The sequence below is a fragment of the Hydractinia symbiolongicarpus genome, chromosome 6 (assembly GCF_029227915.1).
Source record: "Hydractinia symbiolongicarpus strain clone_291-10 chromosome 6, HSymV2.1, whole genome shotgun sequence".
Lineage (NCBI taxonomy): Eukaryota > Metazoa > Cnidaria > Hydrozoa > Anthoathecata > Hydractiniidae > Hydractinia > Hydractinia symbiolongicarpus.
Window position 1 is genome coordinate 24,301,320 of NC_079880.1, and position 288,358 is coordinate 24,589,677.

General features: G+C 33.4%; 21 protein-coding genes across 26 annotated transcripts; 12 read left to right on the forward strand and 9 right to left on the reverse strand.

The window, feature by feature from the left end:
- Positions 1-6,944: 6,944 nt before the first annotated feature.
- On the reverse strand, positions 6,945-14,106 carry LOC130647266 (uncharacterized). Its single transcript, XM_057453056.1, has 5 exons — positions 13,088-14,106; positions 9,963-10,444; positions 8,924-9,761; positions 7,750-7,913; positions 6,945-7,606 (listed from the first exon to the last, which is right to left on the reverse strand). Exons 1-5 carry the CDS (start codon positions 13,388-13,390, stop codon positions 7,462-7,464), a joined length of 1,932 nt encoding a protein of 643 aa, XP_057309039.1. The 5' UTR covers positions 13,391-14,106; the 3' UTR covers positions 6,945-7,461.
- Positions 14,107-18,436: 4,330 nt separating this feature from the next.
- Positions 18,437-27,777, forward strand: LOC130647744 (exostosin-1a-like). The gene is made up of 7 exons (XM_057453700.1): positions 18,437-19,525; positions 19,819-20,140; positions 20,500-20,751; positions 20,896-20,991; positions 22,332-22,436; positions 23,194-23,360; positions 25,136-27,777. The coding sequence occupies exons 1-7, from the start codon at positions 18,558-18,560 to the stop codon at positions 25,485-25,487; spliced, it is 2,262 nt and encodes a 753-aa protein (XP_057309683.1). The 5' UTR covers positions 18,437-18,557; the 3' UTR covers positions 25,488-27,777.
- A 4,566-nt stretch (positions 27,778-32,343) lies between these two features.
- LOC130647746 (folliculin-interacting protein 1-like) lies at positions 32,344-45,777 on the forward strand. The gene is made up of 23 exons (XM_057453701.1): positions 32,344-32,521; positions 32,698-32,733; positions 35,651-35,765; positions 35,901-35,984; positions 36,167-36,267; positions 36,570-36,638; positions 36,715-36,824; positions 36,903-37,162; positions 37,265-37,344; positions 38,451-38,571; positions 38,904-38,960; positions 39,597-39,715; positions 39,846-39,963; positions 40,169-40,221; positions 40,950-42,311; positions 42,463-42,495; positions 42,913-42,960; positions 43,100-43,193; positions 43,581-43,642; positions 43,868-43,924; positions 44,096-44,195; positions 44,485-44,600; positions 44,695-45,777. Exons 1-23 carry the CDS (start codon positions 32,454-32,456, stop codon positions 44,774-44,776), a joined length of 3,345 nt encoding a protein of 1,114 aa, XP_057309684.1. The 5' UTR covers positions 32,344-32,453; the 3' UTR covers positions 44,777-45,777.
- A 33-nt stretch (positions 45,778-45,810) lies between these two features.
- LOC130648222 (uncharacterized) lies at positions 45,811-47,974 on the forward strand. The gene is made up of 5 exons (XM_057454258.1): positions 45,811-46,000; positions 46,627-46,743; positions 46,951-47,005; positions 47,608-47,667; positions 47,827-47,974. Exons 1-5 carry the CDS (start codon positions 45,811-45,813, stop codon positions 47,972-47,974), a joined length of 570 nt encoding a protein of 189 aa, XP_057310241.1.
- LOC130647747 (octopamine receptor Oamb-like) lies at positions 46,683-51,772 on the reverse strand. Its single transcript, XM_057453703.1, has 3 exons — positions 51,056-51,772; positions 50,094-50,229; positions 46,683-49,320 (listed from the first exon to the last, which is right to left on the reverse strand). The coding sequence occupies exon 3, from the start codon at positions 49,307-49,309 to the stop codon at positions 48,071-48,073; it is 1,239 nt and encodes a 412-aa protein (XP_057309686.1). The 5' UTR covers positions 49,310-49,320; positions 50,094-50,229; positions 51,056-51,772; the 3' UTR covers positions 46,683-48,070.
- A 3,681-nt stretch (positions 51,773-55,453) lies between these two features.
- On the reverse strand, positions 55,454-57,835 carry LOC130647748 (mitochondrial 2-oxoglutarate/malate carrier protein-like). The gene has a single exon (XM_057453704.1). The coding sequence runs from the start codon at positions 57,652-57,654 to the stop codon at positions 56,749-56,751; it is 906 nt and encodes a 301-aa protein (XP_057309687.1). The 5' UTR covers positions 57,655-57,835; the 3' UTR covers positions 55,454-56,748.
- A 10,031-nt stretch (positions 57,836-67,866) lies between these two features.
- LOC130647749 (leucine-rich repeat-containing protein 9-like) lies at positions 67,867-124,762 on the reverse strand. 3 transcript variants are annotated; one of them, XM_057453705.1, is made up of 41 exons: positions 124,444-124,762; positions 120,897-121,109; positions 120,413-120,553; positions 120,019-120,082; positions 119,630-119,700; positions 118,244-118,426; positions 117,635-117,790; positions 94,455-94,506; positions 93,979-94,132; positions 93,161-93,292; positions 92,448-92,502; positions 91,728-91,852; positions 91,164-91,275; positions 90,317-90,440; positions 90,077-90,137; positions 89,514-89,718; positions 88,585-88,748; positions 88,214-88,280; positions 87,661-87,780; positions 87,372-87,431; positions 86,236-86,367; positions 85,374-85,640; positions 80,090-80,200; positions 79,660-79,726; positions 79,259-79,404; positions 78,613-78,687; positions 77,844-77,966; positions 77,567-77,610; positions 76,767-76,898; positions 76,132-76,195; positions 75,544-75,683; positions 74,949-75,022; positions 74,353-74,432; positions 74,134-74,198; positions 73,369-73,441; positions 72,387-72,455; positions 71,596-71,721; positions 71,337-71,423; positions 70,366-70,444; positions 68,759-70,098; positions 67,867-68,659 (listed from the first exon to the last, which is right to left on the reverse strand). In XM_057453705.1, the coding sequence occupies exons 1-40, from the start codon at positions 124,477-124,479 to the stop codon at positions 69,992-69,994; spliced, it is 4,356 nt and encodes a 1,451-aa protein (XP_057309688.1). In that variant the 5' UTR covers positions 124,480-124,762; the 3' UTR covers positions 67,867-68,659; positions 68,759-69,991. The 3 variants fall into 3 exon arrangements, with proteins under 3 accessions (XP_057309688.1, XP_057309689.1, XP_057309690.1); XM_057453706.1 differs by having other exon boundaries at positions 67,867-68,678; XM_057453707.1 differs by lacking the exon at positions 124,444-124,762 and having other exon boundaries at positions 120,905-121,045.
- Positions 82,927-85,005, reverse strand: LOC130647752 (uncharacterized). Its single transcript, XM_057453711.1, has 3 exons — positions 84,291-85,005; positions 84,015-84,177; positions 82,927-83,896 (listed from the first exon to the last, which is right to left on the reverse strand). Exons 1-3 carry the CDS (start codon positions 84,346-84,348, stop codon positions 83,014-83,016), a joined length of 1,104 nt encoding a protein of 367 aa, XP_057309694.1. The 5' UTR covers positions 84,349-85,005; the 3' UTR covers positions 82,927-83,013.
- On the forward strand, positions 106,861-108,420 carry LOC130647753 (substance-K receptor-like). The gene has a single exon (XM_057453712.1). It carries the CDS (start codon positions 107,254-107,256, stop codon positions 108,202-108,204), a length of 951 nt encoding a protein of 316 aa, XP_057309695.1. The 5' UTR covers positions 106,861-107,253; the 3' UTR covers positions 108,205-108,420.
- Positions 108,946-112,259, forward strand: LOC130647750 (uncharacterized). The gene is made up of 2 exons (XM_057453708.1): positions 108,946-109,441; positions 110,571-112,259. The coding sequence occupies exons 1-2, from the start codon at positions 109,333-109,335 to the stop codon at positions 112,208-112,210; spliced, it is 1,749 nt and encodes a 582-aa protein (XP_057309691.1). The 5' UTR covers positions 108,946-109,332; the 3' UTR covers positions 112,211-112,259.
- An 846-nt stretch (positions 124,763-125,608) lies between the features above and the next one.
- Positions 125,609-127,849, reverse strand: LOC130647751 (centrosomal protein of 44 kDa-like). Its single transcript, XM_057453709.1, has one exon. The coding sequence runs from the start codon at positions 127,274-127,276 to the stop codon at positions 125,675-125,677; it is 1,602 nt and encodes a 533-aa protein (XP_057309692.1). The 5' UTR covers positions 127,277-127,849; the 3' UTR covers positions 125,609-125,674.
- An 8,968-nt stretch (positions 127,850-136,817) lies between these two features.
- Positions 136,818-154,204, forward strand: LOC130647754 (PAS domain-containing serine/threonine-protein kinase-like). Its single transcript, XM_057453713.1, has 19 exons — positions 136,818-136,962; positions 140,735-140,981; positions 141,702-141,874; positions 142,174-142,386; positions 143,092-143,232; positions 143,625-143,759; positions 144,607-144,888; positions 145,040-145,124; positions 145,511-145,597; positions 145,956-146,911; positions 147,538-147,696; positions 148,445-148,585; positions 148,736-148,861; positions 150,427-150,561; positions 150,705-150,761; positions 151,510-151,652; positions 152,220-152,353; positions 152,543-152,674; positions 153,071-154,204. Exons 1-19 carry the CDS (start codon positions 136,861-136,863, stop codon positions 153,316-153,318), a joined length of 3,696 nt encoding a protein of 1,231 aa, XP_057309696.1. The 5' UTR covers positions 136,818-136,860; the 3' UTR covers positions 153,319-154,204.
- A 3,352-nt stretch (positions 154,205-157,556) lies between these two features.
- LOC130647755 (uncharacterized) lies at positions 157,557-162,917 on the reverse strand. The gene is made up of 3 exons (XM_057453714.1): positions 162,810-162,917; positions 162,228-162,574; positions 157,557-159,354 (listed from the first exon to the last, which is right to left on the reverse strand). The coding sequence occupies exons 2-3, from the start codon at positions 162,570-162,572 to the stop codon at positions 158,392-158,394; spliced, it is 1,308 nt and encodes a 435-aa protein (XP_057309697.1). The 5' UTR covers positions 162,573-162,574; positions 162,810-162,917; the 3' UTR covers positions 157,557-158,391.
- Positions 162,918-167,330: 4,413 nt separating this feature from the next.
- On the reverse strand, positions 167,331-171,899 carry LOC130647756 (ubiquinol-cytochrome-c reductase complex assembly factor 2-like). The gene is made up of 4 exons (XM_057453715.1): positions 171,685-171,899; positions 169,052-169,117; positions 168,087-168,156; positions 167,331-167,720 (listed from the first exon to the last, which is right to left on the reverse strand). Exons 1-4 carry the CDS (start codon positions 171,838-171,840, stop codon positions 167,620-167,622), a joined length of 393 nt encoding a protein of 130 aa, XP_057309698.1. The 5' UTR covers positions 171,841-171,899; the 3' UTR covers positions 167,331-167,619.
- A 1,018-nt stretch (positions 171,900-172,917) lies between these two features.
- Positions 172,918-194,619, forward strand: LOC130647757 (tudor domain-containing protein 7-like). The gene is made up of 23 exons (XM_057453716.1): positions 172,918-173,968; positions 174,649-174,817; positions 179,923-179,962; positions 180,305-180,506; positions 182,044-182,110; positions 182,870-182,981; positions 184,170-184,289; positions 184,549-184,707; positions 185,787-185,874; positions 186,429-186,573; positions 186,948-187,006; positions 188,151-188,506; positions 188,857-188,966; positions 189,046-189,175; positions 189,595-189,726; positions 190,009-190,131; positions 190,536-190,640; positions 191,411-191,443; positions 191,852-192,454; positions 192,982-193,047; positions 193,176-193,289; positions 193,586-193,706; positions 193,899-194,619. The coding sequence occupies exons 1-23, from the start codon at positions 173,164-173,166 to the stop codon at positions 194,120-194,122; spliced, it is 4,083 nt and encodes a 1,360-aa protein (XP_057309699.1). The 5' UTR covers positions 172,918-173,163; the 3' UTR covers positions 194,123-194,619.
- Positions 194,620-195,493: 874 nt separating this feature from the next.
- LOC130647758 (adenylyl cyclase-associated protein-like) lies at positions 195,494-208,825 on the forward strand. Of its 2 annotated transcripts, none has more exons than XM_057453719.1 (14): positions 195,494-195,654; positions 201,920-201,954; positions 202,305-202,373; positions 202,534-202,611; positions 202,865-202,918; positions 203,461-203,550; positions 203,679-203,761; positions 203,951-204,059; positions 205,003-205,189; positions 205,578-205,768; positions 206,496-206,619; positions 207,187-207,269; positions 207,573-207,716; positions 208,386-208,825. In XM_057453719.1, the coding sequence occupies exons 1-14, from the start codon at positions 195,546-195,548 to the stop codon at positions 208,467-208,469; spliced, it is 1,440 nt and encodes a 479-aa protein (XP_057309702.1). In that variant the 5' UTR covers positions 195,494-195,545; the 3' UTR covers positions 208,470-208,825. The 2 variants fall into 2 exon arrangements, with proteins under 2 accessions (XP_057309702.1, XP_057309700.1); XM_057453717.1 differs by lacking the exon at positions 195,494-195,654 and adding an exon at positions 201,595-201,804.
- A 14,968-nt stretch (positions 208,826-223,793) lies between these two features.
- Positions 223,794-224,438, forward strand: LOC130648223 (uncharacterized). Its single transcript, XM_057454259.1, has one exon. The coding sequence runs from the start codon at positions 223,794-223,796 to the stop codon at positions 224,436-224,438; it is 645 nt and encodes a 214-aa protein (XP_057310242.1).
- A 2,147-nt stretch (positions 224,439-226,585) lies between these two features.
- LOC130648224 (survival of motor neuron-related-splicing factor 30-like) lies at positions 226,586-234,204 on the forward strand. The gene is made up of 10 exons (XM_057454260.1): positions 226,586-226,831; positions 228,258-228,323; positions 229,904-229,945; positions 230,461-230,561; positions 231,064-231,154; positions 231,246-231,340; positions 231,724-231,790; positions 232,162-232,230; positions 232,606-232,674; positions 233,155-234,204. Exons 1-10 carry the CDS (start codon positions 226,586-226,588, stop codon positions 233,233-233,235), a joined length of 927 nt encoding a protein of 308 aa, XP_057310243.1. The 3' UTR covers positions 233,236-234,204.
- A 3,896-nt stretch (positions 234,205-238,100) lies between these two features.
- On the forward strand, positions 238,101-243,464 carry LOC130647759 (uncharacterized). Of its 2 annotated transcripts, none has more exons than XM_057453720.1 (6): positions 238,101-238,406; positions 240,217-240,373; positions 240,682-240,705; positions 240,786-240,807; positions 241,067-241,236; positions 242,420-243,464. In XM_057453720.1, the coding sequence occupies exons 2-6, from the start codon at positions 240,260-240,262 to the stop codon at positions 243,383-243,385; spliced, it is 1,296 nt and encodes a 431-aa protein (XP_057309703.1). In that variant the 5' UTR covers positions 238,101-238,406; positions 240,217-240,259; the 3' UTR covers positions 243,386-243,464. The 2 variants fall into 2 exon arrangements, with proteins under 2 accessions (XP_057309703.1, XP_057309704.1); XM_057453721.1 differs by having other exon boundaries at positions 238,101-238,402.
- Positions 243,465-245,947: 2,483 nt separating this feature from the next.
- On the reverse strand, positions 245,948-249,033 carry LOC130647880 (astacin-like). Of its 2 annotated transcripts, XM_057453886.1 has the most exons (4): positions 248,152-249,033; positions 247,904-248,063; positions 247,342-247,784; positions 245,948-247,221 (listed from the first exon to the last, which is right to left on the reverse strand). In XM_057453886.1, the coding sequence occupies exons 3-4, from the start codon at positions 247,538-247,540 to the stop codon at positions 247,106-247,108; spliced, it is 315 nt and encodes a 104-aa protein (XP_057309869.1). In that variant the 5' UTR covers positions 247,541-247,784; positions 247,904-248,063; positions 248,152-249,033; the 3' UTR covers positions 245,948-247,105. The 2 variants fall into 2 exon arrangements, with proteins under 2 accessions (XP_057309869.1, XP_057309870.1); XM_057453887.1 differs by having other exon boundaries at positions 247,904-249,033.
- A 9,311-nt stretch (positions 249,034-258,344) lies between these two features.
- Positions 258,345-259,502, forward strand: LOC130648226 (salivary glue protein Sgs-3-like). The gene is made up of 3 exons (XM_057454263.1): positions 258,345-258,358; positions 258,467-259,107; positions 259,193-259,502. Exons 1-3 carry the CDS (start codon positions 258,345-258,347, stop codon positions 259,480-259,482), a joined length of 945 nt encoding a protein of 314 aa, XP_057310246.1. The 3' UTR covers positions 259,483-259,502.
- Positions 259,503-288,358: the final 28,856 nt, after the last annotated feature.

Sequence of the window (288,358 nt, forward strand, 5' to 3'; positions counted from 1 at the left end):
CTACCAAATTATGATTATATTATTTGAACAAGCTAGTCATTATCGCTAATCCGTAAATATCAGATTCATTACACACACTGTTTCACACGCACTATACCTTTATGTGAAATTAAAAAGTATACGTTACTCATTGCTTCTTCCTGTTGTAATGTGATTAAACCGATTATTGCAGACGTTGTTTCTGAATGAAAAGATGTTATTCATAGCTAAATGCACAGATGTAATTGTTTTGTTGCTAGGTTAATATTGATACAACAACATTGACATTTTTATTTGACAGTACAACCTATAAGGCTTTTACTGAAAAAGTGACCTCTGTTATATTTGGACCTAACTTCGTTTGGTAAACATGTCATAACTTTATAATACACTTTTCCGCAAAGAATTGCTGAATAAAAAATTAATCAAAGGAAGAAATTTTTATACATTTCTTTTTAGATTTTTTAATTGCGTATTTCAGAGGCTTTAAGGCAAAACCGTTTGGTGTTGAGGTTGGTTTTGTGCAACTTTTTTGTGTGTGGGTGTTTTTTTTTTGTTTTTTTGTTTTTCCTTACTTATATTGTGTATCCTGCCAAAAGGAAGTTTAACTGTCTTCTTGGCAGTAACTTTGGAGGAACAAAACCTCTAAGATTTAACCCTAAAACTTAACAGGTTGAGTATTTCATTGTGCTTTGCTGCATTGTTTAAAATTTTCTTCCTTCATAGGAAAAGTTTAAAAGTACAAAAGTGCCAAATCCTACTTTAAAAACGAATTGAATTTCTTATTAATGTTGTTGTTCTGTTCTGTTTTGTTTTCTTTCGTGTTGTGACGTTGTTGCTGTTTTTCCTGCCTTTTTTCGGTCAATGTTTTATAAAAATTCTTGCAAAAATGGGAGATTTTGCTGTGTTGCAAAGCCTTTAAAGGGTTCCCACCTCTGCCTATTGCTTGACCAGGTAACTGTAACGCCTTCTTGTTGTTCGCTTTGTTTAGTAGCGTCATCATTGTCATCATCATCATTGTCATCATCATCATTGTCATCATCATCATCATCACCATCACCATCATCATCAATATCTTAGAGTTACAAAATAACCCAAGGCAGACAAAGTAAAAAAACCTTTATATATAACATCGTGTAAATAAGACAGAAAAAAATGACTCCAGCCATTTAATGCAAAAATACTTACATTAATATTGATGTTAACAGGTTTCAGGTAAATCGTAATTTTTTTTAAACCCTCGATCGATCGTTACGTATCTTTTTCAACTGTCAGAGTATCTTAGACATCCTCTTTTCATTTCTCACTTTAAAAAACTAAGTAAGAAACACAGTAACAGGTTGTTTTTAAAAAACGTTTTAATTAACAGTAAAAACAAAGTTTCGATAATGAGTATGTGTCTTCTTTTGTAGATGCATGTGCGCTTTACGTTTGAGTGCATGATCCTTACACTAAAGAGGAGGAGAGGAAATGTATGACAGCATCATCCAAGTTAGATAAATAACTGCTACTCTTGCATTATGTTTTGATTTTTTATATATTTTCCTTTAAGTACCCTTTAAGTTATTTGTAAATATTAGACATTATATTTAAATCACAATATTTATAAACTACTACAAAAAATTAAAAAATGCCTAACCGTTGCTCCCGGACCCATTCTTTCCTCCAAAATAAACATAACTATTTTGATTTATTTTCTAGATTCTTGTCAATGTCGTTACTTGTTATTTTGTGTTCTCTATTAGAGATTAAAGTTATGATCTCAGTAACTGTTGTTCCACTGTTCCTTATAACCTTCCCTCCCGCAGCTCTTGCACAAATTTTATCATTAGTGTACGAAAGTCCGTTAGGACCAAGTGTTTCCTCGACCTCGAATTTTTACGCTTAGTGCCTAGGATGAAATAGGTACCGAGGGTGATAATAGGTACCAAGGGTGATAATAGGTACCGAGGGTGATAATAGGTGTCAAGGATGATACATCAGGATAATAAATAAGTACGGATGATGATAAGTTAGTACCGAGGATGATAATAGGTACCGAGGATGAAAATAGGTACCGAGGGTGATAATAGGTACCGAGGGTGATAATAGGTACCGAGGATGATTATAGGTGCCGAGGGTGATAATAGGTGCCAAGGATGATACGTTAGTATCTGGGATGATTAATAAGTACCAAGAATCATACGTTAGTACTAAGGATGAAAATAAGTACCAAAGATCATAGATAAGTATGAAGGATCATATGTTAGTACCTGTGGTGATAAATAAGTACCGAGAATGATACGTTAGTATCTGGGATGATAATAAGTACAGAAGATGATAAATCACTACTGAGGATGATACATTAATATCTGGGATAATACATAAGGACCTTGGCTGACCTGCGTATCATTTGTTGCGATTTTCACAACAAATGATGACAGTTGTTGTGTAAACAAAGCAGAAAAAACCCTGGCAGCTGTTACCTTGAAGAATGGACAAAAGTAAAGACATACATCGTCTTTATATTATTTGCAGACAATTATTATAGGAAAATAAATGCGTTGCGTTATCCTTATTTTTCAATTTAAATTCTCATTGGCGCATATAAATTTCTGTGTCATTATCACTCTTGTATAGGGAGTCGTGCAATTATTTTTATGTTTTAATTTTAGGACAATGTTATATTTCCCAATACTTCTTCCAAGGCTACGCTTACAAGGGAAATAATAGCATCACTTTTAGCTATTCATGACATGAATTAAGTTACATGTTGTATTACAAACAAAGTAAAGAGTTTCTTCATTGAAAGGAATTTAATATCAATATTTTCTCAAAGCTCTTTAAAAAAAAGTTGCTCGCAACAAGTGGAAGATGCAATTAAATTAAACTATATATAATGGTCCGGAACTATAAGCTTCGAATATTTTTGTAACTAAAATTTTTGAAGTAAAAATATACTCCTTGCAGGTGGAATTAAACCTGAGTTACAAAGCCATGTAAGTTATTAAAAGTTTCAAAATAGCCCTGGGTTAACCCAAGCCATGTGAAGGAAATTTGGAAGATGTCACACTTTGTGGGCCGTTGGATGTTGCCGAGAGTTGTTTAGTAAAGCGCGGGTCCTGATTGGGTTTGCGTAGCTCCAAATGAGAATTAGATACTCAAGGACTCTTCATCTAAGCCATGGCCGCTCCTGGAAATAATAGACAGAGTATATCACTTGATATTTGTGAGGCTAGCTATGTAAATATGCACATCTATCTATCTATATCTCTATGACCTCGTTGAGATCGTATTACTGCTGCTAAAGGAACAAGGAAAGGCTATCAAAAGCAGGTGGCGCTGGCACGTCTGAAGTGTGCAAAAGTAATTGGAAATTCTTTAATGACTCCTTTTTTAATGATAACGTCGTACCGCGAAAATCAGTTAGTAGTGTAAGTCAACGAAGTCTTAATGACAGTGATGATTCTGCTATCGTAAAATGCTGGGAAACATTAAAGGTTGTTGCAGAGGGCGAATTGAAAGATATGCTTAAGCTCAAAAGCTGCTTTCGGTGCAAAGTATGGAAGGCCAAAATTTGATTCTTCGTTGTAAGCATGTAGGAGAAGTAAAGTGTTTTTAAAATGCATTATATTTCATTTTGTAACATCTTATCTACAGTTTTCCTGTCGATAAATATATTTGCATATAAAACGCATGTTTCCATCGCCAATCAACCTGTCTCGCTGTCATAAAATAATTTGTGAGCTCTTGCCTGATCTCACCTGCTCTTATGCTTGCATGTCTGCATCGCGTAGGTGGTAAATTCATGAACGTATTTTCTAAAACTTCTGAGCACAAATTTCGGTACTGGTACATAAGACTTTCATATGTTTCACCCGAGTCGAGGAATCACAATGACAGCAAGTCTTTCCTTTGCGAGAATAGTTTTTCGAAATCGTGTTGTAGCTTTCGTTATTTTCGGCTCAACTAAACTTAACAGTTACTATAAAAATAGTTACAAACATGTAGTTGTATATAGTTTTTCGATATGTTATCATGATTGAGAATATTAGTGGGTACCTCAAATGCTTCTGTGTTAATACGGAGATATTTTCTGTAGTCGTGTTCATCACTGAAGCGAATTTTAGAAAGAATGTTGTGATATGCACTACGATAGCTTCTTCTACGTAACCAATCTTTAACCCATATCTTCCGTTTCCGATTTCTTTTTATATGGATTACTTGAAGGCAGTAATTAAGAAATAATGTTATCGATTCTTCATCCATCACAACAAGGATAATACTCAATCATTTATATTGCTCGTATTATTATTAGATGAAATATTAGGAATAAAATGATATGAAAGTAAAAGAAATTATAACGATATTATAACAAATTATAAGTATATTGTAGAAAAATTATTACTGTGTTATGAAATATTTTTATTGATATTATACAAGTGTATCATAGTCTTAAAAATAATTTTTGTTTTTATTAGAAGAAAATAATGGAACAACTTTACCCACAAGCCCTTGTTTTTCAAGAAAACAATAACTTTACTTAGCGAGTTTTTAACCAATCAGGAAAAACATTTCAACTTTTTACACGCTATTTCAGCCAATCAGAGACAAAAACACAGTTATTTGCACTGTAGAATTGAAAAATAAGTAAAAATTGCACTCGCTTCTCGATAGCAGGGTCGGATCCAGCTGTAGGCGAAGAAGGCTGAAGCCTACATTGAGAATTTATTCAATTCTTTGTTTTTTTCTGTCATAAAAACAATTGTATTGTTTTCATTTTTTGACAACCTTAAAGCGATTTAAGGCATTTAGAGGGCTCTAAAAGCAGCATTGGCTTTCAGTAACGTTGGGAGGCTCACGACGCCCTCCAAACCTCCCAATTTTTTCTGGATTGAGCCTTAACTGGAGCAATACAACGCCTTGTTCACTTATTTAGAATTACTTAAGCCTACTTTTAAAAAATCTCTGGATCCGACCATGCATAGAAAACAAAAATATAGCATATACTTCGTGTAATTTAGCCAATCATAGTGCAAGGAAAACTCTAACCATATGATAAGCATGCTTATCCATCCTTTGAAGGAAAATAAAGCAGTATTGAAGCGCAGCAGTCAAGTTGCTATGTTTACACACTATGTGTGTAGAAACGTTTATTATATAATTTAACGCACCTATTAGAATGAACCCAACTCAAATCTTCAGTAATTGCATGATTATAAAACAAATATTATTTATTAAAAAGATATTGTAATTGTCAAGTAAATGTCACACTTGATAAACAAATCTTTTTATTCTGTCTGTTGCTTTTTCAAAACACAATGGTAATGTCACGGGTAATTAAATTTCATGGTTCTCGTGTATAATATATTTGTTTAGCTTAGACTTTTTGCTTATGGGCTATTGGACTGTTGTCTACTTTAATTCTGCTTTAAAATGTAACAAAAACTTCATTTTAAATTTATAATTTTTATCGAAAGAAAAAAGTTTATTTTATCTTTTTTTATTCTTTAATTCATTAAGTTTTACTGAATACTTTTATTGTTAGTGTAAATTTGCATAAATTAAAAGTTTTAAAAGAAAGTCAATGTAAGTAGTTTTTTTTATTCTGCTTTTTTCTCTTGAAAATTTTGTTTTTTAAAAAAGCCATTTACAATAAATTTATCATTCAAAATTCAACGGTGCTAGAAAAGGAAATCATAACCCAAAAATAAAACCATATTTTTTTTCGATTTTTAACAAAAATTAACATTTTGCTGAAATATCATGGTAGCGATTTCCATCTATTTGATAATCAGACCTGCCCGTAGTAGCTTTATCTGGTTTCATATAATTTGGTAAGTTCGGCAAGAAACACCTCTTGCCAACTGTGGAGCAATCTTCGCCTACTTTAGGTAAATTTACGGCAGTTCTCTGAAATCCCAATGCTAGTCAATTGTAACACAACCATTGCCTAATACAACCATTGACCGTAGCACCTGAAAATTTCGGCGAAAAAAAGCTGGCTCTTCTTCAACATAATTCTCTCTTTGTTATAGCTTTAGCTAAATAAAGACAGGGTGTACGTGTTTATTAATGGTGTAGTTTGATTACCGGGACATATTCCGTTTTTTAAATTCAAAGATCTTACTTTTGATGTTTACTGGTAAGTACATCCAAAACCTACTTATCTAGACCCCATGAAAATTCTGCAAAAATGTTGTTAGGAAGATATATAGATACTTACTAATGATATATAGTTATTTATTTGTTATTATAGTAGTTATCTTAGTAAATTTTAGGATTTAAAAACCTGCAATGTGTTTTCTTTTGCTTAAGATTTATGTTTTCGCTAACACAATATAATTTTGTTTGCTGGCTTTCCTGATTGTTTTTAACACTTCAATGTATACAGATTTTCGTTAGGTCATGTGGCTAGTCTTATTTACTAAAACGAGACTTTTGTTTCCGTGTCTGCTTTTTGATAATTGTTCCTTTTTTTATGAAAATGAATATCGTTATTCTGTTTTTTAATGTCTTTACAAAACCTTTTGTTTACATTTGTGACCAGGCTCTACAAATCATGCGAGAAAAATATCCATTTTCATAAGACGAGAGTAATTTTCCTTGGACGACTTATTCTTTATATGTACTAATCGTATTTTGCAGGTTGTAATAAGAGTTAGTGTCTTTTTATTGTTGTCTACTTTCGATTTCAATTAATGAATTGAGTTAGCCATTTCTTTTGTTCTTACTTTTCCGTGCCCAAGTAGATTTTTATCTATAACACCAGACATAATGTAGCGACATGCACTCCTAACTTTTTTTTGTTAACGACTTATTTTCTCAATTTTTTAACCCCATCAGTTATTTCGCCTTTTTTAAGGCTGCGCAAATTGTTCCATTTGGTTGACATTATCGGAAGTGCAATTAACACATTTTCGACGTTGATTTATTGTACACCTTCCAAGGCATAACATACCGGCTGCAGATTACTGGTCAAGGGATACTTTTTTAAGAAGTAGCTAAAAAAGAAACCATTTTTACAAAATTTTATGTCTAGGGTTGTTAAATAAAAGGTTATGACAACACTTAATTTTGTTAGCATGTTATTGCATACCATGACTGTTTCAGACATTTGCATGCAAGTTAGAGTTTGTGATGACTCTATTTTATCTCATTGAAACTTTAAGACATCATGTTTCCATAAAATTACTTTGTTTTTGTCAAACTTCATTAAACGTTAGTCTCTAAAAACTTTGCATCTTCGGAAGGTTCACTGTTCGTTTCGGAAACATTTTTACTGTTTATGTTGCAGCTGCAAGCATGCTCAATTGCAAGTATACCAAGACACACGAGCAAAGAGACTGCAAAAACAACTACTAAACCACCAAAATATTCCAATCCAAATGTTTGGTTGTTTTTGTCAAACGATTGACATTCTGGTTGGTAAAACCATTGTTTTGTCAATCGGTTAATTTCACCGTTCTCTTTAAACTTTAACATTGCTAAAGATATTTTTTTTTAAATTGATGACTTCTTCTGTACAGCAAATGCCAGCTCGCTTTCGTATTTATCATCAATAAATGTTTGTGTTGTGAAACAATATTTAGCCCGTGAAGTAACAGCTAAAACAAGTGCACTTTCTGTGATAAATGCATCAAGTTTTCTAAAAAGAGAGATATCGTTGATATTGCATCTTTTCAGTTTGCTGTTTATAGAGCTCTGTTCTATAAAATCGAAATCCCCTTGTTGTTGCACGGGTAAATTTATTGTATTTTCTCGTATGTTTTTCATAACAATTTTTCTTACCCTGATAGTACAGCTTTCACACCTTCTTCTTCACTGCTGACAGAATACGGTTTCATGAAGTGATAGACCCTCCGAAACCTATTTGAAGAGTGATATTGAAAGAAACTTTCTAAACTTGTACTTTTCACTGTTCCGAACGTGAACGCTGCGGTAGGTTTTAAGATCTATAAGCAAAAAAAGCTTCTGTTTATCAACGAGATTACGCATATAATCATTCGTGAAGGGATAAAAAATAATAGTGTATTAAACTAGATTTAAGGCACTGAAAGTGAAGACTCGCCAACAGGATATGAACCAACCTGTCATACACGGAGAAGCAATAGTACATTAAAATGCAAAATAACAGCTAGCTCACAACCGTGCTAGCTTCAACACAAGTATGAGTATGTTAACAGGTAACATTGGACGATGATAATAATAATAATAAGTAATAACAAAAGAAAGCAAAAGTTAACATCATAATTTTCACATGTGTCAAGCATAACAATAGCTGCAACCCTCTTTAACCCTATTCGGTCCAGGGGGGGGGGGCGGATTCCGCCCCCTCTGACGTTTTTTTAATAACTCCTTAGTGCTTTGTTATATGGCTATGATGCTTACTGAGTTTCAATATTTATCTATGAGACACCTGCATGCTAAATTTGTAGGTCCCATACCTTTCAGAGGCCTCTTGATATTGACCATTACTCGAAACTACCCCTAAAAATCTTTATGAAATCCTTATAATAGGGAAAATATAATAACTCCTGTTAAGATTATCCTTAGAACTTGAAGCTTGCAACAGAACTTTGATTTATCAAAAAGAATCATTTGGAATAATATGGACAAGTAGCTAATCCGATTTCCCGATTTTGTCGGATTTTACCCGAAAATCGAAAAAACGGATTTTCGGGCAAATTTTTGGCAATTTTTTATCCGATCCGTGTAAAAAACGGAAGATATGTTAAATAACTTTTTATTGGCTTTCAGAAACTTCAACATTCATTGGTTAAGGATGGTAAAGCCTATTAAAAGTTCGGAGATATTTCGTCAATATGTAAGAGAAGGTAGATAATTCGAGTTTAGTAAAAAGCCAGAATTTAGGTTTGCAACCTGAAATTGTGTTCGTTAGCTTAGACTTCTTCCCACATGCAGAGAATTACAATAAAATTAACAACAGTGAAGATAATAATACCTTTGGATCGATTATTCCCAAAAAGTCGTCCGTTTCCTGGTTATTGATTCCATTTGCCGTTAATTTTGCGGTGTACGTTGACATTATGACAGTCATGCAGACAGCAAAAGACAACGCTGATAGCCTTCCATGGCTGCTAACGGGATTTCGTCCTCCAATATCGCGTTGGAATATTAAACCTGTTGTATATGAGAACACGTCTCTCCATGCAAAACGTTCTCCTGTCTTTAAAAGACGGACACTAACATTCTCAAATAAAAACAACATAATGTGAAGTAGTATGCTGGAAATAATTATCACCACGAGTAGAATATTATCCAGAGGTTCTAAAAACTCATAGTTGATGAACGATAACTTTTCCAGTGTAGTTCGCCGGATTATGGAAATATAAGTGTATTGAAAGCTTTCTGAAAAATCAACAACCTTACTTCTTTCAGCAGTTGGTGTAATTCCTTGTATGCCAATATCTGCGTTGTCAGAATAAACCTCATTGATAATTCCATCCCATGTGCCATTATTGAAGCCTCCAAATAATCCATCCTCTGCTATATAAAGTTCAAACTTAACCTTCCATTCATTAGAAATTAACTTTAGTAGATCCACTGCCATACCGGAGCAGCAAGCATCATTCCATTTTGTATCATTTTCAGTTATGTCAGGAACAAGGCATGGTACACCAACTACGCAAATGTCATTCACTGGCTGAAATGGCAGCACAATGCAATACGGAGCATACTGAATGCTTGCAACCCTCCACGTCTCTTTCAGAAGTGGTATTCGTGAGTAAGAACTTTTCTTTCCGTCGTAGGTTGTATTGAACATTGGTAAGATTTCAAATCTAAAAACAAAACCAGTTTTTGTTCTACAGTTTAAACTTAAAATTCACTGATTCTTTTATATCTTATTCTGATGATAAAATATTAGAATAACTGTACTCAGACCAATGAGAAACGGTTCGGGGACATCATATTAGCATTTTCTCTACTTTTTATTTGATGCACTTTATGGAATTATGTAAACAAAGTAGCCAGTTACTCACATATTATTTAAGTCAGATTCCTGTAGAAACTCTGCAACATTTTCAGTATCTAATACTATATCATTATCCTCGCTGTTTGGAAGATTAATCAAGTTAAATTTGCTGTACATCATTTCCATTCCTCTAAGGACCTGTACTGGTATGCCTGTTGTAAGAATTAAAACTTCTTTTATTTCATAGTGCAGCATTCTCTCTAATACTACATTAGCATCCAGTGCAGATAATAGAAGCAACACTATCTCAGTTCCTTCAAGAAGCTGTGGTAAATTACTTAGTACTTGATCCTTATACATTGAATTACAGGTACATTTCAGCTTACTTTTCTTCAAGTTGGAACGTAATGTGCTTATAATTGTGCTATTACAATCTCTGTATGCGATAATCAACAGCCGTGTTATGGAAAAATCCTTCATAATGCTTTTCAACTCCTCACTATTCCTTGTATGATAAGATGCAGTATGTTCCTGCTGATTGCTTTTTTCCTAAAAGAGAATAAACGAATAGGAAAGTTCTGCTCAACTTACTTGGCATGAAAAATTCCCCTTAAGCTACGTAAGTTCTAAAATAATCACAAAAAGTAAATTCGAGTGCTGATGGAGATGTCTTTACACAAACAATGCAATCTTGTTAAAGTTGTAGAATCTAGTATGTATTATGTAATATTTTAGGTATTATTATTTATCTTCTTCCTTTTTAGCCCCTAAATGTCCTGTTATTTATAAGGATCTTGTAAAGGGGGTGCATTTAAAGCTTGCATTTGAGCTACGGATGCAATCCAAGCAAAACAGCCGCTCAGAAGCAGAACGCTAAGCAGAAAGGTTTGATTCACACAGTCTCTGGCATAACTTAGCCGGGAATTCACTAGAAGTAAATACTGTACAAGGCTACCAGTCAATTAAATCTGAGGAACAAAATTATTTACGGACCTTTCATCACAAATTATTTTTCAGAAACATGTTTTGGTAGAAAAATTAGTCGAATGGCCAAACAACATGCATACGCAACATCTGATCCTACGATGCAAGTAAGTGTTTCTTTACACTGACCATACAGTAATGATTACTGTCAGAATTGTGTTACATTTTTAAGACAATAATTATTGACCTTTTTTCATTATTTATCATTATTGTATCACCTACCTTGATAAAATCAGCTGAAATTTATGTCGAAAGTTAAAAAAGTTAAAAAAAATTGTAAAAATGCATATGCCAAAATTTTTACCAACAACATCACAATTCTTCGTGGCTTGCAGGTCTGAAGAAATACTTTAGGAATATGGTAGCCAGATAAAAATACATGAGAAAAAGTAAAAAAATAATATTTTTAGGGGATTAAATAGGGTCTTTTGTGATAGCAGCATTTCCTTTTTAAAGTTCTTGTTTATATAAACTTTGTCTAGACTTCTACAATAGCACCTAGAAAACAGGCTTTATAAAGATGTTTTGTATTTTATAAAGCTTTTATTTAAAGTTTTGTTTAGTTTAAAACAAATTATTTGATTTAAGAAAAACTTATTGGTTTAGTAATATTTAATTTTTAGATGAAATAAATTTTGCCATGCGTTTTTGCTCAACGGAAATCCGTTATATGCCATAACCATTTCAATCTATCGTGACTTGTTTTAAACCACATGGAATTCAAATGTTATGTTCTGATTAAGTACATGGACACACTCACAGTCTTTTGTATATTTTTGTCTGTTTCATCTTAAAGTTTTAATTATTCCCGCCTTTTTAATAAAATTAACAACAGACCGTTTATAAAGAAAAAACTGCAAAAGATTTAATAAAGTTTCTGACAATAGATTCTTTCAGGGATCCTACTACGTAGTAAATAAATAATTTACAGTTAGGAAATAAAGAATTCAGATCACGAATTTACTGTCAAAGATAAAATCTTTTTGATAATATTTCTGTTTTAAAACAGCTTTTCATGTACAAAAAGGCCTGGCATTAATTTGTAGATTTTGTCTCTTGTCGCCATTACACAACCTTCATAACAGCCATTATACGATTGTTTATATAATTTGTGTACAGTCTCTGATTCGTGATTAAAATTTTTATGATATATCTTACTCGCTTGCGGATCAGAATTTTTAAGAGTAACACATTGAGAACCATTGAAGAAGTGGTACTTTTGTGCCAGAGATCGAACACACATAGCTACTGCAGCTTTTGTATCATTAACAATAAATAATGTTAACCAGCTCATTTATTAATGCTCATTGTGAGGGAGTCAAATATAATAACGATCTGCGAAATATGTACGGCCGGCCACAATCTGATAACCAAAAATGTAAGAAGTACGGTCCCGCGGATTTCTCGACTTCTCGAATAAAAGCCATTGTCTGTTTGTCGATTAAAATCTGTCCGTGATAACTGAGAAGATTTATTATTTCCCACTCGTCGTTTAGTTACCAATATTTTCCATGATATTTATAATACATTTGGATTCATTTGTAACATTTTAACGACCCTGTAGAACAGTCTAAAATTGACAAGACTTTATAAGGGACTAATCGGTGGCCTGTGTATACATGCACGAGTTTGCCCGTCCTTTATATACCTCGTTTTATGTGTCTTGCTACTGCGGTTACCATTTTGCGCAGAGACAGACAGACGACGGATAATAATTATAGTTTCTTAACTGTTTGTCTAACCTCTTACTTTAAGATATTTCTAGTTTTACAAAAATGCAGTATTCAGAAACTACTTTTCTGCCGTTTCACATTCATTCTGTTTGTTTACATTTTCTTTAGCTAGTTAGCTATCCAGTAATTTCTGACAGCAAGTTAAATAGCTAAACACAAATACAGGGAGTATTTGTGTTTAGCTAAAGAATTTAAGTGATATTTCTGGAGCATAACTATGCTGATGCAGTCCTTACAACGTTGATCTTACTACAAGTCCTCGTCATACTCAATAATTTGAATGCTGTTGGTGACAAAAACAGGAACTTTATAATTTCAAAGGGAATTTGAAGATATCGACAACATTAAATACATCCCAATGAATATTGAAAAAGTTGCAGTAAGGTGTAGGGCATACAGTTATTCATTTTACTATTAAATTGTAAGAATTTTCATGTAAACATTACATAAAACAATTTAAACTTTCGTTACTTACCTTTAGTACATCCAGTGTAATTATGTTTCTATTTAGTCCACCAAATGCGTCCAAAATATTTTTATGTCGTTTATCGACCACATATATATACTCAGAATTTGATTTGTGATGTTTTGTGTAAAAATCGAAAATCGATATTATTCCATCAGAGACGTTAACCAGAGATGTGTCTATAGTGCTCGTATTACACGACGGGTACTGTGTATTGTTACCACGCGTTATAAAAATTGCTTTTTCCCTACTAAACAGGATTTGCGTAATTACTAGCGCGGTTGCTTGAATTACGTTCTTTATATCAAACATGTTATGTGACCCTCCTTAACGCTATTTACGCTATTGCTGTTGATCCAAATGCGAAAAACAGGACGGCTTGTAGATAAATTCACAGTTTTGAGTCGTTCCTCAAATCTACTTTTCTAGATAAAATATTTAAATTGAATTTTCGAAAACATTGTCTGTTACAAAACAAGTTGATCGTATATATATGTTATCTACAAACTGGAGACAATCCTTAACAGCAGGATTTAATCTGTTATTGGCTAGACGAATTTTGAATGCATAATCTTTGATAATTCTTCACGATTTGTTTCGTTTTTTTATCTTTTTGTCCTTTATTTACATCAGCCTTTTATTTAATTTACTTATTACTTGTAAAGGTTAAAATAGATAGACCAATTCTTTTACTGAATTTTGAGTTTCAAAACTTAAAGTTCCTTATATCTGTATAAAAATAATTATTTGGTTTTAGGAAAGTTTTTATATAGACAATTTGTTTTGGCCGTCCCATATCAAATACAGTTGTATCAAGTACGTTTTGAGCTTCTTTCATATGCTAATACGCGAAGTAGCTACAAATCAGACTGGTTTCTTTATCTTTTAATGTTTAAATGTTTCTTTAACGACGTGAAAGGACATGTCGAAGTACCAGTATGAGCTATGGATGTAAACGTTGAAGGGGTTCAGAGTATTGGAATTTAAGAATTGTGTCGCCTATTTGAACCATGTGCCATGCTAAGCCGTACTCAGAAATGGTTTGCTTTGCATAAATAGTTTGAGGAACATGTAGTTAATTTACTGCTTTTAACTTTAGTTTCTTGCTGTGAAAACTTCTCTGTTTTAAGATGTCGTTTTATAATACCCTCAACAACTGACAGCGGAGACACCCGAAAGTGGATCATATAAAAGGATCCTTGTAAGTAGTTTGTTCATTTTTGCTTAAGACCGTTTAATTTTATAACATTTTCACGGCCAAAAATACAAAAATTTGTATCACCTCGCAAAGGTGCTTGAAACAAAATCCTTTACGTATGAGGCACTTGTCTATTGCGGAAACTTAATTCGGGTCTTAAAGGTATTCGTTAAAGGAGAAGTTTCAAGCGAAACTGTGGGGTAAATTATTGTCTCTCTCATTCAAAAAGTGCAAAACTACTGGAGAAAGCATGCTCATACAGAGAATAACAACTTCAACGCCCCAACCATTGCCTCAAAATACCCGTGCCCTTGTAGCGAGTGTTCGAGCATTATCATTGGAAATCTATCAGTAAGGCGAGTGATTCAAATTTCGGAAGGCCACATTTCCATGAACCGTAATTGAAGAATAATGATCTAACAAAAAAATGCCCAACTATTTTATTCTGTCGCTAACAACATCCAAGAATGCGCCTAAGTTTACAAAAAAAACAAGTAACACTCCTGGAGGTTGGTAAATTCGTAGATATCTTTCAAAGAAATGGGCGGATGAGGTGATGGTATGTATCATGCCAGTTTGATGTAAAAGCATTCACTCCGTAAAAACTTTAAAACCTGCGAGTCAATCAATCATAAAATGACCAATTATTTTCATTCTGAATGCACTTAATTAATTATCTATAACTCAATTGTTCTCTAATTTGTGCAAACAAAGTTTTCTGCTGTCTACTTCAATAATTCTCGAGATGTTCGATTACATATTGCAAAAAGAACTGGTTTCACTTGTAAACGTCCACAGTAGGTAGAGCTCATTTTTTGGGGCGTAAGTTTACCTTGAGAAACAACCTTCAGACATTCTACCCACTGTATTCGCTTTTGCCGCTAGCAAAATTAACGACCTCATAAGTCACTCTTTTTTATATAGATTTCATACCAACTTCAGCGTGACTCAATGAAACTATAAATTTGTGTGAGAGGACCTCTCAAACAACACTAATTGAAATTTCTCTTACTACGCTAATTGAAATAATCTCCCCGCTATCATAAGTACCTTAGCGTGAAAATAAGTGTGTGATGCATATATATTGATATTTTTCATAGATACCGAAACTTCTATCGATTTTAAATCACAACTACTAACCTGTTTTTGTTAGCTCAAAATTCTCTACATTACCATTAAACCTGACTTGGAAAGGATTGTTTTTCAACATTTGGCAAATTTGCAACCTAAAGATTTTTTGCGGCAGAGATTTTCATAGTCCAAGTGATGTTACGTTTTCATCTTCATTTTCTAGTTAAACGTTTTATTAATTTTGTAAAACTTGCTTTTTCTAATCCAAATAGAAACAACAAAATGAGAAAACTAGTGACCCGATTGGCGAGAGTCCACGAACTTATGGTCATCCACATGAATACTTGTAATGAGCCATTCGGACCAAATGTCGTGAGATAAAAAAAATATCTAATTGTGTTGATGCAGTTTTCTAAATCTACCCGTATACGTCTCTCTGTCTGTCACGCAAAATGGTACCGCAAGTAGTGAGAGGCACGCAATGTATAAAAAAACGGGCGAAGCCGTGGATTTTCCACGGGCCACCGACTAGTTTTAGAAAATTATTGACATGTGGAACATTTACTACAAGGCGAGTTTTTTTTCTTCGGGAACAGGTAATGGATTGCAAAAGTGCGGAATAATTTGCAATTCGTTAATACAACCCCCAGTTAACAATTTTTTAAATATCCTTTATTTAACAAATTATGTTATAAAGTAGACACATTGTTTTAGACAGTAGAATAATGGTAGAAGCAAAGTAGTCGTCTTTTGTACCGACGGCAAAAGTTTCTTCTTTTTTTTTTCAAAATATTGCTCTTTTTATAGATCTGCCACCGCTATGAGTGTATGAACATATCGGCACATTTTAAAATTACAAATTTCTTTCCGCAAAAAGGAAACAGAAAAGCAAAAATACAAAAGAACACTGCTAAAAGTTTCTTCAATTCAAATGTATTTGTGTAGGTAATCCTGCACACCAGCTTCCCCTGTGCTGCAAAGAAGATGGACAGTAAACAAAGGTCGCGGTTCCACGTCCCACTGGAACCATCGTCTGTTATAATGAGCAAGTCCTTGTGTTTCTTATCTTTGACAATTATTTTGGAACCAGTGTTTTATTTTGGAACCAGTGTTTCTTATCTTCCTGTTCATTTTTTTCCTTTTTTTTTCCTTTAAATTTTTTCTGTATAAGATATCACGTATAATCGCCGTTACTGACGGTAATCCTAAAACTTCGGAAGGTTCATTCTCGACCCAGACTTTTTGAAGGTTTTAATTTCAAAGAGCTCTGGGAAAGAAATTAGGAAAGGTCATATGCAAGTTTACATATACATATATATTTTAGATATGTACGTTGTTCCTATAATATAATTGATTAAAATAATTCTTATGTGACTTTTCAGTTCGTTTAAATTTGGTATTTACCTTCAGTTGCCTTGGAAATGATGGGCCGATAAACCCTTTTACGCGAAGAAACATCTGCTTCCCACACGACTTTTTTCAAGCCTAGAACTTAACATGTGTAAATTGCTGGAGAAGTACAGTGAATGCATGTTCTAACGTCAAGTTGGAATGACATATTTAGCTTTGTCCTCCACTTTTTTCGTTTTTCCTTTTTTGCAATTGCAGTTCATTCTTTTCGTCCTTCGTTCAACTTGTCGCTAAGTGTATCTTAGCGATTTCCCTTATCAGCAAACATGACCAATTAATGCGTTTTAACCTTCCTCTATGAAGGCTTTATATATCGAGATATTTATCTTTGTCCTAACATATTCAGTACCCTTCTCTTCTAAGGTATTACTATGTTACTAGCAATACTTTTGCAAAGGCTGTGATAAAGATTTTCTTTTCCTTTCAAATTGCACTGATGACCACTGCTCCAGATTGTAGCTTTCGCCGCGGAATTTTTTTAGAAATTCTGTAATTAACGTTGACACTATAAGGAGGGTTTGCTTTTAACAATGTATTGAAAATTCCTTATAGGGTACATCCCTCTACAAGAATTTTCTCAGGAATAGATGAAATCAAGGAGAAACTCTCATAAAAAGCCTCTTTGTGGCATATAGTTTATAGCGCATTACAAGTTTGAATTTACATCACCTAAAAATGACCTCTCTATAGTGGAACAATGAGTCAGATAGACAATACCTTAAATTCAAATTACCTTGCGCCAAGACAAATCAAAGGTAACATAATTTTATTATTGTCGTTGGGCTCTGCCGTTTAAAACAATTTTCACTGTACCCTAATACCACAGAACTGGTTTTGAAGCAGTTTAAGCCAACTTGAGAAAACCTCTACAAAGAGGACGCCTTTCTATAGGGGACACTTCCTTTGAAACGAAAGTAAGGGCAAAAAAGCGCTACTAAATATTGCACAATGTTGAGAACTTAGAAGCGCTTGCCTTAATCTGACGTCCCAAAAGAATGAAACAGTCTTTCTCTCTTAAACTCAAAAGCATTGCTATACTCTATAAACGCTAGGAGCTGCGACGTATAATAAAGTAATGTGCGCGATGTATAATAAAGTTTGTGCGCGATGTTTTTTTTGTCAGTAAACAGTGCTAAGTACGTCGTGCTAATTCCACGTTGGTCAAAGAGGGATTTCTTCTATAGGAGCTTCACCCGGCGTCTGACGGTGTTTACTACCTATTTCCTGGTAAAATAATATTTCTTACATATCTCAATCCATCAATTTTTAAGCAAATGCACGTTAAGTAATTATCGGATTGTGAGGATAATCTGCACACGTGTTCTAACTCGCTTCGTGTCTGCCACTTCTGGAGACATTTTTGGTGCCGGTCTGTCAGTAATTCGGGGGTTCGTTTTGTCATCATTACCGATTCCGTAGTATATACTCCATTCGATTGTAAAGTGGTACAGAATGCTTTATCAGAAATCTATAGCAAAAATGTTAAATTTGTTGTTTTTTAAAAAGCACTTACTTTTTAAAAAATATAGACTGCATTGTTTATAAACCGTTTGTTGATAAAATAAACCGATCGCCACACAAACGAAAAAATAAACAAATCCGTGGTGTTGGGGTCATGGGTCCTACTTTTCTATACTGCCAAACGGCATTGTTGCGAAATCGAAATCGAAATAAATACCCCCAGAACGAGACTGTATTGGCTTGGGGCATAATGGCGGTGTTTTGAGAGAAGGAAAACAAGATTGTTCGTAAAGTGAGTTGCACACTTTTTCATGAATTTAAATGTTATTGGTGAGCTAAATGCCCCCTTATCGTAAACGAAATGTGTATCCAAGAGCCATAGCCGTTGGTGTAGTAATATCATTTGTATTTGCATTTTTATTCTTCATTCTGAAGCTGGAACTTTGGAAGAAGGAAAGTTTAAGCGTTAGAAAATATGGCAGAAGAACTCAAGATTATATATCCAAAACAACTATATTACGAATCAATAACCACATACAGCAAAGAGATTACTATTTACAATTTCAAGATTTTAAAAAAGAACCTAACCTAAAATATACACAAAAGAAATGTGAAACTTTGAAAGAGTGTTTTAATTTTGACAAATGTCTTTCTGGATTTTATGTTTATGTATATCCTCTCTTAGAAAATGAATTTATTTCCCCTATGTATATTAAGATATTACAGAGTATTAAATCAAGTCAATATTATACTAATGATCCCACAAAAGCTTGTATATTTATACTGTCATTGGACACACTAGATCGGGACATTCTCAGTCAAAACTTTGTTAAACATATAAACAAAAAGATTTCCAAATTAGAGTATTGGAATGGTGGAAAAAACCATCTTATATTTAACTTATTTTCTGGTACATGGCCTAATTATACAGATGAATTATCATTCGATATTGGACATGCTATGATTGCAAAGTCATCTTTTTCCCAAGAGACCACACGACAACATTTTGATATCAGTTTTCTTCTATTACCACAAAATCATCCACAACGAATAATAAATTTTATTAATAAAACCAATCAACACAATAGCTTAGAAAAAAATGTGGATATATTTCCTGTAAAAAGGAAATATCTTCTAGCGTTCAAAGGAAAACGATATTTGTATGGTATTGGGAGTAGGAGTCGAAATATGTTACATGTAATAAATAATAATAAAGATATAGTTTTATTAACAACTTGCAGACATGGAAAAGGTTGGGAGAAATATAAAGATGATCGTTGTGATGAGGATAACACAAATTACGATAGGTATATATATGTTGTAACTATATATTCAAAATTTGTGTTGAAGATCCAAGAACAAACCAAATGGATTATATAATACAACACAAGTTATTGCATCAAGTTATTGTTTGCAAATATCGTACACCAAGTTTCAGTCCATTAAGTTATTTGTTATATAAGTACTAGCTGGACCTATACAACAATAAAAAAATTATTATACTTTGAAATGAGAACTCAAAGAAATCTTTTTTTATTTTTGTCCGCTACACTTTAATAGTTCATTAATAATAATAAAAATAATGATAATATGATTTTAGATATGACTATGTTGACCTACTAGCAAATTCAACATTCTGTTTGGTTCCAAGAGGTCGCCGTCTTGGTTCTTTTCGCTTTTTAGAAGCCATGCAATATGGATGTATTCCTGTTCTCCTAAGTAATGGTTGGCAATTACCATTTGAAGAAGTTTTAGATTGGTCCAAATTTTCTTTAAATATTAATGAAAATATGCTACTTCAATTACCAGACATCATTAGAGGTATATCTGATGATGAAATCCTGGCAAAAAAACAACAAACAAGGTTCATCTACCATACATATTTTGCATCTGTTGAAAAAATTACACATACAACACTTCAGGTAAAAAGTTGGTGTTAAAAGTTTATTTTTTTCAAGAAACTTCTGTGCTGTCTATATAATATTTTGAGCTAGGGTATTCTGGAATCACAGATCCTCAGAAATTTCCATGAAGCATACACCACTCTATATCCAGACATGGCACATCTTGTCTATTTGTTTAAATACCATGCTTAACTTATCTCATATTATATACCCATCTTGTACTAAGAATGTGCGAAATGACAATCTTGGAAAAAAGTTTGACCTATATGTTACTTCACAGTGTGCAATAATTTGTTTTAGTGTTGCAAGCTTTGTTAATTTTTTTCCATATACAAAATTAGGATAAGTTACAGTATAACATATATTTTTTGTTATAGGTCTTACGCCGAAGAATCACATCTCACATGCAGCAATCTTATTTAGTTTGGAATACTTCCCCTGGAGCACTGAACATAGATTACAGATTTTCAAAGTCGCTTTTAAGCTTTCCATCATATTATTCAATTATGCATACAAAGCCAGTGAAAAAGTTCACAGCTGTCATATTGGCTGTTTCGCCAGTCTATCGATCATCATCACCATTATTTAACCTGATAAAATCTATCAACCTTTCAAATTATTTAGATCAGGTATATTTGCTTTTCTTTGTGCCTCGATCAACATTGTTTAGGACAATAAAATGAAGAAAACTGACTTTTTTGTTGTGTTTAGTAATATACAATGTGGATGTTAAAAGACAACGTGTGATTACAAACTTTTTACAATTTTTTCAGATCTTAGTTATATGGTTGCCAAATTCAAACATTCCAGATAAAACAAAATGGCCTCGCACAAAAGTTACATTACGGGTTATCCACCCACCAAAGAAAGTGAGTCTAATGTTGCTGCTATTTTTTATTGTTTTTGTGGAAAGCATCAAAATCATTTGAGTGAAATTTTTTAATTGATGCAATGATAATCTATTTCTGCATAAATATAATAAAAATATAAATATTATTGCGTAAATTGTCTATGCATACTTAAAATCCGTAATAACTGTTTTTGTTGTATATAATTGTTAATAAATTTAGTCAACCTATTTATCTGATTATTTATCCGGTCAGGCTAAAAGAGGATAGCCACAGGCAATTATTTTTGTCTTTGTTGTTGTAACAGAGATTAAGGATTTAGTTTCTATGAAATCAGTACTATGCTTATTGATGGCTGTAATTAAAAGAAATGAATCAAATATCCTGTAATAGTATAGTAAATCTAAGCTCAAAAACTATATAAAAAGTTGTGTGTTTTGTCAATTAAAATTTTAACAAGAATGAAACTTTCTCTTATATTAGTTTGTTCAAATTACAGTTTTGTGTTAAAGACGCCAAAATTTGTTGAAAAAATTTTTTGTTATAATAACTGTAGCTTGTGTTTTAAAGTTGTTGCACACCTAGACCACCCACACCACCACTCACCTCAGTAGATCATAAATTACTATTTTTAATAATTCGTGCAACATTTTACAGGCTAAAAACCAGTAATGCTTCCTAGGCTTAAAAATGCTACAAAACAAAAATTTTGGGAGAAATTCAAACTTAATCTTTAACTATTTTTGGATTTTTCTTTTATACTTCTCCATTTCTGAATCTATTATAGATTGAAGTGTAATTTTACATCTATATGAATGCCGCATAACATACGTAAAAAGCTTTGAATGTCTAAAATGAATACTTATCAAATGTTTCTTAGTTTTGTTGCATTCCAATATCTTTCAAGAAAAAAGTGATTGTTTAAAATTGTTGAAGTAGTAATGTATTAAAGTAAAAAACATGTGAAATTTTTGTGAGTTTATTGTCCGTTTTGAAAAACTATTTCCAATTGTGAAATGGTTTAAAAAACAATCAAGCAAGCACTGTCAAATTTTTTCGAATAAATTAGTAGTTTCCTTACAATCTGGCCCAATTCTTCTTTTGACGTCTGTAATTGTTCTTATTTTAAGTGTCAATATAATAATTTTATTAGCAGGAGTAACTATAGTGAAAGGATCATGCGTTTGATCTAGACCGGTCCAGTGGCTGAAAATAATGTATTTTCATAACCATAAAAGTAAAATTTATACAGGAAAAAAGAGAATAGTTTTTCGGGAATCTAAATTTAAAAATCCTGAATATATTGCTAAGCAACTGCAGGTTCTTTGTGCTAACTGTCGATAGTATATTTTAATTTCTAGACGATGAATGCCAGATTCATCAGTATTGGTTTGTTAAAAAAAGATTTGGTTAACACTGATGCTGTGTTTATGTTTGATGAAGATGTTGTCATTAACACATCCGAGGTAGGTCTAATCCATCTGATGCTGTGTTTATGTTTGTTGAAGATGTTGTCATTAACACATTCGAGGTAGGTCTGATCCATCTGATGTTGTGTTTTTGTTTGTTAAAGATGTTGTCAGTACCATATCCGAGGTAGGTCTAATTCATCTGATGTTGTGTTTATGTTTGTTGAAGATGTTGTCATTAACACATTCGGGGTAGGTCTGATCCATCTGATGTTGTGTTTTTGTTTGTTAAAGATGTTGTCAGTACCATATCCGAGGTAGGTCTGATCCATCTGATGTTGTGTTTTGAAGATGTTGTCATTAACACAACTGGGGTAGATCTATTTCATCTCAGTGTGGAGATAAAAATTATTGTCTTTTGATGCAGTTTGTTCTGAATTTTGATAAGCATGTTGTTGAATTGAAGGAAAGTAATATTGAAATCCATTTAGCATCATGTGGCGAAATACAAGGAATATTATTTTCTTTGGAGTTTGAATAGTGCATGTTGAATATCCTAGCAAATGCTGGGATCTGTCGTTTGCCCTGAAAGGTCCTGGAATGGGAAGGCTATGTTATTGTTTTATTAGAAACTATGTAGAAGCAACCAAACACTATGCAACAGGTCACCAATCATTTAACCCTGTTGTATCAAGGCACAACTTTGAATAAATGTTTCGTTTTATTTTAACCACGCCCAGCTCACGTTTTACAATAAAATTGTTCAGTTTGTTCCTAGACTAACGATTTAAAACATTTGTTATTATGTTTTTAGATTGACTTTGTCTTCTCTGTTTGGTATTCTAACCCATCACGGTTAGTTGGTTTCTCCCCCGAGTCTCATTACATGGACGCGTCACAAGAAGCACCACGGTGGAGGTATACGTCGAAACAAATAAATCAATTCTCAATGATTCGAACAACATGCGCCATCTTTCACAAGTATGTTCGGTCGGTAGTTTTTAACACTTATTGTTTTTCGTAGCAGCGTCTTTAATGGATGGATGTGAGTATATGGAAATTATTAAGCTGCAGGTGGTACCGTGAAACCGTTATTTTTTCAAAAAGTAACAATTGCTTTTAAATGCGTTTACTTCCTGAACTAGTGTTTCTAAATAACCAAATTTAAAAGACTTTTTGTCAGTCTCGATAAGTAAAATTTTGTCTGCTTTTTCTGTTATTTTTTTCAACAAGAAACGAAGGGAGGCTTATTAGACCATGAGTTGTTTCTAAAAGACAGCTTGTCAATGGAATTATATTTACTTACGTCACTCATAATAAGATGACTGTTGACGTCAAAGGTGGTGGAAAATTAGAAAAAAAGTAAATTGTGCTGTGTTTCACATGCGCAGTCATCAAAACAATGTCAAAATGTTGTTACAAGCAATTGAGATGAGAAGAAAATACAGTTGACCCATATTAACCGCCCTGTTCAGTTGATAACAGGATTTATAAAATAATTGTACCCCTATTAACCGCCCTATACAGTTGATAGCAGGCATTAATGGATAATTAAAGTTCTATTAACCGCCTTTAGTGTTTGTTAAAGAGAGTCGCTTAAAATATTTTATTTAAAGCATAAACAGGGTGGGAAGCTAAATGGTTCGTCTTCTTAAGCGATTAAGAGCTTGAAGATAAAAGAGCTGGTCAATAGAAGAAAATACAGCACTTAATATTCACCTTCTGACACTATATTCTTTTTAACTCCGCCAGTCCAGAAGACTTGGCTTTTTATGTGAACTTTCAACCTTTCCAACGTCATATATAAAGATGAGGTTTTTTGATAACGTTTTGTGTGTTGCACGTGATTAGGATCTAAACCTCGATAATTATTGCTAGTTAGAGAACATCGTAAGAAATTGATTTTAAGTTTCGTATCCATGGAATCACGTGGGAATAAAAACACGTAAAAAATAAAAAAACGAAAAGTTGTGAATAAACTTGAGAATTCATTCATGTGTTTTGTTTTGTTTTGATTTTTTGACGGAATGTGCTATTTTTTCTGAATTGATTTTAATGTTGTAGTGGGAAGGCGAGTTTTTATTTACTCGCTACATCAAATAAAACACAAGTGCGAGGTCGAAAAGATAAAAGAACGAGATTATTATCGTAGGTCGGTTAAGCATTTACAACTGAAACTCCATTCAGCCAGATGATAAAGAGATTATCAGAAACGTGAAAGTTTGTTTTGCAGTCTCGCCGATTATGAGAAAATGATCTTAACTATGTACAAGTGTGTCTATGAACGTTATCATCAAGCTATACACAGGGAGAATTTTAAACATTTATGTCTTTCCTCACGCCTTTATGTGGAATGTCTTTTTTGCCGAGGCAGAAAACTGTAATGCCATCGATATTATGGGTTTTTCTGACCTATGTTTTTTTGCAAAAAAAAAAAATGGTATTAATGTGACGGTCAATTTTTTCTTAATTTTCTATTTGTACTAATAAGCCTCGGTTTCAATTAGGACAAAATTAAAACACCTGTTGTAACAGAATGTTTGTTTGCTGTATGAATCCCATGATTTGACATTTATCAACTTTCAGGTGAGGATTTCAAAAATCGCATTCATTTCGTTTGAAAAAGTTAAAAAATGGCAGCGGTACATTAAAGAAAACTAATTCGGGAAAGGTGTATTATAGAATGTGATGTCCAATAATTTTGAATTTAAATATCAACCATGTGAAATTCTATCAATCGCACCTTTTTTATTTAGATATTACAGCTATCTTTACACTATGAAGCCTCGACCAGGTTTACACGAGCTTGTCGAACGTGAAAAAACATGCGAATCGCTCGCCATGAATTTTTTAATCAGCAAACACACGAACCAACCACCAATTAAAGTTGCGCATTCTTCGCAGTTTAAAGATGGCGCGCATTTGAAAGCGCGCCTACAAACTGTGTTTACACCTCAACAACTTTTAGAAACAAAAGAGAGATGTTTTGGCGAGTTAATTGAAATATTTGACGGGTTACCCTTGCTGCATTCAAAAATTGCTATGAATCCTGTCCTGTATAAAGATCCCGTCTCGATAAGTAGGAAAAAGTACAGGACGTTGGAGTAGGTCAGTTTGGATGAGCAAGTTAAATAAATACTTGATTAGAATTTGAGATGGGCTTTTATATTGTCGGAGGTTGTTTCAGAAGCTACCTATAGTCTTGATATAGCTACAGTAAATTCTTATCCAACTCGTCTAAGCTGAACAGTTCTTATGAGTAATAAATGAAATATAGTTATTGTTATATAGATAGATATACAACATGCACCCCAATAAGTATTTGTAACAAAGATTGGATCTGTTTATACATAAAGTTACCGTTCTATTTTTATGCTTCCAGGACATGCATCGCTAAAAAAGTAAAAAGAAACCTTGGGTTTCTGTAAATTAATACATTTCTTTCAAAAGTTATTCTAAGTTTAAAATGAAAGAACCGATTTATTTTACTGCAACCTCAAAACCTTGCGTTTATTTTCGCTTCTTGTTTCGTTTATTAACCACGTACCTAACTGGACAATGAAAGGTTGACCCTGCAATTTTTTGCGATTGATTTCATCCGGGTAACTTTTGTGTTTTAAATTTGCGGCTTGAAATGTTCCCCTAAATTATCCGTTTTTTCTGCAGAAATTTAGTAATGTGGAGCTTTGTTTCCTCCGTTCTTATTGGCTAGTTACTTCTGCAGAAATAACCATTGCTATCGGTATTATTACGTTCTATTTTGTTCTATATTTTTTTGTTATTTATACGTATATATAAACGTTGTTTTGTTGTTAAATTTACTTTTTGTTTTGTTTTTTTGGTAAGGTATTTTTGCTGTGTGTATGTGAAACCGTTCAATTGGGCGAGATCTCATTTTGTGAACAATTTTACAGTACATGCCAGATTTGGTAACTGCTCCACGTAATGTCGCGGCGTCTTAATTAAGATCAGTGCAGTATTAACGCGGGTAAAAAGCATGCGTTCAATTTATCGATTGAGAGGGGAGAAAATACAATTATGGAAATGTTTTGATTCACTCATACAAGAGCCACTACTCATCAATTTCTTTTGACGGATTATTAGACACCTGCGCTTAATTTTGGGTAGATAAAAGGTTATATTTTTACTCATTTGGCTTGCAGGAAAGAATATACAGAATATAGACTGTTCACGCACAGTCGAGGGACCAAAAGTTATACAAAAGATATATATTGATTTACTCAAAGAAGGTGTACGTCTATCCAGGTGGAGAAAATTATTTAGAGGTAAAATTTCACCATAAATGCACAATATGAATTTTTTAAATTGAAACGTCACAAAAAAGGAGAACTTGTTTTTCCTCTTGCATTGCTAGTCCCATTTTTCATGTGAAATGTGCTTTGGTCAGCATATTTTGTTTTATTTCCCTAAATTCAGGGGTAAAAGTGAAAGATGTTGTCAAGGGAAATTTAATGAGATATTAATAATAAATTGTTTAAAATTCCGAGAAAATGGAAGAGTTTTTTATAAATACATTTTACTTTCTCTTTTTTGCTGCAATTTGGAATAACAGAAGGTACTTGGTAAATTTATTTATTTATTATTATCATTGTTTTTTTTATTTTTTATTTTTTTTACAAATTTTGTAGTTTTTATATTATGTTTTATCTCTTCTCATATGCTTTTTACGATGTTTGTTGTTGTCGTTCTTGTGTCTGTGCTTGGTTGATTTATTCATAAACATCAACTTCGTAAGAACAGCATCTCGCAAGTTGTATTTGCATACCTTAGTCGATCTTGTTTTAAGTATTCTAATTTTAGCGGGAAAATGTATTCGCAAATTTCGCTTTCTTATCTATTTCGAAAAATTAAGTTTTCACCAAATATTTTTAAGGGCACTTAATTTGCGAGTATTAGACGCAAGCCGCGAAGATTTTATCATATATCAGTGTGTCCAATCTGTCAGGAAATTGTAAGTAATATTAAAAATAATCGCAAAATGTCAAGACAATTTGGCCGTTTTGTGAAAATATCAGAAATTTTAAATTTTCCACTAACCTTCCGTAATGCATAAGCTTTTTATTTTGATATCACGTTTTTTTCAATGTTAGTTTTTAGCCAACATGTTTCATAACCAATGACTTTAATAACTGATATATTTTTGTTCAATGTTTTGCATTTTCATCCGTTGTTTTTGTTTTTTTTTCTACTTTGAGCAGTCAGCTAGTTCACCAGCCATAACTGTTCGAAAAAGTAGAGCAGAAAATTCGAAAATGTCAGGAGTTTTATTTAGTAAAGGTCTCCTCAATACCTTTTTCTATAAAATATTTCATAACACAAAAGTATTTGTAGAGTTCAATGTTTTAAATTGTTTTGAGTGAACAGATTGTTTGCTTTACACGTGTCATTCATGCACTTTGTCCAATCGACCCCTGTTGACCGTAGAAAGTATTGCATTAAGTCACGTGACTTTACTGCGCACATCATTAAAAAAGAATCCGTGTTGTAGTCACACTCACGAGAATTTTCTTGTAACTGTTTTTATGACGGAGTAACCTACAAAACATGCAGGTTTTAACTGCAAGTGTTTTTACAAACTGTGTAATGATTTACAAACTTCTTATTACTTGAGATCTTTGACTTGAGTTTTTATCATTTTACAAAAATAACAAAAACTCCCGTATCAACAAGAAGCGAAGTAAAAAGATGTGATTTACAAGACGCAACTGTGAAAGATTTGTTTTTACATCAGTTGCATGTCGGTCGGCTTACATGGAATACAAATAAAATTTTATTGAAATAAAACAGGCTGCAGTACGTGTACGTGCAGTATTACATTTTGATCACTATCATTGAACAGGATACCCCCTTTGAAACCACTGACCGATGCTACCGTAAGCGTTTAAAGACCGGGTCATTAAAGGGTTCATGAGCCGTTATTGCGGAGTGGCCGCTATAAAGTCCCCTGAGAACGAGGTTGATGTAAACTTGTTTCGTTGGTCCCGGGACGAAGTTGGAGGCTTGTTGAGAAAAGAAGAAGCGTAGATCGACCATATCAGAAGGCTTTGTGCCAGTCAAAGAATTTATTTATTTTTTATAAACATAACTTACTAGTTTGCCATCAGACCCAGAGGGCTTCTTTTGTTTCGATTGATATTATCTGGCCGCCCAAAATTGAAAAAATAAAAGTCCTTGAAACAAAATTGCCTTTCGTACGGAAATGGGCGCTTATTTTAATTGAGGGTGCAGGGGTCCGGATATACAAATATTCGTGTGAGGTATAATTTGTTGTGATTGTTTTTTACTAAACACAAATGTAAAAAAAGCTGCTTTGATACGAACAATATGTTATCTAACTTTTCCGGCTTGACTTCTTCTTCCTAATTTCAGATGCGTTTGTTAGAAATCAAGCGTTTTTCTGTTGTTTTTTACACCTTGGAGGAAAGAATACGGATCTGTATTCTTTCCTCCAAGTTTACACCCAGTGCCACTGCTACCTTATATCGAAACAGGAACACCTAAGAAATTGATATTACAACTGTTCGCCTATTTCATTTAATTATATCAAATTTCACTCGTACGACAAACACATTTGCCATAAAAAGAACTACCAAGAAGAACCCCATTCCCTGCGCTCTCCTCTTTTTTCCCAATTTGAAACGTAAAAGTAAATCAATGCTCAGGTACAATTTGCCACAACAGACGAATAACATGGATAACAGTTATTGTTGTTTTTTGCGACTTTAGTAGATTTTTCCTATCATGGTTTTTAGCGGAAACTCGTGACAACACCAGCAACAACAGTCGAAGGGTGATTTTTTTTTTTTTTTTTTTTTGGCCAGAACATTTACATATATTTGCCACAAATAAATAAATAAACTTACAACAACACCAAAATAAAATAAAAAGTTATTAACAATTTACAGGTCAACATGGTTTCACTTATAATTAACACACTTGATTATTCAGGATCGAATGAGTGATACAACATTTCCGAGTTCCATATCTGTAAGCTGGTGGTCCCGAGCGAAGGATCTGCAACCTCTCAGGCAAAGTAGTGTTGATCGCAGCAGACTAAAGGAAATTTTAGTTCTAATAAACTTCGTGGCTTCTGCGAATCTGATGTTTCTTTTTTCTGAAATCATTTCAGACAGTCTCTGATAAAATCGTTTACACTCTCTTCCCATACCACCGTTTGTTGCAAAAACAAGGGGAGTTAATGTTCCATTTTCTACTTGCATAACTCTTTCGTTGTATCCTCTCTTCTTCTCTTCTTCGTTTTTCTTGAAGCATTTGTCAAGAGAAAGACCCTTGTATCTCAGAGCGTTGAGGTCAAAGACCCGTACATCTAAAAATACTCGTTGACCAGGGGTCCAAAAACCGACTGCGCTGACGTCTAATCGTGCTTCCTGTGATAAAATACCGTTTTGATGGATTCTTTCACCGCTTAAACGTAACAGCAATGGTTCCTTTCTCACATCTTTACATACTTCCTCCAGTAATTTACCTGTAATATCTCGTATCTCATTGTGTCGTAAAGAGACGTAGCCACCTTTCTTGCATGATAGCGCATGTGTAACATTAAATTTGCTTCCACACACGCATTCTGATGGAAGTTTCGGGATTGTCCAATCGTATCGCAAACGTAGAGCGTCAAAAAACTGCTCCTTGTTCAGATCATAGTTCAGCTCTTTAATTGGTAAAGTTGTAAGCCAATTTGATACACCACTCTCCATATTTGACTCGTTCAATCGTGCAGCTTCAGGTGTCATACGTAATTGTAGATTTTTCAACTTTTCCAGATTCTGTTGTCTCCGGTTGTTTTTTACTGCCGTCAATGATACTATTTCTTCATCAACAACATTTTTACGAAGAATTACGTTCTTCAAAGAAGCAGTTATGCTTTCTGAGTTTCGTAGTTCTGTGGGCGCTCGTTCAATGGGATTGATAATTCCCAAACCACCAAGTCGAGGAGGCAAAGACAGGAGTGTGCGTTCATCATCGTTTACAATGTGTCCACCAGTAATAGCAGGTAGCAATCGATGTCGTATGATTTCTTCAAGTGGATTCAGATACTTCTCAATCCCAGGTATTGTTCTGAGAAAGAATGAAAATTTGTGTTGATAACCACTTGTGTAACAGGCATAAGCAGCTTGTGGCTGTGATAGCGCAATATCTGAAAGTAAAGATATCTCCTTCACCCAGTTCGTTACCATTTTTTCACAGTACTCCTTCCTGAAGCTGTCACTTCCGATTGAGGCGCCAAGATGTCTTTCACCATCAGTACATATCTGGATATTCGTGCCCTCAAAAGTCGCTTTCGCCAGTTGTTCGTGTCCTGGTTTTACAATTAGGCAAGATTTGTGAGGTTGTGGATTGTAACCGAACAATGGTCCAATTTGCATCAATCTATCCCACCAAACTTTCAAATTTCTACATTTTCCACCTGCACTAACGTCATCAGCGAAAGCAGCAACAGTAGTTTCAAATATTTCGTCAGCCATCAGATTAAGTAGGGGTGTTAGACCAATTGCGTATATTGCCATCCCTAGCGGATCACCCTGCGTAGTACCCTCCTTGGATCTTATTTCTTTACTTCCAATGATGAAAAGCCTCGCATGAAATCTATAGCAATTGATGACATAACATGCAATAGTCGGGCAAACAATCTTGACGTTGTGCAGGAGTGCTTCTCTGTTGATACTATTGAAGGCATTTGCTGCATCAACAAGTAAAACAGCCTCTGTTTCTTCACTGTCAAATACCTCCCTCATCGCGTGGATTGCCGCTTCACTGCCAGACTTCTGACCCGAGCACATCTGAATTTCCGCACTTGATTTAAGGACGTCTTTCTGAAGAACTGCCATCACTACCTTGCCACATATTCTTCGCAAGACTTCTCCAACACCAATTGGTCTTACTCCAGGTTTTTTGTCTAGAGGTACGAGTCTGCAAGCAGTAAATGCTTCAAGCGATTGATCTTGAACATTTTCTATACATAACTTCTTTATAACGTTGGCTATAGCTCTTCTTAAATCCAAACCGCATTCACCAAAAACCTTTGAAGTTAAAGGCTTTCTCCATCCATCTGCGTCCATCCCAGAAGGCCCGGAGCCTCCTTTTGTTACTTGAGCTGCTTTCAATACGTACGTGTCATCAATGACGTCATATACAATCGGATTAACCATTGATAACTGTCCTTGCAATATAACGTCTTCCTTCGCTTGTTCGCCTGGTGGATGTTTAACTCGTAATAAATTGAATGTTTCGTCATTTAAAGGAAGAATGCCACCTGCCATGTTATTTGTTAATAATTTGATTGCTCCATTCACATTTCCAATCTGCATGAGATCTTTAAACTTTCTCGAAACAACTTCTATGCTTCTTCTCTCGGTTGGTTTAGGCAATCGTGATTGAAGCATTTCACATTCATCGCAGAGTGCTTGAAAATCGCCTTTGTTCCACCATTCTAGTCTTCGTTGTAATGCGTTAACATGGTCTTTGCTTTTCGAGTTTTTTCGAGTCGAAGGGTGATTGCGCTTGTTTTCGCGCCCGTTGAAACATGTAAACAAATGATTTGAGCCAATCAAAATATAGCAATTTGCTAAGTAAGCCAATCATGATTCACGTTGGTGTTCATTGTGTTTTTCATGTTTTCATCATGTGACTGTCTAGTCAGGCAACAGCTTATGAGTAGTCCGCAACAAGTTGGCTACTCATAACAAAATATTTCAAAATAAACTTGTGGTAGTAGTTTTTTGCTACTCAATATTTACTGTACAGAGCGTAAAATTGAATAACGTGATTTTCAATAACAATTTAAAGCTATAGAGCAATTTTACTCTTTTTCATTAAGATATTTCTTATATTAATTTAAAAGTAACATTTATTGCATACTGTAGCACATCGGAAGTAATACTTTAGTATAACGGGTGACTTACTCATGGACTTTCGATGTAGTAAACCAAAAATTTAACTTCGTTTCATCCCGCGATTGTGAAAAAGAATTATGTTTTTGTGATTTTATGTTTCAAAAAAGATATGTTACGTTTTACTGTTTTTTAATATAGAAAAATGTTTTCGAGAATATTTAATATCCATGGTAAAAAAGATACAGCTAAGGAAGATTCCGGAAAAGAATGGTGAGTTATTATGTTCAAAAAGGTGCTCAATTCTTTACCTTACCGGCATTTTTATCATGCTTTCCAAATATCTTCAGCTTAGCAGCGTTAATTTGAAAATGATATTTTCCAGTAACTGATCCTGAATAATGATGTTTCTGTGATACAACAGTTTATGCCATTATATTTATTTTCAGTCAAAAAAAGTTGGATGAATTTCAAGCTCTCCCAAGGTAAGTTTTTCTTCCTCATGAAAATTTAGCCATATTTATATAGTTTATAACGTTAATTAAAAATAAAAGCTGTGGTTTTAACCTTAACTCTACGAGTAACATAGTTGTACATTTTGTCAATTTATGTTATATGTATAACACAGATTTACGATTTTCCATATTTTCCATATTTTGCACGAATGTGTTAGGAAAAAACTAATTTTAGTGGTTAATGAAGATATGAATAATCCTAACTTACAAATGCAGAAATTTTTTGTTGTTAAAAAAAATGAAAAAAAGGGCAAAGGGAAGGGAAATGTCCTGAAATTTAATCGAGTTTATTCAGTTTGGTATAAGGAACTAGAAAGTACTAATCCAGGCTGAAGAAATTATTTTTAGTTCTGCCTTAGTTATAGAGTTAAAAAAACAAGAAAATAAAATAATATCCCAAATGTGAAGCTAGATAATTTTCTATCACTTTGTTCACCAACAGAAACATATTTGAAAAACACCATTTCTAAATTTGTTAAAAATTCTGGAGAAATCAGCTTAACTGGTTTAGAAGAACTTAAAGTAAGACATAGTAACATCTAATATTACTTAAACAAAAACTCTCGAAGATTCCCATAGGGAGCATTCCGATAAAATGTTCAATATCTAAAAAATGTGCTTAGCAGGTGGATAGAAAAATTTGTAACAGTGTGTAAAAGTTAATACCATATTTGTTAAAATCTGCTTTCATAACTTGTAACTGAAGTTTTCCAATTTTGTGTAAAAATTGTTTTTTTTGCAACTTTGTTGCTGGCATTTTATTATTTTTTTGGTTAAAGTTTTAAAGCTGATTTTTATTTTGCTATAAATACACAGAATTTGGATGAGGAAAATCTCAGTTTCAATTGAATTATCAAATTCTAAATATTTAGAAAAACACCTTAACTAGTCTTTAGTCATTCGGCTACAGTAGCAAGTGTAGCATAGTTTACTAATTTACTCTGCAGGGGATGGGGCTCTGAAACAAAGCTAACTGCAACCGCTTTAAACAAACTTAAAGTTTTAGCAAATTTCATTTTTGCTTAAAAATTATTTAATCGCTAAAGGGCCTAAAATCTCTTCCAGAGTTTTTAACAACACTTTTTTCTGGCATGTCTTTTGCATGGAAATGCATGGTACTTCCATAATTTGTTGTTCACCCTTAAAATTTCTCCAAATTTACCTAATTTCTTTGAAAAAAATATAAAAATGTCCTCAAATAACCTTAATTTTTTTATGAAATACCACCATTTTCTCAAAAAGGTTAAAAATTCTCATAAATCTCCACAAATTTTACTGTATAATAAGAGTGGCAACCCTGTATGTAAAGTTGCTTGGGGAAACTTTATTGGGTCACGGGGAGGCATATGAATTCTTTTTATGAAACAATTTTAGCCACAGGCAGTTGCTAAAATTGTTTTAATATTGCAGAAAATGATAAATGTTGAGTTGGGTATTTTGTTCTGAAATTAAGGTGTTTTATAGCTAAGTAGTTTTTTTAATATTTTGCATTTAGTGTGCTGCTTAATCATAAATTTTACTTCGCTTTAAAACATTACACACATAGTCTAGTAATGAAATCATGTTTCTTGATACTTCTTCTTTAAAAAAAAAAGAGCTTAAAAGAAATTTGATTGTGTTAGCTATATAACTAATATCTTTTTAACAAATAAAAGCAAAACTGTAGAAACAATTTTAGAAAATATATTTGTGTGGTTTTTAAAATTCACATGATTTAGCCTCACATGAGTTTAACATGACCATATAAATATGAGATATAAATGTGTGGCATTTGCACACATCACTACATGACACCGAAACTATTAAGCAATTACCGTGACACATTTGCATGATGCCAACGTGATTTTTAATGTTAATTCCTAAATGTTCTACCTCCTTTGTTTTGAAAGATACATGATCTCAAACAAATAAAAAAACAGATGAGCATCACAAGACATTCATAAGGCAGCTTATAATGTAAAGAATTTGTACTATTTTGCATGAGCCGATAAACCAGCTTCAGTTTTTGTTATTCGTTCTTGTTAATAAGTTTGTTTAATTAAGCTGTACATTATTATTGTTATTACAAACACCATAAAAGTAGTGGTTGCTCTTTGAACTTTATTGATTACATGACAAACAATTTGATATGTTTTAATCCATATCATCAAAATATAAAATAAATAAACCACTTAAATACTGTTACCATTTAAGCCTTCATGTATTGTTTTAAAACACGAACCTGATGTTAAATGTTTCAAGTGGTCATGTGCTTCTGTTCCTCTTATACATAATGAATCATTTTAAATACCTTGTTTTTATTTAAATTTTCTTTGCATGATTAAACAAACATTTAAATTACTGTATTAGCACAATTCATAAAGTTCATTCATAATTTTGATAAGATTAACTATAAAACCAGTATATAGGCTTTTAATTGAATAAACAGTTATTAAGGCTGTCTGGGTTTTTTTTTCAATTTATAATTGTTTTGTGATGCTAAAAAACAAAAATATTTTAACCACATAAGTTATAGTTAGGTTTATATGTGATGTCAAAACAAACTAATCCAACAAAAATAAACCAATGGCATTTAAGATTTAAAAAATGTTTCGTTTTGTGACAGTTTACCAAACACTGCCTTTTTTTACTTGTGCCACTTGGTGGCCTTCATGTTGTTATTAGCCTCACTCTTGTGTTGGTCACCAACCATCAAATTGTAACTGTAACTTGGTATGTACCCACTTTTTTAAGGCAAATTAATTAAAGTGAAATAAAAAAATTACTCTTTCAATCTGTTTCCTTGTTATGCAAATGAAATTAATGATATCCATTTGTCCTGAATGTTGTCTTATTTTAAAATTTTGTAAAGCCCATAATGTTTAACAATTTTTATTTTTCTTACCAGACTTCCAAAATTGGACAAAAGCAAAATCCGTGTGTTGATGTTCAAAGATAGTGAACGTAGAAGTGACAAATCTTTGCTTTTTGATTCTGATGCAATAGTTAGTGTTGATAGTGAGGTATGGATCTCATTAATGTCAATTTCGCTTATTTTATTTCTTAATAAAATTTATTTCTTAATTGATGAAAATGCAATTTTTTATATAATTTAAAGGTTAAACATTTTCCCTTTTATTTGTTGTTTTATGTTGCAGTCTCATCTAAATGTAAGTGATAACCGAACAAAAATTCCTAAGATGACAGATTCTCCTGCTAGCCCATCACCTCAGAAGTATCAGGTATATTGATTATGTTCCAACAAATGCATTGGCTATTGCACAAAGATTGTGTTTAAGATAGTTCCATATGGGCTATCAAACCCAAACCAGCTGTTCCACTCTACAACATAAATTCCCAATTTACTTCTTCAATAGCTTAAGTTTAAAGATAAAAGTGTAAACAATTCTTTCTTGTGTTGCAGTGTCTTAAACCAAATGGAGATGTTAAGGTTCTTGGAGAGATGATATTTGGTTCTGTTGCAATGGTGTACAAGGGATCTGTGTTAAAAGTACATTTAATGAGGTATGGATTAAGCTTAAGTTTTATTGGCTTGCTTAGTCCACATGTATTTATTTTAGATTGTATAACACTGATTGATAAGATCCTTTTCTTTGGCAGTAAGCTCTGGTTTGTACAAGTGACTTTTTCTTGAGGCTGAATAAGAAGTTGACCTAGCTTATTTGAAAAAAATCCTGAAATACATGTTGAACATGTACAAACATTTTACTAAAAAAACACTTTGCTACTTTGCAACAAGTCTCCTTTGCAATCAGTCTCCTATGATGCTTAAAATTTAAAGTGATTTCCAAAAAATTTTGGTTTAGAACACCTCCTCAACTGCTAATGACCAAAGTATTTGCATTGAGATCAAGAAGTGCTGGTGTAAATTTCTGGTAAGGGTGTTTTGTTTTCATTTATATTAAAATGTTACTACAGTCAAAAGTTTTTACTAACTTTTCCTCTGTTTAGCGATGGTGAATTATCAGTTAGTGGTTCTATTAATGCACCACAAATTCATATTTCATCAGAATCAATAATGTCAGATTCAATGCATGAAAGCCCTGAAGAGAGCATGATTAGTAAGTATTGAAGTAAAATGTAAAGAACAAGAAATTGTTGCGACTGATGTTTTTAAAAAATTTAATTTTAATTTTCAGGATCATATTCAAATCCAATAGGAATGAATCGCAATAATCGTAACCAGTCTTTTCATTCACTCAATGCCTCAGTAACTTTTGGAATGTCAAGTTGGAATGCTTCATCTGATAATCTCACTAGATCCACCAGTCTTGCATCTCTACATGGAACTCCTTTACATTCTCCCTGTGGCAGCTACCAAAGAAGATTTTTCCGTAGCCAACGAACCAGTTTGGATTCTCCACATATGTGGAGAACAAAGTCTGAGATTTCAGAAGAGGTTGGTTATGTCTGACATCAATGATTGTCTTATTTGTTGCATTCTATTCAAACTAATTCAAATTTGTTTACATGACATCAAATTACCTTTAAACTCTCTTAGATTCGTTCAGCACATAAACAACAACCAAAAATTGGAGTGGGCGTGATATTTAAGCTATGGGACAACAATGATGATAACAGGTGGGTTTATTCTTACAATTTAAAAAGAGTGTTCAAAAGTGTTTTAAGGGTGGTTGATTAGAGATATATCAGTAGAAACTGATATTTTTTGTAATTTACATGCCATTTCGTAAGATTTTAGTCAGGCATGTAACGAATCGCACGCCTAAATTATTCCACGCATGTGCATATGCAATCTTGAAAAATTAAACTTAAAAAAAATCAAAAAGCAAACTGAGAACAAAATTCTTTTACTCTGTACATAACACAGGGGCTACTGTTTTGTCCTGTGGAACATTCAAACAGGAAGTTACATCAAAGTTTATGGCCAGGAATTTTAACTTGTGTAACAAAAATCGTGAGTGAACTCATTAATTAAACTTTGTAGCTACTTTTGGAACAACAATATTTAATGTAAATTGAATTACGGAATGTTGAGCCAAGAATAATAAGAACATTAATGCTCATGATGGACAATAAAAAAGATATATATTTTTGATTTTTAATTTTCCAAGTTTAATTTTCTAAAAGACGACTATAAAAAATTAAAATATTGTAGTATGTTAATCTTTAAGTGTGTTGAGCCAAGAATGATAAGAACATTAATGCTCATGATGGACAATAAAAAAGATATATATTTTTGATTTTTAATTTTCCAAGTTTAATTTTCTAAAAGACGACTATAAAAAATTAAAATATTGTAGTATGTTAATCTTTAAGTGTGTTGAGCCAAGAATGATAAGAACATTAATGCTCATGATGGACAATAAAAAAGATATATTTTTTTGATTTTTAATTTTCCAAGTTTAATTTTCTAAAAGACGACTATAAAAAATTAAAATATTGTAGTATGTTAATCTTTAAGTTTTCATGAAAACTTGACTTTGTAATAATTAGTGCAGCTATATGTAAAAACAAATCAATAAAATAGGCTTCTTATGTTAACAATAAGGGTTGTAAAGCCTTCTTAAATCGTTTCCTGACTTTAGAATATTTCGTTTTTCATAATTTTGATAATTTCAGGGGCGTGCACTTGCGATCTCTTACCTCTTAGAAATTGGTCTGAAGTTAAAATTTTTGGAAATCTTCTTTAACATTGTTATTATTTCAAAATTTATTTATTATAGGGCATTTCAAAACTTTTATTTCACACATTATGCACTGTTTGAATCACATCTTCAGACGTTAAGAGTAAAGATCGAAAAATCGTTTTATTTGCGACAGAGATTTATTGATGCAGCTATGAGTGTAAGTATATTTAGAAATGAATACATAAAAATTAATGCTACATGTGTTTATAGACTTCTCAAATAACATGAAATTAAACTAAGTTTACATTCGCAAATTTGTTTTTTTTTTCGCATATGAAATTTTTTCATAATTTATAAAATTCTTAAATGCCAGTAAAGTTGTTAAAGTTTAATTTTTTGAAAAAATGAAGGTTTATATCACCAAAAGGAACAACACAAACATTGTTGTTGATATTTTGATATCTTAGATTCACACTAAGACTGTGACTAAAAGAAAATTTCGCTGATAATAATAATTGAAATTAATTATTTATCATTTTAATTATTTAGGCTGTTGAATGTTTTAAAGATGATATTATGAGGCTGTGTTATGCACCAAGAATAATTGTAAGTTATTTAATTATTGAATTAAATAGTATTTTACCCCACTCTGTTTGATTACTGAAAATTATGCAGCAGTGTTTTTTAGGGGTTTTGTTTTTAAAATACTTTTGGGTAACTTCTATTTTCCCATAAGCTAAAGTTGTTTTAGAAGAAAACAAGGATTGTTAAGAAGTCAACTTGGTTAAATTAATGTGTGATAGTTCGACTATTAATATAACAGGGTGACATTCTGTTATTACATTTGGTGTGCCAAAAATTGAGCATTTGTTCATTTTTCACTAGGATTGATGAATTATACTTATGTCATTCAAAAAAGGAAATACATATTTTCGCGTTTTTTCCTAAATAATGGCCCTAAAACCTCATCATAAGTTCTCCTAATTTTGTGGTCATTTTTGATCTAGAATTTAGTTGCCAAAAAATGACTATATTCAAAAATTAGTTTATTTTGTTGTGAACCTTTATTTTTTGCCTCCTTTTTTTTGCTTATAAACTAGTACCCCTGCATGGTTAGGTTGGGGAAATGGGGTTGGATTTACATTCCTGTGTCACCCTTTACAGAAGTGAAAAAATTTTTTAAATATAAAACAATTGTTTCCTCTTATTGGTATAGTTCGTTTTTTTTGTTGTTTTTTTTAGGAGCCTGTTTGGTTAAACCTAATGGCGGTTGTTGAAAATAAATATCACGAAACCGTTGAGAAGTTTATGAACAATTTTATGCAGCTGATCAGCATTTGCGAAAAAAAAGAAAATAACTAGTAAAGCCATTACTTGTCAGACTTCTTTCTGTGCAGTCCCTCCCTTTACGAGTCCCAAAAAATTAGATTTTTTACGATTCAGATGCAATTATTACTCTCTTTTTTTATAGTGTTTTAACTTTTTTTTTAGTTTTTTGTCAATCCTATTAACTGCTGTGTTAACACATCACACTTCTTGGGTGGCAACAGTTATGGCGACTGGTAGTGCTGCAAAGCGTGCTTATTTGGACAAACACTCATCTAAAACGGTATGTCTTTATTAATTTGAACTGTGTAAATAGTAAACAGTCAATTTAAAATCCATTTAATTGAAGTGTGTTTCTCAGACATGATCGATTTTACATACCTTGTTTCAAAATTCTTAAATCAGTTGTGTATGTTTTGTCTATAAAGCTTGAACATGTTCTTGATTGTTGATCTCTATTTTTTGTATACATGAAATATTTTATTTAGCTTGACGTGCTAGCGAAATGCCACCCTTACAATCCACTTTGGGCTCAACTATGGTATGTTGTGTTTTTTATTATTGCTTGCTACTTGCATTTTTAAACTCTGTTGGACCTTAAAATGTTGTTTCAAGTTAAACTAAGGTCAAACATTGGCTGCAAATAAGTTGAGTAAGGGGTGACTCACAAATGAAGAGTGCATGATCAGTCCAACTAGGAGGGACTTAAATCCTTTGGCATTTCAATATTCTCTACGGTGAAACATCAATTTTGAGAGGAAATTATTTATTTATTTATTTAATAATAGCCATCCAAAAGCTAGCAAAATAAGTAAATATATGTGCAAAGTTTCTGTTCTTTCATGGGTCCTGTTTCCCCACCCTGACTGAGTCACATAAAAAACACTAAAAATATTGCAGATAAAAAATGGGATTAATTAAGGAGGATAATATGTATAAAAATAGGACTTACAATGGTATTAAAAGTAAAATTAGATTAAAGTTAGTATAAATAAATTCACAAAAATCTCTTCATATAATAGCAAAAAGTCCTTTGATTGATTTTGATTGATTCTCATGAACTGAATGTCATCTATGCATTTTAGTTGGGATTTCAAGGATTGGTGATAATATTACATTTTTCAGGTTTTGACATTTGGGGCAGGAAGGGAAATGGAAAGGGGTAAAATGTGGTTTATGATTGGCGTTAACATTATTTTTTTCAATTTGTCGGTTATCCCTAAACCTTTTTAGTATTTTATCAAAATATTTTATAATCTCTTTTTTCAGTGATTTGTATGGTTCCACCGGAGCTCCTTTAAAGTTGGCACGGACTATTGTTGTTGGAAAAAATGCTCATCTGGTCTGTGAAATACTCAAGTTGTTGACTTATTTTATTCGATGCAGTGACATTAAAGAAAACTTTTTAAGAATGGAGAGTGATACGATGTTTCGTTTTAGTGGCTCTAGTTGGAACGAAAGTTACTTTAGTAAAACGCCAAGCACTCCCAATAGTGTACGTAGCTGGATAGACACAAACACACCTGTACATAAGGAAAGTGAAAAAAATGATGATACACCTGTAGAAAATAAGACACCAAAAGTTAGTGAAACTGAACTTAAGGTGACACCACGAAGTTTAGAAAAACAGTTTTTCGACACTGCTATTGATACGTCAAGTTGTTACTGCAGAGTATTGCAGCAGCTAGACATGATTGGCGAAAAAAATTTGACAAATTTTCTTAAAAACTCTGATAATAAAAACATCAAAGAGTTGTTAGACGTTACCGATGATGGAGCTGGTCCCCATTCGAAATCGTGTAAAAATTGCAGGACATTGGAGAAACCAATTTTCGCTAAGTTCTGCGATGCATGTCGGAAACAACAAAGGAATGTGGGTTTAGAAATCGACCCAGTGTGTCATCACTGCGTGCAGAGACTTGAAAAAACGCAACAGATATTAAATAATGCTTCTACAAAAAACATTTTGAATTTTGAACTCAGTAACTGTGGCAAAAATGGTTACAGCACAGAGACGTTGAAATCGTTGACTTTAAAGGACTCTCTGTGCTTGCCAAAAAAGCCAAGTTTTAAATGTTATTGTTGTCCTCTACTAAATGAAAGTCAGAACGTTATTATTACATGCGAGGAACATCCGAGTGATTTAATTCCACGCGTTCGAACAGCTTCGGATCCTGTCGACGTGTCAACATGCAAAATTAAGCCGGGTTACTTGCGTAACAGTACAACAAGCCGTGACAGTGGAACGGAAATGGCTTACAGTGTTAGTTCTAGTTCGCAATCACACGATCTTGAATCCACAGACTCTCTCAACTTAACAAGAAACAGTTCTTTAAGCTCGCAAGATGACCTGCTAAATTCCGAACACGTCCCTGATTTAGACTCTGATTACTGCAGCATCGACAACGAGCAATTTGTGACTAATGATTCGAATGATAGTGACACGCTTGAAAACAATTTCCGACAAGTGTCAAAAAGTGCGTCGTCGACTACACTTAAGGAGTTACCGTTAGTTCTGAGTACGTCACTGGATAATAATGACTCTATCGAAGAAGAGGAAATTGATGTGTTTGGGAGTGTTTTGAACCTTGATTTGGAGAATATGAACTTAAGGGAATTGCCTTTAGCCAGGTATGACTACATTGAGTTGAAATGGAATTTTCACCAAAAACTATTGATTCCGTAGTTGTTTGTTTTTTTGCGGAATAAGTTGTTATTTCGTTTACTGTATTTTATTTTTCTGTAAAATGTTTCTATCATGTTCATCTTATGTTTCTCATAGAACGCATCATAAACCATCAAGAAAACATTCAAGGTATGTATAATAAGATTTTCAAAAATAATTTCACTGTGAAACAAAAAGTATAATGGCAGCCTATTTAATTCAACCTCTTTAATGTCAGAAATTTTGCAAGCCTGAAATGACAATTTCCTGCCTGTCGTTTTAACAGGTTATTAGAATAAGAAAGGTTGCTATTGTGGGAAGTAAAGTCTTTCGTTTACACACTGTGTTTTCGTCTGTATAAAGGTGATTTAATGTGATTGAACAGGAACGAAGCGCTTGTGTTGATTGATATGACTTAAATTTTTGCGCTGCTAAAATCAGGCAATAATCAGTCCGCTAATTATTAAGAAATCAAAGTCTTCTATCCCTTTTATTCTGGAGTAAAAAGACAGTGTGGTGGCTAGACGACATTTTGAATATTTTATATTATCGCTTTATGTTTTTCAGACCTGCTGGCAATGAAGCTGTCACGTTCGGAAAGTCGTTATTCGCTGGGTAAGTAAAATTTAAGGAACGCCATGTTGTCATTTGTGGTAATGTTGGATTCTTCTCTCTTTTTTTATTTTCGTATATTTAATGTCCTTTTGGGTTCCTGTGAGCCGATATTTTTTTTTGACTTTAATTTTTGCTGTAGATACAATGACGAATACGTGCCAAATTTTGTTTTGCAAGGAACAGGAAATCTGGACTGTAAAAGACTGGCTACTGACTTACAAAATTCTGTCAAGGTAACTTGTTTTTAATTTGATCAAAGTGTAAAAAACATATCTCTGTATTAATAATACACGAAATAACAAATATGATATTGTTATGTTTATATCCACTTTGTTGTGACGGGTAAATTCCTATGGTATTTAAAGGACCGTTTGTTGGATTCAGTCACCATGCCCTGTCTGATGAACTCTGTACATTAATTTGCATTGTTCATACTTGCTATTATCGGCGCAATTTTATTAGGTTTGCAAAAGCCTATGTTCGTAAGAAATAACTTCTCCACTTCACTGTTGTACCTAGCACTTTACGTTGTCTCAAACAATTTGTTATATTCTGAAAATATTTATCAGGACAGATTTTTCTGGATGATGTGTAATGTTTTGAATACGTTTGAATTTTAGTATTCAGTGTTGGACGAAGAAGTTTCCGATGCTGTTTGTATCGTTGCTGACACTGATACATGGTAAGTGTGGCCACACTTCATTTATTTGAATACGAAGATACAACTATATATAACAGAAGAAACCAACCTTTTATTACTACATATCCACGTGATATATTAAAAAAATGCGAATTCCAAAAGAAATCTTCTTTTACAATATTTTTAAGACTAAAATATTCCACTTGATGTCCAAAAAAAACTTTCGTTATGATAAGACAACGTAATGATTTTTTCATGTTCTATTAGGTCATGCGATTTATGGACTTTAGCAAAAAGAACTGACTCGTTTAACCAAAGTACCAGGTCAGTTTCCGTGTTTATTGATCGATAGATTGATTGATTGAGATTTCAGTTTTCTGTGCCTTTTTAAGTACATTAGTGGTAATTTGTGTTTTCTTTTATATTCGTTTTATTCATCCTTCTGGCAAGGTATTTTTTGCCGTGCGTAATTATACAAAATATTTTTTCTTTTAGCGAGAGTTTGAACACGAAACCAGTTTTCGCTTCCGGTTTAGTCTCTTCAATGGTCGAATCTACTAAAGAATTATGGGATATGAAGATGTCGCCCCACTTCGTAAGTAAAACCCCGTGGTTCCTTGCACATTTTCTCTATATTAATAATACCCGTATGTGTCTGCGTATGGTATCACAGTAGTAGAAGTTTCTTTACCGTTTTTTGTACAATTAGATACGACGAAGAGTTATTTTTTGTGTTTTTTTTTATGAGATCACGTTTTGAAATTTTTTCGTTGTCTTTTATCAAAGAAGTAGAAGAGAAAGTTTAATCTCGTTTCGTTTTCTTCTCCGATGATCGCAACTTGGCTATTTTCTAGTGCTTCCATTATTTGCGCATTCTTTCATAGTGTTTGCTCCACTTGGAAGAGCAGCTTAAAGACATCTACAATCGTAGCAAAGTATTGAGCGAGTTTGCTTGCTGCAACAACGAAAAATCTACATCTGCCTTCATGAATGGGTTTGGGTAAGCGAGCAAATATTGTATGCCATTGTTTCACTGCACAATGTGTAAGTTAAACTTCTCTTTTTTTTAAAAAAAATATTATCTTTGCTTTTAGCTATCACGCCAACGATATCTTGTTACTAAATTCTATTGGTGGTATCTACTCGTCTTCGTTTGTTGACAGCATGTTAGAGTAAATGGAACCATAATGCTTTAATAATAGACGTTCCAAATTGGGAATAATTCTTATGACTGGTATCTCTTGTAAAACCAACCGTCTTATTTTTCCTGCAGTCTTGGAAATTGAGTTCGCAATTGAGTCCCGGTTTAATGTTTTTTTACCGGTTGGGAAAACCGTTTTTTTTATTTGGTCATTCAGGGAGTATTAAATTAATCCAAGTTTAGTATTATATAGGTAGGAAAAGATTATTTTGATATTTGTTTTATTGTGTGATTGTTTTATAGTTGTGCCAACCTGTCTTGTGTTTTATTATATTGGCCAGCTAGGTTTGGTTGGGTTTAGTGAAAAGTGTTTTTAAGCTTTCCAGCACTGCTGTTCAATTCTACTTACTTGCGCAGGTTTAGTATTATTGCTGAACTTGGTCCGAAACGTAGATGATTTGTGTTGATTGCCAATTAGACAGTTGATTATGAAAAAATCGCTTTTTCGTGGGAAAAATGTTATCTTCAGTTTAAAATGTTTATTTTCCGTTAACTATGGTGTTTTTTTAGATGTTTAGCTAACTTGGTTGTGTAAGTTTTTGCGTGTTTCTGAATTAGATGATGCACAATTGTCTTCCTGTCAGCAATGCGATCTTAAGAAACGGCTTAATGAAAAATTCACTTCAGTTATTTCCTAACTCGACTGAAAGCATTCCCACACACAAACAATAAATTCACCCACGTTTTTTTCAAGCAGAACTTGTATCTAACAGAGGAGCGAGTCTTTTATTCAAAAAACCTGTTTCTTTCTGTCTAGTGCAAGTGTTCAAGCCGTTTTCTTAAAATTTGTGGTTGTTTTTTTTACATTGTTGACGTTGCTGGAAAGACAAACGTGTCATTCTGTTATTGTACGTACGTGTGTGAACAAATATTTATCGAAACTTTATTTTAGCGTGTAACATTCAAATCTAAACTAATATTTTGAATATAAAAATTATTTATTTTTATGCCTTCATAAACATAAAATTTCTTTCAATATCGCACGACTTTTTATCACTTGTGAAACTAGATGTACACCAGACCACCTTTTTTTACGAAGAGAGTTAACGCTTACCAAAAAGTCGTAAGTAGTCTGGTGAATATCCAGTTTTTCATTCCCTTGAAACATAACCTTCCGGTTTATTGGAAAGTGCTTTTTCATGGACATTTGGCACAAGCGTTCAGTGATTTATCTGCTCAAATTTTGAACGTTAGCTATGGTCTCCAGAAAAAGAAATCCTTTCTCTTTCATACCTCGTCGCAACTCATCCCCAGGGTTTTGTGACCCCTGAGCCGTTTTTACGGAGTGACCAACAATAGGCCGCTATCAACTTCATTAAAAAGCAAAATGCCCTGGGAACAAAGTAGGTAGTGTCTAGAGTTGTCTGTCGCGAAAAAAGGCTTGGAAAACGGTTGCGTGTACGGTAAAGCGCCTAGAACAGTACACTGTAAGGGTTGAGCGGTACGTCTTTTCGCCGTAATAACTCTCGCAACTTCGGTTTAAACAGAAAGTTTGACAGCTTTGTGGCGAGACGTCGTGAAAGTTTTAAATATTACTTTTTGCGGCAAAACTAAATAACGCAAACGCACTAAAAGATGTTTATGTTCATGAACTACCACGTCCTGAAATTAAGCGAAATGGATTTTTCTACGGTTGAATTATCGTCAGGGATGCTGATACGGAATTTTGAAGATAAAAATTGCGCAAAACAGGATAAAACTTGCATTTTTTCGGCAAAAGTTATCAAAGACAAAGCTTAAAAACGAAAATCTTTAAGTACCACGTGATATTAATACATGCCGCGACAGAAAGCATTGTAAAGTTTGGACGCCTTTATCTCTTAAGAATTCTTTCACGGCGTGGTTTCAGAACTTAATCGGATTTTTTCTTTTGAAATTCTTGGGCTGCAGAACGACCCAGAGGGAAACAGTCGCACTATTTGTGAAACTGTAAGAGAGAACTGTTAATAGAGGTTGAGAGAGAGAGGTCCGAAGGTGGCATCTATCGGTTGTAAAGCGTGACCGATGGACAGAAATGTTTCCTAAGAGTACCGGAAATTGTTATTATGGGCATTTATGTGCTGTTATTTCCGTGGCTGGTTGCAAAAAGTTTCAAACTGCGCCATTTAAACCGAACATAAACACGAATTGCCATCACGTTCTTAAATAGATTTGTTGCCTGGCGTACGAGATAAAACTACGTCTGCCTTTATGAATAGTTTTGGGTAAACGTAGAAGATAAATAAAAAAATTGGACATGTTTCTAAGATGCAGGCCTCCCTGCTTAAACAGTCATTTGCCGTTGTTATCTTTACGAAGTAAGTTCTACAAATTGATCGTGGGTTGAAAAACAAGTTCTGCGCAATGTAAAACAAATTTGCAAATAATAAATCTAATAGTTAAAAATGTTTGCGCCTACTCTCCTTTCGCTTTCCCCCTCCCCAAACCTCGTTCCCAGAGTCTCCCTGAGCCGTTATTATGGAGTTGCCAACAATGCTATCAACTTCATTAATAAGGCAAAATGCCCTAGGAACGAGGTTGCCCTTTCCCTGAAAAACAAACTACATGCTAAGGATACATAGGATACATAAATATAAAGTCAACAACTAGTTCTGTTCAGGTTATTTAAAATTGTTTTCACTAAAGCTGTGGCGCAACCCTTTTGAACACAAATAGATGGAGTATCAATATAAGAAACATTTTATTGCTAGTTCGGTAATAGATGCAGACTCCCTGCACTCCTGCATGTTCTTTGTTTCTGTTTTGTATTCGTTAATTTGTTTCTCATGTTTATTGTGTTAACGAGTGGGTTTAAATAATTTGTTAGTGCAAATTTAGGTGCTGACGTGATCACTGTCCGTTTGTCACACCAATGTTGGTTAATATGGTTTTTGTCGTCAGAAGGCTTAAAATAAACAGATGACTGCATCTATTAGGGACTTAAGCGCCCCTTGATAACGGCTTTATGTAAGAAACACAATAATTTAATGCGAAATTTAAAGGAATTTGAAGCAATGGCTCCTTTGTGAACAACATCTGTTGTCAGTGGTGGTGGCAGCAGCGGCAGCGGTGGTGGCAGCAGCGGTGGCTGCAGTGGTAGCGGTGGTAGCAGTGTTGGCAGCAGTGGTGGTAGTAGTGGTGGCAGCGGTGGTGGCAGCAGCGGTGGTAGTAGTGGATGCACGACCTATGTATAATACTATAATTACGTTTATTTGTTCCAAAAAAATAAAGAAATCATTCCGTACTTTACGAATCACAAATAGTTCAATCCATTGATGTCACGTGATCAATTAAGACTTTCCCATTGCATTCTCAAATTTGCTCCTTCTATTAGTAATGGCTATTGTCGAAGTTCTCTTTTCAAACTTTTCATACGAATACTCGACACCTTTCCTTCTTCTGCTGAATAATGCGAACGATTCAGGACGAGATCTTGTTTTTTTATTTTTTGCCGAAAATAAAAATGAAAATGTTCTCTTAAATCCGTTTCTATAAGTGTGGCTAAATCCAAAATACAATAACGGGTTAATGGCGCTGTTTGCGTATTGTAGAAGAAATGCAAAAAATATCGACCAATCAGGGATTGACTGAGGACATCGAATAACGTACGGATTAAAAAACGTGATGAACTGGATACAGTTAACTGGCAACCAGCAAATGGCGAATACAATGACAATGCAGACTAACATTTTTATCACGCGTTGTTTCCGCTTCATTCTCTCGCATTGTTTCATCGTGTCACTGCGCAACACTTCTCTGGACTGTCGCGAAGGCGTCGCCGCCACGTCGCCTGTTTTATCATGAGAAAAACATCGCTTTAGTAGATTCTTGCGATGTGTTATTGGTGTCTTTGACTTAGGTACACTTGATCCAACTGGTTGCATCAGTTTTATTGCCATGATAGCGTATAACACAGACATCAACAATAATGGTACCGCATATAAACAAATAAATAAAATAATCGTATAGTGTTTTGGACTGTTACTCTCATTGAACGGTTTGGACCATTTCTCCACACACGCGTATCCGAAATCTTCAAAATGAACGACTCTTTGAATATAAATCGTGGGCGATGCGAACGCGAAAGACAACAACCAAATTACCGGTATGACGAGTTTCAAAGATTTGACGGTTAAATATTTTTTATACGGCAACATGACGGCACAATATCGATCAAGCGACATAGCAACCAGCGATATAATCGTCGATGCAACTGACAAATATATACTCATATACATAAAAACACACATGAACTTTCCAAGAGGCCATGTTCCTTTAAATTTTAAGTTGTCTACGATTTCCCAAGTAACAGGGAATATTGTGATGATGAGATCTGATACGGCGGCATTGCAAATTAACATATTTGTAACAGTTCTCATAGCCAATGTCTTGTACACAACCGTTAGAACGATAATATTCCCTCCTAATGATATGATCAATACAATTGTGTACGCCAACACCTTGAAATGGATGAACTCTTCACCCGATGGTTTTGCAGCTATACAATCGGTTACCGTGATATTAGACATTTCTAGAAACTCTAAAACAGAATTGACAAAGTAGTAACTACTTTTGTAACTTGCACAAAGAATTGAAATGGGGATACTTTAATAACAAACTAAAAATACATAGTAGGGTTGTTATACAAGTTGTAAACATTGTCGTGTGCATGTTTTTTATTACAAATTTTGGTGTTTGTTTACCGCCTATTGGCGCTGTATTAATAAGTATTAAATGTAATTTGAGGAACGACCTAAGATATTGATCCTATTTTCATGCTGAACGTAGAGCAGAAAGAATTAATTTACACTTTTATAGTCTCTGGCTTGACTGGAAGCGAATGCTCTGTCAAAAGGCGTTTTCCAACGAGCAGCACTTATTCTTGGGAAGTAAACAACGCATGTGCATATGATTGATTATGTGAGCACAAAAACAAAATTGGTTGTCATGCCTTGTGTGTTCCATTTTTTTAAAAAGAAATCGATTTTCAAACAATTCTATCAACAAAAGAATTTTTCAGATCTTCTTGAAAGGGCGGACCATCTATTTCTGCGCGGAACAATATAAACAATCAACTGAACAAAGTTATCTTTCTTAAAAAAAAAACAAAAAAAAACAGACGTTCTTATTAAACACTGACATGAAAGATATAGATGTGTGACCGAATACAGAATGTCACAATTATGTAAAAGAAAAAACACTACCAAAAAGGCCGGTTTTATAAGGCATTGCTTGCTTAATTCTACTCGGACTTTTTGATAAAAAAAGATTTATATATAAGTTGGTATTGTTTTCCACACGGTTCGTACTTACACGTGTTTACAGCGCTAAAAATGATGCTTGTTATTCTTCGTTTTTCGTTCAGGTTCAACCAATGTTTATTGAAGCAATATCTATAGACGCAGATGGCTATGTGGATATTGAAATAATTTAAATGTTGTTTGTTTTTCTAAATAGACAAATTACTTTTAAAAAGATGTGCTGAATATACAAATATAGTCTTCTTTCCTAAGGATTTTATACTCTTCCTAAAGCAATTAATTTTACTGGGATCATACTCATATCAGTACCTGTATGTAAATCCGACTCTGTCAGAATATGTTGATTTTTATGGTAGTTGCGGGTGTTGTTACAGTCAAAGCTGACATATTCTTACCACTGTGTCCACTTTGTCAAGAAGAGGTGGAACTTGATGAAATAGAATAAAAGTTGCATTACAGAATTTTTTACTGCACTGTCAAGCATCTCTTCGCTACTTATTTTCTTGTTTTCCAAGAAAATTTAAAGTTAAGATTATGAAATCTTAGTTATTTTAGTTCGTCCTAACTTTATAACCAATGAACGGCGACACCACTATGTAAAACAACCAACGTACGGCAAATATACAATTGTTCTGAGATATTTTACAATGTTAAAAATCTATTAATTACGCTGTTGATTTAACACATTTGTTCCTTTTTTCCTCTTTCTTCTCTACCTCTTTATTTTTAACCCATGATGTATGAGTAGATACCACGCCCCAATCCCCTCCTGATGTTTGACAACAAATTTTTCGACCTTTTGCGCCACCTTTCGAGAACTGTAAGATACTTACGATTTGAACTCAACTTCAAACTTTCATCTTAAAAAAAAGTTTTTTTAATTGTGAATATTTAAAAATGAAAAAGAATTAAGAAATTATACAACTACAAACGAACAAATCAGCAAAAGCTCTCCCAAGTTTCTATAACAACAAATGAATGATCAATATATATCCTTGAAATTTAAAAGCTTACCGCTCCGCAATATATTTTCTTCATTGTCTTTTTTTGAATTTGTCATTACTAACAAGGGAGGAGGGTGACAGTAGGTGCATAGCTATTAAAAATCTCTTTTTAAAAATGGGGGAAAAAAGTTTTTTTATAAACAGCTTTACACGCATGTGGAGTTTGTTAGCATCAAAAGATTTTTTTCCCTTTCATTGTTCGCGTCACGTATCAAGTTTAACTTTGAAAACAGATGTTTTTAATTATCATAACAACCTAGATAAATATTAAAAAGGGCTAGGTATTAGGTTGTGTTGCGAACAACATCAAATTACGCGGGAAAGATTTTAAATAAATATCTTTTCTGAACATTTTAAAGTAACGGACAAATGTTGCAGTTTTTTTCAATAGTAATAAGATATGAAATAAATTCTCAGTTTTCATAATCTAGTAAATTTTTGCTCGTTCTCTTCATTTTTGGTAATAAATTCAACACCCTAATTATACTGGGCGGTGGAGTGGTTTAGGGGCGGAATCTGGTCCCTGAGGTTTTCTTTGCATTGGTGGCTATGATACTTACATAATTTTTACTGTGGTTATTTATTCATCTATTAAACACCTACATGACAAATTCTTATGTCCTATATCTTTTAGAGTCTTAGTTATTGGCCATTTACATATATTTTTATTAAGTTTTTAAATTTGGGAAAATTTAATAACTTTTCTTAGGATTATCTTTAGAATTTTATGACGGAGAATGCAATGACATCCTGAGCTACCATTCTGCGCAATACATATATATACATATATTATAAAAGAAAAACGGACCTAGTCTTCCGATTTTGTTGCTAATTGTCAAGATTCTTTGTTATGTAAAACTCACAACGCAACTTTATTTCATCAAATTCTGCAAAGTCTGGAACGTGACTAACCCAGTTTCCCGCTTTTTTCATAGGTAGGAATTGTGTAAAAAGCAGAAAATAGGTAAATAAATTTTATTTGGCTACAAGAAAGAAAGCCTAAAGCCTAATAAGTTTTAACTAGATAGTGGTAGGCAAATTTTAAACTTCTAATCACGTCAAAGAAAAAAAGTTGACATAAGCAAAAAAATTCTGCCATTTCATGACATACTATAAGTTGGTCAGGTTAAATGATAGCTGAAGAAAACTATCAAATCAACCTCTTCCCCAGGGTCTTGTGGCCCCTGAGCCATTATTACGAAGTAACTTCATCGCAAAGGCAAAATGCCCTGGGAACGAGGTTGCTATCAAATATTTTGCAGGGGAGGGGGGGGGGGCTTTAGATTTGTGGGCCTCAAAACAGACTAGTACAGTATATTTTCAGTTGAGAGTAAATTTTAGGATGGGGTTTTATTTGGATGTTGTCTTGTTTGATCTTCTGTGTAATTAATCTAGATCGAAAAGACCCATTAAAGCAACTTTATCCCCAGTCCTAGTTGGTTCTAAAAGTTGCTGCGTCAAGTTTAAGTCGGAATTTGGTGTAGGTCAAATAACTACAAATAAAAAGAATGATTAAGCCTTAAACTTTATGTGAAACAAGTTGGTGGCCCGCGGATAAACCTATCCTATATTTACCGCATTTCGTGTATTTCGCTACTGCGGTTACCATTTTGCCTGGCAGACAGACATTTACGGGTATCATAATATAGACAATATAGTCTCCAGGTTAGATCCTTTCCCATTATTATTACACATTACCCAATAATGGTAAAAGGATCTCCCGAAAAGTTGCCTCCTTAACTATTTAAGAAATGAAAAACCTTCAATACTAGTAACAATATCTTGAAAGATTGTAAATGTATTTAAGCTCTTTAGGAAAAACGACATGTATACCTTAATAATAAAAGACGAAAATAAAATCATTGGTATTTTATTTTCGCGGATAAATTTGCGAAATAAAGCGCCCGCGAAATTTTCTTAAGGAGCTATTTGCGAAAGTTAATATTGTGTCTCGCAGTGAAAACAGGGCAATTTTTTTACATGAATAAAAAATAACTGAGACGATATTGCTAAAATCGCAACAAAAAGACTTAAAAATTGTATTTTTGTGAATGTTTTACAGAGAAAATCCTTTTCCAATAATATTTGGTAACATTTTCACATCGTTCCCGGAAATGAATGCACCCGAAATTCAACCTCGTTCTCATGCTTTTATATTTAGACCGCTTGAACAAGGCCGTTCAAATAGACATATCAGACCCTGCAAACGGAGTAACTGACGTTTATCTTTTACATTTCTAGTAACTCACTTAATATCAGTACGGTAAAACATAGTCATAAGAAAGAGAGATAGTCTGGGTACCGCCGTGATTGAGCTCCGCTCCGGTATCTGACTCGCGTTCAGAAATTTTCTAGTGCCCAGTCTACTTTTAGGGGGACCAAAAATTCAAAAACAGGCGGGAAGCTTTGTATGCTAGGTACTTTGCAGAAGTTTACCTGGATTTTTTGGTATTATAAACTATGGTTGGAGCTAATTGTTCAGTGTTTGGTTGCTCTAGCTCCCGTAGAACAAGTGGAATTTCTATTTTCAAAATTACTCAAGCGAATGACGAGTACAACGCATCCTGGAGAGACAAGCTAGTCGCTGTGATAATCAAAGATCGCGTTATTGATAAACAGTTGAGAGCACAAATAGATAAACGTAATCTGTATATTTGTGAGAAGCATTTTCTACAAAGCCAGATAGTACAACGTAAGTGTGATTCAATACACTTTCAGATATTTCAACTACAGAAAAAGGATATTTCACATATAATAATCACGACTGTGATAATAATGCATATATAATACTTTCTTCTAGATGATAAAAGAAAAACACTCATTCCTGGTTTCATACCAACATTGAATTTTCCAGAGAAAAGTATTCCTACTTCAGGGTATATATATATATATATATAACTATAGCTATATTTACATTTACAAAACATGTCACATCAGTCAAGTATATAATGTTTGTGTTTACTCTTTTACAGCACATCAGTCAAACCACGACCTTCAGCAAAAAATATTGCAGAGAAAAAGTTAAATACAACAGTGGAACCGACCACCCATATATGCTATCAATCGTTCGAGAATTTTGTAAATCGAGCCAAAATGCTTAAGCTTCCTTGTGGTTGGAATTTGGATATATCTGCTGCTGATGCAGTAAAAGTTTGGGCATGTGACAATATTCATGTCAATCCTAAGTTGGAAATATATGTTGATGACTCATTATCATTCACTATCCGTGGATACACTTGGAGTCTTCCTGACCATCACAATATTTATAAACTTTATAAACGATCAGTCCGAAATATCACTTTATCGAACTTGATCAGAGAGATTTCGAAATATCAAAATTGTCCGGATCGGAAACTACAGCTAGCTCACTAGCTATAGCTATGCCAGCATAATGATTTTTTATAAATGTGTAGCTATAAAAATAGCTGTTTTTTTATGTGATAGCCATTTTATTAATGACCTTGATCCAGTGAGGATGTCTTTTTCTTCAGCTCAGTGCGCAGTGATTTTGATTTCTTAGCATCAGATGCTATTTTGTGTAATTGCTGTTTATCTTTGACATAAGAAAAAGTTCTTACTCTGACAAACAACAAAAGCAGATCTTCTAACAAGTTCAAAGAAACCTCTTTATTCAACGACTCAGTGCAAAGCTGCAGAATTTTGTTGAAATTAGACTTAACATCAAAATTCTTCATCAGACAAGAAACTATTTCTTTACTGTCAATTTTGCTGCAGCTTTTGCTGGTGTATGAACGAAAAAGTTCTTCAGCAGATGTAAATTCCTTCGCCGCAGCCATTTTACAACATTCAGTCCCCTTACTTTCGGACCACCCGTTCTAGGTCAGGTACTTTTGCCGTGGCGGCCCGAAATGGCCGATTACCCAGACTATCTCTCTCTTGTGACTATGGGTAAAACAAATATTAAGTTTGCTTTCAGGCAAAGGGATCTGAGAACAAGGCTAACCTTTCCTATTCTTTGCGGACAAGGAAATGAAGCATTCAAGTCTCGTGTACAAAAAATGTAAAACACGTGATCTTTAGCGACTTTTTTTATTTACAAAATATATTTTGAACAGACGTCGAAGTTAAAAACTTCGAAGAAATCCGATATTTTAATATAGTAGCAGAGTTTAAATTGGACATGCCGTCTTTGTGAATCATTCGACAAAGCAAATGATAAAATTGCGCATCCCATTTTTTCAACATCCGTTTGTATCACCTCTCTATAATATAGCCGCCATCTGTCTGTCTCTGGGCAATAATAACTATTAACAAGGGATCAATGGTAAATTGCTTATAGCGCACCAGACCACAGCAAAAAAAAATATTTCTCTACAAAGTGTACATTTTTGCGTTCTTTTCACATCTTTCTAACAATAAATTAGAACAGATTAGAAAACTACTACAATTGGTACTAATTTTTTATCTTTTTACAAAAACACTTAACACATGATAAAGGACTGCGATGACATGCGGTTTCGTACAAACTTTAGTGAACATACTACATAGTTGAAAAAAAGATAAATAGAGTAATCCTGACAAGTAACAAAGTTGAATATCTAGATATCTCAGAATTTATTTCTTTTATGGAATATTGCAATGAAAAATACATCAAAGCTTACATCCCATCTAAAAACAAGTTGATCCCATAAAAAAGAGCTTAAAAAGCTTTCTAGAATATTGTATATCTCTTTGAAATATTTTTATTAATAGCTCTGAGTATTGTACACTTTTAATAAGGCACAAAGAGCTATAATGTGTTTTTATCTAGGTGTCAAAACATTTTACATGAATTTTAATACTATAGCACTATCATATACTATATATAGTACTATAATATACTATATATAATAATTATTTTTGATAACAGCAATGACTGTTCGCAGCTATTTGATGATATCAAAATTAGTGAATCACAAAAAATTATAGTACTAATAATAAAAAATATATGAAATCAACTTGTTTTTTTATTGAAGGTAAGCTAACGCAAGACTACAAATATATCCAAAATTATTTTAAAATTAGACGGTTTTGAATTCTGAGATCTAGGGAAATAAATTTTAACTAAAAATATATCCGTATTTCTATCATATTTATTTAACAGAAAATAGTTAATAATTCTAACCCTATTCAAGCAAAAACAAAAAATAATAGACATATTTTTGACTTTTTTAACAATAACAATATATGTGACTTGGATAACATTAAATGTTTGTCACACTTACCAATATTTTGTATAAAGGGAATAAGGGCAAATCTGTTGAAACCAATTGTGTAAACATATTTTATTTTTTATTTAAAAATATATGAGAAACAGGAAAACAGATTGAAAAACTACACAACATAACAATATTACGTACATTTTGGAGCAGCTCATTTAGCAACATCCCTATTCTTTTATTGCTTTTATACATTAGAAAACAAAAACTTTCAGGGTTTTTGTGCAATCTGGCAAATATGCCAGTGAACACTGAATAGAATTGACATAATTAATGGAATGATTGTTTGCAAATTTGTAAAGTAGATCCAATTCGATTTATTTTCTGTAGGGGATCTGAACTTTCCAAACAAATATCTAGGAATAAGACAAATTCCTAGCCTCCCAAGGTCACAATCATAAATGTTTGTTTAGTGTCATATGAGCATCCTAAAAAACATTTTCTGTTACGTAATAAACAGAACACATTTTTCTGTATTTAAAAATTAGTTTACACCATAATGCTTTTTAGCAATCTTTTGGAACTGTTCTAAAAATATAAATGTGAGAACTGTATGTGGCCCAATACGTAGATAACATGGTGTAAATCCTTTCCAAAGGGACAAAACACCTTCTTGTTGCACAATTCTTCTCAATGCATCGGCTCCACCTTTGTATTCTGGCTTGCCATCAATAACTTTCATGTTTTGCACCCGAGTTTTTACGATATCAGGTGGAAGAGAAGCCCAGGTAGTTGCTAAGCCACTGATCATACTTGCACTAAAATGGCACCATATGTTATCGTTAAAATACGGTAAAGTCAGCAAGTATTGTTTTGCTTGGGCATATGTAGCTAACTGTGCAGCATTTACAAATATTGCCCTCACAACTGTAGGAAGGCAGCCTCTCCATAGTGTAGTAACACCTTCTTCCTTTACAACACGGTACAAAGCATCAAAAACATTTTTATAACCTCGTTGTTCAGCTTTCGGTAATCTTCCATCAGATGTCATTCGAATCAATGCCAACTCTGCAGGAGTTCCAACAAAAGCACCTATGCCACCTGCTGTCATTCCAAATGCACATTTCTGTAAAAACGTAACGTTGCCACTGGGTCCTTTATAATGATCGGTAAGGCTGGTAAAAATACCCAACCTAGTTGTCGTGTAGGTGGCTTGTCTTAACAATGCTGCTGACAAACCATTATAAACAGCTAAAGGCCCTTCATTTTTAATCACTGAAGCCAATGCATGTATTGCAGTTTTATGTTCCTTTGCAGCCCCAGCGATACCGCTCATCTGCATCCTAGTTTTAACCAAATCCAAGGGCTGGACAATGCAGGTTGCAGCCATTCCTGCACTCCCACCCATGATAAACCTTGCATACTTTGGAATTGAAGGCTTCTCCGTCATTTCTTCAGAGAAGATTGGTAAATTTGGCAAGAGATAGCAGCAAGCAAGTTAAAACAAACCTAAAATTTCACCACTACGACATCTTCTAATTATTTGTCTCGCTGTCTTTTTTAATCACACCGCAAAGACTTACATTATACTTTATTAACAAAGGCAAACTTATTTATTTGTGTTCTTCGAAGTTCGGGACAGCCACGTGCAAACAATCATGTTTACCCACAAAGAGTCACAACCAAGGGTGGTGTAACCCTTATCCCTTATTACACGCCCTTTCTTCTTTACGCTCATTCCTTTTATTTCCATTTTTCATTACGCGCAAACTGAATTTTTTTATGCGCCGATAACTTTCGTTATTCCCTAACACAATTTTGTTGTGCTGTAAAACTCAATTTCGTTGCGCTGATAAATTTCGTTATCCCCTAACACAATTTTGTTGTGCCCTAAAACTTAATTTCGTTGCGCTGATAAATTTCGTTATCCCCTAACACAATTTTGTTGTGCCCTAAAACTTAATTTCGTTGCGCTGATAAATTTCGTTATCCCCTAACACAATTTTGTTGTACTGTAAAACTCAATTTCGTTGCGCTGATAAATTTCGTTATCCCCTAACACAATTTTGTTGTACTGTAAAACTCAATTTCGTTGCGCTGATAAATTTCGTTATCCCCTAACACAATTTTGTTGCACTGTAAAACTCAATTTCGTTGCGCTGATAAATTTCGTTATTCCCTAACACAATTTTGTTGTGCCCTAAAATTTAATTCCGTTGCGCTGATAAATTTCGTTATCCCTTAACACAAATTTGTTGTGCCCTAAAACTCAATTTCGTTAAACGCCGCTTTAACTTAATTTTCTTGTTGCGTACTCAATTTCGTTGTGTCTTAACGTTACGCCGTAACCCAACTTTGAGGGAGATGTAAAGCGGTTCATCCGACTGAGTGGGCAATGCCGGTGTATATTTAATGTATACATTCTGAACACATTTCATTGGGTTTCTTCAGGTTTTCGTCCCAAAAAAAAAACCTAAGAAGCGCTTGGAACGAGTTTGTGACAATAAGTGAAATACTTCCTTGTTTTGTGTCGCATTGAATAATGCATTCTTGTGAATTCTGGAGAGGTTGGAAATTAAAATTGGTTTATTTTTTCTTCAGATATACCAAGCTTGGAAGTTTTGTTTCACGCTAAAACATAAAAATATGATCAATCAAATTAAAGTATCGTTGTTAGTCCGGGCAGATCGGTTTTGTTCTTTGAAAATCCGGCTAACTGATCGGATATTCATAAGGGTATATGCTACGTGCACCCTCGTGCCCAGGTTGTCTTTTTGTAATGCCATCTCCCCTATCAAGAAGGCAAAAAACACTAGAGACGAAGGTGATGCTACGTCCTGCTTACATGGAAACTGGGATAATTTTCAACTGATTTTTTTCCCGTTGTGTCACACAAATATTTAATACCACTATCAGGATAGTATTTCGGTCGATATAAAAAAGAAGCCAAAAGAGACACTTGTAACAATGATAATTATTTTTTATTTTTTTATTTTTTTGCGTAACAGTTAAGGAAAAGATATGTTCGTGTTGCAGTAAGAAAACTAAAAAAAAGCAAAAAAGCACATTACAGTAAAAAAATTAAAAATTTGACATACGATGGTTCCCAATACCAGTTAACAAGAAAGCGAAAGAAGTAACCCTTTGAACAAAATTGTTTCTGAGATGTAACTTACAATTTTCGCGTAATACAATTATTTTATGAAAACATGAATTCATTTTATCGATGGAGTTACATAGTACAAATATGAATTGAGTTACAAATTATACCTAACTGTGTAAAAATTTGACAATTAATGTCATTCTAACAATCTTTAGCAAAAATTAATATTAATATATACTAAAATTTAAGAATTCTGTTTCACATTTTATGACAATCATAAATTTCATTACAATCACACAAATTCACCTCTTCTTTTGAGTTCACATTCTATTTTTGAAATACTAGCTATCATACTCACAGAACATCTCTCGGCTTTTTCTATGACTCTGTTAGAAATAAATTCCGACTGCTGCTCAAGCACTTTAGCATGCCAATTGTCTAGCTTCACAAGCGCAATCCGCCTTTTATTCCACGTAATTCGTGTATGTTGTGATTGCGTATATAGATACTGGCGAGTGTGCTTTCATTTTCATATAATAATTTTATTATACCGTCCAGGTATGTATGTAGAAAATCCGGCATTATGTTATGTAATGAGTCTAAACGGAAACATACGTTTTATAAAAGGGAAAAAATATTTAAAAAAAAAGAAAACGTTGTGCGTATTAACAATCGCGATGGCAAAAGCATGAAGATAACTGTTCCTCTTGCAGTTTTTTCAACCAAAATGTTAAAAATTGCCCTCAATGATGTTAAAATATGTATTAACAGAAGTTCGTACTAAAGGCCATCGTTTATCCCCATGAACGTTTGGCTAGTGAGACGTTCATCATAAAGGTCAAATGCCCTTCGAACTAGGTGGTGAAATGGAAGTTCTGTAAAGCAACAGTTTCTTAAAAAGGTGACTTTTCTTTTCCAAAATAACCCACTCATGAACGATGTATAATGTTTTATGGTAAATAAGTCGTCTTCTCTTCACACCACAACCACTGGAAACAAAATTTAGGAATCGTCTGAAAATACTGGTAAAAAAACATTAAATAAAATATGAGTCAAAACCAAACCATCGTGCTATCGCGATTAAACAAGTCAAAAACTTTCGAAGAATGTTTAAATTTAATTTTGATCTGGAATATACAATATGACACAAATTGTGAGATATAACCTATAATAAGTATTGCGTGACCGATGTTTTGAATCATGCTTCATCTGTTGATAAAACTCAATGAGTCGTCCAAACAATAAAAGCGAAATTAGTGATAGTACTTCATCTTTGAAACACCTTAACTCTTTGCATTTAAAACACAATCTTTAGTTTCCAGCTTTGGCAATTTTGTTGAATGTTAGATACGTATCAATTTAACATTCTATAGCCTTAACAAAAACACTGATTGGCTTTGTAAATATACCAGATTACGACTTGCGCTATAACAGCTGCTGAAATATGAAAAGTGGGAGTGTCAGCTGCTACATCAGTTCATTAAAGAAGAAAAAACTTCAAAAACATTCTGACGATCAATTGAAACAAAGATAGCAAATTATTATTTGTTGCGATATAGCGACCTCTACCACTATTACTGCCATGCGCAGAATGGTGTCGATGATACATCTTTAAAATCCGAACAATTCAATAACTTCATTTTACCATATATTGACGTCCACGCTCCATTGAGTAAAATAAAAATATCCCGACTACCAGGTCCATGAATGAATGATACTCAACGTGAACACCTAATGAAAAAGAGCAAAAAATTACGTTTTTCAGCTCAAAGACAAAAGACCCCACAACATGGAAAGAGTTTAGAGAATTGAGAAACTTTTTCTAAAAAAAGACAATCCAAGGTTTCAAACTATCGTAGTGCTCCTTCTAACTCCAAGGATTTTCTCCAAGGAAAAAATCATTTACACAATTTCACATCCACCACCTAAAAGAAAAACGATGAATCCACACGAAATAAACTCACCCTTTGAAAAGATGAAAGATCACCAGTAGAAACAAAATTATTTTGAAGACACACCAACAAAAAAATGATGAAAATAAATTTCATTTGCATCATGCTACACGTGATGTAATGACAAAACTTCGCAATCTGAAAAATGACTGTTCTACATGATTCTATACCTGCCGATTTCAAAAACATAGAAGAAGACATCCAGAGTTGTACCTATCTATAAGGCTTATTTTTCTATAAATACAATTCTAGATACTAATTTAACCTTCAAAGTTTAGCTAACGAAATGCTTTGCGTCCGGCTTCTTTTAGTTATAGCTAAATGTTTCTTCTGCCAACCATTCCAAATTTAAAGTATTTCTTAATGTACTCCATGACGATAAAAAGACATAGCCAAAAAAATTCTAGGAACAGGTGAGGGCTACAATCAAATAATTTCATAGCTGCTGCATATTAAAACTCAATTAAAATTTAAAACAAGAAATTAAGCGACTCGCTCTGACTTCATAAAACTTAAATAGTCCAAAAATATTGCCTACATTAGTAGGCAAACAATGTCTGTTTCTCTGTAACATGCCAAAGTGAATATTCTTATTTCCCTTTTATGTTGCCGAAAAAGTTATACATTATTTGCTAACCATTCTGATGTTACGACGCTGCGTCAATATCACTACCATTACAGCCAATACAGTGCACTTATAATTTTGAAGCAAAATAACATGGAAACATTAGTCATTTTTGACCGCGTGTGTACGTAAGGGTAAACGTGGGACCAAATTTGGTATGTTTCCCAAACCTTTGTCCCTGCAAGCTTGTTCCAGGGCCTGTTGCTACTTTTTTCACATTGGGATGGCAACTATCGCCGTCCTGATGTTATTAAAGATACAAGATGTCCTGGGAACAAAGTTGTGGTACGCGTTCTACACAGTACACAATACATGCCACGGGTAATTTTTTAATCTTTTTTTTTCAATATTGCTAATATCATTAAAATGTAAATAAAGGATTTTTCCACTGGCCTCAACGACTGGTCGTTAATAATTCAAGAAATGAAGATCTGTGACGTATGTCATGGGGCTTGAAACTCACAAAAAAATTAATGTTTTTTCTTTGAAAATGGAGCTAAAATTCAATTCTAACCAGTATTCTAGCCAGATATTCCTAATTATTTGTGTCTATTTTAAAATCACTAGCAAGGAAATTTGGAATTTTAATGCATAAATAGTGTGTAGCTACTTATTAAAATTTACATATTGTTGTATCTATATTATAATACCCATATACGTCTGTCCGTCCGTCTGTCTGTCACGCAAAATGGTAGCTTCGCTGCGACGGGCAAACCCGTGGATTTTTCCACGGGCAAACCCGTTGATTTTTCCACGGGCTAACGACTAGTTTACCAAAATTCATTTAGTCTTCGAATGGAGCTGACATCAGCAAAAAAGAGTTTTCGTCTTATACTCAGGTTAAGGAGACTGACATAATTTGGCCCTTCTTACCCACAGAAGATAACATCATTTATTTCTACCCGTTTTCTCAAACTAAAACTGCAATGCAATGGCTTCACTAATTTTATATAACAATATAAAAATTTTTATTAGCCCTATAAGCTAGACGTTTTACGAGAATTGCGCATAAACTTTCTAATTTTCATCTGCAGTTCCTGTGGCACACAAACCTATATTTTTGACCATTTTTAACTAAACTATATAACAACGTTTTCGATTTATTTACTCAACCTACACGAAACAAATCGCCACCATTATGTTTTTTTTCCTATAAGTAAATTCAGACTGAATGAATTTTGTTAATTTTGACTTCTAAATAAAAAAATTTAAAAAAAATTACATTAAAGTTACATTAAAGACCAAAAATTTCAGAAGAAAAAAATTTCGACGAACCTCGACAAATATTTGGCAGCTTTTTTCACAGAAATTTTGGTCTTTAATGTAACTTGTGTGGTAGTGGGAGGTATACTTCAAACCATCAGAGCAACTTGTGAAGCTTGAAACAAACTAATAACTTTCTGTAGCTGAGTTCTAGTCCAAAAAAATTGGAAAAATTTAAAGCAGGTGGTGTGCAGCGCCCATTTTCTAAAGCTCTATCTCATAATCTTTGAACTTCTAGAGACATTCGTTATTTTCTTCAATCTTTTTTTGAGGTTTCCACGTCAATTTAAAACACTTTACGACTCTTGCTAAAAACACATATTAAATTATTGTTTTACCAAAGTTACGTTCACTTGCGCCCAACAATATTTTTAGGATTTTTTAGCTTTTTGAGGTTTTCATGGGTGTCAAAGAGTTAGAGAAGTATTCTTCCAACAAAAAATGCATAGTATAAACGGTACATCTTGTAAAAAGGCGTATTATTTTTTCGGCCTTTTTGTTCAATTGTCACCTTAATAAGCTAACGTATTATGGCTAAAAAGTTAGAGTGCAAATTTACCAAATATCGCCATAATAAACAATACATCCCTAGGAAGTGAAATTTAAACAAAAATACTGACATCAGCAAAAATTATTGTTGTCATTTATTATTTGAGGCATGATTGTTAATTGTCCCTCCGCCATTACACTTATCGCTATACTCCAGCATGAATAGGGGTAATAATCTTTTGTGCTTTAAAATAAACTGACTTGTGGCGGATTAACCACACAATAAACAATATTTCATGTGAATACACTCTAGAGGACTATTTTACAGAAAAAGGTTTTAACATCTTTAAAACACGTCTCGCTACATTTATTTTTAAATACAACAGACGAAAAATCGCATATTTTGTTATGCAGAAACTGAGGAAAAACAATACACACCTCGTAATTGGACGAGTGTCATAAGTTTTAAAAGTCAAGTTAATTAATCAGAAGTTCGAATGTACGACATTTCGTACATTTTAAATTCTCAAGAAAAAAGATATAGCGAATCAAACTTTAACAATTATTAAAACAGAAAAATCATCGTTTTCTACATAGGTTTTTACTTTTAACGTTGTAACTTTTATTTTATGAAAATCTATTTGTTTCAAACTTTAAGCTAAATAAATTCATCTGTTCACTTTACAGAAGTTCGCCTCTTCTTTTGATCTCATGTCGCAGTCTGGCAATGCATTCCATAAACCTTATGTTAGCTTTGCTAGCATCTGCTATTACTCGTAAACTAACGTCGTTAGTTTTTTGTTCAAGTACTTTGTCATACCACCTGTCTAGCTATTTAACTGTACACTCCAGTCCGTCTTTCAAGCCATGCAACTGGTGCATGTCATAGTCAGCTATACATTGTTTAATTCTTCTTTCATTTGCACTTAACGTGTATGTGATACTATAGAAATACAATTCTAGGAAATTTGACATTTTTTTACGCATAAATCTAAATATAAAGAAAAAAATAGTAAAAACAACAAGACATTTGTTTAAAGATTATTAGAACAAAAAAAAAATATATATCTTTTGAATATCTTTTTAAGCAGCGTTTTTATAATAAGCAACAAGAGTAACAGATACCAAAGATATCATCTTATTTGCAAAACACACACGTGTTTTTGTAGATTCACGTTTCAATATCCTTATATTAATATATTAATTGGAATATAAAGAACCATGTCACACATCTGTGTGGAGCGCTTAGATCAGTGCGTCCTATTTGGCGTAGTACCTTTAATACTTTGGTTTAAATAAAGACACAGCAAAAAGCCCATCGTTATCCTGTCCAGATTTCCGCCTGTCGTACATATTCTTTGCATTGCTATTTCTATGACAATAGTGGAAATTTTTTCTTACTAAATTTCATCAAACCTGTTTAAAAACATGTTTCCAGTCATTATTTCTATTTTCATCGAGGTTATATAAATTTTATATTTATGGCAAAAAAGATTGGTTTTGAATAAAAAGAATGTTTCTTATAGCGCTGACTTTGCTAGGCACTTTTAGCTTATACCCTTTTACACATACTGACGTGTGTTGATATATCTTTTTTACAAATATAAAGATTTCCTAATTAATTTACATCCATCCTAAATATCTAAGACAGGATTTATAATCTAAAGCTGTCAGTACATATACCCAGAAATTATTCTGACCTCCTTACTCTCATATTTTCCATAGCAAGTGCGTCAGAGCGCCACAAAAATGAAAACAAACTGGATTTGAAATCTAATATTAAACTATCAGTTCTATTCAAGAAGTACACCCAGCTAGCCAGCTAGCCAGCTAAAGTGTTTTTGTGACCTGCTGGTAAAACCGAACAGCACAATTCTTCCACTTTATTGAAGTTGCCAAGATAAGTTTTTGTATATTTTAGTCGTGATGTTGTCAATATGTTTTTTTTTTCCTGTTGCTGGAACATAAAATTTTGTCGCTAAAGTTCCGCCATTGTCAGTTGCATAAATTAACGTATTACGTATGACTCGTTTGCATAATCTGGCTATATATTGATCAAAAAAACTTAACGATACCAGGCTTTTCTCATGAAAATGAAATACGGATGTTTTATGATAAATATTCGCCTATATGTATACACACCATCCGGATAAACTATCTGAGTTCGTCACTAACATATTGCCGCACGTAGTGTAGTGAGTTCGTCTGCGGCTCCCAGTTCTAGGGACCGCGGATCGAATCCATGCAATTGAAGAAACCGCAAAACACTTCTTTGTATTTAATGATGCAGTATCACATTTTTGTATTTTTTTAGAACTCTATAGGAAATTTAAATATTTTCTCATTACGTTAATTGTAACGTGCTGTCTGTAGTTTATCTCAACTTTGTGTGGGGTGTATGATGGTGTTATTAACAAAGTTAGGGTTAGGGATGCATAACTACTCGATTTGTCACAATCTTCATTACATAAATATTTCATTTTACCACACAAAGGGTAGAAACAGAGAGAAGAGAAATACAAAACAACATTAAAAGACGAAAGAAATAAAAAAATTAATAAGTCAGAAACATTGTGGTTCCATGTAATATTGCAATCAAAATGACCAACAATGATTATATTTATTAAACAATATATTTCGGAAATTTATTCCATTTTCTGGTCTAAAATATAAAAAACATATTCAGTAAAAACTGTTAAAAACATTAAAATAATAAAGTTTTTTTTTTTTTTTTTTTTTTTTTTTTGTCATTTTGATGGTCATTTTGATTGCAATAAAAAAATTAGTTTTACATTTTACTGTTTCAAAATGTACGCTTCTAGAATGGATTTAAATCGTCGTTTTTCTAATGAAGGTAGAAATAAAGAAGAAGATTGAACTCTTTTGTTTCTATTGAAAACATCCCTGATGCGATCAATTGCAAATCTATTCATGTTGTCTTTCTAAATTCTAGCGCGCGTCAGTTTTATTAAATTTCATTGGTCGAGAAAACAATCGAATGTTAATAAGTTAAAATATTACGTAATGAAGAGTGGGTCAAACAATTGTCCATTTCAAAATGGCTGATATGCCTTTTGTGTTGGTGTCAGCAAAATTAAAGTAATGGAATTAGGACAAACAAAAAATTTAATATCTTTCGAATCCATTAACAAAATTACGCCATTTATAAAGAAAAATAATTATTAACTCTTCTATTTTTTCTAATTTGGACTTACTCCTGACTCATAGCTTTATTACGCTAAATTTTTGTAAATTTTTAAGCATATTTTGCTTCATACAGAAAGTTAGAAAATTGGTGAAGAAAGCTGATTTTTTAAATAACAAAGGTAATTAAAAACCGCGTGTTTTTTTTTATAAAACGCCCGCTGAAGGATTAAGTAATGCTTTTTTTTGCAAAATCCAGTGAATATCGCGCATGGATATCAAAGGAATGCCGAAACAATAACAATTTGAATAGAATTTTAATGCGCACTGAGATGAGTTCTATCGCCTTCTCTATTCCTACATCACGGTCATATTAATTCTCTGAAATATATATATTTTATTTTTATTTATTTATTTCGTCATTAATTTTAACATTAAGATAATACTTGTACAAAATACTATAAAACATATATACTCGTTTATAATGGTTTGCTGGTAGAAGCAAGATGATGACAGAGAGTCTTCGATTTAAAAGCAAATTAAGTGTTTATGTAAAACAAAGTATAGATATCCAATATTTTAAAGATAATTTTTTGTTATATGTCGTCGTCCATATGATACCAAAAATAATTTCAGACATTGTTATGGTCCCTATTGCTCATAAACTCTTTTCCTGCAATAAGTTCGATTATTGTGTAAGTCACTAAAGTAAAAAGTCAACAGCTTGTTTTAGAGCCGATTTAAGTCATATCTGAACTCGCCATCAGCATTGATGTCTGTTTTACTGATACCCGAATAATAAGTTTCTGGGAAGGAGTTAGCAGTAAGTGTATTAGCACTGTTGGTTTACAGGGGGAATTTCATCTGAAAAGTGAGTTTTTTGATTTAACTAGAGCATTTATTTTCAAAACTAAAATTGGATTTGCGGTTAACCCAATATTTGTGTTTTTAGTTTATCGTGCGAATTTTTTAATGGTATTTGAATCATTTTACTTAAAGTTTCAGCACCTAAATTTAAGCAAATTTTGTTTAAAAAGAAATCCAACTTTGCAGTCTAAAAAAAATTAGCCGAGAACAAACAAATGGTAAAAAAATAGAAACATATCAAATTTTCTTTCAGCGTTAAAAAAGAAAAATAATTCTGTGCAGGTTAATTTAAAAGTAGTAAAATGGAAATTTCATTTCTGCTGTATACATATTTGGTTTTCAGAATTATTAAAATCTAGTAAAAAAATAAAAGTCATTCACAAATGAAAAAGTGCTTGCTAAAACCTCAATCTGACGTTTTAAAGAGAAGATAGTTCAATTCTTTAAAAAAACATCGAATTAACCAAGGAGGTTTACAGGATATATTTTCTTTTGTATCACTTGTGCTTTTAAGACAAAAAATAATAAAAAACAATAAAAATTAGCAAAAAAATATAGATATAAATCCTGTACATTTGATCATCGTTCAGCGTGAAACTGACAGTTATGTACTTTTAACTAATTTTCAAATACATGGAATTTTAGATAAAAATTTAATAAAATCTGCTTATTGATACTCTCTCAAATTTTATTCGTCTAAATTTATCGTAACTTCACTTCTTCTATCGAGTTCTTCTCGAATTTTGGAAAGGTAATTCATTAGTCTCACATGAATCAGATATGCTGTATTTATATCCTCCCCAGAAATGCACTTTGGTTGTTCTTCGAATACTTTATCATGCCATTTATCTAGCTTCACAACAGCACACTCAAAACCACTTTGCCAAGAACGTAGTGTATGTATGTCGGCGATCTGCAAACCGACATCTTTTATTTGCTTTGGACAATTATCCGTAAAAAAAACGATACCGTTCAAGTACACTTTTAAGAAATCTGACATTGCGTAAGGAATCTAAATAGAAGCAATACATCTTCACAACAACAAGTGGGATATTTTTTTTCTTAGGAATCAAAACATAATTAAACCTGTTTAGGCTTTGTAATTACATACCTGTAAAATATTTTATCAAGATTTTCAGATAATGTCTCACAGCAACTCACTGACAGGAAAAGCTTGTTTAAAGATTGAGAATTTGTTGTTATCTAAAGATAAAAATCAAGGCGAATGTAAAACGACTTAAAAATGACATTACGGAATTCCGGTTTAAAGTGTCACACAGGAGCAGGTTTTTAAAAATATTCATATATTTTAAAGTTACAAAGTCTTTCTCCAGGATAATGCCGGGTATTCAAGACAACCCTTTATATTTGTGGAAAAGGGCCATTCTATTAATTTACGAAATGACAAAGCTTCACTAGTATTCTACAGCTGGTACACTGCAAAATTTTCACCTTAACAGGTTAAACGAAAAATGTGGAAAATGCACTAGCTGCATTCTACAAAAATTAAAATCGTTTATAAATTTGTAGCTTACCCAAGAACCTTAAATCAAATTTCGCGGTATTCATTTACGCACTTTCGTGGATTTTGGCTAAATTCCTGAAATTATGTACCCGCGAAATATTACTCTTGACAAAGAATGAAACTTATTTTGTCAATGTTTTATCGAGAAAAAGTTTTCTTCCAAAAATACTTAATTTTTTTACATCATTCCCGCAAAACGTTTTAAAAACAATCATCAGCGAAAAATACCCTCAAAATTGAATTCTAATTTTAATTTGTATTTTATCCGCGATAATTAATACTATTAGGTAGACAGAAACGACGTTATTAGTTGGTTGGTATCACGATGTAGAAATTCGGCCTTTGTTTCCACTAACCTGATTTCAACGTTAAATTTGCTAGTTATAATCTAATATATTTAAAATACACTTAGCTCCCGGCAACTCGAACTTTCATTATCTCGAACCATTTTCTTGGGTCTCTTGAACTTTCAATACTTTCTAAAAACTCCGGTGAACTCGAACCTCGGATAACTCGCACATTCGTTAAGTCGAACTATTTTCTTTGGTCCCTTGAAGGTTTAAGTTACCGGGTGTTAACTGTAGTCAGTTAAGCAACAAATTATTTTTACAACGTAAAAAAAATTCATATATTATTATGTATAAATAGAACTTTAAAACATTAATTATATTATATACTTTCTTTTTAGTTATTTGCAAAACCGTATTATCTATCACACGATTTGATACACATCGCATATATATCTTGTTTTTTATTCGTTTTTATCCCATAACCATTTCATTTTCGATATTTTGGTATTGTCGTAACATACGCCCTATGCTATCTCGGTTGATACTTTCTAGAATCGTAATTTTTGCGATTCACATGTGAAAAGTTGGTTGATCGCGACGACGTGACGTCATTCTTTCTGAACCGCTGCTGGGGTGCTAAACAAAAATATTTTACATAAAACAATAAACTTTATGAAAACAATTCAAGGGAAGAAATGACGTACCAACTGGCGTAAATACATTAGAGACTAGTAGTTGGCCCGTGAAAAGTTCCACTAAAAGTCGACAGTTAAAGTCAATATATATCGCGTTTGCTAATTCGTGCGTCAGTAGCGCAACTAGAAATCACAAATCACGAGTATAAATAACGCGAAAAGTAATTCCAACACATTTGCGTAATAAAAATAAAACACATGTTTTAACCTGTTTGTGATTCTGCTTGTTGCATTATCATACCATGTGGGACTGGGTTCCAATAAGTTTCGTTTGACAGATTCGATACCTGCGGAGGAGCACATACGAAAAAATTATTATCACTAAATTGTAAGGTGGAAGAATTTGCAACAACAGAGTCTATTCCGCCATACATAATTTTTGCGCGCACTAAAGTTGGTTAACGCGCGAAGCGAATATATAATATTACAGTTTAAATAAAAAGCGCATCAATAATTTTTGTAAAATCTTGAAATTTACTATTTTTCCTTATTATTTCCAGGAAATTTAAACTTGCTGTCCAATTAATACGTTTATATTGCTACTGCGCGCAAAAGAATTGTTTTTTTACTGCGCTAAAATGACTACGAATATATCAGCTTTGCAAACTTATCCTAAAAGTGTGTGAGATATCGAGAAGCGCTTATTTTCGTGTGTTGTGCAGCGCTTTGTTCCGTGTTAAGTTGTGAAGGACATAGTTCTGTGTAGAGTTGCGAAGCATCTTTTTTCGCATGAAGTTGTAAAGCGCTTATGTCCGCGAGAAGTTGTAAAGAGTAAACAGTTACATATATATTTAAGTGTTTCGTCTTCACAACTTTACGATCAAATATCAGGCAAAACAGCCGCGCAGTTGGGCCGCCGTAACTCCTACGTAGTAGGTTGTTGTGAAAAGTGTACCACATGTTTTAGGTAGAGGATGAATTGGGCTACCCAAAGGTACCTAACACCAACAATCTAGAAGAGCTTTCTCTACAGCCACAAGTGCCAACTCAAATTTTAGAAAGCAACTATTTTTGAAGCCTCTGAGTTTGGGCGACAATGATAGTATTAAAATCCGGCTGGATACCTGGCTATGTATTTATTTATTTATTTATTTATTTATTTATTTATTTATTTATTTATTTATTTATTTATTTATTTATCCAGTTGTAAGTTAGCTACAGTAGTAGTCCTTGGCATACCTTAACAGGACTTTTCGATTTGGTGACTAAACCAGGGAACGTTGATTCAAAGCTACTTGCCATTGCTTGTAATGCTTGAAAACCACCCTGTACATAGACAAATAAGGAACATCTAAGAGGACTATATTTTGAATTTTGACAGTACTATGTAAATACAAAACAGAGAAAGAATGTTCTGGTTGGGAACAACAACAACAACAACAACAACAACAACAACAGCAACAAGAACAACAAAAACAACAACAGAACGAATACGTACTTGCTGTTCAATAAAATACAGTTCCGCTTTTGCACGTTCATCGTTAGTGACTGGAATACCATCAATACTCAACAAGTGCGGTAGTTTGAAGACTAACATTGGACGATGCATTAGACGTTTAGCTACCTACATAAATAGAAAAATGCGGTGGTGCAAGCAAAAGGAAGATTTGGTTTATTTTCAATGATCTATGTATATGTTAACAAAAAAAAGACAAGAGATAACATAAATAGGAAAAAATTCAGGAAATGCTGAAAAAACAAATAAAAGATTTCATTTCATTTACCAAGATTTAGCATTTTTGTTTTCTCAGTTAGGTTTGTGCGCCAATTGAAATCGAGCTTTAGTTTTAATCACGCTTTTTGTACGACATTAACAAAACTTTTTCTTTTTTATCCATCTATTTCTGACTGCTTTGTTTTTAAAAGGATTTCGTTGCTTATAAAACTTTGCTTACACCAAGCCATGTATTGTCAACCAGCGCAAAAGTAAAGAACATGGCAGTTCGAATCGTACATTTTTAAACTAATTGTTGAACAGAATTCATCCAAAGAAATAAAGTGTTCCTTAGACAAGAAATGTGAACCTTGGAAAATTAAAACAAATACATAACAAGCGTTAAGATAGCTTCAAAAGAAATATTAGAATAAATATGCAAACCTAACAAATTTATCTCATACAGGGAGGAACTACACCTAATTATTGTACCAAAAGAATGTTAACCAGTCTCTCCTATCCTTCTTTGCAAAGAGGTGCCAAAAAAAAAATTCAACAAATAAAGAGAAACTTACTGGGTTTCCAATAACAGATAATTCAAACAGTTTTGTCAAGCTTTCAAGTTTTTCCAGTTCCTTGGAATCCTGAAAGATATATATACTATATAGAAATAATACACATAACAAGAGAAGTTGTATATGTGTGACACACATAGAAGAGAGATGGAAACAAATATTACACCATGATTGACTCAATAAATAGCTTCTAACAGGAAAGGATTTTACATGAAGCTAGATGACGTATTACGACAGCAGGTTTGTACTTAACATGATCGAACTTAATTGAAATCATAAGTTTGATATCCATTATTCAATAATACATTATTACATGAAATTTAATTAACGAAGCTTAAAATTAACGAGGGTTTTCTTTAAATCATGTACGTTAATTTCTTGTACGTTAATTTCCAGTAATAGGTATATTTTAAAATTAATCCGGACATTTTTAGGCACCAAATGATAAAATAAGTAACATAAGTATTATATAACAAGTGAACATTTTATAAATCCCAAATTAGTTTTAGGTTTGGTTTTCTGCTACATACAAAGAAAGTGTCCAACAAGCAATAAAGTTTATTATTGATCCTATTTTTTCCCCGCATAAATATGTTAAATGTTTTTTTTTTTTAATTGCCTCAATTTGTATATTGCTTTCCTGTTTAAAAGTTCTATTAAGTTTTTATTCGTCTTCTATTTGTAAAAAATATCTGGAAGAAAAGTCGTAGATATGCCGTGGACATTCTCTCTTTAATTTTCCCATTAAGCCATGACATTCCATAAACACGTGCGTGGTCGGAAGATACCAAAGAATTGGTTTGTTTTGAATGAGTTGGAAAAAACATTTGTATTTGAGTGTAAGTCTATTTAACATTGTCTAAAGTACTGGATAAATGGAGTGGGGTGAGAATTGGGAGTAAGGAGTAAGGAGGGGGTGAAAAGGGAATAAAAAGGGGGGAGACAGGGGTGATTTCCAACAGCTAAGAAGTTTTAAACATACTTGAACTCGGTTTAATCCAATGTATAATCGTTGTAGACTAACGAGTGATTCCAAATATGACAATTCTCGTAATCTAAACGTTAAAAGAAGCGACTTTTAATAATCATTATATTGTATTTGTTGTTGCTTGCTATCGCTGATCGTTACTGCAATTAAAAAGGTTTATATGATCATTGAACAGTATTATTATGAATCAGTTGTTACTATCGGTTGGGAAAAAACGTTTTTAAAAATTCACACCACCCTTTCTTTAATCTGGTCCAGTTAAATTAAAACCCAGACTCTCTATCTATATAAGTTATTCCTGGTAAAATATCACTTACAGTAGACCATTGTACAGAAATCTTAGGAGATTTCAAGGTAATGTTATGAGCTATTTTTGGTACATTTGCGTTAGTCCAGGGGCAAGAAACAAACAAAGGATGTAGATCATACACTCAAATAACTAAAAATACATGTAATATGCATTACAAAGTCTTTGTTTCATAACATAAAAAACCTCTGTGCCCCCACAACTTCCCCCTAAATTTTCACAAGTTTGAAAGAATAACGCTAATACCAGAATAAACACTAATACCCCCACCTCACAGACGCTATGTAATTATTGGATAACTAAAGTTTTGTAAAACAAAAATTGATGAGTTTCGTGGAGGAGTGGAAACCCTGAGTAGAATTAGGCAAACATAAGCCGTTCTTTTGGAACTATTTTTAAACTTATTCGATTTTCGAATGATAAGTAGGTGTATATTTTGGTAAGCACTGCACCTATTTTCTTCGATATGTAATTCAGTGAGCTTCAATTGACCTTGAAATGAATTCTCGTTGAAACTCTATAAAAAAAAATGGATATACAATCAAAATTTTTATACTATGGTGTATACAACTACAGCACAACAGAAAATTGCCGTACATCTTATAAATGATCTGTTTTAAAGGGAATCTAAAATCGGAAATCGGGTTAACATGTTACTTCAGTGGTCTTACTTTAATTTTGTTTTTGTCGAGGACCAATTCTCTCAATTCATTGCAATCTTGTAATCCCTCCACCTTTGTGATCTCATTTCCTAAAAATAAACAGAAAGTATTACTTTAATCAGAAAAAACAATGTGAGAGAAATTTGCGAGTTTCGCACTTTTCAAGAAAAGTTATCGTGCAAAACTTTGCATAGTCCGTCGCATTTTAAATATTAACCCGTGCAAAATATTTCATTATTTTGATCTGCGAAAAGTAACCGGCTCAAGATTTCTGATAATTACCGGTTTGCAAAAAATTATCGTTATTTCGTGTTAAAATATTTTTTTTGCAGTGTGTTGTCAGCTAATGTTTTTCTGATGAGTTCAGATGAGACAAAATGATGGGAATCACAAGATCCTTACTTAAACAAAAACATTAAGAATTTTATTGGAATGCATTGTGGTATAAATCCAGTGATAAGAAAAGTAAGTTGCCATAAAAGCAGTAAAAAAGAAAATAATTATTAAACCTGTTACGTAAACATTATATATTATATCATACTTCTTAAGGAAGTCAGGAGTGTTGGCACCAAATATGGATAATGCCAGCATACGTTATCACATACCTTGCAAGAATAATGCTTTTAAACTGGGTAGTCGACCAAGTTGCAACGCAGCCAAATTATTGATATCATTGTAACTTAAATGAGGAGAAAAATTACTATCAATGAAGTTAGTTCTGCCATACAAAATGCAATTCTTTTGTGTCAAATTTCAAGGTGATGCAATAAACACTCTCAAAAGTTAAAAAGTATTTGAAATGTAATGAAAAAGCTTCGCTGCTTTGAAGATTTTATATTCTTAAAGCAGTTGGAACTGCAAAAAAGTTCGATCAATGATGTAGAATAAGTTGAAAAATGTAAGCTCCATGAGTGACATTAGTTTTTGTTTACTGTGCAAAAGTTTAGGATTTTTTTTGGTTTTTAAACAAGTTTTAAAGGATGACCCTGACTTTTTGTTCACAATAGTTCGTCAACCTTGCTAATTCATGTGAAGCATCCATAGAGCATCTATATACTGCTGAAATTTTCGTCGCAAAAGGAACATTCCATTGTAATTAACATAATTTCTTTGACGCCATTAAAGTGATGTAACTGTCATGATTGATCTCTGCTAGATTTGTTTGAAAGCTTTCTTGGGATTAGAAGGTAAAGAACTCACCCTAAGTGTAACACTTCCAGTTTCTCCAACACACGCGGTAGCTCCAAACTCTCAGATTGTTTGCTTGCATATAAAGGACTGCTTACATCAGGCTTTTTCGGTACCATCGTCTCAATGCGGTTGTGGTTTAAACAGAGAACCTAAAACACATACAACATATATCTTTAATAGGAATTAAAAATCTGGTACTTATGTGGTATTGATATTTGATAGCCTTTGAAAATGAAGCATGTATGAGCTTGTTTTCTTATTTTTAAAACGGGTTAAAAAAACTTCATTGCAGCGAAAAACATAGATGTTACAAGGTCATTCTTTGACATGGCATGCCCTTTCTAAAACACACTACTAAAAAAAGGAAAAACTGCGTGGAAAATGTTGTATTCTGGTTTTAATTGTAGCTAAACAGACAGCTTTCTACTTAAAATATTAATATTTTATATGTTTTCTTCATAAATATCTATGGTGAATGCTGAGTTTAGACAAAACGATAAACCTACCAACATTTTTTAAGTAACAAAAAAGTAATAGGACACACAGGGAAAGACAAACTCAGTGGCATTGCAAATAACATACATGATATCTACGTACTTTTAGATGAACCAGGTTAACTATGCCACCAAAATGGGTTAAGTTATTTTGTTCCAGATTTAAACTAAAATTATAATAAAGAATAGAATTGTAAAGACATACATAGGAAATGTTTTGTTGTGATATAGCCATGATAGGAGAATACATTACATGTGGTGTAATAAGCATTATAATGGCGAACTATTTACACAAATGTGAATACGAGACATAGGATATGTTATATCCGATCCTGAAAGCAATTTTTGTGAGTTTCATGATAAAATTTCATACAGTTGAAACGCGCAAAAAAATGTTAAAAGGAGAAAAATAAATTTTATTATTTTTCTCTCACTCCTTTTTTTTGTTAAACTTTTCTTAACAGGTTCTTAAAGACAGTCCCAATGCAGTAGGATACAAAATCGCTGAGAAAACCTAAACAATTTATTTACAATTTTGTTGCATATGTTCAAAGAATTGTTTTTATATTGTTTTTATCAATTCTGTGCTGTAAGAATCGTCGCGTCCACATCCCCTACTATCCAAAACATAAACCAAATTCGTACCCTCCCCGTCTATTTAAAATTTTATTACAAAACCATTACTTTGGAAGGCAAAGGGAGGGTATTATAAAGTTATCAAGAAACAGAATTCCATACCTTCTTAGGTTATTGAACGAAGTACTGCTGCCTAGCTCCACCGATTGTAAGTTACAGTTGGGCAAGTCGAGTTCACAGAGCTCCAAAAAATTCGAGTGACCAAGTTTCTCAGCAATAAAATCTGTCGATAATCTGTGAAAAATATAAAACACTGGATTTTGATCGTCTGGCTGTTATGTCATAAAAGGGACATGGCCTAAAAGACATGAGCTTTTTGGGTACCTTAGGTGTGTTAATTTACGTGGGATAAATTCGTGAGGGATTAATTTTTGCAAATTTAGCCCCTTTTCGCAAAGTTAAGTCCCGTTTTTGAGAACCCTATTTGCACAAATAAATCCCATAAAAACGTATGTGAACTGGTATTCGCAAAAATATCTGTGAACTGGCATTCGCAAAAATTAGTATCGCAAAATGGTATTTGGAGCAACGTGTCAGAGCAAATTAAAGTTGTAGCTCCCCTAAACAAAGCTGTTGACTCGTATTTTGTATCATCCAACCATAAAGAGGATAACGATGACGATGTGTGGGAGGTACACAAAGAGGACGGGGAACCTTTCATTAATAACACTTTTGAAATTCTAGATGATTTGTGAGATTTAGAATTATTAAAATACAGCTCAAAAACATTTAGCATACTCTTTTTTTATTCTCTGTTATTTCATAGATGTAAAAAGATGGTAAAAAATAAACCGTAAATTTTTTGGGGAACTTTCGTAAAGTATGAAGTATAAGTATCCTTGTCAGCTTTCAATAATCAACTTAAATAGACAGACAGACGACATGCGTACGTGTTAACTTACTTTCCACCAAACGTATCTTTAGCTATCCCTCCTTCTATGAAATCCTGTATACCAAAACAGATAGAGCAAAGTCATGACTACTATTATATACTGTTAACAAGATGTTTCTCAAATAAGCATTATTTTTTAATGCAATTGTAAATTATATCACATATAGTGAATTTATTACATTTTGTGGAGTAATGTTTTCAAGATTCTTCACAGACGTTTAATTTCTATAAATTTTATCAGTTTAAATTTTTACAAATAAAATAAAATAAATTTCTTCTTAACATACCACACGTGTTCCATCTAACACTTTGAGATTTTGCAAGTGGTAGATGATAAACAGTCTATAGTTTCTCGATTCTTCAACCAGTGGGTTACCAAATATGTCCAAAATCATCAGAGAAGGAATGCTCTAAAAAACATATTTATCCAGATAAAAAGAATAAGTTGGTTGAGACATTTGGAAAAAATAGAAGAGGATAATTGGGTAGGAAAGTGTAAAGACTTCACACTTTCTGAGACAAAGCCCAAATGTGTAGAATGAGCAAAATTTGGCAGACAAATTTGAGTTTAGATCCAACACAGTCTAGATCAGATTGTAAGGTCATTACTACACCCCGTCCAAGCAATGCTAGCATGGAAAACAGTCGGACAGTCAATGATAATGACGATGATGATGATGAAAAAGAAAATCTGCGTTCAAATTATTCTACTTGGCGCAGTAACTGTTAAAGTTTGAAACATTGTATCTAAATGATAAATATTCGCATGCAGTTACCCTCACATGGCATGGGTTGGCCCGTAGCTGTGGCAAAGGCAATTGCTAAACATGCCCACGTTGTGCACCGAACCACGGACCTTGTGATTGCGAAGCGAACTTCTTAACCACAAGGCCGAGCGAACTCCAAAACCACAAAGACACTTTCGACTATTCCCCCTTCACGGCCCCTTGTGTGTTATATTTTAAAAATTTATGACTCTTACAGACTCATGTGACAATTTTAAAGTCTTGTTGGAATTTTGTTTGGTACTAAGGAACTGTTGAGTAGTAAACATACCTTCAAATAAAATATTTCTCTGATCTGTTGAATTTTATTATTACCAGCATACATTTCCAGCAATGACGTTGACTTCTAAAATTAAAAAAAAGTCAGACTATCATACGAGTTTATAATACTTTAAAAACTGGAATTTTCTGACACTGTAAATAATTCTATTGGAAATTTCTCTTCATGTATTGTGAACCCACAACGGTTTAATAGGTAAGGTATGGTATGGAAAATATAATCAAAATGAAGATTAGAGAATGGAAATATACTAAAGTTAAACCAACCAATATTATTTCTCCCACAAAAAATTAGGTTTTTTTTCAAACGTTGTTCAGGTCTACTTTTTCTTAGAAGATATATTTCTTACACAAATAATATTTATTTCTGTCTCAAGAATTGAAGCTACATAATAGCAGATTTAAATAGTTTTATGAAAATATGAAAATGTTTGGTAGTTTTCATGAATAATAGATGTAAGAAAATACAACCTTCAAATTATTTCTCAGAGGAGGAAATAACTTCCACAGATATTTTTGCTTACTATATTCACTACAAATTCATTGTTTTTTAAGACTGCTAAAGTTGTTGTCTCTTTTCAAGGAGGATATCAGAATTTTTTTACCATTTTTTAGACAAATTTTGGAAAAATGATCACCTGTAATCCGTTTAGCGAGTGAATACAGTTGTTATCGAATGCAAGATACTTCAAATTGCTTAATTCGTCAAAATGAAGTCCATCTAATGTTGACAAAACATTGTTGCTGATGTCAAGTACTTCCAGTTTTGACAGATGATTGATACCTAAACAACAATAGCAACTGCAACAACAACAACAACAACAACAACATAAATAAATAAATAAATAAATAAATCAATAAACAAATAAACAAATAAATAAATAAATAAATAAATAAATAAATAAATAAATAAATAAATAAATAAATAAATAAATAAATAAATAATAATAACAACAACAACAACAACTAGTTCTATTTCTGATATGTTTTTACCACGTGATCTCAGCATTCACGATATAATGATGAAACTACAACATACCATCAATTTTAGAAATGCAATTTCCACTTAAATATAATTCTATCAGATTTTTACAAGCATCCAGTCCCTAGAATTACACAAAAAATACACAATCAATTCATGCAAAGCATAAAGGAGAATAAAAGATAGCTGCTTGAACCCCAACTTGGTCAATTCATACTTTGACAATCTGACATTTTATTCCCTTGGAATTTTTTAAGGCTGCATCACAAAAAATAGCCAGAAAAGGTATGCAATGTAAATTTAAGTCTTAAATTCGCCTCTGAATTCAAATGTAAATATATTTGCTAATTTTTATTACGAAGAAAACATTTAAGCAAGGATATCCTGAAAAATAATGCTAGGAATATTGCCAACCAAACAGAGTAAATGTAATCAAAATGTTAAAACTGAATAAACAAGACAACTTAGTTTGTCTTGATCAACTTACCTCAACTTTTGTAATATCATTGTTATTAAAAGACACCCACTTTAAATTTTCTAATTTCTCCAGGTTTGAGATTTTGCTCAGATGATGTCCATCCAAACGTAAACAAGTGACCTAAGGGAAAAGAAAATTTTATTGGGGAAGTTTTCGTATGAAACGAGGTAGATACACCATCTAATAATGATCTGAACTTTAAAGTGCATCTAAGAGCATCGAGAGGTTTTCGCAAACAGCATGCTGAACTAAATTTTGCAATTTAAATTTTCATCAAAAATAACACAATGTGAAATTAATGCATGGACATAAAATTGCCCAGTCTTAAGACTGGCCACCCTCGACTGGCAGGGCGTCACAAGATTGGGCAAAAGACCATGTTAGGCCAATCTTTGGCGCCTTTTACATTTTAAAGAAGGGATGTACCACACGAGCTCTGTTTTTTGCAAGTCCCAACCAATATTCCCAGGCACATAAAAAGATCATATTTTGGGTACTGTTTGTCTTCCACAATTGTTCAAAGATTGGGCATGTACGTCGATAGATTGGGCAGTCCAGTCTTCTGGCCACCCATTTGTCATTGTCGGAAGATTGGCCTGGCCAGTCTTAAGACGGGACGCGTTCCAAGATTGGGCAGAACACATACAATTAGAAAGCCTTTTTCGTTATCAATAAATATATAGTGCCTTGGTTTTTCATGTTAAAGATTTCTTAAAAAACATATTTACAAGAAAAAATGCTTCTATGAAGAACATAAAATGTGACTGCACAAAGTAATATGAAGAGAAAATCTCAAGTGAAATACTCTTTTTCATTAATAAAATGACGTAATCTTCTACGGCATGAAAACGAGGCAACCTATGCTAAAGTCATTTCAATATGGCCGAGCGTAAGAGAAGTCGTGGGTCATCCTCATCACTTGGACGTGAATGTGCAGCTTATGGCTGCTCTGCTCGTGACTATTACTTCGAAAATGAAGAGAAGACACGTTCCGATACTACCTTCTTCTCATTTCCCGGTGAACCAAGCCGAAAACAAGTCTGGTGCAGCTTGATAAAACGTCAAGATGGCAGGGATGGTTTCAAGGTCACAAAGAACACTGTAGTATGCGAAAAACACTTTGAAGAACAAATGATTTATAGGCCTCCAGGAGGTACGAAGAAACGATTGCTACCAGATGCCAAGCCAAACATACATGCTTGGAATGACGGGACAAAAAAAGCTCGAAAAGAACCAACATTTAGACCATCTCCGAAGAAAAAGTTTCGAGAACCAAAAACTTTAGATGACTCTATGACAGTTGAAAACGAGCCCTCTGAATTGGATATTATTAAAGCAGAACTGCAACAAATAAAAGATGAAAATACTTTTTTAAAACAATATAATACTCAAAAAATTCAAAGATACAATAAGTTGATTAGTGAACAATCAGATAAAGTAAAAAACCCTGAAACACAAAATAATGATCAGAAATGTTTTATAAAAGATCTTGAACTTCAGAACCAGAGCTTTTCTGTAAAAAGTGAATTTATGGGGCATGTATTAAAATCAGATGAATCATGTAATTATTATACAGGTTTTCCATCACTGAAAATATTTTAAGATGTTCTCATTTTTCTTGATGCTGGTGAAACTGGTCAAAATATTATTTTGTACAACTATAAAGAAGGGAAAAACGATGCACGTGGTCGTAGAAGGTGTTTCTCACCATTGGAAAGTTTCGTGTTGACACTTGTAAAATTGAGACGGAATTTTGGAATTATTCATTTTTCATACATATTCAATGCATCAGAAGGTACGATAAGCAATACATTCAATACATGGATAAACTTTATGTACATCAGACTTGGTAGCATATGTATATGACCAACAAGAGAACAGGTTCAAAAAATAATGCCTGAATCTATGAAACAACACTTTGCCAACACACGGTGTATAATTGATTGTTTAGAAATCAAAGTAGCTGTTCCAACATCACTAAGGCTGCATAAAATGTTATATTCTCATGATTTTTAAAGATTTACTTGCGAATAGTTTAATTATTGATTACTCTTTTTTAATTTAGTTGCTCTTTTGAAATTAATAAATTAATAAATAAATTTTAAAGTTCAACTTTTCCGCCTTTTACTTCTTTAAATGCTTTTGCTACTTTCGTTATATGAAATCACTTCCAGCATGTTCTTTCGCAGAAACCACTTCCAGCTCGCACGCCAGCATTTTTCTTCCTGACGAGGCCTGTATAGTATTTGATTCACTGTTGTATACGATACATGGTTCTTTCGAAATAGAGCAAACATCTTTCGGATCAATATCTTTATAGTGCTCACTACATTCAACCTCTAGTATTCCGAAAGACGCGCCATCAAAAGCCTTTCCATCAGGAGTGGCACCCAAAACAAAATTTTGCGAATCAATAACCAATCCACATTGATCAACAGAAATCTTCCAACCCGATAGGTGCATAAATTTTTCATATGCTTGGATGGCGATGGGCTCAAAAAATGTGCCGTATCTCATTTTCATTTGCACAACTTCGTTTTTCTCATTTTTGTCACCAAATTCAATGTTATGAGCTATAGTTTTGATCCCCTTCTCAGTTTTTTTAGTTAGATCACCAATTTTATTACAAATAGATGCTGTGAATCTGTTTTTGCGGTACATAAACCAATTCGCATCTCTTGCTTGGTCACACGTATTAACTTCGATTTCTACAGCATGTGCAGAATGTGACCTTAATTCATTCAATATGGCCAATTTTTCCTTACATATTTCACTTCTTAAGTATTCATCAAGCATGTATTTAATTGAATTAAAAGGAAAACTTGGATAAGTGTTATATTCAGTTAGGTTTCCTGTGACTGTAGAAATGCTAGAATATACAGCGAAATCAGCTGGCATTGGGGAACATTGATGCGATAAAGAACCAATCGGCATTACTCCATATCTGTAAACAGAAGCGGATTAGGATTTATGATTTTCTTAGCATGATTATTAGTGTCGCTATTCAAAAAAACTTCCAAATTATAAGCTGGCTCATGTTTTGTATGGTCGGCTCTAGCATCATACAATGTCGTTTTATTTCCACTGCGCTTTTTGTATTCTGTATCGTCATTTGTATTTCCTCGTTTCAAAACTGGGGAAGTGATGGTTATATCCGATTTTGGGACTTTATCAACACGATTTCTACTCTGAGGAACTGACCACTCACAGGCCTTTGATGTGCATGCTTTCGGTTCTGGAATAATTTTTAAGTTATCCAGGACCCATTTAGCCAACAACTTCATCAAAGCGTAAGCATGAGAACAAGTTCCCACCTTTCCAGCTGGACATTGGCAAAAACAATACAAGATTTCACTTGATAATTTATCAATGGCAACAAAAATCCATCTATCTGCTTTCTTCAAGCTTGCACCACACACACCTTTCAAACTAAATATATTATCATTTTCCTTTGCATGTATTGAACCAACATCAATAAAATTTTCTTCCAGGAATTGTGCACCCCGAGTAAATGTTTTTTTAATTTTGAGAGACTTTTCTAATACCAGGTCATTGATCTTTTTATGGTACTGTTCGATTTCGTATATTGTTATTTTTGGCAAATTTGTGATGTCTTTTGTCCATCCAGCTGCGTTTTTCGGATGACCTATTTCGTTCCTTAACACCTCTGGGAATTGGATAATGATATTCCCATTATTCGTCTTCCCCGGTGATAACAAAATTCCAAGTTTCTCAGCTTTTTTTCTCAGCCATTTTTTATCACTAGTTGGATCTACAATGTTATTTTGTGTGTCATTTTTGTAGTACTGCAGCACCCTGATAAAAAAAGGAAAACATTTTTGCTTACTGATGTTCAATTTCTACATAACATGTATTTAACATGCAGCTAAAATAGAATAGTCACTCAAATAGTGGTTTATTAACATGGACATACATAACTTGTGTCTCCTTCAAAGTGTCTATTCTTTTCAGGGTATCACCTCTATAAATTAACCACTTCTTCAAATGTTCAGCTTTATAACAAGCTAGATTTTTAACATCGATGTGAACAGTATCATCATCAATGTCATCTTCTTGTAGTTTGATAGACGTAGGATCTAAAAAGACAAGTTTGTGCTATCTAAACCTTCATCAACCACAATTACAGCCTAGCTACCTAGCTACCTAGCCACCAAAATCACCAAAGATTACGATAATATATGGTACTCACCAACAAGAGAATCTTCAAAAAAGTTGTAGAAATCAGGAACTTCTATGTATAAATCCATATCTGCATTTAAAGTTAGTTGCTAGCAAAAATAAAATCAGAGTTAAACAACAATACTTCTTCCTTCCTTCGCGAAAAAGAATTGAAGCTTACTGCTTTCGCAAGGTTTTGCCATTAGCTGAGTTGCTAGATCATGGAGATATAATGATTACGCCATTTTATAGTGGAGACACGAGAGAAATTAAATGGGAGATAATATTATCTCCATTAAAACAAATTCATCTCGTTTTCATTCAAAATGTTTTTCTCGCCGCCTTCCCAATCAAAATTTTTGGCATAGGATGCCTCGTTTCCATGAAAATTTTGAATGACGTCATTTTATTAATGAAAAGACGTATACGTTCGTTAATTTTAAATGTTTTTCTTCTCTAAATTTTGTGTGGAACTTATTCTTGAGGCTTATTTGCAAACAGGATCTTAAATCGCAAAAAAAAATCCTCTGAGGTAAGTTTTTGTGGAACACTAACATGGTAAAAGTAATTTAACAATAAAAGTAGGCCACTATAAACAAATTTGATAAAATAACATCTTTTTTCTATATTTCCTGAAAAAATGAATGTTATATCATTATCCAGGGACATCTAAGTATGTTTGTCCTTTAAAACCAAACGAAAAGAAATAAGAGAAAGGGGGGTATTATTTTTTACCGTTTGCTTCTCAAAGTTTTTTTCCTTTTATGTTACATAATTTTTTATTGTTTACGGCTGTGGGATACCATATTCTCAAGTACGTATGTATAGACAAACAAGAAGTAGGTGGGGGTTAGGGAAAAGAAGGGAGGGGGGCGAAAGGTAATTAATTCTTGAGCTTATATATATAACATATTTTTTATGCCTCATAACATCGCAAAAACAACGATAAAGGGACAGTATGCGAAATGTAAAAAAAGGGTGAAAAACATTACAGGAATATAAAGAAACAATGCAACAAGACTTGGAGTTAAAGAGCGTATCAACTATGCTTATACATCTATAATTCCAGCAAAGAACTAATATGTATAATAACATGCCACTAGTTACTACCAACCTTTCCAATCCATAGTTTATCATCTTCAGACAGTTTAACAGGTTTATTTGTACTATACTTTATCAGAACATCAGTTGTTTTCAATAAATTCAGACACTGAATCGGTTCTTCATCAGTACGGGAATTTGCAAGGACTGTTATATAACCAATTCTTGAATTAGACGCCAAGCGAAAAGCAGTTTTAGTCTCCTCTGTAGTGACTTCCACATTATTCATTGTTGTTAAAGAATGCAATCGACCTATACATCGAAGTCGCAGAGAGTCTTCCTAGAGTAAATATTACACCAACCTGAATCTCAACTGTGTGTTTTTTAATGACACTACATCTGCAGTATTTTTTTTTTGCAGGGGTGGAGCTGTTAGAAGAACAGTATAAGAAAATTGACCCTCTTCTATAGTTGTCCTACACCATTTGTTAAATGTGAAAACCAAATTGAAAGCAACTATTTATACATTTGCTATTATCAAGACTGCATGTGGCAGCATTAAAGATTCCAGAAAAGAATTTAACAATATGTCAGCTGTTTATAAACTGATCTGCAGTTTCAATATAATGCGGTTTACACTTCGCATTATATAGTGCTTTATAGTTATGACAAGTGCTTATTCATGCATTGCAAAACGTCACTGTAGATGTTCATTAAATTTGTAGACAACAAAACAAAATCCTGGTGAAATTCGAGGAAAAATACCATGATTGGTTTATAGCATAAGACAACAACATATTAATGCAATGTTAGACTCTAGTAGAATGTTAGACTCTAGTAGAAAAACAATAAACTGTTTTCAAAGTTTGATATTATAAATGAGTTTGTTTTAAAGTTCAGGTAGTCAACTTGGATTAACACCAGAAACAACAAACCTTCATCCATGGGTTGTGTGTAGTGTGCAGAATTTTCAAAGCAGGTAAGTATTTCCGCATAAGACCGACTTCATCACGTGTGTAATGCAAGTTGTTCCAACTGATATCCAAGTACATCAAATTAGATAATTGCTGTGGCAGAAAGATAAAACATATACAGTAGGCATTGTTAATGGATATTTTAAACATAATTAAACAAAGCTCTACAGTTAAAATTTGCAACTTGTATGCTCAACGAAATAATCCAACGTAGAAGTCCATGAAGGCTCTAAAGGTCATGCATCTCAGACATCTCCATAGCAGTAATATATTCTTCATTTTTATGTTGAAAATGTAGTTGTTAAACTGTACGTTGTTTGTATTACTTTAAGTGATTATTAATTTACATTATTTGTATTATTGGGTTTTGGTCCTAATCTTAAAATAATAATGTGGAGACAGCTGACTTCTGTATTCCATAGCACAACATCAAAGCCGGTCAGTATATGTTTATGACAACTCAATTGAACATTCATTGGCATATGACAACTCAATGGGTTCTAGTCCTATTCACAGCTGAACTCTGTATTTCATAGCTCAACATCTAAGCCGGTCACTATTGACAACTCAATGGAACATTTATTTAGCTACTTTTGTTGCTGACTACCTAACCTTTCTACAACCTCTAGGCATTTAAATCTGTTAACACATTCATCTAGATTTTGATATACATCTGGATGATTCACAAATTTCTCCATAATGATAACCACATTATTGGGCTAGGTGTTGGAAAATTATTCTTCCATCATTACAATATTTTAGAAGACTGGACATTGTCAAATTAAGATCAAAATTCACTAACAATGCAATGATTCATTGTACGATGCTTTAGTGTTGTGTACAATTGGTAAGTTTTGATATTGACTTCATTGAATTAACACAGTGTGTTATCCCAAATAATACCGTGTTAGAGTTGCATCTTGCCATTTAGAATACCTTCATAATTCCTTACTGTCAAAATTTATCAAGAAACTTTAGACTTTGACAGAAACTTTACCAAGGCAAAGTTTCTGTCAAACTCTTATATTAAATAAAAAATGGTTGGTTTGTTAAAAAGGCTTTAATCATATTCAAAATATGTACCGTAAGAGTCATACCTTGAAGCCATCTAATCTGCATATTTGATTGAAACTGATATCCAAGTACTCTAACGAAGTCTGTTATTAAAAAAATGACATAAACTTCAATAAAAATTGCAAAAACGAAACCAGGAAATGCTTAAACAATTGTCTCAATACAGCTAAAAAATATCATAATCATACAGAACATAGAAATTATAAATGTTGTATTTAAACTGTGTTGTAGTTAGTGTTTCATTGTTGATTGTATATATATATTTCAATTGTGAAGTAGTTTCAAAACACATCAACAAAAACAATCACTTACAATTCCTCCAAAATCATAGACTGAAGTTAATTCATTAAAACTCAATATCAGTTTTTTCAAGCAAACCAAATTTGTGAGTAGTTTCACTTTGGATAGACCACTACCATGTAAATTTAGTTCCTAGAAAAGTAATTATTTACAAACTTCAACTTTGTTTACCTCTACATTTTGCAAAGCAATCAATTGAACATTATTTGTAATTGTAAAAAGGTTTTGTATTCACTTACAAGCCATTTGTTTAAAAATACGTACCGTGATAGCTTAATTAAGCTTTCTGACGCTTAGTTAATTCCAAAGAATATAGAGTGGAGGCTTATTTGAAGGGGGTGCTTATATAAGGGGGGGGCGCTAAAACAAGGCATTACAGTAAAGAAAAAAACAAGGAACTAATCCAGCATATAATTTATCACAATGGTTCCTGAACTAGGCAAAAACTTGAAAAGAAAAAGCCTTACTTTACACAGCTTAAGTCTTAGCATATGTAAGTGGGGATTAAACAACACTAACAGTCAGCTGCCTTCATCAGGAGTTAGTACAGCTAAAATATACATACCACTATCTTGTTTAAGCTCGCTTTTCCAGATTGTTGAAGTAACAAATCTTCAGTAAGAATGGTTAATCTGAGTAAAAAAACATGAAATTATTTGTTACAAAATATTAAATGGGATTAAAACTGTACTATTCGGGAAATAATATAGTCCAGAATGAAAAGCACAAACACAAAAGAAATTACCCAAGTAAAAATTACCCATCCTTTTACCATTTATACGAAGCAACTCTGTTTTAAATTTATGCTGTGATGATAACACAAAAATGTTCGAAAATTGGCTATTGAACTGAATTAAGATTCACCAGAACTAAGAATGCAAAAAGAAGAGAAGCTGCTCAATTTTTGCGGTCACCCAAAATACTGTTATTACTCACCTTGGTCTGGTAGATATACCAGGGACCATATTTAAAATTTCTTCATCTTTATAATCTTGCTCAGATTCAAGTTTCATATGAACTTGAGTTAAATTTTGGTATATGCACCCTTCCTTGAATGCAGTAACTATGTTTGAAAACACATTTACCATCGGTGGTGTGACCTAAAAAAGTAAAAGAAATTTGCGTGCTGTCAAGTTTTTGCAGAAACAGATGTGGTTTCCCTGAATACTCTTTTTACTACACCGTTGGTATTTACACAACTTATATTTAATATCAGAAACGTTTAAGGAATTGTTTTTTTGGCATTCAATAGCTTGAAACAATAGAACTCCCAAGAAACAAAAAAGGTATATTTCTTCATAATTACATATTTTACACTTCGTATTTCATATTTTGGAAAATACGAATTACCAAGTCAGTTTTCCTAAAAAGCTTCACATAATAACCAGGTCATTCCAACTAAGATTAATTAGGGCGTGTTGCCAAAAAGTTTATTTAAGCAAAAATTAAAATAGTCTGAAAGTTAAAAGAAGTTTTTTAAGAATGGTTTGATACTGCCACAATGTCACAATATATCTTGAATTGCTGCTTTTTATTTTCTGCAAAGATTTTTACATTTGCTTTTTCACACAAATTCGTATTTTGTAACAAGAAACAAACAAACAAGACAGAACGGTAAACAGAAGGAACAGAGCAAACAGAACAAACAGTACAAAGAAAATAATCAGAAAAACACAGCAAAAAGAGAAGCAGGAAAAGCAGAAAACTAGAGGAAACAGAAAAACAGAATGGACAGAGAAACAGAATAAACATAGAAACAGAATGAACAATAAGAGCAGAGCAAACAGGGCAAACAGATGGAAAAAGGTAAATAAACAACAAACAGACAGGAAACAAAACAAAACAAACGCAACTAAAGTACCTACTGTAGTTAGATATTCAAAATCTACAATATATTCCAGTTGAATATAATCACTATTAAATATAAACCAAGTACATCTTCGAGCTGTACATTCACACATCTCTGTTGAACTACTGTTTCCTTTCTTCAGTTTGGTTGAACAGGAGGAAACTGGATGTTTTTTACTTTGATAAACAGAGTGATAATTTGGATAAGATGCTTGATTAAATCTATTAATACGAATGCAACAACGCTGTTATCTTATAAGACATTTTAACAAAAATGGCACAAAAAGCTGCACTGCAAGTAAACTTGTAGATGGTCATTAATCACGTATTGATGACTGCTTGATTACTTGACAGGAACAAGGCAAAGAGTGAAGACTAAATTTCGAAAGTTAGTGAGGTCAGGCGTATTTATAACAAGAAATTACTTTACACTATAGAAATACAGCACAGAACTTCATGTTTTCTTTTTTTAAGTTAAAAATTACCTTATTTCTTGTTTTAAAAATTTAAAATTAATAACTCCATCTTATCAAGAGAAAAGAAGTATCACACAGCTACTATGGCATTGAATAAGACATACCTTTTGTCTTTGTTATATGTACATGATTTCCCAAGATAAACTTTGCAAATCAACAACTGGCCTGCAAAGAGAGTTAGAATGTGAAAAGTTGAATAAGCTTCACAGTATCTTATTAATGGTCAAACAATGGAGACTAAACATCTTATACAAATTATATAACATTATGTGTTTAAACCACATTTGTCATCAATATTTCTATAAAAAATGATTAAGAAGGAGAAATAACTGCCCCAATCTTACCAAATCGAAACACGCATTTGTCAACATTATCAAGATCTTTCTTCTTCAACATTCGATATTTGATACGATGTTTATCACTTATGTATATACTATTAGTTAACTGTACAGTTCCATGCCCACTCCTCTAAAAAGAGAAGATTAATGTAATGTCATGGAAATATTTTTTTAATTTATTTACTACAATCATGTTCAAACATTTTTTGAAATAAATGCTTAATTTTAAAGATCATACCCACAAGCAATAATTTACGACCTTTTCATATTAGACCCACTCACTTGAACTTGTCAAAATTCACTAGTAAATATTTGCCACGGATTTAGGATTTAGCATCTTAGGTTATTTGCTTGAATTAATAACCTCAAACTGTGATAATTCTTGCTGTGTCCAGCATAACCTATTTTCTCGATTTTCTAGATCTTGGCGGGATGTCACATTAATATTTCCATAATGCGGACAATACAGGAACTGCGATCAGCGCTTTTTTAACGTTCCTCACTCGCTTGGCACATCTGCCAAAGTAGAGCTTTTGCAGCCTCTTGGCAGCAGAGCATTGGTCATGGGATACTGTTTTACTATTTTGAGAAATAGCCAAACACCATTTTGCAAAAAAACAATAGGAAAATAAGAATTTTTATATTTAATCTCAGCATAGTATTTTCGAGACGCTTTAGTGTTGTGATCTGAAAATTTTTCCAACAAAAAACACGCTCAAGTTAAGGAATTAATGTTCGTTTGTAGTTCCGAATATTTTCAATAAATTCTGACTCATATTTAACGGATACAAAAATAACGTTAAACATAAATATATCTACAAAAAATCAAATATTAGCTTTTGTATTTTCTTACCTGGCTGTTAAAACCATTTTCCATGATTTTTAAAACTTCTGACTTTGAGAATGGAATCTTTGAATCAAATTTCAAAAATAAATAATCCATGACACGTCGACCCTTTGTGTCTCTAAAATTATAAAACCAAAACGCCACTTAGCTGATAAATATATCATTTTTAATTATATCATCATCAAATATAATATTTCTATACTGATGTACACAGTGCACTAATTTAAAAGCTATTAATTCAAGCATGTAGTATCTTCAACATACTAATAAATCCCTAGCCTTAAAAATTCATTGCATACAAAATTTTGCCCACCCTTTTTCCTGCCTTATAAAAATCCGTGTCTCCTGCTTTTGGCTTAGACGTAGTCAAAAATAACATGGTTAAAATAATTCCATCTATCTGGTATCACACTTTTTAGGTTGAAAGTGAGTCCAGTCAACTTGTCAGCAAAAAATCCCAACATGAAACTTTTTTTGCCTGCTTTTATTTGCGTCAGTGATTGCCAAGTGCTGGAGTGGACTAGAAAAGCTAAAAATAGATTGAAAAGCTTTGAAAACTGTTTTACGTACTTGTAAATATTGCAGGCTGGGTCTGCATCAGCAAGATTGTCTAGCGCTAAATCAAACTTCATTTTCGATAAGTTATTCTGAATTTTTGTTATGCTGTGAACTTTAATTCCTGTAACTTTTAGCTCCTAGAAAAATAAATAAACCGTGAGTAAAATTTAGTTTGAAGAAAAAATAATTATTATTATGTTATTTTGCGGCTGTTATAGTCAAAATGTGCTGCACAGTCTTTTATTTCAGTGTGAATTTAGCTGTATGTTAACGAAAAAAGAGAATCTAAGGTGGTGGAACTAGTTCATCCAACTGCATGTGCTAGCAAGATACCATCGAATTAATGGTAGTTGGTGGAACAAGTAAGTGGTTGTTGATTCAAGTTCACTTGGAAAGTTAACGTTATTATACAATATTAATTCTTAAACTGATTGTCCATTTCAGAAGTTGTGAAAATAACAAAACACAGGTTGTTTTTTAAGAAAATTTATTGTGTGGTGCAATTCTCATTAGTAACCACAAGTTTTTCTCAATAGTGTCTGCAAATTTAATTTGAACTAATTTGCCCACCATAGTAGAAAAACAAAAACAAAAAATTTTTTTTTATTTCTCTGAGATTTCTTGTATTTATGAATACAACTTTTTAGCAATAACTTTCTTAAAAAAAGTAGAAATTTAAGAATGTCAGTAGTATCATAACGGGAACCTGCCGAACAGACATGAAACACTAACTTTGTATTCAAAACAGGTGAATCTTGATAACACCAAATCTTGACATGATTTGTACCTAAAAAAAAAGTTGCAACCTTTACCTCCACAAAAAAACTAAATTGTAACACCTATATGTACGCCAAATCTCAGAAGAATTAGTGATTTTTCAACTCAAACCTTTTTAACTCAAATTATCTTTACGTTGGCAAATAAATGGTACCATGAAAGATGTGTTATATGCTGTTTTTTACTTTTAAAAACAGAAAAATAACAATAAAGTTAAAAAACATTTTTAGCCTTGCAATATAACAGTCAGGATGAGTGATATGGAAAAAGTCACATTAGCAAATGCTGGCATATTTTAATTTAATTAGGAAATGCACAATGTTTTCCAAAATAGGCAGTGCTTTATCCATCAACAGCTCAGTTCTTAAAAAACATGTCTGGTCAAAAAAATGTTTGTGCTTTAGGCATAAAACACAAAATAATACCTTGAAATTTCACGAATAAAAAGGTGATATAAATTTATATCTCTTTTAATTCGCCATATCATTTACGAAACCCTTAACAAGAATATCTCAAGTCCCAACTAATTAGTTGAAAAGATTGGTGTTAGCAATATTAATAACAGGCCAAAAGAAATACTTAAAGATTGCTAAAAACATCTACAAACAAAATACTTTAGTGTCTAAAAACAAACTTAAATATAAATACATTCCAAGCAGTTATCTTACCATAAATCAGCAGTGCTTCCTTCTTCAAACCGAATGTTGCCGCCAAAAGCAAATTCCAGTTGTAAATGATTGATTGAATTTTTTTTCCATTTTTCAGCTTGTTTACAAACTTCTTTAAAGCTCAGATTTAGCCTGTTGTTATGATAAAGATAGTGTATAATACACTGTTCTAATTATTGGTAGAAAATATAGTGGCCCTAAAGAATTGGAATCACAGGCGCTGATGCAACATTATGCATTCTGTTTGTAACTATGTTTCTGTTTTTACTTTTTGCAATGCGACATCACATTTGCTGCCCTACCAAATTATCGGTGTATATTTAAAGCCCTTATACCCGCTTCAAATGTTGTATAATTCATAAAAGTTCCTATAAAGACAAAATCCTAAAACCATTTTCTAATATAATGTCAATGTAATACACAAAAAGCCTTTGAGTAACTCAAATTTCCAAACTAGTTCTGCAATGTTAAATGCACAATATCATTGCATTAACATTGATAAATTTGACGTCAATGATAATATTAACATTTGGGAAATTTTTGTATGGCACTTCTTTTTTGAGGCCAAACAACTTGAAAACTTCTCTTATGTAGAAAACTTCAGGTCATTTGAACTGGACGAGTTGATGACGTAATCAAAAAATCTCAAAAATGTCCACATCTCCTTAACCACCATCGTCATTAAGAAAATCTCTACAGCTCTTCTGCCTAGGTGGGTATTATGTAAATATTCTCCAAAAAGAAATCCAGGTGCTATTTTTGTGAAATTTTATTAAAACCTCAAGCTAAAAAATTGCACTTGCCTATAAAAAACTTACTTTTCATGTTTGGTTTCCCAATACTTAATTCTTTCTGTCAATTTATTTAATTTGCTTATCAGTAAATCCCTAGGGGAAGACTGAGATGTTGTGTCGTCAGATTGATTTGGTTCTTCATCTCCATCTTTATCAACAGGACCATCTCTGTTTTCAACTAAAGAGAATAAATTATGTTATTTCAAATTTCACTGGTTTGATATTGTCATAATAGTTGTGATTAGTTTTTTATCATCATTTTATCATAAGAAATAAAAATAAAATAAAACCAGTATATAATTTATTTAAGTGAACATACTAATGTTTATTCAATCAAGGGGAAATTTTTCTGTCTTATTATAATTTGCTTAAATAGTGGGTATACTCAATTTTACAGGTCAGTGTTGCTTCAATGATTCCTAACACCGCAAAAAACTAAACTAAATAATCATGACTCAACAATTTATTTTTTAATGGAACAAATTAAAATTTGTATTCACCTTTTTGTTTCGGAGTAACATTATGCTCAATATCGTCAATTTCACGTTCAATCTAGGAAAAATATTTGCCATATAATGTAACACAAATATATGTGATGTCCAAAAAAAGCAAGTTTACACAAACATTTGATAAACTTTAAGACGTGCACAAGAAGGGCTTTATAAATCGTTTTTTAATTATAAGAAAAAATTAGTTAGCTGACTATGCAGCTAAAATAAAATAAAATAAAATAAAATAAAATAAAATAAAATAAAATAAAATAAAATAAAATAAAATAAAATAAAATAAAATAAAAATTATGTTTGTTCATGAACTGCAATGTAAAAAAAAATGATCGAAAAAACTTATGTATATCAGAAGCTATAAGTATAAATATTTTAGAATCTCAAGAATATATTTTGTTTTTAGACTTGGGATCCTTAAAAACACAACTTAAAAAAACATATTGATTCTAAAAAATTATAATGAGAACATAAACGAATTAAAGTCTGCATTAAGTATTCAATTAAGTTTTTTAGCTTTCAACACAAAGATCAGCCAGCATACAAACTAAGAATGCAATGCATAAGTAATATAAACAATTAACATAATAATTATTCATTCTTAACTCAACCCAAATTACATATTTTCACTCATCTCTTGTTTCTTTCTTTTTAAAACATTAAATATAATTCTTTTTAATCTTCAGCTTAATTTCCTTGGAGTCAATTATAATTCTCCATGTATTAAAGCTTACTTCCACAAAGACTTCAATTTAAACAACAAAACTTCGTAAATTAAACAATATCTAGAAGTTAGAAATTCCCATATTGTTTCTCTTAACACAGTTAAAGTTAAAAGAAATATCATACTAGATAGGAAAAAAAGCATTTCAAAAAAAATGAAACATGCATTATGAAGATAAATAGGAATTCTTCTTTTAAGCAAACATTAACTCATATTCACAGCTGATGCTCATGCAAAAACACAATCAAGCTTAGAGTATGCTTAGGTTATGCTTAATGGAGACACAAATTAAAAACCAAAGTTGTTTGGTTTTTAGCTTTAACAGAACAGTGACATAACTAAAGGTAAAAAAAAAACACTATCTAATCATAATACCCATAACACAAGTAAAAACACACTAAGAAAGATTCACCATGGCTGAGCAATAAGCTTAAAAATGCTTATAAACGTTATGCCTTAAAAAGAAACATGTACTCCTTATCTAATTAATACCATGCAAAATTATAAATGCCAAAATGGATTATGGATTATACTACATAGTGTAGTCTTTTTCAATATTCTAACATGTAAAAAGCTACCAAGGAAATGGAGGCATAGGTTTGTCTGTTGTGTGTTATCCCCCCATTTCTCCATTTGTGAAATAAGTATAATCAAAGAAATAATTTGACGATGGTATAGATCAAATCACACTGCTAATTATTGTACAAGTTCTAAAATTTTAATTGCGGCAACAGATCAAGTTATATGCATTAAATATTCATACAGATATCAAAAAATCACAACAAAAATCAGTCTTTGCCTAATACTTCGGTCATGGCTACTTACAGTGAGCTACATGCCATTCTTTTCGTTGCCATTTTGACATTCGTAACCCTATATAGTATGGGGGAGGCATAAAGTGCCCGCGGCATTTTGAAACTCTCATACTGGATAAAATTCCTTGAAATTTTGTGACTTTTCCTAACTTTTAATGGACTTTCAGAAAATAAAAAAAAATATTTCCAAACATTGTTTTGCCAATGTCATTTTGTCCTTTATTGACAGGTGGTCATATCAACTTTTGCTGTAGTTCTAAAAATAAATGTTTTCCAAACTAACCAGTTGTATAAATATGTGATTATGTATGTGATAGTGATAAAAAGTCATCACACAATATTGACATCCATACTGTGTAATTTGCAGACCGGAATATTGGTAATTCACAGACCAGAATATTTGTATTTTTCTATTTCTCTATTTCTATTGTCACATGATGACGTCATAGGTAATTTAGTCACATGTCAATCCAAATTGTCCTGATTGAGTAGTTACTACCATAAGTTCTAATAAATATATCAAGTTTTCATCCATGACAGCTGCTAACACTAAAGTTCTCAAATATTGCTTTTTTTAAAAAAATTTATTGAAGATTTAAATTCTGATCGATTTCCATTTTCTCCTTAGAGAAATCCTTTGTTTTTATAACACCTGTATATGTTTGTAATAATATCTTACATCCTTATATTACCTTTTTAATGGCTAGTACTGTAAATAGTTTTAAAAAAGATAAAAAAACGAGAATTTCCAAGAAAGACATTTTCTTTGACCATTGTCTCATTGTGTTCCTGTGACAACATGTCAACCCAAATATTTTGTCACTAACTAAATCACAATATATTGATGCTTCTTTGTGCAAAGTTTCGTCACTTAAAACCAAACAGAACAAAAGTTACAGCCTGCGTGCACTTTATGCCCCCCCCCCCTTTCCTAATACTTACAAGGGTCAAAAAAGCCCATACCAAATAAGGTTAACCCTACATTATTAGGGTGTTGAGAAGAAAACTTACTTAGGATGGATGTTCAATGAAACAAAACTTTGCATGTCCTGGCAACATCCATTTCAGGATAAAAATTATACTCTGCCTGCAACCCCTACAAATCAGGTGTTGATATCACATGAAATACTTAAAGGATGCTTCTCCAATTTTTTATTTTTTTGTAGTATAAATATAGGTATACATCTTACAAAAATTTTTGAAATCCCTTGAATTGAAAGAACGTTGGAAGTATATAAAAAGTACACTATACTTTGAAGCTGACATTTTAATCTAACGTTATTTACAGAAATTTAAAAGGGTTGAAAAAACAACATTTTATTTATTTTGTTTTTTGTGTTTTCTACCTTTCAGTCAATTGAGAACAGTGTTAACACAAATAGTCACTAAACTCATATTTATCTGATTAAACAGATGGTGTTATAATATTATGTAAAAAATTACGGGATATAACAATTTAAAAATACATGACTTATATCTAATGTTCTTCTGCAAAAATAAAAAGGATTTAAATATTTTAAATTTCGAATCGTACTTACATTTTATAGAAATTATTTACAGTTTAAAACTTCATTTTTAGAAATGCTTTGATTTTATTCTATTCGTAAAATCAAATCACAAGATTTTTTATCCAAACGTTTTTCAAATAGGCAAATAGAAATATAATTCCAACACAAGCTGCGTTGTTATTCCTTTTAATTTTTTTTTCATTCTTTATAACTATGCCAACATAAAAGAATCCAATAAAAATGTCAAGTATTTATATAAATCCATTTTAAAAGAGTTAAAACAGTTGAGAAAAAGTTAATGTACAAAGAATCAAATTAATTTGTGATGAGGAGTTATAAGACACAAGGATAACATTCGATTATTGTCCATGCTTCTGTGGTGGTATGGAATCTTTAATTTTTTCATTATTTCATAGTGCTTTTTAGGGCTTCCGCAATATCACTCTTTGCTTTCCTAAGTGTTTTTTTAGACCTATAATATAGTGTATTTTTTAAAGTTAGTGAAGTCATCTCATTACATTTGAGAGTGCAGATATGAAAATACACAAATATTGCTACATATCCAATGTAATTATATGCTTAGTCCTTGTGTGATTCAAAATATTAAACCAGTTTCACAATTCTCAACCTGCAAAACAAATACATTGACACCAATATTAAAGATGGACATAAATTTTAAGTGAAACCACTGCACTGCACTTATAACTTTTAGGTCAATCATCTTGAAAACAGCTGATGTTTTCTCCTGAATAAGTAACAAAGGACCACTTATTGGACATTAGTTCTTAAAGCACAGTGAACTCATTCCCTTAGGAATTTATGGGTTGCAGACGTCATCAAAAAGTTTTTAAACACTAATAACTTATCTATTGTTCATCAAAATGACACGTTACCTAGTCAGTGTTTCAAACCGTAGACAACAAAAGCTGTAACTGGGAGCCGCCATGGGTTCAGATAGTTTTCTATTTACAAAAAGGAGTATAACAGCAGCTAATGTATATTTTGCAAGTTTTGCATTGAAAATTGAAAGTACATAAAAAAGGAATATACTATAAAATGGAGATAATCTGAAATCAAAGTTTTTTTTTCTTGACAAAAAGGGGTTGGGCACATGCCTGTCGTTTTGTTGCTCCTTCACCTGTTTATCTGCCTAGTGGATTGTTTCGTAGGGAGTAACATAATCAATAATTGTATGTAACATGATGACTATTACTTATTTTTTGCAGCAAAACAAGAATTTAAAAAAAGTGAAAATAATAAGAATATTGAATATTTTTCGCAAGATAAGGAAAATAATTGGAAGAACAATATATTTTGTTATTTTTCTTAAAAATGTTAAAAAATATATGTTCAGGTTTCTAAACAAACCTAATAATTTCATAGTTTTTCTGGCAATAATTGTCTCCACTTTTAGAGATTTTGTATTTTGAATTCAATAACCTTCATCCCTCATGCTGGACAGGAAGAATTTCATAGTTTTTAAAATATATGGAATCAATGGTCATTCAAAAAACGGATAGTAAAAGTAAGGACATTAACAGAGTATTTTTATTGTCTGAACAATTAATGTTTTTTATTTTCATTGAATAAAACGAAAAACCTAAAATAATAATAATTGTCTGAAATAAAAATATAAAATTAAATAAATGTAGAGACAACAAAAAATTACCCACTATCACTATCGTAAAAAATTATTTTAAAACTGTACTATGTACAGTAACAGCACAAAAAATCCTGATGCTTTATTACATTTGGAATGTTTTAGAGAAAGTGGGCTCAATTTTCTTTTCTAAAATTAAGTGTCATACCTTAATATGCATTTAACATTTAGACTTGATATGACTTGGATAATGATTTGTTATACTTCAGAACTTGAGCTTTCAAGATCTGTATTTACTTTAAGAAATTAAAAGAAAATGTAATGTGAAATTCCACATTTCCACAAGACAACTGTGACACAAAAACCGAAGTAGAGGTTTTTTTAAAAAAGAAAAAAGTATTAACCCTCAGGCTTCGTATTAGGCTTCATACACATTTCCTGTGTTCGATTTGTAGAGAATATGGAAAAGTTTATGGTCCATGCAACATCTTTACGTTTAACTAGCTTATTTATAATTAGATATAAAATTTAAGCTCCCAATAAACAACACTCCATCAATCTAATTAGCATCATACACATGAGATAAACCCATCTTATTAAAACTTATTAAAAAACACAAAACGTTTTTTTTCTATTTACACTTATATGGGTATTGATAAATTAAAGAATGAAGGAATTAAAAATGGTTAAAAGCAGAAAAAGATCTCTAATTCACGTTAAAGTTGATGTAAATCACTTTTAGGCTTGTTATGATATTGTCGAGTTAATATTAAAGTTGATGTTAGGTTTGAGTCAGTTTTTGGCCTGTATTGCCAAGTTTAGTCAACCAAAAAAAAGGTTCTGACTATTTGTCACAACATTTTTTGGATTATAGAAAATACAAAAAGTTACCAGATTATTCTTTCCTGTATAGTTATTTTGTCTATTTGGCTTTATTGCAATTTAACCAATAGTGAATAATAAAATAATGTTCCAACCAACAGATTGACCAAAACAAAGAGATCTTACAAAATGCTAATAATTCTTTGTTGTGTTTGCTCAGTTGAATTTGTTTACCTGAATAATTTATTTATAAAATGTTGTGTCTTCATATAATGATAATTAAGCAGATGGTAACTTCTGTTTTATAGGCTGCAAAATTTATTTGCATACAAAGTTGATGTCAGGTAAACTAAGCTAAAGCACTCCAACGCATGAAACATACAAACACTACAACGGAAAAAGTATGGACAAAGAAGAAAATGATAAAAAGATTTGGGAAATCATATTTAAAATTCAAGGTTTAATAATCATCATACTTAACACATTCGTAATCATTGTTATCTTAAAACATAGGAAGCTAAGAAGAAAATTATGTCATATATTTCTATGCAGCTTCTTATTTGTCCATTTATTGATTGGTATATTTAGTATGGTAATAACAAATATTGCACAGTTTGAAACCGACATAGATCATATTACATCAATGGTTATTGCACGTCTCTTAAATCTCCTAATTGTGACGATGGACCGATTCATATGTATTAAATATCCATACAGATATCAGAACTTCACAACCAAAAATGGTATTTGCATAATACTCGGGGCCTGGCTACTTGGGTTGGGTTATATGCCATTGTCACTGTTAATAGAAAAGCGGTATACTGGAGCAATTGTGAGAATGATTTTATTAATAGTCGCGTTTTTAGCATTGGTGATGACGAATGCCATTGTGTTTGATATTGTTAGAAAACAAATTAAAAAGATTTCAGAAACTTTAATTGACTCTGCCGCATCAAAAAAACATTATAGGTTGCACCAAGGAAAGAAATCATTCAAAATGTGTTTCATGTTGATCGCATCGTTTATCGTATTTCTAACACCACTACTAATTTTTAACATCACGCTACTAATTCAAGTGCAGACGAAGTGTTTTATATACATTGTAATTCTTATCGCATACTTTGATGATATCACATCACCTATTATTTACTCAACAATGAACAAAGAACTAAATGCTACAATAAAAAATCTTTCTAAACGACAACGCAATACACAGTCTGACCACCAATAAAAGAATCGAAAAAACACAAAAACAAAAAATTGAAATAGAAACACTAAGACTCATTGCAAAAGATATATATACTGCATCAGTGGAAATTAATTATTTTAAAAATTTCATAAAATATTTTCAAATCATTAAAATAGAGGCAAAAATACTGACTCAGTGCCTTCTTGATAAAACCAGTTAGATTTTGACAAGTGTGACTATTTGTCACAACATTTTTTGGATTATAGAAAATACAAAAAGTTACCAGATTATTCTTTCCTGTATAGTTATTTTGTCTATTTGGCTTTATTGCAATTTAACCAATAGTGAATAATAAAATAATGTTCCAACCAACAGATTGACCAAACAGACTGAACAAGAGAAAACAAAGAGATCTTACAAAATGCTAATAATTCTTTGTTGTGTTTGCTCAGTTGAATTTGTTTACCTGATTAATTTATTTATAAAATGTTGTGTCTTCATATAATGATAATTAAGCAGATGGTAACTTCTGTTTTATAGGCTGCAAAATTTATTTGCATACAAAGTTGATGTCAGGTAAACTAAGCTAAAGCACTCCAACGCATGACATACAAACACTACAACAGAAAAAATATGGACAAAGAAGAAAATGATAAAAAGATTTGGGAAATCATATTTAAAATTCAAGGTTTAATAATCATCATACTTAACACATTCGTAATCATTGTTATCTTAAAACATAGGAAGCTAAGAAGAAAATTATGTCATAAATTTCTATGCAGCTTCTTATTTGTCCATTTATTGATTGGTATATTTAGTATGGTAATAACAAATATTGCACAGTTTGAAGCCGACATAGATCATATTACATCAATGGTTATTGCACGTCTCTTAAATCTCCTAATTGTGACGATGGACCGATTTATATGTATAAAATATCCATACAGATATCAGAACTTCACAACCAAAAACGGTATTTGCATAATACTCGGGGCATGGCTACTTGGGTTGGGTTATATGCCATTGTCACTGTTAATAGAAAAGCGGTATACTGGAGCAATTGTGAGAATGATTTTATTAATAGTCGCGTTTTTAGCATTGGTGATGACGAATGCCATTGTGTTTGATATTGTTAGAAAACAAATTAAAAAGATTTCAGAAACTTTAATTGACTCTGCCGCATCAAAAAAACATTATAGGTTGCACCAAGGAAAGAAATCATTCAAAATGTGTTTCATGTTGATCGCATCGTTTATCGTATTTCTAACACCACTACTAATTTTTAACATCATGCTACTAATTCAAGTGCAGACAAAGTGTTTTATATACATTGTAATTCTTATCGCATACTTTGATGATATCACATCACCTATTATTTACTCAACAATGAACAAAGAACTAAATGCTACAATAAAAAATCTTTCTAAACGACAACGCAATACACAGTCTGAACACCAATAAAAGAATCGAAAAAACACAAAAACAAAAAATTGAAATAGAGACACTAAGACTCATTGCAAAAGGTAAATATACTGCATCAGTGGAAAATAATTATTTTAAAAATTTCATAAAATATTTTCAAATCATTAAAATACAGGCAAAAATACCGACTTAGATCTTGACAAGTATAGTCTCATGGAACATTATTATTATTATGGTAGGTAAATTCCAATAAAAAATTCCAATATCATGAAAGAATACCGGTTTTTCTCTTACTTACTCTCAATGACGATTTTTTAGTAGATCATACAAAACTTATAGACCACAATAAGATAATTTTTTACCCTATTTTGCAGTCTAAGGAAAACAGAATTTGACAACCTATTAATTCTTGAACCAAATGCATATACAAAATATTGTTAAAAATGGTGCTAAATTTAAAAACATCTGCTAGCAAGCAATTAAGCTTTTTCGTACTACGCATATCTAAAGTCGAAAACAATCCTAAATTTTGCTGACATCAGCATAGTAAAATCTCTTTAATTTCCAACTACCATGGGAGCTTGATCTGAAAAATACATAAGTTGGAATGTTGTGTAATGTGTTAAGTGAACTTCAAAAGCTGTTTGCTTTTTTGTGACTGCAAAAGTAGAATTTTAGCAGCCAATTGAGTTCAAGGCATTCTTCAAGGAACTATTCAGTTTACAATTTCAAAGATTTGACCAAAAAGGAATATTTAAAATTGATTTATAAAAGACTACTTAGTTTTACATATTTTACAGTATATAATTTCTTGATTCAACAAAAATAAACGAATTCAACAAATTTTTAGCAAAAAGAAAAATTTATTGTTTCTCAAATTAGAATCTGTCAGATTTTATGTGCAAAGAATTTTTACCACAAAATCATTCGAATAAACTTTTATTAAGTTACATTATTCTAGCAGGCTAAAATGAAGTCTTGTTATTAATGTTAGAAACAAAATATAAAAAGGTAAGAAAGAAATGGAGAAGAACATCATAACACTTTGGAGATCACGGTGTTGTTGATTTAGTTGATAAGTTGGCAATCAAAAGAGGTATTTGACTTTCTCGAAGTGCATACTCAACACCCAGTGACACAATTAAATGTTAGTTATGCTATATATTATGTTATAATATACTCTAGTGTTTTATAAACCTCAAATTCTTCTAACTCGTTATTAATTGTCCACCCTCCTTTCAGATTTAGATTGGAAATCTACCATGTTCTATTGTATTCTTGTATATTAAAGAGACAAAGAGAGTTAATCTAATTATAACTTGACGAAAATTAAAAGTACAATTGACAAGTTGTAACTTAGTGGTTATTTAAAAAAAAATTGACAAATACTTTTTTAATCAGGTGATTGTTTTTTTTTTAATTTTAATTTGATTTAATAATTTTAAACAGCCGAGTCATTCAATTTATATCTTGTTGTGTTAATTCCTATTTTGCATTTTAAAAATAGCACTTCCTTCGCTCCTGGTTGTTTTGCATGAGTTGCAAAAATAAAAAAAATAAAGTCCTTCTTGCTATTTTCTTTTTATATAAAAGCTAAAAGATTAGTCATTGCTTATCAGATAGCAGACAGCACAGCATGAATAATGCATGCTGTTCTTGGAATTCAAAGGAATCATTGAAAACTATCCGATCAGTCAAACATATTTTTGGTTTAAGTACAACAAAAATACAGTTAGCAAACAAGCTGCTGGCACCGTGACTCCAGTGAGAAGTAAGTGAAATTCTGACTAAAATCATGATTTGACCATGATGTGACGTGGTAATGTCAAATATATTACAAGAGGTCATTCTATTAAGCAAGTTTGATGACATCACCGAGGTTAATATGGTTCAGGGTGATCAGAAAGAGAAAAAAAAGGTGGGGCAAATGGGATATTCTGAAATTTTATTTGTCTCGATAAAGTTTGTTGATACATTTTACACTAACAATAGAAAAGCTAATTTAAGAAAAGTTAAGATTTAGATGACTGTTCAAAAAAGAAAATTACTGTACTCAATACAATTGCAGAAACTTAATCAATTAATCAATACATGAGAGTAGTTACTAAGAGTGCAAGTTGAGTGTCTAAATAAAATCGTGACATCTTTTGCTGAGTCAAAAATACAAGCGATAAAACGAATTTTATGGCATACTTGTACAAACTTTATCAATCCACCCGTTTTACATAAATTAAATAAATTAAATTAATTAACATGTGCCTGCCCACACAATCATTAAATAAGTTTGAGTTTATATCACGACAGATCATGTTAACATCATTTTTTTATACAAGACCATAGGTCAGTGGTTGAGTAACTTTTTTGTCATTTTTGACTATCTAACAGATCTTTCTAGTAAAAACTTTTGTTGATATTATTATTTATGAATTTGATATATCCAAATATTGCTTCTTCTCCTCCATTGTTTTAAAACTATTAGCTTTCATTTCTAATAAAAAACATATGATAGAATCTTGTTGTCTTTCCAAATTCGAAAATTATGCAATTATTTCTCAAATTATGTAGGTGAAGAAAAGCTGTATGAAGTTATCTCTAGGCACCTAGGTCCTGACGTCAAAAGACTGTCAAAGTTAACCTACATCTACACAAGTCACGATCTAATTTATTGCTATAGAGCTCTCATAAAGCTAGCTGAACATTAAATTTTATCCGGTCTCATCACTGATAAAACAGAGGAGTGCCATTGACCTTAGATTAAACACGTGTTCCCACACCATTTAAATACCACTAACCACAGGTCACTTAAGACATGCCACAATAAAAAATATTATGACAATATGATTTAAAGAACAGCACAGAGGTGATTTTAGCAGATTATTCTTTTATGAACTTCTTTGTAGGGTATTAGATTGATAGAGCTAGTTTATGGATGTCAGTTAATTGTAAAGCTTTTTTTAAAAATGCATTTTGTTGAGTGTCATGTTAATTGAATTGAATACAGAAGATATAATCCTAATTGAGAAGACATTTCGAACATCACTTGAACTGATTGGTTCTATGGAGACCTTCAGTTGAAAGGAAATTAGTTAAATAAGCATAGTGAATTTCAAAACAGTATTTACTTTTTACACCTTATTGTTGAAATGCAGGTTTTTTGTTTTTATTTAACTTTATTTTATTGTATTTTATTTTTGGGGGTATTTTTTGTCTGTATCTTTGTGCCTTAAGTAAACAACATTTTTATTTGAACTACAGCAATATAGCACATAGTTAAACTATAAAAGTTTCTATTATCATTCTTTAAAATTGTCTACTGTAAAAAAATAATACTTCCTAGTTTGACTTAAAAATGTCTCAAGAATAGTCACAAAAAACTTCATTATTAAATAAAATAAAAGTGATAATGAAAGTCTGAAATCAAGGTTAACAGTACACTTCAAATACAAAAAAAGCTTTTCAATCAAGATTATAAGACAAGGTTTGAAATTCAGTAGTTACAGTGTTTAAAAAAACTAAATGGTTTAGAAATTCTCAATTAATGCGTACATTGATGTACCTTAATAATTTAACAATAACTTTTAAAGCTATTCAAAAACCATATCTATTTAGACACACATGGTAAGACAACATTAAACAGAAATACATGTTGGCATGACAACCAAAACAGTAATAGTCATACTAAGAAAAATAGCTGCATTAAGAGTATCATTTCTTGTATAGTATATATAGGAATATATATATATATATATATATAGGAAGTTCTAAATTTATTAAATTGATAATAAAAAGATGATAATTGTTAATTGAAACTATGTTAAAAATTGAAATATAAGCCAAATTATATTTTAATTTTATTACAATAACAGAAATGTTTTCTTTCAACAGGGATAATTTTTCATTTAATTATAATTAGTTTTGGTTATAACAACTACTCTAATCTGTTTTGTAGTTTTTAGTCTAGTTAAGCATTAAGGGATAATAATTACACTTTATAATTTTCTCCTTTGAACAAGGAATTAAGTTGATAAGGAAATTTGTGGTTTCACTTCCTTCATTATTAAGCCAGTCTCTTAACAATTTAAACACATAGAAACAATAAGAGAACATATGAACACAAAGAAAAAAAGGAGCAGTAAAATAACAAAAAAAACTTTCTCTTTTACTTCTATTAGTTTTGTAGTTTCTATATTAGGGTTTAGTTTCCGTGTTGCTGTTTCTTTTTCATAATAATAAATACAGAAATGTTTTCACAAAGCCAGACTTTTAAACAGTTTAAACAGTACCTCTTGTTTTTGCATCATCAATCATAGAAGGAACAGAAATATATGTCTGTTAGACATTAAAGATTTGTAAGATGTCTAGAACAAAAGCACATTTATGTAACCAGTATATTCTAGATGTTAACATCGATAGGAGTCTGTCAATCAAATTAATTGTTTTGTAGTAAACTAAGGTATTATTTATTTGTGTATGTATAATTTATTTGTTTATTTTATTTAGACGTAAACTAAAGGGTTAAAAAAAAGGGGATGAAAAAAATAATCCCAGCTAAGACGATACATATGGTACAACAGTAAATAATAAAAATTGTTATTAATGCAATAACAGAAGAAAATTTTTGTAAATTGAAAATAAAAAGACAGAAAAACATAGCAGATCACGGAAAAAGGAAGAGATAACATTAGCAGAAGAAAACATTCCAGAGAAGATATCGAAATGAACACCTCAAACGAAACTGAACAGAAAAATAACAGTGATGACGCCAACAAGGATGCTTGGAAATTGGCATATACAATCCAAGGATCTGTAATAATTATTTTAAATTCATTTGCAATCATTTTAATTCTCATTCGTCAAAAGTTGCGTAAAAAACTCAGCAACAAATTTCTCTGCAGCTTGTTATTTGTGCATCTCATCTTCGGCATATTTGATTTAATCTTCGGTTTTACGATGATGTATAACGAAAATGAAATCGTAAACGTTTCAAATATGAAAGAGAGAATTCAAAACCATGCTTTGGACTGTATTACATCAATCGTAATATCACTATTTTTAAACTTAATGTTAGTAACAATAGACAGACTTGCAGCGATTAAATATCCATTTAAATACATAAAAGTATCAACAAAACATGGTATACTTGTTTTAGTCATAATATGGCTTGTCTCGTTGAGCTACATTCCTATTTCCATAGCGTGCGAACATCCAAGAGTTTCTGCAGATATAGTAACATTTACTTTAACTATTGTGTCCTTTTTCACTCTGGCAATATCAAATGGAATTGTGTATAACATTGTAAGGAAGCAAATTAAAGAGATATCGAAAACAATAATAGAAGTCCCGAATAAAACTGGAGTAAATTTGCAAAAGGAAAGTTTGCAACAACAAAAACTCAAGTCATTTTATATATGCTTAGTTATGGTACTGTCCTTCATAATCTTCTGGACACCCATCATAATTGTTGATTTTTTGAAGTTTTACGATCAAGATGTAAAATTGTTTGGACGTATAGCTGTGTTCATTGTATTTTTTAACAGCATAGCGGATCCGATTATCTATTGCATGATGAATCACGAACTCAAATCAGAAATTAGAAAGGTTTTGCGCATCCCACACAGAAAGTATTCAACGCCAAAAACTCAAAGTAGTGAAGCACATGAAAAATAAACAAACATGTCAAGAAGACCAGAGCAAAATTATCAGAATTTAATTTTTATTAAAAAAATGTAAGTGCAGAATTGATGCACAAGATACTTCAAAAACATTCAGAACACTCAATTTGAGCTTAATGCAAGCAAAATGCGATTTAATTGTAATAATGTTGTAAATAATGTTTATTATTAATAGTTTAAACAAAATTGTAATTAAGCATTTAAAAAGCAACATTGTGTTTTTATTAGTTTTTGCATTACAACAATTATGCTTGACGTATCTTTTGAGAAATGCTTAGGCCATGTTTCATAAAGTAAAAAAAAAATATAGTAAAAGTCAATTAGGTATTTACATTTTACACACTCCTACCCTATCTTAAAGATCAAACATGAATTATTTTTGACCATTAATATTTGTAGCAGTAATAAATGGTGATGTATAATTAAATGAATAAATAAATTTGGCTTTCCAATTGTAAGAACAAACAGTAACTACTATTTTGGACAAATGAATGCTTAAACATTACTCTCTAAAAACATTCGCACATTTCTGACTGCCCCAAAAAATATTTTTAATTTAATTATTTTTTCTAAATACATGTAAACATGATTGCCACTTCAGTTTTGGAAACACTGTTATCAATTCAACTATGGGAATCTAAAAATTAGGGTGATAGCAATTTTAATTTAATTTTTGTGATAGTTGTGATGTAATACGAAATGCTACAACGGCAAAAAAATTACAGACTCTAAGGGATCGTCCACAAATTTCGTCCCATTAACGAGACGCTATAAGACGAAAAAGTTAAAAAAAATTCGTCTCGTTTTGTTCTTAATTGAAATTGAGACGATTTAAAAATCGTCTCATAAATATCAGGAGACGATATTTTGTCAATTCGTCTCAGAATAAAAAAAGTGGAACAAAATATTTTAAGACGAATTGAGACGAATTGAGACGCTGCGGTAAAATCACGGAGACGAATTGAGACGAATTAAGACGCTGCGGTAAAATCACGGAGACGAATTGAGACGAATTAAGACGCTGCGGTAAAATCACGGAGACGAATTGAGACGAACTAAGACGACAGGGTTTCTTAAACACGAAAATTTATTTAAAAAGCTAGTGTTTTTTAAAGTGGTTTTAATGTATTCAGATATTTCAGATAGCGACAGCGACCTAGATTGGTTGTTTACGGACGATTCTTTGTCCGATGATGAAAATGAAGATTACATCAACGAAATTTTACAATGCGGTAAATATTTATTTTTATCTCGTCGTAAAATTTTCAGCAACGGTCTTGAAAACAAAAAAATATATAATTGCCCAATTTATCTTGTGATTTTTCCGTAGTCATGAGAAAAAAACTACTATAATTATAAAACTATATATTTTCTTTATTCGTAAATTTAAAGCTCGATGATGCAAAATCTTTAAAAGATTTGTTGTTTTTTTACCAACAACACACAAATATTCGAAAAACCTCACTATTTTAACTTTTCTCTTCGCACATGCCGGTGTGAGCATAAGAAGTAAATAATAGCAATTGAAGTTTGTTGCGATATTGCTTCTGAAAATTACGAAAAAAAACTATTTTTGCTTTATTATTTTTGTCAACTTGCACTGTTATATTAACTTAATGTATAATTATACTTATACAATTGATTATGGTGGGCTGCACATTGCAAAAAAAAAATTATTAACAATTTTATGTGACAGAAACGGCTTGTCAGAAGCAAATAATGTTCCGCAAAAAAACTGTGTGACGTGCGGTTGCATTACGTAAAATGATTTCAGACAAATTAGATAGCCGCTTGTTTAGACACTCAGTTGAGCAGCCTAGTGCCCATGGATTAAGATTTGAATCATTTTTTGTAAACTATCACAAAAAAAAATCAAATGGATAAACTTTTTTCCTTTAGCCTTCAATTTTGTCAATTCAATACGCGATTTGTTTTATAAAAACTGCGTTTTTAAGAGCGTTGAGGCTGAGATTTTGCCAATAATTAAGAACATATTAAAAACGTACTCAACCTGAATTCCTTCACAGATTATAAGAACAAAATAATGTATTCCAGTAATCTTTTTTTGTTTGCTTGAATTTTTTATATTTTGTGCTGGACTTAAACATATTATCTCATGTATATAAATACATAAATTTCAGAAACTTTGGGAAAAATATATCAATAAGAACAAATAGAGGCTAAATTCTGAAGTCGTGTTCTTACTATTAAGAACAAAATAAGAATAAAACAGACTGAAAGTCTCAAAAGTAAGAATAGCCAGCCTCAAGTCAGATTTTACTAAATAAACATTAATAAACTTGTTTAGTAATCACTCGCGTCATTATTTGCATTTATAGAATAGTCTTTTTCTTATTTTAGCTTCAAAAAAACGAGGCAGACCAGCGCTACACGAGCAACATCCGGGCTTGGTTCCATGTATCGCATCCTACATAAGTCAGAACTCGGCCGAGGCCCATTTGAGGCGCAGAGACAGTATTATGTACACAAATGGTGTAAGCTTAAAAGATATTGTCTCTCACATAAAAAGTACGCTCGGGTTAAATGTGAGTAAGAGCGCAGTGCATTACCTCATGAGACCGAGGAGAAAAAAAACCACTTCGAGCAAGCGTCACAAATCGTTGGTTGATGCACGTGTTCCGCCCAAGCGCAACACGGGAGAAAAAAAGATCCATGAAGATTTTCATTTTTCTTGCTCCCAAGTTAACTTGGTTAATGAGTTAGCGCAGTTATGCAATGAAAACACAATCTCCTTGTCAGTTGACAACAAAAACAAGGTGGATGTTGGTATTCCCGCCACGAGTAGACGTGCGCAAATCCGACGTTATCACATCGAAAATGAGGCTCCCATTTACAATGACCACGACTTCCCCTATCCGAATAGTAAATTAACCCCAGCAGGTTATCAACAATTAAAGGTGAGAATAACAAGATCACGCTCATTATCTCCAACCCGCCAGCCTTTAAAAATAAATAGAAAAAGGTCTTTGTCTGAAGGAAGCAGTTTTCTGGTCCTAAAATCAGAAAGAACCAAGGACAAAGTTGGTAGAAGCAAAATCAAATGGTCCCGTAAAGGTCCGCTTTTCATACATTTATATCCTTCACGTTTAGTAGAAGCCACCAACGTCATGCATGTAAACTATCTTCTTCATCTTTTGCAACAAGAAAAAAAAATTAAAAATGTTTATAACGTCGTTGCAATTGCAGATGGAGGCCCCGACTGGTCAACAAAAGCAGTAGTTAACCTGATGTCGTTGGGTTATTTGTGGTTGAATTTACGTTTAGATTGTTTGATCGTTCAATGTTACGCTCCGGGGCACTCCCGTTTTAATCCTATAGAAAGATGTTGGTCTTTCCTCACCCAGCAGCTGGTAGGAGTAACGCTTCCCGTTGAGGTTGATGGAAAAACACCTAATCCAAATGATTCTGAAAAATGGTTAAACGTCCTCGACAATGCTGCAACGGTTTGCTCAAAGTTTTGGAACAATAAAATATATGATGGTTTTCCAATAAAAGTAGAAACCTTCCTATCTACAAATCCGTTGCTGAAGGATATCAAGTGCGCGCACGATACTATCAAAAGATTTTGTGTTGCATCCAGAAAATCGATAAAATCATCTGTTGAATTTACAGAGCTACAACAGAAATACCGCTTTTTCGTGAAGCATTGTACGAGGAAAGCGTATCAAATTGAGTTTGTACGTTGTACTAGCACAGATTGTGACCATTGCTCATCCTTGCCACTTCGGAAGAACCAATTTTTAGACGTGATAAGAGAATTTGGAGGCACGTGTCCAACACCACAACATAGTGATTTTTTTGCAGGTCACTATAAAACGCTCATCGAGATGGTACAGTCACAACTATGCCGAAATATTTCTAGTGCATCGCGCATCATGCCCTGCCTTACAACAAAATATGATGTCTGCAATCATGGCTGCAGATACGCTTTTTTTTCAGAAGCAGACAAAACCCGACACATGAGGTTAATGGACCATTAATGGACATATTTGCTACTCGGGCTACTTAAGGCCAGTCCTTTTTTATTTCGGGGTCATTTTCAATATCTCAAGTTATGAAGAATCTGGCATAATTTATTGGGCACCATATTATATGTAAAGTAAAACGCAGAATTCAACTTTTCTGAAAAATTTCGATGGCGTCATAGACCAAAAACGCCCTTTATCCGCGTTTTTTTCCAAGCGGTTTTCCAAAAGACAAAGCGCAAAAAGATCTGGGGACGAGATTGCAGGATTATTTCGATAAAAAGGCGCGAACAGTGTAAACCAAGGGTTTTAGCTTAGAGTGGAGACTAGCTATAGCTATATGATATACATTATTTAATATTTTTTTGGAAAAGTTCTTAATATTAATAAAGTTTTCTTTTGGATACGTTGCTGAAAGATTTGTTCTTAATTGTCGTCGATATATAGTAAAAACTAGCTAGCAAGCTAGCTATAGTTATAATTTTACGTGGTAGCGATATAAAGAAAAAGTAAGCAATATTCTTATATTTTTTGGACGCGAGACAGTCCGTCTTTCAGAAATACTTATTTATGTAGAGTGTATACAAATAGCTATCTACGCGTCCTTTTAGATGGAGTACAAAGTTAAGTCCTCAGTCCAAGCCTTAGATCCCGAAACTAGGCATTGGCTTAATGCTGTAGTCGTAGAGAATAGTGGGGAGAGGCTGAAAGTTACTTGGACAGGCTATGCAAAATCGTACGACTGTTGGCTTGACACAAACAATGTGAGGATGCCAATTCTAAAACGGTCGTTGGTATCAAGGAATGCCATCAATTCAAAAAACTTCCCGTTATACAAGCACCCTAAATATTTACAAATGGGTCATATTATTTTTGACAGGGTTCGAAAAACAAAGTTCATTGTTGATGTTAACGATGAATTTAACGCAAAGGTAAATAGATTCTATTTTTGTCATATCATAGTCACATTAAGAAAAGTGTATGCAAAAATGGTTTTTGTTTTCTATGTTTTCTTTTTTTTATCACGTTCGAATTCGATTTCATACAGAAGACGTTGCATTGTATCGCGTGAATGATGCATAATTTTGACAACACATGTTTTTTTTAAAGATATATTGCAACTCTAGAATTACTAAGAAACAATTATTTAATTTTTATTAGAACAATAAGGCTGATATTTGTTGAAAATAAGAATAAAATAAGAACAATTTCAGACTAAAAACACATATTTAATAAGCAAAAGGTTTATCCGGTAAAGAATATCTCCCAAAGCCCGTTTATTTAGACTTATCCAGTTTTTAAACTTTCCAAAACTTACTTTTTGCGAAGGTTACCACACGATGCGGCAACTCGGTCATGTACGAATACATGGAGGAAGCCAGTGAAGAGGAAGCCAGTGAAGAAGAGCCCACAGGTAATGTGGAAGATAGCGTAGCAGATTCTAGCAAAGAGATTACGGATGAGAGCCACCTACCAAGTGATCAACTAAAATCCTTGGACTTGGTATTTGCAACCAAAGCAGTCAAAAGCCTTTCACCGTATAAAACCTTGCCAGGCCTTTCACTATCTAAAACCTTGCCTGACCATTTACCATCCAAAACATCGCCTGATCATTCACCTTCTAAAACTTCGCCAGCCATTAATCTTTTGACTCCGGAAAATTTTCTTTTTAATATCACACCAGAATTACCGTCAATCGTGTCCACTTTAAAAAATGATCCTGCTACCGTCTCCACAAGCTCTTTCATTGCTGATTGTGTTCAAAACATTCCAAATTTTAACATTGCCGACCATGAAATCGATTTTGAGTCCAACAATCTGGCACAGGTAATCCACGAAACAAAAAGAAACACTGATTTGATACTGGGCCTGTGTCAGAAGTTGGACACAAAAGTAGACGCTATAAGCGCAAGAACTGCTGTGCTTGAGAGTTACATCATGAAAAAAAGAAACTTATACGAGGCTAAAAATAAAATTTACCAGGAACCATTGCCCTTGCCAGCAACAATTACCCAGCCACCGAATAGTTATGTTGAGATGCTGGAAAATAATTTTGATCCGCTACTTTTCTTGCCCACAGAACATGATGACATGGGCATGGAGACCACGCATGTTGAAGCACGGCCGCAAGTCGCAACTCCGCAAGCCACACCACCCGTTGGTAAAAAAAACCCGCTACGCAAAATTAACCCATGCTCCGCGTTAATTAAAAAAGAGCTGGGTAAGCGTTTCACCCTTGCCGAATTAGCAGGTGGCAGGTTGAATGGTGGCAAAAATAAAAACGTGTTGTCACCACGAAGAATGGGAATAATTTTGCAGAAGGCCAGGAAGGAGCATAAGGAGGAATTTGAAAATAATATAAAAAACAATTTAAATGAAATCATTAACTCAAAATGTCGAAAGGCAAGTCAGAAAATAAGGGACACCACGGATTGATAAAATAAATAGACGAAATTATTTAGGTCAATTCTCACGTTCCGAACTTTTTTTTTCTCGCATTCTATAAAAAACCTTAGGCACAGAAAGGTCAAAGTAAAAGTGTTTTTGCATACGTATTTAGCTACGTATTTATGGACTGGTTTCTTATAAAAAAAACGTGCATAACGTAAAATGTTGAGATGATTGATTTCCTAAAACCGTGGAAATTTCAGATAAAATTTTTTAGCTCCTTATTCTGACTTGTCTTCGTATTTTAAGTTTTTATTTTAATATTGTTTGAAAAAGAATTTGTTCTAATTTATTCCGCGCTTTTTTATTCTCGCACTTTTTTTATTCCCTTACAAAATAAAATGTCTTACAAAATAAATTTTAGATATTTCTAACTATGATTTATCATAGTTAATAGAAATATCTAAAATTTATTAACTCCCTATTTTAACTTTTCTTCGGGTATAGGTTCAGCATGTTTATGTTTCTCATAACATACTTAAAAAAAGAATCAAACTGATAAAAAAAACGACAACTCACTCGCACGTGTGCTCTGACCCTCTGAAACCAATGAATGAATCACGATTCGAACACAGAGCAGAAGATAAAAATTGTTACATTTTTCTTCTTGAAAAATTCGAAAAGGACGGTTTCTCTTAGCTCCCCAACATAACATTTAAATGTATTAAGTTAAAAAGAGCTAATATACTGAAATGTACGAACCATTACAGGCAGAATACACCTAAATACACCTAAATACACCTGAGAACAAACATCTTGACATAAATTTTGCTTTTATCCCTGATCTGTGTACTGGTTTCGTTTGGTTAATGAATACCATGTTAAGGCTATTTTCTACCTCAAGAAAATTTTCGGCGATTTTTGATTGGCTAATTTTAATGTTTTTCGATGATGTGACGTTTGCGGAGGAACGCCAGCCATTTCGAATATATCTCCCAGTAAAGACGAGCTATGTTTCGCATCTAACTATCTATATTTAATATCTATATATTCCTTCCTAACAACATATTTAAAGAATCCTAATCTTAAAGAATATTTATGGCTAAATTCAGTTTCAGATATACTTACCAGTAAATATCGAAAATAACTCAAGATTCCATCTGTCACGACCAATAATAATATTTTTTGTGAGATTTGTTTCGCTTTTCCACAACATAGTTCCAGCTTCGAACGACGAAGTTTGCTGTGATAAAATGTTGCCAAGTTTGATAAATATACAGACCGTAACATTCAACAATCGAACGAGTACAAACAATGTAGCTTAAGTTAATCAGTAGCTGTGCCACTGCTAGCCAGGAGACCCAGCGTAATTTTTCTTACCACCGGGAAATCGGAGTAGTTAAGGTGGGAAAATTACGCTGGGTCTCAAACGATTTTTCTGCGGCCAAAATCTGGCCGCGCTTTTTGATTGGCTAATTCTATTGTTCTCTGCTCACGTGATTATTATCGGGGAAAGCCCTTTTCATCCCGAATATTCCAGTGAGTGGTTTCACTCACCCTAACAAACATTAGTATTCTACAAAGTTTTTACCAAAGTAAGATTTGACCTAGCTTGGTAAACAACTCACAGATAAATTAAAATGTCCTCGTAAGCAATTAGTCACATTGTTCGATTTAAACTCGGGGTTTCCGCTGAGTCATTCGTTCGCGTCTAAGCTTTAGTTTGAGAGAAACTCATTTTATCAACTGAAGAAGAAAGCTTAGTTAACTAGGCTATGCCACTGCCGTTCCGCTAGAACAATGGAATAATTTCTTTTTCACGGAACAAAATCACGCTGGGTCTCCTGGCCAAGATTTTTAAAGTTTCGTGTTAAACTCACGGAAGTGTTCGAAAATATTTTTCAACTTTTGAGACGAATTTATTATAGCAGAGACGAATTGAGACGATTTGAGACGAATTAAGAAAATTCATAGACGAAATGAGACGATTCGGAGACGAATTTGTTTTTAAAATATGATATTCGGAGACGAATTTGTGACTATCAGGAGACGATATGAGACGAATTAAGACGGTTAAGACACTACAATGTTATCACAAAAAATCGTCTCGTATGAAAGAGTTAAGACGAACAAAACAAATTTACAAGACGATTTAAAATGAGCCGAATTTAGACGAAATTTGTGGACGATCCCTAAAATGATACGTCTTACGTACGTTATGAATTATTGGAAATAATAATTAATAACATTGGAATAAAAATAAAAACAAAGTCACAGCCGCATTTTTTTGCCGTCTTCAGTGCAAAATACGAAGGCATTGCTGAATGTCCCTGTTGATTACCATGGCTGCAATGTGGGTCCTGTGTTCTGAATGTATACACTAGGTGTACATCAGCTATGCCTACTTAACTTCTCTCACATGACCCATAGCTGTATTAAATGCACTTGCTAAACATGGCCGCATTATGGACTGAACCACAGACCTTGTTATTATGAAGCAATTTTTAGGCTTAATTAGGGACATTGATAATTTTAAGCTAAAGTCTCACGAAAACAAAAAGTTTTACCTCATCCCCCAACTTAAATGCAAAAACAATTTGTTTTTACAGAAAGGCTGTTTTGTAACCCCTGTATTTTACTTCAGGGCTGCAAAAATATCTGAAATAACTATAACTGTTCGCCAAGCTTAGTAATTTTGCAGTATATACATTGTATGTAATTGTAAACCTGATTAATTACAAAAAAACAGTGACGTTAGCCACATCTTAACAAGTTGCTGAAAATTTTCTTGATTATCAAGAAAAGATATAACACAGATAAAGCCATAAATTTTCAGACAAATGCAACTTAACCATTGTTATATTTAGCGTTAAAAGATTGAGTCACTTTTTTGTCATATTTAGGAGACATCTGCACAACATCAAGGATACTATTTAAACTTTTTATTCAGGATTTTTTTTCCTGAAATATTTCTGTTCGTACAACTGTTACTTTGTCATCACGAAGTTGTAATACAAAAAGAATTCAACACAAACAAGCTGTTTTTCATACCTCTTTCTTGCAGTTGATTAATCTTTGTAATCTCATAACAGGACCCTTTTGTAAACTTTCCAATTCTCCTTTACACAGTACTTTCATCGAAGTGCAAGATCTTTCCAGAGTCTTCACTTTCATCTTATAAAACGTTTTTTTCTTTGAAACAGTCGACTAAATAACAATATAGTTAGAATCATACCTTTTAAAGACTCAGTAATTTAAAAAAAAATGTTGATTTAATAAAATGACACATAAATATTTGTTGTATATCATATTCCATGCCGTTACAAGTAGACATTCTGGAAAGGCAGGGAATTGCAACATTATGTGCCTATTTACATAATTTTGTGGAAAAGGCTTTGATAAGAAGACTCAGCCAATGTGTTTAAGTTTACGGAATGCATGATCTAGAAAAGGAACGTTTACCTAAGCAGGACTCTCACACAAGAGAGTTTATTTAATACCCAGACTACTAAAAAAGCCCAACATCTTGATTGCAATTTCGTTAGCAATAACTAATGCTGATTATATTTTAACACAATCATTTTAACACAAGGCAATCAAATTAAAAAAAACAATTAACATGATTCCAAATAACAACAAACCAAAAACACAATAACCTACCACAGCGTAATCTCTTAAGCTCTTTTGTGACACATCAAACGAGTCAAGCCTCTTTAAGTATGGAAGGTGATACAAAATATAGGTTAGATAATTACAAAGGAATGCCACAGGATTGGGTAATGACATGGGGTCTTTTAAACCAAGTGATACAAGATTTGGTAGGCAAGACAAAATAGTGATATCCTGCAAAAAAAAGTTTGGATAGCATGTGAAAACTAAGTGTAAAAAGAAGGGAATGCACTATCTGATATGCAGTCACACAATTTAAATAACACAAAAATTTCTGCTGTATTTATACTTTAAGATTATTGTGATCACACTCCATAAAGTCACATAAGCGTGGTTCCAAAGTTTCAAAAACTTATAAAAAATATAAAGAAATTTAGGGCATTTTTTAGAATACCGTAAATGCCTAGTCTTCAATGACCCCCTATACCCCTGAAAAAAAAAATTTAAATGAAACCTTAAAAATTAAACAAATACCAGTTATGGTATCTACAATGTAATAACAGGGATAACAGTGTTTTTAATAACTTTTGAGCAAGTAAGGGCCACGTTTAGAAATTTGATGTTTTTCGTATATTATTCTTCCTATTGAAACTTTGGTCATATTAGATCAAATTTCTTTTTGCAATGTTCTTTCTTATTTTTTCAATCAGTGTTGGGGGTTAAAAAGACAAGATCTTTTAAAAATGACAATGTCATCATAAAATCATCAACATTGACATTCTCAATATACATTCCTATTATACATTCCTAATAGCTGAAAAATTATTGGAATTCTAATTTCATACAAATTAGAAAATACGGTGTTTATTATGAGTCTTTTGTTTTACTTTAGAATTTATGCCAGTACGCCATAAAGTGAATTTGGTTTTAATAAGATCAATTCAACAATTTCGTAAAAATTGGAAACTGTTGTGTCCTTTCTGACTCTTTTAAACATTTAAATATTTGAAAAAATAACTAGCTTTCTTACTTAAAAAGCTTTGAAAGGTGTTTGAGTGACTTGGGGTTGAACAAGTTTAAATCAAATCAAACCAACATAAATGTATGTCAGCATTTATAAATTATAAGTATAATTTAAAAATGCTTAAAAGTCAAAAACACATTTTAAAGGGCATATTTTTAAAGCATACTAACCATAAAAGACTTCATTAGCAAATAACTTATTTATATTTTGTTTTATTTTGAGATTTTTTTACTAATTAACAATATTTTACAGAATGCTTTTTGTGAAAGTTTTTGCTTGAACAATCCACAAATACAAATACCTTAGAATATTTGAAACTTCTCCGTTTGCTTCAAGGTTATCTATTTATAAAATCCAATCCAATCCTTTTTCAATAATACAATAAAAACATGCCTGAAATCTGTCACACTTACTTGCAAAGAACTTATATTATTTCCAGATAAATTGAGATCTTCCAGTAATATGTTGCTTCCAAGGTTTTGTGCTAAAGAAACGACTACAAAATTAGTTGACACGTATTGTATCATTATAGTGCAAAAATATTTGAGATGTCAAGATGCTGAGATATATATAATGATATAACATATAACTCAAATAACTCAAATTTAGTTTTCAATAAAACTAAGTACAAAAAAAATCATCAATTTGTTTAATGTGTGCAATCAGCAGGACTGTTAACAATTTAAACAAATACACTAAAAAGACGTTTAAAAGAAGAAATCTTTGATCCCTAAATTGCAACGTATAAACTATTTCAATCAGGCTTGATACAGCACATACAAAAAGAGGTAAGTAGCATTACCTATCTTGCAAATTTTATTATCACTTAAATTTAATTCTTTCAGCTGTTTTAATTCATCGAGGTTCTAAAGAAAAATATTATCTAGTTGGAATTGTGGGTGTTATTTCATATCATTATGCGTGCCTTTCACTTTAGCAAATGTTATTAACTTATTCTAGATAAGGGGCAGAACCTGAACTGAAGATGCTGATGTCATCAAAAACTAAAGATAATTAGCAATTAGGAGTCAAATAAAGACCTTTTTCATAATTTCCGGACTTAGGGTTTTAAAATAAAGAAATTTAACCCCATGCGTCTTATGCCTGTTAATTTAGGGTCAAACGAAACAAAAACTAAATTCTAAGCTGCATGTGTGTTTATTAAAATACTATACAAAACTGCAAAGGCTGCTTACCTCAATAATTTCAATTTTGTTCTTATTCAACCATAATGTTTCTAACATTGTCAAATGTGATATGTTCTCAATTTTTCCAATGCTATTGTTGTATAAGAACAGCTTTTTCAATGCTAAATTGCTGTGAAAACCTTCCAATTTCTATAAGAAAAGGAAAAATAGAACTTTAAATAAATAAAAAAATAAATAAAATCAATACAACAACAATTCGAATTATTGTTTCACTGTTCACTTTCAAAATTTTTCCTTCCAATGCACAGGGTTTATTTCCACAATTAGACTTGAGCATTAGGTAACTGTTTTAAAATAGCGTTTAGTTTTATTGAGGGTAAGGTAGTGGTATGAAATTTTAACTGAGGATACATGCCTGATTTTGTAGATGGTTAAAAGCATTATGTATAATTTGTACAATTTATCATTTTCTCATAGAGAGAAAGCCAAACTAAAAACTATCAAACTAAAATTTGACAAACACAAACTTCACCTTAATACCTCCTTCACAAATCCATAATTCTGTCAGGTTTTCGAGTGAATCAAGTTTTTCAATCTTCTCCATATTACACCCTACAATTCTTAAAACTGTAAGATTCGATAACACATCCATACATGGTAGCTGGGGTATGGAACTAGAGAATAATTCTAACTCTTCAATTTGTTTTACGTCAGTTTTCTGTCTGTCAATACCATTATTGTGGAACTAAAAATTCAATTCAATAAAAATACATTTGCTTATCTATTCATTACAAATATATATCAAACACGAAAATTTGGATCTTGGACTGATGCTAATATTTTTAGCAGAGTACAGTGTATTTAAAAAAAAACAAAAGTATGTGGTGTAATCCAGGATTTATTCTCCAGCCCTCGAAATTAGCGTCGGCAATTGACAAATGCCTTCGCAATTTCTGGCGCGGTTTCATTTCACAACAGAAAAAAACTGCTGAGGCTAATCTTTTCTGTACGCTCATTTTGCGGTAGAAAAGTGGGGGACGTTTTGATTTGTGAACCCCAAACACAATGATCGAGAGTCTACGTATAGCGACTCTCTCAATCTTAATTTCCTTTTCTACATGTCCGAAATAGTATGCATGACTATATTGTCATTTTTTAAATTTATTGTTTATTTTTCAGGTCATCAAAAGCAAATAGGCAAAAATATGCTTCGTTTTCAAATTACAAAAAATCTTTATCCATGTGGCTTAAATAAAATTCATTCGAAAAGTTCAGCTACATTTTAACAAAATTTATGCAAACAAATGTTTTTTACTGCACATGGGTTTCGTTTTAAAAATTGTTTGAATAACACATGCGGCATAAAGAAAATCCATTAAATTTGGACCTGCTATGGTTTCCAATTGCTTTGTCAAATGAAGAAATTATTTACAATTAAATCCACAATAAAATGTATGTTCCGCCTGTAAGTGCAGTAAGTGATTTAATTCATCCGTGCTCCGTCGGCGTTCACCTCCACATTAGTTAAGAACAGCATGGCTTTCTTGTGTTAGACCTGGTTACAAACAACGAAGGGGCCAGGCCAAAGAGATTTATGTCTACACAGTTCTTTTAAGTAAGGCAGGAGTCGATGAATAAGCTAGGATGGTCAGGTTGGCTATGAATAGGCTTGCCCCTGGATTAAAAGGACCAGGACTATTCAATAATTCTGAGACAAAAAGCTTTCGACCAAGATGGAAATCTATCAGACATTTTGTCCGATGAAAATCAAAAATTATTTCCAAGGTTGCCATCGCACACTACAAAATGGATTTTATAGGTTGATTTTAGAAACTCTACTTTTCAGGCGTGTGATTAATTACACGCCTGAAACAATTTAGGAGTTTGCCAAGGCGTGCGCGTGTGATCGCACGCCTCTCCTGAAAAAGACTGATATTTAAAGGGTAAGTAAGACTAACAAAGCTTCGAAAAATAATATTCTCAAAACTGCTGACACTTCACTCTCTCGCGTTGGCAACTTATTGCCGAGGAATTGCCGCTGCAAACGACTATGCTACGGGTTTTTGGACTAATTTCGAGGGCTGTTCTCTAAAGGTCACCAAGTTTCAGAAGAAGGCAAACTATTGTAATATATTTTTTAATTTTTTTTTTGTACCTGCAACACTAACATGGAGAACTAACCATGTTTCTGTTTTTAGTTGTAGAAATATATGTAAGATAATCTGCCTGAAGAGTATTATTTGTATTATATTTGTATTATATTATTTGTATTATATTTCTGTCTTCAATTATTTTCTTAGGCAACTCCAATTAGTTGTTCTACGGGCCCGACCAACCCTAATTTTCATGAAAACAAAAAAATAATAATATCAAGCAAAAAAGTTTTAAAGAAAAAGAAAGGAAAAAAATTTCGCATCCCATCTCGGGAAAATATAATGAGCATAGAAGATAATCAATGTTATTTTTAGTTGGTTGAATGTCAACAAGGTGATTTAATAACGTTACTTTCGGACCACTGTTGTTAAGGCCACTGGAATTTGATTCCTTGTTCATGGTAATTTGTTGCGATAAAACTAAAATGTGCATGGTTTAAACAGAAGTTCAATTATTTATGTGATTTATAACAAAAATTAGCTACTTTTGCTAAATAGTTGTAATACAAGCGAAAAACAAGACAGATTATTGTCGTAACACCCTCCTTTGTTTAAAATTACGCTAATACAGTCGATACCATTTAGGAAAAATAATTAAAACAAGATAGAGTAGGTTTGTCGTGACACACTCCTCCGTTATGAATTTTGAAAAAAATGATTTTAACGCTGCAAAAGACTTATTATATTCTCAATTAAACAACCGTAGTTCGAAAAAGAATTTGCACTTTAATTTAGAATTTCCTATAAAACTGTGCAAAAAACATTAAAAGAACAATAAATTTTTTTTTTTTTTTTATTTTAAGTGGGAGAAGAATAACTTGCTGTATAATTTTCGAAACAGCGCAAGTATAACCTGCTGTAAGACCTTCAAAACAATACATGTATATTCTGTTTAACTTTTAAAACAGCCCAAGAATAATTCTTGCTGTATAACTTTCAAAACAACACAAAAAAAATTCTTGCTGCATAACTTTTAAAAACAAGTTTTTGAGCATGCAAGTATTTTTATCTTTTCACCTTGAGAACTAGTTACATTTTTTCAGTAAGACAATTTATTATTATTTTTTCTTCGCAACTAAAAAATATAAACTGCGTGCGTTATGCAAAAATACATAAAAAACGGTTGTCGTAAAATCCTCCTACGTTGTTAATTTTATTATTTTTATTATTTTTATTTTGCGGACTGACCAACTGACTGACCGTAAGGTACTATCGACTTTGCCTGTAGAACAACTAATTGAATTGGAGTTGCCTTACATTAGAAATTTGAAACTGTAGGACTACTATAAGTCCTCTTCTTAAAATAAAGTGTATAATCTAGCCTGCATTATATTATTAAGTCACTCAAAATGTAGCAATAAAAACTTTTTTTTGAACGACACATTGAATCTCACCATTAAAAAATACGAATTTTCCCCAAAGGCAAATACAAAACATTTTTTAAGTTGTGGAGAATTGAAGTTTTACCCAACAGCATGGTATATCTACCATCATGACTCTCTTTAAATATTACACTTTTATACCAGTGTCAATTTCAAATTTATATCTTATGTTGTCAGATGACTACAAACATTTTTTTTCTAAAGCCAATAAATATCTAATGATAAAAAAGGCATAGTGTAATACTCTGGGTATTGTATGGCAATTAATTGTTTATTTGATAAAACTAGAAATGCTCAAACAATAAGTAGGTACAGGACAGTTACAATTTGGACGATAAATATAAAATATACAAATATATAAATCACAGAGATAATAAATAGATTGCATTATTATGTATTTTAAGTATATATTTTTGACTCTGTTAATCAGTTTTTATGTAATATGACATGACGCGTATAGCTAACTGACGGTTGAATATACAAACATACATCAATGCATAATATTTATACATAATAGATGCTGTCTTGCAATAACTTTCCTTACCAATTCATCCAGCCAGGAAGTTTCAGAATACGCCATTATTTAATAAACTAACAAAAATACCAATTTTTTTTCTTCATCCATCAACAACATTGCCTTTAATGATTTTGACCATTCTTTAAGAAGCTTTCTATTTTTTTATTTAGCTTAACAGTAATGCAAAAAAATGACAAAAAGAAAATGAACAAGTTTGATAACAAACTGCCACACATAAGTACATTGCTTCTTAAAAATATGTATATATACCATTTATTGTGCTTGTAACTTTAGGAGAATAATCTAAGTAAACTAATTGTAGGGGGACGCAATACTTACTTTTAAAAAAAGAAATAGCAATCATTCTTGTAGTGATGTAAAAAGTCTTATACACAAGAAAAGATTAATTGTTCGAAAAAACATATACAAATAAGTGGTGCAAAACAAGTCAAATATTAATATCTGAATATGTATCACATAAAAAGAATTTATTCCAGAGCTAGTTTATCATGATTTATACTTTTTCTGGAAATATACACCTTTAGTTTGTTAACTTTGACATAAATTTTCATGGAATCAACTAAAAGAAATATTAGCCTAGAAAAATGGTTACAGCCTTTCTAATTCACATCGGCTAATCTGAATGCTGACGTGTTAGCAAAGCAGGCAGGCAATAACATGTCACAATGGCAAATAATTGTCGACATAAAAAAATTGAATTAGGATGAATTATATCTTTTCTGTTTATTTCTTGACAATAAATGAGAGAGTTGCAGTGAGCAGTCATTACTGAGAAGACAATTATGGTATCACATGTCATTACGTTTTATTTTACAAATTAAAGTAGCTTAGAGAATGGGCAAAATATATTTAATATCAATAGAGGTCGTATACCATTCTAAATTCCTAAAAGAAATATAAATTAACAACACCAAACACCAAAAATTAACAACACCAAAAAATAATCACATAAAAAAAATTTATAACAACACAAATTTAGTCCAGTTTGAGTAAAGCTACCCATACAAGTTGATTGGGCAAATAGAAATTGTTTTTTAAGAAACTAGCTGGCCATTCTATCAGATTCCAAAGCAAAATTGGCAATTTTTTTCCTGATTTTTTTTAAGGCTCAGAATAATTATAATAATCCTGGGTATGCATAATAAAAATACTATAAAAACTGGGACAAAAATTATATTGGACCTTTTTAAATATAACATTAGATTGATTAAATAGAAGTTATAGTAATATATAACATTTATTTAATGTTCTCTTTGCCTGTCACATGAGTAGTTCCATTTTGTAATAGACGCTCAGTTTCCATCAGCTGCTGCTTTACATTGTGAATGGTTTGTTTGGTGTTTGCATTGAAACCATGACTGACATTTAACAAATCCTGCAATATACTATCATGGAAATCATTCAAGTTATCACCATTTCCAATGTTACCAGCAAATTCTGCATGTCTAATAGAAATATTTTCTTTGTTGTAAGAAAGAGCATCATCTTCATTCAAATTGCAAACATCACTCAAACGTATCGGTTTAAAACCCTTGATAATAACCTCATCGCCTGTGTATTTCACTGGCGAATATTCTTTTTTCTGTGATTTATAAACTGATAAAGCGGGTTCGTCATTTTTTTGGGACTTGTTGCTTTCTTCTTCACTTTCTTTCTGCAGCTCTTGCTTCTCTTGTTGAGGTTCTTTCAATGAACTTTCCATCATCTTGACTTTTGTTTCCATTAAAATCAACCTTGCTGATAATTCACTGTTAACAGTTAGCAAATCATGAAAGTTTTTTTCCATGTTTGCCATTCGTTTCATCAACTTATCCATAAGACTGGCATTGGCGTCACAAGAGCAGCACTTCATGTGACAAGGCTCTACTTTTACTTTCATTTCTCTTGGGGACCCAGTATATTTTGGCAATGAAAATTCTATTTCTGGTAGTTGGTGATTTGGTGCATTACCAGAGGATACAACTTTGAAATCAACATCATCATGTTTTGTAATGGTAAACTTTGGTAGCTGATTTTCTTCAGGTTCTACAATTTCAACAACAGAACTAGAAAGATCATCCGGTTCTAGCTCAGTCACATCTAGTAAATCATCACAAAAAAATTGTTTACTATTATTCTCATTTGAATTTTTCACTTGTTTTGAAATTGATTTCATTGGGGTCAAGGCTAAATCTGGATTAGGGAGAGGCAGTGTTGGCTGCTGCTTAAGTCTAGGATCATACACTGTGTTTAAATTGGATGTTTTTTCTGTGGTGGTGAGATCAATACATTGCACATCAGAGCCTTTATTAGTAACATGATTCAAAACAATGTTGCTTTTAGTAGTAATTTTACTTTTTCTTGGCTTCTTTTTGCCAATTTTCAACAAAATTTCTTCATTTTTCTTTACGCATAGGGTAACAATCTTCGTTACAAAGATGACTTTAACTTCAGCATAGCCAATGGTGAAAAACTGCTCCTTGGTCAACATTGGTTTAACACCAAATTCCTGAATTAAAATCTTGTATACAACTTCAAGGAATCTCAAATCACTTTTTCCATAGAACTCATAACCTTTGCTTGAAAAATAAGATGTTAGTTCAATAGAATATTCTGCAAATAAATAATGAAGAACAGGTAACCAAGCAGTTGTGACACCAACAACCATGTTTTCCAAATCTAACACTTCCGCGTAGTGCGCTTTTTTGAGCTCATTCTTGAGTTTTCGTAGGTTGTTTTTGATGTCACCGGTAGACATTTCTCTGCACCTGCAAAGGATATTATAATTTAAGTAAAAATATAACCAATATAAATAAAAATATAATATATAATAGATGTAAGAAATATTTCTTCTACACATTGCACAAATAAGTATTTCACTTTTCAAACTGTATAACAAACAGGATCTAAGTTAACAGCAAAACAATAACATAGACAGCATGTATCCCTAAATGTAATATAATGTATATGTTTGCGTATGTCAGTATTATACAAAGCTTAAGTTCATGTTCTGTATGCAAATATTTATTAGCTCATGCAACTTTGGTTCATACATGGGTACATTTAATTATTATAGCGTTTAATGAAATGCATCAATAAAAAATATATACACACCATATAATATATATATATATATATACAACACTTCTATCATTTAAAGCTGGTGTTAGAAGTGCAAATGTTGCATATTTAAACTATTACACTGCATCCAATATACATTTTTAACTGGAACAAATAGCTACAACTGAAATAACGTTTTTAAGAAAATATTTGCTTTTCTTTAAATTCAATAAACTAGGAAATAAATTTATTTACAAGGAAGTGATATGGAAAATATCCTACTTGGTTTGGTAGCAGCTACAGTATTTTAATTTTAAAATACATTAATTTTAAAATACAACAGGATTCTTACGTGTGTGCAAAAAATCAACCACCAATAAAATTGAAAAAAAAACTAGACTGATCGTAGACTGTATGGTTGACAAAACACTCTAATATATACAATGACTAGTATGTATTATCCATCCAACAGACTTGGGCACTAACCCAAGCCATGTGAAGGAAATTAAGGAGATGCCACCCTGTGTGGGCTATTGGCAGTACGGGATGAGGTACATATTTGAAAACAGTTTTCTTCTTGAGAAATAGTTTCCATATTCAGAAACCTTTTTTGTGTAAAAATGGAAATAGCTTCTCAATACAGGAACCAATCATTTCACTGGAGTTCTTTTACTACTGGAGTTCTAATCAAAATTACCCTCAAGCTGTATTTGACTGGATGTTGCATGGAGCTGTCTGCTAGAATGCAGACTCAATTTAAGTCTAGTGGAATGTAGACTCAATTTAAGTCTGCATAGCTCAAAATGAGCATTAAATACTCCTCTTGGACTCCCCATCCAAGCCATGGCTTGTACTAGAAATAATAGACGGAGTACATCCTTAGATATTTTTGAGGCTAGCCATGTAAAATATGCACATCTATCTATCTTTATCATTTAAGGCTACCATAAAAAATATGATGTGTTCCCGTCCTAAAGACCCCGCAAAAAAGAGTCGGTCAGGCGTATTTTCCCCCGGGATTTTCAAATCGGAGCAAGCAAATTCGTTACCAGGGCCAAGACAGTATAGCGACATTCCACATCGCTTGTAGCCGCCCTGTGTACTGTCAATAGCCACAGGAATGCCCTGAAGGAACTATTTTTTACCGAAATTAGTTTTTGTCAATTTTGCATAAATTAGTTCTGGCAAAAAATTTTCTTTTTGAAAAATATCTCACGAAATTTCTTGAATGAGTTGGTCGGAAGACCCGAACACAACATATTTTTGATGACTGCCTAATACACCTTTATGATAATTCGAGAAAACTAACACTCCATCACAGCTTATTTTGCTATCAGAGGAGGTAAACATCACACTTTTATAAGAGTTTATTAAGGAGAACAACACGTTTTTTCATGATAACTTTTCTTGCCACGTTTTTTAATAAAAAGTACAGTTGTAAGTAAGTTGTATCTTATTATTAACGTTTCCTGAAATTGATACGACGGAAGTTAAAAAACTGGAGAAAACACGCTTTTGTCTCTAACAAACTCTCATAAAAACATGATTTTTACCTCCTTTTTCTGATATTGTAAAACGATGGAGAGCCGTAGGAACGCAAGTACAATTGAATTATCGTAAAAGTGTATTCAATATCAACCTATTCATTCCTGGGATTTTGTACAGAGATCTCTCCCTTCTACACAGTTAGTTTCCTTCTTCCAACTAAGACTAAAGTCCTGCTTAATTTAGCTTTTTCTCTTTGTACAGCTGAACACTTTCCTTTGTTCAATTTTTGGGAAAAAATGTGAGCTAGCTAGCTTACATTGCACTTCATTTTTTTCTTCTTGTTTATCATGCATTTTTTTATTTATTTATAGTAGGTAGACAGCATCTTGTTGTAGTCTTAGGCTACTATGTTGTTTACCTAATAGTTAAGCTAGCTAAAGTATAGCTAGCTAGATAGATGTGTTGTTGTTTTTCATTGCATTCTTCTTTAGGTTCAGCATTTTATCCTCAGTGATACGGGCTTGTTTTTTGCCTAGCTCTATAGCCAGCAGTGGATACATATAAAATCACACAGACAGGAGAGAAAACAGTCAAGGAGAGACAAACATCGACTGAAAGTAAAGTAAAGTAAAGTGAGGACAGAATACTTCGTTTTGCTTTCGATCTCGGCGCGCCGATTTGTTTTGGTTTCATGGATTCATGTTAAAATCACACGAAATAATATTAGTCTCAAGAAGGTTTGACAACGCGCGCCAAAATCATAGAGTGTTTTTCAGTAGAACGCTCCCCCCCCCCCCCCCCCCCGCCCCCCCCTCGTTCCCAGAGCATGTTAATGTATGCGATTGGTATATTACCACTTTTTAATCTTGACATAACATGAAGATCGTGCAAAGCGGATTGCATTTGCAGATGATTTTTCAGGGTGTGAGACTTTGACTAAGCTAAAATTTGATGGCAAGAAACAACATACATAGCAACCTCGTCCCCAAGGCATCTCGTATCTTTTCCGACCCTGGGACGGCGATACAAACATTGGCGCGGATATGTCACATAATTATTGCGTCGTACAAAACATTTCGGCGAGGCGGCGAGTCTGTGACGAACAGGAGGAAGCTGACAAAACAAGCAAAGCATATAGATACTTTAAAAATGATTGGCTAGGACCAATAATGTACCATCCGATAAACTATGGGTATGCGTTCTGAAAGGAGACAGTAATCGGATTATGTCAGCACACTGCACCTGCATGGCAGGAATGTCCGAGACGTGCAACCATATTGCTGCACTTTTGTTTCGAGTAGATGCTGCAGTAACATGTGGGCTGACAAATCCATCATGCACAGCTAAAGCAGCTTGTAAATGGCTACCTAACCAAAAAGAAGTCAGACCACAGAAAATGATAGATTTAGTTTTAAACAGAGATGAAATGAAAAAATCTAAAAAGCTTCAGTTACACCAAGGGTTTCTCGATCATCAATTTTCTTGGATTTCTTTTTTGCTGGCGGTATTGGGTTTTGTTAACAGTGTTCTTCTTGAAGCATTCTGACGCATTTCATAACCCATATTTAGTGTAGGATTAGGGTTTTCCACACTTGGCACATTGTCAACAAAATGCTACAAATACTATCACTGCTTTTTGGCTGCCACTGACTTTTATCTGGGTTAACTCTTTCTTTTATCCACTTCTGTCTTTTTTTCAAATATCTGACAGGACCAGGAAAGCAATATAATTTGAAGGGTTGCTCACAGCCACATTCTTTTTTCAGCACACCATGGTGAGCTTCACATTCACTATTCTTCCACTTTTCTAACATCCTTGAGTTGTTAGTGCATTCAACAACAGCGCAATACACCTCTTCACGGTGTCGATATTCCGCGCTATTCCGTTCCGTAGAATTTCAATCATCGCTCAATATATCACGTGATCAAATAGCTTTGGTAGGTAAACTTTTGGTTCAAAGGGCGGTAGCAGTCAGTAGCTTTTGAAAGAACAAAATAGTTGTAAATATTTGTGATCAAAATGGATAATAAAAAACGTCCTTCTGCATCAAGCATTGTATTGTAATTGTACCCATTGTAGTTTTAATAAAAGCTGTTTAAAAATATAAGTTTGCTATGTATTATGAAATAAATATGTCTTTCTTCTCTTGAAACCCTCTTGAAATAACGCTGGTGCTGCTTGTCTGTCCCCTCTAAACTAGAGCCCAGTTTCCTTTATGTGCAGATGGTTGTAGATGGTTTTTAGGTTGTTGTAGATCGTTGTAGGTGGTTTAGTAAGTACGCGGTAAAAAAGTAATGCTATTGACTTGTAACTTTCCATGGAGTACATTTAGACCAATCTGATAAAAGATAATTTTGCACAAGGCATAAAGAAATTACGCAGCTATTTTAAGGAAGAGAAAAGGTAGGAAGATTTCTTAAACTGATTCTTGCTAGGCCTTTTTTAACACGCTAGGGAGAAATTTCAGAAAATCGAACTCATCAAATTATAAGTTACACTTTGATTAACGATCAATCTGGCATATGGTTAAATCCAGGATCTACTGAAGATAGTGGTAGATATTAAGCAGCTCAACACTGTGATTTTAATACTAATTCTAAGCAGTGAACATAAAAAAATAACAAAAAAAAGTCCAAACCCAGTATATAGTTTATATAGCGTCCCATAACTTTAGTAAAAATTAAAATATTGACTTGAGATTTGGTATGATATGGTTTTAGATTGGTTTGATGAAATTAAGCCAAAGAATAGTTCTATTATCATCATACTTTCTGAGTTACAGAATTTAGCTCTTTTCAGGGACTCCAATAAGCCTTTTTTGACAGCATATTAATTTTGACTAAGATACAGGTTCAGAAAATTTTAAAAGCTATTCTAACCTCACAAATAGGTCAGATTCAACCTAAAATTTTACATGAGGCATAAAAAAATTACACAGCCATTTTGAGGAAGAAAAAAGATTTCTTAAACTGATTCTTGCTAGGCCTTTTTTAACACGCTATTAAGAAATTTCAGAAAATCGAACTCAATCAAATTATAAGTTACACTTTGATAAACGATCAATCTGGCATATGGTTAAATCCAGGATCTACTGAAGATAGTGGTAGATATTAAACAGCTCAACACTGTGATATGTTATCTCAAGGGTTTTAATACTAATTACAAAGCAGTAAACATAAAAAAATAACAAAAAAGGTCTAAACCGAGTATATTGACTTGAGATTTGGTATGCCAGTGAACGAAAAATTTAGTTGCAAAGAACATCTTTTTGCTGATATATTTTTTTGATAGGATGCTCTTATGAGAATACTGAATTAATCTTCACGGTTAGCTAGTTTGGCATTTTAAATATTTTCCAAGCAGAATGATAACAATAAATATTTGCACATATCAATTAAAAATCGTTTTTTGAACAGGAACAGAATTTTGATGAGCTCTAAAAAGTGCGACTTTATGCAACTAATTTTGGTCCAAAATCCCCAAAATAATTTCCTCAAATATATAATTATTCCCCAAACATTTTATTCTTTTAGGATAGCAATACTTTGCTTTTGGTAAAGTCGTATACCAATTTTTTCTAAACTATTAAGGCATACATTGAATCGGCTAAACAGATCACATGTGGACTTGTCGATTTCAATTTTCAAACCAGCATAATGCTTTTGATAAACTTTTTTGATTATTCATGTTTTGAACAAAAAAACGTTTTTGTATATCTGTGAGTGCAAAAAAATGTGAGCTTGTTGAGTAAAAAATAAAAAAGGCTGTAAGGCGTTTTATAAACATGTCATTAGAAAAAGAAAAAGCAGAATTTATAAGTAATGGGTGGCTTTTTGGAAATGTTAAGACCACAAAATGTAAAAGCAAAAAAGACTTCTAAAGTAAATACTTTTTTTAGCCTTTTTCAAAAAATCTAACTGCAATGAGTCCACCATATACAAATCCAGTTTCAGTTAACCATTATTTAAAGAAATTTTGTGCAAAAAATAATAAAAAAGCAACTTTGGAATTCGTATTGGTCATACAGACACAGATATGAACTTACAGTAAATGAGAATTCTAAAGTTCAGCCAAAATGAATAAAAAATGTAAATGTTAATATAAAGTTAAATTTCTGGCTAGCTACTTTCAGTCTTGCACCTAGAATGACACGACCTTTTGAAAATTATGTAGCCGTATTTGCACCTTAGAGAACACGCAGTTTTATGGTCAGGTGGGTAAATCATTTACCAATTTCCAAGTTTCCCCTGCCTACAAGTTTTGCAACCCAGTGCTTGCTAGCCAATCAAGTCAGTAAAATACACATAACTAAAGTGCTTGAATTTCTCCAAGTAAACAGCGGCCTAAATAACATGATTGTATATTTATACATTTAGAAAACAATCAAGGGCAATATTCGAGCAGTATCTGTGACATAAAACGCTGAGCTCGCTTAGCTCTGCAAGGTTATATATAAAACTTTGGTTAATTGACACAAATCTCATTAAATATTCACACAGAAAAACTGTGTATTGGAGGGTCACGTGACGAGGCCTCCTCTATGGCCATGTTTGTATCGCCGTCCCAGGGTCAGAAAAGATATAAGATTCCCTGGAGACGAGGTTGCACACATGGTCCTTTTATTGGCTAATTATCCTAATGCTTCGAAAGGTTTTTTAATTGTCAAACCTACCTATTTCGAACAAGCAAAGCTGTTATTTGTGGATAGTAATATTACGGTAACAGTCGAAAGAAATAAACACGTGGGTGTATTTGCGGGTGCAGATCTTGACAAAATGAACTATGTTGACGAGAAGAAATGAAAGAAATTGGTGGAATAAATAAGTGCTTTGTCCAAGATCGAGTTAATTCATCCTCAATCTGCATATGCAGCCTACATTGATAGTTGTGTACAACATAGGTTAAATTACATCATGAGAACAACTGAGAGAATATCCGACAATTATTACTGCCGGCTTTGGTTTAATGGCTACGTATGCGATGATTTGGAACGTAAGCTGTTTTCACTCCCAGCAAAATTGAAAGGAATGGAAATTTTTATTCCTACAGAACGTTGCTTAGTGGAATATGAAAATTTTTGTTTATTTACTGCTGACATAGTAGACAAAGTTTGCACGAAAGGTTGTTTTTGTTTTTGTTTACTCAAGTTAGTGTAAACTAGTACTTATTATTTACTATATAAAACCAACTTTAAGTAAATGAAATAAATAAATAAAAAGATATGACGGTACAACCGCGCATAAACAAAAACGCGTGTTTAATACTATCAAGGGAAACATTTACTGTTGAGCATGACTTGTCGTGTCATAAAGATGGTTACATGTTAACACGATATAAACGAAATAATATTTCATGGCTGAGCTTCTTTCCGAATGTCATAACGATGTTCACCAAACCCTTCACCGTTGACTGAAGAACGTTTTCCATCAGGTACAGTAACCGCTGATAAGTTAGATATATCTGCGCGAGGAGTTTAGATTAAGGAGCAAATGGCTTTCTTTAATGTAAGGGTTTTTAATCCAACGGCCAAGATGTAACTGAAATCCAGCTTGTCAGCAGCTCATAGATCAAAAAAAGAGGTCGTATAATAAAAGGATTTTATCTGTTCAACAAGGGGTGAGGGTGTCAAGTATTTAACTATCGTTTAGCGGAAAGACTTGCTGATAGGAGGAAGATCGATTAAATGGATACGATCGAGGTTAAATGGTCATCTAATTAGATAGTGTCTTTTGTGTCCAAAAGGATCTAGATCACCGTGGTCGAAACAATCTTTTAGCGATGCTTATTTAAATCTGGTAACAGATGAAGCAAAATTAGCCGATAGTTCTGTTCGAGAACAAGGAAAACAACAATAACAACTCCAAAACAATACACTGTCTTCTATATTGTTAAAAATTTGGCTTTTTTGATTAATTCCCTAGCTTTGTAATCACGGCTAGGAGACCAAGACAAAAATTTTGTGCACGTCCCTTAAAGTCAATTGTGAATGTCGAATTGTTCGGCAACGAATTAGCAAACAAAATAAAACAAAATAATGCAGCGAGTTTAAAAAGCTCTATAGTATCAAACTATCCATCCTCCGACAAACAATCTTTCGAAAATTTACATACCTGTATATTCTATACTTCTTTTCCAGTACTAATTCACATTTTCTAATAGCTCTGTCTTTTCCTGTCAACTGCTATTGAATTTTCACTACTGTTGACTTGCTATAAAAGGTACTTGCCGCCATAATTTCACTTGCACACCATCTTTTTATTCGCCCAACCATCATTTTACTCGTATACCATTCTTTCATAATACTTATTTTTCAAACATCTTGTTCTACTCTTCTTAAGCAGACAGTGGGATTTTTGACAAATTTTAGGCTTCTAATGACGTCACAGAAAACAGCTGTAAAAGTAAAAATCTATTTCAACTTTTGGTTCCTTATGTGACATAACTGCAACTCTTGCAAGATTCATTTGAGGAACACTATCAAAGGTCATGGAAAGGAGGGGTTGCTTAAAAAGTTTGTTGGAAAGCACTTGAAGTTGACACAGCTTCCAAAGCTACCGAAATACACGCGGCGTTCTCAGAAGTTTCTGGTAGCGGTCGTAGAGAATATCAGTAAAATTTCAGCTTTAGCGATTTCCAGTCCCATTATTCTCATAAAAAGTATACCGCGTCTATTATTCCCGTCGTGGTGATAATTTTTCAAACTTAAAAATCGTTTACGAGATGCGAGAGTATCAAAGAAGCGGGATTATAGTTTTACATGGAAATTGGATTAGGATTTTTACGAAAGAACTTTAGCAAATTTTCAGAGAGGTCACAAAATTATGATGCGTAAAAGAATTCATAAAAACACAAATCTCTTTCTATTAAGTAAAACAAATACAATTTTAGCTTGATATTCTATTTGATAAGCTACTCAAACTGCCATGCAGGAGAAATTTGGAGGACCTAGTTGGTATGGTACAAATTCGTATAAAATAATCCCGCGTGCGGAATTATTTGACGAGAGGGCGGGATTATTTTTTCAACCCCAAAGATGGTCACCCTAAGATGGTCTACTACAGGGGCGGATTTAGCTATGGTGTACCGGTGTGAACACACCAGCAAAAATTCTGCAAAAAAGATTAAGGTGTATTTTTGTGAACCTTTTGCTCTCTGATTTTTACGCCTATTATTAAAATGAACTAGAATAACGGCCGCCAGGGTCCGTTTGCGTACAAAACTGACTTTCGGGGTCGCGCTCCCCGTCGTTTGGGTTTGGTATGGTCCTGTTTTTGTGTTAATTTACCCGAATGCGGCTGTTTCATCCTGCGAAATTTTTGATGTCCTAATCACTACCGCCTTTACTATTTACACCAGTTCAACTGGTGTAAGATGTGCATTCTTCTGGGCAAAAAATATGTTGGTGTATTTCTCTGGTGTAGCCAACCGCTGGTGTAAAAAATATAATCTTTGTCAGCTAAAAAACTAAAATAACCACCTTACACCTGAGAGATGATTTTGAGCTATTTTAGCCGTTTTAGGGCGTTTAAGAGCGTTGGCTCACAACGTCCCCCAAACACCCGGTTGTAAAATTATCTTCGAGGCTTTTTTACACCAGTCCAAATAAATCCTAGATCCGCCCCTGTTACTCTTACTGAAGGCAAACATTCAAGAGGCAGAAATCTCGTTCCTAGAGCCTTTTTCGATTTCAAGAGTGCTGAAGAAAAATTAGCCGTGGAAACAAGAGTGTAAATACGGTACAACGAGTAAATAGATAGCCGAACAACCAATATAAATTTCTTCATTGTAACCACGCGCGCGCGATCGTGTGAGTCGGTCTCTTTCGCTCGCTGGATTGATCAAACTAAAATCCAGGCTAAAGCCCGCTTTCTAAACGAAATGTTTAAAAATTCAAGATGGCGGACGTGGATACAACGGATTCGTTTGATTCAAGTTCGAAAATAAAAATTGCAAATAGAACTCTGCCTCTGACGAATTCATATAAAAAAGAGAGAATGGTATGAATTATGTTAATTTTTTATCTCCCTAATTTCTAACTTCCGCAATTCTTTCAGCCAACTGCCTGAAAGTGTTGGCAGTTACAAAAGGGATTCACAAAAAATATTTCATGCATTTATTTCTGCATCATGCGCTAGCTAGCTAAGACTAGACTAGGTTTCAGTAAGGCTATTGCCTTTGCAAATTAAATTACCTTAAGTCCAGGGTTTTTTAGCATAGCTAAATAGATGTGAGAGAGTGCTGATAAAATGTCGGCAAACAAGTTACACATCTTTTTTAAAAAAAATCAAGCTTAATGTTTACTTGAAAAAACTGGGAGCATTTTTACTATACAACCTGTAAAAAATATATTCAATGTATCAATTTTCATGATTGCTGTGAAGCTAGATTGCTACAATTGTGTTATAAAAAGACAAAGCATTGTATTGTTTTTTTGTCAAAGCATCCGTAGCAACTCAGATAACTACAAATGCTGGAGAAGAAAGCTTGGATTTTATGCAAAAAGTCGGCAGAACTTGCCTGAACTTACTCTTGTGTATGGCTGCATTTGCGACTTTCAGCACCTTTGTCATGATATATATACCTACTAGTCGATAAAGCCTGTGGAGCAATCCACCTAGCCAAAAGGTCAAGAAAAAGTGGAGATACGCGGAATTTGTTTATTCTTTGTCTGTAATGTGTAGAGGTTGAAACACTGGTCAAAATAATGTGCAGGAACATGTGTTTTCGATGAACGCCTAAGGAGATAATTTTTTTTGGAATTTGTATACCTGTTGCCTTCATGCTAGCTATAGATCTCGAAACGCTGATCAAGAAAATGTATAGGATCATGTACTTTTGATAAACAGCTGCAAAAATATTAGGGTTTGAAGGTTTTTTTGATGACGTCATCAACCCGTCCACTTTGAATCGGATTCGGGGACCCAGGTTTGGGAAAATTACCCAAATTGGACATAGGTGGTCCCTAGTTACCCACATGGTGAAACATTATTGACGCCGCCACCTTGTTTCCAAGTTATTTGGCCTCAAAGTTTTAAGTGCACTGTAATGGCTTCATTAATTTAGTATAGGATATTGACGTTAAAGTAGTGTTATTGACGTCGCGCCGTAACGTCATAAAATTTAACATTTGAGACATATTTTTTTGGCAACTTCAAAAGAAAATTTTAGTCCACAGGTTGGGTTAAATATCTGGAATAAAATTTACTTAATTTTATTACTGTCCGAAATTGTCCAAAGGGTTATTCTTAGGCCAAATGTGAGAAATATGTGAAAAACGGCCTTTAGAGCCTTAATGTATGCTTAAAATTCGTGAGGTGAATGCCGACGGAGCACGGATGAAGCAAATCTGCAAAACTGCACTTACAGGTGGAATAGACATTTAATCAAATTGAAAACCATAGCAGGGCTGAATTTAATGGATTTTTCTTTATGCCTGTAAAAACGAAACCCACATGCGGTATAAATATTTTTTCTGTAAAAATTTTGTTAAAGTGTAGCTAAACTTTTTGATTGAATTTTGAAGTTTTATTTAAGCCACGTGGATAAAGATTTTTTTAAATTTGAAAACAAAGCATATTTTTGCCAATTTGCTTGTGATGCCCTGAAATATAAACTATAAATATAAAAATGACAGTATAGTCATGCATACTATTTCCGACATGTAGGAAAGGAAGTTAAGATTGAGAGAGTCTCTATACCAGTAGACGCTCGATCATCGTGTTTGGGGTTCACAATTTAAAACCTCCCCCACTTTTCTACCGTAAAATGAATGCGCAACAAAAATTACCTCGGAGCCCCTATCAAATGCGTAACATTCTTTGCACATGCGTTGTACTTCGCACATGTTAGTTGATTTACTGTATTTAGACTGTATAGATGAAATATTAGTCTGTCCGAAATTGTCCAAAGGGTTATTTTTGGCCCTAAGGTTTTTCGGGTCAAATATGTGACATCTATATAAATAAAACGTCATTCAGAGTCAACAGTTTCAACATTTTAGCTTATCAGGCTAGTAGAAAATATCTCAAGTTGTCCATAAATGGTTATTTATTAAATACATCCAATATATACAAAGCAATCATCTTGTGTTTCTCTATAAATTGTATAAAATAGCACCCAAAATCTTGTGATAAAGCCAAGATTAGCTAGCTAGCTATAGCTATAAATATTTTTGATTTCAACAATCCCATCTTGAGAAAGCCCAACAAAGTCTTAACTAAATATAAAAAGAAGTATTAAGCTAATTAGCTACATGACACAATGCAAAATGCAAAACTGTAGGACCAAAAAAATAGAGTTTCTTCACTGAAAAATGTAAAATAAGAGAAACAAGATTAAAAAAAGATACAATTAGCCAAAGTTGAAATTTTGCAGCCTATAAATTAGTTTCTCAAAATCACAGTGCTCTAATAGCAAAAAAATAATGTCAAAATCCCTGCAAAATAAAGTAGTTTACTGCTTTGTCCCTTACCTTGTGCTTCAAAATTGCTACAACACTGTTGTCTCGCTTATTTCAGCATTGTCGAAAAATGCCAGGTTTGGAACAATGATTCCCGGCTCGAGCAATCAAGTCAAAATTAAACACCAGGTCGTAAGTAGTTTACAGTTTGCAAGACCAACGGTACACGGCACGGGCCGATAGAACCATGTTTCCAGGGCCTCCATACCGATTTTCAAGTCCGTAGCTAGTAGCGTGGCGTTGGCACAAGGTTGGAAAGATGGTATACTTTCACCAAAAATAATTTTTTTTAATATTGTTTGTTTTGTTTGACGAAATAATTCGAAATCCATAACACACATGTATAGCATATTTATATATTTAAAAAGTAGAAAAGTAGGTCGTTTTAATACTTTTTATTTCAGTATAAGATTAAAACGTATTGTTTTAATCTTATACTGAAATTTCAATAACTTAAAAAATGATTAAAATACAAAATTTCAAAAAAAATGTGGAAGTCATTTTAATTTTGTCCACGGTTTTACCATAACAAAACAGCTGTGAAGGGTGGAGAGACCCTGGACTAATACTCCGGACTCGGTGGTTTGCCTTTTCTGTTCTTGGGGTAGCTTTTTTGTTTTGACTGTAGAAACTTTGGAGAAAGAAGCTTGTAAAAAGATTTTGCAGTAATTTAACTTTTGTTGGCGTAAAGTTTAAGTCAACCACAAAATTTTATTTCCACAAAATATTTTAAGGGGCACTCCAGTAAAAAATTTCTTGAAATCACTTACGACAGCTTGACATAAATGCTAATTAATAGGTCAATTATTTGCACAGGGTTGAACAAAAAGCTTTTGTTGTTATATGTTTCAGGTTAATGTGAAGCACTTGCAATGAATCACATACCTGGGCAGCTGTTGCACGCATGTGGACCTAGCACATGTGTGTGCGATCACACATGCCTTATTAAATCCCTTACTCGTACACTTTAAAAATGACATTCATCAGATTAGGATTAGGATTCCTTTAATCTTATATGTATATATAATGATTGTTTATTGACATCACTTTTGACATCTAAATCAAATCCTCATCATCATAAGCCAAATTAAGAGGTTAAGTTCATTAAAAGTTTAATATATACAAAGTGTGCAAGTTTTTTCATCAAGATGATTAAATTTTCAACAATTTCTTGTTAGAATTCATTTGTAACTTTTTTCAAGTAAGCATAACACAGGTAAATGTTGTATTTAAGAATAAAATTTTTTTAAGCATACCCCAAGCCTGTTTTTAGATTTTTAAATGCTTATAAAATTTGTCCCTACATTTAGTGTGACAAGCTGAGCAAATCTCTCAACATGAAATCAATGGTTGGTTCACCAGATCATGTACAAAATACGAGTCAATCATCAAAGCTGAGTCGTATTCGTGATGACTTTCAACGAGCAGACTCAATTTGCTTGAGTGATATGAAGGAAATAGCACAAGGGCATATATCTGTGGATACACTCAATGAGATGGAAGTCCGAGTGAAGTCACGTTTAAGTGCGTACGAGGAATCTGAGAGGTTGGAATCAGGTATATTCTTGTGATATTTTTATTTAGTAAACGTTTCAGAAAATGTCTGCATTGTATAGTTGTTTTATCTAAGCAAGTAAAACCAAATTCAAATAACTGAGTTAAAGATCCAGCGGAATAACATGGAGAAATGTTTTGTTTTAATGCAAATTGTTAACAAAATGACCAAATTTACTAATATTTCAAAAATCTTAGATACACTCTACACCCCAAAATTGATAAAGCCCATAAAAAAACTTAGGCAAAAGAACAATGGAAAAAATCCATCACTTGAATTTTGATGATGTCAGCAAGACTTTTTTGCTGAACAAAAATAGTTTTACCAGGTTTCTTTCCTGATTTCAATTTTAGCAGTTAAAAAACCTTAATACTTCTTTTATTTTATTTATTTTATTTTTTCCAAAGTTGGCTTTTAAATTCAATTTTAGTAATTTAAGTTGCATCCTTAATTGAATGAAGATCCAGGTTCAATTCCCTTAGCTAACCATTATTTTTTTATTATTATTATTTCTTTTTTTTTTTCTTTGACTAAATTATTTAATTAATAATTTCTTTCTTCACTTTGTAAATATACAAAAGCAGATACTTGCTTGCCTTCAAGGAGGGGTTGGGCAAGCATTAAAGTTAGAGAAAACATTTTAATCCTAGAATTTCCTCACATTTTTAAGAGACTTTGCATATACAATATATATATTTTTAACTAAATTTCCTATCTTATAGGCCATTTGTCACAATCTTTGCACAGCTTTAGTTATGCTCCACCCAGCCGCAATTCAACTGGTGCTACACCAAGCCCACTAATGAATCAATCATTTAATGCTTCATGGCAATTTTATAATTTTGTTGGTGTCGATGGCAATGAAGCTGTATTTAATGGAGCCAACAGGAAACCGGTAATCATATCTTTTGATTTTATACTATTGTACGAATTCAACTGGGTATATCCTGTATGTATTAAACACTTACAACGTTGCCTCAATTGTTCATTTTTATGAAAAATCCATCCCTCTTATTTAAAGGCAATCAATTGAAGAAATAATATTTTCTGGTTAAGTATTTTTCTGAAACAGTCTCACAAACACTATACTGTATGATTGCTATAGAATTTGTGTACTTTTGTACTCCATCATCGCAATTTTTTGTCTTATCCATATTTTAGGCTTTATGTGTTTAAAAATGTATTATTTACTAGAGTGAAGCCATTTTAACCATTGATGCCAAAACATCTCACATTCTTGTTGCAAATCAAACAGCTTGTCGACTTTTTGGTTACAAAGAGGAAGAATTATGCACAGGGATGAAAATATACGATTTGTTTACAATGGATGGTGATTTTAAGCAAGAGATTCTCATTGAGGGTGCTGTGGATACAGATGGAAACGTTGTTATGGCATCTGGAAAAATTGTGAGTAAATTTATTGTCAATGAATATAAATTTTTAATTCGCTATAGCATTTATGCATTGCAACTTTGTGTATTTCTATTGTTATCACTTTATTACTGATAATTGAAGTCAATATAAAATAAACGATAATTTTTAGAGCTAAAAACTGACATTAAAACTAATTAAACATTTTAAAATGTGTAGCTGAACTTCTATGCTCATTTGAAAACTGTTGGATTAGAAAAAGTGATTTGTCCAGCCTGCTTCAACTCTTGTTGTATGATTAGTTTCATAATAACAGTGATTAGGCCTAATGATTAAAGTTAACTGTGTTTTTTATTGCACTCATCACTAAATTATTAACAATTTACTTAGTAGTTGATATATGATTTCTGTTGTAACTTTTATGTTGTCTTCTGCAGATTTTTGTTCAGGTAAATTGCTGAAAATAATATAAGAACATTTTCTCGAATTTTATTTTTGTTATTGCTGGTGTTGCTGTTGTTTTAATAATTTTTTTGCCCATTGACAGCGAACTTAATTTTGCCTTTCTCCCATTTTTTTCACAGATAATTTTATGTTGTTATAACATAAAAATTGTAGTTCGACATAACTCCAAAGCTTTTACTTGTTTAAAAGGAATAACTATTATTATTATTGTGTCACTTGTATTATTATTTAATAGAACTAAAAGGCTGCAGCATAATGTTATTGTTCTTGTCTTAGCTTGAAGCAGTTGACATTGATGGAAATGTGTTTGTCGTCTCAGTGTGGATGAAACGGATTAAGCTCATGAAAGATCCCAGATGCGTTGTTGTGATGGAACCAGTTGAAGTCACAAAGGGGAGTTTTTTATTTAATGCAGAGGTGAGTCATTGCAGCTCCATCACAAGATTGATGGTTGCAGAAACCTGATTTATTAGATTTTTGATATAAAATTATTTTATTTAAGAATTGGTAAAAATAAAGAATCCAACTCTGTCAGTATAAATTTTCACATCAACCAATATATAGTTGACATGAAATTCCTTTTCCATTGTTAACACGTAACAGATTGGAAGAATTATATAAAACATTTTTCTTTTTTCTATTAGGATATTCTATGTTTATATCCTCATATGACTTTATGGTTACAAGAGCTTGATGCTGAAGATTAAGCCTGTGAAACTTTAGTCCAATATCCTCTTTGTAGTTTTTATTTAACTGCAGAAGCGCATTTTTCAAAGTCATACTGAAAATTTTTATTTTTCTCACTTTAGGGAATAGTCGAAGATTGCGATTTCTTCTTTGCATTTTTACACGGATATGAAGACCCCCAAGAAGTAGTTGGTCATCACATTCATGAAATTGTTCCTGCTTTGTTACTACCCACACCAGGAAAGCCCATTGAAAAGGTAAAACAAAACAGAAGCCATCATTTATCTGCTACATCACACATATTTTGTTGTGTTTTGTTACCTCTGCTACAGTTTTCTTATGTCTTTTTTTGCTACCTTCATTCAGTAAATACTCCTGTTTCTTTAAACAGAGACAGAAGGGTTGCCTATAAAGATAGAAAACTTAAACTTGATGTTTCTAAGATATACGTGGTTAAATAATTTGTAACTAGTTAACATCAAGTTTGATGTTTTCCCTTCTTGACTTAACTGTAATATTAGGATATAAATATAAAATATTTTAAAACCAAGACAATACGAGGGGCTATTTAGTATTGTGTGTCTGTGAAGTCTGTGCATCAAGCCAAGAAATACATTTCAGATCATTTAATAGGAAGTTGTTTTGACTGCTGTTCTATTAAAATATTGTACTTAAAAAAATGTTATATTCAGCTTAAGGAGCTTTAGATTATGTCCAAGCATTAGGCATGTTCTGAAAGAAGGAACTAATTTATTAAGTGCTGTAAGAAATTCTATTAGTATTTACATCGTGTGGTTTTTTAGGTTGACTTCCTTACGTTGACTAATTTTTCGTGAATTGCCTATGAATCTTTGCAAAATTACTTGAAATAACTGTATAAAAAAATTAACTTTGCAAAACACAAAAGGATTTTTTCTTTTTTTCCCCTGTAGTTTTTCTCTGTAATGTTTCTTTTTTGTAGTTGCTAAAATAATCAGCAAGTTCAATTAAAGATTCTTTGCAAAAAACCTTAAAAAGGGTTGTATTTAAATGTTTTTAAATGCAGTGCTCATAAGCAAGTCTGTAGTCAAAGTTTTCTTATAACAGTGTTAATTATCCATGTAGGATATAAAAAAACAGCGTGCAACAAGCCGTACAAAAGATACCATTCCATTCCCTACAACAATAAAAATAAAAGAACATGATCCAGACTTTCACCAGTTGTATCTTGAAAGAACTCCGCCATCGAGACAACAAGCATCAAAATTTCTTTACAAAGGTTTCATGTGGGTGTTTGCTAACATTAGCGGCTTGGTTGTAGTGTCTGGTGATGGAACAATTAAAAGCTGCAATGCTAATTTCCTTACAGCCTTCTTAGGATATGCAGAATCTGAGCTGCTTGGAAAGGTAAGGATGTTTTTTAATTTCCTTACATGACATCAAGATTTTAAAATGTATAAATGCTTTTCGCTAATATTTTTTACTATTTAACACTAACATTCCTGCAGCTACACGAGAAAATGTTTCTTTAAACACCATGAAATAATTTTTTTTCTAGAATGTCACTAAATTGGTTCCCCATTTTTATGAACAAATCGAAATGCTATGTGATGATGTTTACAAGCAAAGCATCCAAGAAAAACGTAATATGATTTTCTTAAAACATTTTAATAATTCCAATATTATTTTTTTCTACTTTTAGATTTTGAAATTGTTCCCAGCATTTTATTATAACTTTATTTGTGTAATTTGGACGGTAAAAGTTTATAGACAAGAGAGTCTGGTTTTGTTAAAATCATTTATTTTCGATATTACATTCCTAATTGACTGTAAATTTTGGCATCAAAAAAATAAATCCTCAGAATCTCTAAGTTTGTTGTAAGTCAAAAATTTCAGATAAAGTCTTGAATTTTAATCAAAAGGAGATACGTTTATAAATACAATGTTGAAAAAATTTCGGAGGATATTTGGGAATTCACACCAGTCGTCTTATGCTTCAAAAGATGTTAACAAACATTTTTATTTTTAGAGAATGACAGCTCTCTTGAATACGAGTCATCGACATCTGCATCAACTGCCAGAATGAGAGAAAGCACTCCAAAAAGTACTATCAAAGGTTTGTAGTTGAAACTTGTTGTGTTGTTGTTGAAATGTTGAAACATTACTTTAAACAAGAAACATTCAGGAGTAAAAAAAAAAGTAAAAATAGCTTTTGCAAAAAATCCATAGGCATAGATTATTACTTGTTCCAGGAAGTCTTGAAATAATGTGTTAAATTTCCATGAAATGCCAACAATGACAAAGACGCACATGATTTTGAATTGATCTAAATAGTTAAATAATATTAGTTAAAGTTTAACCTACAAAAGAAATAACAGAATAAATAAAAATTTCAGAGAGCATATTTTTAGGTCAAATAAATTTTTGTGATTCTTAAATGCTTTATTTGTTATTTTTTCTGAATACGTTTCTAGCATCATCAACAGAAGGTTTAAATAGCTCTCAAGGCTCTCTAGAAGATTTAGAAGACTTAGACGGAGAAGACGTTGATAAAGAAACACCGAATCCAGATATCCAAACAAGCCAGGACAGCAAGAAATCTTTTAAGAATATGCCAGAACCCAGTGTGTCTCAAAGTATAAAAATGTCTGCCCAGTCTACTGCTGCTGATAATGATAGTGTTTTTCGTTCACCCAAGAAACAGGTATCTCTACAAAACATTCCTAAAGAAAAACTTTCTAGTCTTGATGGTTTTTCACCGCATCTTGAAACAAGCACACCAAAACATGAGGAGAGTAGTAAGCTTATTACAAATGTTGAAGACTCTCCCAGCAGACAGCATCTTGATTTTTCTTCGTGCAAATCAGACTTTAAAGGAAATTCAAACATTAGAAACGAGACTCGTGTTGATAAGGAATTGACTGAAATAGATTCAGGGTTGGAAAGCATTCTATCGTCAAACGAGAAACCGAAACAGACTGAAAATAGGACAGATAAAGTTTTAAAAGTACATGGAAAAGTTAACCCTTTAGAACTGCAGGTTGAGAGTGAAGAGCATCATATAAAAGACTTTAATGCTTCTCGACTAAAAGAACATGTTCCCAGATCAAAAAAAAGCATAGACTATGATTCTTTAAGTGACACGATAAATGATGTTTATCGTATAGAAAGTGCAGTGCATCGTAAAAAAGAATTTCATGCAAATCACTTAAAACAATACAACAAACCAAAAACGTCTGATTATGAATCAGCAAATAGCCTGCTAGAAGAATCTGAGAACTATAACTTGTCGCTAAACCTGCAGACCTCTCACAATTTCAAACATGAACGCAAGGTAGCTTGGCACGAACGGCAAAGGCAAATTGTCCAAGGAAATTATTATGGACAAGCAATGCACAAAGACACCTCCATGTTGCCCATTTTATTTGAGGTATCTCCAATATTTTTTTCTTATTGCTGCATAATTTAAAGCACTACAGAAAAGCTTTTCTAGATTTTTTGGTATTACTTTTGTTGTGTTAAGCACAGTTCTTTTCTTTTTCTAATGGCTATCCTTCAGAAATATCAACTTTAAACAATACACTATAAAGCATGATGTTAGCGCACAGGTATAATATATACGGGGAACTTTATGTGAAAAAATAAACATCTGAAGAAAAAACACGATGCAATTTTGTATTGTGTAAAAATCTATACTGTGTTTTTGTTGATTTTGTAATTGAAGAAAAAAAATTTCAATATTTAAGTCCAGAAAAAATAGTTGTGATGTTTTTTCCCTTTAATAAAGTTGCATATATTTATGTATAACAGAGTGCTGTACCTAAGCGAGGAAGCAGCTGCAAGTATTTGGGTAGCTTAGAGCGGTAAAGTAGCTCTGAACTGCTTCACAAACTTTTAATTACTGCGCCCTTTATGATACTAGCAGTAAATAGATTAATTGGGTTCTAGGTAGTCACACATTGTGGTATGTGTCCTATCGGATTTAATTCAGCTGAAAATGTCGTGTATAGGCATTGACGTTGTTCATCAATGTATCTTATGTGTTCTTTATTTCAGATTAAAAAGCTCTCCACCAAACACAAGCATCCTATGTATTGCATATGGATGTCACGTGATCCTGACGAAGATGGTGAGTGCATGAATAAAAAAAACAGTCAGTTCTTAGCTGCAAGTTACAACAGCACACTAAATGCATCAGCTGGTAATTTGCAAGAGGTGTGTTTTAATTAAATGCTATTTAATAATTAAAGGAGTTATGTCCACTTTGTTATGTGTGTGTGTGAGATGAACTAAAACAAGATAAGTCATTGGAAAGATTGTGTTTGTAAATTTTGTCATCTTTTCAAAATTAAGTCAAAAAAACGACATGCTTGCCACGTTCGTTAAGTTTGTTAAAACAGAAGTCTTTTTCTCCCTAGCATATGTAGCGATAACTACAGTCAAACCTACAATGTATATCTACTACCATCATCTTTCTTTTCCCAATTTTGTTGAACGGTGTCCTATTCTTTATGATTGGCAAAAATAAACGAAAAAAAATCATGAAACTCTCATTTGCAAAATTTTTCCTATGAAATGACAAAAAAGTAATCTTGTTAAGTGCGAGTTTCTTAAACTTGCGTTAAGTTATTTTTGAACAATGTATAAATGGGTAAAGGGTATTTTTTCCAACCAACCGGATCAAGCATTAGAAATTACAGGTTCGGCTATAGTAGGAAATAGGCGCAGGCCTTAATGAGGTTATTTGTAAATGTGTTTTACATTTCCAAGGGTATACAGCTAGTTATATATTATTTTTTGAAATGTTCTTTAATATTATCTTAACGCAAGTACTTCAAAAATATTTTGTAATTTGCCCTCCAAAAATTAAAACCATATTTTATCTGCATGTTGATGCAAATGTGATCCATGTGAATGATCACATGTTTTTTTTAAATCAAAAACGTATAAATTTTTATTCCAGTTGTTAAAATCAATGAAAGATTTGACTGTTGATGATCCGGGACGCGGTCCTTTTAACGAGAACTTTTCATCTATAAAATGCATTGGCAAAGGAGCGTTTGGTTTTGTCAATTTGGCAGAAAGAAAATCAAACAAAGAGGAGGTAACATTTATTTGTAATTTCTCTCGCTGCTTGTGTGTTATAGACACGTATAAAACGTCCCATTAAGGTGCTAAAGATACAGAAAGTAACAAAAAAAAGTCTAAAAGTAAATTTCTAAATTTAAATACTTTCCTTTACTTCTTATTTAAGGTTATTGTTAAGTTTATCCGAAAAGAAAAAGTGTTGAAAGATAGCTGGATTCACGATGCAGAGATGGGAAAAATACCTTTCGAGATATATCTCTTATCTCAGGTTGAGCATCCGAATATTGTCAAGGTAACGTTTTGTGATAACTTCCCCGTTAGTTTAACATGAAATAAGCCTCGGTAAGAGAATGTGTTTCACACGTTTTATTTTATGTTGTGTGGTTTATACTTCATCAGTTGTTGTCATTCTGTTTAAATTCACCCTAATTATTAGAAGTTTATAACTGGAAAGTTTTACATCGATTTACAATCAAATTATTAGGAGGAGTTTATAACTAGGAATCTTTACATCGATTTGCAATCAAATTATTAGGAGGAGTTTATAACTAGAAATCTTTACATCGATTTGCAATCAAATTAATAGGAGGAGTTTATAACTAGGAATCTTTACATCGATTTACAATCAAATTATTAGAAGGAGTTTATAACTAGGAATCTTTACATCGATTTGCAATCAAATTATTAGGAGGAGTTTATAACTAGAAATCTTTACATCGATTTGCAATCAAATTAATAGGAGGAGTTTATAACTAGGAATCTTTACATCGATTTACAATCAAATTATTAGGAGCAGTTTATAACTAGGAATCTTTACATCGATTTGCAATCAAATTATTAGGAGGAGTTTATAACTAGAAATCTTTACATCGATTTGCAATCAAATTAATAGGAGGAGTTTATAACTAGGAATCTTTACATCGATTTACAATCAAATTATTAGGAGGAGTTTATAACTAGAAATCTTTACATCGATTTACAATCAAATTATTAGGAGGAGTTTATAACTAGAAATCTTTACATCGATTTACAATCAAATTATTAGGAGGAGTTTATAACTAGGAATCTTTACATCGATTTGCAATCAAATTATTAGGAGGAGTTTATAACTAGAAATCTTTACATCGATTTACAATCAAATTATTAGGAGGAGTTTATAACTAGAAATCTTTACATCGATTTGCAATCAAATTATTAGGAGGAGTTTATAACTAGAAATCTTTACATCGATTTGCAATCAAATTATTAGGAGGAGTTTATAACTAGGAATCTTTACAATGATTTGCAATCAAATTATTAGGAGGAGTTTATAACTAGGAATCTTTACATCGATTTACAATCAAATTTTCTTTGTAAACATACAGGACCTAAAGAAGCTTATGCATATAACTTACCACCTTAATATTGCGAATTGGAGCTAAGTTGACAAAAACAAAAACTAAGTAAAGTCTCCTATCTCAAAAGCTGAGAAAATTATTGCTTTTTTTTCAGAATTTTTCTTTTTGAGAAGTTGCAAATCCCTCCCTGTTTCTTTTTGTCAACGAGTCTCTGCTCCTCTGATACTTGCTTTTGCTTTTACCATTAAAATATTTGATTTTGGGTAAATTTGAGCATTTATATTGTTATAATAAGTAACTATAAAAAAGATTGTCAGTGCTATATAGTAGCGAGTGGATTACAGCTGTAGTTGTCGCTTGTTCATGACATAATAATATTTATATTATTCCATAGCAAGTGGATTTTTCGCATATTTTTCTTGTTTTAGTTGACATTTTATTTGAGATTTATACTGTTGTGGAGTTATCCTGTTATTTGAAATAGCGCAACTGTAAAATCTATTATCTTTAATCTTTGCAGATGTTGGAAGCGTATGAGAATGAAGAATATTTCCAAATGGTGATGGAGAAACACGGCGATGGAATTGATTTGTTTGAATTTATCGATAGAAAACCTTTAATTGATGAAGCGTTAGCTAGTTATATGTTTAGACAAGTAAGAAAGTTTATTCTTGTTGATGTCTGTCTTTCAAACTGTCCTTCAAACTGTCTGTCCGTCCGTCCGTCTGTCTGTCTGGTCTGCAGTACGTCAGTACTGCTTTACATGAATCTGAATAATTATTTGCAATCAATTAATAGGTATTATTTGCTACGGAATATCTTCACAGCCAGAAGATCTTACATCGAGACATCAAGGTAAACAATCTTCCTTTTTCACCAAATGGTGTGTGAAATTCAATGAATACCCTTGAATGAAAAAGAAACCGCTGTTAAGAAAATGTCTTCCTATAATTATAACCAATGAATACCAAGATGATTACTCTTGCATGGTTGTTTCGTAGTTACGAAAATAATTGTTTCAATAAAAGAAAAGAACCTTCTCTGACTTTTTACCTAAAGATCTTTGCTGCAGATTCATCATCATTCATCATTCTCGGCTTAACGTCCGTTTTCCATGCTAGCATGGGTTGGACGGGGTATATTAATGACCCTCTTTCAATCTGATCTAGACTGTGCTAGATCTAAACTCAACTTCCTCTGTATCAAGTCTGTCCTTATAACCTCCAAGTCTTTCTCGGTCTGCCTCTGGGTCTTGCCCCTGGAACTATCAAGTTTTTATACTTTCTTACCCAATTATCCACCTCCATTCTTTCCAAGTGCCCCAGCCAATTTAATCTTCTTATCGGATCAAGGGTAAACGACCTTTCGCAACTAAATCATAATGTACTGAAATATATAAACCGTGTTGCCGGTGTATGTAATTCTGCATACTATTTCCACACAATGATGGTAACCCACCGAGTGAGAAACCATCTTTATAACATAGGAAAACCTTTCTAACTATGATACCATCTCAAACATAATACAATCACTAGCCGTGAATTTATTGATAGGTTTTATACTTCTAATAGTTCTAACTCTGAATATATAATTTAACTTTTAGGATGAAAATATCATCGTTGATCGCCAGTTTAATCTCAAACTTATCGATTTTGGATCTGCAACTTATATGGAAGCTGGAAAGTTATTCAACACTTTTTGTGGGACTGTGGAGTACTGTTCACCAGAAGTGCTTCTGGGAAATTGGTATGCAAACTTCTTTGTTTGTATTTCAGTTTAGGGTGTGTGAACTTTCAGCTTGTTTTATTAGAATTTTTAAAGATTTTCATTCAGTGTGGCCACACCTCCTAAAATATCTTCATAACCTAAAAACAAAATAAAGACTCTCCTAAAACTTCTTTAAGGAGAGGCGAACAAAAAATTATTTTGTGGCAGCCAGAAAATAAATTTTTAGAGAGATACTTTTTTTATAGATTTCTAAATCCTAAAATCTGCTATAAAATTACTATAATAACAAATATGTAACTATATTTCACAACTAAGTATTTATATATCTTCCTAACAACATTTTTACAGAATTTTTATGGCTTTATGGGGTGAAAATAAGTAGGATGTTCTTACCAGTAAGCATCAAAGATAAGATATTTGGCTCGAGATAACTAAGAATATTTAGGTACTATAATACCAACTATAGAACTATGCTATACATAATATTGATTTTTTACTAAATCTAAAATTGTTTATTTTGACGTGCTTTTTCTTTCTTTTAAAGTATTTCGTTTTGACCATGTAACCCTCTCTCTTTTTATGTAGGTACGAAGGTCCGGAACTCGAGATGTGGTCTCTGGGTGTGACTCTCTATACGTTTATATTCGGCGAGCATCCTTTCTTCGAAATTGAAGAGACAATCAGAGCAGAGTTGTTTCCTCCCTTCAAAGTTTCTAACGGTAAGAATGGTACTGTTATTTCACAATCAATAACTACGTCTTTATACCGTCTCACAACATTTGCTTGTCAGCTTTTGTTTTACCATTTGTGCAGCCTGTGTTATGAAACAGTTAAATTAACCTTGTCTGACAGTGTTTTTAACCGGTAAAATTTTTGAGCTAAATGTAAACAAACTATCTCGTGTTTAGAACTTATGTTTGTAATTTGTTGGATGTTACATGCTGAAGTGGAGTTTCGTGCTAAGCTCAAAGACGTGTTGAAATACCCATGGTTTGCAAGACATGTTGATATTACAAACTATGACTATAGCGTCGTGTTAGGTGAGAATAGTTTGTGTGGAGTTTTTAGGTTTTTGTGGAGTGTCTCTTATTAACCCGCGGGAAACGTAAATCACGGATGCGCCTAAAGCTTGATTTCCATTAAAATCCGTATTTGTTGTGAAAAATCTGTGCGTCGCTTTGCTGCTCAAAATATTTGTTCGAAAAAACGGTGACTGTGCAACTGTCGTGCGACTTTTACAACTGTCGTGCGGCTGTTGTACAACTGTCGTGCAACTGTTGTACAACTGCCGTGCGATATTTTTAATGCATTTTCACTTATTTGCATAACAACTGTAACAATAGTCAAGAGTAGGTATATAAAAATCCCTTATTCTCTTTTTTTTCATCCAACTTGCGCAGAGCTCTTCTAACGCGTCAACATTTCTTAACTAATAGGAGAAGTAGGTTGTCAGTCAGAACGAGACGCACAAAAATCCCACCCTTCCATCGCACTAGACGGGTACAGCATCAGTCGTTCGACATCATCAAGTAGTAGCACATCCTCATCCAGTGACACGAGTGATTTGACAAGTGTAGACAGTGAACTGGATCGAAATAACGAACTCCTAAAGGAGGAGTACCAAAAGTATTTAAAAGACCAGAACGATACCAAAACAAATGCGATTTTATCAAAATCATTTTGATGCCTCGGTTATATGACTACAACCATACAGTTAAGCGGTTTGCGTGTTATTGCTACACTACTACAACGCCATAACATCCACACAAATACTGTGTCAATGTAACCGCCCCGCAAGTAATTATCCCTCAGGGTAACAAGCGTTTTTTAAATATTTTTCCGCAAGATTGGCACGCAAGTGATATTCTTGTTGATGGGATCTATTATATAGAACGAAGATGGTAGATGATAGTTACGGTAGATAATAAAAAAACGTTTTTTAAATAATAGTTAATTTATATCTTATTTATTTATTTGCTATGATGCATGTCTTGAACAGTTTCACACAGCTGTTTGAGTACATTTAATTGTAACGTGAGTTAATTTTTTTCTGTTAATACCAGATTGTACGCAGTTTTTGTCGCCTATTAGAATATTTTTTTGTTTTTCAATAGTTAGTTTGTGTTGTGGGAATAACTACTACCAATCATGATGAAACAACGTGCATAATTACACGTTGAGCCAATCATAATGGTGAAACAGCATGCATAATTAAACGCTGAGTCAATCATAATATTGAAACTATATGCATAATTAAGCGTCTGGACCAATTTTGATAGTGGAACTACATGCATAATTAAGCGTCTAATCATAATAGTGGAACTACATGCATAATTAAGCGTGTAAGCCGTTTAACGTAACTCTTCTTTTCTTATGCACGACACAGTTGGCACATAATATTTTTAATCTATGATAATTATGAAACGAAAAGTAATGCATTGTGGTATACAATTTATTGAAACTGGAATTAGTTTTTATTTTTTCTGTGTTTTCTTGACAATTTTGTAATTATTGTGAATACAAAACATGTAATTTATTTTTAGCAATGATAATACATAGAAAAAAAATAATGCTTTAAAAAAACTTTTACTTGTGTTTGTGATATCGAGGCCAGAGACGAAGTAAGCCGTCAAGTAAGCGCCAGCGGCTGTGACATCAGGTAATAAACCCTGGGGACAAGGATGAAAGAGGGTGCGTGAGCTTGCGCGTAAAACACTTATGTTTATTGGACAACCTTGTCACCAGGGCTTTTTGTGAAGACAAACCTTTAGATTGTCTAAGCTTCAAAAGTTACATGTGCTTTATAAGTACAACGCTTATAAGCATATTCGGGCCCAGATAGGAAAATCTTTAAAATTGAACAAAGCATATCGTCCAGCCATGGTGAATGTTGTGTTGTGTGTTTGCTCTTATTTTATGGGTATTTTAATTAGAAACACACTTTTGACTTAATTAACACCACTGCACTGTCTGAATTTGCCCTGTGTAATTATACCTTTAGTTTTGTTGCTGTTTTTTAAATAGTAAAAACAGAATGTTTATCCCATAAGTCAACGTATGAGCTAAGGGCTTCATCAAGGCTGAGAATTCTATACTTTTCATAGACGTGAAATTTTGAAGATGAACGTTTGGACACAGCCGAAAATCACTTTTGCAACCACAGCAGAATTTTTTTTGCTTGTATTAATTGTAATAATTTGTACGACGTATTTACCCCAACCTCGTGCTCAGGGGTTCTGGGTGTTTTGACGTCAGGCAAGAAACCCTGGGTACGAGGATGTTACTGACAAACATGTAATCAATCAGCGTGAATGTCTTACGCCTGTCAGTTTACCTCTGAAGAGACTTCGGCATTCTGAAAATGTATACACGAGATTTACCAATAATCGTAACATTGCAAAAGAATTATTCTTGTCTCATGGCCGTAATATCGCGTCTCCACCACAATATAAACGGACAAAATATTTTTGACGAAAATAAATATCAACCCCCGCTTTTAAAAAACTGCAAAATTCGATAAATCCCGCTAAACTTTGTGTTTTATTCAGACCGCGAAATTTACTGATAACAAAACACCCAGCAGCAAAACAGTCGAATCACCCGTCTTTTGCCTTTATCTTCTTTATAACATAATGCAATGCTTGGTGGGTGCCCAAAATTCCTTCGTGAAATAATCCTATCTCGTGCCTAAAGGCCTCTTTTTTGCTATTGCGGTCAACGCTGGTTAGAAGCACCAGGAAACGAGCTTGTTTCATCTTACAACCGAAAAGAGAAAACATTTTATCCTTATATAGAGTGTCTCATATAGAGAAGTGACCCGGCGGTCGCTGCGTAGTGCTAGAGATGCACGAAAATTGCTTGAAGATTGTGCACCACATCAACTGCCAGTATTTTTCTAGAATAAGTGTGAAAGCATAGAAGATTCAATAAAATGTTTCACTAATAAATGACAAAAATACAACAAAATAAAATAAAACAAAACAAGCAGAAATAAAATAAAATCGTACATAATCGTCATAAGTAGATTTTTTAACAATAATGAAAATAATAATTAAAAATTTACTTTCAAATGTAAAAAATACCGGAGCGTAAACAAAAAATACGATTCTTGCAAAAGTAAGGTTGACTGTTTATTTATTGTTGATTAAAAATAAGCGTAAAATGATTGAGTAATATCAAATGGAGAGTGAATTTGTCCAACATTTGCAAAATTAAGTCTAACAACATATTCATGAAAATGAAAAAAAAACGAGGGACGAGAAGCAAATCGACAAAAAAAAAGCTTAAGTTTGAAACCAGTATAGAAAGTGTTGCGGAGAGGTTGCCAAGGCAAAGGCATTAAGCACGGCAAGGAAAGGGCACGGCCTAAGGCAGGCAGGGAATCGGCAAGGCAGGGGGGTAGGCAAGACATGGAAGGCACAGGCAACGGCATAGTAGGCAGGCACCAGGAAAGGCATAGGAAGGATGGCAAGGAATCAGCATGGCAGGGGTAGGCAAGGCATGGAAGGCACAGGCAAGGGCATAGTAGGCAGGCACCAGGAAAGACATTAGACCAACAGGGCATAATACATAATATATACATGGCATACAGAATTTTAACAGTTTCACATTATACTCAGAAACTTACTAAGCTTTCTTCTGTACCTTGACTGTTAATATTGTTAGAGTTATTAACAACCAATATCGTCAAATCCATATATACATATATTTAAATATTTTCAGTATAGCTATAGGTGTTGACGATTGCATGATAACCGTTCGTCAGAATTTGCCCTGGTAATAAAAAATGCAGGTGTTGGATGTAAGCATCAGAATTTAAAACGTCTCAAACAAATAACAAATGTATATACATGTTCAAAAAGTTTCCCGATATATATATTTATATTGCAATAATTTCCGTTTCTGTAACTTGAGCCGTACTGGTGTATGCTCACTGGCAGGGTTAAAAAAATTTATTTCCTGACCTGTGTACAATATAGCTACAATCGTCCACAAAAATATGGCTTTCCATTCCCCCTCAATGTTGAAAACTACTGCCCTTTGTGGCTGACCAACGTAAACGATTACACGTGACATACCTTTACATAAACATTGATCATCAGTGGGGACCGAACGTACTATTTGCAGAATATGTGACTATAGCTAGCTATGTTTTTTTGCTGACTTTTCTAAACTTTTTGGTTCTTGGTTTTTCATATATAAAACTGTCAGAGCCAACAAATTTTGTGTTGCTGACTTTTCTAAAATAGTAATGTCGCGCCATAGATTAGTGGTTATAGCTCTCGTACTCTGTGCGGGAGACCGGGGTTCGATTCCTCTTGACGGCGATTCAACATGGGCGAGTGAATGTTACCATACCCCCGGGTTAACCCAAGCCATGTGAGGGAAATTGGGAAGATGGCACACTGTGTGGGCCGTTGGATGTTGCCGGGAGTTGTCTAGTAGAGCGCGGGCCCTAATTGGGTCTGCGTAGCTCAAAATGAGCATTAAATACTCTAGGACTCTCCATCAAGCCATGGCCCCTCCTGGAAATAATAGACAGGGTATATCCCTCGATATTTGTGAGGCTAGTCATGTAAAATATGCACATCTATCTATCTATATCTATCTATCTATCTAAACTTTTTGGTTTTTGATATATAAAATTGTCAGGGCCAACAATTTTGTGCACAATTGTAGCTAGAAACAAGCTATGTGATGGGACAAAATATAATTATTGTGTAGTACATGTATAGCTATATTGGTAGTTTTATCCCAGCTAAGTGGTTAATTTTATGCTAGTCTTTTTGCTAGCTATATAAAGGCACTTGTTGCTCTTTTTATGCTAGCTAGCTATTACTCTTTTAAAGTTAGCTAGCTATACACTATATCCTATCTAAGGCTAAGAAGGGGTTCATTACATGTAAAAAAAAAATAGTGATATACTAGCTAGCTAAACATACCCTTTCTTCGTTTCTTGAAAATGACCTTATATATATATACAATATACAAATTACGCTAGGCCATCTTTAAATAAACAAAAGCACTCCCTCGTTGTGTCAATAAAAAAACACCTTGTCTCGCTTAATTTAGCAATTATATAAGAGAATGACCGGATTAAAGTACTGGGCAACCCAGTCCAAAAAAAAAGTGGCACGAAAATTCAATGATTTTGATGTATAGTGGGGGCGGAAATCCTATACACTCTCCTCCGTCCCTTATATTTGGCTTATTTAATGAGGAAATGGGCTCCGCTACGCTCCGGGCGCTGACGCGCCCTCCGCTTCTCTCCGCAAAAAAATACTCACCCAAGTCCGCGACTTAATGGTGATAAAATGGCGAGAAGTCACAAAGTTCGTGACATTATTCTGCTTAGTAAGACTAAAAATAATATTAAATAATACTCTCTAATGCTACAAAACCTGCTTTGAAAATATTACGTTCAAAACTCTTACTATGTAAACTTGACTACATTTTTAGTGGAAAGCCCTGTTGGCTTTGACAATTGCGTGTATAAACGTCAGTTATTGGAGGGAAATGTCACATGGGAATACAAGCTCTGTTATTGAATGCTATTTAGTAGTATTGTTTACAGTTTTTATGTTTACTTTTTTCCTTAGCAAAAAATTTTAGCGCTAAAAGCTACTACACGCACAAAGAATACTACGAATTACACTTAGCTTCTAAAAAACATCAAAATAAAAGACAATACTATGGAACATATCAACTGGACAAAATGTTTTGTAATCACAATGTACGTGTTGAGTTGGCGGTTTATTCAACTAAGTTTACACCATTCAACAAAGCTTTGACATATTAGGAAAGAAAATTTAAACTCGCTCTTGCCAACTTTTGAACGGGCCCTACTGATAGCCTTTTCTGGTTCCACGCAAACATTACCATCATAGACAATCTTTGAAAGCTTCCTAGGAAGGTCGATGACTACTTCCACTATCCCTTCAATGTTGTGTCTTCGAATCACACGTATTTTGCTTTCGTCGTCTTCATAACTCACAAACAATGCATGACATGCCATGTGCCAAAAATCTCTTGGCATAACAATCTGATCTCCAGGTTGAAGACTTAATGGATTGAATTCAACCATTCTGTTATCATATTTAATACCCTCGGTTATGAATTTGCCTATATTATCACCAATGTAATGACCAAGAGGTTTTGCAATAATAAATGGTACTAGGGTTGCACCATAAAAGCCTATGAATGCGGTAGCAAACGCTGAGCCAAAAACTGCAGATGCAATAGCGTCGCCACCAAAAGCAGCAGCAGCACTCAAGCCTACAGTGGAAACTCCCTCACTTACACGGATTGCTGTGGAGTGAATGTACTCTTTATAGGATGCATCTCCATTTTGTCTCTGGCTGTTTAACTTAAATAGGTCAGATGACATATGAATTCCTTCAGCTGCAACAATCAGACCTGCACCAACCGCACGTGAACCTTTGAGGAATTGCTCTCCGGTTTCTGCAGAAAAAATGTTTTTAACACCTGGAGCGGCACCAGCTTCTGCACCGGTCATTCCGGCCACTTTTTTTCCAACTAAATTTAACATGTAAGACATCTGACATCTTTTTGAAACACCAGTTCTGTAGTCAACAGAATCTTCACAAATGTCATGATTTTCTTCATCATCAACACGATACAACCGATCTTTTCGAGATACAGGTTTCCTTTTTTTATTTACTTGAAATTTCCCGTTTTCTGCTTTACTCAAATGAATGGCCTAATACATAAGAAAATAATTTAACTGTTAATTTTTCCGTTGTTTGGGGTTGGGTTGTTCAGGTGTTTTTGTTGTTATTATAAACAAAACAATCAATGTTTACAACTGTCGTTACGATCGTTTGAAATAAATTCGATTCTTAAATTTGAAAACGCTGCATTGTTAAGTTTTTTATATTTCTCTTTTAACCATTGATTTCTTATATGTTGAGTTATATGCTGTATGCAATAGACTAAATAGCTGATTTGTTATGACTGTACATTGTGGAAATTTTGTGATAACCTTTTTTGTACGACTTAACGAAATATGTTAGATTTTTTTAATGTCTGGTATATTATTTTCCCTAGCGTACTTCTGGAATTGCAAAGCAAGCATATAGCTTTAGTAGATTTAGCTTTTTACATAACCGTTGTTAGACACCTTTGATTTTGTTGGATATTTTGCATCTTGCTTCTTTGATTTTATTTTTTTTTTTACATAATAGAATAATGCAGATTGTGAGTTTTAAAAATTTTTACTTTGTTGATTACATAATAATTACTTTGTTGTATGTTTTTGTTTGGTATCCCTTACATACATTCAATAAACAATTCAGTGGATTCTTTCACGGAAATTCATCTAGTCTTATATATTAATTCCATTGCGTGAGTGTGCATGTGAGTGGTAAAGACAATAAGCAGCATGCTAAAAGAATCGCTTTTGTTGATTTTGAATTATTAAACATAACCACATTTAGTGTAAACTTTTGTGTGCATGGCTATATTCAATACACCTAAAGAGCTACTTTGATGATTTCGATCTTTATTCTCTGCACGCTGGTCTTTCGTTTTGTTTTCTGACATTTAATATTTACATTTTATATAAATTTTTGGGGACAGGGTGGAACAAAATACCTGATCTTAATTGTTTTTAATTTACAGGCTGTGGCTTGTGAAACTTGGAAGACAATGACATGAAATATACTGAAAGAACTGATTTTTGTTGTTTTAGATGTTATAACTGAAACTTTTTGACATTTTATATGTTCATTTTGTGAGGAAGGACCATACAAAAGAAGAATTAGATTTTGCGCCTTGCAGCCTGTGTTTTTCTATATTTTGTATAAACTCTTACCAGGTAAGAAATCGTGGTCTGTTAAAAGTTTGTGTAAGATTAAATGAGTAAGGGCACCATGCAAAAAGTCAAAAGAACTGATTTTGAATTAGAATTACTCTATACAACTATTTTATTTTTACATTTTGTGTAAGCTTTTGTGGGAAAAGACTGTGTAGAATATCACCAAAATAACTGATTTCTGTTGTAAACTGTTTTTTGTTGTTAACATTTTGGATCAAAAATTGTTTTAGAGGCATATGCAATATATAAACAACCAAAATAATAAAATTTTGTGGAAGACCATCAGTATGCAACACACCAAAATAACAGAATTTATAATTTGTATTTTATGTCATTAAAATAAAATAGCCTGTTAGATTGGTTGTTGTTGTTGTTTTTACATTTCAAACTGTGTTTCTTTCGGATTTCCAAATTTTTTTGGGTTTATTAGTTTCACACAACAAAGTTGTTATTTTTTTTATACATTTTATGTAAACTTACGTAACAAAATACTGTGTGAGATTTAAAATTTTGTGCAAGTTTTTATGGGTGGTAAAAACAGCATGCAAGTTACTGAAAAATTTCGGATTTACAAACCGTTCTTTTTGACATTTTGGTAAAGTTTGGGGAGGAAGGGCTGTATTCAATATATCGAAAATCATTTTGTGCACTATAAAAAATTTATCCTTGAAATCCATTTTTAAGATAAAAATTGCACTTAATTGCATTTAAGTGTTGCTAACAGTTGTTTTTTTAACATTTTGTGTCAACTGTTAATTTCTGCATTGTCAGAGCAATGTCACACATATATATTGCAGTTGTTGGATACCTTTAATTTTGTTGGTCACTGACTTGATAAAGATGTGAAATACATTCGAAATATTGTCGCAGATGTGTTTTCATTTAACGTATAAATATTATGCTCATCACAAAACGGATCTAATTATTGCGCATTTTAAACATGGCTAGGGTTGCATTTTTCTTATGATAATCTTTTATTCTCACACAATTTTAGACCCATTATGTAGAAAAGATTCAAAAAGTGTTCTCATAATTTCTAAATTCATGATTATTCGTTATTAAGTTTAAATGGTTTTTTGAGCCTACATATCTAAGTTTTATTAATTTTCTTTAAACAATCAAAAAATGTTTAAATCCAATAATCTCTAGTGAACTGCTGTCTTGAACATTCTTTCAAGACAGCCTTCGTATTGTCTGTTACCGTGTAGAAAATCTTTCGCATTGTCTGTTACCGTGTAGAACATCTTTCGCATTGTCTGTTACCCATACTTCATCCAGTTTTTAAGATTTTAAACTTGATTTTAGTCTTTTAAAAACCCTGAATTTTACCATTTTCTTCTATTTAATTTGCGAGAATTACAGTTAAATTGCTATTGCACAAAAATTAATCCGCTTGAAAATTTCAATAAAAATTTGCTATATATATATAAAATGTTTTCATTCTTAATATTACTTTTTCGGGTAGGCCAATGAGATAGACAACATGGCTAGGCCATGGCCTATAGGATTATAGGCCATGGCCTAGCCATATAACACTATACATGCATGTGTTTTTACACACATGAAAATTTAAAAGCAAGCTCGGGCATGGTCAACAAAATTTCATTTTTGGCAAATAAGGTAACCCAAGGATAATCAACATTTGTATTTCCGTAACACAACTTTTTTCTTGCACACAAACAGACAGACGGAATATGACTCTTATTAAGGAGATATATTATATATTATATATCTCCTCATATTGTATATGTATATACCTCAAACCTGCTATTTTCTGCATTAACTTTGTATGGTCTTTTGAAAGCAAAATGATCCCCTCTTTTCAACAGGGACAGGTCCCTAATTTCTGTTCTTGAACGTGGGGCAAGATCAGGTTGCACCTTGATTGGTTTTGAATGATGTTTTCGTAACATGTACTGCCCCAACATCCAGGTGTTTTCTTCATCAACTTCTGTGTCAGAGTCAGCTGTCAACCACTCCTGGTTGCAATTCAAACACAAGATTCCAAGAAACTGGTTATCATCAGGAAATATATAATGACGTATCTTCAGTGGGTCATCATTGCCACAAGGGCACTTCCCAGATAGAGTTGAATAAGCCATTTCTAGTGAACATAAACATATATACCCATACAATTTGGTATAATAATATCCATCTAAAATATTGGTAAAGTACAAAAAAGTATTTTTATTTTCAGTCAGTGAAAACATTTTGTTGGATTTTTCAAAAGAAAGTCTTCGTTTCGTTCTGACATGTTTGTTAGTTAGCAAAAGAAAACTGAAAAAGGATAACAGTTCTCCAAGAAAATCTGTTCAATTAGATGCAGAAAGTAAAATTACCTGCAAGTTTTACAGCCAATTTTCAACACTTTTTGCTTTGTTGATCGCTTGCTGTCTACTTTTGATTTAAAGCGTCTCCCCTAGAAAGTTTCCCCTAGAAAGTTTCCCTACAATATGGGAAACTCCCGTCGTCTTCAATTGCGTCATCGACTTACTCATGATCATAATTGCGCAATTGTCGCTATGCTACATTTTTTTTGTAAACAATTGATATTTTGCACTTCGCCCAGAACATTTCGTACAAATTTTAGCGACCATTTAATTTTGCAATGAACCAAATTGATTATTTTTGGCGAGCATTTAATTTGGCGATGGCAGAAATATCTTAAATTTGGCGTGCATTTAATTTACGAAGCAAGGAAAGATTTTCTTTCATTTTTTGCATTTTTTTAAGATAAAAAAAAAAATGCAAAAAATGTTCTATATTCAAACAAAAAAAAGAAATGTTAAATTTAGCCTACTTTTCTTTTTCACATTTTTTTGTCTGTAAAAGAGTTGAATTTCGCCAAAAAAAAAAAAAAAAAAGGCGAGCATTCATTTTGACGATGGATGAAAAAAATTACATTTGATGAGCATTTAATTTTTAGCGACATGACTGGTTACTTCGGCTTATATGATTGCAACATAATCATGCATGACTTGTCATATGTGTCAAGAATAACACAACGTGCTGTTACTGGAAAGTTCTAAATGTACATGACTGCAATTAAGGGCTTAATCACAACAAGAGGTTTAAACCTCCTTCACCACAACAACAAAACAGGTTGTCATCGCATATATTCCACCATCACACACTTTTTTAGGAGGGGTGCTCTAATTTGACAAAACCTTTAGCCAACAACGTAAAATGCTTGAATTTTAGAAATATATATCTTGTTTTTTGAAATTGGCTAAAATTCACACCAAAAAAAGCAATTCCCTGCATCACGGCACGTCGCCACATGACATTAACGATGTATTTTTCATACTAATATTTTCGCATACAAGAAAAGACAACATGTGATGATGTCACAATAGGATTTAAATATGCTCATGTCGCAAAACCTGAGAAAGTTTTGAACTTGAACTTGATCCAAACTTGCCACACAGCGTCATTTTGCAGTTACCATATATGGTCAAAACGCGTCTTTTTGCGGCTACCCGATATGGGCAAACAGCGTCTGACGCAGAAAGGGTTTTTTCAGGTGTGAATTTATTAGTTAAGATTGTCGTGTTTCAGCATTTTTACGTTTTTAAAAACCTTGACATCATTTATGACATCATGGATGATACAACATGTCATTGTTAATCAAAAATGTGCATAAAATTACTTTGTAAACAACGAACCGCGTCAACTGGACAGTTTTCCAACATAAACATTGTAATACACAACAATTTTCAATTATCACATGACTTTTATGAAAAACACCGTTAACCACATGGTCCACTAAAAGCGTAATAAACAACGGTACTGAAAACATCACCTAAACAGACGTCTAAAGTAGGCTATAAATATTCTGAAAAAGTACATGTGTTTGGCAGTTTTTTTAAATTCGCAAATCAAGTATTTAAATGAAGCCGATACCAATTTATTTTAAGGCAGAGTTACCACTAAAAAAATGAGAACAAAAGTAAGGATATTAAGGAAATTAAGGAGACAATTTGACATTTTTTAAGGATATTTTGCTGCGAACGAGAATAAAAAAATAAAAAAATAAGGATAATTAAGGAGAAAAACAATTTTAGTTCTCCGTCTTTAATGTTACATACTATGTTTTATGATAAGAAAATTAAATATACAAATATACATGTAAACTTTGCCCTGAAAGATAGAAAAGATAGGACTTCAGGTAACAGAGAAATATGTCTTATTTTACTGGTGATGAACAATCCATGAACATATGCCCAAAAATGCTACGATCAGAAAAAATAAGAAATGAGAAGAAGTTAAGGAGAATAATTAAAATATTTAAGTACTTTTAAGGAGATTCTCTTTTTGTAAGGTTATTAAAGAAATTTAAGGAGTGGTCACCCTGTAAGGAGTTATTTATTTAAGAAGCAATTTCTTCAAACACGAAACTCGAATATTTGTTTGTTATTTTTCGTGATATTCTTTTGTTGAGACATGTATCTTGTCTGATAGTTTAAAGGCACGTTTTGCTCACGTACAACAACAGACAATCAGAAAAATCCGGGAAAGTGATGGTAAAGAATTTTGTTTAGTTTTCAGGGTTTTTTTCTTGTAAAATTTTGGACTTTTTTATCACAATGCTCTTTCCAGAATTATTTTTTTTTGGTAGCTGCGGGTAGTGACGAGCGTATTCGAATGAATTGAGCTAACTAGTCACAAAACATTTTAATGCATGAAATTTTCACGCTACGAATAACAAATGGGGTATTTTTATCCCATACGACATACAACAAGGTGTAATCCTGCCTACTACGAAATAGTAACGTAAAAATCCGCGTAACTTCTCAAGCCGAACAGATATTAACGTAAAAACAGCGTACTCATTTCAGCCGCACAAATTTTAACGGAATCCCTGTAACTATTTAAGTCGCACAAATATTAACGTAAATCCCCGTAACTATTTAATCAAACAAAAATTAACTTTACGAATGTTAATCCGCGTAACTATTTAATCGAACAAAAATTAACTTTACGAATGTTAATCCCCGTAACTATTTAATCGAACAAAAATTAACTTTACGAATGTTAATCCCCGTAACTATTTAATCGAACAAAAATTAACTTTACGAATGTTAATCCGCGTAACTATTTAATCGAACAAAAATTAACTTTGCGAATGTTAATCCCCGTAACTATTTAATCGAACAAAAATTAACTTTACGAATGTTAATCCGCGTAACTATTTAATCGAACAAAAATTAACTTTACGAATGTTAATCCCCGTAACTATTTAATCGAACAAAAATTAACGTTACGAATGTTAATCCTCATAACTATTTGATCGAACAAAAATTAACGTTACGAATGTTAATCCGCGTAACTATTTAATCGAACAAAAATTAACGTTACGAATGTTAATCCTCATAACTATTTGATCGAACAAAAATTAACGTTACGAATCTTAATCCGCGTAACTATTTAATCGAACAAAAATTAACTTTACGAATGTTAATCCCCGTAACTATTTAATCGAACAAAAATTAACGTTGCAAATGTTAATCCGCGTAACTATTTAATCGAACAAAAATTAACGTTGCAAATGTTAATCCGCGTAACTATTTAATCGAACAAAAATTAACGTTACGAATGTTAATCCTCATAACTATTTGATCGAACAAAAATTAACGTTACGAATCTTAATCCCCGTAACTATTTAATCGAACAAAAATTAACGTTACGAATGTTAATCCCCGTAACTATTTGATCGAACAAAAATTAACTTTACGAATGTTAATCCCCGTAACTATTTAATCGAACAAAAATTAACTTTACGAATGTTAATCCGCGTAACTATTTAATCGAACAAAAATTAACTTTACGAATGTTAATCCCCGTAACTATTTAATCGAACAAAAATTAACTTTACGAATGTTAATCCGCGTAACTATTTAATCGAACAAAAATTAACTTTGCGAATGTTAATCCCCGTAACTATTTAATCGAACAAAAATTAACTTTACGAATGTTAATCCGCGTAACTATTTAATCGAACAAAAATTAACTTTACGAATGTTAATCCCCGTAACTATTTAATCGAACAAAAATTAACGTTACGAATGTTAATCCTCATAACTATTTGATCGAACAAAAATTAACGTTACGAATGTTAATCCGCGTAACTATTTAATCGAACAAAAATTAACGTTACGAATGTTAATCCTCATAACTATTTGATCGAACAAAAATTAACGTTACGAATCTTAATCCGCGTAACTATTTAATCGAACAAAAATTAACTTTACGAATGTTAATCCCCGTAACTATTTAATCGAACAAAAATTAACGTTGCAAATGTTAATCCGCGTAACTATTTAATCGAACAAAAATTAACGTTGCAAATGTTAATCCGCGTAACTATTTAATCGAACAAAAATTAACGTTACGAATGTTAATCCTCATAACTATTTGATCGAACAAAAATTAACGTTACGAATCTTAATCCCCGTAACTATTTAATCGAACAAAAATTAACGTTACGAATGTTAATCCCCGTAACTATTTGATCGAACAAAAATTAACTTTACGAATGTTAATCCGCGTAACTATTTGATCGAACAAAAATTAACGTTACGAATGTTAATCCGCGTAACTACTTGATCGAACAAAAATTAACGTTACGAATGTTAATCCCCATAACTATTTAAGTTGCACAAATCCTAATCCAATTCATTTCAGGGTGACAGTCGTAGCATAGTGCAAATATAGAACGAAATTACGCCCGTCCTTTTTCCGTGATATTATCAAATTTGTTTAAAATACAAATGCCTGCCTATAATCGATGTAGGGCTTTTTCTACATTGGTTTTTAGCACATTCATAAAAAAAGAAACAAGAAATAACAAGAACAACGCGTTGAACAGAAAATTGTGGTCATTTTAATTTTTACATTTACATTTACGAGTAACGAAAACAATCCAAAAAGATAACAATGAAATTGTGCGTATCCTATTAAAAACTAACTAGCCTCGTTTCCAGAGCGGTTTGTCTATTCTGACAAGCAATTCATCATGCAACATTCGCAACATATATTCAAGTATATTCAAATGAAGTTGAGCGAAACTATGAGAGTCAGTATACAGAAAATGCAGCATCCAACTGAACACTTAAGAATGTTAAATGTACAAAAGCTCTTTATAATTGTTTATTTCTTTTTTCCTTCCTCTCTCATTCTTTCACCTAGTTTCGTGCTTCCGTACATTCTTTCCCACCAAGTTTTATGTGGTTGCACTTGCGCTTGACCTTCTAAAAACACAGAGAAAGCAGACACAATACTGATGTTTAGAAAAAAGAGATAAAGGTTGATCTACAACTAGACGCACAGAGAGTATTCAGATATTTGTTGTGACAAAATCAACATTTTTTGACATTTGTCGCAAAAAAATATTCTTATTTTTTCATTGCTCCCTGAATTTAATTTTGCTGCTCACACTACAAAGGATAAAAACCCGTTCTATATATTAATATCTATACATGTTGGCCAAAAATGTCCCATAAGCGTTTTTTGCAGGCTAATATTTCATTTCCAGAAGTTTCAAATTTAAAGAGTAGTAGCCAGCCTTAGCATTGGGAAAAAAACTTAGAAAGATGTATTTACGAGAGCTTACTCACCATTAGACAGTACTTCCCTATACACTTGTTTGTCTTGAAGTGAGTACGCTGTGTTATTGACACGAGGATACTATGAATGTAAAGAAAGTGGTTAAAAAGAAAAAAATTACATTGCTGTTGCACGACATTGATGTTGCAGATACAACATCAGACTTCTTTAGAAAGATGAAAAATAAAAAAATGTTCCAATTTGAGGAAGAAATCACAAATATTCGTGCGAATTTGCTTTGATAACAATTTGCAAAAATGGAATTACTAACTTTTGTGCTTAAAATAATTTTGAAATATATGCTATGCAATTGATAGTTTGCAAAGAGGACAGAACTTTAACCTATGCAACACAGAAACTATAACAGAGAATTACAAATTCTATGCTAAAGGTCAAGTACCATCAGCAAAATTCAGAAGATGCAAATAAGCCATAAAAAGGCGTACTTTTGGAAAAGAGCAGAAATTATAAAGGATGAATGAGTGCTGTGAAGAAGGTCACGGGTTTTGAGAAATATGTATCTATATATTTTTAGCATAAATTTTTTTAATTTTTTTAAAAAAAGTTAAATTAAGTTTAAAATAAAACTTAACCTGATGTTGCCCTGTTTAATTTCGAAGCTTAACAAAATAATATGTATTTTCTTTATCAAACACGTTGTAGCAAAACCTTCTGTTGTTGAGAGTTTTTTCTTTTTAAAATAAAAGCATAAAAAGCATGTGTAAAACTACAAAAAGTCTTTAAAGCAAAACTATAAATATAAATGATATTCAGGAGAGTAAAGGAAATTTTTTTATCATCTTTGTGGAGACTGCATTGCAACAAGTAAGTACTTATGTCGAAATAAAGGCAAATTAGGAAGAATTTTTCAAAATAGCATTGATTGTTTTGCGAAATTTATGACAGAAAGGAATTTCAAAATCATTACATAAAATAAAAATACATAAAGTAAAAATATAACAATTAATTTAATTACCTTGTCTCTGTAATAATTTGTACTGATTTTCATCAACGCATCGACAGTTCGTTTTGCTTCATTGTGCTAAAATTTTAAACAAATGTTAATAAACATATTAACTTTGAGCTTGAAATGCCGGTACTGGTTGCACTAGCCGCACACATAGATTAATTTTTGGTCATACTAGCTTTCTACTAGATTGTTCTTCGAAAATAATATAAATGTTAAGAAGTTTGCAGCTTTTTCGCACATGCATAAGCATTTCTGTAGGTAGAAAATATAAACACTGACGATGCAAATGATAACTATATATATTTGGGTCATCAAAAGTAGATTTATTAGAATGTTTTTTGCTAAAAAATGTTGGTACAATAGAAGAGGGACAAGCATGAAAAAAATATATTAATAGCCTAATACGGAAAGACAGATCTGACTGTATTAGGGACAAAAGTATATCACAGCATAGTTCAACTTCTTTAGATAAAGACTAAACAACAAAATTGCTGCTTTAGGAGCAATAGAAAAATACTAGTCGTTAGCCCGTGGAAAATCCGTGGAAAAAGACAGACAGACGCACAGACATATACAGGTACTATATAGATACATGGCAATGTTTGAAGCAGCATTTTAGCTACATCTGAGAAAAGTCCAGAAGTGTTGCAACCATTTTAATTATAAAAGAGGTTTTAGTAATAATTCCATTAGGTCTCAGTTTGCAATTAATGTGATGTTATATAACTGTGGAAAAATGACACACTACAGAGGATCTGTTTTGCCAGTAAATAACTTTTTTTTGCTAAATCTTTCTGTCGTTTTTATTACATTTATCAATAAAAGGCTGACTGGGTGCACATCGCTCCTGTGTTTTATGCTTTACAACAGGAGATTAGTTCTAAGGCTGTGGTTCTTGTTTTAAGTTTTTTTGCCAAACTAAAAATGTATAAGCAACTAACTTGGGCCATGGCAGGCATTATATAGACATTGTATAAGGTGCAGGCATTGTCAATAAAAATAACTAAGCCTATGGAAATTCAGGGCAATTCACCCCCTAAAAGATTCTCAGTCCAAGGTTCCTAATCCAGCATTTATAGTGTTAAAGTAAAATTCATAGTTTACACTTCTGTCAGTTTTTACAACAGCGCAGTTCTTACAGTTTGCTAGGAATTGTGTTAAACTCCTGTGGTCTAAGGGTAAGATTCATAAGAGATCCAGGTTCAAATCATGACAGGAGTTATAAGGACCAAGGTAATGCCTCTCTTTAAGCATAGCACTTTGGTTTCTGTGGAGATACAATTTGCACGAGCAGTAGTTGAAAATGACATGAGAAGTAAACAAATGTATATAATGATGCTAATTCTCAAATTTTAGGATACGTGCTCCTGCTATAGCATTTCTGATCATTAATTATATATCCCCCAACATATATAAACTTTTATTTTATAAATTAACAATCACTTATGTGTCTTCCTTAAAGAAACTTTTAACAAGTCTTCTGTAAAAAAATGCACTCAAAATATCTTTTTTAAAGAAACAGTATCTTTACAAAAAAACAGCACTCTAAGTGTTCTGTCTCTTATGAAAAAACTTTACAAAAACAAGGCACTACGTATATATTTCTACAAATAACTAGCAATCTTACTCTAACATTTCCTATCAAAAAAATGGTTTACATTTTCTTATGAAAAAAATGGTACTTCAAGTATATCTATCTCTTTAAAAAAATGCATTACTCTAAGTCCACCATCTGTTACGACATTTTAAGCTATCTGTACCATCCCTTTAAGCATTTTTCACCTAAAGGGGCACGAAGCGATTTGAACGGCGAATTCGACGGCGATTTGTATCTGAGCATGAGCAGTTTTGTTTGTTTTAATTTTGCATCGAAATATTTGCTTCGCTGAAAAGTAGAAACGGTTCCTACTTTTTCCCAGCTAAAGGTTTCGCTGCTAGTGTTTGACCAATCAAAACACGGTTAACTAATGTAAACAACGAATTTGGCGCCTAATTTATTTTTGTCGTGAAAATTAAAAAGCAAATTCGCAGTCGAATTCGCCGTTTAATTTGCTTCATGAAAATCCCCCTTAAAAGTGCTGGCAGATTTTACTTATTTTTCATTCACTTACCAAATATCATATTAAGGCTGTCATTAAAAATATGTTGTGTTCGCGTCCTCTGACTGACCCACTTTTGGTAATAAAAACCTTAGTCGGTAAGTCAGAAAAAAAACGGAAAAAAAATTCGCGAGATATTTTTCAAAAACAAAAAACTAATTTATCAAAATTGACAAAAACTCGCGAAAATTTCTTAACATATTAACTTAATAAACATTAAGAAGTTTGCAGTTTTTTGCACATGCATAAGCATTTCTATAGGTAGAAAATATAAACAACAGACCACAGTAATCAAAGAAATTCAACCATAAAAAGAAATAATCGCCTAAAATAAAGAACTTTTTTAGGAAGAACTAGAAGAATCTTGGATCTTATTTTATTTAAAAAAAAATTAATGTTAAGTTCTATGTCATGCAGAAAATGGTCTATACAAGATATGGCTATATATGAATTTTACAGTGTGCCAGGATTTACTTTCATAAACACAATGTTTTGCTAAGTAGGTAAAAGTTTTTAGCTAGCTAGCTAGCATTCACTTACGTCAACTTTCTCGTTTTTCAATCTAGTATCAAAATTTATTCTAAGATGTTCGCCGAAATCTCGACCTGATCTGGTTTTGTCAATAGGCCACTTCTCACAAACTCTAAGAAAATCTTTGTAAATTTTCCCCAAACCCTCCTTTGCAATGCCAGTCATGTTGCAAGGAAAGCAGCGTCGTCCAGATTGCGAAAACGGCCTGTTTACAACCAGGACAGCCGGATTATGTACGCATGGTACAATTATGTTTTTTTTTGCACTGGTTATGTCGTGGTGACCGGATTATGAACGCTGATATAAATGGCTGGCCAGGCAGGCTGTGATTGTCATTTTCTTCGAACTTTTGTGAATTAAACATTCTCTGGAAGATAGAACACCCCTAAAAACTAGACATGGCGAAAGAAAAAAGTCTAGACGTAATTCTTAGTATAAACTACTCTTGTAGTAAATACATTTCAACATACATAATATACTTTGAAGTAACTAAATTTCACGGAACCTAAATTATTCTTTTTGCGGGAGTTAAGTTTGGTGAATCCCAAAATTTAGTATTTGCCACGAAATTTCGTTTCATTTGAGAACAACAACAACTTTCCCACCAGGGCTATCTGCTTGTCGGAATGATGACGAATGATAGAAAAGCGGTCGTCCCCGATTATATTTGTTTCGAACAATATTTGACTGTCATACATAAGCTGGCCTTCCTCGATTATGTGCGTTCTATAATAAGTGATAAATAATAGTAGGCTGTCGTATATAAACTGGTCTGCCCTGATTATGTTCCTTTTATAAGTGCCAAATAATATTTTTTGAGTAATAAGCCGGCCCATCCTGATTATGTTGCCCTGATTATGTATTTTCTGCCCTGTTCTTAACCGGGGCAAGCTGCCGTACTTAATCAGGACAGCATTTATTATCCGGGCAGAACATACTCATGCGTTTTCCAAGAATTTGCAATAATAGCACAGCATCTAGTGCCCGTATATGATTGATCGTCAAGAAATTAAAAAGACCTACAATTTTTTGGTTTTAAAAAATAAGAAGTTGTCTTAAAAACGGAAAGAAAGTAGAAACTGTGTAAAATTGAATAAATAATTTTTTGTATTCTTGTTTGTAACACAATTTAGAATTGAAAACAACAATTGCAAAGTGATCCATAATACTTAATCCTGGTAACTAAATTACGGCACGAGCTGTTGTGGGGCTTGAAGAAGGAGAACGCGGGAAAGGGTGGTCTAAAATCTTTACGGTATAAGAAAAGAAGACAAGTCACAACGTGCGTAAACAAGAATGCATAAAATGAGATTATAAGGTCATATACGGTAACTCTGACTGTTGAGCTTACTTCTGTTTCTCAAAATTAAATAAGAAATATATGTTTTACATTGTAAACTCTTAAAATACTGATTAACTACGGTGTAGAAGCGTAGAACAGACAAAAGAGCTGCCATAGTCTGTGGCTAGCTAAAAGAGCTGATCGCTATGGGTGACGGCTCCCCAGCAGAAATTTTAAGGACAAAGACTGTAAAGTTGCTAAGGTCAGTGTTAGTAACTAAAGCAAAAGTTGGTATTCCTCTTCACAGTCTTCCATTTGAGTATGAAGAAACAGCAAGTGATAAACTTAAGTTTAGAGAAATGGGATATGGCTCGTTGGAGCAGTTTTTGCGTGATATTCCAGATGTATGTACTGTCTCTAAAGCTCGTGAAGGGTATTTAGTTGTGAAAGGAATTCCATCAGAATCAGATGCCCATGTTTATAAGTTAGCAGTTGGTCAAAAAGCAAGTAAAAAGAAGAAAAAGCCCGCTTTTGCAAAATCATTTAATATTAGCCAAGTTAGAAGAAGAGCTTCACATTTTACTGGTGGCCATAAGCCAAATACTGGCCCGTCTATGAGAAATACTTACACCAATAGTCCAAGAGGACAACCTTATGGATACGGAAACACACCTACAGCTAAATTATTTGGAAGTACATCTTTTAATCAAAAGCCCTACTTTACACTCCGTCAAACTCCATCATATAATCAGAGACAGGTTTCATCTATGATGCCTGCACAATCGATACCACCACGTTTCTTACGACAACAAGTGAACAGACCGAAAACCCAGCGAAGTTACTTTAACAATACAAATGATGTTATTGTGATATCAGATGATGAAAAACCAGCTAATTTAAAAAAGCCTAAAGGTTTTATTGGAAATGCACGTTTGCCTGATGGGGAAATGATTATGCTTGGACCATCAACATCAACCCCTAATCCTACAGCACCTAATTTATCACCATCTGGTATGTAACATTTATTTGTTCTAATGTAATTATGGTTATATTAAAGTAGCACCTTCTTTGGTAGATCATTTTTCCTTCTTTTTAACTAAATGCAATGTTGAAAAAACATGTGACTCTGGAACAATCGAATAAATCCAGAACAACTAAATGACATCTTGTTTTAAAACTGAAATAAAAAGGAAACAAATAATGAGAAGACTGCCTCAGCTCAATCAAAGATATTTTATAAACTGACGTTTTTCAAAAACATATGCTTTAATCTTTGTAATTTGTGAAAAATGAAAGAGAATTTTAATTATCAGAAAAGAGAGTGTGGGGTGTTACATGATACAACATATGATTTGATATTGTGATGTTTGAACATTTTAAACATCACAATATATAAACAAATAACATGACTGAGTGAGTGAGTGCTCAATTATCATGTTTCACACATTTTATCCCACTAGATTTTGTCACACTTTTTTCAGATTTATTTTATTGTTCTAACTTGAATCTTCCTTTTTGTTTCATCATTTAAGAGTTCCACGTTTTAATGCATGCATGGCCACTTTGGAAAATGTATGATCCATGCCGTGTGTATTTCTCTATTTATAATTATAAATTTTTTTGAAAAACTAAAATCATAAAATTACCTAAAAGTTATATTATTTTAAAATAACTTTTCTATTTTGAAACAGAACTCTCTTCTATTGAAGCAAAGTTCCGTAACATGATGTTGCAAAGAGGATGTGGGGTATGGTATGCGCGGATGAAGGAGGAGTACAAAACGATTAATAAAGTTGATGCTCCTCTGCAGCTTGAAGCCATCGTTGAAAAGCATTTTCGCCATTTTGTTGAAATAGAAGAGTAAGAATTATTTACAATTATTATTTTTTGCAGAAAGCTTTTCTAGGCTTACTAAGTATGTTCAAGCATTTATTACTTATGTAGCAATATTTACATGAGGGATTGACAAAAAGCTATGTGCATTTTTTTTCTCAAAATGTATGTCATAGTTTAAGTATGTATGCTGTAATTTAATGTATGCTACAACTTCAACTTGATTGCAAACTGACATGCAGACCCGAGTTATGAGGGCCGCAAAAAATTAAGAGGCCTGGAAAAAATTTTATCTTAACCAATTCACCTTTACAATATCTATGCATTTATAAAGTTTGAATGCCCATCCCTTAACAGGTCTAAAAGTACTGATGATAGAAAATGTCAAAGTTTGATATCACTTAAATATGACATTTTAATTTTCTGCAGCATAATTGAATCTAAAGTTTTTTAAATGTGAATATCTTCAGAACGAAAAAAGCTTTCTAAAAAATTTAAAAAAACTTTTTGAGCTCTAAAGTCCAACATCATTTTATACCTTGGGTCCCCTTTAAGGAGAACTCTGGTAAAAAGTTTAAACACATGTTTAATCCGATTTCATGATTTTTTAGGACTTTACCTAATTGTAAAATAACTGATTTTCAATTAGTTTATCATCATAAAACACTGGATGTTAAATAACTTTAATTTGATATCATAACTTCAATAAACATTTTAGGAAGTGGTATTTCGTACAAGTTTTAAACTAATTATTCAACCTGCTATTCATCATCATCATCATCATCATCATCATCATCATCATTCTCTGCTTAACGTCTGTTTCCATGCTAGCATGGGTTGGACAGGGTATATTAATGACCCTCTTCCAATCTGATCTAGACTGTGTTAAATCTAAACTCAACTTCAGCTGTATCAAGTCTGTCCATATAACCTCCTGCCATATCTTTCATGGTCTACCTATTGTAGAAAAAATGTTGCCAGCAAGTTCGATGCCATTTAAGGCTAGTTTTCATTTACCTGCATTTTCCACTGTATGTGAAAATTGCAAAAGTTATTAAAATTAGAAAAATGAAAAAAATAAAAAAAATAGCAAATAACAAAATTACAAGGGTTTAAGGGTGCACACAATATTAAAATCCTTTTTGTTAGGGGACTCCAATTTAATTAGTTGTTCTACAGGCCCGACCGACCCTAATTTTCATAAAAACAAAAAAATAATAATATCAAGCAAAAAAGTTTTAAAGATTAAAAAAAGGAAAAACAAGTCCTCATCCCATCTCGTGAAAATATAATGGGCATAGAAGATAATCAATGATGTTATTTTTTGTTGGTTGAATATCAACAAGGTGAATCAATAACGTTGCTTTACTTAGGACCACTGTTGTTAATGCCACTGGAAGTTAATTCTTTGTTCATGGTAATTTGTTGCGATAAAACTAAAATGCGCGATGGGCTAATTTTGTAATCACAAAAATAGTTACATGATTAAACAGAAGTTTTTAAATTTTTATGTGATTTATAACAAAAATTAGCTACTTTCACTAAAATGTTTATAATACATAATAATTGGGTAAGAAAGTGTAGAGACTTGGTAGTTCTTGGGGCAAAGCCCATAGGTAGACCAAGAAAGACTTGGCAGGAGGTTATAAGGACAGACTTGATACAGAGGAAGTTGAGTTTAGATCTAACACAGTCTAAATCAGATTGGAAGAGGGTCATTAATATACCCCGTCCAACCCATGCTAGCATGGAAAACGGACGTTAAGCCAAGAATGATGATTACAAGCGAAATACAAGACAGGTTATTGTCGTAACACCCTCCTTTATTATGATTAATATAAATGTTTAAAATTACGCTAGCTAAACTGTATTACAGTTTAGCTAGCGTAATACCATTTAGGAAAAATAATTAAAACAAGAACCCTCCTCCGTTATGAATTTTTAAAAAAATGATTTTACAGCTACGAAATACTTTAAATATTATCAACTAAACAACAGTAGTCCGAAAAAGAATTTGCACTTAAATTTAGATCTTCCCATAAAACTGCGCAAAAAACATGAAAAAAACACTAAAATTGTTTGTTTTATTATTTTAAGTAGGAGAAGTATAACTTGCTGTATAAGTTTCCAAACAGCGCAGGTATAACCTGCTGTAAAACTTTTAAAACAATACGAGTATATTCTGTACAACTTTCAAAACAGCACAAGAATAATTCTTGCTGTATAACTTTAAAAACAACACAAGAAAATGTCTTTCTGCATAACTTTTAAAAACAAGTTTTTGAGCATGCAAGTATTGTTATTTTTCACCTTGAGAACTAGTTACATATTTTTATTAGTGAAGCAAATTATTATTGTTTTTCCTTTGCAACTAAAAAATATAAACTGCATGCGTTATGCAAAAATACATAGAAAGGAACGGTTTTTGTAACACCCTCCTCTGTTGTTATTTTTATTATTTTTTTGGTTGCTCCGACCATACATTCTCCATAACATTATTTTTATATCGCCGACCAACCGACCGTAACCTACTATCGACTTTGCCCGTAGAACAACTAATTAAATTGGAGTCGCCTTATCTAGGAGAAAATGTGGTAGATTAAAAAGTGTATTTTTTATATCTCGAAATCGCAAGAAAATATTTAAATACAATTTTTATAATTAAATTCAAGAGTCAAGCCTTATATGCTAGGTTGCTCAAGGAGAAGGGAATTTTAACCCTTAAGTTGCTTGTATTACTGACACTGTATTACATTGTGAATCCCACCTTAACCGTCTGGATTGTGTATATTACCAATCAGTTCAATACACTCAAATAGTTTTGGGTGTATTGAATAAAAGTGTTTTTTTTAGAAAACTTCTATACACAGTCCAATTAAGGATGTTGTTATTTAGAGAAAGTGAGAATATGGTACAGTACTGTGAAAAGGTTTCTTAACATTGCATGTTACGCAGGAACCACAACAGCCCATGATGCGTATTTTTTTAACAATTGTGGACCGTCCACGATAGATAAATTCAATTGTAACACAACAAAAATCGTATTAGTTCATCAATTAAATCAAAGACTGACTGCAAAAAAAAAATTAACACTTGCTGTTTTAATTTGTTGTCATAAAGCTAGCTAAATAATAGATTTTAATCGTTCGTCAATCAAAACATGATGTAAAAAACATTTCTGTCGTCGCTTTTCGTTTTTAAACTTTTCACATGCAATCTAAAAAAACATTTCTGTTCTCGTTATTCTTCTAACTTATGTACATCTTTAGACTATAAACAACTGACAACAAAACAAGAACAACTAGTTGTTTATAGTCTCATAGCTGCCTTCATCAACAATGCAATTGCATTATTTTTTGACAAAATAAAGGAGAGCTATTGATATAAAGACTACTTTACAGGAAAAGTTTTTTTCCTGTTGTAATATGTTAAAATAATTCACACTAAAAAGCGTGAAACTCTAATTGCTGATTATTTTCTTTAACATCAGATTAAGAAACATAAAAGAAAAAAAATAAATGTGTGACTTCATAAGCAATACTTTAACTGGAAGAAAACATTTTCCTTGTTTTATCCTACTTCTTAATTTATTTTTGTACACATTGTTATAAACAACAAAAAAGGCCTCAAATCGGACCAAAAATTTGCATCTTGCTGAACAAGCATCGGGTATCACATTCTCACTTACTCTTAATTAGCAACGTCCTTAATTGGACTGCGTATAAAGTTTTCTAAGAAAAACACTTTTATTCAATACATCAAAAATTATTTGGGTGTATTGAACTGATTGGTAATATACACAATCCACACAGTCAAGGTGGGATTCACAATGTATTACAGTGTCAGTAATACCAAGCAATTTGAGGGCTAAAATTCACTCCTTCTTAAGCAACTTAGCAATATAGGGCCTGACTCTTGATTTTAATATAAAAATTGCATTTTTTTTCTTGAAAATTTATAAAAAATATATATGTAAGATTTTAATATTTTTCTTGTTAAGCAAAATGATGAACAAACAAATAAATAAATTCACTTATTATTTAAATGCAGAAAGTACATACAGTACTGTGAAAAGGTTTGTTAACATCGTGTTTGTAACGATAAAATCGTGGTCTTTAGGTATAACATACATTCAAATATTCTATTGTGGCCACCACGCTAATATTATTATCTCGTGGATCGTGTGTCCCACGATTATTTTCGCGAGCTTCACGATTTTTATAGCCAGTATAATTTAATTTTTTTTTTCAAAAAAGTCTTTTATTAAAGTTAATTTGTTTGTTTCAGGTTTTATCAAGTTAAAAAAAGCATATTCGTAGTTTTTGTTTGGTGTATACTTTTTATTGTCATGGAGGCGATTGTATTTTTACGAAATGTCATTTGTCTAGAAAAGTTAAATTTGTCTGTGCTGATAGAAAGGCTTTTTTAGATTGAATTTTAAAAGTTTATAAACGAAAAGAGGCGATAGAAATGTTTTTTTAGATCGCATTTTAAAAGTTTAAAAACGAAAAGCGGCTATAGAATTGTTTTTTAAGATCGCATTTTAAAAGTTTATAAACGAAAAGCGGCTATAGAAATGTTTTTTAGATCGCATTTTAAAAGTTTATAAACGAAAAGATGCGATAGAAATGTTTTTTTAGATCGCATTTTAAAAGTTTAAAAACTATAAGCAGCGATAGAAATGTTTTTTTAGATCGCATTTTGATTCACGAACGATTAAAATCTATTATGTAGCTAGCTTTATGACGAATTAAAACAACGAGTGTTAATTTATTTTTTTGCCGTCGTTTTTTGATTTAATTGATAAAGTAACGGTCTTTGTTGTTTTACAATAGAAGTTATCTATCGTGGAAGCCATGGTGTAATTGATTTTTGTTTGTGTAGTCCACAAAACATGATCGTTAGGTCCACGATTTTTTTTGATTTTTTTTTTTTTTTGGAGGTTTCTTGCCATGATATAGTAGGCAATGTTTCAGCAGATATTTCTCCAATCATGAAGCAAAGTTATTGAGAGATCTTTATTTTACTCCTATTTGCAAATTGAGAATTTTATCTTGCTAATTCCCTAAACAGTTGATCTGACTAATGTTCCTGGCTCACCATGTTATTTATGTATACATTTTTTTTTCTAGTCCAACTGGTACTGGTAGAAAGATAATGTACATGAAAAAGGTAAGGATGTCTACCAAACCAGAGTATGAAACGCTTGTGTGTGTGTGTTTTTTTTGGAGTGAAGTTGCTTTAACATGATACTTTGCTAACATCACAATTTTAAATTGTTTGAGTTGAATTGATTGCATCGGATGCTTCTGGACATATAAAAGGTTTTTCAAAGGTAACCTTATTGTCTTAATTAAAGTGGTTAAAAAGAAAGGAAGAATTCTTGTTCAATTTGTTCAATTCCTTTTCTGCATGTGTCTCTACGTCCATAAAAGTTCTTCTCTTGTATAAAGTCATTATAAACAAACTTTAACACTGTATGCGATGACGTGTTTGTTTGAACTTTTTCTTTAGAATGTTGAACCAGCTAAGGAAATAAGTTCTCCACAAGTGTCATCAACTTCTCACTTACAGAAAACCATGACTCCAATACCAAGCAGTAATTCCAGCAAGAAGTTTGAAGATCTTCAAGTTACATCTTCATTTTCTCCAAATCAACAGGCAGGTCAACGAAGTGTGGAGAAGTTAACTTCCCCTCTGTCCATTAGCACAAAGCGTAAGCAGACTTTTATTACTAATTTATCTTTACACAAGCACACCTTACAACAAATGTGGCCATAGGAGCCAGGGAAATGTTATGTAACTGCTGAGAGGGGAAACCTTGGAATTTTTCTTTCATAAAGATTGAGAATGTATTAAAGTGCTCATGAAATAAATCCTACAATAGGTAATCACTTTTATCTTCTTTAAAGTTTATTTCCTAAAAATATTTCTTAAATGGATTACGCTGATGCAAGATGTACCCACACTGTAAAAATCTAAGCTCTGGCAAGTTAGTTTGGATAATTGGATAAACTCTAACAATGCAGAACGATCTTTAAAGGACAACTAACAATTATTAACAAATTGTGCTTAAAATGTTCAATATAGTGTGAATATGAAACATGTTTTTTTTTAAAGTTGGTGTTTTTTTTCTTGAGATATTTAAGATTAAAGTAGTACCCAGTTCCCACTATGACAGTGACCATAATTCTGAATGTGCCAAGCAAAGAATTTCTAAAGGGTTAAACTGCGTCTCAGAGTTATTTTGTTTATCGTGTTTTGAAATAAATATCTTCATCAGAATAAAATAATGTTTCACCGCTGTAAATATAGTTTTAGACAGTCACACTTAAAAATAAGTATTATGTGTATTTATTTTTTATTTATTTTTTATTAATGATTATTAATTTATTAATTTATTATGACATTTTTCTTGTGTTATTTTGTACTAAAACATCTTGAAAGACAACAAGTACTTCATTTAATTTGCTAGTTTTGAATGCAAAACTTTAAGTGATGATGTGCAAGAAAGTGTACTGTAAGTGATTTTGCGAAAGCAAAACAAAAACAGTCTAAAGTTTTTATTTCCACTTCCACATGATGTTAAATTCTTAGAAATTGTTTTTTCTTCTGACATTTTAACTTGTCTTCTTCACCGCTCAAACCTTGCAATAAATTTAAATCGCTTTGAGAAGGGGAAGAAAGTGGTGAATCTTCGTCTATATTGTCATGCAAATCCTGTTTGAACTATGTATGCTGTGTGCCAAATCAACAAAATATGTACAAACCGAATTAATCTTTGTTCGATAATGCATGGTGACCATTTATGTAATTATTGTTTTTTCGAGACAAAGTTGGGACATAAAAAAAAAAGGAAATTAAAAATTTCTGAGACAAAATTTGGATATGAACATAAGAAATAAGAGAAATTAAAAATTTCTGAAACAAAATTTGGATAAAAAAAATAAAGGAAATTAAAAATTTCTGAGATAAAATTTGGACATAAAAAAATGAAGAAAATTAAAACAATTTATGCCGTGTTGTTTTTGTGATATGTAAGATTAATTTTATTAGAAAAATACGTAATATAAGTTTTTTTCTGTTTATGAAAGTTAGAAAGGAAAAATGTAATATTGACATCATAAAAGAGGCAACAAACTCTTCAGTTTTTGCCAATGCCACTAAAAATATATCCCTCTAAAAACCGTATGTGATTATTTCTAACATGCAAAGATATTGTAACTGTTTTAGATTTTGGTATTGTCCCTTAGGTGCATCACTTTCTCCGCCTAGAACGGAGCAGTTCACAATTGAACTGATGGAGCTTCCAAACCAAGGGTATGTATGCACTTCCAGTACACTCTAATTTTTTGGAAAAATTGTTTTTTACTATTTTTTAGGAAGTAGTGTGAACCAAGCTTAGTCCTTTAAATATTTGTAAAAACAAAAAGTTCTAATTAATCAAAGACAATTTTAAATTTTATCCAGGTGTGTGAATTATCGCAAAAAGTAAACATCACTCCTGAAATTGCGATGTTCAACTGCAAAGCTATTTCAGAAAACATCGTAAAGCTTGGTTTTTTATCTTCTTGTGGTTTTACAACTTCCAATTCTTCAGTATAATTCTAGTATTATTTTTGGTTACATGTATTCATATTGTAATCTGTATGAAAAATGCTCGCTTAAGAATTATTTCAAATCTTTTTTCTGTTCTGGATAGAGAAATGTTGCCAATAATTGTATGCAAAGAATGTTTAAGGAATTGCTAATTGGCAATTTAATTTTTGCCTGTTTTACTTTTTAATACAATGTAAACACATACTACCATGAAGTCTTTGGCCAGCTTAAGGGGCAGATTAACACTGCAAACAAAATGGTAGACCATCACAATGAATATACAGCGTAGGACACAGAAGTTTCTTACAACAAAGCAATGTATTTTGTTACTAAATTTGACACTTTTACACCACTTAGGGGACCTATAAAATGAATTAAAAAAAAAAAAATTTTAAATTTGAATTAAATTTTCCCAGAGATTATGTCTTGTAGGCGAATTTTGATGTATTTATGTAATTGCATTCAAAATTTTACGTTCAGTGATCTGGTTAAAGTATATGTATGCCATGTGGAAACTCTTAACAGATTCTTTGTTCAACTTTCAAATTCACCAATTGATGACCTTGTAGCAAAAATGCAGGAATATTATGAGGTGATTTGTAATCATTTTTTTATTAAAGTGTTCAGTTTAACATTCTGTGATCTCAATGTTTAATTGTATATTTATTTTTATTTATTTTTAATTATTATTTTTCATTTTTACTAAATAGTAAAGCATAATAAAAGGGGAAGTATTAAATGTAAAAAAACAGAACATATTTTGCCAATAATAAAAAATTCTCAATACTTTATTAACAAAATTTGCATCCACGATTTTTAAGGTGTAAAATATATCTAGTCACAAGGGTTAATTTGCCATGATTTTGATTATAGTGTCAAAATTTATTGCTTCTTCTTTTCAGTAAATTTGAAAAGTAATGTTTGCATACATTTATGTTAGCGTATCCAAAGTTTATTTTTCTTCATGCTTTGTTATATTTTTTGACTACTCTCTGTTTTTTCTACAAAATCAAGAAAGTTGATTAGCTTTCGTTACAGGATTGAAAAAGTAACATTACTTTATAAAAGACATTTCTTTAAAAAAAATAAAACAAAGGAGTACTTTGTTTAAGTAAGTAAATAAAAATTAAAGCTTATCTCTTCCTAAAAAAAACGTGGGCTCGTATGTAAGATCTTAGTTACCTAGGAATCTAATTTTTTTAAAGAAGTTTATTGGTCCTTAAGATATTTGTCTTAAAAGCTGCGTTAATTATATGAGAGTATGACGTCATACACTCTAAAACATGTAATCGCTGTTATTGAACATAATTATAGTAGTTAAAACTAAATATATAGTAACTAAATATTAAAATTTAATGTAACCTTATAACCATGTCAAAGCTGTTTAATACAACACCCAATCGGGGCTAGTTCACCATGTCATGCATAATTAGTGGAATTTCGAAGTCCAAATTTTTAAGAACCAATCAAGAATTTGGAAAAAAAATATATTTCTAGACAACTTTTCAAGCTCTTTCATATGAAGTTAACTTACTTTTTCGCGAGAGGTAAAAATTTTTTTACAATTCAAGTTATCCACAATATGAAACTGACTTTTTGTTTTTGCATCCTGGCAGTTAAATGTTGCATATCCGCAGTCAGAGACTGTTAAGCAGCGGTTTCTAAGAGCTTTAACAATGGACTTTTTTTTAAATGTGGTAACCCCAAAAAGTTCATGAAGCCAAGTGTAAGGTAAATAAATAACTTTCAATGTAACTTACTAAATTTCAACAATCTTTAGAGTAACGCAGCAGATGGTGAAATTGTGAAGCCTCGTTGTGGTGAATTTTGTTGTGCAAGGTATAGTAAAGATCGCTTGTGGTTTAGAGCCAAGGTCTTATCAGTGAAGCAACAAAAAAATGCAAGTATTGTGTTATTAATGTCTATGTTTACAATCTTATGTGACATACCATGATTGAACAGTAGCTAAGGATAAGTTTTAACATAAAATTTGTTAGTTGGATAGTTTCACAGGTTTTAATACTTGGTGTAACAATCGTGATTTATCAGCAGTTGTGAATAGAATACTCCTCTCAACTAATTTGCAGAATCGAAAATGTGAGCAGTCTAATGATAGTCAAGAAATTTGGATAAAATTTTCAATTATGTAATTCTTTTAGTCTGTCAACGAATCCTACAGATGTCGTGTAATTTATATTGATTATGGAAATGATGAATATGTTGTTTCGAGTGAACTAAAATCCTTAACACAAGAATTTAGTGAACTACCTGTGCAAGGAATACAGTGCACACTGCATGACTTATTTCCAATGGAAGAGGTAAACTAAACATTTAATTAGTTCTAGCGTAGCAGTCGTTCAAATTTATTTTGGCAATTTCCTAGTCAATAACTAAGCAGACCAGCCAATAACAACATAACATCAAGGATTTTTTCAGATGTAAAAAGATTTAAGTTAGGCTTCACTTTTCTTACCCAATTATTCTCCTCCATTCTTACCAAGTGTCCCAGTTAACTCAATCTTTTTATCTTGATAAGATATCTAATGTTGCGAATACCTAGCCTGCTTCTTAACTCATATAAACACTATGTCTCTCCATCTGGTGTTACACATTCATCTGACCATTTGCAAATCATTTCTTTCTAAACGGTCAAGATCTTTCCGCTTCACAGCCAATGTGTCTCACATATGGACAACATAAAACTCCTTACACAGGCCTCATACGACCTACATTTTACCACATTTGACTCTGTTAGTCAACAAAAGAACTAACTGTTTTAACGTTTTCAAGCAGAACCTATCCTGCAATAAAACTTTTATCACCTAAGTAACAGAATTTTTCGACTACCTCTAACGAAACACTGTTGTTGAAAGTACTTCATTGTGTAAATTATCACCATGGTAGCTCCTGACCTTCCTCCAATACAAGTATATGTGACATGTTTTGCGCTTTGAGTTACTCGGATCCCCTTTAAAATCTGCCTTCTTGACTTACTTGGACAAACTACAGTTCAATGTATATTTATTTTTATGTGTGGTATCTGTATTACCCTTGTTATCCTGGAAAGTCGTGAAATTTGCTTCTGGCTGTTTTATTAAAATTTTTAGCACAATGTTAAAACTTATTTTCCTAAAATATACCCATGGATGTTATTGCATTGCATTGTAAACAAGCATAATGTATTTTTCAATTAAAAATATACTCCATGTAAATTGGGTATTAGTCATGGAAATGTCTGGAAAAGTTGTTAAAAACCATTTGCTCTGAAAATATCCTTCAATTTTTGTCTGTTTTTTTGTCTGAAAAATTTATAAACATGTTTGAGAATGTCCTGGAATTATATTGGAACTTCTTCTGATGACCATGTTTTATTTATTTATTTTTAATCCTTGTTTAGAATGTGACTTGGACAGAGAAAGATATTGAATATTTTAAGAAAGTGACCGACGACGTCCAGTTGACACTCTCTGTAAAACAGAAAAATGGTAATCATGTTTTTAAAATGTTCGATTTGATATTTTGAATAAAAAAATGGTAAGCATTCTTCAAGTCATGCCTTTAGAATGTTGAGTTTGATATTTTGAATAAAAAAAATGATAAGCAGTCTTAAAATCATGTTTTTCAGTTAGGTAATAATATATAAGAATAACTTGACTCAAGAAATGATTATAACTCTGGTTGAAAACATGTCATTTTGTGAGGTTCATGCAGTTTTTTTTTAATTTTTGACATTGGTCAAAAATTGATAGTAGGTAGATTTCTCGTTAATAATCAGAACATTTTAGTTTAGACAAAAAATATAGTAGTTGATGTTTTGTGTATCAAATAACTGTTGTATAATGAAGATTTGTATACAACTAATTACAATTTTAACCTTTCATAGATCCATTTAACTTCTTGTTAAAAGCCTTATTGTTTATTGGGATTAAAATTAAAATTAAACCAACCAACTAATTAATTATTGATTGCTTTTGATTATTTATCAGTCTTTTGTGAATGGAGTACACAGAGAATGCAAATTAATCATTTATATTTCTAGGAACTGTTCTTAGTGTCGACTTATTGGATGAGCAAGGTCAGAGTATTTGTAAACATTTGCAGATAAAGGGTATGGCTCGAAGATCTCTCAACAGTTCATCATCTCCAGTCTCACTTTCACCAAGCTCAAGTTCTTCGGATTTAAGGTAAGGCTCGATAAGTCAGTAAGAACCAGATCACCTGTACTTGTCTTCAGTCTACTAAGGGCAAATTTTACAGATAGGTAACATGTAACGAAGTTTAGGGATATAAATGTCAAAGAGTAAATTTAAATGGTTGTAACTGTTTTTAACAAAAACCGAAATAACACAACAATCTTTTGTGTTTTTTCCAACGTATGCACTTGTATAATTGTTATTTAAAAAAGATTTTATTCGTTTGGACAAAGTTGGAGGAAATTGTGAAATTAGCACAATTAGTACTCTATAGGTACTTAGGTTTGTTTCCTTAGAAAAAACAACAATTTGTCTTTCAAACCTTTACTAGTCTTTTTTAACATAAATAATTATGTATTTCATAGTGATACGAAAAGGCCAACCTTGAGCAGAAGCTTATCTGTGGAACCAAGTGAAATAAAAAGTATGTTAAAATTGCTTAGACTTTACAAATATGTTAGCTTTGGAATTTCACCTTTGATGGCAGTCTGTTGACTGGCAAGAGATATGAGTGCATGATTTATCAAAGTTTACAGAAATATTCTTATTACTAGTCGATAAAGCCTGTGGAAAAATCCACTCAGACAGAAGAAAAATTGAAAAGAAAACCATAACTTGAATTTTAATGACGTCAGCAATTACCCATCAATACACATTGTGTAGAGCTTGACATGCTGATCAATATAATGTATAAGGTCATGTGCTTTTGACAAAAGCTTTAGAATATATAAAGGGTTATAAACTTTGCTGATGTTAGCAAAGACCCACCAAAATACACAGACGGACACAGCTTTTGTATAAATATAATAGATCAGACGATAACTTGTGCAGAAGCACAATTGAAGTATAAAAAAGTTTTAGGTAGAATTTTTCAAAATAAATAAAAAGATTTCTAGCCAACTTTTCAAGCTCTTTGATATGAAGCCAACTTGCTTTTTTGCAAAAGGTAAGTTTTAGGGATAAGTGTGTAAAAATTTTGCTGATGTCAGCCAAAAGCAGCAAATTTGCACCGCATCATTTTTTTAAATTTATTTAGTTGTTGCCTCTGTATGGAGCTTTGAAAAATTTCAAGAAATGTGTAGGAACATGTAAATTCAGAGATCTGCAGTTTATTGCAGGAGATGACGTTAGTTATTTTCACCCTTTTCCAAGTTATTTGGTCTCAAACTTTAGGTGAAATGCAATGCCTTTACTAATTTTATTTAAAACATTTACGTCAACCTGATTTATCAACGTTGTGACGTAACCTCAAAATATGTCTTTTGTTGGTTAGCAATGCTTTTCTTTGAAGGTCAAAAAGTGCATGTTAAAATTGCCCCTCACAAACACAGACTCGCACAACACAGCGTATTACTATAATAATATTTGTATTTTGTCTGTCTGTCCAGAAGAAAAGCGTCATGCAACAGGCACACAAAATAGCATGCAAGACGGGCGACCCTACAGATTTTTTCATGGGTTAACAACTAGTTACTATATGAGTTCAGTTATTGTTGTGTAGCTACTGTTACTCGAAATTACAAATGCAGCAAAGACAATCTATTTTCATAATGTATTTTCGGTTTTAGTGCAGTGGGTTGAAATATCTAAAGATGAAGACTATGTTGATGCTCTCGTTAGCAACATCAACTCCACCAATGATTTATATATCATTATAATTGGACCAGAGAATCTGGATAAATTGCAAAAACTTGAATCAGAACTTACAAAACATTATAATAAAGACAGTGTACCGGTCGCCACAGAGTTGGAAGTTGGCAAATTTTATGTTGCTTTCTCAGACGATATCTGGCATCGAGCAAAATTGTTGTCTTGCGTAGATAATGATTACGAAATGCTGCTTCTTGACCGAGGGAAGAAAACTATAGTATCTGCAAATGAAATTAAAGACTTACCATTAAAGTATTGCAAACTTCCATTTCAGGTGAACATTTTTTTTGCGTGTGTGATTTAGTTCTGCTTTGTTCGGTTTTGTTTATTTTCTTGTTTGTTGTTTGTTTACTTTTTGTTGTCTTGCTTGTTTGTTGTCTTGCTAGTTTGTTTCCTTGCTAGTTTGTTTCCTTGTTTGTTTGTTTGTTTGTTTGTTTGGTTCAAACGTGGAAGTGATTAAAAGACAAATTTTGAAATTGCACTTCATGTTTTTGTTCCTAAAAATTATATCCACGAAGCTAATTTTCAATCTTGGTATGCTTGTGTTGTCTGCCGTTTGTTGAACAATTTTTTTTTGTAAAGTACATTTTGTTCTGCAGATTAACTGTTGAATTTATTTTGAAGGCTATTCCGTGCAGTCTTTCCAAAGTACCTGAAAGCTTTGACGCTGAAATTTTACAGTATCTTTCTGAAGCAACACTTGGCGAAGCAAGAATTGCTTGTATTATTGAAAGGTCGGTTGAGATCATACTTAATATTCCACCCTTTAAACAATGTTTTATAAATATTATGTATTGATTCCGTCACTTGTAGGCCATCAGAGGTTGGACAGAAATATCACATCGAACTTTATGATACTACGTCAGATCTTGACGTAAATTTAAACTGTGAAATTATCACTAAATTGGAAGCTGAAAAGGATTTAAGCCCGAAGTTACCAGAAGTATGTGTTTCTTAAATTAGGTAGAAACAGAGAGACTTTCTAGAGGTTTTACTTCTTTTTAAATCAATATGGATGTGCTGCTGAGATTCAGTTCCTTTCTTCATCTATTTTGTGGTCCCATTCTATTTAATAAGGCACAGCAAACGTTAAATGGCGAAACATGTATGTTTCAACTTGTGTTGCTTAGATTTTAGACGAGTGTTTATGTGCAATTTGCATGAAACATAAAACATAACCTGAATGAGGCGCTATAGGTTGAGATAGGAAAATTTGTTAGGCTTGGGAGTGGCTGTAATAGAAATAGAGTATAATGAGATAATGTTTGTTTATGAAAAGAAAAGAAAAGTTAGAAATTTAGAATGTTTAGTTACATTGCATACAGGTCCTTTCGTGAATGCAATAAAAAAATCATTCTTTAGATTGGTGGTGGACAGTGTCAAGCATATATTGCTCATATCACGCTCACTGGTGAATTCTTCATTCAAATACTTGGTGCTGGTTTAGAAAAACTTGAACTTCTCATGGAAGATATGACAAGTCATTTCTCACAGGTTAGTAGTAGTGCATGAGAATAACATTTTTTAGTAAGTTTTCTTTTATAGTTTAATACAGTAACAAGCATTGAAAAATTTCGGACTTCATTAAATTGTGTTAAAAATTTTTTTGTGTAAAAATTTTTATCAAGTTAGTTTCTCTGAGTAACAATCCTCGCACTTTCATCTGTGTCTAATGACAACTAAAAACTCTCCCTTCTAGGAGATGTATTTCGATAATAGTTTTAGCAGTTTATTTTCACATACAAGCATTTTATTACTAATCTTGCATTCTTTTAGAACACGAGAGCATCTGAGATCGTATCACGACCAGAAGTAGGAACCATCTGTTGCGCTAAATTCCATGATGATGGAGCCTGGTACAGAGCTAAAGTGACCAAAGTCATGTATGAAGAACGACAGGTAATTGTGGATTTTCTTTTAAATCAGAAGATATTTGTAGTGCAATCATAAAAAATGATTTCTGATTTTTTTGTTATAAGGCAGAATGTACCTACCTTTTGGGGAAAAAGTCCATATGGGGAAACGTAACAAAAATTTTCTCCGACAAAAAAGTTACCTGATTATTTTCCCCAACATATGATTTTTTTCGACAATCGATTTTACCTTAAAAATAATTCTCTGTGATGAATGTGCTGGATAAGTTCTGAAATCCAATTTAAGGATGCAATTTCCTTATTTTTACATTTCTCTGATAAAAACTCTTTATCGATTGATGAAGATTTGTCCTGATGAGTTCTTCCCGATAGCGTAGTTTCATTTTCTTTAATGTTTCGTTATTTTAAGTAATGTAGTGTTTTTATCAGGTCGAGGTTGAATTCATTGATTATGGAAATCGAGAAATCATTCGCAATATGTTGATCAGAAAACCTAACGCTGTGAGCAGGAAAGTTCTGGATCTTCCCTTCCAGGTTTGTAATTGTTTGCTGATTTCTTTTGTTGTTTATGACAATTTTAAGCAGATATTTAGCAAGGTAAAATCGGATATCCGTAATTATCCAGTCGAGCTTGTGAAATTCGAGGACGTGCAGCGGAGTCGAATATCAACATAGCGAGACTGTATAATCACGATATCCGATTTTACCGCGCTGAATATCTCTTTTATCATACACCATTGGAAGGGAATGAGAACCTTTCCATATTATATTTTGTTTTGTTTTTGTTTTGGTCTTTTTTTCGTTATTCTTGTTTCTTGTAGTTCTAAAACATTCGCGCTTCAGTTATTTTCGGCTTTTGTGTACTACTATCGAGAACAATAAAAGATGTGATATAATACATCCTCCGTTTGATAACTTTTTTATTTTTAATTAGTTTTAACTCTCCATCTGATTGGCTTGCGTGTAATTTTATAAAGGAACTATATATAAACGAAATTAAAGTGCCGGAGAGACTATCGAATATCTCAAACAGATATTCGGTATCGTATATCTGCTGAGATTTTTTTATTCTCGGCTAACGACTGCACGGATATCCAAAAATATTCCGTCAGACGCTCTTGTTAGAGGCGTATCATAATATATTTTAGACGGGTCTATACAGTTTGCTTTTAACTTAAGGCAACCCAGGGCAACTCCATTGATTTTGCTGTTTTTGCTTTATCTATAAAATTCTTCTCGTCATCGCATACCATGTTTACAGTTTTTTATACCCCATTTTCCTATTCCATCTATTTTATATTTAGGCTGTTAAGTGCAAAGTTCAAGGCATCGCAAAGGTAATATTACCTATGACGTTTTTTCTATAAGAATATGCTTTATAAGAACAAGACCAATCTGATTAAAACTTCGGTGAACTTATAAAAAGTGTTTTTTGTAAGTTTTTTAGTTTATTTGTTGTCCAACTGGATAAATAACATTGAATAGGCGCTCATATTTTTGCTGTTCGGGTGGATACCTACCATATACACTTTTATGCAAATCGATAAAAGAAGGAATAAACTTCCTATTAGCAGTACGATAATCGTCGGAATCAGTTTTACTTAATTTAAAACGAAAAAATTTGAATTCGTAAAAGGTTAGGATACCAAATCAGGTATTTTGTTGTGACGATAAAAAGCAGCTTTCTTAGTGAGTTTCACCAAGCTTTTAGAAATCAAATGTTAATCTTGTTATGTTTATTTTAGTTCACCGATGAGCAACACACAAAGATTATAGAATTCGTGACAAACCATATAGATTTAGTTTTGGTTGAAGTTGTCAGAAAGGACGGTGATCTACCTGTCGTAAACATTACAATACCACCCGAAAACGAAAACGACACACCGCCAAATTTTGTAGAAAAATTCAAACAGTATCAAGACTTCGAAAACCAAAACATTGGCAACGCAAATAACTATACTACAGGCTACTCGTTCAGCGAGCAGTCCACAATAAGTCCTATGTTTGATACAGTGAACTCCACGTTTGAAAATATTACAATGGCAGGGCCGTCTGAAAGTCGGTTAAACAGCCATAACATGACACTGTCTGAATGGGAAGTTATCAATAGTGAAGGTTCACCTGAGAAGACGATCAAGCCATCACAAACAAATAAATCTGGAACAACCATGGCACCCGAATTTATGACGATGGAAACTGCTTCAGATTGCACGACTCTTGATGGTAATTCTCGTTCTGAAAGTCCGGCTACGACGTACTCTGCATCTTGGGGAATGCCGGAGTTAAAAATTGACAAAAAATATCTTCCTGGCATTGTCCTTGATACGATGGATCCTTCTAAATTTTCGGTATGCTTATTAAATTATTAAATAATAAAATTAACCTCTAGAAGGGTGCTTGTTAGGGAATGATATTTAAATTGGTCTCTCACGCGCGTTCTTTTTATCAGCACATCTCAATGTTTGAACAGGTTATGGTGTCGCTTGGATCTATATAGTGAATTTGTTCAAAAGCACACAACACTGAACTTAAAATAGAATGCAGATGAGTTATTTTTTACAAGTACAGAAATTAACCAATGAATAGTTTTATGTGAATTTTTGTGTGTGAAAAGATACAATCATATAATAATATATTTGAACTCCATACCTAGATTTTATAAATCCCAAGAACTGAGACTGAATATTGCTTGACAATTTAAGATGTTTTGTTTTTTAGTCTGGTTTTGCTTCTAAAGGGTTCACTAAAAAAATGCAACGTTTTTTTACATTGCTGCTCCTAAGAAATTCTGGATACTCCACTATGTAAATAAAATATATATTCTTTACTCGTCCACTTCTTTCTTTTTGCATGTTTCTACTAATTTTCAATTTAGATTGTACCACATCATTTGTGGACAGAGTTAGAGAAGATGCATGTGGAAATGAGAGACTTCTATACAGTATGTCTACTTCGTTTCATCAATCATTTATTTATTTTTAGTGGTATGTCCACCAAGCTTTTTTGTTGTTTGTTTTTAAGCAGCCGTGTTGTTACCATGAGTTTGTTACTTGATATTTCTCTTGTTAGACGTACAAGACACCAGTTGACGTAGGTTTCCAAGTGGGCGATGTCTGTGCAGTTTACCACATAGAACACGAGGTTTGGTACAGAGCGGTTGTGCAAGCTATACTCGAAGAACAGGTATTTTTAGGGATGTTGTTTTCTCAAACGCTGCTCTTACTCCCAGTGAAATGGACCAAAGGAGAACTTCAGCGTAGTTTGATGCAGGAAATGTTTAGACTGAAAAGATGAATAGCCTCATTTTGTTTTTTTTACTTTTAAATTCTAGAAAGTTATGGATTCTTTTAGACCAATGTACCTCAGACCAATGTACCTGTATTGAATATTAGAGTAGTTTTCAATTTTTAATTTTTAAAAGGCTTAATTTTTAAAAGTGTACTTTGTTTTAAACTTTTTTAATTTTATGCTTTATATAGATCGTGGTCAAATTTCCGGACTTTAGTGGAAACAGCGAAATCGTTAACGCGGAAGTTATTCGTCCTTTGCAGCAAGCTTTTCGTGTTTTACCTTTCTTCGCAGTTCGATGCAAGCTGTCTGGTACGTAGATTTTTAGACTTTTAGGTTTCTGTGTAATATTTTCGGGGTTTTTAGGAGGGGGAAGGGGGTGGCGGCAAATTGGTTATTGGTTTTAGATACTGTCCCGAAACAAACTCGACTTAAGAAATAACCAAACTTGAATTTTCATCTTTACCAAATCTGTAAATAATTATGCTTTCTGTTGTTGTGTAGGTATTGAACCTTTGGACGGCGAAAAACTTTGGAGTAACGAAGCTGCAACAAAATTTAACGAACTGGTCATGAATCAAACATTTCAAGTTGAGATCACCTCTGACTTTCACGTTAAAGATAAACCGTTCGAGGTTCGTTTACATGGAAAATATGCCGGTAAACAAGTCGTGATAAACCAAATGCTAGTCAATTTAGGCCTAGCCAGAAAAAAAGTTGCGAGATAAAATCTCCCGGAATTCACAAAATTAGATTTAATGATAAAACTATTCGTGTTTTTGAAATCTACTGCTGCACCTACAAATAATTTTAAATATTCTGTTATTGTTAACTTACTGGAGAACTTATATAAACATAAGGTTTAGATAGCCAATACCTATGACACTTGGTGACATCTTTTATTTAGTCTAATATTGACACTATCTTATTTGCTCAAATTATATAAAGTTATTTAAAAAAAGTAACTTCTGTTCCAGTGTTCTTTTGTTTTTATGTTTCCACGAGGATTTATTTACCTTTCCTTACGCATGGTAAACAACTGATTTAAAAAAAATGTATATTTGTAATTATTAGAAAATGTTAGGTTACATGCATCAACAGACTGTTTTGGGCTGTTGTATTGGTCTTGGCGTTAATTTGCGTATATTGATAACTTCGCGGTTGCTTTTTGATAGTCATTTAAAACGAAAATTATTTTTTAAAAAGATATATTAAAATGATTGTACTGATTCAACTTTCAATTATCCTGTTCTCTCATCCCATACCGCCACAAGATCAAATTCAGGTGTTTGCTTCTTGCTTAATGTTGCATCATCCATGAACAAACTTTTTATCAAGCCTGTCGCCCCATAGAACAACTTATATGACTTCTACAAGAGAAGTATCATGTCTGTTATTTTAAGGGATTGTTTAAGGTATTTAAGCTCAAAGTAATTCTCCTTGTCTGTCTGTCCGAGAACAGTGACGGGCGACTTCCGGTATTTTCTGACATTGAATTCTGTATCGCGTTGTGCCTAATAAAAAACCTGATTTAAATTTAGGAAAACAGGGAGCTGTTGTGTCTCTGCGGCCGTGCTTTACTCGAAATACCTAAGTGAACAAAAAGACCTTAGACCTTAATTTATAAAACGTTCCCTCTAGCCCCAGCGGGAATGTGTGGAGAAGTCTTTGTCTGGCGAACGTCTTTGTTTTAGTAAGTCTTTGGAACGATGTTGACACACTAATTAGAAAAGTTAACATGCCACGGGGAAAATTGGCATGTAAGAAAATTTCCTGTTGTTTTAAATACATGTCTTCCAGCTGTTAGCAACTTTGTCCCCAGGGTCTCGTGGCCCCTGAGCTGTTATTACAAGGAAGAGGCTATTATCAATCAACAAGGCTATTATCAATCAACAAATGCTCTGGGAACGAGGTTGAGCTGTTCGGTCTCCGGTTTCTTTAAATAGGGAGGTGGGTTATGTCTAAATATGGAAGTTGTAAACAAGCCTGAAAACTGCTTGGAGGGCTTTTCTGTCAGCAATAAAATATGGCCAAACTCACGTTGGTAAAAGATATTACATATATAACTAGTTTACGCAAGTCTGCCTGGCCACAAACCCGTATAATTTTAACTGAAGACGATCTCCCCTCCTTCGGAACATCTAATTCAAAATGGCCACAGCAGATTTAGAAAAGTTGGTTGCTCGTTTAGAAAATGTTACTGGTCGCCTCGAGTCAGTAGCATCAAAAGGTGGTTCTGGTGGATCAGCAAGTGCTAGTGGTACGCTTAATTTTTTTTAACGAACTATAGCTAGTTAGCTAGCTAGATTTACACTTTCCCTGTTGTGTTGTAAATCACCATTCCCACAATAAATAATTTTTTATTTTGTGATATTCCACCCACCGCAATTGCGGGATAACATTTTTTCAAAAAAATGTTCATCACGCGATTGCAGTATAGTATCCATAGTTTTTAAGATATAAAGACTCAAATCGAAGTGTTTTGTTCAGTGAAAGAAATATGTAAGACCACTTGATTTAGTCAGGAATAACCATAATAGACTTCAACATCATAATTATATTGACAGTTGCTGTAGTAACTTTTTGAGTGTCAAGGATAACGCATAATCTAGAGATCCTCAATAGAGGTATACTTACAGTTCTTCAACTGTGCGGTCTTTAGATTTAGTGAGGGGTCATTAAAACAATGGTGGCAGATATTCCTTGAACTACCCGGACCAAATAATACATTGTTCCATCCCGTTTTTTTATAATAGGATAATTGGGTAAGAAAGTGTGGAGACTTCATAGTTCCCGGGGCAAGGCTCAGGTGTAGACCAAGAAAGACTTGATAGGAGGTAATAAGGACAGACTTAAAGATGTTGTAGGTGAGAAGTGTATACGTAATGATGAAGGTGTTTTGGCTAGCACAGAGGAGGAGAAAAGGGTAGCTTGGAAGAATCATTATCAGAGGTTGCTTAACACTGAGTTTATTTGGGACGAGGATAATTTGTCTGCTGATGATGTTGTAGAAGGGGCAGCTATGCAGATCAAGACAGAATGGGTAGTTGAGGCTATTAGGAAATTGAAGATTGGCAAGGCTGCAGGAGTATCAGGTATTGTTGCAGAGATGGTAAAAGCATCTGGATATATTGGAGTTGAGCTTATTACAAGTCTTGCTAACCAGATTATAAAGGATGGTGCTATTCCGAGTGAATGGCAGTCAAGTGTAATAGTGAATTGTTTCAAGGGCAAGGGTGATACATTAGAAAGGGGTAACTATAGAGGTTTAAAGTTGGTTGATCAAGTAATGAAAGTTATTGAAAGAGTGATTGATAAGTTACTTAGAGAACGAATTAATATAGATAAGATGCAATTTGATTTTGTTCCAGGGCGTGGCACTACAGATGCAATATTTTTGCTCAGACAGCTTCAGGAAAAGTATTTAGGAAAGAGAAAGAATCTGTATTTTGCCTTTGTAGATTTAGAGAAAGCTTTTGATAGAGTGCCACGTAAAGTTATTTGGTGGGCTATGAGAAAATTAGGTGCGGATGAGTGGCTAGTTACGATGGTACAGTCTATGTACAGCAATGCTAGAAGTCCTGTCAGGATTAACGATTCACTTAGTGATGAATTTAGTGTAAATGTTGGTGTACATCAGGGTTCTGTACTTAGTCCTTTGTTGTTTATTCTAGTCTTAGAAGCGCTGTTGATGGAGTTCAGAACAGGTTGTCCATGGGAGCTATTGTATGCAGATGATTTGGTTCTCATAGCAGAGTCGATGGAAGAATTAGTTAAAAAGTTTGAGAAGTGGCAGAAAGGACTAGAAGAGAAAGGGCTAAAGGTAAACACAGCAAAGTCTAAAGTCATGATTAGTAGCATTGCAGCCAAGTGTGACCTTGTAGTTGGAAAGTGGCCTTGTGGAGTTTGCAGGAAAGGGGTTGGTAGTAACTCAATTTTTTGTCAGACTTGCAAGCATTGGGTACATAAGAAGTGCAGTAGTATTAGTGGAAGGTTAAGAGCTGACATACAGTTTGTATGCAAGCGTTGCAAAGGTGAGATTATAGAGAATGAAGTATTTCCAGCTTTAATGATGTACAACAGTGGTTTGTTAGAGATAGTTGAGAACTTCTGTTACTTAGGTGATATGTTGGGCAGTGAAGGGGGTATTGGTAGAAGTGTTACTTGCAGGATAGGTTCTGATTGGAAAAAGTTCAGAGAGTTACTTCCTTTGTTGACTAGCAGAGTCCTGTCAATTGAGGTAAAAGGTAGGTTGTATGAGGGCTGTGTAAGAAGTGTTATGTTGTACGGTAGTGAGACATGGGCAGTGACGCAGGAAGATCTTGACCGTTTAGAAAGGAATGATATGAGAATGGTTAGGTGGATGTGTAATGCCAGTCTGAGAGACAGAAAGAGTTCAGATGAGCTAAGAAGCAGGCTAAGTCTCCGTAGAATTAAAGATGTTATCCAGATAAGAAGATTGAACTAGCTGGGGCACTTGGAAAGAATGGAGGAAGATAATTGGGTAAGAAAGTGTAGAGACTTGATAGTTCCTGAGGCAAAGCCCAGAGGCAGACCGATAAAGACTTGGCAGGAGGTTATAAGGACAGACTTGATACAGAGGAAGTTGAGTTTAGATCTAACACAGTCTAGATCATATTGGAAGAGGGTCATTAATATACCCCGTCCAACCCATGCTAGCATGGAAAACGGACGTTAAGCCGAGAATGATGATGATGATGATTATGCAGAATTTTAGTTTAGACCTAGCACATTCTAGATCAGATTGGAAGAGGGTCATTAATATACCCTGTCCAAACCATGCTAAACCATGAATGATGATGATAATGATGCATGAAGTCTGACGATTGTCATTTAAACAACAAGGATTGTTGCATGGAAAAGTAACAGAACTTCAAAAAAATTCCTCTTGACGGTTATTCAACATGGGCGAATGTTACCATAACCCCAAGTTAACCCAACTCATGTGAGGGAAATTGGGGAGATGGCACACTGGGTCGTTGGATGTTGCCAGAAGTTGTCTAGTAGAGCATTGGCCCTAATTGGGTCTGCGTAGCTCAAAATGAGCATTAAATACCCAAGACTCTCCATCTAAGCCATGGCCCCTCCTGGAAATAATAGACAGGGTATATCCCTCGATATTTGTGAGGCTGGCCATGTAAAATATGCACATCTATCTATCTATCTATGGATTTACCTACTGTGTTAACAGAGTGTACCACTTGGGTCATCATTGTGAGAGATAATGCGTTATCCCTGACTGTTGAAGTATACTTCCATTTTGCACTGATTGCTGATCAATAGGACAAAGTATATCATGAAAAGCCTGCATTCATTTTACAATTTTCAGGAAACTACTTTCAGTTTATGGTAAAACACCAATATTATCATGTATATACAGGGAATTACAAGAATTTATGACAACATTACTTCATCTCTTTGAACAAGAACCGTGTGTTTACTAATGGCAGGAGTCTTTTTATTATTGATGGTCATGGAGCCTTGTGGAATATACTTCTCTATCTTTGTGTTGCCAGTAACTCAGGACAATAAACAAATCTCTAATAAAACCTAGTGCAATGTCTGTAACGCTTTGTTACTTGGTTGCACCACCACTAAGTTTCTTAAACTTAAGTGCTTCATAAAGTTGCCATTGTAAAATGATGATACCAACTTGGCTTAAACTACATGTAAATCCATTGGACATCCATTTTTTATAAAGGTGGCCTATTTATTATTCTAAAGATATTTTATTAAATCTTTAAACCTACCCGAGTTGCAGGTGAGGATCAACTGCACATTTACTGCATGGTCTATAGGGCTGGAACCGCATATTTTAGCGATAAATTGGTTAATCATAGTGTCATTAAAAGAATTGCATGGGTTAAGAATGTAAAAAAGTGTCCAGAGTTATTCAAAGTCACATAATCATGAGAGACATATGGTATCACAAACAAACTTTGTTCAAAGTTTTTAATCAAACATTATGCATTCTTTACTTCTTACAAAGACAATGTAATTTCATCTAATTTTTAAAGAGATCCTTCCATGCAAAACTAATAAAACATAATACCTTCCTGTACAACAAAATAATAACAATTTTTCCAAATTTGCAAATGAATAAAGTGTTTCAACTCACAGCCTCTTCTTTTATTCAAGGGCTCTTTCACCACCAACCCAAAAAATCATGATTGTGCTTGCTGTATATGTCGATACCAAAATCTTTACAGACCAGATTTGAGTATTTTATAAGTCTGTGCTGCTCTATGTTATGTATACAAACATAAGGAAAAAAATAATTCCCATGAGAAAAACTAAAAAGAAGATATAAAAGTTTTTGTTCAAAATTTTTTAAAAACTTAGTCCTAGATTCTCAATTCGAGCCTGAACTTGCCATGTGCCATATCGAGGTAGACTTTGCTGCCCAGTTAAACTAAATTTATGTGGCATGAAGACATTCTCGTCACCATAGCTCTTTGAGAGGTTTTATCTTATAGACCTGTGGGGACGCCAGAATGAAGCAAAAAGGCTTTAAACGTTTGAGCGTTGTCTCTCTAAGGTGAAGTAAGTGGCCTGGATGAAATCCTTATTATAACTAAACCATTAAATCAGATTTAAAATTTTTAGACTTGAATCACCTAGACAATCACAGCAAAAAACAATTCCACAGCTTCGTAAAAGAATGTCCCAGGACATGGGTAACTCTAAACTTTCTCAAAATAATGGTAGACACAATGCTTGTCTTATATGACAGGCCTCATCAGGAATGGCGTGCGGCCGCACGCGCACACGCCCACACACGCCATGTTTGAATGTTCCTGTGCGATCTTCGCACACCAAAAAAACACTAAATACCTCAGGCGTGCGCTAATCGCACACCAAAATAAATACTGTTCTGTTCAATGAAGGCACACAGGAATAATATAATGTGCTGATCGCGAGTAAAGCTACACATCCATGAGAGTACGAGTGCAAATAAATGTGAGTAAAATAATTCAGAGTGAGAGTACAATGGGAGTGCGAGTAAAATATATAATATAGTAATCAATAATTAAACTACTCGCAAGTAGGGCAAACGGAAGTCGGAATGTTAAGTTATTAAATTCACTGCCATACAAGTATAATTTTCAAGCTAAGAAACTTGGAAACAGGTTATCACATCTGTGTCATTCCCACATAGGCAACTAGGGCACCCTAGTTGTTGAGCAAATTCCCCAAAGCTGAGCTAACCCACCCATTTATCCCTGACTATATAGGCTGTCTAATTATCAGCCATTGTACAAGCAAAACGTTGTGTGATTTGCCTTTTTAGCCAATAAGATTGTGGAACCTAGAAAAAGTGGCGCATAATGTTCCTTAATCATTCTGTGCAAGTTATTTTCACAAATTACTTTTTAGGTTTCTTTTAAAAAAACTGTTTTATCTCTCGATTCACGTTGCCTCAAAGATAATACTAACGCTAACATTTCAATTTTTACTAACTGTCCAAAATAGTGAGATCTGCCATCATCTATGAAAAATCAAGGGTTTAAATAAACTTAAGCAGGAATGTTTATAAATTCAAGAGGCTTCATTAAGCGTGAATTTTGAGAGATTTGATCAGAGCATTACAATAACGACAAGCACTGAAAACAAAAAATATGTAATATGCTTTCAAGCTCACAGTAACACATAACAAACAGTAGAAATGAAAATGGTGTCCACCAAATACAAAATTCTATGATACCAGAAATGCTTTCAATAAAAACAGTGTAGACAAATGTGTACTAACTGGTTGACATATACGATTTTCTAGTGAGTTATATTATGAGTTAGTCAGAAAAAAATGTTTATTTTGCACTGTTACTTGAGCTACAAATTAAACTCCATGGTTTGATGGCAACTGTAATTGTATTTCTTTACAAATATTACTTATTCTTTTACTTTAATCAAATTAATTAAATAATTTCTTGTCAGAATCAATTATTCATCTCTTGGATAGTTTCAAATTTTAGTGTTTGTATATATTGCTATTGACTAGTTTTGAATTAGTAATGGCATCATTTCATGTAGTATAAGTTATTTAAAAGTTACAACTAGCGTGGTTGAAATATTTCATTTATATATTTTTTGTTTTGATTTTTCACTTTTTAAACATGTCAGCCAAGACAGAGTATCTATTTACTTTACATTAACAGTTGGAAGATTTTACTATGTTATATCTTGTTTAGTTACACAGCATTTGTTTTTATTTTAATGGAGCATAAAAGAGGTCCTACACGTAAACTACTTTCTGTTTCGCTTTCACCTCAGTCGTCACTAAATCAATCTTCAAGACAAACAAAACCACTACCAGTGTCACCACAGGTGCCACTGAAATATGCTGCTCAGGTAGCTTCAGGGGAAGGCTATGTTGTCAATAATAATAAAAGTATGTATGTATAGATACAGTGTTTTCTGAATGTAAAGTATAAAAACATATTTAGAAATATATGTTTGCTTTATAGTAGTGTTATTGATAATTGATTTTTAATTTTTGTTTTTAGATGACAGTCCATTATGGCTGGATGACTACAACACGGTAAGCTTTTTGCATACATTTTAAACAAGATACTGCCAAAAAATGTATACATTTAATATTCGCATGTTCTTATTGTAAAATATGTTAAAATTTTATCTTGTGAGAAATTAGTGCAGGTTGTAATGATTTTATTTAGTGAAATATGCAAGGACTGAGTGATACTTGAAAAGTGAAAAGGCACAAAACATTTTAAGTGCCAATCCTTGCACAAAGCCGTGTGTTTATGTGAACTTGTCCAATTAAATTATGTGGAGTAGCACAATCTAACTATGCAGACAGCATCACCCAATAATTCAACCTCGCAGTCTTTTTACTTTTATTATTTTTGAATAAAATGTCTTACTTTTTAGTTCCACGATTCTGTGTTTGTCACATTTGTCAACGAAACAAAAGCTCTTGGTGGAGATTTGGCTGAACTAGTAAGTCTCACTTTCTTTTTAAAATTAGATTATCAAGTTAAGTGCAAATATTTCACCTTACAGGTGAACACTTGAACATGGTTGCATATGACATTGTGCTGTTTTGGATTATTTTGTTTATCTTTCAACGTAAATTTTATGTTTGTTTTTTTCTTATCAGGCTTCCCTCCTACAAACTGCATTTGATGCCCACAAAAATGTCCTGTTGATTGCTGCCAATAATGGCCGACCAAACAATGTGAGTCCTTTTTCATACCTTAATGTATATAATAAATTGGTGCCAGTCACTTCTCTAGATTTTATCAAATCATGTGAAATACTGGTCAACATGACCAGTATTTCACATAGTTTATGTTTTGTTTTTTTTATACACACCACAATGCAACATTTCTTCACTACATCTATTTGCATTCAGTATCTTATAAGAACAAGCAGCAAAAGAAATATAGAAAATGTGTTTTATCTTCCTACTCTAACCTTGTTCGTTTTAGAATGATCTGCAACAAATTTTGAAGCCTTTAAGTGAAGGAATAACCGCAATTCAGGTTCGTTTTGTTGAACTTTTATAATTTATTTTTTAATTTATTATAATTTCTCTCCACATTTTACCCAAGTTTTTGTTAAAATTTCAAATACGATACTGTTGTAAGCATTGAATTTATCGATATTGCCTTTACATCCCAATGCTCGTGGAATGCAATTCTTCTTGAAAAAATGTACCCATTGCATAACACTCAGAGACAAGTACTGTTGCCATGTATGCTCTTTGTTACACTGAGAACATCGAAGAATTAAAACAATCAGGAAAATGGCTGCAACCTATTCAGAACATTTTGGTGCATATCAACTTTTTTAAATTCGTAATTTATAAATAACAATGTTGTTTTTCTTGGATTTGTCCACTACTTAATTTCCCTGCACATTTTAACCACGTTTTTTTGTTAAAATTTCATATTGATATGAAAAGTACCTCAATAATACTTTTATTAATTCAGATTGTGAATTTTAGCAGCCATTCTGTAGTCATGTTTTGTTTGCTGCGGTTGTCTCATTTCTGTTTAAAAAAATCAGCTTTCGTTGTATTTAGACTTTTCGCGAAAGCAAACGAAGCAGTAAACAGTTCAATCACTTATCTGCTATGTCTGAAGCCATTCCTTTCCTTGGTTGGGTTGCTGTGGTAATGTTTTTTTAATTTTTATTTGCTTACATGTATTTGTGTTTACACATGTATTTGTTTAGATGTATTTGTTTACATCACTTTGTTTATTTTGCTTCCTCACATTGTAATACATTTTTATTTTTCAGGCACCGAAACCTGCAGCTTACGTTCAGCAAATGGAAGAATCAGGGCAATTCTACACAAATAAAATATTAAAGGAATTTAGAGAGTATGGATATACAACCTTTTGTTTTTCCTTTTTTTCAGGGGAAAGGGGGATGAGGGTCGTAGAAGATTGTCAGAATTTTTAACACTCCAAAAACATTTCTTTTAAACAGTTAGTACTTAAATTTCTCTGAAGCCTGTGGATTAGTAGGAGTAACCATATTTATGCAGTAACTCCACCATTATGTTTAAGGTCTGATCCCAAACAAGCAAATTGGTCAAAATCACTAATCAAGATGTTGAAAGAGACACAAGCTCATGTTAAAGATAACCATGGTACAGGATTGATGTGGAATAAAGATGTAAGTGAAATCTTTCACTGTGTGTAAAGAAGGAAATAGTGGCATTACCATGATAGCAATGGTGGTGGTGGTACTATGTTTTGAGTAAACTTTTGTATGTAAAATCGACAATATCAGTGGTGGTCAATAGAGTGGGTACAGTAAAGAAATAAAAAAAAATATACTTACATAACACGAATAAGATCACAAGGGAAAGTCACATATACCTAAACTATTTCTATGAGGGGAATCGAAGTTTTAGTTTTTGAATTTTGTTGGGTTTTGGAGAAATTTAAATTCGCGAATGGGTTATTTCAATTAATTTCACGAAAATAATTTTTACCGAATGTCCAATTTCTATTACATAATTTCCACGTTTGTTTTTATCCTTCAAACCTTTTTTACAAGAATAACCAATCTTAACTAGCTTTTAGCCTTACATTTCAGCTTGAGTTCTTAAAAACATGTTTTTTTATATTTAAAAATTTTTACGGTTATTTATAAAATAGTTGAAGAAATTTTCTCCTTTAATCAGATTCTTTTAAGACTGTCATCTCTTGCATTAACGTAGTAAAGGTTTTCAAGGCCTGTGTAGGAAGTAAACGACAGATGACTTTTCACTTCCACAGCTGACACACATTTATTTCTGGCATCAACATAACGTGCAGATGGAGTCAAAAATTCGTTAATTATCGTAAACACAAAAAAAATTTGATTTCGCGAGAATTTAATCTTTGTAGTCACGGCTTCAAATGTTTGTGTTTTTAAAATTCTCAATGTGGAAGCGTGCGTTTTTATCTATTCATGTTTAAGCAAAGAATAGTGACCATGATGTCACAAGTGTCTTTACTAAGTTTGTATATCCAAAGATTGAGTCTAAGCTTTCTGATATCCTTTCTTGTTTAAATAAACTGTATGAAGTTATCCTTTGTGTAATGTAAAGTTTTTAATGTTCTGGGTTTAGAAGCCTGCAGCTACTGGTGCATCTGCTGCTGCAACAAGTGCTCCTGCCGCTAATGGTGGTGCACCGCCACCCCCACCACCTGGCCCTCCACCTCCAGCAGCACCTGATGCGAGCTCATCTACTCCAGCTGTTGATACTAGGGCTGAACTGTTTGCAGCGTTGAACAAGGGGACAGGTATTACGACAGGTGAGGAAGCTGGATTTCTTCGAAAGTTTTTTTTGTGATAGACAGCTCTTGTGATATAGTCATTCTGATTGTGTTCAGTATATAAAATTTTAAAGCCACATATGAATAGTCAATATAATATGAGGGTAAATGTAAAAACACCTTCATGAAACAATATATGGGCTTTTGTGAAATGAATGCGCAAAAATTCCGTTGTACCCCTTTTTTGCGGGATTGCAAATCACAAACAAAATTGAATTCAGGAGAACAATTCTTTTCCAATTCGCAAAAATGAGTATGCATGCATAATTAGTGTAATACCAGAACACTTTTAGAAATTAAATCTCAAATAAATATGGAGTAAAAGCCCTTCAATCTAATTGTCAATATATGTTTTCTTACGTCTCAGGTTTAAAGAAAGTGACAGACGATATGAAGACGCACAAAAATCCTACATTGCGTGGCCAGTCTATTGTACCTGCAGCCAAAACGTCAAACTTAAGTCCTCGTCCTTACGCACCAGCCACATTTAAGAAGTTCAGCGCACCAGAAACCAAGAAACCACCTGTTTTTGAGTTGCAAATGAAAAAGTGGATTGTGGTATGTTGATAATTTTTTTGAGTTTATTGGCTAACACGAAAGTAGGGCTAATAGCGTTGGAAAAGTTTATGATCACTGAGTATTCCCTCGTCAACACAAACTTTCAATTTACTGATATTTAATGTATTTTACAGACCGTAGCCTATTTTGCCGCTCAAAAAAATACTAAAGGAAATTTTTCCATGTTTTAGAAAATAAAGATAATAAAGTAGCAAATTCATCATTCATTGGTACTAAACACTTGTATGATTCTTTGTTATAAGACAGTATTTTATTTTTACTTTGTATGGATAACATTACGTTGATGTCTTTTTGTTCGAAAATCATTTTTGTTTTATATTTTCAGTTCATTCTGACTCCATCCAATGTCATGAAAATTTGCTATAGTTCTTTGAAGTTAGAAAAAATCTAGAAAAAAAACTTTTATCAAACTTGATGTGACTTATAGCGCGGGATTGAATAGGCGAATCTGATTTTATTAATACTAACTGGCTATTCAACCTAATTTATAAACTTTTAAGAATTAAAAATCGAAAAGGGAAAAGGTGTTGGTTTTTCATACTATTATCTCTTTTTAAGGTATTTAAGAATAAATTGTTGTTTTAATTCATTTCTTCGATTGTTATCTGTTGTTTACATATTCTCCCCGCGTGTATGCGTGCGCATGCGTATTATTCTAAATGTTAAATGAAAACATTTACACTGTCTTTTACATTGTTTTCTGCAGGAATACCAAGAAGGTAATCAGAACCTGGTGATTGAAAACACCAATGATAAACAAACAATCTACATGTTTAAATGCAAAAACTCCGTCCTCCAAGTTAAAGGGAAAGTAAACTCCATTACTCTTGGTAAGTTTGACCATACCTCTTAATTGCTCACCCACAATTTTTTGTACTTTGTTTTTTATTTACTGTTGATTTTCTTGTTTGCTTTAAACATTATTCTCTGTAGGGTAGTAACAGCTAAAATGTTGTAAAAAATCAAAAAATGGAGACACTCTTTTCTACTCCTCAATTGTTCCTCAATTTTAAAAAGTCTCCTATCCCCTTTAAATTGGGATTTTAACAACCTTTTTCCTCAACTTTCTTAATTTCTTCTCACTTTCACAAATTTTGCTGTAACGTTTCTAAATGTACAGCAATAATTTGTTATTTACTCGTGACATATTTTTTTTAAAATCACCCTAAATTTTCTCCATTTTTCCTTGAAAAAAATATCCTCAATCGATATGCTAGTCATTTTGACCGTACTTTTTCCGCAGCTATTAGTATTTTTGAGGACTAGTATGTAGCACTAAATTATATTTAGTAAGACCGCTCTAGGATTAATTGAAGAAAAAAAAGCTTTTGCTTATTTGTAGCTCTTCATTTCCTTTTTCAGAGGAAACGTTTTTAATTTTTAAATATTTTTTGCAGACAGCTGCCAAAAATGCGGTGTCGTATTTGAAGATTTGATATCAACATGTGAATTCGTCAACTGCCAAAGTATCAAAGCTCAGGTAGGTTTGAAATTGATACCATAAATGTTTTGGTACCTTCCCTAGTGAAGCAGGTTTGACACTTTTTGGAGAACTTTCTCTGATAGCTTCTGTGAAATAATTTAAAGTTATATTGCTACATATAACAAACTTGCAGTGCGTATGTGACGTGGCATAGGAAGGAGTTGTTTTTATGTAAATGCACTTTCTTGGTTATACACAGTTGTTACATCGTAAATAATGGCATTTGTCATGACCTATGATCTATGTTGAAGATCAAAATATGACCCCTGTTTTATTTCATATTAACTCAACTTATTTCAGGCAAATGGCAAAGTCCCAACGATCTCGGTAGATAAAACAGACGGTGTGTTGATTTATTTGAACGACAAGAGTTTGGACGCGCAGATCATTAGTGCGAAATCTAGCGAAATGAATGTTTGCATCACGAAAGAGGACGGAGATTTGGTAAATATATATTTTGTGCTTTAAAAAACACTGCACTGATATGCAAAATTTGTCTACACTTTCAGCTCATGCCCACACAATTAGTAGACAAAGCGGAACTAGTTCGCGCGCCAAATTGTTTATATTGCATTTAAATTCTCAGCAGTTCACATTGGTTGCTATACATAACTAGCCGCCAGGCAGTGGAAAAATCCACACGAAAATTCGCCTATATTACATATTTCTTGCATCAGTATCTTGTGAATCCTTTTTTCCCTGTTACATGATTTATTAAATTCAATTATAAAGGGGTTTAAAAAAGCAGCTCACCACTATTAATATGGAGACTAGTCGTTAGCCCGCTCTTTAATTTTCACAGGAATTCACTCGTTGCAACAAAGTCGATGAAAACATATCTCCCCTGTTGTTTTTGTACAATTTTTGACAATTTTTTGACAACAGAGAGACAGACAGAATACATACATTAATAAGACTAGTTGTTAGCCCGTCATAGCTTGATCTTAGCTTAACACAAAATAGCGATTCGGCTACCATCATAAACAAAATGCGGCTGTTGTTATAGATACATTGATGAAGTATTTCAGTGTTACCAAGGCGGTGAAAATATTGAATAGATATCAGACTGGTGGTGTTAATTTTGTTAAGGTATTATGTTTTCCTGTTTTTTAGTCCGAGCACCCAATCCCTGAACAATACAAGACAGTATACGATGGAAAGAAGTTCGTAACAACGACTATGGATTTAAATTTATAAACTTGATGCTGAGTGGAGCGTGATTTAGAAGACGGTTGTATCGGTAGTCATACACAAGATAATGCTGGTTATTTTTATGGAGAAAGTTTTTACTTCAAATTTTGCTTAAAATTATAAAAATAAAAAAATTCATGAAGGTGCGATAAATAATTTAACTATTAACAGTAGACGTTACCCATCCCGTTCTGTTCTGTTTCAGCTTTGTTTTTAAACTCTGTTGATTTCTCACTATAGGTCATATTCGTTATAGATTTTTTGTGTGTGTTTTTGTCTTCTTTGTATAACTATTTCTTAAATGCATTTTTGTAAACACCTGTAGATGAAATAATTTCCTTATTTTTTTTGCTGTTCAGTGATTCCATGTTGATTTTATAAAGTACTGTTTCAAGCAGATTCTTCGACTTGAAGTCTAAGGAGGGTGACTATTATAGCAGTATTCACCCTAAAAAGCAAAACTTTAGTTCTCCCGGATTTTTGAAAGGTTTACTCAAGATGTTTACTACATCAAGGGAAATTTTAAATTTTTTTCTTAACGCTTTACAAACAAGGTTGTGCTTCAATTCTTTGAATTTCCTAAAAAAATTGATCTAGTTGGTTTATTCTCTTGCATATTTTGTTGTCATGAGCAGAAATTTGTTAATTTTAATTACCGAAAAAAATGTGGAATTCGGCGAAACATTTCAGCAAGGTTGTTTTTTTTTATTTTGATGATTTGAAATGCGTGGCTTAAGAGAAATAGACAAAATTTATTATTGGTCGCCATTCAAGTATGGTAACTTAACCGACTAAATTTTACCAACATCACCAGTTTGTGTAAATTAAAATAATAATCTTAGAAAAAGTTGGATAATCAACAAGCTTTCACAAATTCCCCTTATTGTGAAACAATAAAATAAATGGCAACATAAAATACATTTATTAAAATCTTAAGCCACAAGGCTGTAAACCAGCAATAAGACAGCATTTTTATTAGATTGGAGGTTGTTAAACAAATAAGCAAATCGAATACTTCATTCTTCATAAATATAATAAAAATTTCAATTTTCTATCGCTGCGATTCTTCATCATAGTATTTAATTTAATTTTGTTTACATTTTGTTGTGTTTATAATAGACCTTTCGTCAATTGTGACACCATTTTGAATTTCCCGCTTTCGCAATGCACATCGGGACGGCCGAGCTAACGTTAACAGAAGAACTTGTTGGATTGCGTTGGATAGTATTCGTTTTAATCATGGTTTTTACTGAAAAAGAATTAATAAAATAGGCAAAATATTTCGCTTCTTGAGGCGCATCTTTATCTGGGGGAGGTAGTATAAAAGCTGTAAAAAAAAGGAAAGTCCTAGCTGCTCAAATTACTTGAACCCCTAACTTCACCTTCCTGGTAGTGTAGTCGAATTAGGATGAAAACGAAAAAAGAAAAAATTGTTAACTTTGTAATTTTGGTATCCACAGAACCGCAATTTTATGTAGAATAACATATCAAAAATCCTCCGAAAAATATCTTGGGCAACATTGTTTTTTTTTGGGCCAAACGCGGCAGGGGGTATTTTGGCCCAGTCGAAAAATGAGTGAACGAATTTTTATTCTGATTACAAAACTCTTATGCACCGTTAGTCAGAAACCAACAGGGAAAAGATATCTTCAATTTTATGTCGCATGCAGAAAAAAACATTTCCAATCTCAACCACTCCCTCACCTTCCACGGGCCTTAAAAATGAAAAATTTAATATTTTAAAGCAGTTCGGTATATTCATAATAATTCATTCTCGAAGATAGTAAAAATGTTATCATAAACATCATCATCGACAGAAGCATCTCTAGGATCTTGCAAGGAGCCAGAGTTCTCACAATCGACACCGTGAGAATCTCCACATGCAGATACACATACCAAACCATGTTTCGACAAACATGTTTGTAATTAGATAAAGCGGGTCGACAAAGAACGCTAATGGAAAGCCTTTTAATAAATTCTGTGTATAATAAATTGTGTGTAATAAATTTTAAGAAAACTTTCGAGTTTCCTAGACTCACAAATTAGATTTGTGAGTAAAGATAATAGTGGCTATTTTGTAAGACCGACCAACCATTAATCAGATAATTACTTTGGATTATTTGAGCATTATGAAAATCCATTGTAAATAATATGTTAAAATACATTGCTGGTTTCCATGGTTAGTAATTGGTTTAATTATCCTAGTGACTTACCGTAGTTGATGACGAAAAAATTCTAAATTATTTGACAGACATAGTCTTGGAAGATAAAAAGAAAAGCCACGCTATTTGCGTATATGTTGGTTCATATTTTGATAAGAGTTGAACAAAGTGCCAATGCAGGAATGTTATGGATATACTTGACGAAACTGATAAAAATTAACCAACCTAACTTTTATTATGAATTGATTAACATTGTGGTATTCATTTTGCCGATGTTTTTGTTCCCTGTCATTGCAAGATATGCTGACAGAACAAGACGGATAAAAGTATTTATTATCATTATCAATTTTGTAGCTATGTCAGGAAGTATACTGTACATCATACCATGGTCACCATTCTTGGAGTTTCCATATCAAGATCGTTAATGACTGCTGAAATAGCAAGGTCATACCCATTCAACAAATTCAAAGTCAAAATGGCATGTCTAATTGGTTCAAAAGCAATTGGATTTTCACTCGGACCCTGTGTTGTTCTTTAATTTGTCGGGGTCAATATTTTGTTCAGTGCACTGCAAATTGGATACGGTAATATATCGGGTGTTATACTACTCATTTTAACGATTTTTGTACACCTATGCGTTATATGTTTTGCGCATGATATATTAAGAGAATATGATATGAAAGAAGGCGCTTTTAACAAGCACGTCGCGTAGAATTTAACGACATGTTTTGCTACCATTTTAGAAAAAAAATGGAAAAACCTGGGGTTTTTTTACAGTAGAGCGACTTCACATGTGAAAATATATGGTGCACGACACAAAGAAATTATTTTTATTTTCTTTGAGGTGCATTTTCTTAAAAATACTTCACATTTTTTTACTGGCAGTCAATGATTCCAAATGATTCCACAAGTATAGCACGTAAGATCTGTAGAAAACCCAAACCTAATATGAACTAAAAAGAAATTGTACTGGCAAATGCGCTATCAAAACATGGTTAAAACGGGCTAAAATACCCTATTTTTGACAAATTGAGCTCCCAAAAAATATTTAACAACCAAAAATGCGTTTGACAGTCGTTGAATATTAAAATACTATCCTTTGCAAAGTGGAAACAACAAAAATTAGAAAAAATAGAAAAACTTTACCCCTGGCAAATGCACTTCGAAGTTGATACACTTCACAACTTTTTTTAATAATCCACGTAAATGGAAAATTTCCAAGATAAAAACGTTGTATTTTCGCGTCGTTATCGCAAGACCTTTCTTCTTTCTACTAATTTAATTTTCTACTAATTTAAAATTCAAATGTTTATATTTTTACTTTCGTGCGAGAGATTAACAAGATTGCATTTTCATGGGAGATATAGGCATCGAGAAATCTTGTTTTGTACTTCTATTTTGCTTCATACTACGATTATCTACGAACTGAACCTTAACAAAGTTATGTTTTCACAGAAGATAATAAGAAAAGAGAGGATTTATTGCTGCTTTTTTTAAAAAATCAGAGTTTGTCAATTTTACCCACCCCCTGATAACTTAATTAGGTTTGTTGCAAACTAGATAAACTTAAAGCATAGCCTTCCACCCTTGTACAATTAAAACAAACAAACGGACTGGTGACTAACTTGCATATGAAATATTCTTCTGCAGCGCGAAATTTTCTGTGAAGATTTTTGTAAAGAAGAGAAAGCGCTAGAAACTTGATCACAGATCACAGACCATGCCGGCTTAATTATTATATAACGAGAACGTCACACATAATTATATTTCATTGTTTTTTTTAGCAAATCAAAATAACGCATATATGCAGTCAGGGGGTTACGGAATAAATAAACGCGAATAAAACGAAACACAAAATGTCGCTCCCCGTGAAAACATTCTACGCGACAATAAATATTCCAGTAAGGATGGGTTGGAAGCGTTGAAAAAAGCGTTCACATCAAGACTGATATTGGTTGCATTTTTTCGAAATTTCCCAGTTCTTGTATCGGACGTTTCAACGATGTCATACAAAACAGTAGCAGTTAGTTTAACTGTCATGGGAATTATTGTTTGGTTGGTGTATGTTGCAAGCATTAACATTAAATTTAGAAATGTAGATGTTTATTGGATAGGAATATTTTATCAGTTTTCCATTATAATTTTAGCAATTTGCGAGTACATATGCGTTTATGTGCACCTTAGTGCCAGCAACAAGATTGCTATGCTAGTCTTATATATCACTTCTTTATGTGTGTTAGAGATTGGCCAACAATTTTGTTTGGTAGTTGTGTTTGCGAAACGTGTATCATCAAAATATCAAAGCTACTTGGGAAATATGCGAATAGTACTTAAACAACCTGGATGCATTGCAGGAGCATTTATATGTTTAGTTTTATTACAACATGTAAATATTTTCATGCCTATCTATTTGTGTAGTTGTAAATTTAATCACATGGTTTCTATTTCATCTGTACAAAGATTATATAGTTACCCCAGTTCTAATAGTGCAAATAAAGTAGCATATTTTTCTTAGTTTTTGTGAATTTTAAGGCAGAACAAGCGGAATTTTGTTTTGCCATAACAAAAAAAGAATAATTAGGCGCGAGAGAAAGGTCTCCATTTAAAGAAAGGCAACTTTGTTTTTCTTTCTTTGTAAATCAGGCGACAAGAATAAAAGAAAATCACTCAACGTCTATGCCGTTGCCAAAGAAGGTTTTCTTTGTATTATTCGTTCTTTCAACATGGCGGCCCCAAGATCACGTGACAAGAGGGACGAGACTCGAAACTGGCGAATCGACACACAGACACGAACTAGTGACACTGTTTATATTACTTTAAACCATTTTGTTATTCAACGTGAATTAATTTGTAGCGGATCCATTCCCGACAAAGTGGCGCCCAACATGGGACACGAAAACCTGTGAGTTAATATCGTTTCTTCTACATACTTTACCGAAGGACAATCTACGTCGTCATCACACCTTAATGTACGAAGGCATATCTTAAAAAAATTGAGTTTTTCCTGTCGTCAAAAGGTGGAGTTATTCATTGCAATACATTGACACTGGCCATTACGACAAAGGCAAAACGAGCACAGAAGTTGTTTATTTTGATTGGGCACCGGCATCATTTATGATTACAAACTTTTCTAAATTGTTGTTGTCGTGTTAAAACTCTTACACAACCTCATAAACGTTCTCATAGTTTGAACAAAAGAGTTGAAACAAAGGTTGATCTTTTGACCAATCAATTCTATTGTATATATTGGTGAATATTTATCATAGCACATCCGCATTTCATTCTCAACAGAGAATGCTTCACCCCGATCAGACCTCTGATCATGACGGGCGTAAGTCATATTGTAGAAGAACTACTTTGTTCATCACTAACATACTGCCTGGCAGTGAGCGGGATTCGATCCGCGGTCCTCAGAACTGGGAGCGGCAGACGAACCCAAGACACTACGTGCAGCAATATGTTAGTGATGAACTCAGATAGTTTATCCGGATGGTGTGTATACATAGGTGAATATTTATCATAGCACATCCGTATTTCATTCTCAGCAGAGAATGCTTCACCCCGATCAGACCTCTGATCATGACGGGCGAGTATAATGCGTGTAAGTGATATTGTAGAAGAACTGCTTTTTTCATCACTAACATACTGTGTGGCAGTGAGCGGGATTCGATCCGCGGTCCCCAGAATTGGTAGCAGCTAGCGTAGAGATGGAATATAACCACACTTTTTAACAAACTCTTATAAAAGTTATCATACACAATTTTGCTTGTGACGTCACAACTTTTTGTAGCGCCTCATTGCACAAAAATCTATTTATATGCATAAAAAGCAGTGTTGAGTCATGCATATCAAGGTTAAGTCCCTATCATACAAAAATGAGTAGAAAAGGAGGAGTTCCTTAAAAATCAACGCATGCGCAGTAAATCTCGGCAATCTTAGGCTTGTAAAATAATACTAGCTGTTTCCCGTGGAAGAATCCACTGTATTCCATTTAATTTATGTAGCAGATATATGTCCATCAAAAAACAAACAATACAGCAGTGCGCATCTTACATCTGCATTATTATATAAATGACCAAAAATATTAAAGGTTTTCAACAACTGCAGTACATATGTGACATTTAAAATCTAAATCTACTAAAATTACTTGCTCTGACCATCTGACAAATGCGAAAATTATTCGGAAAAAAGTTTTTAAAAAGCATTTCAACATACATCTCACCCATAAAATTTAAATCACTCAAAACGCCACATATATACAAAAAAGCTGATCAATGTCAAACACAAATCTCTCTCATTGTATATGTTAAAATCAGTTAGTTTATTGCAAACCCTGCCAAAGGTTGACACAAAATGTGAAAAATAAACAATAAATTTTGCCTAAGTAGAAATTTTTATCTAAGGTGTTAAAAAGGGATTTGCAAGGATAAATTATAATGCAATAAAACATTATTTGATATATTGCATACGGTCCTTCCTCACCAAACTTTAGACAGAATGCCAACAAAATAACGGTGTTTAAATCTAAAATTAATAAAGTCCTTTTAGCAATTTGCATGCTGTTTTACCATCAATAAAGTAAACAAAATTTCAAATCTCACATAGTATTCTGTCACAAATTTTCATAAAATATATATATAAGTCATAATGAGTCATGTTAAACAACAGCAATCAATCTATATATAAGTTCATTTTATGTCAATTTTTGCACCAATTTTGCAACACAAAATACAAATTCTAAATAATACTAAAATCTCTTATTTTGGTCCTTCGCATACCGACGGTCTCCCACAAAAGTTTAATCAAAATGTAAAAAATGAGAGGTAACAACAAAATCAAAGTTTGCAAAATTTAATTATTTCGGTACATATATCTACTGCATATGCCCTCTAAAATAATATTTTAATCCAAAATGCCAAGGAAAAACAGTTTGCAACAAAAATCAGTTATTTCGATAATATTGCATACACTCTTTCCTCACAAAAGCTTCACAAACTGTAAAAAAAAGAATGGTTGTAGGGAGTGCTTCTGATTCAACAAAAAAAGTTTTTTTGACATATTGCATCTAGCCCTTACCCATTAAATCTTACACAAAATTTCCAAAACTATATACGATTTAGAACACATCAAATTTAAATCGAGAAGGATCAGTCATTTCGATATATTGCACGGAGTCCTCCCCAGTAAGAATTTATACAAAATATAGAAAAACAAAGCTTGCAAGGTGTAAAATTGAATTCTTCTTTTGTGTATATATATATGGTCCTTCCTCGCAAAATTAACATAAAATGTCAAAAAGGTTCAGATATAACATCTAACACAACAAAAATCAGTTCTATCAGTATATGTCATGCCATTGTCTTCCACCAAATGTTCCCCTTAAAGTTTCACAGACACAGCCTGTAAATTTAAAACAACTAAGATCAGGTATTTTGGTCTATTTCATACCATTCTGTTCCAAATAACTTATAAAATGTAAAAATTGAGTGGTAAAACAGAAATTTGCAAAATTCCATTTTTTTATATGCATGTATATTATATGCCTTCAACAACAATAAGTTAATTCAAAATGTCAAAAAGAAGAAAAAAATAGCTTACAAAGAGTATAAAATTGAAATCAACAAAGTAGCTCTTTTGGTGTATTAAATATAAGCCATACGCACAAAAGTTTACACTAAATGTAAGAAAATGGTTGTGTTTAGTAATTCTAAATTAAGAAAAGTCAGTTAGCATGCCGATTAAGGTTTTTGCCCACAAATTCTTACATGAAAATGTCAAAACCACAATTTGAAACAAATAAAATTTACATTTTAAAAATAAGTAATTTCTGAACTTTATTTTCAGAATATTTGGAGGAAAAGAACTTCGCAAACCAAAAAAAACCCAGGAAAATGTTTAAAATTTTCAGGGTTAATAACGTTTGATGTGTTTTGTGGGAATATATATACTGGGAAATCTTTAGTTTAAAGCTAGCATTAGCTAGCTACAGCAGCTAATAGCTAGTCACTTAAATATAAACTGGAGACTTAGCTAGGTATAAAGAACATGGCTACATATATATATATATATATATATATATATATATATATATATATATATATATATATATATATATATATATATATATATATATATATATATATATATATATATATATATATATATATATATATATATATATATATATATATATATATATATATATATATATATATATATATATATATATATATATATATATATATATATATATATATATATATATATATATATATATATATATATATATATATATATATATATATATATATATATATATATATATATATATATATATATATATATATATATATATATATATATATATATATATATATATATATATATATATATATATATATATATATATATATATATATTCCTAGCTAGCTAGCTAGTTGTTGGTGGTGGTTGGCTTTTTATGATGCTAGCTATAAAACATGTCTGGCAACAATAATATAATCAAAACTGAAAATAAAACATGAAAAAACCTTACAGAACCTTGCTATGATTAATTTATAAAACCATGCTCTTCTTCAAATGTTTTTTTAAAGATTTATTTTGAATGAAAGAGTAGAGAATACTAAAAAAGAACAGCCATCTTTTTCGTAAAGACAATTTCCGTTTTATGCTAGGAACTTCATTTAACAGTCCGTATGCTTTGTGAATATCTAATACCGTTTCATATGTAGCGATACCTATATATATATGCTAACATAGAGTTTTTTGGCATAAGGGTATATATATTTATATCGTTATTAGCAGCGGGTTATATATTTACACCTTATGTGCGATTTCTATGAAGTACATTCCTAATCTTTTTAGTTAAATTTTAGCGTACAGCCACGTCATAAGAAAGTGACCCGTGATTTCCGTGTCGTGGACTCACAGTTTTACTCACGCAAGGGAATTAATATATAAGACTAGCTGAATACCCGTGGGGGAATCCACTGAATCTCTCATTAAACCGATGTAAGGGATACCAAACAAAAACATACAACACAGTAATATGAATTTTTAAAAGTCACAATTTGTATTATTCTAGTTTATAACCACTAAAACAAAACGTCCAAAAAAATAAATATGTGCAGCAATAAAAAAATAACAATAAAGGAGAAAAAAACCCTGGGATTGAAGTTGCTCACAATCTGCGTTATATTTGTACCCGCTGAAACAGAACGCTTAAAAATTTAAGCATGTCCAGCAACATAAAAATGCAAAAAGTTTAACAAAATCGAAGGTGGCTAACAAATCTGTTAAAACTATATACTTGCTTTGCCATGCCCGAAATATAAAAGGGAAAATGGTATACCAGACATTAGAAAAAATCGATAAGTCACACAAATAAGGTTATTGCAAAGTTTCCACAACGTACAGATTCTAATGCATCATACCAAATTAGCTATTTAGTCTATTACATATAGCAACCTTCCCAATGCGCAAACGTGCAGTGCATGATAACAATGCAGTGTTTTCGAATTGAAGAATCGAATATTATTTTAAACGGTAACGTAACAGATGTAAACATTGATTTAACTTTGTTTACATTAAGGTTTATTATAACGACATCAACCACTTCGTAGCGTTAAAAACAGTAACAACGAAAAAATACTTTCTACATTTTATATAAACTCTTCTCTATTATATACACGCTGTATTTTATAAGAATAGTGTTTTTTTTCGTTTCCGCCTTCATGTTCTTAGCTTTCCCTGGTGTACTTGCCCATTGTTTTGGAGAGAAAGAGGTTCAGTCATACAAATTTTTATATTAAAAGAAACAACCAAGCTTAGACATATTCTTAGGATATTCTGACCCATTGTTTAGAGTATATTCTTACAAAAAATGTTAAATATGTTCAGGCTAAAGACAAAACATATTTAACTTCATATTAAAGGGAAAGTTTAGCTGGAAGCGTGTAAACGGCTTAAAAACGTCGCTTTACATTTTAGATTCTTATAAAAATTGTGTCAAAAGAAAACGCATTTAAGCTCAAGACGCAACAAGGAACTAAAAATTTAAAGGAAAAGCTGAGCTCTGAAAGTTAAAACGGTTAAAAAAAACGTTACACACCTAAACTTATCTCTTTACCAGATAAACTAAACAACACACCTGCCTTTCTTTGGCTTTCTCAGTTAGCTAGCGTCTCTGGATAAAAGACCAATCAGTTTTTTACTTCGATTATTAAACTTCGCTTCATCCCAAAGAAAACAAATTGAAAATGTATAGCTAGCTACAATTGTCTGATACATTTCCAATCAGTTCTCTTTTTGACGTTATATTATCGTACGTTTTTCTTCTTTATAACAGACATTTCTGGCAACAACATAAACTTTTTTTATTCTTGCTCGACATCAACAGTCGCTCTACAATGACAACAGTTTTGTTCTTTACTTCTTAGATTCGAATTATCATTCGAATTCGATAGTTTTTTTAAAAGAAAGCAACTTCGGTCCCAGAACACAAAAAAGATAGAAGAAACAAATAAGCTTTAATCTAACCTCGTGATGAGTAAACCTTGTTTGAAATAACTTTTTTCAGGATTACTTTGAAAAAGAGACAACTTTCTTCGCTTCGGTTTTCATTTTTCAGTTAATAAACTTTGTTTCCGTGAGATACGGCGCGCACATGGTAAACCGGAGGTAAAATTTAATTATTCTATCCCAAACGACCAGCGGGGCTTTTACAACAAAAAAACAAATAAAACCATTTGAAATTAAAATAAAATTTAGTTTTAATGAGTAAGGAAAAAGAGTTTTATTTTAAAAAAAAAATAAGAAAAGAGAATTAAATATTTATATAGTAACCCCCTGATTTGCGTTTTCTTTAACTTGGTAAATTTTAGCGTAACGCCACGTCGTAAGAAAGTGACCTGTGATTTGTGTGACGTGGCCTCACCGTGCGCACACACACACAAGGCGTATTAATATATAGACTAGCTGTTTCCCGTGGAAGAATCCACTGTATTCCATTTAATTTATGTAGCAGATATATGTCCATCAAAAAACAAACAATACAGCAGTGCGCATCTTACATCTGCATTATTATATAAATGACCAAAAAAATTAAAGGTTTTCAACAACTGCAGTATATATGTGACATTTAAAATCTAAATCTACTAAAATTACTTGCTCTGACCATCTGACAAATGCGAAAATTATTTGGAAAGAAGTTTTTAAAAGCATTTCAACATACATCTCACCCATAAAATTTAAATCACTCAAAACGCCACATATATACAAAAAAGCTGATCAATGTCAAACACAAATCTCTCTCATTGTATATGTTAAAATCAGTTAGTTTATTGCAAACCCTGCCAAAAAGGTTGACACAAAATGTGAAAAATAAACAATAAATTTTGGCTAAGTAGAAATTTTTATCTAAGGTGTTAAAAAGGGATTTGCAACGATAAATTATAATGCAATGAAACGTTTTTGATATATTGCATACGGTCCTTCCTCACCAAACTTTAGACAAAATGCCAACAAAATAACGGTGTTTAAATTTAAAATTAATAAAGTCCTTTTAGCAATTTGCATGCTGTTTTACCATCAATAAAGTAAACAAAATTTCAAATCTCACATAGTATTCTGTCACAAATTTTGCAACACAAAATACAAATTCTAAATAATACTAAAATCTCTTATTTTGGTCCTTCGCATACCGACGGTCTCCCACAAAAGTTTAATCAAAATGTAAAAAATGAGAGGTAACGACAAAATCAAAGTTTGCAAAATTTAATTATTTAGGTACATATATCTACTGCATATGCCCTCTAAAAGAATATTTTAATCCAAAATGCCAAAGAAAAACAGTTTGCAACAAAAATCAGTTATTTCGATAATATTGCATACACTCTTTCCTCACAAAAGCTTCACAAACTGTAAAAAAAAGAATGGTTGTAGGGAGTGCTTCTGATTCAACAAAAAAGTTTTTTTGACATATTGCATCTAGCCCTTACCCATTAAATCTTACACAAAATTTCCAAAACTATATACGATTTAGAACACATCAAATTTAAATCGAGAAGGATCAGTCATTTCGATATATTGCACGGAGTCCTCCCCAGTAAGAATTTATACAAAATATAGAAAAACAAAGCTTGCAAGGTGTAAAATTAAATTCTTCTTCTGTGTATATATATATATGGTCCTTCCTCGCAAAATTAACATAAAATGTCAAAAAGGTTCAGATATAACATCTAACACAACAAAAATCAGTTCTATCAGTATATGTCATGCCATTGTCTTCCACCAAATGTTCCCCTTAAAGTTTCACAGACACAGCCTGTAAATTAAAAACAACTAAGATCAGGTATTTTGGTCTATTTCATACCATTCTGTTCCAAATAACTTATAAAATGTAAAAATTGAGTGGTAAAACAGAAATGTCAAAAAGAAGAAAAAAATAGCTTACAAAGAGTATAAAATTGAAATCAACAAAGTAGCTCTTTTGGTGTATTAAATATAAGCCATACGCACAAAAGTTTACACTAAATGTAAGAAAATGGTTGTGTTTAGTAATTCTAAATTAAGAAAAGTCAGTTCTTTTAGCATGCTGATAAAGGTTTTTGCCCACAATTTGAAACAAATTAAATTTACATTTTAAAAATAAGTAATTTCTGAACTTTATTTTCAGAATATTTGGAGGAAAAGAACTTCGCAAACCAAAAAAAACCCAGGAAAATGTTTAAAATTTTCAGGGTTAATAACGTTTGATGTGTTTTGTGGGAATATATATACTGGGAATCTTTAGTTTAAAGCTAGCATTAGCTAGCTACAGCAGCTAATAGCTAGTCACTTAAATATAAACTGGAGACTTAGCTAGGTATAAAGAACATGGCTACATATATATATATATTCCTAGCTAGCTAGTTGTTGGTGGTGGTTGGCTTTTTATGATGCTAGCTATAAAACATGTCTGGCAACAATAATATAATCAAAACTGAAAATAAAACATGAAAAAACCTTACAGAACCTTGCTATGATTAATTTATAAAACCATGCTCTTCTTCAAATGTTTTTTTAAAGATTTATTTTGAATGAAAGAGTAGAGAATACTCAAAAAGAACAGCCATCTTTTTCGTAAACACAATTTCCGTTTTATGCTAGGAACTTCATTTAACAGTCCGTATGCTTTGTGAATATCTAATACCGTTTCATATGTAGCGATACCTATATATATGCTAACATAGAGTTTTTTGGCATAAGGGTATATATATTTATATCGTTATTAGCAGCGGGTTATATATTTACACCTTATGTGCGATTTCTATGAAGTACATTCCTAATCTTTTTAGTTAAATTTTAGCGTACAGCCACGTCATAAGAAAGTGACCCGTGATTTCCGTGTCGTGGACTCACAGTTTTACTCACGCAAGGGAATTAATATATAAGATGAAATATGCAGCGATCGAGGAGAAAATCGCAAACGATACAGAACAAGAAGCAGAAGCGTCAGAAGAACAAGAACGTCGTAATCAGCGTGCGTGTGACGAAGAAAAAAGAATTGCAATTATGAGAAGTCTTTAAAGGAAAAGAAGAAAGGTAAACACCAGCCGTGAAGCTTCCGAAGCTGAAGACAACGAAGTTTAACGGTACACACATAGACTGGTTTCGATTCTGGAACTAGTTTAAAGCTGAAGTAAACAACACGGAGATAGCACAAGTTACCAAGTTTTCCTACTTAAAGGAAATGATGTCACCAAAGCCCAGAACGCTGATTGACGGTCTTCCGTTTAGCACCGAAAGTTATGAAAGAGTCAAAGCGATCTTGAAGAAGAAGTACGGAAAGACGAGCGAAGTCGTGAGCGAGCATGTGCAAGCTATCACGAATCTACCAACTATCTAAGGATCCAACACCACTCGCATACATGAATTCTACGAAGGATTACTAACCCATATGCAGTCTTTAAAAACCATGGGTAAAGTAGCCAAGATCAATGGGCATGTTAGATCTACCTTGGATAAACTCCCAGGCATCCGGTCGGACCTGGTGAGATTAGACGAGGATTGGCAAGATTGAAGCATCGTCAATTGACCTACGCTTTGGGAAGATGGACTGAAAGGAATCCAATCAGCAATGGTTTCGGAAGGAAAGAGAAGAACTTCAACATACACGACGAAAATCAATACAAATCAAGATGCGTTTACTGCAAAAAAAAAGAGAATAAATCAAACAATTGTGATACGGTGAAGGACAATGAAAAAAGAAAAAAGACTCGGAGTAAGAAACAGTTGTGTGTTCAACTGTACAAAAAGGGGTCGTAGATCAGCTGGCTGTAAAGGTAGAAATTGCTACAACTGCAACAATCGTCATCACACATCCATGTGCAACAGACTGAAGAAGAGTGAACGATCTCCAACAATGTGTTCGTCATCAGGTGGATCAGTAGTCTTCCCATGGTTGGTAGTGAAGGTGAATGGCGTAAAGTGTAGAGCTTTGGTGGACAACTGCTCAGGAAGCAGTTATGCATCATCTACGTTGACCAGGTTGATGAAGATCAAGCCTGTACGCAAGGAATCCAGGAGCACTGAGACGCTCATGCACACAACATTTAGGAAAATTGATATCTGCAAGGTAAAGGTGAGCAGCGTATCAGGAGATTTCCAGCTGGAGACGGAATTAAGCAAAATCGACAAAAACGTGCTCTTGACGGTCAACAACCCGAGATACGAATACATGATTAGGACCTACCCGCATCTGAGAGGAGTCGTGATGGAAGATCAAAATACCAAGCCAGAATTACCTGTTTACACGATAGTTGTTGTCAACCTCTATACGAAGATTAAATTAAAATAAGTGCCCAGAGTTGGAAATAGTGGTGAACCAGTGGCCGAACGTACTTAGTTTGGCTGGACCTTGACGTCGGCTGATGTAGAAGTTAACGATCATATCTACTTGACACATTCAACCTGTAGTGACTATGACAGGTTGTGTCACTTGGTCGTTTTGGAAATTGAAGATAAACCAGATGGTGATCAATATATGGTGTACGAAGAATTTAAAGAACAGCTCAGAAGAGATCCTGAAGGATGGTACGAAACTGGGTTGTTGTAGAAACCAGGCCATAAGCAGCTGAACGATAACAAGGAAGCAAGTATCGGAATATTTAATAACTTGATGAGCAAGATGGACATCACGTGGCAATTCAATCTGAGCCGCGCACCATGGTGGAGAGGACAATTTGAAAGGTTCGTTGGCTTAGTCAAGCAGACGTTGTTTAAGTTCATGGGAAAATCGTATTTATTGACTAAAGAATTGAAGTCTCTGCTAATGGATGTAGAAACGACCTTAAACAATTGCCCATTTGGTTATATTGAAGATGAATTACAGCAAGTAATACTTACACCGAATGTGATGATGTTCGGTCAACCAGTAATTGTTCCAGACATCGAAGAAACAGAAGAAGACGAAAATCCAGATTTAAAGAAGAGATACAACCACCTAAAAGCGTGTAAGGACAGGGTGTGGAGAAGATGGTCAGAAGAATATCTCAAGCAGCTGCAAGAAAGACATAACATGAAACACAAGTCGAAAGAACTGACACTTAAAGATGGTGATGTGGTCATTATTAAAAGCGACGAGAAAAATCAAAAGTATTGGAAGTTGGGGTTCGTAACAAAATTGATCAAAGGTAGGGATGGAGCGGTTCGAACGGTGCGTGTGCATGCTGGAAAGTCATTCTGGGAACGAGCTGTTCAACAACTGTACCCCTTGGAGTTACATTGTGACGCGCACCAAGACAATGGACACGTCTTTTCTGAAGATACTTGAGGAGGATATCATAGTCAATTAAGTCAAAAATTTCATTGATTGGTTGCCATAGTTACCGGTTGCTAGGAGAACTATAGGTAAAATATGACATTTTGCTGCTCGACGCCTAACCAAATAACTGAATAACATGCGTTATTTCAAGCGCCTTTTTGACTGCGTTTGTTCCTCAAGGGTCACTTGTATGGATTGAGTGAAGTCCATTTTAGCAAGGTTAATTCGTCTTCCAGAGAACTGATGCGGTATTTTTTGGACGACAGAGAAGCTAAAACAGGGCGAAACAGGCAATATCTCGACAAAATAACTAAAAGAAAAAACTTTGATTTGAAAATGGGTTTCATTTAAACACTAGGTGGTACTAATGCCTGCACCCACATAAGAAATTGTAAAGCGTGGGCCCTTCCATCTTGCGAATTCTTGTTTCGTGTTGATTCCGAAATTAAACGGCAAAAACTTGTTTAAAGATTATTTTATGTACATTCTTGCCTTGTGGATCGACAAAAGGTGTACACCAGCACTATTTCGACCAAATTCCTAAGACGTTAAGTCTTGACGAGTTCACTTCGGAGGGTGCATCATTAAAACAGCTTTCTGAATGCTTGTGGAACACCACATTTAATATTCAGAACCGTCACATGTTGTTTTAGGAGGCCCGAAATTATCATCTACAATACTGGCCAAAAATATTGATTATCATCTACAATACTGGCCAAAAATATTGGAATTTAGCTGTCCTTCCCCCCTACCCCCATACACAATGTTGATTTGTGTTAAATTTTGAGCATTCAAGGAACAGCCAAAGCCAAAGTCAACACTGTTTAAGGGGGGGAGGGGGCAGGTTTCTTCAGTCCAACAAGAAGGAATTCCATTATATATTGGCCAGGAGAGAAATATGAATTATATACAGTTCAGTAGGGGGTGTACATTTTCAAAATAAGACATCTACCAAGCACAGAGCTACCACAGCACATCAGCCAGCCTTGTTAGCCACCATTTTTTGATCTGAAACATGTGCAGCCTCTTTTTCAAAATCGCAGCCTCATTTCCATGTCAAAATGTAAACAAACCAAAAAAACAGGCTGGCTGCACCAAAAACACATATAAAAATCTATTTTTTATTATTTGACGGTTCACGCCCGTGAACCGTTGAATTTTAAAAAAGAATTATCAAATATATTTTCTATAATTTTGACGGTTCACGCCCGTGAACCGTCAATTTCTAAAAAAGGTCGAATATAAGAAAGACATATAAAAATATAATTTTTATTATTTGACGGTTCATGCTCGTGAACAGTCAATTTCTAAAAAAGAATTATTGAACATACTTCTTTAAAATTTCACGATTGACGACCGTGAACCGTCGAATATAAGAAATAATACTGTTTATATGCTGACAGTCCATGTCTGTGAAAAAGATATATACGGACCAAAACATAAAAATAAGATTTTGTGTTAATACCTTCAAAAAAAAACTAAGTCTCAACAGCAAGAATATGCAGACAATACTGGCCAAAACTATTGGAATTTAGCTGTCCTTCCCCCCTACCCCCATACACAATGTTGATTTGTGTTAAATTTTGAGCATTCAAGGAACAGCCAAAGCCAAAGTCAACACTGTTTAAGGGGGGGGAGGGGGCAGGTTTCTTCAGTCCAACAAGAAGGAATTCCATTATATATTGGCCAGGATTGTAGCTATTGCAAGGAATTAAACATCGACGGAAAAGCTGTCTAAAAATGACCAAAAATGGTTGCTTTTGGCGTTGCTATTCACTTACATTTGCGGTTGATTGGAAAAAGTGGCAGAATGCGCAATACAAACCTAAATTTGTCATAAGCACTACTTGACACGGTATTCTAAGATGATAAAAATTTAGAAATTTTATTAGGGGGACCGTCTTAAAGAATTTTTATGTAACTTGATGTCACTTGATTTTCCATATTATTGAAAATATAATCTACAGTCTTTGTTTACCTTTCCCCACCATGTTATAAAAATATGCGCAGGCTTATTACGAGACTGCTTGTTTCAACATGGATATGTAAGCGCATTGTGTACGCGTTGATATCGCCGGACTTTCAAAACCATCTCTTTTCCTATTATCGTTTTAACCAGCGCAATCCATTGTAATTCTTTTTTTTAAGGGAGTATCATGGGAATAGGGGCTGAGGATCAGCAATTTCTTGATTTATTAAATAATCCGATATGTTTTATCCCGATTTTGTTTATTTGTATTCCGAAAGTTCTTTCATTTCATACATCGAAATTTGTCAGCTGGACTGGACTGCTTGTCACGCAACGTAGAGTACAAATTTTAAATACAGTTTTTGCTATTATGGCTTCTGCTGGTGAAGGATTAGATGACAATTTAGAGAATTACAAAGCCCAATTAAAACAGGTAGCTAGCTAACTAGAGATTAGACTGAATGATTTCTTTTTCCCAGCTAGCTAGCTAGCTACAAGCGCAGCTGACCGGAGGAGACGAAAAACAACTTATGTGTAGTGGTTATGGTGTTATGGCTCTGGACAGTATACTGAATTTCAAATAAAACTCAGTACAATGTCCACAGAGCTTTGTTTTTTGCTCCTTAATTAGCTTGGATTTTTCAGTTTTTGGGTTATAAAAGCAAAAGGTTGTTGACGGTGGAAGTCGAGATATGTGTATCAAAGCGAATATAAAACAAATAAATAACAATTCTCTAATGTTTGATTTTATTTTAAGGGCAGAAACTTTAACGAATTTCAGAAGTTTTGGGTTTTTGTTTATGTTTATTGTGTTTATCCTTATTCACAAAGTTATAGCTATAAGCTAAGGCTGTCATCAAAAAATGTTGTGTTCGCGTCCTCCGACCGACTCACTTTTGGTAATAAAAACCTGAGTTGGTAAGTCGGAAAAAGACCGGGAAAAAATTTCGCAAGATATTTTTCAAAAAGAAAATTTTCCGCCAGAACTAATTTATGCAAAATTGACAAAAACTTGTGAAAATTAATTTTGGTAAAAATTAATTCCTTTAGGGCACTCCTGTGGCTACTGACAGGGCGGCGAAAAATAGTCTACAAACAATGTCGAGTGATGCTATACTGTATGGGCCCTGGCAACGAATTTGCTTGCTCCGATCTGAAAATCCCTGGAAAAAATACGCCTGACCGACTCATTTTTGCGGGATCTTCAGGACGCAAACACAACATATTTTTTATGGTGGCCTAACCCCACACAATATTTCACATTACATCAGTCAATTTTTGCCTAAAATTGTCGGGTTTTTTAATGACGGGAGCCCCTAAGCTACAGAAACCTGGGTTTAAAACAACAACTTGTAGGGATCAAACCCACAATTTTTTGGGTATGAGTCTAGCACTCTACTGACTGAGTTATTATTCCCCAATTTTCATAATAATTTTCCACTTTTAAATTTAAATTTACGATCCGTATATATAAAGCTTACCTCCCGTGATAAGTTTATTTAAATTAACTTAAATTAATAGGGAGAATCTGATAGTGAAAAAGTATATATATATATTTTGTCCCAAACTTCCACTTTTTCCAGATAAATTCCCTCAAGTTGGGAAAATTAGCAGCTTAACCTGTTTACACAGAATAACTTTCTGCCCGCATAGTTCAGTATTTTGTTAAAGCTAGAAGCAGTACTGTTCGTGTGTTTAAGATTTTTTATAACCCCATCCATGTCTTGAAGCATAATCCAGGTTAAAATTTAGTTAAAAAAATGAATGGTGAGGCTAATTTCTGCATATTTTCTTTTTCTTTCTTGCTTAAGTTCTATACTTAGAAATTTAATTTTACGTAGTAAAATTTAATTTTATAGGTTGATGCTGCACTATTGATAGATGAAGATAATGAAGATCTTAAAAAACTTAAACAAGATTTGTTGGTAGGTTTTAAACTTTTTATTTTCTTGTGTTTACAAACTTGTTTTATTTTCTTGTGTTTACAAACTTGTATATAAGGAAATAAGGTGCAAAATTGCAAGGTTTGACCGTGGTAAACTTGACATTTGCAGTAACATCCCATCTTAAAGTTGACTTTCCTCTCAAAAGATTCACATAAATAATAAATAATTTTTGAAGAACATTAAGTATAAAGGCTAGCATGTTTTTATAGCTCTATAGCATAAGCTCTAAATGTTATCCAATATATATATATATATATGCTTCTCTACCACATGTTTTTTTTTAAATATAGTGAGGGAGGGTAATTATAACAGCATGTTACAAAACTTTGTTTTTCTACCCAGTGCAATCAAATTAAATTTCTTTTGTTGTGATTTTGTAAAAGCTATGGTACCAACTTTAAAAAGTAAAAAGAATTTTTACTTGCTAACAATTAGTCGCAAAATTTATTAATTATTACGCCTTTGACGAAAATTAGTGTATGTGAATAATACAACTAAGCTCTAAAAAGGAAACAAAAACTTTCTTATAAATAATTTACATCAATAACCTTTTAAAACGGGTACCGAAGGGTAGGTTAGGGCATCATTAGGTTGTATATCACAGAAGTCCCAGGTGACATACTTTAAAGTTTGTCACTGGTACAGTTTAACATGAAGCAAAACTATACAGGAGACCCAATTATTGGAGTCTTCACACCTCTCTCCTGACAAAACCGAGGACAGGCTGATTTATTGCCTGCTGTGTCGCGTGGGAGAAAAAACTGCTGGGCTACTTTTTAATACAATATACAATTTTTTCCATTATTATTACGAATCGAACGGCAGCACAGTATTTCTGTGCCCTGAATGATTTTAGTTAGTGAGAGGCTATAGTTTAAAAGAACACAAGTATTCAGAAGATGTTATCCTCGTATTGTTTACATCTAAAAGTGAAAAACGTGTTTTCCAATGTAAGAAAGTTAATAAAGCACACTAAATGAGTTTAACCATACAACTTGGTCTAATTAAATCGTCTAGGTCACTTAGTAACTTGGATTGAACCCTGACATCGAAGCGTGCTTAGGGCTATAGCTACGGCTGAATTCTACTTCCATTTTTTGTAAGTTAAGGGCGTAATATTCACTGTGACAACCCTCCGGTGTAATAGTTACCCTCCGTCACTAGAATTTTAACGGATTGATTTTAAAAAAATGTCCATCATTGAACTACTGCTAAAAAAAAGTTATATTTTAGTGGCATCTTTGGACAGTCAATGCCTTCCTACTATCTGACTTAGTAAACTTCGTTTTCAAGTCAATTAGTGCAAAATTTAAGTAAAAGCTGTTTTTATCAGGTTGTTTTTGGACAATCTGATTAACAATTTGGCGTGCTTGAAGTCAGTATTTCAAATATCACATCCGACGTCCTTAATAATGTTGATAAAAAGTTGTGACACAACAAAAAAGGGAAGAAAAGCTGTATTTTCTATTACTCTATTTTTCATGAACAGCTAAACTAAACTTAAAATTTTAAACCTGAAAAGCTTTATCCAGTTGCTAAAAACTGAACTTAATTTTTAGGAAGTGATCCAGCTTTCGGAAGAACTGATGCAAATTAATGATGTAAGTACAAGTTTAAAATAGAATATAAAATACCCTATACAATGGAGTGAATAAGTGCTGTCATTTGCGATCAAAATTGCTGTTTTTTATTTCCACGTGACATAGGAAACATTAAATACTTTGTAGATTTTGAACATGTTTTTTCGTGAACACATCAATAGCTGGTTTTTTATTGTGATATTTACATTTTGCTTGTTTGTTTGTTCCCTTTTTTGTTCGTTGTTTGGATAATTTTCCTTGTGTTGTTTAATTAGGCTTTGATTTTTTTAGTACTTGGTCTTTACATCTCAACTTCTTATCATTTTTTCCATACATATTTTCACAGATTTTTTTCCACTCTTATGCACCGGGCACACATTGACAAATGCATTTTTTGTAAATACTATTTTCGGAAGTGTTGGTATAAATATTTGACTATATAATAAATAAAATAAAAAAACGGTATCATGGAGACATTTTAATGGACTTCAGAGTTCTTTTCTTTTGATTCGCCTATAAAACTGGTTTATGTTTAGGCACCAGCAGTAGAAGAGACGCCTGATGTGACTTTGGTTTCCAATGGGAAAGAATGGAAGTCAGGTGATCGGTGCAGAGCTATACGAAAAACAGATGGAGAGTAAGTTCCGTGCCACAAAATGTTTTGTTGGTTCAAAAGCAGTTTAAATTTCATATATAATCCTTTTATATTACTCAGGAAAACAATTTTTTTTTTGGATTTCACGAGATCTGTCGGTTTTTATTTCTAGGCCGGGTTGCGATAACCTTTGCTACATGTAAAGATATAAAAAACAGAGTAAGTACAAAAAAGACAACATCAAAGGTTAACTTGGACAACCTTTCTCTTGCATTCTGGGTACCACTTGATATCTCAAGTTGCACTATGATTCAGAAAAATGTGCTCAAATCTAAAAAGACAGAATATTTGTTTAGTACCATCAGTTTTGCTTGACTTTAACAACGGTTCCAAATATAAACATGGCGAAAGCATTCTATATATTGTCTATACCGTGTTATTCTTTTTACTTACTAGGAGTACAAATATGACAATCTAGAAGCATTTCAGAAATTTCTCCTTTTACATTTTATCGTGCAAATAACGGTGAAACATTTTTGTTTAGATATTATACATGCACTGTGGACATGATAGCTGACGATAAAGTTTCATGTACAGTAAAATTCGACAACAGTGGTTCTGTAGATGTTGTAAAAGTAAGTAGCTTCATTCAAGAGATATTCTATTTAAGCTTATTTAAGTTTTATTTAAGTTTTGAAGTATTCTCTTTGCATTTCTTATAAACAGTTATCTTCACTGGAACCTATCGAAGAAGAGGTCAAGTTACCACAAGGAACCATTATTGTTAGTAGCACTCAAAATAAATCAAATAAAATTACCAGGTAAAGTTGGTGTTGTCTGTTTGTTCAATTTTTTTTAAAATAATGTTATGATCATGTAGTTTAGAAAAAAGAAAATAAAAATATAGAGCGGTCTGTCACCAATTCAAGTTACAATTGGACTTTTTCTGAAATATAATCATTCGTGTTTAATGGTCTAATATTTTATGAGGACACCCATTATATAATTACAGAACTTTTTCCTTGAATTTAAATTGGTGGTTTATTGGAGCTCTGCAGGTAGCTGGACTTGTCAACCTTACATATTTGTATAATAATCTAAATTGAGAGTGAGATATCGAAGTGGATATGTGCGTTGTGTTTGCATTCAAGAAGAAAAAAAAGTCTTTGTTGTCTGGTTCACTATGTTGTTTCTTTTGTTGCAGGGAAGAAATAGACAAACGAAGGGAGGTAAAAAAGAAGAAATTGCAGAAAAAGAAGCAAAGAATGAAGGTAATGTAATTTCTGTTGTTTCACAGGTGGTGTAGTGGTAAAGCCGTTCCAGTGTAGAATAATTTGACATGATCGTATTGTGTTAGGACAAAGTGGTGTTGGGGTCGTGGTTCAACGGATCTTAATAACAGTTCTTTGCTCACAAGATATTAACGTTTAAAAAAAGGGAAAGTGGGAAGGGCTAAGCCTAGTAACAGCGCCACAATGTTTGTTATGTAGATTTTCTTAAAATTCGCATGAATGCATGAAGCATTAGTTTGGGGTATCCTCGCCCGACTTTCAAAACACTTTGCATCTTTACCAAGTTTGATTTTGTAAGAACAAAAAGAATATTTTTGGAATTTTATAATAGGGATATGTTTTCTTCACAGGATTTTGAAGAAGCGCGCGAAGCTGGTAAAAACAGATGGCAAACATTTTTTAAAAAAGGAAGTCTGAAGGTGAGTCTTTTTCTAACTTCTCGATGGTGTAGTTTTGTTCGTATGTATGTGTGTTAACTGGTATTAAAACAGTCTAAAAAGACATTAAGACAACAACTACCAGCGAATTTCTCTCTAAAATTTTATTGGCGAAAATAGGTGCGTTAATTGTGTATTTCGCGAAAAAACGCAAAAACTGAAAAGATGCTAAAGAGATTTGAATTTCATTTTATTTAACCGACCAATCACAATTGTGCATTTAGGGTTTTCAAATTTCTTTTTAACAATTTTAATGTTATTTTTTTCAATCCACGAAAATATATATTTCCTAAAAATATATGCTTCGAAATACTCAAGATTCTCCTTGATGTCTTATTTCGTGATTTTATTTTACAGGGCAAACACAAGGTGAAAGGAATTAACAAGAAAAGTATATTTGCATCAAGAGAAGACGGAAAAGGAAAAGTAAGTACCGTAATGTTTTTGGAAATTACCCTGAAAAAAGGGAGTATGTTAGTAGTCTGGAAATTTTATAAAAGCCGAAAAAAGAAGAATTTGTATGCCAATTATTTTCAAGTTTAAAAATATTCATTCTATTGGCTATTTAGTATCTGCAAATAAATTTTATTTCAGCAAATTAAGAATTCCTATAATTTTTTCAATTATTCCGTAAAGAAATTACATTGAAATATTCCATGCTGGTGCGATATCAAACGGCATGATAGTATTCGTTAATTCTGGCAAGTGTAACTCTAAAAATAGTATTAGAGGTACCGAAGAAGCTAATATGATGTTAGGTTAATTTTATTATGGTATACCTTTTTTTACTCCAAACTTACAAATCTTTGTTTAACATCAACAAACGCTTTAAATTTATTTGAATATCTGCAAACAAATTTTATTTCAGCAAATTAAGAATTCCTAAACGCTCTGAATTTATTATAGATTGGTGTTGGTACGTGTGGCACGTCAGGCAAAGGAATGACTGACTACACGCCGGCGTCTTCATACATGTACAAGAAATAAGTCCTGTTTTACACAAGAAATAAGTCCTGTTTTACACTAAGTATTGTCGTGTAGACCGAAATGGTATCGTTTAAAGAGAAGCACATCTTGGCAAAGGTAGTCCTGTACCAACCACGACGGATTTGGTTGTGTGACTGGTGTGTGTCAAAAAAAGAAAGACTTTTCTGATCCTTCGTCCAATACATTGTAATTTTAATGTTCAGGGCTGTTTAATAATTACGTCACGTCCTGTGGGTAGGTTTGTCCACACGTTTTTCATGATTCTCAGTGCTTATAAATTAGGGTTGTTAATTCAAATCCATGATAACGCAACGGTAAGCAATTTCATTGCAACCCCTGTCTTGGATGATATATAAACAGTTTGAGAAACATTAAAAAATAAGTTCGTACAACTAGTCTTCTATAGTTTTGGTTTGTGTAGCTGGGTCGATTTTGTTTAGCTATGCAGGGTCGATTTTGTTTAGCTATGCTGGGTCGATTTTGTGTAGCTATACTGGGTCGATTTTGTGTAGCTATGCTGGGTCGATTTTGTGTAGCTATACTGGTCGATTTTGTGTAGCTATACTGGGTCAATTTTGTGTAGCTGTGCGGGGTCGATTTTGTGTAGCTGTGCTGGGTCGATTTTGTGTAGCTATACTGGGTCGATTTTGTGTAGCTATGCTGGGTCGATTTTGTGTAGCTATGCTGGGTCGATTTTGTGTAGCTATGCTGGGTCGATTTTGTGTAGCTATACTGGGTAATTTTGTGTAGCTATGCGGGGTCGATTTTAGATTCCTAAAGTTATTTTGAATTGGAAAAAATGTTACGCTTGGTGTAACTTAGCATAGGAGGGTCCCATAAATAAACATGAGGAAGCGTGTTGATGTGGGTCAAAAAGACAATTTTAGTGTGACGTAATGATTAAACTGCTCCTTTTATTGTTTTAATAGCTGATAATTTTGTTAGAAAAAAAAATATCGACACGTTTTATCTTTTATGTTGTGACTTCTAAAATGTTCAAAAAGAGAATTGCGTGACTTCTTTGATGGTCATCTTGACGCGATGGCAGCTAATTAATGTTATTCGTGATTTTCAACAAGCTCGTGTATCATGCACAAAGATAAGATAAATTAGCACTCCTGTAAAGAATATTCATTATGCGGACAGTTAACATTTTTTATGATGACATAAACTGTAGTAAATAGAAATGGGATAAAGTTTAGAAATAAACATGTTTCCGATTAGCACGTAAAAAAGAACTCAAAACTGCATATTTTTCTGCAACAGATCTTGCAATCACGGAACGGGGTGAATATTTTAGTTTTAATTGAAACATGTTTTGCTCATGTCATTAGAACAGAATAAATAAAATACAAAATAAATATTGGTTATAAATACTGTCCGACTATATGTTAATTACAATAACTATGTAAAATTATAATGTAAAAGGCGAGGGAAATAATTAGGCAAAGATAAAAGGAATACCGAGAGAAAAAAAGGTGAGAAATAAGGAAAAGTATAGCACAGTTAAAAAAAAGTGCCAAGTGAATAATTTGAGAATTAATATCGCGCAGTCATATAAAGGGCCTCTTTAAATCATAAATTAACTTTATTTTTAGCGTTATCTATTATTTTAAATAAATATTATAAGATGAGAAGCACGACCTCGTTGCAATGAAGAATGCTAAGATTATTTTCAAAAATTAAGTTACTAACTAATAACGATTTGATTTAGGTTAAATGTTTGAACCTTCAAAACAAACAATTGTTGGGTTGGTAAGATGTGACAAATGTTAAAACTAACTTTCGAAAGAATTTATAACCAGTTAATCTCATTAATAGCATTGCTAAATGTTATCTATAAATCGAATGCATTTTGACCAAGTTAATAAAAAAAAAAATCTAACATACATTGTATTAAACTTCCATATGTTGGTAAGTGCTCACGACAGTCCAAACTTAAATTACAGGCCTTAGTTAAAAAATATTATAAACCTAAAGTAAACATTAAAATAATTTTTAATTCTTTTAAAATTCAACAGTACTTCTCTTCTAAAGAAAAACTACCCTTTAATGCTCGCTCTAAATTAGTGTTATTAGTTCAAATGTGCTGGCTGCTATTGTCGTTATATTAGCGAGACATCACGATATCAACATCCTCCCCAGATTGAAGAAGAACTACTTTGTTCATCACTAACATACTGCCGTACGTAGTGTAGTGGGTTCGTCTGCAGCTCCCAGTTCTGGGGACCGCAGATCAAATCCCGCTCACTGCTTGGCAGTATGTTAGTGATGAACAAAGTAGTTCTTCTTCAATATGACTTACACGCATTATACTCGCCCGTCATGTTCAGAGGTCTGATCGGGGTGAAGCATTCTCTGTTGAGAATGAAATACGGATGTGCTATGATAAATATTCACCTCCTCCGCAGAATTTGTTAGGCTTTTTATATTTAGACAGCCTGAAATAAAAAGCCTAACAAGTCCTGGGGATGAGGTTGAACACGCTAGCTTAAAACTAAAATAGAGAAACCCACAAAAGTGGAAGGATCTAAGGAGTCACGTGTCTCAGCTTATAATTATAATTATTTGGAACAATAGATAACGCTAAAAACAAAAGTAATTAAAAAATCAAGGAAGGCCTTCATATCCAATGGGAAAAGACTGATGTCAATTCTCAAATTACTTACTTAGCACTGTATTTTTTAACTGTGCTATATTTTTTCTTTTTTCTCACCTTTTTTCTCTCTCTCCATATTCTTTCTCTTTCTTTACATAATTTTTTCACTCGCCTTCACATTATAATTTGATATAATTATTGCAATTAACATATAGTAATTATTTAGAACAGTATTTATAACCACTAGATATTTGTATTTTATTTATTCTGAAGATGGCTAATGACATGATCGAAACATGTCACAAATTAAAAAGTCGTTTTTATGCATATTTATTAAATTCTTAAACCGTTGTTCCCTGGATCTTTTATCTTATATTACATCGCAAAATATGAAAGACCATGGGAACAAGGTATCTTTACTTCATGCTGGTGGGAATTTTATTTTCATCTTAAAAGAATTGTTATGGAAAGTTAATGTACTCCAGATTTCGGTTATGAGATGAATGAGACAGGATAAACAATAAGAAGATATTATGTCGTACAAAAACTGTCAGTGACGAAATGTTTTGGGGAAAATGTGAAAGGCATTTTGTGTTACGAAACTGATTTATAGTTTATAGTTCAGAACTGCGTTAAGTGTTTTAACTTTTTTCTTTCATTATATTTACTGTCTTTCTTTTAGAAGGGTTTTTGTAAAAAAATGCAACCAAGGAAAATGGACAAAAGTGACAATTTCTTTTGGGTTGACGATTTTGTTATTTTTTTCTCTAATAAAGGTCCTTAAGCAAAGATCTCAGGGGTTTTTTTTCAATAAAGGATTTCAATAAATATCTATTTATATTAGATATATCTTTCAACTAATTTCTCTCTCTTCATTTTCAAGAAAAAATTTATCTAACAAATTAAATATATGGTGAAGTTATATATCACTCTCCTGCACGGATGATATATCTAAATAGATCCCAGACTAAACCAATTTGTGAATAAATTGTATTGTTTCTCTTGAGAGTTTTCTCATTTTTTAAGATAACGAACGTAATGTGGTTGACATTATTTGCGCAAGTTTCAATTCTTCTCCGCATGGTCGCTGGATCTGTTATTTTTAGTGTTGATATTGAATGGTTTAGAACTTAAAATACGGTAAAATCTCTCTTTAACGAACATCTCAAAACAACGAACATCTCGAAATAACGAACATCTCGATTTTACGAACATCTCGATTATATAAACATATCAATTTTACGAGCAAAATTCTGTCGCTCCTTAAGAAAGCCTTCGATATAACAACGAACTTTTTGTCTGCTCAGGGTTCCTTATATCGAGAGTTCACTGTATGAAGTCTCGTCCCCAAAGCTCTTTGAAGTAAACTTCAAAAACAGATTTATCTCAAAGAGCTCTGCTCTGGGAACGAAACTTCACTGTATTTTAAATGTTATATTCCTGCTAATTTACTCAAAAAACGTAACTGCGCGAAATTTAATACAGATATTACGCGTAAGGTTTGGAGCGAAAATTAATACTATTTCTAACGTTTACATAAAAGAAAATGACCTAAACTATTTTTTCTTTGTTATTAACTTTCATGTTTCTTATTATCATGGTAACATCACAAGCTTGAACAATATAAATTCATATCAATTCTTATAGCATTGTATAGAAAAAAAACCTTGGGCACACGTGTAAAGAAGTATATTGATGTTTATCAGACAAAATTTTAAAACTTCAAGTGAAGCCAAGTCCTCTTCTTTCGTTTATGTATTGTTAGCTATATCTAAGTATACACGACCACAAGTAGCTGGTTCCATATCTGTTCATGTTGTCTAATGATGAGAAAAAATTGTCTTGAAACGTCATCAAACATTAATGTAAACATACAACTTCGTTCCCAGGCCTTTGTCTCTTCTGGTAAACAGATAAACGCGCACATCTCATCATACATAAGAAAAACGATTCAAGGAACTTTCTCGGCCCAGCCTTCTTTGTTTAAAAGGGAAAACAAAAAAAAATACAAAACAAAAAAAACAAAGAGAAAAAATTCGAGCTTTAGTTGTGCAAAGCAGATTTTTGTCTAAGTTTTGAACACAATAAGGCTGTTTTCCACTCAAACGAAAGTTTTCAAATCGATTGGTGCAGATAATTTCGAAATTAGAAGTTTTTACGTTTTCCCTGATTTCTTAGTATCATTTTCGTTCCAGTTGAAACCCGCCATTATAATGGTCAGAACTTAAAACGTATATAACGCCAAATTAGCATTCAAGTCTCAAGAAGAAGAAAGACCCTAAGATGGAGAGCCAAATTAAAAATGGCGAACTTCATCAAACAGTTCTTAATCGAAGTGCGAATTATTATGATGTCATTTGTATGAATAGAAAAAAATCATGTTATTTATATTCTTATGTGGATTCTAATTTTTATTATTTGTTTGTTATTTTTATTTATCTTCAACGTGCTATCTTTTATTTAAGTTTTAAAACAAGTTGTTTTCCTTCAATGTTATTTGCTTGGTTGATTAAGCTGTGTTCATTCACGAAAAAAGATTAGATACATTTAAAAGTTGGAAGGAAAAAGGTTGGTAAGTTTTTGTTTCTTTGTAGAAATTCTCTAGTGTACTATTTTTCCTTATGTACCTTTTTTAAAGAGTATTTAAATTTTAACTGAATGTGCTTCTTTTTTTTACACTTTTTAGCCTCAAATATTATTTTGTGTTCTTCCGAAAAATAGGAAAATCTATGGTTAGATTTACTTATGATGATTAAGGATTCGAAGAAATAGATAATGTTGAAATCATCCATTGCAAAAAAAACACGGGTACTAGAAAAAGACAAAAATGTTCATAAATAATTCTTTTAACAATTTTAGACTTACATTATTTTGATTTGATAATCCACACGTTTTTTATAGCTAAATAGCTACAAGTGAACTGCAGATATATTTACAGTAAAAGCAGCTAAAATGACAACTACATCAAAATCATTTCAACTTCATCTATATCTGAAATGTCCGTCGAATCACTAGACTTATCTAAAATCTTATTTTAAAGGAAAGAAAATTAAGAAAAATTTAAGAACATTTTGAGGATCTAAATTAAAAAAGTTAAAAAATCTCCTTTCTTTAAGATAAGCGTTCTTATATATATAAAAACAAGCTGAGTAAGTTCTTAATGTGTTCTTATTTCGAAACCTATCATTGTTTCTGTTGTAACTAAAATCCAAGTGTGTTAATCGGATGTTTTTTTGAAGGAATCGATGATCTTAACTAAACAATCTTTAAGAGTGGAAGAAATGCTAAGTCAAGTTTTCTAAACGCTATTTACAGGTTCTTTTTGTTAAGCCAGAACCAAGAACAAAAATGGCGCAAGTTATTCTTACAAACGATTTGCTAAAACGTAACGTAGCTACTTTGGGCCTTTTCCAATCTCGTCTCCAGGTTGGTGTGCGATTATACTTAACGTGCAGGCCGCTCATGTTAATCGCTTCGTGCTCCGTATTAACAGTTCCGGGGTAGAGGGAGCCTGGGGAAAAGGATAGGGTTTCTCAATTGAAAAAATAAATTTTAAGCGGGAAATAAAATAGTTTAAGCCACTGAAAAATTCTCAGTATAAATGTTACTCATTGTAAATCGAAGAAAGTAGTATTGCTTCCAAGTATTTAAGCACAACTTCTTTCGTTTATTCATACTAGTATGGTAGATAGAAAAGAAGCAAGTCCTTTCTAAACTGACTCTACTATATAAGTGCTAAAGAATTAAAAATAATAACAAATAAAGATATTTTTGTTTGAGGTATAAATTAGAAAATAAGTATAATTTTGCTTTCATGTTATCTTCACGAAACATGTCATAAATATGACGATTTTCCTTCCTAAAATCAATTTCTGAATTGACATAAAAATAAAAGTGATCTGAAAGTGATAACGAGCCAACGGCTTTCTAAGAAACGCTCAAGATCGTTCTATACATCTCAAATGCTTTCAGTAACACTATTTCTGAAACAAATCTGTTTCCTAGCAACTTTAAATTTTCAATTTTATAAATTTAAACTGGTTTAAAAACAGTCGAGTACATAGGAAAGCAGCTTCCAGGATTGCTTTAGCAACTTTGCAACCTTATTCTCAACTTGAACACTAAGGAAATTACTAAGCCACTTTGAAGTTAGAATCAGTTATATGTTAAATTATTTGGAAATTATTTTGTAGTCCTTTAGATATTAATTTTTATTCATAACGAAAGTGAGTAAAATGGAAATTTGTCCGGTTCTCATATATTTTTTATGGTTTATCGGCTTAGCTGTGATAACTTTTAGAAGTAGGACTTGGCCTAAAAATACTGTGTTAGTATTTGGGACAGATAAATTTAAAGTTGAAAGTGTTTCGAACTTTATTTAGTTCTTACTCATCAGTTCAAACGATCAATTCAGATTAAATCAAGATGAATGTCCACCATGTTCATCAGCATGACGATCATCATTTCAATAGATGCTCAAATCCAAATTGTGACGTCACTATCGAAAGAATAAGAAAATACAGTTTACTCCGTACAAAGGTAAACAAAGTTCATGATGCACGCTTAGCAAATAAAATATTTTGTTTAAAAAACAAGCAAGAAGAACAGATTTTTTGTGTTCGCCCCATGTCCTTTCAACCAAGCTAGTGTGGCCACATATCTATATAATATTGACCAGCATTGATATCAAATCTGAATTAAACTTCCCTGATGTTAACCATACCAGTTATTGGAAGTGCAGGGGCTATGAACCAAGGGGGATGGGTCACGTGATATGAAACACGTGGTTTAAATCAAGTGATATGAACCACGTGTTATAAGTTTGAATTTTCTTGTTTTATTTTTAGGAACATGAAGTCTTAGAGAAATACGTAAGTATGTTACCAGCTTAAAATTGTTTCTCAATAAATATATAACAATATATAACCTCTTGTCGTTAATTTCATTCCAGGAGAAAGCTGTTCAAATACATGGTATGACTCTTATTTTTTACTCTTCTTCCAGCACGATCTTTACAAGTTATCGTAACGGGTGAATAAGATGTCAGCCATTTTAAAATTCTTGTTCTAATAATTTGAAAAATAATCCTGACCTATGCTTTAAAACTTTGTTCTTTTCTGATTTATATTCGTGAAATGCAACAGGTGTCATTCAAGTGAAACCACTTCAATGTTTTGTGATTTCATGTTCCCTCTGTCTTAAACGTTTGTGATTGTACACTACAATTTTTAGATACAATCTCCAAAAGAAGACAGTCCATGGATGTTAGTCATTTATTCGTCCCTGGTCAAACATACAATGGATTAGATCTTTCTCCGAAACTTCGCCGTTTCTCTGTACCTAACAAACCAAGAAAGAAAAGTTTAAAAGCGCGAGCGTCCTCACCAAACCAGCTAACAACGGTAAGTTACGCTTGATTTGTGTTTTTAAATTAACTGGGAAGTCAAAGTTAATAGCACATGTAAGTTTTTCTCTTGTAAGATTTGTAGTCGAATATTTTGTGTGTTCATATTTTCACATCGCCTTCATGGCGAGCGGGGGTCTTTTTTATTATTTCTTTACTGAAATAGACCAAACCTCTAATGACGTCATTCCCAGACCTCGTGGGCTACAGGCTTTTATGCAAAAACTTGACAATATTTTTCATCAGAATGATGGAAAAAATAAAATTGCCACAAGATTGCATGTTTCAAAATATTTTGTATGAGTGGCGACACTGAAGTTAATGAATAGAAATTTGAAGTAGTAATAAACCAAAATTATCATAAAGCATTATTCCGTAAAATAAATTTACATATTGCATGCATAAAATGAATAATTTTTTTATATATATATTTCTCCCATACGTCTGAGTCCAGAGCCAATGTGCATGTTTCTTTCTAAGACAGGTCATGCTCTTCCCTAAGTTGTTTCTTCATCATAAAAAGCCACGTCGAAATAGGTCTTCCATGTGGTCTTTCATACTTACTGTTCTTCAGCATAGGCAAGTGCTATTTTAACAGGTGTGTTATCCGGTAGTCTTATAACATGTCCTAACCATCTCATTCTTCTGTTTTTAATCACTTGACTGTTTCATTCCTATTTTTCGATACAGTTCTACGTTCGTAATTGTTTCTAAAGACCAAATAGACCAAAAAGACTGAAAAAATGATAAATATTTCTATTTTTGATACTTTCTTTCCTTGCTCTATCTCAGATCAAACTAATTAACTGTCTGTAGGAAGGAAAGCGCTCCATACCACCAATTTTAATTGATATTTAGTTAATTTGAATTTTGTTAATAAAAATACTAAAAAAACACCGCATTTGCTATAAAGCACATTTTCTTGCCTAACCTTAGTATCAAAGTTATATACATAAAGTTAGTTTATCGGTGTGAAGAAGCAACTTTTTTTAATAAAAATAATAAATTTAATTCTACTGCAATCTCCTTTTTCAACTTCAAAAGCTTTTGAACCGAAAATTAATTTATTCTTGTCCAAGATAAAGGTGCTATAAGTTAGTGAAGATATCGAAATTCAGTTATTGATGATACACTTCGTACATCCTTGCTTGCCTTTTAACCTAAAGTTTTTTTACATCTAGTTGGAGGAGAGTGCTCCAAACCAAGATGTTGACACAATTAGAACATCATCGAGTGCGTTAAAGAATTCCTTGCGCAAATTATCCATCTCACCGACGACGTTAATTCGCAAGGACCTGATTTCTCGAAAGCTATCGTCGTCTCCTCGACTGCAAGGACACAGTATTTACAATAACGAACGAAGCCAATCACCAACTTTCATATCACCAAATAGAAGTCCGTCAAATCGACGAAAAACATCAACATCGCCGGGAATTAGTCCCACAACTCAAAGAAAGAAGCCTGCGACATCATTTACTCAGGGTGGTAGCAGCCCTTACAATGAGAGGAAGTTATCTATGATTCAGGTGCAACAAAGAAATTATGCCAACCAGATGAGAAAGATATCTGAAGCATTGATACCTCATGACACATACATGACGCGTCAACGTTGTTCATCCTTGATTAGTGAAGAAAGTAAGGACATCCTCCGCAAAAGGTCGGTAACACCAACGCCTCAATCGAATAAGAAATTGAGCATGACAAGGAAAATATCAAGATCATTGACTAATTTGAGACATTTCCATCAAGCTGAAACTTGCAATCTGTCCAAAACAGATAGTGACATTGATCTGAATGGAAACAAACCTGACACTCTGAATGCATATGGAGAAGGGAAAACAAAGAAGGTTTTAGATCCTGTTGTCCAGAAACGTCATTTGGACGCAAAACAGCGATTAGAGAATCGCAAAAACCTGCTTACGCGATTAGATGGAGACATACATAAAGTTAACGCGATGTTAAGAAAGATTAAGTGTAAATCTATGCCAGTTCTTCTTCAGAATATCAATTTTAAAGATTCTGGGATAGAAATAAGTATGGAGAACTTTGGTTTTGACAGCACAGAGAAATTAAACATTAACAATTTTGAATTCACTCATAAAAAACTTGAGGGGTCCACCACTCTTTCACTAGCTGTAACACTATAACATGATTGGTTTAAAATTGGGCGGTGTATATATTATACTTATTTATGGTGACATGAAAGAATCATAACGTTTTTCTCAATGTGTCAAAAGTTTTTATTATGTCCATATTAAATTTTATCATGCACCTCAAGTGGGAGCGCCTAACGGAATATTCGTCGCATATTAGTCGCATATTAGTCGCATATTAGTCGCATATTAGTCGCATATTAGTCGCATATCTCAGCAGATATCCGATATCAAATATCTGATTGAGATATTTGACTAACGACTGTACGAACCATATTTACAATTATCATGCACCTCGGGCAGGAATATTTTTGGATTTTCGTACAGTCGTTGGCGAAGAGTCAAACATCTCAGCAGATATACGATATCGAATATCTGCTCGGGATATTCGACAGTTTCTCCGGCACTTTAATTTCTTTTATTTCAGTCTCGCTTAGTTAATATTCGACTCCTCTGCGCGTCGTCGAATATCACAGGCTCGACTGAATAATTACGAATAGTCGATGCAACCTTGATGAATATCCGGTTAATGTCCATATTTAAAAAGTTTTTTAGAAAAAAAACGTATACTGTACGGAAGTTTGTAAAGGTGTTATCTATGTCGGATTTTGACGGGAATATCTTTTGCACAGCTTGGGCTAAAACAACAAAAACAAGCTAGCTGTTGTCACTCCGTCATAACAAGAACAATCAGCCATCACTTTTTATATAAAGTAAATTTCTATAAAAGCTCATATAATGTCAGCCAGTCACGTGACTGTACCACCAGTCGATAGAATGCAGACGCAAGGGAAAGGACTGGGATGTGAAAAAATATAGGGTAAAGGTACTAAGCAACACTTCCTCTCGTCCATATGAATCGCAAAAACGTCAGCCATGTCGATGACAATCATGTAGCAGTCAAAGGTACAAAGGACGGGCACAAGCTAAAGCGCCTGTTAGTAAGGTTGCAGTGCATTTCTGGAACCCAAAATCACAGTAGAGTTAAAAGGAGCGGATATAAATAACTACCTTTCACATGAAGATTAGCTAAAAGTTTTTACTTTACTTAGAGCAGCATAAACTTGATCGTAGTCAAAAGCTCTTTGCTAGCATGACTCAAATGAAACTAACACATCTGAAAGTTTAATACCTTGTACTTTATGTACTGTACTTGCCCAAGACAGCGTTAAAGTAAATTGACTCCTTACTATACGTGGGTGCGATAATACAAAGAAATAGGTAATATTAGCCTCCATCATTGTTTTTTAATATATTAATCTCATCTGATCGTTTCTTTAATAATAATTAATCATCATTGAATTTGACATAAACTGTTTTCGGGTTGCACGAATTATCAAAAACAATATGATAGACGACCAAAATTTTGTCTATTGATAAGTCTTTAATATTTACTTTTAGAGAAAGAAGATTGACTTTGTGATCGCCCAATTTAAAATGTGTATATTTTTTTAGGGTATCTCCTTCGGTGCCAGTTCAAATGCATTTAAATAAACACAGTTGTCAGGTACTTTGATAAAAAAGGCAATATGACGTGAATTTAGTAATTTTATATCGGAAACCGAATTATTACCGATTCTTATATTATTCGAAATTACCAGTCGGTAATCCTTTGAAAAAATCCACTTACGCAGAAGGAGAATGGAAACAATCCGTCATTTAAATTTGATGACGTAAACATTAACCCGCCGTTACTTCAAAAAAGTATGTTTCAGAAATTTCTTTACCCATTACCATTACATTGAGCGCTGACAAAGAAAACGTATAGGGTCATATACTTTTCACAAACGGATACAGAAATATTGGGCTTTAAAGGTTTTTTGATAACGTCATCAACCCGTTCATTCCAAAATTCGATAATCCAGGTTTAGGAAACTTAGCCAAACTGATCCCAGGTTTTCCTTAGTTACCCACGTGATGAAAAATGACTTCTGTTCACGATTTCACGTAATAAAGGAGACGGAAAAGTTTAAAAAAAAGTCGCATTTCGCTTTATATATGCTGTTACTTTTACTTAAAGAAAGTGCATTTGTTTTTAACACTTTTAGTACAGTGACATACCAGTACGATGAGTTGATATGTGAATTCAATGCCAAAGAAATTTCAAGGGCATTTTGTATCCATGATAAATTTGAAGTTATTTTTTTAAACTTAACTAAAACTAAAAGACATACTCCTATTTTTTCTTGCTCTGATAAATAACAAAAGCCATTTTTTATTCCAGACTCTTATATTTTTTCATGAAGACCTCAGTTAACGTGACTTATAAAGTAAAATTGCAAAGTGGCTGAAGAAGTGTAGTCTTGCAATCTAACACCACAGCGCTTTAAAATAAACAAAAATGCTTCTTAGAGAAAGTAAACTCATGCACGGATGATCAATTCCAGATGCATCTTTGAACTAAGCCAGGGAAACAAAATTGTTGATTGATTTATAAACTAATATATTTTTATTTCATATAATAAATACATTTTTTTTAAATAAATGTTAAATATAAAGATGATAAATACCTCTAAATATGTCTTTATTTTCCTAAAACTTTAAAACGCTTTTTAATCGGATAAAAGTTGATGTCCTTGTGCATTTAATTTCAGTTCTTAACATGGCGACTAACAAAGATATATGATTTACTCTGAAATATGTGGCAAAAAACATCATTTTTTTGACAATAAACCATTCGAATGCTTGTTAATCTTTTTGAGGATTAGGTTTCTTGTACAATTCACCTCGCTCACAACATGTTCGAGGACATTTCTTCTTGGCTTTATAACGAGTGTATTGATTTTCATGTTGACAATATCCTGCCCTGGCCAACCATTCGCAATTAGTGTAAGGTTCGTTGGTCAGGTTCAAGCACATTTCACTTTCAGATCTACTGCATTTTCCACATGATCGAGGACATTGTTCAGAATACAATTGACAATAAAAGTCTTTGTAGAATGGCACATTTATGCAGATGAATGACTTGTCTCCGCATGCTGCAAAAGAAAATATTTGCATTTAACAAAATTATACAAAACTAATGTGTTTTTTTCGCTTAAAATTGCAATGAGAAAATACTTACACCCTTTGGAAGGCTCTGATGTGGTCGTTGTACTTGTGCTTGTAGTTGTTGTTGGTCTGGTGGTCGTTGTAGTTGTCGTTGGTTTGGCGATCGTTGTAGTTGTCGTTGGTTTGGCGGTGGTTGTAGTTGTCGTTGGTTTGGCGGTGGTTGTAGTTCACGTTGGTTTGGTAGTTGTTGTAGTTGTCGTTGGTCTGGTGGTCGTTGTAGTTGTTGTTGGTCTGGTGGTCGTTGTAGTTGTTGTTGTTCTGGTGGTCGTTGTAGTTGTTGTTAATCTGGTGGTCGTTGTCGTTGTCGTTGGTTTGGTAGTCAATGTAGTTGTGGTTGATCTGGCGGTCGTTGTAGTTGTCGTTGGTCTAGTGGTCGTTGTAGTTGTTGTTGGTCTGGTGGTTGTTGTAGTTGTTGTGGTTGTTGGTCTGGTGGTCGTTGTCGTTGTTGTTGTAGGTGTGGGGACATTATTACAATCATACAATTTGTTTAGCTGTATTATGTCCAGTTCGGTTAAATCATTACTCCCAAATGATAGCGATGGATTTTTCTTCCATAAAATAGTGGGTCCTTCACCATTTGAAAACGCCCAACTACAAATAAAGAGCGTTAAGGTAGAATAACGTTTAAATACAAATAACTAACTACGCGGAGAGAAATCTGATTTATCTGGTGAAGGTAAGGGCAACAATAACAAACCTTGAGTAGTGCATCACGGATTTTGGATCATATTCAACCCCAAGACTTTCTGTCGATTCCTTATCGAAGTTATATTCCAAACCTAAGTAAAATATAGACGATTTTAAAACACTGTATTATGTATTGGGCTTTATAAAGTGAAGAAATAACTAATTGCTAAAGTTGTTTATAAATTGTGTTCTTGCTTCCATTTTTAAGTTACCTTGTTGGACATTTTCCAGGTGAATCTGGACGTAACTATCTCGATCAGCTCTGGATTGTTCATGAAATATACCAAGTGCATGAAGAAGTTCATGGACGATAACTCCTTTGTGTACACACCCTGGTGCTTGAAGTGATAAATCTTGACTGAATCTTGTGTATCCAATGTAAGACCAGCATCTGTCAAATAAGAAGGACATTTCCTTGATAAGTTATTCTTTAGGGATAATGCTTAGTTATTGCGACGATTGTTAGGTACTTTAGGGCAACAAAGATCTGACTGGAATTAGTATATACACTGGTGTGAATGATAGTAAAAAGAGCCTGGGTACATTCTAACATGACCAGTAGATGCAGAACCTTCTCTGTGCTCTTGAAAACGAATGCAAGTTCTTGATTGGATAGCATTTATGGCAGAGTATATCACTTGTTTGTGCGTTGATTCTATCAAAGAAATGAGAAATAGTTGTTGAATATAAGTTATTTCATACTGCCAATTGTTTGGAAGTTTCCATTTTATCACATTTGTTCTGAATCAAACAGGAAACTCAGAACGCACTTACCAAATTGGGAAGAGATGGTGTAGTGAAGTGTTTTCCTGGCCATAGAATGTTTGCACTTTTTCTCGACAAAGCTCTTCTTCTTCGACTTTTTTTAGGGTTTGCTTTATGAAGTTCATACTGTTCAGAAGTCATCTTTTCGTCAATAATACGTTAGTCAAAGCTGATAAAATAACAAAGCAAATATGTAATAAGAGTTAATGGAGCGTCTATTTGATAAATTTATTTTTCTATTACACTTAACAACTAACCTTTGCCGCATTTATTGTTTACTTCTAAGATGTTTTCCATAGCTGCATTACCTTTCTTTGATGGAGTTGGAATACTCACAACGCATGTTAAAATTGTAACAGACAATACTAATAATATAAGCTTCATTTTCACTTGAACATATACTATCAACGCTTGATTCAATTTTATACTTGCAAGTTAGTAAACACAGCTCCTCTCGCTTCGTTGAAGGTAAGATCCACGGAGAACAAAACTCCACAATATACACAAGTTCTAGCTCATTAAGGAACAACTAATTACATCCCACTTGTAATTGTATTCGATATGGCCATACGAACAATTCGTATTAGCTACATTTTGCTTGATAATCCGGATTGTGTTTGGCAATTACGATATCCTTAATCAATCTGGTTTCCTGTCTTTTTTATTCACTAACATATTGATCAAATGACTGGTAATCAGAAACAGGTAATTGGAAGATTAATCATCATAGGATAGGATATTCTTTAGATTTTCTTTGAAAATACCCTTTGTGTGTTGTATCTTCGTTTTTAGATTTTCGCGTCAGCGTTTTAAAATAGCAATCGTAGTTAATGAAGTTTATTGTGATTTGTATTAATATGAAGATACGAAGGTTATTGAAATATGATATGTTTAAAATGCCTTATCAGGGAAAAATATGAAAAAGTAACTGATTTTGTGATTGGTGGCTAAATTTCCCGCAAGTGTTTAGTTTCTTCCTATTAGCTTAAACTTCCTATTAGCTTAAGCCCATTTTCCCCTATTAACAAAAGCAGCTTTTCTTATCATTCTGTTGTCTATTGTTCTTCTATTTATAATTTTATTGAGGATGAATTAAGGTACGTTTTATGCATAAGGTTACTTTCCCAAACGGATGAAATTTCCTTCTCACTCAGGGCGTCACAGTTCTTTGAGGGCAGGGTAAATTTTAAGATTATAACTTCCTAATTTGTGTAAAAACCCATTCTTTCGACAAGCTTTTCATCTTAAGCATAGCCGCAAAAGGCTCCTTTCGAATTGACTATATTTTCCGAGCTTTTTCGTTAGCCTGTGCGCACTTGTTCAACCTATAATTGTTTAAAGCTCATACACTCTAGCAAAAAAGTTCGATAGCGAAAAATGCAGTTGAATGAAAAGAAGCTACAACAGCCTTGGAGATGTTTTTGTTTGGTTATATATTGACGTGACGCAACAATTAGTGTTACATTGCTCTAGGACTAACTTCAGTTTGAATTTCTTTACAGTATGGCAAGTCCCTTTAGCTAGACCTCCATTATGATATAAGAAATATTACTTAATGATCATTTAAATTAAAAATGCAGACGCTAATTGTTGCTTTGGCTTGCTAATACCATAGGTATCATAGATTAATTTTAACATTACAAGATGCATTACAAGTTATAATTAGATTAGCTACCTCATTAAACAAGTAACTGACGGGCTGTCACTTTCCAAATATTCAACACAAGAATTTTGTTGAAAAATTTTTGTAATTGGAAGGTTTTTCCCATTTAATATATATTAAGCTTTCTCAATCAAATGTTTTTATTTCAAACCATTGATTATGACATTTTAGATAAACGTCCCAAAAATATGAACGTCCAATTAAGACGATCACTTTACGCCTTCGCCATCGCCATCTCCTTTGTGGTCGCAATATCGCGTATCTGTCATTTAATTGCACACAATTTGACAATATTGAGAGTTCCTGTGTGGTTGGTGCAAAGTTAAACATGATTATACTTTATTGTTTTATTTAAAATGTAAGATTATAAATTTAGAAATCAAGAATGGTTTCAATATGCAGCGATAAGCTTATTTCCATCACAATTTGTTATTTGGACTAACAAATTAATTGTATATTCTTTCCACATGTTTACAGTTTTTTTACTTTCAGTTTCGCTAAATTTTAACAGTTCTTGATTAATAATTAGTGACGTAGTTAGCGGACTAATTATTGTCATACAGGAATCGCAGTTCCCACTATCCTGCGATTACGCATAACAAGGGCATTGTCCAAGTACAGAAGTTTATTCAACACGAGTTTGATGCCATTATCTTAGGTATCAAATTTATGCAGTATGACCATTAAAAATTTAGGTGATTCCTTGAAATGACCCATGATAGACAGCGAAAGCTAAAATTGTCGAACTATCATTTACTACTCTTACGAAAAAGCATATTACAGTTAATGAATCTAATCAAACATTGCTTCGTCTGACAAGAAATTTTTTAATACATTTAAGCTATATGTGTCTAATATTAAAAAGTAAAGAGTCTTTTTTCATCAGTGGATGAATTCTAGAAACTTGCGATTACGCCGATGTCAGCAGTAACAATTACCATATCAAGCTGATAGTGCTAAGTTTACTTCCACTGTGGACATTGACATTGCCATGGAAACATTTGTAAAACATGCAAACATTTGTGTATCTATTTATAGAATAAATAGAAAACTGCTTGTGAGAGTGTTTTAGAATTGACTAGTAAAAACTAAGTGTCAAGCAATCGTGATCAACATTTAAATATTTATCATAGAATGATATCATCCAAAATGGTACGAGCAAGTAATCTGGCAGGTAATTGCATTTGTAATTACTTGTGGATATATTTAATTGTAATCAATATCTACTTGTCACAATTCGATTTCTCTATCACCTTACACGGACTGTTGATAATGAGCATCATTTCTGATTGGGCTATGACTAAGCAGCGGATATCATTGTTTTCTTTCAGAATCCTGTTTTTTTTAAATTTCTTTTTTGAACGATTTTTTCTGGTGAATGATGTCTAACTGTACACAGTCTATCGGGATAGTTACAACAACATAAAATTGAAACCATCTTTAGTACTCGCGTCATTCTTTATTTACGTAGTGATTCAATTGTATCGAACTGACTTGATAGACGGAAAACTTTATTTAATTCTAACGCACTGGGCAAATAAGAATTTTATTTCTTACAATAAAAACGCAATAGTACAGAATGATTAAACGCTAAAGGCTAGGTTTGCGTCCACACAGGTTTCGATTAAGTTTGACTGTTTTTAATCAGTAGTATGAATAGTTTAGTTAAAACGTATTTCCGACATTGTAGATTTTTTCCTTGTGATCATTGTTACATTGTGAACGCGACTTAACTAACAGAAATAATTTGAACAGTTGTTTTTTATTCTGGGAGTATTTTAAAACAGATTATTCTAATCAATTTTTACAACGGGGAATCTCAAAACAACACTTTCGAAGAGATTACCACACTTGCAATAAAAGAACTCATGAAAATAGGAAGCAACTCATTAATTGGACGACCCATGTTGATTATGATTTTTTTAAACTTAAGGACTTCAACTAATAAAAATTGCGATGCGATGACTGTTTTTATGTTTAAGAAAAATGTGTTTAATGATCAAGTCCAACAAGCGAAACCAACGTGCGAATTTTACAAAGGATAAGGACAAAGGTAAACTTTCAAAATTTTTAGGCCAGAATGCTTAGGCCAGTCTCCCTAATCAACATGCCATGGCAAGCTCTGTTTACGTCAATGACCTATTGTCTTTAAAACAATTACCTATTCGGAAGTGCCAAACAAGAATATCTTCAGAAGTAAGTTCAAGTTCCGGATCGGATTATACTAAATACAAGTAAGACGTGTCTTGATGTTTTGATGTTTTGTAAGAAAAAAGGAAAAAAAGCTTATTGAGTGTTCCGCTGATGCAAACATAGTGTCTGTTTGTGTGCAGCACAATTAAGACAGTGACTGTATCCACAAGATAATATTGCTACAAATTTCTGTAATCGTGGGAAAAAAACAATCAGTGGGTTTATTTTCGATAGTCAATTTTTTAAAACGTCAACGTAAGAAAGATATAGAGGTAAATCATTTGCTTTGTATCAAGAGTTATCATATCATGCGTCATTTCGCTGCAAACTTTTACTTCCAATATGTCACGCGAAAATTAGAAATCATAGAGATGTGTTAGTCTCAACCTACATCATCTATGTGTCCACACTAAAAATATTATATTCCATGCTTGTAGAAATTCTTACTTACTTCTTTTCAATATAATGGATCCTTAATAACATGTACGGCAGGATATGATTTGTATACATAACTGATAAAGATGATCCTTTTGTTCATCTAATTATAACTATAGAGAACCTCCTTATTCTAATTGTGGAAAATGTCAGGTTAATTGTACTTCCTTGGTGTGTTTCAGTTAAGAAACATTTTGATCTGTCTATTTCATCTTACATTGAAGGTATATTTTTAATTCTAAAATCAGAGAACCATTTCAACAATAAAATACAAATACTGTACTGGTCACTTTAAGCACTGTAATACCAACCTACAATATGTTACAAAACATTGACCACAAAAGAAAAACTTTATTTTTATTTTAAGCTAACTGGTTTAAATTAGCTATCGTCTCCTCCCACTCATTTTAAACATCAAGAATGAAGTGCTTTGATGGTCGAGTGTAACCTGTATAAGTGAGGCAACTGTGTAGGGACATCGCTTCTATGTAGAACGAATAAAAGAAAAAAATAAAGACATATTATTGAGCAGATATTCTTGAATGTCACTACCATAAAGCCATGAAGGGCTAATTTAGTTTAGTGTGACAGCCGAGGTTTAAAACATTTAACAAACTTTATTTCTATACTTTTTATCATTATTCTTACCTCTTCTCCTAGAAGGCGTACGTGCGTCGCAGAAACTGCTGAAATAAAACTTACCATTTGTTTTGACTAAAATTTCGAATAAGGGTCCGTTTATTAAAGCGAAGTGTTGGGGAGAGGAGCTTCCTTCGTCGGTCATGGAACGATTGTCTTGAACTTCAGTCCGACAGTCAACCTTTCATTAAATTCGATTCAAATTACTTAAACATTTCTTTGTCTGTATTAATCTGAAAGAAAAAAAAAGCTGCAACACACACGTGCCAGTTTAACATTTTGTCATTTGCTAATGCTACAATATTTTGGTATTTTCAAGATTTCTTGTTTTGTTTTTAACTCCTAAGGCGTATAAGCATGTAATTATTCCAACAGGCCCGTCATGTCTAAAGAATGACTTAGCCCTGACGTTACAAATGTAGATAAGGCATGGAAACAATGTTGTTAGGCCACGATGTGCCTGTATGACTATCGTAATATTTCCATTGATCAATTTAGATGTCGCTAATTTTATAAATCTATTGTCTAGCTTAGACAATAGATTTATAAAATGACAGCATACAGCTCGAGCATAACCTGCCTTTTAAATACATTTAGCTCAGCTGGCTACAACAAACACAAAATCAGCCATCTTGGTATTTAAAAGGAAAAGAAAATCACAAAACAATGGAACGATATGATACATCTTTCGGATCTTATTGATGTTACGGAGATTTGGATTTATGACATCAGAGCAAGCAAAACTAATTTCTTTTATGGTGTTCCAATTTGAGCGAAATTATTCTTCAATATCAATAACCGTTCAGCGTGGATCATGCGTGAGATAAAAAATATTGTTACGGCGACGCCAAAACAACGTAGAACAAATCTGTTCTTGAGGATGTCACATATAAATAGAGTCATTCATGTTTCCGTGTTTTTAATTAATAAAATGGTTTACTGACGTAACCGGGAAACACAATTATGGTGTCACGTTATTTTAGGACGAAGGACGGATGCATATTCATGTATGCTGAAACAAGTTTTGTTGATACAAGAAGGAGCGCTAGCCATGAGCTGAGGCGTCACAATATTTAAAAATTTGGGCTGTAATGAAACAAAACATCTGATCACGCATTTTGTCGCTACAACTGATTATAAAGGTTATTGTTATATTACAGTAGCGGATGTTGAACTCATCATAAGATTTTGGGTTATTTCGTTAAATCTCTACCCTTAAAACGTGATAAATACAGCTAACGTTAACACGACCACTTTTCCTAAATTAAAAGACCCTCATGATCTGACGTGAATTATTTCGTTGTTATTTCGTTTCGTTGTTTTATTGGGAGCGCTACAGAATAACACTATTTTCAAACTCCGTCCGCTTGGCCTATGTGGCTGCAACAATAGCAACTTTGTAGCTTGCCGTCTGCAAAGTATTACCATTTGACTATTTTGGTCATTCATTAAAATTAAAAAAAAAGAAACTGCCCGGTTCCAGTAAATAAGTTTCTATGCTATGGAAGTTAGCGCCACGTGACCAGTCATGTGCTACATTCTGTGAACTACTGTCAGAATCCAGGAAGCTGATTTTGCATTACCATAAAATTACCTTATATGTACAAAAAAAACAAATCGCGTGATTATCAGCTTAACCTTGAATGTTTTTGTCAATTAACTAAGTTTGGCAACTCTTTGAACTTATAGAGAAAAGGTCAAGCAAAAGTTTGTCCTTTTATTTCAGGATTTCCACGTCGTTATTCATTTAATGCAAACATTGACTGTTGTTTTTCCATTAACCAGCCAAAAGAAAATTGCTTCCTTTTTAACTTTATCAGAAATCTCAATGGTACACAAAGAGTCATTACACGTTGACAAGTACAAGTTAATTGTAATTATGTGCATAGCCAGGGATAATTAAGAAAATTAGAATAATCAATTCAATGATGTGGTGAAGTTCTTATTCTCTGATTCATATGTATATGGCCAACATTATGACAAGATTAAGGCTACGTGATAGAATAAGGATTGTATATGGGAGTATACCGCAGCATTTCATTTCTTTGCTGCTCTTGAAACATTTAAAATATGTACAAGCATTCGGTTATTTACATGGAGGCATTAGGCTACTCCTTATCTTTAGACTCCGAGGTTTACCTGCCAGCGTCGCAAAAAATACCAATATACCAAACTACCAGCATGCACAACTCCCCATCACTCAAAATCCAAATAGGAATTCATGAAAAGTAGAATAACAATTCCTATCTGACAGTGATCAACTTCATCAACGTTACAACAGCAGGTAGACAGAACCCGCTCACAATTACGAAATATTGTCGGCGAAAAGCCATGGATATTTTGAGTTTTTTAAAGAAATACTTCGTCTAAGAATTAACTTACTTAGAAACTTATAATATAACTTAAAAATTTATAATTGATGGAAGCAAGAATCCTCTATTCGCCTCAAGTCAGATCAAAACAAAAGAAGAAGGACAAATTGCAACAAATAAACTTTATTTTGTTCAATGAAATACACACTTTTGCTACTGTGAGTTACTCATGCTTTCTGGTTTTGCGTGATAAATAATCTGAAAAAATTAAGATTATTCATGTTAAGAATGTTTCCGTTTCTGTCAAATGGCTCTAACTTAAAATTACGAGTTTTTTTTAACATAAAATAACACTTGATGTTCAAAAGTTATCAATCTCAATTTTAGAAATTCTTTGTTTTAGTAATTGTAAATGAGAGAGTAGAGTTAATTCACCAATAGAGTTTATAATAAAACATTTGCAAAAGAATTGACACTTTTAGCAACTGAAAACCTTAAAACATGATCTGAATATACTGAGTATAGGATACTTCTCCGGTGTCAATGCTCAACAAAAATTCGCACTGAACATTTAAATTAAAAGTATTATGTTGTGTTTTTAATCAGATCATTCCATCTGTCATGGTAATGACAAAGAAATTGAGAAATGCAACAATAAGGGAAAATCTGTCAGGGAATCTATCTTTGTAAATGAACAAATGGAGCATGAAAAATCATTTAAAATTAACAAAGCTTCCACAATTTATCACTAGGGGTTATTAATAACATTTTGGTGTTGTCTGGAACTTGCATGCAAAGACATTCGACGACAAGGCACTGGAGATCGAAACAAAATGATTTTAATTGCTTCAAATTTTTTAATATTGTTGCTTCCAAGTATATAACAAACCACAGCTAATAATACCACAAGGCTTTACCATATGTTGACTTATTTCAATATCCAGTGATTGATTTCACCTTGGAGGAAAGAATCCGTATTCCTTCCTCCAAGATTTCACACATAAAAAAATGAGCAAACAAGTTGAAACTTAGCATACACTGATTCTACATTAATTTAGTTTTCTTCAAACACACAAACATTTAATTCTTTTGCTCGTGGGACAGGCAAAACTTCACATATACGGAAATATTCCTATTTGTAATGTGACGTTTTGGATTTGATAAAAGCGCGCTAAATCCATTCCTTTAACTCTCATTGTTTCCGAGATAAGGTACACTACCTCAAAGCTAATAAAGCAGCGTTTATCTTATATCAAATTATAATGTTATCATTACAGTATTAGTCTTTAACTCAAGGAAAACTCCAGGGTAATTCGGCTAGCGACAGACAGACTCAAAGTGGCCATTTTGAATCTTAGACAGGCAGAAAGACACACAAGCAGACATACCGCAATCATAATATGGGTGGCTCGTGGACACATGTAAGGGTATGTCTGTTCTGCATACACCACATTTTGTGTGTCTTGCTACTGTTGTACCATCTTGCGCGAAGACAGAGAAAATGATAATAACAGGTATTATTATAAAGATTAACGAACAAATTATTATAGAGATTAACGAGTTGATGTTTTATCCAATATAAATGAGGCTCCATACAGCAATGACTTTCTTTGCTATTTTAAGATTCTGACGCGATAGAAAAATCAGAAAACAAGCTTACAAATCACAATAAATATTCTAAAGGAAATCTGTTCCAACGAAAATCGTTCTTACGCTCTGATACTCTAATTACCTGTTTCTGATTGCCACTCATTTGATCAATACCCCGGCTCCAAACATAAAAAGGAAGAGTGAATTCATTAAGGATACCGTAATTGCCAGACACAAATCCGGATTATCAAACAAATGTGACTAACTTAAAAATTATCGTTAAAGCTCTATTAAAGTTGTTTACTAGTAGGCGGTAATCAATTGTTCCTTAATCACCTACAAGGTGTATATATTGTGGAGTTTTATAAACTATGGCAATACACATCTCACCTTCAACAAAGCGAGAGGAGCTGTGGTTACTATCGTGCAAGCATAAAATTGAATCAAGCGTTGATAGTATATGCTTCAGTGAAAATGAATCTTATATTATTAGTATTGTCTGTTACAATTTTAACATGCGTTGTGAGTATTCCAACTCCGATAAAGAAAGGTAATGCAGCTATGGATAGCATCTTAGAAGTAAACAATAAATGTGGCAAAGGTTAGTTGCTGGGTTTAAAAGAGAAACAAATTTAACATACATACATTTTATAAACTCTTTATTGCATACGTGTTCAATTCTTTTTTAGCTTTGACTAACGTATTATATGGTGACGAAAAGATGACTTCTGAGCAATATGAACTTCATAAAGCAAATCCTGAGAAAAGTCGAAGAAGAAGAGCTTTGTCTAGAAAAAGTGCAAACATTTTATGGCCAGGGAAGACACTTCACTACACCATCTCTTCCCAATTTGGTAAGTGTGCTTAGTATCTAGTATGACTCGAACAAATGATATCAAATTGAAAAATTGAAATCAATTGACAATGTGAAATAACTTATATTGAACAACTATTTCTAATGTTTCTTTTATAGAATCGGCACACAAACAAGTGATATACTCTGCCATTAATGCTATCCAATCAAAAACTTGCATTCGTTTTAAACAGCACAGAGAAGGTTCTGCACCAAGTGGTCATGTTAGAATGTATCCAGGACAAGGGTAAGATCTTTTTTCTATCATTCACACCAGTGTTATGTTATTTTATGTAATTTCTATCAGATCTACGTTTCCCTGAAGTACCTAACAATTTTTGCATTAAGTAAGCATTATTTCTAAAGAATAACTCATCAAGGAAGTGTCCTTCTTATTTCGCAGATGCTGGTCTTACATTGGATACACAAGATTCAGTCAAGATTTATCCCTTCAAGCACCAGGGTGTGTACACAAAGGAGTTATCGTCCATGAACTTCTTCATGCACTTGGCATATTTCATGAACAGTCTAGAGCTGATCGAGATAGTTACGTCCAAATTCACCTGGAAAATGTCCAACAAGGTAACTTAAAAATGGAAATAAGAACACATTTTATGAACAATTTTTTTGCAATTTCTTCTCATTTTATATCCCAAGACACAATACATTGTTTTAAAAATGTCTATATTTTTCTTAGGTTTGGAATATAACTTCGATAAAGAACTGACAGAAAGTCTGGGGGTTGAATATGATCCAAAATCCGTGATGCACTACTCAAGGTTTGTTATTGTTACCCTTACTTTTCTTAAGACAAATCAGATTTTACTCAGCGTAGTTAGTTATTTGTATTTCAACTTTATTCTACGCTTAACGCTGTTTATTTGTAGTTGGGCGTTTTCAAATGGTGAAGGACCCACTATTTTATGGAAGAAAAATCCATCGCTATCATTTGGGAGTAATGATTTAACCGAACTGGACATAATACAGCTAAACAGACTGTATGATTGTAATAATGTCCCCACACCTACAACAACAACGACAACGACCACCAGACCAACAACCACGACAACAACCACCAGACCAACAACCACAACAACTACAACAACCACCAGACCAACAACAACTACAACGACCACTAGACCAACCCCAACTACAACGACCACCAGACCAACAACAACGACTACAACCACAAGACCAACAACCACAACAACTACAACGACCACCAGACCAACAACAACAACAACGACCACTAGACCAAAGACCACTACAACAACCACCAGACCAACCACAACTACAACGACAACTAGACCAACGACAACTACAACAACCACCAGACCAATCACAACTACAACGACCACCAGACCAACCACAACGACCACCAGACCACCCACAACTACAACGACCACCAGACCAGCAACAACGATCACCAGACCACCTACAACTACAACAAACACGAGACCAACAACAACTACAAGGACCACCAGACCAACAACAACTTTAACGACCACATTAGAGCCTTCACAAGGGGGTAAGAATTTTCTCATTGTAATTTGAACGAAAATAGAACATTACATTTGTTTAATTTTGTTAAATGCCAATATTCTCTTTTGCAGCCTGTGGAGACAAGTCATTCATCTGCATAAATGTGCCATTCTACAAAGACTTTTATTGTCAATGGTATTCTGAGCAATGTCCCCGATCATGCGGAAAATGCAGTGGACCTGAAGGTGAAATGTGCTTGAATCTGACCAACGAACCTTACACTAATTGCGAATGGTTGGGCAGGGCAGGATATTGTCAACATGAAAATCAATACACTCGTTATAAAGCCAAGAAGAAATGTCCTCGAACATGTTGTGAGCGGGGTGAATTGTACAAGAAACCTAATCCTCAAAAAGATTAACAAGCATTCGAATGGTTTATTTACAATAACATCGATGTCTTTTGCCACATATTCCAGAGTAAATTATATATCTTTCTCAGTTAACATCTTAAGAACTGAAAGTGAAGGCACAAGGGCATCGGCTTTTATACGATTAAAAAGCGTTTTAAAATTCTAGGAAAACAAAGACATATTTAGAGGTATTTATCATCTTTATATTTAACATTTATTTCGAAAGATGTATTTATTATATGAAATAAGAATATTATAGTTTATAAATCAATCAACAGTTTTATTTTCCTAGCCCAGTTCAAAGATGCGACTGGAATTGATCATCCTTGCATATGAGTTCATTTTCTCTAAGCCACGTCTTATAAAATAAGGCGGACATGGTTAGTTCAACCTTCTACAAATACTGCAGAGATAAACTTTGTTTACTTAAAATAATTGTAGTATAGGATTGCAAGACTACACTTCTTTAGCTTCAAAAAATTGCTTATGTTTTTTATCAGAGCAAAATAAAAAGGGTATTTTCAGAGCTGATTTCGTTTATTCTGTCCCTTAAATGATGCATATAGGTCAGATTTTTGATATTTGTGGGACAGATCATTACCACTGCTTTTAAATGTCCTGCAGCAAATTCGACGCTCACAACATTGACATTAGGGGCAGGGGTAGAGGCAGGGGTGCAGTCGCGTGCGCATACAACAATGACGTCACAAGAAATCCCCAATCATCCAAGACTTATTACTGTGGAAAGTTTATCATTTCTTGAACATGACAGTCTAGTAGCCGACGTTTCGGGAGATCCTGCTCCCATCATCGGGCAAAGTAAAATGATGTTAAATGAATTGAATGAATTTTTGGTAGTCCGTGAGTTGTCTATTGGAGAGATTGACAATCCACTTGCTCTTTTCTATACCCGTTTGTGTATCATCATTGAATCTGTCATTGATTTTGTTGAACTTTTAAGGTGTCTGTCTTTAACCGATCTCATTTCTTTTTCATACACGCTATCATGAATATTCTTAACCTGTTTACATTGGTCGGTGGAAAGTCTCGATTTGATGGTGTTGTCAAGATCAAGTATTTGGCGATGTAGGGTGTTACGTGTTACGTGATTTAGGTGGATTCTTTCTTGCAACAAATGGCAGCTTGCGCGCTGTAAGATTTTCTCACTTCTTTCAGTCTTTACTCTGCAGGTAAGTCGAAGATCTATCAACTTCGTGAGATTTGGTTACCAGCCCTACAGAAGAAGTAGTTACCTACACGTAGGTCCGAAAATATTAATTACCGTAATTAACTGTAATTATCAGCTTGTTTCTTATTGGTTAATTTTTATGAATTTCAATCCTCTGCAATTATATAAATACATGTGCAACATCATTTTACTTTGCCCGATGATGGGAGAAGGATCTCCCGAAACGTCACCTACTAAACTATCATGTTCAAGAAATGATAAACTTTCCACAGTAATACAAATACTGAACAGACAAACCGAAATAATATCTTCAATAATCCAAAACTTAGTAGGAAAAGTCCCTAATATGTAATGACGTCATCAAAATATGCAGAATAAGAGCTCCAAAAATATTCTAGCGGGAATTTCCCTAATGGTACTAATATTCATCAAAAATCAACGCATGCTCAGTAAAGACACGCTAGGTCGAGCAGAATAAAATCTTCTGACAAAACAAAAAATCGTATAATAATAAAGAGAGAATGGATTCAAAAACTGTCAAGCAATTACGTGATATTGCAAAAACCCGTGGATTAACAGGGTATTATAGACTACGTAAAGCTAGCTGCCTTGATTGCCCTATTGGAGAATGTATCACAGAAACCGGTCAGACCTATAACATCAGAGGATATTGACGTCTTCGAGAGACAGGAGATGGCCAAGACCCGTCCAACCATCGGGGGTAAAATCAGGGAATGGTACAACTGGGTATTGCCCCCATCTGAGATCGATGTATTCGAGAAACAGGAGCTGTCGAAAAATCGAGCGATTGTTGAGACAAGATGCGGGAATGGTACAACTGCCTTGTGGACGCTGTTACAAAGCCTATAAAAGAAGGGGTCAAGAGTAACTGTTCAGGATTCAAAAGCGGGGTGATGGTGTTCTATTAAAGGACAGCCAGCACAAGGCCTACGCTCCATGATGAGGTACAAAAAGGGACTTAGGAAGACTATCTATATGAACAGCCAGGGCAAGATTTTATACCTAAGGAACATAAACATGCTCTCCACTGGACCTTCTAAAATTTCCGAATTTTGGTATAAAAGAGGCCGACGGTGATTGGTATATAGAGAGGGTGCAATCAAACGTAAAAACCTTGGTTAGGGACCAGGTAGAAGATATGGGGTCGGCAAAGGTACAGTTATCCCTGTGGATTATGTGGAAGAAGCCCTCAAGTATGGAGGGGGCTAATAATGATGAGTACTTTGAGGTGAAGAAGGTTTTTCATAGCAATATGGCCTCGGTATTCCAGGGTAGCGACGTGGCCGATGTGCTGGATAGGATGTTTTCCCAAATCAAAACAGGTGCGGAAAATCCGGCACTGCCCCGGAGTGGCTTTACAATATCCAAAATCTTATATCTTGATGTAGACTTCCATACTCTATGGTTAACGAGAGGTTCATCGTATGTAGAAATACCAAAATGGGTAGCTTCTAAAAAGGCAATTATTAACCCAAAAAATGAGGATGAGAAGTGTTTCAAGTGGGCCATTATAGCATCCCTGCATCGTGATGGGATTGAAAAAGATCCACAAAGATAAACAATCTGAAGCATCATGTAGACCTTTATAATTGGGATGGTATAGAGTTTCCAACAAGTATCAAATCCATATACAAATCCGAGGCGAATAACCCCGACATTGCGGTGAATGTTCTGTATATAGATGGAAAGAAGATCAAAATCCTATGTCGATCGGTGCACAACGGACGTAGCAACGTGGTGACCCTATTTCTTATCACCGATAATAAAAAGACTCACTATACGGCGGTAAAAAGTCTATCGAGGCTCCTGGACAAGGACACTTCAAAGAATAGGAACCCAATGCACTTCTACCTTTCATGCCTACAGGGTTTTCCCACGGCTGAATCGAGGGACAAGCACTATAGGTACTGCATCGATCACGAGGCAGTCAAGATCACAATGCTAAATGAGGCTAAAAAAATGGCTATACTATAGGGATGGCCAACAGCAATTCAAGGTACCCTTTGCTATCTATGCAGACTTCGAGAGTCTGCTAGTCCAGGTAGAAGATGCAAGGGATACCAAGACGTAAAGGCTAAGCAAGCATGTACCATCTGGCTGGTGCACCTATAGTATCTTTGCTTATGGATGTACCGGATCCACTAAAAGTCTATAGGGGTGAGGACTGTGTGACGAAGTTCGTGAACCATCTATAAAGTGAAAAGACTTTATAATACATACCCTCAGCAACCCATGACCAAACTAACAGAGGTCTTAAAAAGGGAACATGACAAGGCCACGCACTGCCATATCTGCCTGAAACCCTTTGATAACTATGAGAATAACCGTAAAGTCAGGGACCACTGCCACTATACAGGTCTGTATAGTGGGGCAGTGCACGCAACATGCAACCTCAAATACAAAACACCCGGCCATATCCCAGTGATCTTCCAGAACTTTTCAGGGTATGATGCCTATCTCTTCATACGGGAATTGGGCGAGAAGTATGACACCCAGGACATTGGGTGCATCGCTGATAATACTGAAAATTATATCAGTTTCAATGTCAAAATCAAGGTAACCTCGGAGGTATAGGATATGGTGATCGTGAGAAGTACACGACAATCGAAATAAGGTACATCGATAGCGGTCGATTCATGTCATCATCACTGGACAAATTGGCAAACAACCTCATTGGAACAAATGCCTCAGGTATAAAGTGCAAGCAGTGTGCAGATACCTGTCTTGAATTCCAGGGCATAGACGCCAAATACATGGCAAGTTTTTGATGCAAAAATTGCGATTCACCAAATACCACCAAGCAGCTTAATCAAGATCATGTAAGGGGAAATGTACCATCAATAACCAAATTTATTGACAAGAATGATGTTTTCAGGCTGATGTTGAGAAAGGGCGTGTACCTCTATGAATACATAAACATGGATGGTATAAGTGACAGGGACTATACCTATGCAAGAAAGGTATGGGATGTCATTACCCCATAGGGTGATAACATCACCATGGGGGACTACAATGACATCTACCTGACAATAGACGTCCTGCCACTTGCCGTCGTCTTCGAGACATTTAGAGGTGTCTGCTTAACGAACTACAGACTTGATCCCGCACACTTCTACAGTGCGCCCGGATTAGCCTGGAAAGCAGCCCTGACATGCTCCTGGTGTTCGAGAAGGGTATAAGAGGAGGTATAACCCATGCCGTACTCCGGTAAGCCAAAGCTAACAATAAGTACATGGGGGAGCAGTATAACCCGGATGAGGAGTCCTCCTACCTGCAATATCTGGATGCCAACAACCTGTACGGCTGGGCGATGCGTCAATACCTGCCCACAGAAGGTTTCAAACGGGTGCGTAATGTTGAGGCATTCACTGAAAGGCGGATCGGGAAGCTCGTTGGGGATAATAAGCATGGTTACATCTTAGAGGTAGATATCGATTGCCCCAAGGAGTTACACGATAAACAAAATGAGCTGCCCTTCCTACCCGAACGCAGGACAGTCCACAAAGTAGAGAAATTAGTACCGAATTTGAAGGACAAGCGGAAATATGTAGTACATATTAGGGCACTTCACGAGGCTATAAAACATGGACTTAAATTGAAGAAAGTACACAGGGTCATTGATTCGATCAGAAGGCATGGCTGGCAGAGGCAAAGAACAAACGCGAAGAACGACTTCGAGAAAGATTTCTACAAGTTGATGAACCTCTCGGTGTTTGGCAAGACCATGGAGAATATCTGGAACCATCGCAATATTTAGCTGGTTACCAACGAGGACAAATACACGAAGCTTGTTTTGAAGCCTAATTTCAAGGATTGGAGCCGGTTTAGCAAACATCTGATAGGTGTAGAGATGGGCAAGACCGAGTCAAGATAAATAAGCCGGTGTATATAGGCCAGGCTATATTGGACATGTCAAAAATGGTGATGTACGAGTTCCATTACGATTACATGCAAGAAAAATATAGTTCTAAAATACAGCTCTGTTACATGGACACGTACCACATTCGAAACCACGACTTCTATAGGGATATAGCCAACGATGTTGAAGCACGCTTCGATACGAATGCCTATAATGCAGATGATGGAATGCCTCTCCCAATAGGGAAAAACAAGAAGGTGGTAGGCTTAATGAAGGACGAAATAGGTGGTAAAATAATGACTGAATTCATCACCCTCAGGGCTAAGCTATATGCGTACAAGAGCCTTACCAAGGAAGGCGGTGATCGAAAAGCGAAGGGCGTGAAGAGGTGTGTCACCAGGAACTCGATAACCTTCAATGACTATCAACGATGTCTTGAAGAGGGCGTTGATATCTACAAGAGACAAGTGCTAATTTAAAACAAGGGCTATATGGTGTATACCCAAGAGGTGAACAAGTTGGTACTAAACAGGGCAGACGATAAACGTATCGTACAACCGGACCAGATTACAACACTTGCCAGAGGCCATTGCCGGTTAGCGTCCACAGGGGAATAAAATGAAGGCATGTCTGTATATAGTCATTCTACTACCCTAGGAATGTCCGACATTGCACAAATATTTGACAATGTCTCTTCAGAATATGAGAATATTGAGAAGCCCATCGATAAACGTTAAATTTTAAAGGAGGGCCTATGCAAGGGCAAGGGGCATCTGCTGCCTAAAAAATGTACGGAAGCCTTTGTCGACAAGGCCCCTGACGAGGCTATCGACAAGGTACATACAGAGTATGTACAGCAGTAACTTCAGGAGAAGGAAGAAAAGACCGCAAAAGCACTGTCAACCTATGCCATAAGCCTATATGCCAGCATGAAAGATAATTTTGTGGATATAGTTAGTGTTGAGGGGCTAAGGAGAGATATTCAGGATGACCCTATTATTAAAGACTCCTTCGCGAACTTGGGCATACTGGTCTACTGTACATTCGGCAAGTATCTTGCGTCTATTTTAATTGCCAGGCATGCGGCCCGACATACGAGCAAAAATACGACGGAGGAGACGGTACCATAAGATAAATGAGTGAAGAAGTTCAGAAACAACAAGATGAAAGGATTATAACACGACTGCCGAAGAACGAGGGTCACGTAGCAGCCTGCAAGAGACTTGCCAAATGGAATAGGAAGAACAAGGCCGAATTAAAGAAGAACGTGGATAAAGAACCTTCACAGGATGATGCCTGCGGCAGGTTCTAGCAAGTCGATGGGCTGTGTCCACATCTATGGAGTTGGAGCGATAGCCGTGATTTCTGTAGGTGTCGCGTTTGGTATATGTTTAGCAGGGGTAAAAATGGGGAATCCAACAAGCCGGAGCCCCAACAGGACAAAACCCAGGCTATCCCCAGCATGCAATGAATTTTGCTAAAATAGCACCTAATAATAAATGGCAGGTAAACATGATGAAAATATGGGTCCAAAGGAAACAATGATTATTGATGCCCTATGTGAGTCCGTCAGAGTCGTCTCATGCACGATACTAATCGCCATGTGCGGAAAGAAGGCGTTGGGGGTTTCCAGGCCCGGTGCCAAGATGGATATGGAAGATGGTTTGAAACCGGCTACATGACGGCGGCGATTCTGTTCGACGAATATGCGATCAAGCAAGGATGGTACAAGAAGTCCCCGATATCTCCGAAATAGACCGCACGGTGAAATTTTTTTTCGTCATAGAGACGAATAAAAACAATGAAGGAGGAAGCCAAACAGGGCAATAAATGTTTAGAAACCCTACCATTGAACCAATGCAAGTCAAAGGGCAAAGGTCAACTAACAAAAACATGCATTTCCTGCCTTGATCTTAGTAGGGTATCAAAAGGCCACGCCAAACGCCGCATTTACATGCAACCATTATACGAGTTAATAATTATGCTACAGGATCACATTCAAGCCCAATTTAATGAGGGGTACACGTGGGAGAACTTTGAAAGGCATGTCAATAATAGGGTACGCTTCAGATATGATGAAACTTTTAATCGCCCAACGCTTGCCGAGGTCACCAATGCATTACAGCGGGCACAATATGCCATAACAAATGGAGATCAAATGTTGTAGGATCTGTAACCAAATATTAACGCTACACAAGTTTAAAATCAGGGGTAATAGTTGAACGAAAAGTTGCAAAGACTGCCCTGATAAAGCCAAAAAAAGGTGGGCGACTCCTAAAAATAGGAACATCGAAGACTTTGAACACAAGCTGGAACCCCTTGCTATTGATTAGAATATTAGGGGTGTTCAACAGGATGAAAACTATATCATCCTGTATGATCTACTCACATATAACATTATACCTCAATATCTCGAACTTATCGGTTTCCCCATTGCGGGGGAACCGGAGATAGCAAGGCTTGTTGAAAGGTATCGCAATGTTCTGTGGTGTCTTCGGGGAAAATTAATATATACTCTGCCACCCCTGGAATACAAGGCTCGAGGAACTAAGCTTTGCCCTACCTGTCGGGGATTATTGGAAAACAATCATGGGGGTGTATTGATATTTTCGGGCTGTGGTGCCCTGTACCCGAAAGTTCACGACAGGAAGTGGAGCAACTATTAGTAAATGGATGTCGTAAGAGATCCGCATACGGCGATTTTTACAGGTCCAACGTCTTGCGGAAAAATACAACGCGTCCTAGACCTGTTGGAAAATGAATACAAAGGACACTATGACAATTTAGTGATACTTTGTTTTACCCTACGGTGGAATGCCACCTATTTGGAGGGGGCCTCATTTTGGAAAGACGAATATGTATTCCTGATAGACCCCGGCAATGAGCTGTTTGAATGGATTCAAAAATTATCGTCGTTATTCGCGGCTAAGGACAGTCTTTTCGATGTCGATGATATGATATCTGACGAGAGCATTAATAAAAAAAGGCAGCCCTTGCTTGAATTAGCTATCAGTGTGAGGCACAAAAAGCATAGTTTATGGCTCTTAACGCAGTCATATACTGCTTTTCTCAAGAATATGAGAAGGCAGAAGAAAGCCCTGTTTTTATGGTACCCATACGAAAAATCAGATATGAGGGTAATTGACGAAGAGGCTAACCTAATAACAGACTGGGATGATATTAAGGTTGAATTGAAGAGGTCCAAACATGCTTGCCTTTTTGTAAGATTGGAACATTCCAGGACATGGAAAATGTTGGGGTGACTACCCACCGGAGTCATTGAGATCTTGTTCGATAAACAAAATCAACCACTCTTCAAAAGTGCATATCTTGAGAGATTACTCTGTACTCAAATGCTAGGAAGTATGGCCTTGATCGTCATATGACAATATCAAGGGTAAAAATAGGGGGTATACAGGGTGTACCCGCCAGGTACAGCCAGTCGGGTATGCTAGGAGGAGAAACATTTTGGATTGAGCACAATTTGTGTTTGTCATTAATGACAAACACAAATCAATATGGAGGAGACCAGGAAATGCACACAATGTAAACACTTTTTATCTTCGGACAAGCTTAGGATCAAGGGGAATGGTCAACTAAATAAACAATGTATCAAATGCCTGAATGTTATCAAGGCGTCAAAGGGGCGTACAAAGTGCCCACACGATAAACAGAGATCCCAATAAAAGGACTGCGGGGGAAGTCAGATTTGGCCTCATGAAAAACAGAGGAGAAAATGCAGGGACTGCGGGGGAAGTTAAATCTGCCCCCATCAAAGGGTGAGGGCCTATTGCAAAGACTGCAAGGGTAGTAAGATTTGCAAACATGAAAGGATAAGATCTGAATGCAAGGATTGTGGGGGGAGTCATCTAGCTCATAATGTAGGCAGCCGATGCCGCAAAGCCCTGAAGGGAAACAAGGAGCTCAGTTCCAGGGATTATATTGTTTGCGATATGGCTACACTGTAGGCCCATATTGAGGCTCGGTTTATTGAGGGTATGACCTGGGAAAATTATGCTAAAGAGTGGCATATCGATCATAAAGCCCCATCGATTGTCGAAGTTGGAAGGAGGTTACACTATATCAACTCTTGCAGGTAGTGAAAATTGTATGCAAAAATAGGTGGAGCGGCACCCCACCTCTTGGTAAAGCTCGTTCCCTATCACCACTTCTTAACATGTTCTGGAGGCACTTCAACGTTCTCAGGTATAAGCATCAACTCCTCTGACACAAGGCTCCTTTCAGGACCGTCTTTTAAGTAGTACAGAAGACCTGTCACAATTCGATCCAACCTATAGATTTTCTTACTCCAGCAGGCATTGGTTGCGCGTCTCTTTTGATCTCCATGCTCCTCCCCAGGCTGTAACAGATAGAGGTATAAAACATCCCCGGAAAGTGGTTTCTCTTCGGGATAGTCCTCACTTTGTGTGAGCAATACCTTATCCAACTTGATCGCCTTGTTAGGCTTAAGACAGATCATGGCAGTCTTGGTATTGTTTAAACCCTTCACTATAGTGTACAAATGTTTGACCCAAATGGTACTAGTCTCATCGGAAGCTAACTCTTGGGCATCATGGGGATTAAATAGTCTCTCTGCATGGACCTTGTTGTACGATTCCACGAAGACCGTGAGCGTGTGGTGATACTTTGTGGTGGCCGGTCTAATTTCAACCCCGTTACCTTCCAGGAGCTTCCTCACATTCGATTTGAGTTCACTACCATTATCGCTCTGAAAGGTTTTGGGGTAGTGTAAAGGGTCCGCTTTGTAGATATCCTCGATCATGTTGGTGACTTCGCTAGATTTCTTCGTCCGAAGAGGCCTCACTACTTTGTATCTTGACGCCACGTCAATGTTTGTTAAAATATACTTGTAGGTATTCCCATACAACCAATCATGGGGCATACAGAGCAGGTCAAATTGATGCATTTCGTTGAGTGTTGTAATGGTGAAGTGTGGATAATCAATCTTTTTAGGGCCTGTGATATGCCGGAGAAATAAGAGTTGCCTGGATAGCCAATGAGTTACCAGCATTTTGGAGAGACCACTCTCCTTCGTAAGTAATTTGTCGGTTTTCTGTCCGATCCAGAGTTGTTCTGGGGTATAGTAGAGTAATCAAGCTCCTTAAGACTTTTTCCCGTCTTAAGTTGCTTCCCTCTTTCTGTCGCAAACCAGTCGATTTTTTTTCTGTCTATCTCTGATCCATTGGGCCTGGGCCGTATTGAGCTGTTCAACCGCAAGGTGATGCCTTTTCCCCTTGCCGGCTATAATGGCATATCTCGGGTCAATTCAAACATCTTTCCAATGGATATACAGAAGGTGTTACCATGCGCTTTACCAATGGCTTTCTCCTCATCCCTTCCCACATGACCAGTGATGTTTAAATCAAAGGTTGATAACCTGTACACGAATCTTAGAGACGGACTCGGTATGACGTCCAATGCAATGCATTACCATAGGTTCGGAATGGGTGAGAAGGGTGAACTTATAATAAAGAAGGTTGTGACGGGAAAAAGATCCTTACAGGAACTAGTACTTACATTGCAAGATGGTAATTTTCCAACTATAAAAAAGCTCCAGAGTAGGCTAGGTACTACACGCATGAAAGCGATAGGCTTTGATGACTATCAGACACCTAAAAAAGGTAGTAGGACAGAGGCCCAGAATCTTATCCGTGATGTTAATGTCCTTATGAATAGGGATAAGGATGATGAGAGGACCCCTTTGATAAGGTCTGAGGTGATGGAAATTGAGCCGATTGACGGTATTCAAAATTTTGCCCAAGATGTACAGGGTTATATAGATACCTCATTTGCAGGCATTTACGATGATGCCCCTGTGATTGATATGAGATCGTTAAAAGTCAAAACTGAGACCCTTCAGAAGAACATCAAGGAGATGAGGAATGAACTTATAAAATATGATAGCGACATCATGACGAAGGATTGAAAGAAGAACTCAGGAAGCAGAAGGCTGGGGCGAAAAAACCTCAGGAGATTGCCAGGCTGGAGAAGGATATTAGTCAATTGAAGAAGGATAAAAATGTTGCAATTTCCTTCAAGGTTTTTAAGTATCTACGGAATTTTAACTCCGAGTTGATGAAAATCGCCGGGGATGACATGCCTTTGCTTGAAAAGCTTAAAACACTCTTCCGCGAGCAGGGGATAACCGTAGCCAGCATCGTCTTTGCTGTAGGTCTACTAATTTCCACCATTGTCCTTGCCGTTGCAGAAGGAGGGGTGCTGTAGCAGGTGCTGCAGGGGGAACCACACAGGGTGGTGAAAAAGGGTTTGTGCAAAATCAACTTGAGAGGCTAGGGAACTTCCTGAAATATCTAGCAGGTCTATCTAGCGATCCCAGTAATAAGACCACATAAGCCCTGATGCTCTCACTCAGCTTGATCAGACCCTCAGATGTTAGGCCTTGGCTTGTGGGCATAATAAACTTGGCCCAATCACCATCAACTTGGCGCCACCACCTACCATCTGTCAACAACGACATCACCGCCTTGAACTTGTACAGACTATTGGGGTCTGCGCCGTATTTGCCCCATACCTGTGCTTACCCGGATGTGGAATAGGGTTTTTTATACTGTTCGAACCCATCATGAAAGGGAATGGGTACTTCATCCTTGCCAGAATACGACGCATATGATAGTAAACGTGAACTTTAAAAATGCTGTTGATGAGGGGTACCAAACCCGTCATGTGCTTGGTTGTATTGGTGTATGTTCATTTCCTAAAACAAAAGTAGATGAAACAACTGTATATTATTGATATCGATAAACCTACCATATTCGAAGACTACCTGGGACAGGACACCCGTATGCCTCTAAAATCCATCAGCGTCAGACCGGGATGGTTGAACCTATATAGCAACAACGATATCACTATACGTAAAGTAGGACCCGACTAGAGGGTGACTCGAATTGAGATTATGAATGGCTTGTACAAAATCGAGGATATCGCGGCTTTTATCACTATTTGTTTTCAAAATGCATATTGTAGGCTCGGGGTTGGTGACGGGTATACGGTAGTGATCGGTAGGCAATTGCAAGAGCTTTTAAGATTAACCTATGACCCCGCAAAAAATATTACACAAAGGGTGACTACGATACCATATCAAGAACCGACATATACCAAAAATTAAGACTTATTTGTCCACAATTAGATGAAGACGACTGCCTATTGGATAGTAAAAAAATCGAAGGTTCTGGCCCTGCTTTCTACCAAAGAAAACGCCTGGGGAAATATGTTAACCTGGACCTTTGACAGTCCTATATACCTTCCCTTAAATAAGTCCACCCACCGTCTTGAGTTTCTGCTAACGAACGTCTATCATCATGAGAAAATGTGACGTTTTTTGGCATCACAATGTGCATTCTCATAGAAAAATGACTGATATAAGTAAACTTCACCCAAGTTTGCCGCGTGTACCCGCGCAAGGCCCTGATCAGGATGAGGGACAGGTCTTCAGACTCAGGAAAATTGAGGAAATTGAACAATATCTCCGGGATGAAATAAAGGAGCGGAATAGACTTGGAAAAAAATTCAAAATGCATAATACATGGGTACGCTTCTGCAACCATGGTTTGCTTGGCGTAAGTGTGATTACGTCAAGGCTGGGGATAGGAACCATGGCCCCGGGTTTGGGGTTACCTTTGGCTTGTGCCATGGGGGAATTGCGATTGCCGCCAGAATAGGGCAAGCCGGTCTTCGGAACGCTTCAAAACGTCTACGTGTTAAATCAAAAAAACATGAGGGTATAAAGCTGCTTGCGGAGGCGAAATTAAACTCCATCGTTGACCTGATCAGCAAGGCAATGGAAAATGGTGTTATCAGTGACCATGAGATAATGTTGCTCAAGGAATAAATGAGACAGAGATTTAATAGGATCGTGAATGCTATCAACGAACAGGAGAGAGCCCAACTAGTTGTCAAGGGTAGGGAGGAGGGGAAGCACGAAATTTTAAAAAAACTTCAATCTGTGCATTATGCAAGCACTATGTAGAGTCTCCTATGTAGGGTCATATAGACCCCATATAATATCTGACTTTTTAATCCTCGCTTAGTAACAACTCCTATTTAAAGTCTTTATACTGACATTCTGTGATGTGTGTCTTGGGGTAGTAGTTTTTACCTTGTACATATACCGATAAAAAGGCTAGAATAGCGCTGGCTTGGCAGGGCTCATCGTAGGGTACGGCATACCATAGAACTTGGTGGTAATTGTGTCCTTGTAATATTTGAGTTTAGCATTCACATAACGATCTTTTTTTACAGGTTCTGTCGGTAATTGCTCGGATATCAACTCCTTAACCTTTGACCATATTTGACGATACTTTGTAATCCAATCGGGATACTCCTCAAAATCCAGGCGAATTGCTGGTGATGCATTGGCGTTATACTTAGTAACCCCATTCGGGGATCAGATTCTAGGCGTCTTTACCCTCAAGGCCGCCACAAGGTCCTGTGTATGGTACCCTATCATATATTGTTTGTCCTTACCTCCATTGGCGGGCATGGCATCCGATACCGTCAAGTATTCTATATTGATATCATCGATGTTTGTGAATGTAGCAGCGAAATTGTAGAATATATTAGATTTAACAAGCTCGTTCTCAAATTTTAGCATCTTGTTTATTACATATTTCGAACGACATCAGAGAATTGCATGTCATGGTACATGCACAGCCGCCCCCGTTATATGTGATATATTCGTGATAGCAGTACCAGCATAGCATTTTACCACATACCACGAACCTGCGTCCACAGCTACATTTTTTCATATGCATCGAGTACCCTTTCACAGTCGTCACAATCCTCATTCATTTAATAGGATGTTAAGGCGGGCCTCCAAATCCCTAATTCTCCGTTTATTGGACCCCTCCTTCTCCTCTTGTACACATGCTAGGGTTACAAGTGGTAGGGATAGAGCAATGGCAGTAAGGAAGGTCAGGAAAATCATAATTTTCAAGCTATATTGACAGTTGATACACATTTTATTATGTTACACATATTCGGGATACTTTTCAACGGCCCCATTACACATTTCCTGCGTTGTGAACCTATCCGGTACAAGCATTAGCAGCCAGTGATCTTTTTCAACAACTTTATTACACATGTCGCGCGTCTTGAGTCGGTCCGGTACATACTACAGCAGCCATGGCTCCTTTTCAACAGCCTTGTTTCACATGTCTTGGGTCTTGAAACTCATCTTTACTAGTAGTATTTATCTTACAACATTTGCTGTAAGATAATGTTTTCAGCCCAGCCCCCACAATTGTTCAAGGTCTGCCTTTTCAACCTCCGAAAAGCACTAATCGATGACCCTATCTGGATGCCAGGCTACCGGGGCTAGTTTCTCCTTAATTCTAGCCTTTTGGGCTTTTCGCCATTGAAGCTTTCCCTTCCTATTTGATAGCATGCCCCGGGTAACAAACCAATCCGGGACATATTTGAGTAGATTGTGATTATTTTCAACAGCCTTGTTACACATGTCCTTCGTCTTGAGTTGATCCGGCACATATATGAACAACAGCCTTGCCACATATGTCCTGATTTTTGAATTGATCCGGCACATCCCCGAGCATTAGGGGATCCTCCTCAACAGCATTGGGTCGATTTCTGTCTACCTTGTAGTTGATGTTCGTCTGTTGGTCATTGTTGTCGTGGTTGGTCTAGTGGTCGTTGTTGTCGTGGTTGCTCTAGTGGTCGTGGTTGTCGTGGTTGGTCTAATGGTTGTTGTTGTCGTGGTTGGTCTAGTTGGTCGTTGTTGTCGTGGTTGGTCTAGTGGTCGTTGTTGTCGTGGTTGGTCTAGTTGGTCGTTGTTGTCGTGGTTGGTCTAGTGGTCGTGGTTGTCGTGGTTGGTCTAGTGGTCGTGGTTGTCGTGGTTGGTCTAGTGGTCGTTTTTATCGTGGTTGGTCTAGTGGTTGTTGTAGTTTCTGTTCCTCTGGTGGTCGCTGTAGTTGTAGGTTGATAGTTTGTATCGGCGAAAGTAACACTGAGAAATTACTCTTGCTATTGATTTCACATATCAACTCATCTTGTTTAAAGAAAATAAAAGTTGCCTGGCAGTTGTACTTGTTTGTCACTGTACTTAAAGTGTTAAAAACAAATGCACTTTCTTTAAGTAAAAGTAATCTCTTATAATAATACGGAGACCGTGTCTGTCCGTAACAGGCAAAGTGAATGTATCCATTTTCCTTTGATGTTGCCGAAAAATGCATGTCTAATATGTTAAGTTTTCTGACGTTACGGCGCGACGTCATTAACACTACGTTAACGTCAATATCCTATATTTAGTTAATGAAGCCGTTACAGTGCACCTAAAACTTTGAGGCTAAATAACTGGGAAACAAGGTGGTGACGTCAATGATTTTTCACCGTGTGAGTAACTAGAAACCACCTGGGACCATTTTGGGTAAGTTTCCTAAACCTTGATCCCCGAATCCATTTTGGAATGGGCGGGTTGATGACGTCATTACAAAACCTTCAATCCCCAATATCTCTGCAACCGTTTGTCAAAAGATCATGATCCTATACATTTTCTTGAGAAGCGTTTCAAGATTTATGCAATGAAGGCAGCAGGCATAGAAATTTCTAAAAAAAAGTTTTTGGAGGTTTGACTGCCCATTGTTGACGTCAGTAAAATTTTGAAACTCTTATATCTCATTAACCACTTATCAAAAGCACGTGATTATATACATTTTCTTGATCATCGCTTTAACCTCTGCACAGTACAGGCAACGAATAAACTAAATTTCGCCAAAAATTTTTGTATTGGGCTGCTGACGTCAACAAAAAATCTAAAACAACCTATTTTTCCATTGTCCTTCTGCCTAAGTGGATTTCTCCACGGGCCTTATCGACTAGTAGCATATATAAAACAAAATGCGTATGAAAGCTTATTTTTTGAAAAATTTCTGTCTCCTTTGTTATGTGGATTCGTGAAAAGAAGTCATTTTTTATCGCATAGGTAACTAGGGAAAACCTGAGATCACATTTGGTAAGTTTTCCAAACCTAGGTCACCGAATCTGTTTTTTTAATGAACGGACGTCGTCAAAAAACCTTTAACCGCCAAAATTTCTGTAGCAGTTTGTGAAAAGTACGTGATCCTATACATACGTCGTCTATCATATTGTTTTTTTATAATTCATGCAACCGAAAAACAATTTGTGTTAACTTCAATGATAAATAGTTTTTATCAAAGAAACGATCAGATGAGATCAAAATACTATAAACAATGATGGAGGCTAATATTACCTCTTTCTTTGTATTATCGCACCCACGTATAGTAAGGAGTCAATTTACTTTAACGCTGTCTTGGGCAAGTACAGTACATAAAGTACAAGGTATTAAACTTTCAGATGTGTTAGTTCCATTTGAGTCACGCAAGCAACTTCTAACTACGATCAAGTTTATGCTGCTCTAAGTTTTATATCAAAGGTACTTTTCCATATCTGCTCCTTTTGTATTGATTGTGATTTTTGATTTTAGAACAGCTCTGGTATTTACTTAATGTTTAGAATGAGTGGGAGGAGACAATTTCTTATTTAAACCACCCTTAACTAAAATAAATAAAGTTTTTCTTTTGTGGTCAATGTCTTGTAACTTATGATAGGTTGGTATTAGTACAATAATAACCGATTACCCCAGGCTGTACCGCAAAATATCGCCCGAGGTCTAAGTGCCGACCGACATTGCGAGGTGGGTGCAATGACTGAGGGCGATATTTTCGGTACAGCACGGGGTAATCGGTTATTATTGTATTTGTTAACCGTCTAAGTTAGATAAAAATTTAAAAAAGGAGTTTTAGTTTAGTGTTCTTACAATATAATTCACTAGCACTACTTTTGTTAGCACTCGAGGTCAAAATTTGAAACAATCCCGTCTAAAAGCAAAAATTTTGAATTCGAAAGTCCGTAAGTAATAAAACTTTGTAAACAAAACATGACGATCTTCGACACGTACAGACTAATGCGTAAAGTTGAATGCAGAGCTAAAATTTAGTTACAACGAATATTGAAGTAATTTTTTTAACTAGCTAGGTAGCCAAGAATAACATGGGCTTCAAGGGTCTTTATATTGACTTGGTAACCACAAGGCTAAAGGAACGAATCTAAAAATGAGAGGAGACGTATTTGTTATGGTTTCGTCGCCCTGTATTAATATTTTTGATAAAACTGGATATCAGCATCGTTTTTTATGGACAATGTAGCTAGTTAACTAGCCATGTTGAAGAAGCATCCACACGGAAAGTTGCTGAATCTGGTTATTGTAACTGTTAAACTTGACATTGTTGTTGTGTTTTCCTATGAAAATGTTTTTACCGATAAATGAATTGTAGGAGTTAGATATATAATCATTTCCAATGCTTCTTAAAACTTGTTTTTCGTGTTTGTTTACATTATAAGCTACCATTTTTCTTGACGACGGGCAATACGGCAAAATATCGGCCCGTCGTCAAGAGCAAGAAGCCAATCAGACTGCCTAAAAACCCGTATTGCCCGCTTGAAAAATCCAGACGGTTAACAATACAGTGTTTAAAGTGACCAGTACAGTATTTTTATTTTGTTGCTGAAATGGTTCTCTGATTTTAGAGTTGAAAATATTGCATCAATGTAAGATGAAATAGACAGATCAAAATGTTTTCTTAACAGGGACACACCAAGGAAGTACAATTAACCTGACATTTCCACAATTAGAATAAGGAGGTTCTCCATAGTAAAAATTAGCTTAATGACAGGATCGTCTGCATCAGTTATGTATACAAATCATATCCTGTCCTACATGCTATTAAGGATCCATTATATTGAAAAGAAGTAAGTAAGAATTTCCACAAGTATGGAATAAAAAACTTATAGTGTGGACATACGTGATACAGGATCAGACGAACACATTCTTATGCTTACTAAATTTTAACAGATTTGACATGTAATTGATGTGCGTTAATTTGCGTGCAGCAAAACTTTCTCATTATTTTGGAAATTGAGTCATAGTATCGCCTTGGAGAGAAAATTTAAAATGATCTAATTTTGTTTCATAAGTCCAATGCTTAATATAACAATCTTTTAAATAATGGAATATAAACTTTGGCCAACTTTGAAGTCATGTCACCGCATGAGAACAGGATTAACATTTTAAAAGTTTGTGAATTTGTGGATAGGCGTGCTCATTTTGGTAAGACAAAACGCAAAACAAAATTGAAGAAAACTATTATTAAATAGTCGATAAACCCACTCCAGACAAGATTTAATGATATTTCAAGAAACTTGAGACTCTCATCAAAATAATTTACAGAATCATGTGCTTTCAATTAACGGAGGAGGTATAGCGGTTTATTTTACTGATGCCTGCAAAACGCGCAATTCTACACACAAAAAAATTGTTTAGAAATTTGTTTCCCGTTGTTTCTATTAATTAGAGATTAAAACATTGATCTAGAAATTGTCCTGTATTTTCGTGTGCTTTTGACGAAAGGTTAAAAAGATTTTTGAAATTTAAAATTTTTGATGAGCAACATAAAAACAAACGTCTACTATTTTACAAAATTGACTATCGCCCCCCCCCCCCCCTCCTCCAGACCGCTTTTTCCCACGGTAATAGAAAATGATAGCATACCATCTTGCCGACACAGTCATTGCTGATTCTGCCGTACTTGTCCTGCACACAACAGGACATTATCTTGCGACAGCGGAACACTAAATATTCTTTATTTTTGTTTTTTCACAAAACATCAAGGCACGTCTTAACTTGCATCCTGCAAAATCTGATCCGAAACTTATTTATAAAGATATTCTTGTCCACTTCCGTAGAGGTAATTGTTTTAAAGAAGATAGGTCATTGACGTCAACAACAACAACAGAAACAACAGTTTGCCAATACATGTTGTAATGAAATATGAACATGTTGGAGATATTACGTGCTGATTTCGACAATTATTACCCACGATTAGGGTGACTTATGTTTCTGGCCTAAACATTATATACTTTAAATTTGTGTCCAGCTTTGGTCAATATACTTTTCGAAAAAAAATAATGAACCAGCGAGCAAGGTGCGCTGCTCTGTTCATTGCGCAAATCGCGTTTGCCGGATTTTTAATATGTGCGCCTTTAAAACCCTCGTCGCGTCGCAATTTCATTGTTTGAAGTCCTAATATAAAGGTAGTCACTGCTTCAAATTTATTATGGCTGTATCAACTCATATTCGTACACTGATAAAGAAAACTGCTACCCTTTCCCATCAATCTTTGATGAAAGCAAACATAAACAAAACGTTATTTTATGTGGCCATGTCGAAGGACAGTTTTGTTCATTCTGAATGTTTGCGCGGTTCCTTCGATGAATAAGCTGCTCCTCATAAGTCCATTTTATGCTTTACTCGCGCAGATATATCTTAAGCGTAGTAGTTGATTCGAAAGTTTTGTTTTAATTGAAATTCCCCGTTGAGAAAATGGATTAAAATAATCTGATTTAAAATACTCCAAAAGCAACTGTTCAAATGCATTTCTGTTAGTTGACTCGCGTTCACAATGTACCAATAAGTACAAGGAGAAGTTCTACAATGTCTACAATGTTTTAAGCAAGCTATTTATACGACTGTTTAAAAATAGTCAAACTTAATCGAAACCTGTGTGGCCGCAAACCTAGCCTTTAGCGTTTAATTATCCTGTAATATTGCGTTTTATTGTAAGAAATGAAATTATCGTTGTCCAGTGTGTCCATGGGATGAATCACTACCTACATGTTTTAGAGGAAGAATGACGCGAGTACTAAAGATGGTTTCAAATTTATGCTGTTGCAATTATGTTGATAGATTACGTACATCATTCAGCAGAAAAAGCTGTTCAGAGAAGACGTTTTGAAAAAACAGGATTCTGAAAGAAAACAATGATATCCGCGTAATTTTATTTTTCTATTTATATCATAAAGTTGCTTAGTCATAGCCCAATCAGAAATGATGCTCATTTCCAACAGTCCTTGTAAGGTGATAGAGAAATCGAATTGTGACAAGTAGATATTGATTACAATTAAATATATCCACAAGTAATTAGAAATGCAATTACCTGCCAGATTACTTGCTCGTATTATCTTGCACTGGATGACGTGATTTTATGATTCACATGTGCGTGTGTTAAGAGTTGAACACGATTACTTGACACTTATCTTTTGTTATGTTCACTAGTCAAGAGGTTCACAATTCTAAAAAACTCTCACAAGCAATTTTCATTTATTCTATAAGTAGATACAAATTTTTGCATGTTTTACAAATGTTTACATCTCAATATTAATGTCCACAGCGGAAGTAAACTTCGCTTATTTAGTTTGATGTGGTAATCGTTACTGCTGACGGCGGCGTAATTGCAAATTTTTAGAATTCATCGGTCCCTGATGTCGGTAATTTCGCATTGCTATTAGTTAGGGAATAAAAATGCCAATGATATAAAAACCCATCTACGAAAACCATGCAAACACAGCAATCGCGCAACTAGACAACCGCCTAGACAAGTTATCAATCCTATTCTAATGCTCAACGCTAAGCAGAAATGATAGAGTTACACTTTTATACCCAAGACTTCCCGCACTGGAAGCGAACACTCTACCACTAGGCTATTAGGCGGTATAAAGTAATACTAAGTATTATTAAACCAATATTTTGTATTATCATGAACTTAAGGCGGGAGCGTCTGACGGAATATTTTTTGATATTCGTGCAGTCGTTAGCCGAGAGTCGAATATCTTAGCAGATATCCGATATCGAATATCTGCTCGGGATACCCGACGGTTTCTCTGGCACTTTAATTTCTTTTATATATATAGTTCCTTTAAAAAGTTACATGCAAGTCAATCAGATGGAGAGTTAAAACTAAATAAAAATAAAAAAGTTATCAAACAAAGAATCTATTATATCACACTCCATCTTTTATTGTTCTCGATAGTAGTATACAAAAGATAAGCAATCAGATGGAGAGCTGAAAATAAGTAAAGCGCAAATGTTTTAGAACAACATGAAACAAGAATAACAAAAAAAACAAAAAACAAAAACAAAATAAAATAAAATATGGAAAAGTTCTCATCGAAGCGAGACTGAATAATTAAGATATCCGATTTTACCGCGCTGAATATCTGCTTAATATTCGAGAACAAAGAAATAACTCGTCCATTAAGTAAAAAAATCTGCTGCAAGTTCCACTGCTATATATTTTTTTAAGCAGACACGAATTTAAACATTCATAATTGTTTCATTCATAATTTTCTGTTCAGAACCTTTCCGTATTTTCTAATTTACGTAAGTTCGAACTGCACCAGTTACTTTCGGACAAATGAGAAATTTGTGTCTAAGTTTTTTCTCTCGGCATGGTTCACATTCGTATGGATCATCCTATTTTAAAAAGTCTAAAATTTTGGCTTTTGCTGTCTATCATGGTTCATTTCAAGGAATCACCTAAATTTAATACCTAAGATAATGGCATCAAACTCGTGTTGAATAAACTTCTGTACTTGGACAATGCCCTTGTTATGCGTAATCGCAGGATAGTGGGAACTGCGATTCCTGTATGACAATAATTAATCCGCTAACTACGTCACTAATTATTAATCAAGAACTGTTAAAATTTAGCGAGACTGAAAGTAAAAAAACCGTAAACATGTGGAAAGAATATACAATTGATTTGTTAGTCCAAATAACAAATTGTGATGGAAATAAGCTTATCGCTGCATATTGAAACCATTCTTGATTTCTAAATTTATAAAGTTACATTTTAAATAAAACAATAAAGTATAATCATGTTTAACTTTGCAGTAACCACACAGGAACTCTCAATATTGTCAAATTGTGTGCAATTAAATGACAGATACGCGATAATGCGACCACAAATAAGATGAAGAAAGCGTGCGAGGGCGTAAAGTGATCGTCTTAATTGGACAATCTTCAGAAGCATTTTTGAGACGTTTATCTGAAACTTCGTGATCAATGGTCTAAAACAAAAATATTTAGCTTAATATATCAAAAGGAAATGATATTACAGTTACAAAAAAAATTCCACAAAATTCTTGTGTTAACCATTTTGAAAGTGACAACCAGCTTTTAAGACGCGCCAGTTATTTGTTTAATGAGGTAATCTAATGAAAATTGCATCTTGTAATGTTAAAATTAATCAACGATAAACTATTAACACGCCAAAGGAACAATTTGTGTCTAGTAATATTTTTTGTACGATGTCCATAATGCTGGTCTAGTTAAACTGTGAAGACATTCAAATCGAATTTGGTCCAGGATAAAATTTCCACTTAACAATATAATAATAATTGTTACGTCACGTCAATATGTAACCAAACACTGCGTATAGCTCTGTCCTTAGGGCCACTGAGCACTTCGGTGGCATGTAGTACGACCGTCTGTGGCCTAGTTGATAGGTTTAGTTAATAGGTTTCAATACCATCAAATAAGAATCGAAAGGTTTGCGGTTCAAACCCCACACTAGCTCAGCTGATGAACCGTGATACGGCGAAACAAGCTTGTCTTGGGATGTGTATATATGTAACCAAACAAAAACTTATGAAAACTTCTCCAAGTTTTATTGCAGCTCCTTTTCACTCGACTACAATTTCTGCTTCAGCACAAAAAAAAGCCATCGGAATTTTTTTTTAGCGCGTGTGTGCTTTAAAACATGATAGATTTTGTCCAAGTGTGCACAGGCTAACGAAAAAACTTCTGTGCATTTTTAGCTAAAGCGGAAAATGTAGTCAATCGAAACGAGCCTTCAGAAGCTATGGTTAAGATGAATGTCTTGTCGAAAGAATGCATTTTACACAATAAAGGAGGTTATTTAGGTTATTACCCCGGTCCCCAAAGATCTGTGACGCCCTGAGTTTCGAAAACAAAATGACGACTGGCAAATATCAGCCGTTTGGAATAGTAAATTGATACATAAGGCCTTAAACCTTAATCCGTTCTTAATAAATAAAAATATGTGGAAATGAAAAAAAAATGGACAGCAGAATAATAACAAATAATGTTTCCGTTAACATGGGCAAATGAGTTTAAGCTAATAGGGAGAAACTAAATACTTTAGGAAAATTTAGCCACCCGTCACTAAAAAAAGTTACTTTTCCCAAAATTATTTTTCCCTGATGAGACATTTCAAGCATACCATACTCGGACAATACTTTCGTATTTGCATATTAATACAAATCACAATGTACTTCATTAAATACGATTGCTATTTTAAAACGCTGACGGGACAATCTAAAAACGAAGATACAACACATAAAGGGTATTCAAGGAAAATCTAAGGAAAATCCTATGATGATTAATCTTCCAATTACCTGTTTCTAATTACCAGTCATTTGATCAATATCTGAGTGAATAATAAAGACAGGAAAACTAAATTATTGCTGGATATCGTAATTGCCAGACGCAAATCCGAATTGTGAAGCAAATGTGACTACTGGCGAAGCATTGGTATGACCCTATTGAACGTAATTATAAATGGGATGTAATTAGTTGTTTCGTAATGAGCTAGAACTTGTATATATTGTGGAGTTGTGTGCTCTTTGGTAATACAGATCTCACCTCCAACGAAGCGAGAGGAGCTGTGTTTACTAACTTGCAAGTATAAAATTGAATCAAGCGTTGATAGTATATGCTCAGGTGAAAATGAAGCTTATATTATTAGTATTGTCTGTTACAATTTTAACATGCGTTGTGAGTATTCCAACTCCATCAAAGAAAGGTAATGCAGCTATGGATGACATCTTAGAAGTAAACAACAAATGCGGCAAAGGTTGGTTGTTAAGCGTAACAGAAAAATAAATTTATCAAACAGACGCTTCATTAACACTTATTGCATACTTGTTTTGTTATTTCATCAGCTTTGACTAACATATTATATGGTGACGAAAAGATGACTTCTGAGCAATATGAACTTCATAAAGCAAATCCTGAGAAAAGTCGAAGAAGAAGAGCTTTGTCTAGAAAAAGTGCAAACATTTTATGGCCAGAGAAGACACTTCACTACACCATCTCTTCCCAATTTGGTAAGTGCGCTTAGTTTCTGGTGTAATTCAGAACAGTTGTGATCAAATTGAAAAATTGCAATCAATTGGCTGTGTGAAATAATTTGTACTGAACAACTATTTCTAATGTTTCTTTTATAGAATCGACGCACAAATCAGTGATATACTCCGCCATAGATGCTATCCAATCAAAAACTTGCATTCGTTTTCAAGAGCACAGAGAAGGCTCTGCACCTACCGGTCATGTTAAAATGTATCCAGGGCAAGGGTAAGTTTTTTTTGCTCTCATGTTTTCTTACTATGTCATGTCAGATTTATGTTCATTATAAAAAGTAAGATGTAATAACAAAAAATCCGTTAATTTACAGCTGTTGGTCCTACATTGGATACACAAGATTCAGTCAAGATTTATCCCTTCAAGCACCAGGGTGTGTACACAAAGGAGTTATCATCCATGAACTTCTTCATGCACTTGGTATATTTCACGAACAAGCAAGAGCTGATCGAGATAACTACGTTGATATTCACCTGGAAAATGTCCTACCAGGTAATTTTAGTAAATGTTAAGGAGAAACGATTATAGTTTTTACGAACAAATTTTAAAATCTAAATTGCATTGATTCCTTTGATTCGGACGGCTCAATACATGATATTTTGTTTCAAATTGTTCAAACATTTTTAAATTAGGATTCGAAAACAATTTTAATAAAGAAAAGACAGACAGTCTGGGAGTTGAATACGATCCAAAATCCGTGATGCACTACTCAAGGTTTGTTGTTGTTTCTTGATTTTTTTCACTCAGTTTGTATTAAGCTTAGTTAGTTATTTGCTTTCAGCTTTGTTTTATCCTGGATGTTTCTTATTCCTAGTTGGACGTTTTCGAGTAACAAGAAACCAACTATAGTATGGAAGAATGATCCATCCTTATCACTTGGAAGTGATCATTTATCCGAAATGGACATAATACAGTTGAACAAACTGTATGATTGTAATAATGTTCCCACACTAGCAACAACCACGACTACAACCACCAGACCAACAACAACTACTACAACCACCAGGCCAACAACAACAACAACGACCATCAGACCAACAACAACAACAACGACCACTAGACCAACGACAACAACGTCCACTAGACCAACAACAACAACAACGACCACCAGACCAACAACAACAACGACCACTAGACCAACAACAACAACGACGACCACTAGTCCAACAACAACAACGACGACCACCAGACCAACAACAACAACAACAACCACTAGACCAACAACAACAACGACCACTAGACCAACAACAACAACAACGACCATCAGACCAACAACAACAACGACCACCAAATCAACAACCACAACAACGACCACCAGACCAACAACAACGACAACGACCACACCAGAGCCTTTCCAAGGGGGTAAGAATATTCTTATTGTAATTTTAGGCAAAATGAAAACAGTTTTGTATAATTTTGGTAAATGCGAATATCTTCTTTTGCAGCCTGTGGAGACAAGTCATTCATCTGCATAAATGTGCCATTTTACAAAGACTTTTATTGTCAATGGTATTCTGAACAATGTCCTCGATCATGCGGAAAATGCAGCGGACCTGAAAGTGAAATGTGCTTGAACCTGACCAACGAACCTTACACTAATTGCGAATGGTTGGCCAGGGCAGGATATTGTCAACATGAAAATCAATACACTCGTTATAAAGTCAAGAAGAAATGTCCTCGAACATGTTGCGAGCGGGGTGAATTGTACAAAAAACCTGAATAAAGTTGCAAAGCTTTGCTGTACTGAACACTTGCAGTGTCTGGATGATATGTTTTGCGGTGTATGGATGATATGTTTTTACACTCGCGATATACACAATGGTTTATTTAAAAAAGAGGGAGAGAGAAAAGAGGGAGAGAGAAAATATTTAGCTATTTATTCGTATGTATTTTAATTTATTTGTCTGATTTCGGAATTTATTACGTATTTATTGAATGAGAAAAGGTATTTGATCTATATTTATTGTCTTTTTTACCCTAAAACATTAGCCCTCTAATAACATCGAGCCATGAAAATGATAGTCAGACGCACTTCATCTCCACTTTTCCATAACTTTAATCTTGGAGGAAAGAATACGCTTTAATTAAAGAGGCTACAAACGGCTGTCGGTTTTCGTTTTAGTAAATTTGGTGAAAAAGTTTATGATCATTGAGGACAAAAATAAGATCTTAAAACAACTTAAATATCATATTGGGCATCCAAAATGACAGAAATGTCCCCTACATATACTGGATATTCATAATTTATTTGCTATAAGCACTTAGCAAGGAGGTTTAAAAAGAAGGAGAGAGAACTCTTTTATTTCTATTGAAATCATCCGTGTCTCATGTTTACTTTTCTCTATTGTTCTTACATCGAATTCTGTCAATCAAAATTTGAAATCTCGCGCTTAAATTAATAAATTAGCCGTTGTCTTTTGTTACTATTTGCATAAATTATGAGCCCGCGGCTATTTTTCTCTCAGCGGTAAATGCTTGTTAGTTGATAAATTTGTCGTTTTTACATATCATAAACAAGCAAGAAGCGAAATGGCAGGCGAAGACGTTAAAAATATAATAGAATTGGATGATGACTTTTTTGTGACGGAAGAAATGTTGTCAGATTTTACTGTTTACGAAAGTTGTGAGGTGGAAGTATCGTTTGTGGAAGATCTGTTGGAAGAAGAAAATGAAGTAGATGCTGGATATTTGGGTATTCCTCAAATAGTATTCGTTGATGAAGAAGATGTGGACATGGTGGTTGATAACAACAGTACCAAAAATGTGAAGTTTGTGTGCAGCAAGTGCAAAAAACAGTATTTTAAAGAAGCTTACTACAAGAAACATACTCTGATATGTAAAAAGCCAACAGGTAATGCTTCAGTTTAATAAAGTCATGTTTTCTTTAAAACACCATTAGCTAGCTAGCTATAATGTTTTGTTTTTTGACTCTGCATGTAGATTTCATAGAAAAGCTATTGTATTATCATCATTTGATATGCTTTTTGTTGTTGTTGTCTTGTTTTGTTATCACAACTACATGTTTTCCTGCTCTTCCGCATTGCTGTAAGTGTGATTTTTAAGATTTATCTTTTCTCGTTAAAACACTCGTTTCAGAGTCGGTAGGTAAATATTGAGCCAAATCAGAGACACGGATCAGTTCAAAGGGGCGCCGAAACAATAAAAAATTGAATAGAAAATTTAAAGGGACGCCGCGAGTTCTCTCTCCTTCTTTTTAAACCTCCTTGCACTTAGCTTGCTTTTAACTCAAGTTTTGCAATAAATAAAACTAGCTAACCAACTATATCCATATTTTTGCATAGAAACATACAAGTTTATTGCGTATAAAGCCAGATGAAGCAAGCAACAACAATGATTTTAAAATTTTTTTAGAAGTATAAATTACCTTCTTAAAGCTAGTGACATAGCATTTTTTAACAAATACAACTCTTCTGTTGTCTCTGTTCTCTAATCAAAACAAACTTTTGATTTACTGATATTTGATATGTTTAACAGCCCATAGATTATTTTACCGCCAAAAGGAATATTAAAGGGAGTTTTTCTTTTTTTTTAGAACATAAAAATAAAAGATTAGCAAATTCATCATAAAAAAAATAATTATTCATAAACAAGTTGTATAGACGTCTATGCGGTTCTAAAATGTGTATAATTTCTTCCACCTTGACCTTTTAAGTAATCCGTTTATTACACGCCATTTTTCGGAACTTGCACGGATTGAGCTTATTGAATCGTTTCGTAGCTTCTTCAAACAATTAAAACTTTATAGAAGTTAAACCTCTTGCTTGTGTCAGCATTACTGCTATGACGTCAGCATACATTAGCAGATCTCCGAGCAATATGGGCAGTATGATTGGGACGAAGCCAGTTTATTACTTCAAAACATTTGCTTAATTTACATAACATTTTTAGATCTTGCCTAAAATTAGTACGTATTCGTGTTAATATATTATTTTGACATAAAAACACTTATATCATAAATAATATTTTATTCACGAAGTTTCTTGTTAGATAGTAACATCTTCAGGTATATACAAAAATTAAAATTATCCACTTTATACATCATTAATAATGAACCTATAGATTAAGAGTTACATCTTATAAAGAGCTACATCCTATTTTCTTAAGCTATGTAAGCAAACATCTAGGGACTGTCCAAAAGGATTGCCTTCACTCTACGGTGATATGCAAAAATAGCTGACCGATAGGACTCCTATAGTTCTGTATTGTAGCCTTTTTGACAAAAGTTCGTTAAACAATCCAGTATTACATTCACAGGGACATCAGTGGGGTTTATTTGTTTTTGATTACACCACAAAACCCACTTTTAACAACTCGGTGTGTAATATTCAGAATTCCTGATGTTATCATTGGGTGAGATTTCTTTATGTGATTTGTGACTGTGAAGAAAGTGAGAAGAGAAGTAAATGTCTTGTTATAGTATACAATAGACTTACCGCGGCTGACCTGGCTAAAAAAGGAGTAATCAGTATGAACCTTGTCTCCAGGGGCTTTTTCCTTTTTAACATCGAGGTTAAGTTAGTGCTAGCGGCTTTGACATATGCAACAAACCCTGGGGACGAGCATGTAATAAGTATGACTCTTTCTACTGATTGCTTATCTAGTTTTTTAAGTAACTTTCAATAAAAGAGGGATAAAAAGAAACTCCTTCTAATTCTGGTATAGTGCATTTACGCCCTTGCACGAAGGATCCTGTTTGAGGATTAGATAATCGTTTAGTTTTTCA

Bases quoted from the DNA above. Each gene is read 5' to 3' on its own strand.
- LOC130647747 (XM_057453703.1), bottom strand. From the start codon at position 49,309: ATGTCTAATATCACGGTAACCGATTGTATAGCTGCAAAACCATCGGGT.
- LOC130647755 (XM_057453714.1), bottom strand. From the start codon at position 162,572: ATGGCTTATTCAACTCTATCTGGGAAGTGCCCTTGTGGCAATGATGAC. The intron at 159,355-162,227 runs GTATATACATAT...CTTATGTATTAG, and splicing joins CAGAAAATAGCAGGTTTGAG to GCCATTCATTTGAGTAAAGC.
- LOC130648224 (XM_057454260.1), top strand. From the start codon at position 226,586: ATGGGAATAGGGGCTGAGGATCAGCAATTTCTTGATTTATTAAATAAT. The intron at 226,832-228,257 runs GTAGCTAGCTAA...TTAATTTTATAG, and splicing joins ACAAAGCCCAATTAAAACAG to GTTGATGCTGCACTATTGAT. The intron at 228,324-229,903 runs GTAGGTTTTAAA...CTTAATTTTTAG, and splicing joins AACTTAAACAAGATTTGTTG to GAAGTGATCCAGCTTTCGGA.
- LOC130647744 (XM_057453700.1), top strand. From the start codon at position 18,558: ATGCCCCCTTATCGTAAACGAAATGTGTATCCAAGAGCCATAGCCGTT. The intron at 19,526-19,818 runs GTATATATATGT...ATATGATTTTAG, and splicing joins GATAACACAAATTACGATAG to ATATGACTATGTTGACCTAC. The intron at 20,141-20,499 runs GTAAAAAGTTGG...TTTTTGTTATAG, and splicing joins TTACACATACAACACTTCAG to GTCTTACGCCGAAGAATCAC.
- LOC130647750 (XM_057453708.1), top strand. From the start codon at position 109,333: ATGTATTCAGATATTTCAGATAGCGACAGCGACCTAGATTGGTTGTTT. The intron at 109,442-110,570 runs GTAAATATTTAT...TTCTTATTTTAG, and splicing joins CAACGAAATTTTACAATGCG to CTTCAAAAAAACGAGGCAGA.
- LOC130647756 (XM_057453715.1), bottom strand. From the start codon at position 171,840: ATGACTGGCATTGCAAAGGAGGGTTTGGGGAAAATTTACAAAGATTTT. The intron at 168,157-169,051 runs GTAATTAAATTA...TTACATTCATAG, and splicing joins CAAATTATTACAGAGACAAG to TATCCTCGTGTCAATAACAC. The intron at 167,721-168,086 runs GTGAGTAAGCTC...CTGTGTTTTTAG, and splicing joins TAGGGAAGTACTGTCTAATG to AAGGTCAAGCGCAAGTGCAA.
- LOC130647757 (XM_057453716.1), top strand. From the start codon at position 173,164: ATGGGTGACGGCTCCCCAGCAGAAATTTTAAGGACAAAGACTGTAAAG. The intron at 185,875-186,428 runs GTAATCATGTTT...TTATATTTCTAG, and splicing joins CTCTGTAAAACAGAAAAATG to GAACTGTTCTTAGTGTCGAC. The intron at 193,290-193,585 runs GTATTTTTAGGG...TGCTTTATATAG, and splicing joins AAGCTATACTCGAAGAACAG to ATCGTGGTCAAATTTCCGGA.
- LOC130647746 (XM_057453701.1), top strand. From the start codon at position 32,454: ATGTTTTCGAGAATATTTAATATCCATGGTAAAAAAGATACAGCTAAG. The intron at 36,268-36,569 runs GTATGGATTAAG...ATTTTGGTTTAG, and splicing joins TTAAAAGTACATTTAATGAG to AACACCTCCTCAACTGCTAA. The intron at 42,496-42,912 runs GTATGTATAATA...TATGTTTTTCAG, and splicing joins CCATCAAGAAAACATTCAAG to ACCTGCTGGCAATGAAGCTG.
- LOC130647752 (XM_057453711.1), bottom strand. From the start codon at position 84,348: ATGGATTTATACATAGAAGTTCCTGATTTCTACAACTTTTTTGAAGAT. The intron at 84,178-84,290 runs GTGAGTACCATA...TTGTCTTTTTAG, and splicing joins TTTTGAAGATTCTCTTGTTG to ATCCTACGTCTATCAAACTA. The intron at 83,897-84,014 runs GTATGTCCATGT...TTTTTTTATCAG, and splicing joins TTGAAGGAGACACAAGTTAT to GGTGCTGCAGTACTACAAAA.
- LOC130647759 (XM_057453720.1), top strand. From the start codon at position 240,260: ATGAATGTCCACCATGTTCATCAGCATGACGATCATCATTTCAATAGA. The intron at 240,706-240,785 runs GTAAGTATGTTA...ATTTCATTCCAG, and splicing joins ATGAAGTCTTAGAGAAATAC to GAGAAAGCTGTTCAAATACA. The intron at 241,237-242,419 runs GTAAGTTACGCT...TTTTACATCTAG, and splicing joins CACCAAACCAGCTAACAACG to TTGGAGGAGAGTGCTCCAAA.
- LOC130647880 (XM_057453886.1), bottom strand. From the start codon at position 247,540: ATGTCCTTCTTATTTGACAGATGCTGGTCTTACATTGGATACACAAGA. The intron at 247,222-247,341 runs GTAACTTAAAAA...TATTTTACTTAG, and splicing joins CCTGGAAAATGTCCAACAAG to GTTTGGAATATAACTTCGAT.
- LOC130647266 (XM_057453056.1), bottom strand. From the start codon at position 13,390: ATGTTTGATATAAAGAACGTAATTCAAGCAACCGCGCTAGTAATTACG. The intron at 10,445-13,087 runs GTAAGTAACGAA...ATTCTCTTTTAG, and splicing joins TTACACTGGATGTACTAAAG to GAAAAAAGCAATCAGCAGGA. The intron at 9,762-9,962 runs GTGAGTAACTGG...TTTTGTTTTTAG, and splicing joins GAATCTGACTTAAATAATAT to ATTTGAAATCTTACCAATGT.
- LOC130647748 (XM_057453704.1), bottom strand. From the start codon at position 57,654: ATGACGGAGAAGCCTTCAATTCCAAAGTATGCAAGGTTTATCATGGGT.
- LOC130647754 (XM_057453713.1), top strand. From the start codon at position 136,861: ATGGCGGACGTGGATACAACGGATTCGTTTGATTCAAGTTCGAAAATA. The intron at 136,963-140,734 runs GTATGAATTATG...CCCTACATTTAG, and splicing joins CATATAAAAAAGAGAGAATG to TGTGACAAGCTGAGCAAATC. The intron at 147,697-148,444 runs GTGTGTTTTAAT...TTTTTATTCCAG, and splicing joins CAGCTGGTAATTTGCAAGAG to TTGTTAAAATCAATGAAAGA.
- LOC130648223 (XM_057454259.1), top strand. From the start codon at position 223,794: ATGGACATCACGTGGCAATTCAATCTGAGCCGCGCACCATGGTGGAGA.
- LOC130647749 (XM_057453705.1), bottom strand. From the start codon at position 124,479: ATGGCGTATTCTGAAACTTCCTGGCTGGATGAATTG. The intron at 88,281-88,584 runs GTGAGTAATAAC...TTTTTTACTCAG, and splicing joins GGTATATCTACCAGACCAAG to ATTAACCATTCTTACTGAAG. The intron at 73,442-74,133 runs GTGCAGTGCTTA...TTTAACGTTTAG, and splicing joins TTACATATCGAAGAAAATAG to ATTACGAGAATTGTCATATT.
- LOC130648222 (XM_057454258.1), top strand. From the start codon at position 45,811: ATGTACACCAGACCACCTTTTTTTACGAAGAGAGTTAACGCTTACCAA. The intron at 46,001-46,626 runs GTCTCCAGAAAA...TTATCTCTTAAG, and splicing joins AATTTTGAACGTTAGCTATG to AATTCTTTCACGGCGTGGTT. The intron at 47,006-47,607 runs GTAAACGTAGAA...ATAATTTGTTAG, and splicing joins GCCTTTATGAATAGTTTTGG to TGCAAATTTAGGTGCTGACG.
- LOC130647753 (XM_057453712.1), top strand. From the start codon at position 107,254: ATGAACACCTCAAACGAAACTGAACAGAAAAATAACAGTGATGACGCC.
- LOC130647751 (XM_057453709.1), bottom strand. From the start codon at position 127,276: ATGTGTAGAAGAAATATTTCTTACATCTATTATATATTATATTTTTAT.
- LOC130647758 (XM_057453717.1), top strand. From the start codon at position 201,630: ATGGAGCATAAAAGAGGTCCTACACGTAAACTACTTTCTGTTTCGCTT. The intron at 201,955-202,304 runs GTAAGCTTTTTG...CTTACTTTTTAG, and splicing joins GGCTGGATGACTACAACACG to TTCCACGATTCTGTGTTTGT. The intron at 202,919-203,460 runs GTTCGTTTTGTT...CGTTGTATTTAG, and splicing joins AAGGAATAACCGCAATTCAG to ACTTTTCGCGAAAGCAAACG.
- LOC130648226 (XM_057454263.1), top strand. The intron at 259,108-259,192 runs GTAAGAATTTTC...TCTCTTTTGCAG, and splicing joins ATTAGAGCCTTCACAAGGGG to CCTGTGGAGACAAGTCATTC.